The 209,747-nt window shown below is 40.8% G+C and overlaps 4 protein-coding genes, 2 long non-coding RNA genes and 1 pseudogene across 9 annotated transcripts; 4 read left to right on the top strand and 3 right to left on the bottom strand.

The window, feature by feature from the left end:
* Positions 1-28,078: 28,078 nt before the first annotated feature.
* lingo4b (leucine rich repeat and Ig domain containing 4b) lies at positions 28,079-51,794 on the top strand. Of its 2 annotated transcripts, XM_036006076.1 has the most exons (4): positions 28,079-28,468; positions 45,489-45,495; positions 48,352-48,467; positions 48,627-51,794. In XM_036006076.1, exon 4 carries the CDS (start codon positions 48,639-48,641, stop codon positions 50,448-50,450), a length of 1,812 nt encoding a protein of 603 aa, XP_035861969.1. In that variant the 5' UTR covers positions 28,079-28,468; positions 45,489-45,495; positions 48,352-48,467; positions 48,627-48,638; the 3' UTR covers positions 50,451-51,794. The 2 variants fall into 2 exon arrangements, with proteins under 2 accessions (XP_035861969.1, XP_031154328.1); XM_031298468.2 differs by lacking the exons at positions 28,079-28,468; positions 45,489-45,495 and adding an exon at positions 45,037-45,217.
* LOC116049109 lies at positions 38,605-57,893 on the bottom strand. The gene is made up of 3 exons (XR_004104813.2): positions 57,883-57,893; positions 47,683-47,687; positions 38,605-38,774 (listed from the first exon to the last, which is right to left on the bottom strand). It is a non-coding gene; the product is annotated as an uncharacterized LOC116049109 (long non-coding RNA).
* Positions 57,665-100,257, top strand: si:ch211-113g11.6 (uncharacterized protein LOC559008 homolog). Its single transcript, XM_031298467.2, has 14 exons — positions 57,665-58,061; positions 65,825-65,964; positions 68,079-68,141; positions 72,141-72,236; positions 72,633-72,738; positions 77,894-78,001; positions 78,751-78,890; positions 80,695-80,873; positions 82,831-82,939; positions 83,180-83,387; positions 96,142-96,257; positions 96,917-97,089; positions 98,153-98,208; positions 98,828-100,257. Exons 1-14 carry the CDS (start codon positions 57,983-57,985, stop codon positions 99,172-99,174), a joined length of 1,920 nt encoding a protein of 639 aa, XP_031154327.1. The 5' UTR covers positions 57,665-57,982; the 3' UTR covers positions 99,175-100,257.
* A 3,539-nt stretch (positions 100,258-103,796) lies between these two features.
* On the bottom strand, positions 103,797-104,191 carry LOC116049108. The gene is made up of 2 exons (XR_004104812.1): positions 104,129-104,191; positions 103,797-104,018 (listed from the first exon to the last, which is right to left on the bottom strand). It is a non-coding gene; the product is annotated as an uncharacterized LOC116049108 (long non-coding RNA).
* A 6,421-nt stretch (positions 104,192-110,612) lies between these two features.
* tlr18 (toll-like receptor 18) lies at positions 110,613-125,378 on the top strand. Its single transcript, XM_031298463.2, has 4 exons — positions 110,613-110,798; positions 119,718-120,712; positions 123,090-124,272; positions 124,408-125,378. Exons 1-4 carry the CDS (start codon positions 110,736-110,738, stop codon positions 124,798-124,800), a joined length of 2,634 nt encoding a protein of 877 aa, XP_031154323.1. The 5' UTR covers positions 110,613-110,735; the 3' UTR covers positions 124,801-125,378.
* Positions 125,379-130,924: 5,546 nt separating this feature from the next.
* On the top strand, positions 130,925-134,475 carry s100a1 (S100 calcium binding protein A1). 3 transcript variants are annotated; one of them, XM_031298503.2, is made up of 3 exons: positions 130,925-131,049; positions 133,167-133,317; positions 134,109-134,475. In XM_031298503.2, the coding sequence occupies exons 2-3, from the start codon at positions 133,177-133,179 to the stop codon at positions 134,286-134,288; spliced, it is 321 nt and encodes a 106-aa protein (XP_031154363.1). In that variant the 5' UTR covers positions 130,925-131,049; positions 133,167-133,176; the 3' UTR covers positions 134,289-134,475. The 3 variants fall into 3 exon arrangements, with proteins under 3 accessions (XP_031154363.1, XP_035861970.1, XP_035861971.1); XM_036006077.1 differs by lacking the exon at positions 130,925-131,049 and adding an exon at positions 131,116-131,139; XM_036006078.1 differs by lacking the exon at positions 130,925-131,049 and adding an exon at positions 131,561-131,584.
* A 6,152-nt stretch (positions 134,476-140,627) lies between these two features.
* Positions 140,628-158,501, bottom strand: LOC116049106 (annotated as a pseudogene).
* Between the last annotated feature and the right edge of the window lie 51,246 nt (positions 158,502-209,747).

Below are 209,747 nucleotides of genomic sequence, written 5' to 3'. Positions count from 1 at the left end.
TACAAGAATCAATATGATGGTTGTATGGTTTGGAGGACTTGTTGTTGCACTATGATGCACTGGTTCTTACCAGGCTTACCAGTTTAAGAGCACATATTGGAATGGCTTACTGCCACACCTACATGGAGTGAAACCAGTAGGAAAAGTCAAAATGTCTGCCATGTTTTGTTTCAGGCTAAGCCAAAAGCTTGTTCCACTCAGGTTCCCACAGCAAATGTCTAATGGATTGTTTGATTGTTTGGTTGTTTTTTAAGGAATAAGTAAATTGAGAAAGTCAAAGCGTCATGTCCGGCCCTCTGTTCCTGTAACTCAATGCAATATGTCATACAGCATTTATTTTATCTTTTACTCTACCAATGCAACACTTGCTATGATAAATTGAAACCTCCTCTGTTCTATATTTTGCAGAATACAATGTGAAATGTTTTTAGGCTTATGTTAAACACTTTGTTATCTGCATTAATTGAGAACCAAGTACAGAAAAATCATTGGAAATGTAATGGTATAGGATACAGAGAATAAGTAAATGTGACAGTTTTTGTGTATTATGATGTTCCATCATGAGCATCGCCATTTTATTACGTTGTGGAAAGGCTGATGTACAACCAAAAAAGGAAGACATCTGTGTCTTTCCATTACGGACCCTGTTGGTAAAAAAACACCGTACATGAATCTGATTATGGGAACATTCAATTGATTTTTGAGAATAGAAAAGATTACAAAGCCTTTAGTTAAGTATTCTTGGCTGACATCTGCTCATTTATACCAGTTGTGAATTTTGCCCCGATTATTGAAAAACAATATTAGTAATTAAAGGCTGGCATTTAAACATGTTGCATATTTTAGAAGAAGAGCAGAGAAGAGTATTTTAACATTAATAGTACATGAACAAGACATATCAGACCTCGATCACAAGCGTTAACTTATTCAAATAAATGTCCCACGACAGAGCTAATATAGATCTTGGCAATATTCATTTTCTCTGATGTGTCGTCTGGCTTTTGGTGGATATGTACTTCCTCATGCAGTGAATCAACAGTCCTATATGTGTCCGGTCTGTGTGTATATATGAACATGTTGTGTGACTCCTATAGTCATACAGCAGTCATACCAGCATGTAGTCATCTATCTAAATATAACTATTTTAATATAAGAATGTCCCGTGTACCTCATGTCCAATGATACATGGCTGTGTTGCCGCAGGTTACTCACACATGTAATGAGGTCTGAATGAGCAATAATTGAATGGGGAGGCTTCAGTGGTATTACAGATAAGTTCACCAGCACTGCTAATTATTCAATACCAATGAGCCCTTAAGTAGATGCTTTGATGTGAAGTGATGATTTGTAATACAATGAATTTTTAGTGGTGCTGACTTCACTGTGTTGGTTCTGTGGCAGAATCTAAACCTGTGCAAAACCAGATTGTGATATAATCTGATTTTACACAGGTTTGGTTTTCACAAAGACATCAGTCTGTAATCATCCAATATACGGGGCTGCAGTAGTTGAGTCCGCAGCAATCCCGGAACCCATTGGCTCTCGGTCTGTCGACGATTTAGCCTCTGTGGGCATTGGCCAATTTTGAAGGGATTCCAGCGGAAATCCAGGCTAAGACTTTCTCTTTCTTGCGCTGGTCATTGTTAATAATCCAAATCGATACTTTTTGTAGGTGTTTTAGGTCCCAACGATATTTTGGCTAATCTCTATTAACAGATATCTGCATATGAATGCAAATAAATGAAGAAAAAGCTAAGAAAAAGCTAAATTGTCAGCAGACAATAGCTGATGGGTTTCGGGATTGCATTTCAGCCAATGCGTTTGGCCTGTTTTGCTGTCCACACGGACTGTTTACCTGCATGCAACCAAAGCCCGTTCAAACGTGATTAGTCAATACTACTCAGAAACGGAAACGCAAACGGAAACCAGAACGCTTTTGACGCCAGAATCTTGTCTCGTTACCTACAGATTTAGCATTTATATGCAGACATCTGTTTATGGTATTAGGTATAAAACTTGGCTTGGGAAGGAAAAGAAGTGTAGCCGGTTCAAGTCCTGGACGGACCAGGTATGGAGTGTGGACTGGCAGCTGAAGAGGGGCACGCCCTGGGCACTGCTGAGGTGCTCTTGAGCAAGACACAAACCCCTAACTGTTCAGGTCACTGTGCTGCGGCAACCCCTCCACAGTGATGCATGTGCCTCTGTGTGTGTGCGTTAATAAAAATATTAAAAAGTATTTCATTATTTCATTGTTGCCTCTTGTGGACATCGTTTTAACCTTTAAGTCAAAATTTGTTATTCTATTTCCCACGAAAATGTGTAACATAATAGTTTGTTGTAAGTGTAGGTGTGATGATACAGCTCCAAAAAATACTTTACTGACTGTAAAAGGAAGTCAGTGCCCCCAACAACATGAATTGATAAGAATTTTATAAATAAATGCAGCTATCCATCGCTTAAGTTAGCAGCTTCAGCGCCCCTGTAGGTCACAAGCAATCTCCACTGCTGTGCTAAGATGTCCGTTCTGTTAATGTATCTGGTGTGTTAAGTGCAGCACAGGTCCGGACTCTCATCATAACTTACAGCTCACTATCTATCTGATCGATGGATGTTTTTATTTTTTTTATTTTGTAGTCTGCTTGCTGGATCTCAACCGGCAGCAGAGTGAATTTTCAGATCCTTTAACACTCTTCCTCCAGGTTCCTTTATGGCCACTTAAGATAATGAGACTCAGGGACGATAGTGTCTCGATTGATCTATCATCCAGGACCCGACCCCTCTCTCAGCACCGAACAGGCAGCAGGCGTGTAAATGTGTGTGTGTGTGTGTGTGTGTGTGTGTGTGTGTGTGTGTGTTTGTGTGTGTGTGTGTGTGTATGTGTGTGGGGGCGGGGTTTGATGAAAGTGGGAATGGCTATGGGCGGTGACATATTTATTATCCAATATTCCTTACTGAGGAATATTGGATTCCAAGCGGTTGATGGCTCTATTTTTATCTGCAGTATTAGAAAATCTATTAATATCTCTATACACTGATGTTGAGAATGCATTTCTATAATCCCAATGCTCTGATGTGCAAAGTGCCAGCCATTATCTTAATGTTGTGATGGATTTTCTACTCTGATTCTTCATTGTGCACACTGGAAAGTAACCTGAGGCCCAGTTTGACGGTAAATTCCTGTTTTCTGTCCTATTCTTCTCTCTATGAGGCCATCTGTTTCCCATTTTGGCGCACACTGTCAAAACCCACCACAAAACTGGAAACCGCTCAGCTCCCAGGATCCTCTGCTCCTGTCATATGATCAACATGCTGACTCAGACCATCACGAGATGTTTGCTTCTTGCTATTACAGAACTGAGTTGGCTCTATAATAGCAAGAAGTAATTTTACATCACAGCAAAAGATCGAATGACATCCCATTTTCTATATGCATCCCCGATCCATATGAGTCCCTCAGGAACAGATTACGTAACCCTAATGCTGTTCCCTGTTGAAAGTAATTGTGTCTAAGCACTAGTAAACATAATTCCAATTCTTTTCCTCTGCCAATCTACTGAGAGGCTTTAAATCCTGATCTGAACTGTGTGCACTTTTCACTGACCAGTTCACAGATTAGAACAGCAGACACCAAAGAGGTTTTAAAGGCTTGTTTTGATTCCAACAGATTAGATGCAGTTGTCTTTTTTCATTCCATGCTCAGATTGTTTGTTGAGGGAAAAAATAGCAAGTGCATTCACCGTCGTTCAAAAGTTGTTGTCGTTTGAGACACACTTGTCCTGATTGCCCCTCTTCCTGAGTGTGTGTGAATGTTTTATTGTACATTAAAAAGTGAACAGAAAAGGTCCCTGTCATCATCAACTGTTAAATTCTACAATCTTTTTTTAAAGGCAAGCAATAAGTTTAATAAAAAAATGTCTTTTTTGGAATATGAATATTTTTGCAGACAATTTGTAATTTTTGTCTTTAGTGTTCATACATTTAATGAGTCAATACTGCCCACTCCTGGAGGAAAAGGTACCTAAACATACAGACCAAAATCTTTTTCTTTGCTGCCATGGTTTGGAAACCAGTTGTTACAAATGGGCTGAACTAACCTGAAATCTAACTAAATCCCAGCTACTAAAGGTTAACCAAGCCGGTATCGTATTGTACCTGCCGGTTGCGTTTAACGTGAGAATGAGACTAAACTTGCCTGGATGAGTTTATGTCTTTCCTACTTCCAGAGGGGTTTGTGCTGTGTTAAACTGACTCACCCAGAATCTGCATGGTTTCGTGTCTGAAGATGGCAGCTTGCTCCGGTGACCACGATGTAGCTTCGGGTCCGCTCCATCGGCATCTTCACCGGGCCAGCCCCACTCTTCCTCGTTGTTGTAGTCCAGGTTTTAAAAGGTGTAGCTATCATCAGCAGCACACAAACACGCCCCTTTGATTTTCCCTATCAGCTCCCTACTCAAAAGACACTAAATCACTCACTAAATCTAAATGTTAAATTGTCTAGAAGGCTGATTGGTGTGTCACCCAGTGTCCCTGTACACTAGACAGTTACAGCGGATAACCGGCTCCATTTTAAATGATGACTCCCACCCTTAGTGAATTTTAGCTTCTTCCTTTTGGACAGAGATTTATAGTCCCGAATTGTCGAACAAAGCGGTATAAAAACAGCTTTGTTCCAGCAGCCATCACTCAGATGAACAAGTCGTAGCAATATTGCGCAGATGCATACTCTAGAAGCATCCTTTATTTTATTTTAGTGGTTTTGTGATTATAGGAGCCTTGAGTACTTTTATCATGTATGTCTAATATCTGTGTTGTTTGAAAAATACATGTCAAGAGGGATGCTTTCTTCAAACCAAATCTACCTATGAGTACAAATAAAATGACCTGTATCTGAACCTAAAAGGAGGTTTTAAATGTATAGATTAGTTATCATTATCAAGGTCATCTCTGTGCAACCCTTTCCCCGAAAACATTATGTGTCCATACAATTTAACTGCATTCGAGGGAAACATATTTTCTCCCAGATTATACGTCCTCGTACCAGCGACAGGTGCACATTGTGAAACGGTTGCAGTTTTAAACACACGGTTAATGTTGTCAGTTGAACAAAACTACTCGGTTAGGTTTAGGAAAAGATCATAGTTTGAGTTAAAATAAGTACATTTGTTATGTACGTAAATTATGTATGTAAGTTACTAGGTAGGTTAAGGTATGTTACCTATTTTAATTTACGTACGTAAATTAGGGTTAGGTCCGTGCTTAAGTACGTACTGTAAGTTAAAATACTTGCGTAAGTTAAAATAAGTCAACGTTGACTAACAGCTGCCTCCTGGGTAAAAGTACCGTGTTAGTTTGACCCATCCGTCCTCCCTATGTGTACTTTGATGAGAAACGTATTTGTAATAAGTCAAAAACAAGTTTCACTTTTGAAATGAAAATTAAGAATGCAGTTTAGTTGTATGGGAATGTAATATTTAGGAGACAGGGATGCTCTATGCTACCAAAATAGCTCTGAATAAAATCAGGCTAATGTGTATGTGTATATTTTCTGCAAATATAAGGAGAAAAGAAAATGTTTTACTGAAGATTGAAATCTAGACGTTTTGGGACACATACAGCAACCCCTGTATAACAACAAATGCACAACATGTAAAATGTTTAGTTTGGGTATCTGATATTGGCTAGATTTAGGCACATAATATAAATAGCCAAACAAAAAATATACTGTACTTGACTCTACCAGAGGAGCTGGATCTCAACTTTTAAAACAGCGCTTACTCCTTGGCTCCGCTGGGATTATGCTCCAGCGATGGATGGTTTGTGAAGAGGCAGCAGATGGAGGAGTGTGGTCCGTCAGCCAGGAGACTCAGCAGCTCCAGGGGAGGTGGAGGTAAATCAGATCATAGCAGTTAGGATTAACAAAAAAACAAACAACCAAAACTATATTTTTGACCTCAGACATTCTTCAACAGCAGCATCAAACAACCTGAACTTTGCCTTCAATACATAAATCTGATTATTTCTGAAGAGAACTGTTTGTTCTGTCCTGTGAGCAGTTCATACAAGAGCGCCAGACATCAAAAAGCCTTTTAAGTTCTTATATTCATCCAAACAGATTAGATCAACTTTGAACCTTTTAATTCCAAACTGAGACTGTGTACCGAAAAGATCATTTCATATCTATTTTGGTAGAAAACAAGGTACTTTTTAATTGTGTAATGTTGTTTTAATTATGTAGCACTTTGTTCCTGTTAGTGAATACAATGCATTGAGAGTTTAATTCTAAAAGGCTAGGTTTTGGAAAATTGTGACCTGATTTTGTAGCTCTGTAATAATATTCAGACAGACTGAGGTCAGCAGTGCCACTAGGTGAATCTAGGTGCAACCACAAAGATAGAAGAGGCATCCCTGTTAGGCACAATATAAATATGTATTTATATAATCGGGGTTACGGAGGGTTAAGATAACTTAATCAGGATGTATAATGAATTTGGACTAACCAAACTGTGTTTAGTAAGGTCCTCCTGGCACAAAGTCCCTGTGGGACAAAAACTGGAACAAACATAATACAGACAGGAACAAGAACAAGGACATACAACAGACAACATACTAATATGCACAACACACGTCTCTGAATCACAGGTGCATCCATGGGGGTTTGTTTTTGGCGCTTATTTGGATTAACGTGAGGTGGGTTAGCTTGAGTTATTTAAATTAACCGTCGGGAAAGTAACTTTGGCTGGCATCAGGAACACTGAATCATATTGTTTTGTATATTTTAAAAGGGGTCACTCACAGTGCCAGGATCAAGGAGAATAACCACCCAACTCTGCAGCTCTACAGAGCTTTTTAGCCTCTTTAAGCTCATTGTTTGATACATTTACTTTATGGTTCATTTTTACTGCTCTCACCAAGCCCATTATCAGCAGCAGAAGGCAGCTGCTTTCAGCAAAAAGTTCATATTAACCCACTGTGCACTAACTGTCCACCACCAAATGACAGACTTGCTGAAAAAGGGAAAGTGGAACATCTAGATGGAGTCTGATGTTTTTTCGCAGGAATTGGTGGCGACCAAACCAGACGTCAAAAGAGATTGAATACTATACTCAAATTCAATCTGCTGAATGTAAAAGTGGAAAATTGTTTGCCAACTGAAACATAATGGTGAAATTGTTAAATCAAGGCTGTGACGGGAAATCACTCCCTATTATTATTTTATTTGATTGTCCGTGTATATTTATGCTCAACATAGTGCCTTCTTATATCAGACCTGTCTCCAAAAAATTGCGTTCTCATACAACTAAACTAAACTGCATCCTCAATTGCATTTAGAGGGAAAGTTATATTCTCCCAGATTACGTTTCTTTTAACACGTCCTTGTACCAGCAACAGGGGCAAATTGCGGTCACAGTTTGTGGTTAAAGTTATGTTTGTTATGTACTAGGGGTGGTACGGTTCATGAAAAAACATCCAAACCGCTCAGTTTGCTTGTCTCGGTTCGGAGCGTGTGTGCGTTGCACGGTTCGTCAGTACACTGTTAATGTGCACTAACCACTTACTGCCCTAGTGCCCACTTTCGACACCTATGTTAAAATACTTACTGGAAACGACGAGGGGGATGAGCGTGACAAACGCAACACATGGCAGCTGATTGGACGAACGCGTCACGTGGTTCTTGCTTCTCCCGAATTTCAAAACGGACTAATGGTATCTCGTTCTGAATACGATCTCGTATTTTACGTAAATAGTTCACCGAAACGTGTTTCTGACAACATTTTAAGAGAGAAATAGGCCATACAGTTGCTGAATCTGTCTGTTTTTTTGATCGACAAAGGTCAGTTTAAAAGATTTTCGTCAGATTTTGAGAGTCGACCGCTCTTCGGGAGTGTGGAGTGCTGCAGGTCACGTCACATGCAGAAATGTCAAGTGGGAGAGATAAGGAAGGCTGCCCGGAGTTGGAGGATGTGCTAGCGTCGTATAAGTCTGGTGTGTGGGAACATTTTGGATTTCATGTTACCTATGATGACAGCAGAAATAAAACAATAGATAGAACTGAAACTGTGTGCATGTATTGTGCAACATGCATTCAATATGTCAATTTTAGCTATATATCATATGCTGAAGTATATTTCTGGAGTGTTAACGATTAAAAGAAATTTTAAGAAAAAGGATTTTCTGAACCATACCATCCCTATTACGTACATAAGTTAAGTGCGTGATGTACAGTAAGTTAAGTATGTTACATATATGATTAACATAATAAAACATAAGTACCCTACATAAGTTAACTTACATACCACAAGCGTCAGTTTGGTTTGAAATGTGCTGGGGACAGAGACGCATTTGAAGTGCATTTTCAGAAGTGCTGGGTACAATGACGCATTTCATGGTTTGAAAGACACTGTCCTGTAGCTTACTAATGTAAATGAATAAAAATGTATACAAAAATGTGATGATGTCCGACACGTTTTATGAAGAAGAAAGCTTTGACAAAGTAACAAGTTCCATTTGGCAAACACATGCCACCCACCCCTTCCCCAACCTAGAACGTATCCCAATGTTACAGTTGTTGCCAGTCCCAGCTTTAGGGGGCCGGGCCCGCCCCCAGAGTCAGCTGTGCCCGCAGAACCAGGGGATCTCGGCGTTGGGAAACCAAATCAAATTGTCCTGAAAACTTTTCCTGCACGCTTGTTCTCAGGCAAAATAAGAACTATTAGCAGTGCCTGGTATGGTAGCAAAAGCTGGCTGGCTCTACTAACGGTGAACTTGTATTTTATGCTGGCTCCCAGGCTGAGAGACAGTAAAACAAACACCCTCAAAAACACCCAAAATGCAATAAAAATGTAACGTTAATACTCATGATTAAGATGCTTAATGATTGCCAAGGCCTACATTATTCGCCCTGTTTTTATTTTGTATCACAATGTTGTCCATGATTTAGGCTAACGCAATTATCCCTCTTTGTATATGCTGTAGATGGTAGTTGTATTTTCAGACATACTGCACAGTGCAGTATGTCTGAAAATTAAGTCACTCTGCTGTTATGCTGTTTCAATACCAAATAAAATCTGTTAAACGTGTAGACCTGTATGAATTCCTTCAATGCTCATTTGGAAGATAATTAAGATAATGTTACATGATGAGATTTATTTAATTTGTGCCCCCCCAAAAATAATGATGATGAGAATAATGGCTGTGTCTGTGCCTGCCCTGTGGGGATAGAGATTTTTGTGTATTTGTTGGCATCTGTCGCTCAAGAATTATTATGCGTTATGAACTTTATTTTTTTTAACTAAATTGAGCTTGAGGTTTTCAAAAAAAGTGGTGGGTACAAAATGACTCATGATGAAATCTGATAGGTACGCGTCCCCACCATCCCCACCGAAATCGACGCCTATGTTACATACGTAAGTTAAAACTTAATCCGTGATACGTAAAAAACAAACGTAATTCGAAACAAAATGCGTTTCCCTCGAAATGTATTTGAGAATGCAGTTTAGTTGTATGGAAACGTAATTTTGTAGGAGACAGGGCTGCAAATAGTCACATACAATAGCACGGAAAAAACACGCAGCAGTGATGCAGCAGGGATGCAGAGCTCAGCATTGTTGAATGCAGACTCAATGAGCACCACATATTTATTTGGACTGCCTAGTGTGAGAAATAGGTCGTGGACATGTGTGGTTGGAGGGTGTATGGGACGTGACTAAAAAATTACTTCGGTGCCTGACGGTTTTGTTATTTAGTTCCAGAGCAAAATATTGCATAACATTTGGTGTTGAAAAGCATGCTCCCCAGCTTCTTATGTGCTTATCCATACCGCTTAGGATTGACCCATCTCCCAGAACAAATAATCTCGGGTTTGAATGAAACATGGATCCCTGGGTTTATAGCCAGTTTAATATAAGTCATCTGGCTTATTTGTTTGATGTTTTAATCTTAACCAAAGTGCAACTGTTTTACAAAGTAAAAAAAAAAAAAAAAACTTTTAAAACCGCAACCGTTACGTTCTGTGGTTTAGATATGAGGACGGAAAACGCCCCTGTGTCGTATTTCCTGCCACATCTAGGGGCGTTAATTTCAAGGGGGTAAGCGAGCCTCCACAAAGCGTACCTCCCATGGTGCCATTTTGTTACTAACAAGCAATCACCCGCCGTTAGCATTCCATTGACTGCCATTCATTTTGGTGCCACTTTGATATGTATACTTACATTACATCTGAAGCGTTTAAAGTCTCTATTTGTCCATTGTTTATTTCTAAAGAAACATGACAATGTATAAAAGGCTCCATTACCTTGTACCTCACGTTATGGCTCCGTAGCAGACGTTTTTGTAAAAAATAGGCTAACGATTGTGTCATGACCACGCGACTTTCTGTTGCATAGTAGACAAATTACCGTATAGTCAGGAGAAGATCGCAGGCAGTTTCGACTTACATTAGCTGTTTAAGTTTAATTACTAATGTTAACTAGCATTTTAGTTAGCAATAGCCTGTGCCTATGTTATCTCCTTACATATACCTACGCTCTCCGTCTCTGCAAGATTCGGAATGATTGAGATTTCTCTTGGCACAGCTACCAGAAGACTTACAACTTTCAGACAGGTTGCTCACATCACATGCTCACGCTCGGCGCTCACCGGAAAAGTGCTTCTAATAAACTTCACTGGTCTCAGTGGACGTATACGACGTGGCTGTGTCCATTCCTTTAACTGTCTATGGTTAATTTATGAAACATGTCACACGGTTGTGTGAGGTCCTTTGTTACCAGCAAAACAAGGCATTTCCACTGTTAAAAAAAAAAGTTCCACAGGATGGTTTCTTCAATAATTTATTTAAAATCAAACCGGTTACTTCTGCACAGCAATAAAAAATGACTAAAAAAAAATTTAAAACGCAACTCTCCTCCGGCAGGTCACAGGGATTCTCCTTCTTTGTCCTCCTTTTCCCTTTTCCTCCCCCTTGCACCTGTTTCACGTCCACCTTTAACAAGTACATCATTAGATCCTGTGGCTAATCATGAGCTGTGTGTGTGTGTGTGTGTGTGTGTGTGTGTGTGTGTGTGTGTGTGTGTGTGGCGGGGGGGGTCCCAGGCAATCACAGCTGCTTCTCATAATCCTAATTCCCAGTCCAACAAACAATTAGAAAAACACAACAAATCCCAAAACCATGCAAATAACAACTGTTAAAACATGCAACACATCTACCAAATGAAAAAATACACACTGCTAAAACTGAAACTGGGCAATTAACCAAAACATGCACCTTTGGGAACAAAAAAATGAAAAGCTGCCTACAGTCACATCCTGACAAACTGGGTCTTGCTGGGTCTTATTAGAGGGCAGGAATAAACAACCTATCTGTATATGGTCATATGGTTTGGAGGACTTGTTGTATCTGAGGTCTATGAATGTCTAGACCTCTTTTCATCTTATAATTATATGCACTAATAACATTTACTTTTAAGATGGCAATCATATTTTCAAAGTTGGCAGAATGCCATCCATCCATCCATCTTCTTCCGCTTATCCGGTAACGGGTCGCGGGGGTAGCAGCTCCAGCAGGGGACCCCAAACTTCCCTTTCCCGAGCCACATTAACCAGCTCCGACTGGGGGATCCCGAGGCGTTCCCAGGCCAGGTTGGAGATATAATCCCTCCACCTAGTCCTGGGTCTTCCCCGAGGCCTCCTCCCAGCTGGACGTGCCTGGAACACCTCCCTAGGGAGGCGCCCAGGGGGCATCCTTACCAGATGCCCGAACCACCTCAACTGGCTCCTTTCGACGCGAAGGAGCAGCGGCTCTACTCCGAGCTCCTCACGGATGACTGAGCTTCTCACCCTATTTCTAAGGGAGACGCCAGCCACCCTCCTGAGGAAACCCATTTCGGTTGCTTGTACCCTGGATCTCGTTCTTTTGGTCATGACCCAGCCTTCATGACCATAGGTGAGGGTAGGAACGAAAACTGACCAACTCTCACCTGAAACGAGTCCGACTTACTGCCGAGAACCCGGACACAGCTCTCGCTTTGGTCGTACAGAGATTGGATGGCCCTGAGAAGGGACCCCCTCACCCCATACTCCCGCAGCACCTCCCACAGTATCTCCCGGGGGACCCGGTCATACGCCTTCTCCAGATCCACAAAGCACATGTAGACCGGTTGGGCATACTCCCAGGCTCCCTCCAGGATCCTTGCGAGAGTAAAGATCTGGTCCGTTGTTCCACGACCAGGACGGAATCCGCATTGTTCTTCTTCAACCTGAGGTTCGACTATCGACCGAACCCTCCTTTCCAGCACCTTGGAGTAGACTTTACCGGGGAGGCTGAGAAGTGTGATACCCCTGTAATTGGCACACACCCTCTGGTCCCCCTTTTTGAAAAGTGGAACCACCACCCCGGTCTGCCACTCCTTAGGCACCGTCCCCGACTTCCACGCAATGTTGAAGAGGCGTGTCAACCAGGCCAGCCCCTCCACACCCAGAGCTTTAAGCATTTCTGGACGGATCTCATCAATCCCTGGGGCTTTGCCACTGTGGAGTTGTTTAACTACCTCAGCAACTTCCACCAGGGAAATTGACGACAATCCCCCATCATCCTCCAGCTCTGCCTCTACCATAGAGGGCGTATTAGTCGGATTTAAGAGTTCCTCAAAGTGCTCCTTCCACCGCCCTATTACCTCCTCAGTTGAGGTCAACAGCGTCCCATCCTTATTGTACACAGCTTGGATGGTTCCCCGCTTCCCCCTCCTGAGGTGGCGAACGGTTTTCCAGAAGCACCTTGGTGCCGACCGAAAGTCCTTGTCCATGTCTTCTCCGAACTACTCCCACACCCGCTGCTTTGCCTCTTTCACGGCAGAGGCAACTCCGGAGAAGAAAAGAGTCCAACCCCTATCCAGGAGTATGGTTCCAGAACCGAGACTGTGCGTAGAGGTAAGCCCCACCAGATCCAACTGGTAGCGCTCCACCTCCCGCACAAGTTCCAGCTCCTTCCCCCACAGAGAGGTGACGTTCCACGTCCCCAGAGCCAGCGTCTGCTGCCCGGGTCTGGTCCGTCGAGGCCCCTGACCTTCACTGCCACCCATGTGGCAGCGCACCCGACCCCAGCGGTTCCTCCCACAGGTGGTGGGCCCATGGGTTGGAGAGAGAGGTGCCACGTAGCTTTTTCGGGCTGTGCCCGGCCGGGCTCCGTGGCAAACCCGGCCACCAGGCGCTCGCTGACGGGCCCTCCATCTGGGCCTTGCTCCAGACGGGGGCCCCGGGCTTCCTCCGGGCAGGGTCACTCCATCTCTACCTCGTTTTTTCATAGGGTTTTTGAACCATTCTTTGTCTGGCCCCTCCCCTGAGACCACTTTGCCTTGGGAGACCTTACCAGGAGCACAAAGCTCCAGACAACACAGCCCTCAGGTTCATAGGGACACACAAACCTCTCCACCACGATAAGGTGATGGTTCCGGGAGAGGCAGAATGCTTCACTTTCAAATAAAAAAAAAAAAATAAATAAAAAATAAAATATATATATATATATATATATATATATATATATATATATATATATATATATATATATATATATATCATAAATTCTGTAAAATTCATTATATTTTGGATATGCTTAATTGTTATGTTATTGACTCTAAATAAGCAGAGGCCATCTTTTTATAAGTTAGTATGTGAATAAATAAATGTGATATTAGCATCCAAATTATTGTCACTTGTCAATTAGGTGTGATACACATGTAGGGAACCAATCACTGCAGAGATTTTTTCAATGACAGTAAACTACATGATATAATCATGTGTGCTTAGAAATGAAGCGTGACTATGACTACGTTTACATTTACGTTATTACATTTTCGTTACATTACGTTATTACATTTTCATAAACGGACATTTAGAACCTCTATGTTTTCAGAAAAGTGTTCGTTTACATGTACCCGTGTATATATATGCCGTCAATGCTGTCAAGAGCATGCCACACCTGCAGGTGGCATTGTAACAAGAAGCTCAAGCCCACGTTAGCCTATTTATGTGGCCTGGTCGATGTGCATCTGTGCCTTCAGTTGATGTGTTGTGCTGCAATGTTTACGGGATTAGTATTTATTGTAAGCACACATTCATAATTTCTCCGATGGTTGATCTGTCACATGCTGATCCGTCTTCAAGTTCGCTCTTCGGGGATTAGTCGTCACCTCACGCTTCTCTCCTTTAATTCATATTTTTAGATGAGGGTTATGCAGAAACTGCTGACACTCGAAATTTAAATGAGCTCAAGGCTTGTAGCTTAAGTGACACTCTCTTTATAGTGGTGCCAATATTTTAACCCTAAAGAATACTTGAGCGCTCAGCATTAGCTGGACTCTCATTAGAGGAGGCAACAGCTGAGACCTCAACATGGATTTAAAGGCTAAAAGGTCTATTTGTACATGTATGCTTTGGTCTGTGAAATAGCATTAGTGCGAACTTTGAATTCTGCTGATTGTCCATTGATAAAGACAGAGATTTACATCAGTGGCTTTACGGAGGTTTAAGTGTCAGGAGCTTCAAGGCTTAGAAGAAGAGCCATGTTGGAAAATGTTTAATAGAAAAACAATAAAAGTCAGATTAAAAAAATAACTGCCAACCCTAACGACCCAACCTCTGTAAAAACGATGCCTTCCTGCTCACAATTTGTTGCTTGTTGCAGGTTTTGAATGCAGATTATTTGAGTATATGATAAGGTTGTGTTAGGAAACAATTAGTTTATATTTTTTCTCAGTTTATCTTTTTCAAAAATAGCCCTTACATTTCTTCCTTATCCCCATCTTGGTTCAAGGAAAGGTGCTGACTGTTGTTTGTTTTCTCTCTGTCTCAATGCAAAGAACATAACAGGAGACACTGGATCTGCAAAAAAAGAACTAATCCCTGCATAATATTCATGGCTCTAAGAACAGGCCCGGCTTGTGGATGGCAGCAGGATGACCAGATGTCACTGGCAGCCATTACAAAAGAATGGGTACTTGAGAAGCCCTCTTTTCTCTCCTCCTCCCCCACCCTGAAAATACGTTTTAATTAGAAATATAATAGAGAATGCTGTTTGGTTGTATGGGAACGTCATTTTTTAGGAGACATATTGGCTGATTGGCAGAAGCGGTTTTCAGTATGTTTAACAATCATTAACTTATACACAAGCTGTGTGTGGCTTGTAACGTCCAATCATATTGATGCAGGTGTACAGTGTGGACATCATAACCTGACACTGTCACGTTACTCTGCTCATTACACTCATGCGACTGCTCCCTCCACCACCACAAACAATTTTGTATTGTTGATCTAAAGCTCCAACCCCCAAAACAATTAACTAAAGAATGCTAAAAAAAACTCAACTCGAACTCTTGATTAATGCAACTTTAAATACAAACATCAAATACGATAAATTACAGGCAAGAGATTGTATTGTCTGCTGGCTGATACAATGTTAGCTTGTCTTGAAAATAACGTTATTGTGGGTTTGAATCGTTCTCCTTAATGACTCTCTCATCCAAATGTAAATACCATTCCCTGGTTTGTATCATCAAATTGGGCAGAAATAAAATTGAAAGTTTTCTGTTTTCCACACATACACACACAGAAATCTCACAAACAGAAAGTAAAACAGAAGAGGGCACTCAGAGGTAACCAACCCGCAAATTATTCTCCTCACATGGATATGGACACTATGGATGTCAGCTGTTGATTTTCATCTTTCAAAGCGACCACATGCTGTTGAGAATCTGGTCACGTCTCTGCCTAATCATGCAGAAACTGCTTTCTACAAATTACAGTAATTTCAAGGGTTGGGGATAGAAACAAATTAGGTTCCTAGGTACATTGTCAGGCCAAGGGACTGATACAATTGAACAGCTGGTTTTAGAAATATGGTTTCCCTAGGCAGGTGAGAAGGTTTAAAGTAAACAGCTCTCTATCGACCAATCACTTGTCTTGTCTTTGCCAGTGCTGCTGATAAGCTTTAGGATTTCGACACAAGCTCCTCCTGGGGGCCAGAGGTCAGGCTTCATTATTCCTCATTTCTAATTGGCTTCAGTTTCCAATTGTTTAATTCAGGCAAGTGCTGATCTCTCCTGAGGGACCAAATCTAATTAAACCACTCCGGAATTTACAGAATGTACTACTGTCCTCCCAAAACCCTGACTTATGCAGTTTGATATGCAGATGGTCAGTTTAGTTTCGGGCTACACTGCCCTTTCTATGTACAGCTATTGATGAGCAACCTGTTTCCTCCAGGTCTTACTGCATCTAAAAAGTTTTAAAATTCAGGGCGTATATCTAATAATAAGTCTGATTTATTAAATTGTGGAATGCTGCTTTTACTGTTTTTTATTGTTTAGAAATTTTCTAGACAGTTTCTTGTTTGTGAAGGCTACCTCAAATTATGTTCCAACAACACCTAATTTACCATCGCTGTGTGCTGACTGTTGTGAAAGTAAATAACCCTTTGCACCTTCCTGTGCAGCAACCGCAGCCTCTGTCCTGTTGTCCGTCAAAAGCAGCTTCCTGCCTGGCAGATGCTCCATGTTCTGCTTCAGGGAAAAGAGGAAGCGCAAGGCTGCCCCGCTCTAATCAGAGAACCACAGGCGAATGAGGATTAATTAAATTGGAAAGTGAGGTTGAGCCCCAATCCTGCGTCGCCTACTGGGAGCCAAAATGCAGAACTCAAACCATCCTGAAAATCTCTTTACGGTCTGAGAAAACAATTTCAGCGTTGCGAGGAAAATCCATGATTGCTTACATTTTTCATAAAGCTACTCAGTGTCTTCTCTGCAGTTGTTTTTAAGGTATAAAAATATGTTGCAAAAATGAAATAAACATCCCAGATCTTTTTCTGGCAGGTGTTTTGCTCGATCCCAAATGTTCACCCTGGTGCCTCAAAAGACTGCATTATTTATTAAACTCCATACTATGAAAGTTATGAATGGAAGAACAATATTTTCCAGTTTTTGCTATTCTTAGCTTGCTTTCACACCTGGGCTGTTTGGTCGATTTCAACCAAACCTTGGAGCATTTCTTCAGATAGTCCGGTTCGTTTGGGGTGGTGTGAAAGTCAAATTCGAACTCGTGCCTTTACCAGCCTGCAATTTCAACCTTGCACACAATTTACGGACTTAAATAAGGGATGATACTTTCAAATCCATAACTTATTATGAGCACACATCGCTGGTCGTCTATGTGACAACACATCATCATCTCTCTCTCATCAGGGCCACCCTGTCCTTGACTCGCTGTCTGTCAGCCGCTCATATTCACCTTCTTCTAAAATATTAGAAACACTAAAACAAAACCAGAAAACTTAAAACGTTATAAATTTTGTGTTGCTCCATTATTTCTGAGACGAGAAGTGTTGGCGAGTTTCACTCGGATAATCTGTGCAATAGACTAGCGACCGTTTTGACAGCGTGACATTTGTTCACAATGTTTGGTACGTTTGACATAGTGCAGTGTGAGTGCTAACCGAACCAACAAAAAAATGCAACTTGTTGCAACTTCACCCCTGTATCGCACAGTCTTCCGAACTATAGGTGTGAAAGCATCCTTAGTGCCATACCAGTAATGGGTCTAAAAATGTAAAGGTTGTCCAGAGGGTGGTGCTTCTGGACAGGTCATAGAGTGTCAGAAATGGACAAGGTTCATCCTTTGCATGAAGCAAGAGATTTAGCAAGAAATTAATTTCTTGTCAGACAGCCCATTGAATTTGGATATTTCTTGTAATATATCCGGAAAAATGAAATGGATGAACCAACTGACCAACGTTGTCACCTCAACTCTTCAGGTGAGACTGATAACTATGTGACATAAAATATTTGTACCGATTAATACTCAGTTAAACAGTTTAAAACAATATCATTAAAACAAAATTAAAATAGTAATTAAAAAAACACATTTTTTGCATTGTAAAAGAAAAATAGGCTTAACCTTCTAGTTAACTTGCTGGTGCAAACTTCTACCTTCATACCTACTACCACAAGAACAGCATGTACTGTACGTGTTTGTGTTTTGTTGCATGTGTGTGTGTGTGTGTGTGTGTGTGTGTGTGTGTGTGTGTGTGTGTGTGTCTCTGTGTTTTTGTGTGTAATATGAGGACCATGTTAAGCAGGTGAGTTTCCAGCCTGCTGTAGGGAGCGTCTCTGTTCTTCTGACTGGAGAGATATAATGTCAGTGAAATGGGGGAACAATGATGAGAAGAAGTCACTTTGTTCTGAACGATTCTCCATTTCCTGCGTTGTCGATCAGAACTGCACTGATGGACAACACTGTCAGCTCTTAAACTTCACATTTTGAACAAGTGATATCTGTCTGTACACTGTAAATCCGAATTCGCTAACTCAACCTAAAAAAATTTTGGAAACGGCTTGCACTCAAAACTTTTAATTTAGTACAGTATGGTAACATTAAAGTTTTGAGTACACTAAACATAAAATAAATGTGTCACATTAGTGTTATCTGAAAGGAAATTTATGTCAGTTTAACATAATTGTTTTGGTCATGCAACAAAAATAATTAGTGTTTTCTTAACATATAATTCTACGTTATATTAACATAGAATGATCAGGTTACTTAATGTGTATTTATATGTTTATTAAACACAAAAAGTGATGTGTCATAACTTGTTAATTTTATGTACAAACAAAAATTAAACCGTTAAAACCTCATTACCACATCTACAGCAGAGATATAGAGAGTGTTTGGGTGTGGCCACCCAAGGGCCCCATGCAAAATAGGGGCCCCTCTAAAGCCGCTGATCTTGCATCACTTTACACAAAAGGACAGTTAGTGAAGAGACACACCACAGCTCGATGGCCGAAGGAAGACTATTACTGCTCAAAGTCTGATGCTGCAATACTCCAGCTCTTATCAAACGTAACAGTCACTTAACTCATGGTTACAAATGTAAATCAGCACAACAATGACAATTACCAGGCAACAAAAATTCTAAGCAGACACGTTTAATAAACGGAATTCATAAAGTTACATTTGTATTTCGAACAAACTGCAAACTTTTCAGCAAATTTTAACACAACTCTATTTACCGCCTTGCATCATGGGAATTGACCAGCCAATGAACCAATTGCATCTGACTGCAGTACGCAGATCGGGGTTGGGCTAAATGTGGGCGGAGCTAAACGTTTGACTTTTGAAAAGTACTTTCGATTTCAGTTTGAGAAGAGCGAAATGCCAAATTCACAATTCACAAGTCGTTGACAGGTACTCCCTCCGCCAGTGGCACTAGTGCTTTCTTGTTTGACACAACACGTGTTATATTTTAGTTGAAATTTGAATAGGCTACATCACTTTTCTGCGGTGTATAATTAATTTATTGTGTCCATGCTTTAACTTTGCCGTGAAAGAAGACCTTAAACTCAAAAGGCAACTCTTTATTGTTGCAACACACACACCCGCTTTTTCTTCAACTGATAACTTAACTGACATACCCAAGTTCAATCAACACATACATATCTGACAAAAAATTATAATAGTCGACCCAATGAATAAATGCAAGTTTAACTTTCAAAAACTCATAAAGTTGAGTTCAAAATCCACAACTTGTATAAGCTTGTTCAGTTAAAAATAAGAAATAAGTGGACATAACTAAATGGGTCTGTACTTTTTTACAGTGTAGCTTTCACCCATTATTTCCTCCAGGTAGTCATATCTAGAATACCAATAATAATAATAATAATAATACCTGCTGGTAGCAGGGCCAACCCATGGTGGTCTCCTCCCCTCAGTTTTGTCCTCTTCAGCTAGTCTTTCAGTGCTGGAAACCAGACTGAAAGCTCTATTTTAAGGGTCTGTATGTGGTTTGGAGTTTGGTTTCATTCCTGTTTTCGTGTTTGTACTTTCAGATGAGTCTTATTTTACCGTTTACTTATCACTTTCAATCATTTTGGAGCTTTTACTGCTAAAGCACACCAAACCTCTCCTGCTGTTGCAGCTACACATTAAAAGCTTTACCCTGGTGAACCGGGGGGACTGAGCTTTTATTGTGAAAAAAGTTATATGAAAAAAAAACAACCTATGAGGTAGGACAATTGATTCAAACGGTTTTATAACATGATTTGATGTTGAATTATTTTATTGATACAGTGGCACCAATATTGTGATAGTGTTGTATTTCTGAGCCAGAGTTACTGTATTCCTTTTTTTCCCTTTCTGGCAGTTGCACAGAGATTCTATGCTGTCCATTGAGCTTAACAATATATGCCATTTTAACAGTAAATTTGAATGTTGTATCAAATCAAACATAACACAAATTGTATGTATCCTTTCTATTCAAACATTTTAAATTAGACAAAGAAAGAAATGGAAGTTGTTCTCAACCTTTAAATTTAACGTAGCTTTGACTAGTTAAAACTTAATTATGTGTACTAAAACATAATACGTTGTTAAAAACGCAAAACATTGTGGCAGTTTTATGGTAAAACAGCACAAAATATTTGTTCAGCATAACTCTGGAACTTATGTTGTAATTATGTGTTTTTGTTGTGTTAAGTGAACACAATATTTTCATTTTGTTGAACATGAAAGTGACCGCTTGTCATATGAACATAACAACATTGAGTACATATTTTGACAACCATTTTTTAGGTTTACTGAACTATAAAAATATATGCTAAGTGCACAGTATATGTGTTGACCTTGAATTAATTATGTGATGTTGACGTTATACCATTAAGTAGAATGAACTCAAAAGTCAAAAATTGTTGACTTAACATAAAAAGATTATGTCAACCTCACATGGGATGATTTTTTGTGTCAAATGAACATAAAGTTTTTATGTTGTTTTGACAATCCTGAACATTTGTGTGGACGTAACATTAAAATTTTGTGTCATGGATGGACCATATACGCTGTAGGTAATTTGAAGTATTTGAACAAATGCCTGACATTTTTCTGGCGAGGATAGTCTCCAAAAATCCTTCTATTGTTTGGAACAGCCTGTCCTGATGAAAACAACTTTTCTGAGGGTCAAGAGTTTTGAACTTGTCAAAGTGAATTTAGTTTAAATTCTCTACAGACAGCCTCGGTTTTGGATGTCTGCTCTCACCTCGCTCTGTTTGCCTTTTTTTAGGTATCCTCGTCTGTTCATGGTGCTCATGAATGGAGCTCTGACAGGCACACATGCTTAAATCCAAAGGGGAGGTCTCTTTGGATGGGTGACTTTGTATTTTAGGCTGGGATGCATTCACTGTAAAAATGTTTCTGCACCCGTTTGCAACAGTTGAATGCTTGAATAGTTCGACCACGGCCTTTGAGGTATGTTTGCTCCCATTTGGTGGGTGTGTTGGGGCTGAAAACCAACGCAGCTGTGACAAAAACCCACCGGAGCATTGATGTTTAAGAGCACCACAATGTACCAAAAGCCCTTTACTGCAAATAGCATTTTAATTTTTTTTTTTTTTTTAATATTCACATTTCCTGAGATTCATTTAGAGAGAGTACACATCAGTGCGTCCATTCAACTATATATGGGAGACCAGCAGCAACGCTTGGCAACAGCAAGTTCAATTCATCACAGTTTATGTCCAAAAAAACCTTATTTATCTGGTTTGGAGTCCAGAGATACAATAAGTGCAACTAAGATTGTATAAAGGGCAAGTAAAGCCATTTAGTGTTTTGTTCTTGCTGCTTGACATTTTTGAACAATGAGGACATTTTTTGGAAAGTGGAAGCATTTTATCTGGTCCTTAGTTCTTTAAAGGTCCAGCGTGTAACATGTTTAGTTGTTCATTATCAAAATCGGTGTTGCCCATTCATAAACTTGTCCTTTTTCATGAATATTTACCACCACCATCAATTCCAAGTATTCCTATTGGCTTGAAATTTTACATTTCCGTTTGCATAAACTGGGGTAGACGCTCTGTATTCATGTGCCATCATGAAATACATTAGCCGATAATACAGGACATACTGCTCCGCCTTTTGCGTTATCATATGATAAACTCACAGGTGCTGCTAATGCTGCTAATGGGTATCGTCGCTTCCCGGCCCGACAAGTTTGAAGAAGGAAACATGGAGGACCACACGTATTCAAAATCCAAATTTCAGGAACAGGATATTGAGGATATTAAAAAGCAAGAGACCGGCTTTTTGAAGCGTGAAGACTACCTACTGCATGGCATGAGAGTGTTGATATGATCTAGTGATATGATCTAGTGATATCATGATATGATAGAGTTGATATGATCTCAATGCTGGAGAAATTCCTACACATTGGACCTTTAAAGGGCAGTTTGAGGTTTCAGACTTGGTTTTAGAGTTATGGTTAGAATTGGTATTGTGCTTGTTGGATCATCGCACAGTGTCTGAAATCATCTTCCCCTAAACTTATCTGATGGTACGGAGGACTGTTTCTGACAACTGTTCCCGGATCAGGATATTCAGAGACGACTCAAGTCAACACATCAGTAATTGATGCCTATGTTCATCATATGTGATATGAAAACGTCAGTTATCCACAAAGTCAAAGAAAGTGTGCTTCTGGGTCAGTTTAGTTTTAAAATCCTACCACACAACAGGGCGTCCCTCCTGATTGGCTGGTGTCACCCGAAAATTCACTAACATTTAGCAGTGGATCATCAGCACCGGAGTGAAGCGCATCAGAGCAGTGAACGGAGACATTGTGGTGCTCTGCGTCGCACTGCCCTGCGTTGCCCTCTCTTTCCATCACAGTTAGTTTTATAGTTAGGTAGCTTTGAGCCAAGACTTGGTTTGTAAAAGTTTACAGCCAGCTACTGTATGCTTTTATCCTGCCTTACGCTGTGTAAAATGACGCAGCTAAAAAAAAAAAAGGGCAGTGATTCGACTGACAAAATGGGAGTCGACTCCTTGGCTTCTTCACTCAAATTATCACCATTTAGGGGCCAGCCCTACTTCACACAAATACTTCTGTCTCTTCTCGTTTGTACAATCAAGTGCAACAAAATGAATACCTTTAAGGAGAGAAAATACCTTGGTGCACAACAACTACAGTAATAGAAAATAAAAAAACAAGTACTGCAAAAGAATCATGCATATAAAAATAGAAATTCACAATTTATATAACCTATGGGTCTAATCCGTCTCTGTAATGGCGGGCTTGCAGTGTAGCCTTTTAGAACACATACTTTTCCCATTAGAACTGGTCTGAGAATACTGTGTACCAGATAGTCCTCACTCTGTACCAGATAGTCCCCATAAGTAATGTGAGTAAAAATGTGTGTGTGTGTGTGTGTGTGTACAACGTGAGGTCCATGTTAAGCAGGTGAGTTTTCAGGATGCTATATGGAAGCGTCTGTGTTGTTCTGACTGGAGAGATAAGGTCAGTCCAGCGGGGGAACGATGATGAGAAATAGTCACTTTGTTCTGAACGATTTTTCCATTTCATTTTCCGGCATCGTCAATCAGAACTGCACTGATGGACAACGCTGTCAGCTCATTCACTTTACAGTCGAAACAAGTGATATATGTCTGTATGACCATGATGATCCTGGTTTGAAATGATAACTCACGTCAAGGATGAATGAACTGAGTTGAACTGAACTGAGAAGCATGACGGATTTTCTCCAGGGCCATTCTGGTTTTAAAACCAAGAATTTGAGTTATTTTCTTTTAATTTGGAAGCCTTATTAATAAGCGCAAGCAGTGTGTGTGTGCCTGTTTATTAACAAGTCCTCCAACCATACCATGATATGGATCGTTTGGTTATGTTTAGGCACCAAAACTACTTAAGAAAAAGGTTGTGGTTTGGATTAAAATTGTTGACGTTTACGTTCGTAAAGTTAAAAATAATTTGCCATTTACTTTCATTTTCAAACAGTGAAAGCCTGTGAGAGGACAGTCTCGTGTTTATACATAAGTGTTTATTTGTGTATCTGTGTGAGAGGAAGAAGAGGGTACTCCTCGCCTCTAATACAGAGTCGGGGCCTACTCATCTTTATTGTACCCAGCTGTTGTTCAATCCAGAGATTTGGCTGACCCACACATATCACTCCTTTCAAGCTGTGATAGTAATGTACTGTCCTGGAAACATGCCAGCACTCACTCAGTGTGGAGGATAAAAAAAATGAAAATAAAATTACAAATCCCCTTAGAGCTGACAGCTTGGGGATTTTGCCACCCATGTTATTATTATTTGCATGTCTCCAGAACCCTAGATGTGTTTTAAAGGTGCTATGACATGCTGCTTTTTGGATGCTTTTATATAGGCCTTAGTGGTCCCCTAATACTGTATCTGAAGTCTATTTATATAGGCCTTAGTGGTCCCCTAATACTGTATCTGAAGTCTCTTTTATATAGACCTTAGTGGTCCCCTAATACTGTATCTGAAGTCTCTTTTATATAGACCTTAGTGGTCCCCTAATACTGTATCTGAAGTCTCTTTTATATAGACCTTAGTGGTCCCCTAATACTGTATCTGAAGTCTATTTATATAGACCTTAGTGGTCCCCTAATACTGTATCTGAAGTCTCTTTTATATAGACCTTAGTGGTCCCCTAATACTGTATCTGAAGTCTCTTTCCTGAAATTCAGCCTTGGTGCAGAATTACAGCCACTAGAGCCAGTCCCACAATGAGCTTTACTTAGGACGTGCCATTTCTGTGCCATTTCACCTCTGAGAGGGGGGGCAAGGTGGAGGGTGGGGGTGTGGCCTTGACCAACTGCCATGCTTTGCTTCTTTGCAAGACATGATGTCTCTCTCTTTCTCATGGGTGGGCCAAATTCTCTGGGCGGGCAAAGCAGAGAAAGGGGAGGTAACCTTTCCCCTTATGACGTCATAAAGGGAAGATTCCAGATTGGCCCATCTGAGCTTTAATTTTCTCAAAGGCAGAGCAGGATACCCAGGGCTCGGTTTACACCTATCACCATTTCTAGCCACTGGGGGACCATAGGTAGGCTGGGGGAACTCATATAATCAATATAATAATGTTAAAAAATAAGTGAAATTTTCGTGCCTTGGGACCTTTAACAGTTACTTTGTTGAAAACAAAGCTGTTTTTATGTCCATCGGCCTATTGGGATTGCAGCTGGGTTCATATTGAAGCACAACTCTATTTTCTGTACTTACTAACAATGGTGAAAAAATTCTTATGCATTTCGGTAACATCAACATCATATAAAGGAACATTTTAGTCATAATTTCTATTGGTCATGATTATGTTGTGCTCAGCAAAGTAATTGCTAAAATTTGGGAAAATGGCAACAAAGTTAAAAAGAAGTATTACGTGGCAAAAGCATGAGCTGTCAGATGATCAGGGCTGTAAACGTTCCTGGATCTTAGAAATTAACTTGGTGAATGATATAAAGAACAGTGGCCAAAAATTACAAAAATAAGACCAAAGTTGTATGGATAAAAACAGAATTTTCCATTAATGGAAAGAAATAAGATATATTCTCTGTAGGGAAAAATAGTTCCACCTATTCCCTAAAATTACTTCCCAGCTCAAAAACATTTGGGGATATAATCCCCAAGTGTATATCAAATATATATATATCAAAATATTAGCAATGAAACATACTAAGTATCAACTGTAAACACAACCATTCTTAATTTTTGTGTTGTCTTGTGTTCCCAGCCATTTTTTGAGACTGTCCTCCCCCCAAAACGGCCACATAAGTCAGTTTTTCAAATACCAATTATGACCTATTTTTACGTTTATAGTGACGTTGCCCTCTAGTGGCTGTACTAGTTATGACGGAATCAAAGCAGGCGTAACCAGAGTGAAGTACCATCTGATTTGACCCCAAACCATGATCTTTTCTTCCTTAGTGTTGATGCCTAAATGTAACCAAACTGCGACCGTTTCACAACGTTAACTATGTGTTTTAAACCGTGACCGTTACCTTCACTGGTTTAGATATAAGGTCATATATGCTGCCACCGCTCGGGGCGCTAATTTATGAAACGCTCCTGTGGGTCGTATTAGAGGGTAGGAATAAACGACCGATATCATTGTATAAACCATACAATGATATCGGTCGTTTATTCCTACCCTCTAATACGACCCACAGGAGCGTTTCATAAATGGCAACACGGTCTCACGGCAGTTCGTGAAATGGTCACGTTATCTATTGATTTGTGTACACGTACACGTTTATGTTGTTTTTTTCCGTGGTGGTCAGCACGTAATGGGAAGCATCTATATGGAGGTTGGGTTTAGGAAAAGAAGAATGGGGAAAGGACACGTCACACGCCGGGACATGATCCGCGGTCTCTGGGGGGACGCGCGACAACGCGACGGTTGTGTTTAGGAAAAGAACAACGGGGAATGGAAATGTCAAACGCGGGAGAAGGCCGCGGTCTCTGGGGGACGCGCGACAACAACGGGACGGTTGGGTTTAGGAAAAGAACAATGGGGTAACGAAACGCCACGCGGGACACGATCCGCGGTCTCCTGTGTTGTTTGACCCATCCACCACCCCGACCAACCCCCCTGCGCGGATTTTCAGCATTTCATACTACTCACTACCGTAGTCGTGCTGTGATCACGAAAGATGCTTCCCATTGAAATACATTAGTTTAAATAACGTGCTGACCACCACGAAAAAAAACGACATAGACGTGTCCGTGTACAGGAATCAATAGATTAAATAACGTGACCATTTCACGAACTGCCGTGAGACTGGGTTGGGTTTGAAGGACTTGTTGCATTATTTGATTGATTATGGGGACATTTTAGGAATACTTCATTGATCCATATTGTTACAAAGAAATGTTTCTCCTGCAGTTCCTCTGAGAGATTTGTGTCTCCACAGTATTTTAATAAGAGTGTTTATTTGTTTATTTAAAGGATCCCCATTAGCTGATGGCCCTGGGGTCCACACCTGACACACAGTGCATAACACATTACATAATGATGACACACCTGACATATAATTCATATCACATCACACTATAGCTATAAATAACCGCGCAGAAAGCTTTAGTGTTTGTTACTTTACAGTAAAGGATTTTTAGGCTACAGATGCTCTACAATCTTGGAAACCAGTAAACTAAACTGGAACAATTCTGCACTGTTCTTTGCCAGAAAAGAGGAGAAAAAAAATAGGTGTATTACAGGAATGTCACATTTTCTTCTGGGTTGTTGTGTCTTCATTAACATGCAAAGGGCTCTCCAAAGCTGTCAAGTTTTCAGGTTTACAGTCAAACTGCTGCCTGTTCTGTCAGTTAGGTGTCTTTATTCAATCTCATGAACCAATCCTAAAGCCATACTGTATTATGCATGCAAACTCTTATAGGCTACTTTGCAAAGTAATTTAGTTGCCAGAGAAGTGCAGCAGAGTCTAAAAAGTGCAGTTTTATCATTCATAAATTGAAAATATTGAATGAAAAACCATTCAAACTGCAAAATATTTCATTAAATGTTCTTATACAGCTCATGATTGTCAAGACTTAAGTTATTATTCAGTAAAAGTGGTCATAGCCTACATACATTGACCTACTCTACTACTAAATCCCTTGTAAAAAACAGGATGATGAAAGTTATCCCTATATACAGTATATATATATATATATATATATATAGGGATAACTTTCAACATCCTATTTTTTACAGTATATATATATATATATATATATATATATATATATATATATATATACACACACACACACACATATATATGTATATATATACACGTATATATATGTATACATATATATATATATACACACATATATATATATATATATACATACATATATATATATATACATATATATATATATATATATATATACACACACACATATATATATATATATATATATATATATATATATATATATATATATATATATACATACATATATATATATACATACATATATATATATATATATATATATATATATATATATATATATATATATATATATATATATATACACACATATAGAGAGAGAGAGAGAGAGAGAGAGAGAGAGAGAGAGTTCTGCTAACAAAGGAGACGACTTGATTCTTATTAAAAGTGTAATGGAGCCATTCTTCGTTACACTACTAGTTACATGGGGATTTAAGTCATTACGGCAGCGGACACATGGCGCGGATCCAGTCTTAAATCTGTGGGACGTTTGCTCCAGCTGAGCGGAGGGATGGAGATGCGGAGGGCGCAGCATCAGCAGAGCCGCGGTCAGCATCACAGGCACACAAGCAGGCAGGCAGACAGACACAGACAGGCAGAGTCGACCTAAATTATTTTAAGTAGCGCAATTATACGAAAACTCCCCGAGGTATTCGGCAGGCGGAGGAGGAAATTAATGAAGAAGGAGGGCGAAGTGAATTGCGCGACTCCGATGCGACAGATGTTGGAAAACTCTGTCTGAATGTAGACAGAAGAAGAGGAAGAGGAGGAAGAAAAAAGGGAAAGTGTCCTGAACAGAGATGAACACGTTTTTCTGTTGGAGACGGACGATGAGCGTTGAAGAGGTGGAAGCTCCGTTGCGATGTTTCCTTTACTGAAAGCTGGTGAGTTTATTCCGTTATTCACCATTTCTGTTGGAAACTTCTTTCTAAAAAAACAACAACCGAAAACTACTTTTCAGGTTTTCATCAGTTTTAGCCTACTTGTTGTTGTTGTTGTAGCTCTATTCCTGCATCATTTCAAGAACTAATTGAATAGCATTTCTATAATGTGTTTGGTGTGTGTCTATGAGAATAACAACGACTCAGTACTGACTTAATCCTCATATTTGTTATTATGGAATCACAATACTAATCCTCAAATTTTGCTTTAAATGCGCCACTGCTTTCTGTGGCCTCGAGTTGCGGGTAGTAGTGATGTAGGCCTGATGTCATTTCTAAAGGAAAGTTTTTTTTTTTTATTGTTGTGGTGATTTTATCGACAATAAGGGGTTTATTCGATCTATATTGATGTTTATGCTTGGGGACTTGTTCAGCGGCGGATCGAGCCAGACATTGTATGGGGTTGAAGATATTTGAAAAAAGAAATGCCTAAAAATCTGTACATCACTTGGGAAAAGCATGATAGTTGCCAAAGAAAAGAATCATCCTGTAGAGCCTAAATCCTTTATTTTTTTTTTTATTTTTTTTTTAATCTAAATGTTCTCCAACTGTCTTCATCATTCTGACACAACACAACAAATGTTGAGGATGTTCCCTCCTGCCAAAAAGAGACAGAAGAGAGAGGGAGCAGGGACCTGAACTTGGTGTCTCCGCAATGAGATATCTCAGTATAAAATTGCTTTTAACTGATAGAATATTAGTAACTTGTATTGTGTCAGGAACAATGGTGATTTTAAATACTGACCTGTATTAATATTTGTATTCCCTATGTTTTCATTACATCTCTTGAAACCTTTCTAGAAACCTAGAACATGTGCATTGCTACTTTACTATTCAGCCTGGTTGCTTTGTAAATCTGTTGTCTTTTTGTTGTTGTTTTTTTGTGGAGTTACAATCTGACCATGTGAACAGTAATCCTCAGGATAGTTTGGTCCATAAACCTAAAAAAAAGGGGCCACAGCAGACTGTGATTTAATGCGTTTCAGCGGGATTACAGACATCAGTAACTGCAGCCTCATTTTCCCCCTCATTTTATTTTTAAAATCCAGATGCTTCACTCTCACAGTGACTCTCATCAAACCTCTATTTATCACCCGAAAAACTGTATCGTTTCCAAACTTGGCTCCTCCTGTTTGATTTGATTATTGTCTCACCCGCAGTCTGATATAAGCCGGGATCAGCATTTCAGCGAGGGCGCAGAGGTGAATTCAGCAGCAAATTCTCTGTCCTCTCCTCCTGTCGTAATAAGGACACACATAACATCAGTTGCAGTGTGGCTCTGGAGGAGCAGATCACCATCAAGAGAGAACCAAGGATTTGACACTTGGGATTCTGCCAAATGGGCAATTTAATCAGAGGGCCTTTTATGCACAGGAAGTATGTCAGTCTCCTTGTTAGGGGATGATTTATCTGGACTGTTATATTGGGCAGCTCTTCCACACTTAAATTGATTTCAGCTTCAGGCAAAGAAGTATATGACAAGTATTTTAAGTGTGGTTTGTGTTATATGTTTCATACTTTTTGAAACGTTACTATGACACCTGAATTTTTGGCATCCAAAATGTCCTCCCTGCCGTGTAAGTTACCAAACATTATCAATGAGCTCAGAAGACATTTATGAATTTAAGTGGGCTTTTTTTCTGTGACAGACTCGAGACGTATAACTTCATGTTTTTGGATCAGGTTTGAGGGTTAAGATAGGTCAAATGATTTGGGATATAGTGTGGAAAGCTTTGGTCATGGTTTCACTTAGTTGAATTTATTTAATAGCTTTACTGTTTGATGCCAGAAGTACTAAAAGGTTTTGTAAATGTCCTGCAGTGAGAGATCAATATTTCAGTTTTACACATTTTGTAGTTGTAAGTCGTTGGTTTTTGTAGTCTTTTTCTCTTATTTGGGAGCTCCTTAGTTTTCTACAAATACCACAACTAATGGCATCAACGACTACAACGACTGCTAACTACTAGTACCCCGGTATTGTAAACTGCAGAACTGCTTCCTCTGGCAGTAGAAAACAGAATTAATGTTATACAAACGTAAAATTCTGGGTCAGTTTAAGGCCATGACATACCAAGCCGATGGTCAAGAACTAGTGGCGACGAAGGCTGACTGTGGCGTCGCCCCACGTCGCCCCACGTCACCCCACGTCGCCTTTGTCTTGGCCAAAAAATTAGCCCTGGAACACACCGCAGAGACTACAGCTGATTCCCAAGTACCACATACATTATACGCATGCAAGGAAATAACTCTCCACACCAGCAGGTGGCTTTAAGGTTATATTAAATTTCACAGTAGAACATTAGTTTATTAACATTAGTATATTTTATAATGTGTCGGTATATGTCGATTTTTTAAAAGACATGTTTATGATGAAATAACTACATGGCTGGCTAGTCTACACAGCATTCCGGGATGGGAGAAAAATATGCTCTGGTTTATTGGCATTTCTTTGAACCAATTCACCCCTTAAACAAGAAAGAAAATACGCTAGTTTCAGGTGGAAATCTTTATAAACAAACAGTAAGTTACTACATTAATTTGCATACAAAACACAAAAGATTTCAAGTGATTCAAGTGAAGTACAAGTATCTCACTGAACACATAAACCAGCCTTGTCTTGTCTTATTATTTAATTTCATCATTTAATTGGTGTGATGGGTCAGTCTGCCTTGAAAAGCTGTGAACACACTTTATACTTTTTGAATAATTCCTCATGTTTCGATGTATTCCAGATTAGCAAAAGTATTGGCTACCAAAGACTGTAACTTGAAAATGTTTAAGAAATATCTTCAAAAAGCCATATACTGTTTGCACAGTCATTGTCCCATTTAGAGAAATGAGAAAAGTGGGTGACAGAATGTTTCACTGCAGCTTTGACTTCCTTCCAACAGCAGCACCTTAATACCAGGCTTAGCCCAAAATGTTGGTGAGCTGTCTGAGAGAAGATGTATCTGAGCCTGGAACAATGTATCCGCACATCTCAACCCACCACATTTTCAGTCTTAACGGCAATGAGATTAACACCACAGTGATGTGCACTACTTCTCTTGTTTTTGCAAAGGATAAATGTCTTCGCAGGGGCGTTTCTAGGATTTGAGGACATTGGGGGCTTAGCCCGAACCTCTGTAGGAGGAGTCCGGGGGGGATCCTCCCCCTGGAATTTGTTTCAATTTCTATTTTTATGCTTTTTTATGCACTCTGGCACCTTATTACTAATTATTGAAATCTCTTTCTCTCTCTCTCTCTCTCTCTCTCTCTCTCTCTCTCTCTCCTCTCTGACTTCAGGAAATTATGTTTTTATCTATAGTAAAATGAACGAGTCGTTTGCCGTTTTTAGTTCACACCTTACCGTAACGTTATGTTTTGCAACATGAGGTTTGTAAAATAAAATAAAACAGCACTTATAGTCATGATGAAGAGAATTGGACATCATATTATAAATCAACAGGCAATTTCTAACTTCTTACACTTCCTTCTCTTTTGGAAATATCCCAAAATATTGAGTTGTTTTTCCTGTAAATTGTGTCACTCAGTGCTGATTGTCAGCCACCCTGCATTGTTCGTTTAGAGACCTGCATTTATTTTGATTTTGTTATGTTACTATCACAAGTTCACAACCATTATGCTTTTTGTCGAGCTTCACAGGTATATTTTTTTTATATTTATTTTTTTAGGTTGGGGGTTATTCATTCCACATAAAGGGATTCCTGAGTTGGGCTGGTTTGTCTTTTCATCTGAGTCTCAACCAGATCTACTTTGAGGGGGGTTGTACATACTAACATTTATCTATCCAGGGCAGAATCTGTGGTGCACAGCACTTTTGAACCCACCCTGCACAAAAGCACTATTTAGGCCACGCAGACATTTGAAGTCTTTTTGAAGATGAATAGAAAGATCAGATGTTCACTGCCACTGGAGAAATGTAGTCAGGGCATGAAAACAAAGAGTTGCATGGCACTGACCTGGGGGTTATGTGAGCAGCAGCATTGTGTTGTTTGACCATGAAAAAAAGCATCTTTACATTTGAGGGTTTCTTTTATGCTGCATGTTTTCTTTCATGCCATGTTTTCATTTCCAAGATCCAGTTCCATTATTCTGTTTTCATTGCATGGGCTTCTTGCCTCAAAGGCATTTTTAAAGCTATCTACACAGAGCAGATTGAACTAAAGGAACTTTACCAGAATCAAAGGGTAATAAACAGAATTGGCAACTTGTTGGCAGTTCAACAAATTTAATAAGGCAAGTTGAGCGAACGGGGACACTATGGACCTTTTTCACAGCAGACATTTTGACTTGACCTAGTAGGAAAAGCACAGCTGAAATTGATACCCTTAATAATGGCTCAATTCCATCAAGTGTCCCAGTGAGCTATTTCAGTGAGTCAGCATGCACAATACCAGGGCCTCTCCTAAGTGGAATGCAGCCATCATTAATGGTTCTGAATACACCTGTGCTTTTCCTACAATGACATGTCAACATGTCTGCCGTGAACAAGGTATATACTGACAGATGGGAATGGTTAGAAAGCTATGGCAAGGAAGCAACATAAAAGATCTGACAAATTAGAGTTGGAAAGGGGCCGGTATATAGATTGGCGCTTAATGACATAACAAGGGACAGGTATGACAGGGAAGGAATGGGTAGAGTGATTGGCAAGGAGCAGGAAACTCTGGGGCATCTGGTAGACAGGTTGGTAATGAAAAGGTCTGCAGGGGCTGGGGGAACATGTATGCATGTAATTTATGCGTGTCATAGAAAATCTTAGGGACGTTTTTGCTCTACTTTTCCCATAGATTACATGTCTGTCATTTAGTGTGCATGTAATGTTGTTTTCCTTCATCCTAAGCTTTTAAGCAGATGAGGATCGATTTCTTTTAGGTGGTGCTCTTGTTAGTGCCTTAGTCTGTTAAGCAGTCATCCGTTGAGTCAGGGGGGTCAAGACAGTATCATTGAACAGCATCTGAAACCCTTCCTCACACCTTTCCAGTGTTGAAATTAGAGAGGATCCATCCATCAATGCTAATAACTTTCTGAAACCAACAATCTGACAATTATTCAAGCAGTGACCAGGTGTGAAAATAAGGAAGGGTATGATCTGCTGTCCCAAGCTCTCTTTTGTCACACAGCTACGTCCGTCACTGTTTGTGTGAACAATCGAGTGCAACACCATGAATGCCTTCGAGTACAGACTGTACAATGGTGCACCCTTATTCTCATTTATACAATTAATTGGCGTAAAGACTACAAAACAAGAGAGATCAGGGAGGTAGTTTGATGCAGCCAGGAAGAGGTTATATGACTGAGGCTTTTCGCTCCACCAGTGTAGCCATTCAGAACAGGTAGAAACACTTTAGATATAGTTGGGTGCTTCTCAAACACAACCTACCTACCTTCTTTCTTTCTCTATATATTACAGACAAACTGCTCTTGCTGCTACTGGAAACATCAATTCCTGTCCAGCAGAGCAGAACATAAAATGTAAAAGCCACCATTAACTGGCTGTATGTTCAATAATGATCCCATGTGTCCATTTTCCGTACCCATTTAGCCAAGGTCGTGGGGGCTGGAGCCTATTTAGTATGCAATAGGCAGGGTCCCTGGAGGGTATGGCCAGTCCTTCACAGGGGACCAATCATACATTATCAAAAGAATAACTAAAATAAATTTATATGATGATATCACAGTTATGCAAGCAGAATAAAAGAGAAAAAGTAAAAGCTGTCAAATGATCAGTTCAAAGGATTTTTCTAATAGCATCAATATGCGAAGTGCCTGGACTGTAGCATTTCCCTCCACATGCATCACGCCCTCTCTCAAAACTCCAAGACTATTATCACCAGAAACAATGACAGCATTGGTAGTTTGTTCCAATGCTTGAAACAATCGCTGTTCAAGCGTTCTTGACAAGGGACCTCTGGCAGTCATACACTGATCCTCTCTTCGTAGCAAAGGCAGAAGTAGTGTGATGTTGTTATACCACCACAAAGCCTTTTTAAGGGTTTGGTTAGTTTTTGATCCTCCCAATCAAGGGTCTAAGGGTAGACAGTGTTGTATGCTCCATTCCATCGATTTAGATTTGACTTAGTCTATATCCACGACGTTCCACTTCTGGGATTGTTCAGGTGCCGCTGGAAATTCTGCCGGATGTCTTTCATTTCGGCCGGATGTCCGTTACCTTCCGCTTTCTTTGTGTTGCATTTTAAACTCCGGTGGATTTATGAGGACTATGGTTAACAGCTCCTCAGATCTCTGCAGGGTAAATCCAGACAGCTAGCTAGACTATTTGTCCGAATTTTCTGTTGCACGACTAAAAACAACTTTTGAATGTACACGTGTTCCACCATAACAAGTTCTTTCCCGAGGCTATTTTGCAGAGGTACCGTTGCTCTGTGCAGCGCTTAACACCGCCCAAGGCGATTGTGATTGGTTTAAAGAAATGCCAATAAACCAGAGCACGTTTTTCTCCCATCCCAGAATTCTGTGTGGACTCGCCAGACCCTCCACTGGCGAGTGGAGGGGCGAGTGGAGGGTCTGGCGAGTCCACACAGAATTCTGGGATGGGAGAAAAACGTGCAATTGGCAATGCAAGACTAGATTTGACTTGACTTGAAGAGGAGGTCAGGGTGGATAGTCAGGTGTGCAAAGCTTTAGACTTCAACACGATTCTGGTTCTGTCTCTAACAGTCCTTTTAATCGTGACGGGGATTGTTTCACACACCCTCATTTCAAATGTCAATACTTCCCTATTAGCTCACTACTCAAGAGACAATGAACTGATGTATCGACAAACGGCTACTTAAAAGACAAGGTCGTAACAGCCTTGAGAACAGCGTTGCAAAGTATTTGTTAGTGAAGAGTCTCAGTCATCCAAGATAGGAAAGGCAACTAGCTTAGCTAGCTATCGTTGAAGATATTTAATCCAAGATGTCTCCTCAGCTCTCCTGAGTGGTGGGGAACATCAATTGGTGGGGAACATTAATGTGTCACCATCAGGGTGTAAAAGTCCTAAAAGGGGTTAAAGTGCCTGGGATTTCTGCCTTTGATGAATCACTTCTGGATATTTGTTACTTTGTAGTCACATAACAAATTGCAATTTAGGACAGCATAGATGACGGTGCAAATGCAAGGAATGCGAGAGGAGAATGCAGAACTAAAATAAATCTATAAATCTGTACCTCTATACAGTTTTCACTGTTTTTTGTGGGAAGTAATAGCAGTGTGGCATGTGTTGTGAACCAAAAAAAAAACACCTTTGGAAGTAACAGTTGCTCAAAGATACTTGAGCAGTAATGGGCATGTCAGCGGCTATTACAGGACGCCTTCAATCTCCTCCCACACATGTGCAGCACTTATGAAAATATGACTGTCCCCCTCACGCCACTCTGGCTGGCTCACACTCAGTTGGAAACCAGGTGGGATTGTGAATCGGCGCCGTCAGATTAGCATGCAGGCCGGTAAGTGTGCCAAAGAGGAAAAGCTCCACCTGCACACTATGAGGGAAGATTATGGAGATGATCGCTTTTCTGTGAAAAAGCAAAACATTTTTACAATTACCTCTCGACCTGCAGAATTGAGAACTTGTAGAGCCATGAAACATGTAGCTTTCTTTGACATAACCTTCAGTTTCTGGTAGAAAACGTGGATTTGGAGACAGAGTTTTCGTGTCAGATGTTCTGGGATGAATGTGCAAAGTAACTCAGTACAATTTACTCAAGTTTTACTTGAGTAACTATTGTCATTTATGATACTTTCTACTTGTCCTACATTACATATTCTTTTTTCTGCTTTCCCACTTACTGTTTGCCGTTTTTTCCCTCTTGTATCTCCTCATTGCCTCCTTTTATTCCCTTTTTTTACCTTCTTGCCTTTTTCTCTCCTTTTTTCTCGTCAGTGTTACTTTCCCGCCTTGTTCCCCATCTTTTTCACCGCATTGCGTTTTTCTTTATTTCTTTCAATGATCTAAAAAATTAACTCTACCCTTCTGCTTCAAGTACTTTTGCTGTGTGAGAAAATTTGCCATTTTCTACTAGTATAGGCCTACAACTTTTACACTCTGATCCAAGTACTTCCTCTCCCACTGCACTGAAGGAATCTCACTTTTTTCAGTGAGTCCTTTTATAACAGAAACATGAGGCACATGTTTGATATCTGACAGCATACACCAACAGTCTGCTGCTCCACATTTTATGAGGACTTGATCGCAGTTGAAGTCTACGTACAGTCAGTTTGTATGTTGCCCTGATGTTGTTTGATCAGTGGTTGACCTGTTCCAGGTTAAGAGTCCTCTGTGTCCCATCAGTCAGGTCCACTCTAATGATGTACGTCGATGAATCCGACGCATCATAGCTGTTAGCTGAGACGACCTAATTTGTCACATCACATAGGCGCTGCGCTGAGACTAATTCCCTTCCCTCATTTAATTGTGCTATTATTAATATTGCAGACGCCGCACTTTGCGTGACGTCTCGCAGAGTCTTAACTCTCTCCTCGTCAGAATGAGGAATTACAGCAGAGTGCTTTACCCAACAACCAGTCTGGAACAAGACCGATGTGAGTGGATCTGTCAATGTGACCCACTTCCACCACACGTAAATGCTCAACACACCCATACTTATAATGCGTCTGTCTCTCTTTCTCTTTCAAACGTGTTTACTTTTTTCACATGCAAACTATCAGCTTTGCCCTTGCTTTTTTTATTTGACCCATTTCTTGTAAATATATCTGGGTTGCCCTTATTGTATGACAAGCTAAAAAAGCAGACAATTAAAGAAAACAAGGCATGGCCGTTTTATTTATATAACACATTCATTGCAGGTCAATGTGAGTGGCGTTAAAATGCATATAGCAACAGTTTAAAGCAACCAAAGAATAGAGAAAAAAAAAAAACACACTCCAAACACAATTGACAGCATCTACCCCCCCCCCCCACACAGGAACACATATATACACAGACACACAGTGTCACAAGCCAGAGAAAATAGACCTGTTTTCAGGCCATTTCTAAATGTGGACACTGTCGTGACAGATCTCATGTCAGTTTGTTCTTGAGTAAAAACTTTACCATTTCAAAATAAGCTACGAGTAAAATTCATAGCATTCAGATGAAATGAATGTGTTTCGACGTGTAGGCACAGAGGCAAACAATTAATATAATCCTATTTGTCACAGACACAAGCTCGCAGCCACACCGACACACACTTTTCTTTATCTCTCCCCCCACATGCCACCAAGGCAAACACACCCAGTGACATTAGTATTCATGGGTCTGCATTTTCCTCACAGCCCATTAAAAAAACAATCCAATTAGAAATGGCTTTATTGACCTCCACACAGTGTGTAAAATGTTTTGCAGTGAGCGCAAATATGATGTAATGTGAAAATGAATTATGTGAAGATTACATTCCTCCACCACAAACTGGATTATGAGGTAACGACAGGGGTTCACCTGTCATCTTGGCCAATATGATCTTGGTGTACCATATTGTATCACTTAATTCCAAGGATGTGACTATGTTAAAACAATGAAAAATGAATGTTTTTCCTAACATCTGTTTTTGAGACCAAAATGTCTTGTTTGGTTTTCAAAGCAGCTTGTGTTCATTGTTGATTATTGCAATAATAGTAGCAATACAGTCTGAGACTAATACAGTAAACCATGCTAATTATAGCCTCTGATAGGTTGATTATCGTTCAACCTGCAGATCAGATATTAAAGACAAACTGAAAAGAACTGTAAAGAAATATAAACTCTAATTCATTCTTCAGCTATTGTGCATATTTTTCCATTTTTTTAAAAGACTATAGGCCTACATCTGTTTTGGACACATTTGTGCAAACTGTCTAATCCTCAAGACTCACACTTCCCAATGGCAATGGTTGATTGACAGCTAAGAGCTGTTAACTGGAGAATGTCAAACTGTATGTCCTGCAAACTTTGATATGCGGCATTCATTTCCCTTCTCAAACAAGTCCACATCCTCAGTTATCTATCTTTAAATTGAGGAACCTCTGTGGGTTTGTGTGTCCATGTGCAGTACAGCAGCGGGGGCGAGGAGTTGCAACTTTAGCTGACGGTTCTTAAAAGCAGACAATGGGAGCATTGAGCTCATATACTGGGCATTACGGTAGCTGCTCAGTACAGGGAGATAGTACCGTCCAATCGCAGACAAGAGTTACTGGCTGGGTCACACATTTGCAGGCGGGCTTCAAATTACCGTAACTCCTAGACTGTTGGTGCTATCGTAAAAACTTCCGTTTTTCAGTTTTTCTTCCGTAAAAAAACAGAAACTGAAAGCAGAGAATGAGAGCTTTCCGCCCATATGTAACATTACAGTAGGATCAGTATCACAGGCTGCGGCTGTCGCCATGTACCGGTGAGGAGAAAGTAGAAGAGAGTAGTAGTAGTAGAGAGAAGAGTGCACGTAGCAAACAGTTGTAGTAGAAAGACGACGAATAACGACAGAAAACTATATTTTTGGAGTTTATTGACAGTTTTGAGTCAACTGACCATCTTTTTTTGTGAGAGGTGATAAAGTCATCCAGAGTGAGAGTCATGCACAGTGAGAAAAGCACCCGAGAGGCTCATTGGGTTAGGGTTAACGTTAGTCCGAGTGGGTCTGTCTGCAGCTCGAGAGGAACTACTTCAGAGGGTTACACTTAACTTGAAGGTATCTACATAAGAGTGACATGACACTGTCGTGAACGTGTCATAAACATTATAAACAAGTCATAAACGTTTTTGACATAACGCTTCTTTTGGTAAGTGTAATTCGGTTTTTGTCATGACAAGTTATGGTTAGGGTTAGAGTTAGGGTTCAGGTGTCTTGACTGTGTCATGACAGGGTCATGTGTCATGACAGGGTCATGTCACTCTTATGTAGATACCTTCAAGTAAAGTGTTACCAATCTTTCTTTCCTAGTTCAGTTCTGACTTTGGGAACAACAAAATGAAAACAAGTCTTGTGAACGGAGATTGTAATTTCCATAATTCAAATTGAAGTGACTGCTCTAATTTGAAAGTGCATCAATAATAGAAACAAGAAGTGACTGTGTAATAGAAAATAGTTAGCATTATTAACACTGTAACAGGACACTTATATGACCACGCTCCACGCAGGGTGAGAAATACACGTCCACATTACAAATGCTATTATCTAATCTGCAAGTAGCCATACCCCCGTTCCAAATAGTTTTGAACGGGCACTGCACTGGTCAACCAAATGCAAAGCCATGTGTGCATTTACAACATTCCACATTTCAGGAGAACCTATCATGCTGTTTAGTTTGTATTCCATTAAGAGTGGAACATTCCCAATTATTCCCAGTAGACGTTACTTTCCATTCAGGATATGTCAACACCTGCTGACTCATTGGCAGCTCTTGCACACTCAGTTCTGTGTTCACCCTGCATTGAAAAAAAGAGGGGGTCTAGTTAGTGTTAGCTTTCTTTCTTTCATGTCCACCATATTTCAATAACAAAACTCTTACTTCTACTTTTGTATCTGTCACAGACTCCTCTTGTAGTGGGAGGGGAAAGTTTCCTATGTTCTTTCTCTTGACATTTATTTGTTTATTTAACATAAATGCGGCTCCCCGACAAACCCAAAGGGGAAAGACCAGGGGACTTTTGTTTTCCTGACATGCACCCGACAGCTGTTCTGCCAGCAAACCTTTTAATATTTTGCTGCTTGTATGCAAGAAGTCTCAGGGGCCGTCACAATGCAGCAGGTGCCAGAAACCCAAAAAAAATAGAAACACACTCATATACACACACACACACACACACACACACACACACACACACACACACACACACACACACACACACACAAAACGCACACACGGACACACTCCATCACAGACTCAAACAAACTTAACAATTCGAGCACACACATTCACACAGAAAACACACAAAAGTGCAAAGACAAAAGCACACGCTCTGCGATCCCTGCACTGTTGTTCTGTTCCAGCCGCTTTAATTGGGGATTTGAGCCTAGCTCTTGTCTTTCTCACTGTGACGAGCTAAAAATAGCTCTTTGACAAGTGTCAGAAAACCCAGCCGGGCTCAGACTGTGCATTCCCTGTCAGATGGGCTGCTTGGCACAGGGTTTCATGCTCATGACTTCTAAACTCAGAAGCAAAACAAAGACTGTCACCCTGCGGCCCATGTGAGGTCATGTTCCCGTTTCATGCACCTGTTGCAAAGGAGGTTTTTTTCGCCTGAAATCACGCTGTGTCTGTCTGTCTTGCTTTTAACATTTTGCTGCAGGCTCCCAAGTAACAGGCAGAGATTGGGCGTTGAGGAACGGAAAGTAAGGTAAAACATAAAAGCATTGAGCTCAGAGAGAGAAAGAGAGAGCTAATGAAGCCATAATGTAGGTGAGAAGAAGAGTTCAAGTCAACTGAGGATCATTGCCTGTTCATTGCTCCTGGCCCTGTTACGTCAAGATAATGATGTGTGTCGCTGTTCACTGAAGCACTCTGTTGATTACGATCCTGAGCAGGAATCATGTTAGCAGTTTGGTGAAGGTGATAGACACTAAAACAATGTTCCATCAGAGCTGAGCTGTTGAATGGAGCGATTATTATGAGCATCATAATGAGCAAACAAACACTGCTACGCATGTTGATTGAAACACTTGGTCACCACAGACACACACACACCAAAAAACACCAATGAAGTGAGTCTTAATACAATAATGTTTGATTGTTTTCTGTTTTCATTAGTAGTTTGATTAATATAATCCTTTCGTAATCCTAACCATAGAGGAAACATAGTGTGGAGATCCACGTGATGACTAAATGTGCAGCTGTGTGCAGTCGGTAAAGACAGTTTTAATTTTAACACAGGGTGGCAACTGTCCACAGATTGATGTAAGGCGATAAGGGCCCGAGCGGAGAGACTTGATGAGTTTTTCCTGATGACAGAGGAGAGAAGGCAAACGGAGCACAGTCAGGGTTGAATTATTTCAAAGAATTAAGCGTCAGTGGGAGTTCACCCAAAAGCCGGCTGGACTCTGCCAAAGGATTGTCTGAAGAGAAGTTACGTCCGATTGTATGCATTTTGGCATCGTGAGGGTTTGTTTGATAAGAGCATGCTCCTGCTAGGCGTCAGCAGAGTGGATGTTTTAATTAAGTTATGCAAAAAGGTTACAGGGACATCAATTGGCCGTTTCATGTTGGGCCGGACTGTGTAAGCAAATGCAAGAACCACCCAGATGGAAAGACTTCCCTCAGTAACAAAATAACCTTATTATTAAACTGAACTGAACAGAAATGACTATTGGACTTCTCTGAAAATAATGCAAGATGTAGAAAAAGCAGGAAGGTGAATTTGATTTCTAAAAGCTCAGCCTAGGATCACCAAATGGTGTATGAATAACACGTCAATTTCTGAAGTCTAACCCTAACCCTAACCAGACTTACATTTTGACGTAGTATAAAAAGGTTCCTATGATAAATTTGTATGATATTCTACGGTCAGTCATAAGTTAACCAGTCACATGACAGTTAGGTTTAGCGGTCTTTACAGTTAAATTTAGTGTTGAAAAAGTTACTGTGAGCCGGGTAAAGGTCGCTGTGAGGTTACGGTCGTTCAGCGAGTTGAGTTTAGCCGACAAAAGGTGAGTGTCATGCGGCAGCGACAGTAAGGATTTAGGGTTAGTTAAAGGTGCTCTAAGCGATGTCACATACAGCATACATCTCCTCACTATCTGATAGCTGCCTGTCCCCTGAACACACTGTAAAAAAAACGTGGTCTCTGTAGACAGCCCAGGCTCCACAAACGGCAACAAAAACAAACTGCGCCAACCTGCACCACGAAACATAACAAACAGTGTTCCAGCATTCCAGCCAATAACTGACAAGAAGGATTTGGGGGTGGAGGTTGGGGGGTTAGTGCGCGGAAGCACGGAAGGGAGGGGGAGGGGATGGGATGAGGAGGAGAGAGGGGCGAGCTAGCCTTAGAGCACCTTTAAGGGTTAGTGTTAGACATTAGCCACACTGTATACTAAATTTACTAAAATTTCACAGTATTTTACTGTTTTAATGTTATACAGGATCATACTGTGAATGGCAATGCATTCTGGGAGAAAATAGTAATATTACAGCACTATCTGCGATTGTTACAGATTACAGGTATTTACTGTTAATACCAATGCATCTTGGGGAAATAAAGGACACTGCAGCCAGTATATTACTGTAAATTCAAATAATATAGTATGAAACTGTATGTCTATTTACAGTAAAATACCATAAATGTGTGCTTATATGTATGCTAAAACAATATGCTTACTATAAATAAACAGTAGCTTACTGGCGAAGCTGCTGCCAGTATATTACTGTAAATGTACGTGGAAAGTTTTACAGTGCACCAAAACGACTAGTTAGATTAGAACAAATATTTTGGTTTGGGTTAAAACACTGGAACCCTTAAATAGTGCTCCCGGGACGGCTAGCCAACTATCAGTTAATTATTAAACCGAATTAAACAGAAATATTCTACAAACTTCTAAGAAATGACAAGGTGGAGAGGGGAACAAAGCCGGAATAAGTGTGACAGAGCTAAAGTGTTACATCAGTTGTGCAATGTTTTAATAATTTAATAGCAATTAAACACCTACTTGCTACTTTTTGTTTCTCCAAACCTCTGCTTTTAATTTCTGAGACGTTCTGGTCTTATTTCTGTCTATTGTTGGACTTATTTCCAGCCTTTAATTTACAGGGTTATTCAAAGTTTATAAGCATGATTTAAAGTTGGAAACTACAAGAACAAAGACTATCCTGATGGTAGGAGTATTCTGAATAATTGGTAACACTTTACTTGAAGGTATCTACATAAGAGTGACGTGACACTGTCATGAACACATGACACAGTCATGACACCTGAACCCTAACTCTAACCCTAACCATAACTTGTCATGACAAAAACCGAATGACACTTACCAAAAGAAGCTTTATGTCATAAACGTTTATGACTTGTTTATAATGTTTATGACACGTTCACGACAGCGTCATGTCACTCTTATGTAGATACCTTCAAATAAAGTGTAACCGAGTAATTCCTAAAAACATCATGGTTATAAACAGATTCCTTTTCATTTGACATGAAGCACTTCTGTGTTCTGAGTTATCTTTGCAGCAGCTGCCTTTAGGTTCGTCCCCTTGAGACCAAAGATCTCTTCTACAGTGGAGACCTGGCCAAAAATAGCAGCAAAGCGGAGTGTCAACAATTAACATAAAAGCACATAGATTTCACTAACAAAAATAGTCGGATAAAAACATTTGCACACACAGAGAGCCTCAACAGATTTCAACATAGTTTTGAACTCATTTACTTACAATGTTTTGCAGCTTAAGATCAATCTGTAGGTTACACTTTACTTGAAGGTATCTACATAAGAGTGACATGACACTGTCAGGAACGTGTCATAAACATTATAAACAAGTCATAAACGTTTATGACATAACGCTTCTTTTAGTAAGTGTCATTCGGTTTTTGTCATGACAAGTTATGGTTAGGGTTAGAGTTCATGTGTCATGACAGTGTCATGTCACTCTTATGTAGATACCTTCAAGTAAAGTGTTACCAATCTTTCTTTCCTAGTTCAGTTCTGACTTTGGGAACAACAAAATGAAAAGAAGTCTTGTGAACGGAGATTGTAATTTCCATAATTCAAAATGAAGTGACTGTTGTCCGCTCTAATTTGAAAGTGCATCAATAATAGAAACAAGACGTGACTGGGTGTAATAGAAAATAGTTAGCATAATTAACACAGTAACAGGACACTTATATGACCACGCTCCACGCAGGGTGAGAAATACACGTCCACATTACAAATACTATCTATTCCCTCACTTTCTAATTTGACGGACGGAGTCAGTCCTGGCCGGGACTCAGGGGTCAAGGCCTTTGACTGTAGCTTTTGGTGTGTAGGGACGCAGAGGAGGAGCAATTCTGAGCCCTGATTGGCTGGAAGGGCTGAGCAACAGACAGCTCAGCCGCCTGAGATATCACGCACCTGCCAGTCTTTGTCTCTCACAAGTTGGCTCAGCTGGGGATCAACGCATTTAAATTGCGATCCCCGCCCATGTATAACACAGATAGGAAACTAAGGAGACTGATACAAGTTCTTGAAGGCTAAAAGCCAAAGTTTGATTCCAATAATAATTCATGTTTGAAAGTTTGCACGCAATGAAGAGAGAGGTTGAAAATGTGTCTAAAAAAGCAGTAAGACTGCCATGGGACAATAAATGTTTTAGGCACTTCCACTTTATCAAGTTGGAAAACCTCAAAGGTCACATGTGACCTTTAAATTAAGACTTGTTTTACAGAAACAACTAAAATTGTAATATAGGGTTTTTGGAGATTGTTTTACTACAGCTGTGGCCAAGAAAAGCTCCCCCTGATCAATCATAACTGGCTGAACTTTAACAAAAAGCCAGTATCGGTGTCTGGCGCGTCTGCACTCTGATATATCGGTCAAACAGGAGTCCTGGGAGTCTAGCACAAGTGTTGGGTTGTGAGTCAGCCACTATAAGAGCTGTTTCCATGAGGAGCAGGGATGAGATAAAGACTGTGCAGCTCTGGGACTGTCGACAACTCTGCCACTCAGAGGATAGGCTGCAGCGACGGATCTCCACACTATGGAAACTGTCTGATGGTGGAGAGTGAGAAGCTGCAGCTGCTGCAGGTTGGACTTGGTCTGGCATTTGTCTTAGCTGTATTTGTTGAAGTATAAAATATAATATTTCTGTTTGTTATGAAACAACTTTGCTCTTATATTTGAATGTAGTTTATGTTTTGGGCTTTGAGTTTTTCTGTGCAGTTGTGGGACATTATAGGTGCTGTGTAAAGAATTAGAGTTGATTTTTTAAGGTTAGTTACCTTTGTTATGCGTACTGTAGCAGGTCTCAGCTGTGGTTGTTGGAGAGCAGAATACATAATTTACATCACATACTTTCTCAGCTGGTTATTCAACTAGAAAGGCCAGACACTGGCAGAGTAATGTTATTATGTAATATTTCACCGTGCAGTGTTTCACATTAGTGGGGTCTTTTTTGACTACTTTCTTCAAAAATGTGCAGGTTGCTTTTATTCTTTACTTTTCATCTGTTGATTTGAAAAGTCGGTTTTGATCCGTCTCTTGACGATCGTTCATGATTTAGGATTTTATCTGGTTTTGAGCACATTTTTCTCAATTTGGCAACTCTGTTTCCATGTCTTCTAAACTGAATTGTGATTTTTTTTTTTTTTGTGATCTTCATTATTCAACCCCATTGTATTATTTAAGTATATTCTCAGCTGGCTACTCCTAACTTCAGATGAATGATTTCATAACTCCAACTTTTATTTAGTATGCTTTCCATTAACCTCAGTAACTAGAGCAGATTAGGCATCATTTCGTGAAATGTTTGACATTAGTTTCTCACCGTGAAATAAAGCAAAACATAATGTTATTAATTCAAATATATGGGATTATTTTGGAATCTAGATTTGGTCCAATTTAAAGGTGCTCTAAGAGCTGTTACACACCAACCAGACGGCCGACCGTCGGCAGAAAAGGCAGTCGGACTGATCAGTCGGGTCCCCGAGGTCCAAAAAAATGACTCAAAACACACTGAGGCGACGCCGACTTGAGCGTACGCTCTGCGCGTGCACGAAACGTAATACGTCTCCATAGCAGCAGGCGGCGCTTCTCTGTATTGTTTCCCAGAAAATGAAAACCAGCAGCTGATAGGATGAACGCGCCACGTGGGTCTTTTTTCTCCGGAAAATCACAGCCAGACTGTCATGGCGGCTTGTTCAGAATACGATCTCATATTATACTAAGATAGTTCACCGAAACGTGTTTCTGAAAATATTTTAAGCGAGAAATAGGCCATACAGTTGCTGACTCTGTCTTTATTTCAGATCGACAAAGGTCAGTTTAAAAGATTTTCGTCAGATTTCGAGAGGCTTAGTCACGGTCATCCCGCTCCCCATTTCCGGGTGAGTCCCGACTGCCCTGTCTCCGACTGAGCATGTCAGGTCGGCCAAACTAAAGACCGACAGCTCCTCCGACGGCACGGAACACACCGAACAGACTGGAGTCACTGACCTCGCCAGATTGTCCAACGACCGATAATCGGGTTGGTGTGTCAGCGCCCTAAGAGATGTCACGCGTTTTTTAGGCTACAACATTTTTTGTCACATACAGCAAACATCTCCTCACTATCCTAGCTGCCTGTCCCCTGAACACGCTGTAAAAAACCGCGGTCTCTGTAGACAGCCCAGGCTCCACAAAAGGCAGCAAAAACAAACTGTGCCAACCTGCACCACGAAACATAAACAGTGTTCCAGCGTTCCAGCCAATAACTGACAAGAAAGATTTGGGGGTGGGGATTGGGGGGTTAGTGCGTGCAAGGGAGGGGGAGGGGACGGGAAAAGGAGGGAGGGGCGAGCTAGCCTCCGTTTTGTTTGACTATACTTTGAACGTCAACAAGAAGTGACATCACCCAACATCGCTTAGAGCACCTTTAAGGGGTTGTTTCTTTATACAGTGTCACAAGCTAGGTCAAGTAACCGGCCCAAAATCTCAAATTTACAGCTTTTACAGCATACTCTACAAATAGACTTTTAACACAAATATATCCTTAAAGAGCACAAAACCTCAGGAAGAGCGACAGAATATGGGTCCATCTTCCAGGACAAACAAAAATGCAATAAATCTTGTATATAAAGGGTAGACAGAAATACCATCTTTTCCCCAATTTGTTTACATTGTTTACTGTTTTCAAATGGTGTACTGTTGATTTTTTGGTGTATAAACTCATTTTATTCTGAAAATCTATATCACCCTTGCCCTGTTGCTGGCTCTGGCTCCTGTTGGCATGCCTAAATCCAGATGCCTGGCCCAGGGGGCAAAGCTTTCATGCCGCTGAGGCCTCATCTGTCGCCCATGAGGCTACACGCACTCATACTTTATTATATCTTTTAGGGCAGATCATATGTGGAAACTTCCACTGGCGTTAAGCACTGTTTATGGTACTTTTCCAGTCTTTGGGAGGATGAAATGAGATGTATTCTTTGATAATCAGTTAAGTATAGGATTTTGTTGTCTGCGGTAGAGAGATGTAGGCTGGTCTTATCAGCTGCGACATCTCCTTCACGCTGGACACTTTCTGGTACCCAATGTGTACTTTTTTTGTGATAGCTGCCATATCAAATGACAAGTTGAAAAACACCAGAAATCAATTATGGAACATTGTCAGCTTTGTCTTGGTCTTCATCAGGCACCTGAGGACTCTTGGGATAGAAGAGTTTAATATGGCAATGGCTGCCAAATATTCAACAAACAGCAAGCTCAAAATGCAAGAAACAATTAGAATTAGTTTGTCTTTCCTTCACTTGATATCAACATTGGTACCCTAGTCACTCTTCTCCACGAGACCAGCTGGCACAAAATGAATAATATAAAACCAGGGTAGGGCTGCCTACTCAGAAAGTTGTGTTTGTAGCTGGTTTTTAATTCATCTGGTTTGTCCTGGTTTTCCATTAGCAGAACAATACAAGTTGAAGCACCAAGCTGATCAGATGGAAGGTTTTCTTATTTCTATTTTACCAGAAGCTGATGCTTATGGACATAACACTGAACCAATAGACAGATGGCACATTTCCTCAGTCACTGTGGTGGAGGTAGATGAATTTAAACCGAAGGCTGTTTATATCCACCCTCTAAACCAAGTGTTTTTGGATGCTGTTTTGTGTTTAACACTAAGTTAAACGTAAAAGCTTTAAAAACATTGTTCAACAAGTCTTGTTTTTCTCTCTCTGTGTTCTGTCCAGGCCACTCTAAAGGGCATGTTTTTGATGGAACTGCATCTCTACAGAGGACTTGACTCAAGTCTAATTCCATCTTGACTGCCACTGGCTATGAGAATCTGCACTCTGAGACTGAAACGGTATGTCTTGACGCAATTTCAGACTTAATGAGGAAATAAATGAAATTCAAAGTTTTAACACTATTTATTTGAAAAAAACATGAGATTAAACATGAACATTCCCGCGTTATTTTCCAAAAACATCAGAGCTAATGTCTTTATGTGTGTGTCTCTTCTCAGGCTGGGAGTAAGATGTTTGTGGAGTCAGTCGTCCGATGGGGGGCTTGGAGCATTCTGCTTCAGTTTGGACTGGGAGTATCTGCAGGAAGCTGTCCTCCACGCTGTGTGTGTCGACCTGAGGCGAAAGAAGTGATCTGCTCCGGAAAACATTTGAACTCAGTGCCAGAAGGCTTTTCTGGTGATGCCAGGCGTTTGGATTTATCCCACAATAAGATTAAGACTGTTGGGCGCCGCCAGTTCTCTGGTCTCCTGCAACTTCAAGAGTTGGATCTCAGTGATAACATAATCTCCATGATTGAGGTGGAGGCTTTCCAGGGCCTACCGAATCTCAGGACACTTCGGATTAAGAATAATCGACTCAAGATTATCCCAGTAGGGGTGTTTTCTGGCCTATCCAGTCTGCGCTGTCTGGATTTGAGCCAGAATGAGATTCTGGTCTTCCTGGACTACACCTTCAAAGAATTGGTGAACCTGCAAACGCTGGAAGCCGAAGAGAATGACTTGGTCTTCATCTCCCAGCGGGCTTTCTTTGGTCTGCAGAATCTACAGGAGCTCAATTTAGATCGCAGCAACCTGACCTCGGTTCCTACCGAGGCATTGTCCCAACTCCAGAGCCTGACCCATCTTCGCATACTACGCCTCACCATTTCTACACTCCCCAACAACGCTTTCCGACGGCTACACCGTCTTCGTAGCCTCCTGATTGCAAACTGGCCAGCATTGGACAATGTGGCTAGCAACAGCCTGATTGGTCTTAATCTGACCTCACTTGTCATCAGCAGCTGCAACCTAAGTGCTGTTCCTTACTCAGCATTTCGTCATCTGGTGTATCTTCGCTACCTGGACCTGTCCTATAACCCCATCACTGTTATCCAAGGTAATCTGCTAGGTGACCTCCTGAGACTCCAAGAGTTACACCTAGCAGGGGGGAGCCTGCTAAGAATAGAGCCAGGGGCCTTTAGGGGACTGGCCTACTTCCGCATGCTCAATGTGACCTCCAATCAGCTCACTACTTTGGAGGAGAGCGTCTTCCACTCTGTGGGGAACCTTCAGGTTTTGCGGTTGGATGGGAATCCCCTAGCATGTGACTGCCGGCTTCTCTGGGTGGTCCGTCGTCGATTGCGCTTGAACTTTGATGAACATCAGCCCTCTTGTTTGTCTCCTGATGCAGTGAGACATCGTGAATTCAGAGACTTCTCAGAGAAGGAGCTCCCGAGGCTCTTTATCTGCCGCCCTGCCCGTATAATGGACCGCAGGCCGCAGGAGGCGAGAGTAGAGGAGGGCACGACAGTTATCTTCTCCTGTAAGGCTGATGGGGATCCATTCCCATCTATCACCTGGATCTCATCCCATAAGAATGTGGTTTCTCCAACAGGACGAATCAGAGTTTTGCCCAATGGTACTCTAGAAGTGCGTTTTGCCCAAGTTCAGGACAGTGGCACATATCAGTGCCTGGCGGGCAATGCAGCCGGCAATGATAGCCTGACTGTCGGTCTGTACGTGAAGGGGCTCCCTCGTAACCGAACCATCCCCTTCTTCTCAGAGGAGGGCTGGGTAGAGCCTTCAGACTCCCAAGCTGCCAACTCCTCAGCTCAAATGGCCAAACCATACCCATTTGACGCGAAGACCCTGATCATCGCCACCACCATGGGCTTCCTGTCTTTCCTTAGCTCAGTGGCCATCTGCTTTGTCTTCATGTTCTTCTGGAGCCAGAGCAAAGGTCAGATCAAGCACACAGCAACTATTGACTTTGTTCCCAGGTCTTCAATGGGTGGTGGAGGGGACGGAGGTGACGGTGGCAGGTTCACCATGAAACTTATTTAAAGCCAAGGAAGAGGTGAAAGGGGCCTCCATATTGACTGAGTTATTCTGCACTATGGACCCTCCCTATTGGAACACTCAAGGACAGAGACCCAAATTCATAGGCCCCTTTTGAAGGCAAATCAGAGCCAGTTTGTTGGGCTTGTGCTAGCCCTCTTCTAATTTTAGAGTGGGAAGTTACATCTCAGCACCCACTTTGCTAATGAATGAATATCTCATGATCTTGGAAATGATCTAAATATGTAACAGATTGTCAGCAGAGCTCTCTCATGGTTGCTGTGCATTTGTTTTCAACATTTTCTTTGAATAAGCAAATGACCACTTACCTAGCACGGGTGTAATTTTTACACAGCATGTAATTATACAATAGTTTTAATTTTCACAGATTTTGGGATTAACACAAGGACGGTTTGAGTTTGACACTGGTGTATGCATTGTCAAAACATATCAGGTGCTTGTTTACTCATCTATATTGTACATAAGTAAGTGTAAGTGTGTTCAGCTTTATGTCTTCACTTGCCAATACAAGCCAAGTAAACATTTGCCCTTTTGACCCTCCGGTTGCTATTTCTGCTTACCAACAGAGAAACTTGTCAAAGACTGCCAATTCAGCAATGACTGTAAGTGTATGTGACCACAAATCTTTTGATACTTGCAATAAATATTATATGGAATAGACTAGCCAAATAATTTATGATCCTCAAATGGTTAAACTTTGGACATTTTGGAACTTTGCAATATGCTTCTGTTATGCTGCATTGGAGATGTGCTTTCTGTTATGGGTACGGCTTACTTTACATGATGATGCTAGCAGTGCAAAGGGAATGATAATGTACGTAGGAATGTATCCTTTCCCATTGTCATACTTAAAACAAGTTTGACAGGTCCAATTTGGATAACTGTCTTTTTTTTGTAACATATGTTATCATGTAATTACAATAGATGACTCTTTGTTCCATCAGAAGATGCTATGATTTCTCCTTTTTATATTCAAGGAACCACTTTTTTATTTTTTCCCCACACAAAACACTGACAAATATGTGCCTCAGTTACATTCTCACCATCGACAGAGAGAATGCTCACCTGATCATTGTTATCTTGTAAATATTTAGGTCAAGGCCGTTTGTGTGCGCTGGGTTTATCATTTTATCTAGTTCTGGGGATTAGTGTCACTCAAATACTGCACTCTTGTTGTGTATAAACTGTGTAACTGTGTAGATGCTCTACGCACAAAGCAATGCTTTATTATGCCAGGAGCAGAGGAGGCAAATGATGCAGATATTCAGCATTGACAGATTTGTTTTATATGCTATCTTGTACTATATTAAATGCTTATGTTTAAACCTGCCTTGTGTGTGTGTGGATTGCCTTGAATTGTTTTTTTTTTTAATGTAAAATATTTTGGAACGTCATCACAAGGGTAAAAAAAAACTGATCCAATCATCTCAAAACCAATCCCTCAGTGGATCTTCTTCTGAAATGACTCAATTGTTTGGAAATTGGCAAGAGATTTTCTTGTATAACCAAAGCACTTAATCTCTGCACTGTGAGTCCATTATGAGGACGCTGTGTTGCAGTTGGAGACAGAAAGTGGTCTTGTTGCCACTTTATTAAGACAACAAAGCTACAGCTGGCAGTTATCCACACAAGTATGCTTGTCTTCTTGTGAAAGACGAAGGATTATGTGTGCAGAGGAATACCGTTGTGGCTTGTTTTTTCTCAGAGCCACGTTTACTCCTGCTGAAATATGAATGAATCTCTTTAGACATACTGTATACTGACAGTTGCTGTCTCCCCTGCTGCATATCCTTCACTGCCGCCTCCCCATTAAAAACAGAATACTGCTCTTGAAAGTGACAAACCAAACGTTAACCAATGAATTACCCTCGCTTCACCATAGTACAGTTTAAAGACTTGCAGTGCTTGCAAAGTGGATTCACTGGACAGGAAATCGTTTTGTCTGTAATGCAGTTCCCTAGAATAATCCCAAAAAAGAAGAAGAAAGAAAGGATACTAATAGTCAAATGCATGAGCAGAGATTAAAACCCTTTGGGATTACCTCTGCATGTCTCAATCTGGTATATAGGTCTGTCTGGCGGGTACTATCCTCCAGCTTGGCCTGTCACATTATCTATTTTAGTACAACTATTTGCTCCCATTGGACAGAAAGCCAAAGGGGCAGATTAAAGTGGTGTTTATAAGCCACTCCCCCCTTCCCCCCATGACTGGCATGCACACACCACTGAAAACATTATGGTCTCTTCGCATCTGCTTTTATGTTAGTGTCAGACTCCTCCTCTGGATTTACGGCTAAAACAGGAGCCATTCCTTACAAAACGAGATGCATTTTACATTCACATTGTAGGCATTTGGCTGACACTCTCATCCACAGTGTCAGGGGAATAGGCTTAAATGACTAGATGACCTCAATTACAAGCAGCTAACAGCAAGGGTGGCAAAGCTGAGAAAATGGAATAAGAAGTAAAAAGCAGGACTAGATTTTTCTTTTAGGTCTCGGTCCTGTGGTCTTGGGTTATTGTTTAGAAATACATTGTAATAAATATTATTTATGAGTTGTGTTTTTCCCTAGCAACTACGAACATGATCTACTTTTCTTGCTAAAATGTAAATTTCCATGCACTGATTTGTTTGAATAGGAAATGCATCTCTCTACTGGATGTAGTTCTCTATTCATCCTTTAAGACCTTTATCATTATTGTGGTCTGGAACATTTCTCAAATATTTATGCCTGAAGCCCTCACTGTCTCAGCTTGTCATTTTACCTGGTTCTGACTCAGGTGGAATCGACCTGAACTGGACGAAGGAGTCTCTACAACCCTTCAGCGAGGAGGCGAGCGGTGACAACAAGTCCTTGAAAAGATGAGAGAGAGGAGGAAAAACCTTTCTAGATGAATTACGGTGACAAACGTTTGCATGACTGTACATATTAATTAAAACAAAAAAAAAAAATTATTTCTGTAGGGGCTTCTAGAGGGGCTTCAAACAGTCAGACAATCCTGTTTGCACAAGAAATATCATTTTAATTTCTCGTATGATCAGTGACAGTAATGTTTATTACCAGAAAACTAAAATGTTGGATCATGGAAGAATAATGAAAATACAATTGTGCTGTTCTTACCTACCACCAGAGTGTTTGAGCTAGAGTCCAAGTCAAGTCTCAAGTCTTTGAGCTAGAGTCCAAGTTTAATAATTAACGTGATGGCAGCCAGCAGGACGTAAATGATTACTTAAATCGACTATACCACAAGTTTGTCAAACAAACAAAAGCTCATTCATCTTTTCATAACATCTAGCGAAGGACAGTCGGAGTTAGCCTCCTGTAGGTTGTAGCTAAAGCAAGAAGCAAGCTAACGTTAGCTGAGCTAAACATGTTTGCTAACCTATCAGGGTGTGTTTTCAAGGTGCCCGCTTAAAATCAGATGTGGTTAAGCCAGAACCCTGCATGTTTTGCATTTAACGGCTCTTGTTGTTCTATTAAGATTTTAAAGCCAAAGCTTCCGATGAATGGCACAGCAGCTGCCGCTGCGGTCGACATGTTTGTTGTCCTCTCTCACGTGTGGCCGCGCCCAGCAGATACATTACGTAATACGTCTTACATAGGTAGGTTAGAGGTTACGCAGGGAGGGAAACAAATTTAGCTCATCAGACATTTCTTAAAAAATTTAATATTCTTTACGAGTCCCACATCTCAAGTCCAAGTCAAGTCCAAGTCTTTTGAGGGCGAGTCTCAAGTCACTGTGTGTGTGTTCAAGTCTCAAACGCGAGTCCCTATCTCTGTTTACCACTAGTGGGGCAAATTAATGTTAATTTAGCCCTGAGCATGGCACCAGCGCACCACATGGTGTTACCTTCCACAAAAAGGTTTATCCTCTGTAGCTCTGATCTACATAAAAAATACAATGTATTAATATTATAATGGTAGCAATTTTGGGGTGGGAAACCATTTGTTTGTATTGTCTAGTCATGATGCTCTTGGCTAGTTAGGTAGATTTTTTTTGTATTTATTCTTTTGCATTTAATTGTTATTTTGGCAGGTAAGTTATTGTTTTTTGGGCATTTAGTCCATTTCTGGTTACTAGACTGTCTATATACTGTGAGACTACTTATCAATAAATGGCATTTAGACATGTAATATTATCAGTTACCCAGCAATCTTGGGTTTTGTGTTTTCCCTAAGGACACTTTGACATGTGTATTGATCCACCAACTGGTGGATGACTCTACCTCCTGAGCCAAAGCTGCCCTAGGTTAATGTTTTGGCCATGCCCAATCCACTGATGAAGGAAATAAAACAGCAGTTCAGTCATTAATCCTGCCTTTGTTGTCAGCTGATCCTGTGAGGTTATAGTAAATATGATTTTTTTTTGTACTATGTCCTGGTGTCCCGTATATGCTAGATGTAACAAATGGAAATGTTGACCTTTTGGTAACACTAGAGAAAGTGTCAGGGAATCACTAAAAACAGATTTAATTACCTTTGGAATATCAAGGTATCTACTAAATTACGAATTTTGAATTACTGGAATTGTTGGGTGGGTTGAGTGTGGTCTACACCTACTCTATCTGTAAATTGTCTTGAGAAAAATCTTGTTATGATTTGATACTATAGATAAAATTGAATTGAATTCAATGAATTAAATTCCATGGCAACCCATCCAATGGCTTTTCAAGATATTTCAATATCTGTATAAATAAAGGTTAATTCAAAAAAGACTTGTGCCTTTAACCATTATGAACAAAAACAAAAATGCAAACTAGTCAATTAGGGGTAACACTTTACTTGAAGGTATCGACATAATCGTGACGTGACACTGTCATAACTATGACATGACACTGTCATGAACGTTATATACAAGTCATAAACGTTTATGACTTCTATCATTAAGTGTCATTCGGTTTTTGTACTGACAAGTTGACATTGTTTGGGTTGTCTTGATTATGACAACTTGACATTAATCAAAGTGACATTACCAGAAGTTGTCTTGGTCATGACAACTTGACATTAAATTTGTTTGGGATGTCTCTGTAATGACAACTTGACATTAACCAGGATGACATTAAGTAAGTAAACTTTATTTATATAGCACCTATCACAGACAGAGTCACAAAGTGCTTTACATGCAGCAAGTTTAACAATTTAAAAAACATCATACAAACATAAATACAATGATAGTTCAGTCAAGTGAAAGCTTGTCTGAATAGGAGTGTCTTCAGCTGTTTTGTAAAAGAAACAATAGAATCGGCCACACGCAGCGACAGGGGCAGGGCATTCCACAATTTGGGAGCAACTGCCTGAAATTACCAGATTACCAAATTACATTACCAGAAGATGTATTTGTCATGACAACTTGACATTACATTTCTTTAGAGTGTCCTTATTAAGACAACTTGACATTTAATAGGATGACATTATGTCAAGTTGTCATGACAAAGACATCCTCTGGTAATGTCATCCTGGTTAATGTCAAGTTGTCATTACAAAGACATCCCAAACAAATTTAATGTCAAGTTGTCATGACCAAGACAACTTCTGGTAATGTCACTTTGATTAATGTCAAGTTGTCATAATCAAGACAACCCAAACAATGTCAAATTGTCATGACCAAAACCGAATGACACTTAATGACAGAAGTCATAAACGTTTATGACTTGTTTATAACATTTATGACACGTTCATGACAGTGTCATGTCATAGTTATGAGAGTGTCATGTCACGATTATGTCGATACCTTCAAGTAAAGTGTTACCCAATTAAGTCATCCTTCTGTCCTTTCTCCTGGAATTGTAACCTCAAAGGGAAAGCGCACCGCAGTGGATTTTCACCATGGAACCTTCTATCAGAGACAGCTAATCAGTGCAGTGTGCTAGGAAGGAGACAGAGGACTGCTGTTGTAATTATTTAGGAGGCAAAATCATTAGCTTGGAGTGATGAAACAGAAATTGAAAAGCTTGCTTCCGCTTCCATCTAGTGGTTGAAATATTCCCACTCCAGCATTGCACTGACTGCATAATACAAAATGACTGCTGAGTGAGGTCATATGTGCAACAGACTTGGAAGTTTAAACACAGAGGTTTCTTCATCATATGGTTTCTTCATCATACAGGATCATGTTAGACTGATGTTAAATCAGTAAGCAAGGCTAATAAAAAGAAAGGAATAAGGTCAATGCTGTGACTAATCTAATATGGATTAACTGTCTTGCTGAGCTTCCACATGTTAAGATAGCCACACACATGTATTTATCTCTCATGGTAAAACACTTTCCTGGCTGCTAAACACTAATTTAAGTACCAGTCATCTAGGCTTAAATTCACCCAATTAACAAGGGTACAGAATGTCCTTAATACAGCCTCAATACCATCTACGATTGGAATTAAATGTGCGTGAGGTAATGAGTAAAACAACTGAATTTGAAACCCCTTAGAGTTACATAAAAGTAAGGGGTTACATCTTTGACTGAACTCAAAGGTGTTGATTCAAAGGGCCACACTGAGAGACGATTAAGGCATTTGAAGTGCGTCAAACAGGTTTGTTTCTACTAAGGACCAACCTGTGTGAAACATATAGTGCTTTCTGATTCAAGGAAAGACAGGAATATCTCTCCAATGGCCTCGTGCTGACCTTTCCCTGTAAGAAGCATCTGTTTTGATTTCTTTCACTATCAGCCATTTACCATTTAGAGTGGTTACATTTTTTTTCAAATTTGAGTCAATCAATTTCACAAATGCAAACGCAGCAGAGCCAAACTGCTGATTCATTCCCATTCAGGCACGCAGGCATTATTGACACATATTGATTCAGTTGCTGGGGCAATGGCATTATTGGCTGTTGGTGTGAGGGCTTGTGTACAAATGCAAAATGGTCCTGAGAACGTATCATATAGGCTCACATATCATATCAGAATTCATTTGAAATGAGGAAATGTAGTCATTCTGCATATGCACAAGGAAGTGTCATTGGTTTTGTTACATGTTTGGCCTGATATCAGTAGCATTTACAAAAAGCTGGAACGTAGATGAGAAAATGATGTAGACTAGTGCTGATTGTAAAAAAAGAGGTCAAATGAAAATAGAATTAATCAAAACAAGATGAATGACATGATTTTTTTTAAATATCTGTGATTCGTGAATGTAAATCATCTCTCGCTATCAGCAACAGGTGTTACGCGTAATAATCCTACGCCTGTAATTATAAACCCAAAGTGATGCGTTTGTAGGCAATTTTTTGCAATCCTTTTCATTCTTGCATCCGTGCTAAAAGGCTTCACTCCCCCCTCTGCCTTTTGTTTCCGAGGTGGAGCCTGATACACCGACTTCTTCAAACTGAACTGCCGGCGAAGCAGACGGACAAGATAGGACCGGCACCAGCAGTCGGTGGCACAGATCTGGGACGAAGCAGATCGAAAGGAGGGACCATAAAGGCAGTTGCAAGGAAGAAAAAGGGATTTTGTGGAGCGCTTTGTACGATTGAATAATTTTACAAACCGGCTACACACGGTACAGCTTCAAGAAAGATGAATTATTTCATCCTGCTGTCGCTTTTTGCCACGATTATCACCGGAAAGTCACCTCGGCTGAAATTTGTTCTACACGGTAGGCAGTGCTGTCTTTTCTGGATGTTGTCTGGTTTTACCACAAGGCATTCAGCCAATTATTTAAGTCGCCAAGCATATTTTATTAATCTGTTATGTGTATGGTAATGGATAATGAATGGGTGAATGGATACAGAGATGGACGGATGAGTTAATGAATGAACGGAGCGAGAGTTCAGCCAGTTATGTTCCAGTTCTTCTCATTAACCCAGGTTGTTTGGTCATTTGCGAAAGATGCAGTAACAGCACCAATAAATCCATATTGAGTGGCTACCAATGGATTCATCTCCTAAAAACACCGCCCTCCCCCCACTGACCGAGTAGTAGCCTCAATTACACGCTCCGACATTCAGGCCCCAGCAAACATGTGTACACAGGCTATAACAGGATGAACATCTGGAGGAAAACTGATTTTGCTGTATTATCTTAATGTTAACTAGAGATCATATACAGAATTTGGATTGAGAGTGATTCGACTCGGCCATTGGTTTCCATTCAATTCCAAGGTGGATTTAGGAATGACATTAGAATGATTTGGATCTGATTTGTGCAACTTGTGGCTTTTATTTTGGTCTATTTGCTTTATCTCAGTGCACTAAAAGTTCCATGTGTGCTCGTCTGTTAAATGCACCGTAGCTGGTTGTATCAGTTAGGGGGACCTAGGCTCTAATTGGCGACCGTCCCTCCATATTTTCACCTCCAGGCGCACCGAGCAAAATAACACCAGATGCACTTAGAAAACAACCTCTCCCTCCCCTGTCTTTTGGAGGAGCATGGCGCTTATCCGCCCTTAACACACTGCAAAGCTGTACCCTTTAAACACCCGCCTGCCACCGCCAAAAAGCATCGTTACTGTGAAATATGACTCTCTTTGGAGGGTGACACAGTCGCTGTAGCTCCCGCGTCCTTGCGGAGCTGCAATGCGGGACACGGCAGCTGCTTCACACTGCAGCAGCTGAGTCCGGCTCCGGGAAAAAGAGGGTTGCTTTAGGGTAGCAGCCGCCTAAATACATTATGTACATTTACAAATACACAGACATGGAGATAGGGAGAAAGGGAGGGGACGGCATTGGATGGAAAATTCCAAGCCTACTCCTAGTTATCTATTCCACTCACGCCTTTTTACACCTCACACACTCCTCTAATGTATTCAGCAATCAGTAGAGATGGGGGCTGTGTGTCAAGTTATATCTCTGTCTGTATCCCTCCCCCTCCCCGTGGATGAACAGTACAAAATGCACAAGATGACGGCCCCGGACGTGCAAGTCATATCAATCAGTCTCGTTGTAATGCAATTGCAGGGTATGCTATACCTTGGATATAAATGCCTGTCTTTGGGGCATACACGCGCGCACACGCTCACACAGGTAGAAAACTGTCAGAGGAAATCCATCAAAGGCGCAGTTTGAGCCTGAAGTGCTAAACCGTCACAAGAAGATGGGGTTGTTTTAGAGCTGGCGCGGTTTCAGCACCGCGGACAGCTCCGAGGTCCTCAGAGGGAACAGGGTCCTCAGTTTGCATATACGTGCTATATGAGCAAATTTGTTTGGTTCTGACAATATCAAGGCACTTTTTCAGGGATACAACCTGCTTTTAAGATTTCGGTGGAAATTTGGTTTAGTTTAAGGGTAACCTACATGCTGTGAGGGCTGACGTTTTTGTAGGGGCTAGAGAATGCATTATATTGCTTTCATTTGGCTGACACTTTTGCCTAAGCTATTACAATAAGTGCAATAAACCTCAGTAGGAACAAGACGTCATTAGAAATCCCAAGTGCATCCTCCCAAACAAACAACTAAGAGATTAGTACAATTAATTATTTCTTCATGACAGTTACAATTTTCAGTTTTTTGTTTAAACTGTTTTAGAGATTAGTCTATCCATATATTTATTTATTTATTTTATAAATTTGACACCTCATTATAACACATCGCAATTCATCAACACCATAAACAGCATCTAAAATTACTATTAAGTTGAATCAATACCTAAACCGATTTTAACATTAATTAAGGTAGGATTTATGGCAGGTCTGTCATATTAGAGTGCATTAGTTTTAGCCAGTTGTACTGGAAACTGAGTGATATACTGTAGCCAATATGAAGAAGAAAAAACTAATCTGCATATGAAATAAGCACATACCATAGAAACACAGTTAATAATTAGTATTGATTAATATTAAAGAGGCTATATACAACATTTCAGAGTCTGGACTGGGATTGCCTGCACACACCCTCTGACGTTTGCTGCAGGTTGCTGGGCTGAATTGACGGCGACTAGCCACATTAATGGGGCTAACAATACTAACAATGGCAACAGTGCTAACAGTCTTAAAGGGTAATTTTGTCATTTTTCAACCTGGACCCTATTTTCCCATGCATTTGTGTTTAAGTGACTAATGTGAACAAAAATCTTTGCCATTGTTCCAGTATTGAGCGAGAACGCTGTAACCAGCAGCCGCAAAACAAGCTACAATGTAATTCTCTGGGGCAATAGCGGCAATCAATGCACTTAAAGTGCTGTTTGGCCACTGACAGGCTGAGATTATTATAAGTGTCTGTCTACATTATGGAAAGATGGAGAAGTTGCCGTTATCTTGCCATGCTTTTGTGTGTAACTTACTGATGCCAGGTAAACACAGTAATTTTAGCTAATAGCATTAGCTTACCACCGCTCTGTCTGCAGCTCTCCAATCTCGGAACAGCATTTTGCTTTAGGAAAATGTGCTTTGGTATATGTTTTTTTCTCCTCTTTGGCTGGCAGTAATCATCCCGCTAAAAATGGGTCACTGCAGACACAATGGTGTGCAAAGCAGTGTATGGACCAAAGTGTTAGGATCAGTCTGTAGATGTAACACAACTATCCACAACTTCAGCCTGTCTGTATCCAAAGGTAACATCTATGAAAGCTGCATGAGTGTGACTTTGACCTTTGGTTGGCACATTTCATAAATAGCGCAATTTTATTGGGAGAAAGAGGATTGACAACGACAACAATGAGACAAATGCAAAGAAAGAGCCAGAGAGAGTGAATGATAGTCTGGCTATCAGCAGACCAAGCTCAATCTTTTAAGATTGAGCATTAGTCTGGGGAGTCTGCTCTGTATTTTCTACTGCACAAGAGGCGTGATCAACGGGCATAGTTCAAATGACTCTGTACGCAATTGGATAGTCCTTCAACCAATCAGACCAACGATCCAGGTGACGTAGCAGCGACAGCAGCATCAACGGGTCGCTGCGCTTCGGTGGCCACTATGTTGAATGTAAACAAGAAGCTGCTTGGTCGCTTCTCTATCGTCATCGTGTTAAACCCGCCAATAGCGCGCCAGGTGGATAAGCCAGTTTGTGATTGGTCCACGCAAAATTGTAACAGAAGCAGGATAGATAAACGTACAGGTTTCCAGCCTGAGCTGCAGGGCAAAATCAAATCGCCGGCAGATCGGGCTGGGTTTACCCAGTCTAAGTGAATGAAGAACTGAAAGAGAAAAAAGCTAATCTCTTGAAACTAATTGGACATCCACAGCTGCATCCTTAATAACAGAACATTTTGCCAAAGTTCAGGGATCATTTGTGTTGACCTTCTCTCTCAGTTAGAGGCTTGAGCACCTCAATGCCCTATTGAACCATCATCCTGATATATTTTATTGTCTAGTTCATAATGGAGAACCTTGAGGTTCATCTACAAAACAACTTTGCAGTAAAATATTTTATGTAAATAAAATAACAGCGTTGTACGATGCCAGAAAAGGAAAACTTAAACAAAACCTATTTCACTTTTTTCAATAACCAGAATGTATTATCGATGTACAAGTGAAAACTTTTCTGCCCTCTACTCTCTTTAATTAACACATTTCTTAGTGCATTTAGGAATTTGTTTCTTTAAACGTGACTTTGAAAATGTTTTAACTTCGAGGATTACATACTCCTCTGAGGGGAAGGAAACTGTGCAACCATTGAGTTTAATGAAGCCTTGTTTTTGAAAAACAAGCTAAAAAACAAGGCTGTTTTTCTTGTTTCCTGAAGAGCTGACCTTTTAAAAATTCAAGGATTTTACTCGGCAGCAATGATTAAATGTCTGAGGACTAAAAGAAAAAGAAACAAATGCTCACAGATAGGGAGAATGAAGTCAGCAGCTCAAACTACATTCAGAAGGTGACATTTCAGTTGTATATGTGCAACCCTTTACTGTTGAAATGACTGCCCGTTCTGTTGCTCCTGTGTGCTTGTGGTTGTTTAAAGAATCGGGACAGTATCTCTGGCATTCAAACACTTTGTCCAATCATGATTGGTGGGTGGGGGATGGGGTTAGCTCCCTGCTTTTGCGATGCTGAGCGCCTGACGCTTTTTCACGGTCCAGACAACATGCCGCCCAGACAACACATCCTCATACCTAAATTACATTATAGGTCGATATAAACTGCTGTAATGTAACCGTGGCAGTTTTAGATAGATAGATAGATAGATAGATAGATAGATAGATAGATAGATAGATAGATAGATAGATAGATAGATAGATAGATAGATTTTTATTGATCCCAAAAAATGGGAAATAACGGTGTTGCAGCAGCAAAATATCAGACACACAGCACACATACAGAGTATACATTAAATAATAGGAAACAATATACATGAAATAATAATAGAATACTACACGAGCAATATTTAAAATATATACAATTTGGAAATAAAATGTACAACTGTTTCAATAGATATAGATAAAGTTTATGTGCAAGTTGGGGAGTAAAAATGAACAGCTGTTTCACTAGTAATGATAGGATGTAGATAAACCTATTGTGCAAGGTTGTGCAAGGTGCATTCAGTGCAGTTGTGATGTATATGAGTCTTATTCACTACAGAACTAGTTAAGTTTAGGGAACAAAAATACTTAGGGTTATTAAAACATTAGGGATTGGCTTAAAATGAGTCTACTAAAATGAGGACGCAACGTCTGTAAAAATCCTAGGTAAAAGTCAGGTCATTTCAAAAAGACAGTTCTCTCGCAATAACTACTACAGCCACAAAAGGTCACCGCTTAATAAGAAATGTAATTGTCAGTCGTTATGAGCTGCTTGCACAATCATTTTATGGGTGAGGACGGGCTGGCCCTGAACCCCCGACGTCATTAACTTCACAGCAAAATAACGGTTTGCTGAGAATGGGTGATTTGGTGGTTGCCTAGCAAGAATAACATACAAAAGGCAACTGCAAACCATTGCCCTCTGTCTGGTCGGGGCCTTCAATGTTGCTCACCTAAATGCATTGTGTTTTTGATTATTTTGTTTGTGCCTTGAGGTGTAACTGAAACTTGTAAAAAAAAAAAAAAATGCAATTCTTTCCTCTTAAAACATGTGCATAGCTGCTTTTTGAAAATGTTGAAACGCTCATTGTTGACATCCATGTTTACTTAGTCGCAGTTTTCTTCTTTGCTGCCTTTAACTGAACTACTGCCACCTGTAGATCAGTGAAAGATTTTTTATTAGAACTCGCTAATGAAATTTTAAAATAAGCTGCTAGTTGGGTAGTATACATGCTAAAGGGGCACTATGCAGTTTTGGCCATTTCTTCGCTGTTTTCTCGCTTCTTGCTCGCAGGTTTCTCTATAGAGCTCCCCCTACAGCTTCAGAATAGATATTTGGCAGCTCCTATGTTTACTTGTGTCTGACTCCTCGCTCGGTCAGTCTGCCGTTTCCTCTTTCTCTGTTCCTCCGACAATGCTTTCCTAGCTTTCTGCTTCTTTTTGGCTGGCTCAGCCATGACGATGGTGTGAAAAACTCCACCTCTCGCTACCTTGTTGGGCGGTTCCTGAATGGGCGTATGTGTGCAGCGCCGTGAAGCAATTTGTTACATCGCGAGACCTGATATCACGCGATACTTCCTGACGCTGAGGCCGGCGGCTCGCCGGCCAAAAGTTGCAAGGGTGATTTTTCCGCTCACAGGCGAGAGGGGGGAGCGAGACGACAAAAAAAAAGAAAAAAGTCATATCATAGCTGTTCAGTTAAGGTAAATTAAGCTAAAAAAAACTGCATAGTTCCCCTTTAACAGCCACTGTTTTCTATTCAGCTTTTGATTGTGACTTTTTTTCTGTTGTTGAAGCCAGACTGAATCAACGGAGGCAAATATATTCAACAATCTGTTGGTGTGCTTTGCCAGCTACAGAGTTCCTCTCAAGACTGTCAGAGTGAAATGTCTGTTCTTACCTACCATCAGCCACATTGGCCTTCCTTGTTGATTATTTACTTCCTAAGTACAAGCATCATCAATTAGATTCCCGACAGTCAGAGAGGCCACTGTTTCCATAGTAACTTACTTGGTTGGTTAGCAACCTGTATCAGTGATCACCACCACTTCACCCTGGCTTTGCTGTCGGGCTGGATGTCTTTTTGGTTTCAAAGATGAGAAGTGAATCAGTAAAAATGCCATGTAACCATGCGTGTATAATCACATCATCATTATTAGTGTATCTGTATATATTCAGGCAAAATGCATCATTAGTTTGGAATTAAGTTTTGAACTCATGATGTATTTTTTCTCCCCATTATTTTGTTGAAGATGAAAGGGAAATAAAAGCTTATTTTCTGCTACAGTATTGTAAAAAAAAAAAAATAGTGGCTTATTGTCAGAAGCTTGAACAGGTGGCTGGTTTGTTAGTTAGTTTTTACGCTCTTCAGACTGGACTATTCTGAACTGTCTCTTTACAAAATAAATAGAGAAATGTTCTCCTGGAGCAGAGAGCCTTATTAAAGGGCTAGAAACTTTGATATTTTATAAACCAATTTTTAAATTACATAGCATTAATTATTAGACGTGGCAGTTTTTTGTGTAACTCCTTCATATACATCTTTTAAATAGTAGCAGTGATTGTAATCTATTTTTAAATACAGGCACAGTTGCAGCGTAGGTAAGTGTAAGTCTGATTGGATGGGTGAATCAGAAATGCCAAATTGTCCTTTTGAGACGTCTGGAGGTGTCCTGAGAGTAATTCATCCAAGCATCTGCGATGGTATTTGCCCACATGATTATTTCAGTGACATTTATGCTTCCACCAAATGACCTTTTCCTCTAACACCCAAACCAGGTTTCTGTAAAGGCTCCATGTTTAATCTAAAACCAAAAAGGGTGGTATTGTCAGATTGAGTGTTTTGGTACGTCAAACCAGTTCATATCGAGGAGTACTCGAGCTGGCGGCAGATTAAATGTAGATTAAAATCCAGAGGTTTGGCTCTTTGCCATTAGCGCTACTAGACATTTGTTCAAACTGCCTGAGGAGCTTAGGCCGGCCAAATCATGGATCATCTTTTTAAATAACTTTTTATCATTTATTCATGTATTTTCAATTTTGCTTTCATGCATTGAACTTCTGTTATTGTCTTTGATCTCTACTTTATGAATTTGGTTTTTATTACAGTACCTTGTTTCTTTGCTTTAGCTGTTGATTTGATTGATTCCCTGTCATTTGGAAATAGCTTTTTAACTGGGATTGGAAGAAATACAGTATATATTCTTCCTTCTCCTCCTTCTTGGTTATTTACTTAGTTGTATACTAATTTGTAACAGCAGAAGTAATTCTATGTTATTCAAAATCAAAAATGGTTTCTGTCTTTGTTGATTATAGTTTTGTTTTTAGAATAATTTGCTGTGAGTTCAGTTAATTTATATGAATTGAACTTCATCATATTTTCATTTTAACAATAAAAACAACAATGTACTCAAGCAAAGCTCTTGTCTGCCAGCTCATCTCTCTAATACACTATGTTATGATCCACAGAGACCTCCAGGTTCCACTTCAACAAACCGGAGAACTACATCAGCATGTACCACCAGGAAGGGAGCGACATGCTGTATGTGGGCGGCCAGGCGATGATCTATGTGTTGACGTTCACTAACAGAGGGGTCCGCAACCTGCAGGTACACTTTACCTTTAGCTGAATTTTGCTGTCTTGTACCCTAATTGATCTGTCAGCTCTAGACAGTCTTTTGTAATGGGCAATCCTTCTGCTGCTAACTAGAGTAGTTATAAAATATCAGTTGCCAACCACCAGTTCAAATGTTATCTACTGTCTTTAAAACCGCTTTCCAACCGGAGGGATTTTTGCAGTTCCTAGAACATAACGTTCCTAGAACCCTATTTTTCTCCTGTTCCGACTGGACCAATTTGGGGATTATTAAATTCCTCTGGCCACAGTTCCTGTAACTCTTTCAGCTCCTACTTCAGGGCAGGGACTCTTCACTTTTCCCTTCTCTGCATAGTGGTGGTTAGATGGCTGTGATTATAATAACACAAGGTCAGGTCCTTTGGCCACTTGGCCAGTGTGAATGCAAATAGAAAAAACGGTCTTGGGGGAGATTAGTTAGTAGAACTGTTTAGAAGTGGATTGTTCCTATAACTACGTTCCTGTAACTACTTGGTCGGAAAGAGGCTTAAGTCAGTCCCCTTCAAAAACCACTTTGGCAACCAACCAATGTTGAAACTGCTGTTCCTACATACAACTTTAGCTGGTTGGTAAAATAGGCAGCAGGGATCTAAAGGTTGAAACTCTTAGGACTGTGCGCTTGATTGACATCTCTGAATGTATTATTGTTGTCATGGTTTTTATTTTTACATGTGCTCAATCGATCATATCAAATCAGTGCAGGCTGTTCTCGTGAACAATTCGTACATATAGGTACGAAAAGTAATGCACTGTCATTCGTACATTGGTTATTCCACGTATTTATCAATGTATGAACCACATGGACTGCTGCTGTATTAGGCCGATCAGGTCTGCGCAGGGAGGAGGTTGGGGTGGATGGTTGGGTCCTAAAACGCAGGGCTTTCCAGCGGGGGGAGCAGAGTGTGTCCTGGGAGAAGTTAAGGGGAAAACACAAGACTTTCACCCAGGAAACGGGAGTTAGTGTCGGGAAACGGGTGTGCTTCCTCGTTCCTTACTTAAGGGGACCGGTGTTTTTATCCAAACCACAATGGTTTTTCTAATATTAACTAGTCATTTTGGTGGCTAAACTTAACTGTGGTTGCCACATCATAGTCACCAATTGCTGGCTAAACTCAACTGCAACAATCGCTGAAAGGGGCATCACCTCGCAGTGCACTGTACCACGTTCAGAGTTACCCAGCTAAATTTAACTGTTAAGACAGCTAAACTTAACTGTCATGTGACCGGTTGTCACGTGACTGGCCGGCGTTTGCCGTAATTTCGTAAGATAACACACAAATTGTTGTGCATATGTTTTTGTATGATGTCATACAAACCCATTAATGACAATGCGTTGATTAGTGAGATGTTAATAGGTGTATTTCTGAACTTTGGTGAGACCCAGACTAGCTGTTTCGCCCTGCATCCAGGTTTAGGGTACACTGTTTGCCAGACTCTGCTGGATGACAACAGAGTTGCCCACCTGCTGTGAGGGCAACACTGAGCCAGAGAGGCCAGAGAGAGATAAGAGGGCCGGACTGCCGCTGACCCAGATCAGCAGCCGAGGGCAAAGGAAGTTGGGTCATGCATACATTAATGAAGCAACACTGTATATCTCTGTGTGAGGAAAGAAAACGTCATTCACCGAGCTAATAATGTCAACATAGGCTCAAGATTACATAGTGTGTGGGCTGCAGTGTCAGCCCTGACAAATTGAAGAGACTGTAAACTGGATGTGTTTTTATCCAAATATGACTCTGCCCTATTTTTCGGAATGATTGTGGGCTTAGTGTTGGGTTGGAAACGAAAAGACGTTTGGTGATACATTTGGCATAGAAGGACTATTTTGATTTTTAATGGTGTGTTTTATCTTACACACACATTTAGGTGGCATTTTGTCAGGAGTTATTTCCAGTGCATGTATGTTCAGCGGAGCATAAAAGTAGAAACATTTCAATCAGTGAACATCACAGAGTGCTGTCAGCTAAGAAAGTAGATATCTTCTGTGAGGATTGTGTTTTAGCTGCTGCAGCAAGGTCACACTTTTCTTGCTGAAACAGGGCAGTGTGAAAGAACTTTGCACAAACTAAACAGCCCTTCCTCCCACAGATCCCAGCGGCATCTGACCAGACTGCAATTGATACCTGCAAGGCAAAGGCTGCGCCACTCGAGGTAGAAACAACTCCATGATTTCTGCAAAGCACTCTCCTTCTCCACCAGTGTATCATCATCAATCTCATCATGTTTCTCATCATCATCTGCATCATCATCATTTGCAGTTGCACTACAGTGAGGTTAGTGCTACAATGTTTAGTTAAGTTATTTAGGTTCATGTTAATATTTTTGCTTGGGCGCAAGAGACCAAATAATTCAAATAAACACAGTAAAGACATGCAATAAAGACAAATAAATACATAAATAATGGTAATTTATACAGATTAGATAAATTACACAGGAGACAGCTTCATTTCAAAACAAACAAACAAACAAACAAACAAACACAGATGAGTGAGCTGTTGATAATTGCAATGCATAATTTCATGAGATTTAGCGAATACCAAGAGATTAATACAATATTCAACCTGAAATAAGTCTAAGACCGTGGGGAGTTTGACTTAATGTAAAATGCTTCGAGGCTCAGGAATAATCTTAGGAAGAAGGATAAAAGGCTGCATGTTATGCTTCTTGTCAGAAAATAAAGAACTTCAGAAGGTGCCAAGGACGAAAATGTCGAAAGACTTGGTATTTATCCGTTGCACTTTAAAGACCAAGACCATTTTTTTTCAACCATTTTACATCAATTAATAAATTCCACATTTATTTTGACACTGTGTTATAATTACAGGAAATTAGAAAGATCATTAAGAAAGAAAAATCCGTTAATTCTTAGGGTTATTTGCTCAATAGCTAAAAAGAGAATTATTTTCACCTTGCTATATCCTTAAAGCCAAATTATAATATATAGCCATAATGTTATTAAGGGTAAATTATACTTTCAACATCTGTATTGCCCCAAGGGTCATGTCTGCAAGGGATCGCTTCTAAGTAATATGTACAACCAAGTGCCTAAATGTTTCCATTGTCCATGTTGCTGTTTCTGTCCACATCTGTTTTGATGTATATCAGGGGCAAGCCCACAGAAACAGGACCAGGGTATAGCTGTGAGGACATTTTACCATAGTGGCCACAGTGAATATTACAGGTCACTGGCCTCCCACTTGGCAAAAATGACATTTTTACTGTATACAATCGATACAGAAAGAATGGATATAAAATGATGAATGCATTTTTTTAAACATTACAATCACTGCCAAGATGACTCTAGCCATTAGGGAAAATAATATTCAAAAAATCTCGAAGATTCATCAGTTATATTTTGAGTTATTTTCATGCCAGAACAGCTGGAGCATGTCTGTTATGCTCATGTTCTGTGGGCCTAAATGTCCGCATTATGCGTGTGGTGAGCAAATCTTTTTGAAATGAATGGGACACCATCTTAAAATACAGTAACAGTTGTCTTAGGGTTAGCATTATTACCTCGCAATGACATGTTGGGAAATTTGTGTTTGAATTTCAATGAATGATTGCTTTAGTTTGAGTGCTGCCAATAGAAAAGAAGTGACACCTTGCTTAAAAGTGCTGTTGATCTATTAGCAACATCAATGCTTTGAAAGCTGCCAATTATTTTCATATCTGTTTTTGAGTATCTGTATCAGAGGCTACATTGAGCAACTCGAAGCCCTTCAGTTTCCAATCCAGCAATGTCTGCCAGGCCTGTAATCTGCAGTCAGGTTTAACAAATGAGGCATATCCCAATTTTAACAGACAAATTGTGTTTTCTGTTAAGGCAGCTTAGAATTCTACCATTTCAATTTCCTCCCATACCTAATGGGAGCTAAAACCCATCACGGTTGTGAGTATACCCCAAAGTGTTACTTGAGTTATTGCACAAAACAAACAGGGGACTGTCTTCTCTGCACAGAGCTTAAGCTTCCCGAGAGCCTGGCAGTGGCAGATGGTGGAAAATGAGAATGTACTGAGTGACACAGTAAATCTTCCCCAATAAAGCCAATGGTGCTGGGCAGGGGGAATGAAAGTAAGGACGCGACATCCTTCAGTGATAGACAGCCACAAGGTTTGTGGAAAACAATTACCCCTGGAATCAGATGAAGTTAACAGTAGGTGGCACACATAATTTGACTGACCGAATCTCCAAATCCGCCTCAGCTTCAGTTTGTCCAAAGCACACACAATCTTCGAAAGCTGAACCCAACGAGCAAATAAACTGACAGCAAATTTGGTGCAGGTTGAACATAATCTCTCTAAACAGATATCAGCATATAAATGCAGAATCTGTAGGCAACGGGACAGGATTTTGGTATCGATAGTGTTCTGGTTTCTGTAGTACTGACCAATCTTTTATCGATTTATCAATGTGCATTTGTTTGTAGGGATTAGCCAAAATGTTTGACTGTAAACAATGATCGGTCCACGGAAGAGGAAGTCTTTCCCAGAGTCTAAATCATCGTCAGACCGAAAGCTGATGGATTCGGAGATTGGGTTGAGAATAACAAGAACGAAGTGTTACCCTAAGTTAAAGCTAATCTTCCACCTTACTTTAACCCTGAAAGTTCTTTACAAGTCCTTTTTAACCCTACAAGTCTCTTACACTTACAGTGCTGGTAGTCCCAAGGAGTACTACTCAGCTTGTGAAAACAGTTGTATAATGTCCTCTAGGGCTCTAGGGTTAGGGTTGACCCTAAACCTTTGTCAAGTCAGTAAAAGTACTCAAAACGTAGTTCACTTGACTCCAAAAACACTGGACCTTTTTCTTCTTTAAACGTTGGTGCTTTTAAACAAATGCTTTTCACACTCATGGTTAGGGTATAGTTGCAGTTAAGCAACAAAAACTCTTGGTTAGCATTCGAGAAAGATTGAGGTTACATGACATGCCTGCACACACCCCAACCTCAACCCAATGCCGTTACTTACCGTCTCGCTACATACAGTAAAGGGCGCACTACTTCCTGCACTGGTACTGATGTTGGCTGTGGACATTAATCATGAGCTGTGATTCATTAAATATGGATGCAATTCCTAAGATTTCTAGGCTCAGGCTGGTACTCCAGTGAGCATTGTTTGTTAGCAGTGTCCAGAGCTTCTTGGCAAGCAGTGCAGTAAAGCAACAAAACCTTACGCGTCACAAAAAATTTTAACCAGCTTTAGTTTGATCAAAAATTAAACTACTGAACAGGACATTGGTTTGAGGTTGACATCACAACAACAAATATCATCTGTTATTCTAACCCTAAGATCATTTAAAACAATTTCCAATGTTACAACCTCAGTCCTAGATTTTAGTGTGCATGGGCCATGTAAAATCACTTACATGCAAACAAGCCCAAACTAAATGTTTTTCTTTCAAAAACATAAGTAAAAAGTCTGCACTCACACAAATTACCCAGCCCACCCACTCGCCTACACATCCACCTACACACACCTACACACACTTACACAAGCTCTAGCCCGGCTTTTTGGACTTAGTGGTGTACATCCTCCATTTCCAGTTTTTGCTATCCTTATCCAAAAGTTGTTAAAGACAGACTACAACAAACATCACTCAACATGAGCACTGCTGCAACCTAAAATCGGAATTTACCCCTTGAGGTTTTACTAAGTATTCCTTTTTATCCTCCATCCAGTAATGCCTTTGAGATAGCAGTCCATTTTCTGCACTTAATGAATAAGTGATGAACATGGAGTATAGCAGTGCTGTACTGCAGGGCTAAGCCTCCTGTGTGCTGTCTGCCAAAAATGTTCAGAGCATGGATTGCCTCCGATTTTTCTTAAATTTCTCTCTCTCTGAACAATCCGCTTTTTCTCTCTTCATCTGTGATGTGTTATGTCCTTTTGCTTTGTTTCTTTATCCCTCCATTCCACCTTCCTCTCTTCATCTGTTTACAGTATGTTTCTCGGTCCATTGGTCTATTCTTGTTTTCTCTCTCCCTTTGTGCTGCCACTCTCTCTCTCTAATCACTTTTTCACACATTCTCCACTGTTAACTGCCTTTTTAAATCCTCTTCCAATCCACATATTTTTCTCCCTTTCCCTCTTACTTCTGCCTCATTTACTGCCTTTGTCCCTCTCTTTCACTGTCTCTTTCATTCACAGTTGGAGTGTGATAATTTCATCACCGTCATTCAGAAAGTAAATGACACAATGATAATATGTGGAACTAATGCTGGAAGCCCCAGGTGCTGGATGCTGGTAAGAGTTTCTTCAGACAAAATCCTTGAATTCTGTTGTACTGCATATTATTTTGCAGGCACTGCAAACGTCCCAACGTCATTGTATTGGTTGCTGCTGTGGCTGCTAAGCCTCTAGTCTAATCAGTCTCAAGATCGATTGAAATTAGCATTCATGTATTTGCTCATTTATTTCTTGTGCTGGTTAAATAAAGGCCGGGAGTTATTTATTGCCATGGAGGATGTTTTCTCTCAGTAATGAATATGTACCTCCACGGAATAAGGTGTAAGCTGTGGTGATAAACAGATAACTCTGAGTATTGGGTCTTGTGATAGCAGGCGTGTGCATGCCCGTAATGAACAGCGTTTAAATACTAGACTTCCTCCAGGCTCAAAGGTCTCCTTCCTCTCCTGGCAGGTAAATGAGACTGTGCTGACTGACGTCCAGGGCAACGGGCAGATAGCATCAGCCTCTGACATCTCACCACCATATCCTTCCCAAAAGTCCATCAGCTTGCCTGCAGGTAACAAACGCAAAAAGGAAATTACATATCTGCTGGCAGGAGTTCATGATTCACTAGGAAACAAAAGAATAAAACTTTGCAAAAACATATATAGTTATAGTTTTATATATAGATATAGTTAATTACTGCAGTGTTGTAGTCAAGACAACCTAAACCAAGACCAGAGTGTATTATTAATAAATAAAGTGTTATTACCAACGATTTGACTGACATCTCCCAGACAGCCAGAGCTTCACCTACATTCACTTTGGGAGTGTGTGTTAAAGCGCTCATATTATGCTCATTTTCAGGTTCATAATTGTATTTTGAGGTTGTACCAGAATAGGTTTACATGGTTTAATTTTCAAAAAACACCATATTTTTGTTGTACTGCACATTGCTACAGCTCCTCTTTTCACCCTGTGTTCAGGTCTCTGTTTTAGCTACAGAGTGAGACCTCTCACTGCTGTAACATCTTTGTTGGCAGTCGCACATGCACAGTAGTTAGGTAAGGATCATATCAGCTAGCTAGCTGTTTAAACAACTTCGGTCAGTACATGGCAGGATTAGCCGGGAGACTTCTTCTAAATGAGGGCACACTTCCAACTTTGCGTGGAATACCTGCAGACGAGGGACATGTAAGTAGTTCTTTTGTAGATTATGGTGAACTAGTGTGTGTTGTAGCAGTGTTTTGCCATTGAGAACGAGCTAGCATGCTACGGTTAGCCCCTTCGTTTCAGCTAGTGACGTAGAAAGCTCTGCCGATTTTGAACAGCTCACCCGGAGACTGAAGGCAGGACACATTCAGAAACCCCTATCTCACTCAAAACAGCATGGATGTTTTTTCTTTTCAAGTTTGTATGCGTGTGGAAGCACCAGAGACACAAAATAACCAGAAAAAGAGATTTTTTCATAATATGGACACTTTAAGGGGGGCAGGGAACGGAGGTTAACAGTAACACATTTCAAAGTAGAAATGAGTCAAGTTATTGGTTGCATTTAAAGCAGGAAGTTTACATCCAATCAAAGCAATGATGTTAACACATAATCAGATGATACACAGGCAATATAATGATATCCCTGCCGGTCTTGAAATACAATCCCCAAGTCCTCTTTATCCGCGACCGAGACATGCGGGGTAAAAATCGGGTCGATCCTGAGACAAGACCGAGACCTTGAGACCAAGACCGGTCTTGATTTCTTCAACACTGACTAACTGTATGGATTCTTCATGGTTTAGTATCAGGAAAGGAAGACACTGCTATGAAACATTCTTGACGAAGAAGAAGTTGTGTTGTTGCCAGTGAACCTGATGAACCAGCAGCTGGAGGCAGATGACAGGTGACCTTAGTTAAAGCAGTTGGCTCCTGTGTGGACTAAAGTAAAGGACAGGTATTTTAAAGCTTTTTTTGATTGGATGATGAACCAGATAGGCAATCCCGCTTGAATTCAGAACGGACAGGATTTTGGTCACATCAGAAAGTGACCTTGCAATTACCTTGCAAGTTGTTGCAAATATAGTACCACAATCCTGGAAGCTATTGTGGCCACAATAACCGATAGCTAGCTAGCCAATTGGTTTGCTATCTCACCAAGCTCAAACAAAGCACACTAAAAAACTCCATTTACCCATCAAGTACTACAACATGAATGTACTTCCAACCCCAACCCCAATCTCTCCTAACTAAGTTGTTTTTGAGGCTAAACCTTATCAAACCTTAACCATATCAGTGCCATTTTAGAAAACAGACATGTGAATCATTTTGGTACCAGTGATTTTTGGAGGCACTAACAACCGATCAGATAACACTTACTGTATACGGGTCTTTTTTGGAAGGCAATTACACAAACAATGTATTTTTTGGTTTAGTTTGGTGAATGTATTGATCACAACTGGCTGCAAAAGCCATACAAAGCCATATTTTAAAATGATGCATAATAGACAACTCGATAGCTTCTTCTGTTTTTGGAGAGTGCTGATTTGCATTTTAAAATTCACAAAAGTTGAGCTCAGTGGACAAAATGAAAGCATCCGATTGTGATTATTCAACTTCAATTAATTGAATTTGGTGATGGAGTTTGTCATCATAAAATGCTGGTATGAACAGGCCCAAATAGAAGGAGTGAGAAAGTAATGAATGAGGTAATTGAAATTGGTTAAAGAATAGAGTGGTTTAGTTAATACTGTAAGAATAAGTGTCACCATTTCTGGTCTGAAGTCTGAAGTTGTTATTTTTTTCCCAAAGGTGTCACTTTTTCTAATATCTTATTTTGGAACAAAGCCTTCTTCAACTCTTTGTATTAACTTTGCTCATTTGAGTTGGGAGCAGCAGAGCGACACTTTCCGGGCTCCCAGGAGTGATCTGTCTCCTTTATCAGTCTATATTCATAACATGAAAATGAGTAGATGCTTTTATAGAAAGTAACTCACAATATTTTAAAGAGCCAATCCATTACAAGATTGGTGCGTTAGAAAATGTCTTGGTTCTCCTGTAACATAAGTACTTTAAACAAGATCTAATGTGTTGCCTATTACTTAGAACAATGGTCCATGCTAATTGGTTAATATGTGCAATGAGAAACATAATTATTACGTTATGTTATTAAATATGTTTCTTTTTCCTGGGTTTAGAGGCAATTTTGGGGGAGCTTTTATTTGTGTTGTCATTTTGTACATCACATCATTCTTCAAAGAATAAACTCAGAAGAAATTATTTCTAAGTTACAAACCCAGCTTTTTATCAATATTACAATGAAAGAACCCTCACTTAGGTTAAGGCTATTGAGTGAGTGATGCAATTCACTACACAGTTGAATCAAGATCCGATCTATCAGTGTCCGAGCCTTGCTATTTAGCTGCATAGAGAAGAAAATGAAGAACTTTATTAATCTCTCATGGGGAAAGTCGATTTTCAAGAGAACTAGACAAGCCAAGTTTAAAGCGTTACTGCAAATACATTAGTTTCATATAATGTGATATATGTGAAATCAGCAAACTTGTTTATTTCTTCGCCATAACTGTAACATTTAAAGATATATAGTTAAGTAACACCCGCTATCTATCCTTAGAGACATGATTCGGATATAGAAAAACTCCCCTAGTCTTCTTATTCCTCACCCCCCCAACAACCCCAAAAAACAAAAAAAACTCAAAAACAGAGATATTTTTAATTATTTTTAATCATTGCATTCCTGTGCCTTAGTAGATCATGTATGTAATTTGTCGAGTGTTAACATCACCAGGGGATCACACCCCCCTGAGTGCCAAGCACATAAGAGTCAGCCATCTGCCGTTGTGCATTCACAAGGAAAAAAAACATGTAAAACACTGCTAAAAGGGAGCGGTTGTACAACTGACTGCACAAACAGATTCAGATAGAATTCAGATGCTAGTTTGACAGACTCCTAGATGCTAAAGAGACAAGAAGGATGGTAGAGCTGTGTAAAATCTAAAAAACATGTCATATAACCAGAATATCCTGTGAAGCCCGAGTTATTTTCATCAGACTGACACATTCTTTAAAAAAGGACCAGCCATATATATGTAGGTATGTCTGTATGTATTTGCCCTGCAGGTTTAGTTTACTTTTAGTTTACCCAGTTGAGGTACGTATATATATATATATATATATATATATATATATATATTTCAGAAAACTCAATATCTGGCCACATTTTAACATCCACAGACTGCTGACTGTCTGGTACATCAGATTAATCGTTGTTGTCAATGGAAATCATTTCAAGATTTTTATTATATCACAGTATTACAGCTCTCATTCAAAGTAGCCACAGTTGGTTTGCCTCAACACACGGCAGGAAAGGGTGTATGACATGAAGAAGTGACCTGAATATGGCGAAAACTAAATAATTAATAATTTACTTGTCAATGCAAATTCCTTTATTCCTACATCTACATCTGGCTACTAAACACAACCCATTGATCTGTGCACTTGTAGTTTCACATTGCCAGACCTTCCTCCACAGCGCTGCGGAGGAGGGTCTGGCTAGTCCACACAGCATTCTGGGATGGGAGAAAAACGTGCTCTGGTTTATTGGCATTTCTTTAAACCAATCACAATCGCCTTGGGCAGTGCCAACCGCCGGACAGAGCCACGGTGCCGCTGCAAAATAGCCTTGGGAAGGAACTTGTTTTGGTGGAACGTGTACGTTTAAAAGTTGTTTTAGTCGTGCAACAGAAAACTCAGATTGGACAGATAGTCTAGCTAGCTGTCTGGATTTACGCTGCAGAGATCTGAGGAGCAGTTAATCATAGTTCTCATAAATCCACCAGAGTTTAGAATGCCAACACAAAGAAAGCGGAAGGTAATGGATATCCGGCCGAAAAGAAGGACATACGGCGACAAACTGTAAAAAGGAATTGCCCGTTGTAGAGTAATCTGAATTTGATACCTCATGTACTAAAGCTAGAGCTAAATCCAGCTCAACTGGACTGGATAAAAAAGCAATTGTTAGAGGCGTGATTCATCACTTTCACAACGTAACTACATCGGACTTCTCTCCACAGGGAATGGAACTCCTAATTGTGTGATATGGACATTAACTAAATAGAGATGTTTGGAATTAAAACCATCTTCCAGTGGTCACAGAGCATGATGAGGGATGGACAAACTGCCTGTTTGTTTAACCATCTAATGCAGATGGATTCATTTGTATAGACTTTTGTTTGTATAGACTCTGATATTAGAGAGAGGTTAGTGTGCGCGGCAGGACGCTCTTCCAGATGGAGATCGATTGTTGAAGCAATGAGCCGAACCCCTTTGCTTGAGTTGAACAGCATTCTAATAGCGATCTTAATTAAGATGTTACTCCTACGGTTTCAAACGCTCTCCCTCTGCATCGCTATGGAGACAGAGCTCTGAGAGAATATGGTGATTGGTGGCTGCTCATCAGTGCACTAAGCTACTTTGCCTTGATGTCTTCTTTGCTCTTGCTCTCCTTTTCCTTCTCTCCTCACTTGTCTTTCTGTCTTCGGACTCCTGGGCCTCCTTATTTTTCTGTCTTCACTCTCCCTCTCTGTGTTTAATGTTCTCTCTCTGTATCTTCCTCTTCTCCAGCTTCAGTCAACCCCCTTCTGTGTAACTCCAATCTCTCTTCCTCTCCTTCAGTACCTTTTTTTTCTCTCTTTTTACCCACTGTTTATCCTCTGTTTCAGATGGGAGTCTGTATTCTGCTATGTCGTCGGTGGCAGGTCACGCCGGCTCGATCCGCCGTACGTTTGGATCCCAGAAACTCCTGAAGACGGAGAACGTTTGGCTGCTGAGTGAGTAGGAGGAGGGGAGTCACGCAGAAACCGTGCAGGTTTAGACTAATGAATTTGGAGATGGTGGGTGGAACTCTCTGTAAATCACCCCGCTGTCATTCCCATGGGAGAAATAACATGTGGGTGTATTCCCTGTCACTGTGTTTGTGGTTTGGGTCACGTTATTTACAGCCGTAAAAAGCGAACCAGAAACATATCTACTGGAAGCAGCCATTCAATTTAATTTTATATTCAATTTTATTTATAGTATCAAATCATAACAGGAGTTATCTCAAGACACTTTACAAATAGAGTAGGTCTAGACCACACTATAATTTACAAAGACCCAACAATTACAGTAATTCCCCCAAGAGCAAGCATTTAGTGCGACAGTGGCGAGGAAAAACTTCGGACAAACCCAGGCTGTTGGTAGGCGGTGTCCGACGGTGCCGGTTGGGGGTGTGATGAACAGTGGCAATAATAGTCACAATAAAGATAATGGAACTATGACTAGAAATAGTAGTTGTAGTAGTTCATGGCGTAGCAGGGCACTGTAGGGCGTTACAGGGTGTAGCAGGGTGTAGCAGAATCAATTCTGAGAACATTGACAATGTTCTATTTGTTATTAACACTACACTAGCATAAAAAGGTGATGTAATCATGAAATAAGACAATAGGGGATGATATTGGTTGACCCATGACACGTGTTGAAGGTAAATTGGAAACAAAGTGACGATATCTAAACGGACACGTTTAAATCTCATCACCAGATCCGCAGTTTGCCGGTGCAGCCATAATGCCGTCTACACTGAAGTACAAGGAGGAGATCTACTTCTTCTTCAGTGAGCTCAACAAGACAGCCAGAGTGGACGAGGAGCCTTACAGGGCACGCATTGGCCGAATCTGTACGGTAAAAATCCCACTTTTATTTTTTGACCTTTATTTCCACAGCACAGATGAAGACATGAAAGGGGAGAGAGAGGGGGGAATGACATGCAGCAAAAGGCCGCAGGTCAGAGTCGAACCCGCGACCGCTGCATCGAGGAGTAAACCTTGATATATGTGCGCCTGCTCTACCAACTGAGCTAACCCGGCCACGCACCACTTTTATGTCTGTGTTTGGGGAAATGTATTCTTGCATTGACAGAACTATCTCTTGTATAAAGTACTTGGAAGCAATACTTAAAAGTACAAGTATGTTACCAGAAAACGACTTTGGTGGCAGTTAAAGTCCCCTTTTACAAAAACATTTCTTGCAAGTAACGAGTAACGAAGACGCTTAGGGGAAATGTAGTCCTCTATATAGACTAAGGGAAATAAGGATGAATCCAGGTCCATACACCCAACCTTTTTTTTCCACTCTTGCAATCTCTCGTCACATTGTATATATCTGAGTTGTGAGCCATGCAGGCAATCAAAGAGTGCTTTTCTCAAATCGTTTAATTTGATCAATTATTTAGAGGCCTGAAGATTTTGCATGAATACGGTGTTTTGAAAGAAAACCACTGGTTTTAAATGAATTGCTAATAAAATGAACTTAAGGATTGAACGCTTTAAAGTTGGAACAAATCCCAAATGTGCTCAGTGAAAATGCAAGATAGCACAAGGCGATGTGCTGTCGTTTAGAGTTAATTTGTGTTTTACATTTTCTAAACACGTTTCCTGTTTTACATGCTGTACAGTAAATTAGAAAAGTTCAGTACAATTTAGAACCGCGTTGCGTTTTCTCTGGGTAGAAACTTGAAAGCCTTCTTAAAACTTTCCAATCAGTGATGTCAAAGCAAGTGTTTCCCAATCAGCCATCAAATGGGAAACAGCTGCTGCCCTGTGTGATCCATGAGTCACCTTTTGAACTTAATCTTGAAAATGAATCTCAGACACCCAAAACAAAAGATACATAAGTGATAATAGCAGAAAAGTAAGGTTTTCTGTGATGATTATCTATCTTAGATATTTGGAGTTTCTTCATCTGCTAATTAAAGGATTTATTCCAAGATGTTGTTGTCACATAGAGTACACATCTTTGCTCTCTAACCAGAACTTCATTTTCCTCTCCTCCTGTGCATTGACGTTACCCTGGAAATTCAGAGTTCTCGTGAGAGCACAATCAAGTCACTCTGGCATTGAGTAATGATGCTCATCAACTATGCCCTTGTAGCTGAGCTGCACCAATCACATCGTGGTATCTGATATAGGCGGGCCAGAGGCGAGCTAAACAGATGACGACAGTTTAATCTACCAGTTAGCTCCGCTGGTAGCTATGCGTATGGAGCTCTGGATACGTCACCCTGTGTATTGTTGTGATTGGTCGTAGTGTTATCCAATTGCGTGCAGTGAGATTTTCAAATACATGCTTTGTGCCGCCCCTCGAGTTGGGCCATTTTCATCACTCAATGCCAGACCCTTAATCTTTCGGACTTAGGTCTGGATATCCAGGCTACATTGACATGTCCATTAGATAGCTTTAGCTTTAAGTAGGTGGATTTTATTGAGCTAAGTTACACACATCTGTGTACTGAATGCTCAGACATAAAACAAGCAACATATTCCAAAATGTATTCCTATGTGGGAGGGAAAAAGGGCTCCTGGTATCCTGTGGTAAGGGGTCAGTGTCACATCCTGGCAGGGGACACAAAGTAAAATTCAAAATCAATTTGGCAACCTGGCTGCCCTAGTATGGCTTTGTTGTGACAGTCCTTTTATATTATTTCCAGGTGGACGAAGGCGGCATCAAAGCCCTGCTGGCAGACTCATGGACCACCTTCATGAAGGCCCGGGTCATGTGCGGCGCAGGAAACACTCAGCAGCAGTACAACAACATGAAGCAGGCGGTGGTGCTGACAGCGCAAGACAAGAGGGCTGGAGTCCTGTATGGCCTGTTTTCCAACGCATGGTGAGCTGGAACATATAAACACTTTGACTACCTCTACAGTTTAATTGGCTTATGGGAACAAAAAGTTTTGCATGAAGCTGGAATTGTGCTAAAATACTCAGAGAAGGGTGTTACGGGTAATCATAGGTTGCAGAGGCTAGTCTGTCTGGAGGCAGGTTCGAAATAGAGATCGAAACAAAGAGAAACATTTAAAAGGGACAGCCATGGCGCGAGCTGCCTGCGTGCAGTCCAGAGAAGCACAATTCCAGCTCGATATGTTTCATATGTTTCTGTTTGAGGCTTAGGCATTTTCCCTAAAGGGACTTACCATGATTCATGGGTAATAAAGTTCTTCATACTTTTATCTCAGTTTGTTTGGTTGTTCAAACCAGGCTAATTATTGAACAGGGTTGTACAGCGAACATGGTACATGAACAATTTGTCAATGTGTTGATTAAGTCCAGGTAGCCTTATATTTACCCCAAAACATTTAAGCATTTAGTTTATATATGAATTATTCGGAAGAATTGGTTGACATTAGAGCACATTCAGCGGCAAAAGTAGCTTGGTAGCTAAAAGGGTAATTTTTATTTCTTTTATATGTGACTGCAGATATAACCTGATGCTGAAATAAGACCAGCATCACATGCTGTCAGTATCATTAATGTTACACACAAAAACCATTTGCCTTTGGACAATATTTTAAAAAGTAATTTTGATTACAAGGCAGGTCGAGGTGCTATATAAATATTGTAAACATATCAAAAACGAACCTTTAAATGAGCCGTCAGCATTTCTGTAGAGTTGTGATGTCACAACAATACTATATAAACGTACAACGTGCTGCTACAGTGCCGTTACAGTCATTCCCCGGCTGCCATGATGGTGCAGTGAGCGCAGATGCGGAAGATCTGGAAACGCTGATCAATCAGAGCAGACTGCAAACATAATGGTTCAATATTGACTTTTATAATCTGACTTAATATTTAGTTATATTCAGAAACTCTGTTTGGTATTTCAGAGCATGCAAATATTTACCATATAACAAACTGATAACACAACAAATAAAGCTAAAGAATAACAGTAACTGACACTCCACTCCACCCACACAGCAGTACACACCACATAACAGCAGCACCTACTGACACACACACACACACACACACACACACACACACACACACACACACACACCCACACACACTGAATACATTCTCATTATATCGGATTTTGAAAAAGTACCATGTCAGTGTCAGTTTCCATTTTATGTGACTGTTAGAACAGTTTTCCGTGGGAATAAAAATATGGCAAATTATTGTTCACAAAGTATATAAGTCTTGTTTTAGCGAAATCAGCTGTCATACATCTAATAATACAAGAACACGTGGTATCATTGTCTGCAAAACGTTGCTGAAAAAATGTCTAATTGTTTCATACAATGGTAACTGATTTCGGCAGATTCTTATTTTTGTATTTTTCTTACATTTGGAGTAGTGAAGGTGCTACATGTGGCTTCTCTGAAAAGACAAAAAGAGAACCATGGGAATGCAGGAATGACTGACATTAATTGCCCTCTACCCTGACAAATCACATTCTTTTTTTGATCCATTTGTAAAGGGACAATATACAAAACGGAACATGAATGTTGCGGTTTGAATATTGCATCAGAGTTAGCTTAAAACTAATTTAATTTGCAGTTCAGAGTCTTCTTTTAAAAAGGAGACAAATACATTCTTTTTAATTTAACTGGTCAGTAAAGTTAGACTTATTCAACTGGTGGCAAGAATAACAAATAGACATTGATTCGCTTTCAGGGGCCCACTCGCCGAGAATAAGCCAGGGATTATAGACTATAGATTTACTGTTTTAGGGTCCTGTGTCGGCTGTGAATTTCTATCTGTGTCCTCGCATGGCCCTCATAACCACTCACCTTGCTTTTACTATGGATGTAATTACTCTTTTCTGTGCCTTTGTTCAGGGGTAGAACAGTGATCTGTGCCTACTCCATTGAAGATATTGACCAGGCTTTCTCCACATCCAAACTGAAGGGCTACAGCAGTCCATTCATTGGCAGTCGCCCTGGGATGGTAAGAACAAGACTTTTATTTCCTTTCTTTTTTTGTCACACTAATCTGGGAAAAACAGCATTGCAATAGAACTGCAATTGCATGAGTCAGCCTTTTATTTCTGAGGTGAAAAGATTGAAGTTCTCTTTTTGAAAGGCATGAGTTAAAAGAAAAGCAATTTCAAACTCTTTTGTCCAAGGGCATTTTGTTTATTCAAGAGCCCAGCCTGGTCTGAATCGATAACATCAATTCTCCTCTTAGTGTGTCCGCAAAAACTCAACAGCAGGAGGTCACAACGACATCAAAAACCTTGGGGTGATCAGATACCATCCAGAAATTGAGGATGTGATCCGGCCCGTCGGTGTGGCTCCACTGGACCTGCCCACAGATGACCAAATCACACATGCTGTGGCAGACATCGTCCTGGCGGTCAATGATGAGCACTACAGCGTCCTGTACCTCGGAACAGGTATGTATGTGCATGTATATGTCTGTACGTTAAGCTTCTGCTGTTTGTTATGAAGAAATGGCGCCCTCTTTCTGTTTTGTGCTTTAATTCCATTTTTAATTTTATTCATAGTGTCAAATCATAACAGACTTTATCTCACAAAACTTCACAGATAGCGTAGGTCTAGCGGTGCATCGCGTAGTCCTTAAATTGCCTCCTCAAGCACTTGCCTCCCTTCCTCGCGTCTTAGTCCCTCCCACCGAGGAGGCAAGAGCTCTAAGACGGCCTTCACTGAGAAGGGACAGAACAGCCGAGGACTGAGGAGTCAAATAAGGGCCATAAGATGCTGTTCATATTCATACTATTATTTACAGAGACCCAACAATTCCCACAAGAGCAAGCATTTTGTGCGACAGCGGCGAGGAAAAACGTCCTTTTTAGCAGGCAGAAACCTCGGACAGAACCTGGCTCTTGGTGGGCGGCCATCTGTATGCAATCGACTCAGATTCCATTTTCACATCAAGGAATTCTTCCCCACGGCCTTGAGCTTCTTTCAACTTGCTTGTTAATCCTTCATTTTTTAACAATATCTACTGGCATAAGACTTTTGTGGGGGAAATAAAAAGCAGCCCAAGCTAACCAATCATAGTTCTTTTCATCTTCACGTGGCATCTCTGTAGCCGCTGATCTTTAGTTACATTTCTGAGCAGTGCACATTAGCTACAGTGTAGCCTATGGTGGCTACGCGCATAGGGTCTATAGCTACAGTATGCCAAAACCTCTTAACACACAACTATAAATCAACCTTCACTCACTCTATTTATTTTTGGGCATTTTTTTCAGGCCTTTATAGGATAGTTTAGACTTGAAATGGGAGAGAGAAGGGGAATGACATGCAGCAAACCCGCGACCACTGCGTCAAGGAGTAAACCTCTATATATGGGCCCCCGCTAACCAGGCACCCTACCTTCACTCACTCTAACCTGAGAAAGGAAGGGAAAGGTTCATGTTAAAGATGCATTAATCATTTTATGGCCACTAGAGGGCAGCTGAACTCTTAAACAATCTGCCAGACATACAGCCATGACATATTGTTGCCTTAAAAAGTTACTCAAGCTAAGGTTTTAACAATAGCCTAAAAAAACATTCAGGAGACGGTGAGTAACATTATCATATCCTACTGGGTAAAGCCTAAAGTCTCAAACATTGGTCCTTAAAGTCTCAGTAAAAACAAATCTGTCTCTTCATAGATGTTTAATAGACCTTTTTCACAACAGACATGTTGACATGTCATAGTAGGAAAAGCACAGGTGTATTCAAAACCATTAATTAAAATAATTAATAAATCATTAATGGTGGCTGCATTCCACTTAGCTGTGCTTTTCCTACTATGACAAGTCAAAATGTCTGCTGTGAAAAAGGTCCATTTTCATCCTCAGCTAGTCGCTTACTTTGCTTGTCTGCTGTATGGTGCTGAGCAGGTAGTATACAATTGTTTATGAGTGCATTTTTGCTTAAAACAGCTGCTTTTTTCCTGCTGCTGCTAGAAATGGGATTAAAATTAGATATAACAAACAAAAGATATGATATAAATATAAATAAGACTATGGTTATTAAAAAAAATCCTTTAAGCAGGACCCATTTTTGTGGATATTATCTCACTCATATGCCTGCACCTGCTTTGTTTCTGTTGGTTGGTTATTAAAAGTGAATGGAGGGAGGGAAAATATTGTTCTCTGCAACTTAATAACAGCATTTGTTCTTATACATCAGAGCAACTGAGTCATAGAACCCAAGGTTGTACCAGTTCAGCAGCATGAACAAGAAATAATATAATAAGAAAAACATCACAGGCATTTAATTAATCCCTTTACACATTGCAAAAAAATATACAGCTGAAAGATGTGCTTGAATTCTTAATTTAAGCACTAAGTAGTAGAAAGTGTGGAAAATCGACATGGTCAAAATATAATATTGTGTTCATAATCTATTCAAAGGATACTTGGCCCTTGTTTCTATTTGGTTAAAGCAGAAATGCTGAGGAGCTGCTGTTGCCCATAGCAGTTACTCCAAAAATTGCCTTGTGCCTAAGGGAGATTACTATGGCAACCATCACAAGTCATATGCATATGCGTGCATGAACGTCTCACCAAGTTCATCGAAAGATGAGCAAGTGTCATCTTTTGAGCACAATTTCTCGCTCTTTGCAGTGGATATGTGCTTGTCATTCATCAGGCAGTTCTGGGTTGGTTCTAATAGTAATATACAGCTGATAAAAATCAACATAGTGTTAAAGAAGACTCGCTGTGGGCTTTACAATTTGTGTCAGTAATAAGGAGGAGAGGATGGAGAGCTATGAACAGCCACGGGTCTCTGTGGTGGCCTAAAAAGAAAATAGAGCAGCATGAGTCGAAACTGGTATCTGAGGCCACAGGTTGTACTGGAGATCTGCTCTTCCACCCTCACTGAATGTTTTAATTTTTTCAATTTTCAAAAACAGACGTGTGAAAGAATCTCTGTTGGCCACAGATATCTCCCCAAAAACAGCTAAAGTAGGTCGTCTGTAAAAGCAGCTTATTACGACCCATATTTACGTTTGTTGTTAGGCGGCGACCTCTGGTGGCCGTAGTAATTATAATTAATTTTATTTTTTTGAGCATTTTACACCTTAATTGGATAGGACAGCTTAGACATGAAAGGGGAGAGAAAGGGGGAGTGACATGCAGCAAATGGCCGCAGGTCGGAACCAAACCCGCGGCCACTGCGTCGAGGACTGAGCCTCTGTTAGAGCTTAGATCGGCCCAAAAAATCAAGCCCGAACCTACCCGAGCCCGAGCACGTTGCGTCCGAGACCGGCCCGGCCCGACACATTAACTGTAATTATGAGCCCGAGCCCGATTTAAACCCGACATTTTTTTAATACGTGGGCCGTTATAACTGACGTTCTCAACTACAATTCAGAGTTGTTTGAACTGCAGAAATCTGTTTAGAATAATACAACAAGGACGAAGCATGTAAACTGCTGTTTGTTTAGAATGGAACGGATCGCAAATGGATCTGAATGAAGAAACGTAAAAAAAAAAAAGAAACAATGATGAACAACATATTGTTGTCACTGCCCACGACTTGTTTAAACTGCTTCCATACCTCTGACTTTCCTCCACACTTGCTCAAAGTTAATTCTCCTGTTTTTCTTTTTTTCTTTATATCTTCAAGCTCCCGGTGTGATGCGTGCGAGAGGAGGAGACTCCGCGCATGAAGTGCTGCATTTTGTAACTGCAGCCTAACTTTTGTAGGCTACACATTTGTTACTTTTATATAGCTTATATATATATTTATAATATTTCTGATTATGGCATCGCTTTCTCCCCACCCAAATAGGATAATAAGAATTGATTGATCAAGGGTCCGGCCCGGGCCCGACCCGGCCCGAGGATGTGGCGGAAAATAACGGCCCGAGCCCGACCCGAGGTCCGGTCTGGCTTGGGTCGGGCTCGGGCTCGGGCTCGGGCCGAGAATCTAAACTCTAGCCTCTGTATCTACTAGGTGAGCTACACAGGCGCCTGGCCGTAGTAATTATGACAGGAGCAAAGGAGTATGTTTGGAGGGATGGATTGGTCAAACAAACAGGACTTTTACCCAGGACAGGAGCCCGCTGTTAATGGCCAATGTGAAACCATACGTCAACGTTGACTTATTTTAAAGGTGGAGTGTGTGAAATCTGCTCACTGCTAGCTGTCCGTTCTGTTCAAAACAAGAAGAAAGAAACATACAAGTCTTAGACAACCCTGATCTTTTTCGAATTCCATTTTGATCACATTCCTTTTTTCACCTGTTAAATAGTGCATCACCTTCACTAGGTACAGGGCACCAGCTATTAAAGGTCCTACGACATGCTGTTTTTTGGATGCTTTTATATAGGCCGTAGTGGTCCCCTAATACTGTATCTGAAGTCTCTTTTATATAGGCCTTAGTGGTCCCCTAATACTGTATCTGAAGTATCTTTTATATAGACCTTAGTGGTCCCCTAATACTGTATCTGAAGTATCTTTTATATAGACCTTAGTGGTCCCCTAATACTGTATCTGAAGTCTCTTTCCTGAAATTCAGCCTTGGTGCAGAATTACAGCCACTAGAGCCAGTCCCACAATGAGCTTTCCTTAGGATGTGCCATTTCTGTGTCTGTAGCTTTAAATGCTATTGAGGAGAAGAGGGGGGGGGGCAAGGTGGAGGGTGGGGGTGTGGCCTTAACCAACTGCCATGCTTCGCTTGTTTGCAAGCCATGATGTCTCTCTCTTTCTGGGCGGGCAAAGCAGAGAAAGGGGAGGTAACCTTTCCACTTATGACATCATAAAGGGAAGATTCCAGATCGGCCCATCTGAGCTTTCATTTTCTCAAAGGCAGAGCAGGATACCCAGAGCTTGGTTTACACCTATCGCCATTTCTAGCTACTGAGGGACCATAGGCAGGCTGGGGGAACTCATATTAATGTTGAAAAACCTCATAAAGTGGCGTTTTCATGCAATGGGACCTTTAATATTTAACAAGTCAAGCTCATCAATCTGCATCAGTAATTCCAAACATGTCCTTGTGTCTCTACGAATGATGGAGAGAAGCTCCCTCCTTGAAATAATCCAATCTTTAGTGAGTGGAGCAGACAGACAGCTCTTAATGATGGATAGTTGCATTAGAGCAGTTTAAACCAATCAGAAGAGGAGAAGTGGCGAGCCAGGGTCCACCTCTCAACCAGTGACAGTGAAACCGAAGCACAATCATTTTGAGTAACACATTATTCTTCCCTGGTGATGGAAAATCCAATATCCTTCACAAAGATGAGCTCACAGACACAAACCCCACTGTGCAAAGAAAAGCTATGGCTGATATTAGTGTGGTAGCCTGGGGGGCAAAAATAGTGTTTAAACAATAAATATCTTCAAAGGGGATGAGTTCACCTTCAATGTAGTCTAGCATTGCCAGACCTACTGTATCTCCACAGCGCTGTGGAGTAAGGTCTGACTACACCACAGATACATTCTGGGATAGGAGAAAATGCTCTGGGTTGTTTGCATTTCTTTAAACCAATCACAATCGTCTTGGGCGGCGCTAAGTTCCGATGCGGCGACGGTGGCTCTGCAAAATAGTCTCGGGGAAGAAACTTGTTTCAGAGGAGCAAAGCCTGGCGCGTGAGCTACACGCCGGATGTGGGGCTTTATCCTGGAAAAGTACTTCTGTTGATCCAGACTAACCTCAATAGGGCTTCCTCTGATGAAGACCAGTTAAAGCCTGAATTCACACCTCATGTATTTAGTGCGCTTTAAATGAACTCTGGTGCATGTTTCTAGTTGGTTCGGTTCCTTTAGTCTAGTGAGAATGCTGTAATTCAAACTCTGATGCAGACCAAACAGCCTGAGTTGGAATCTGGGTTCAGGACTCTGATGAAGATGTAACTCTACATCGAAACGTTAGTCACTGTTTTGCATCTTAAGTAATAAAACCATCAAGTAAGAAGACATCTGTGTTGCACCGGCTATTTTTTGTTACTTTATACCGTTTTTGTCCTGCCTTGGTTGCACCGGATTGTTGTGGTCTACAGAAGCACAGAGAACTCTCCTTTTTATTGGAATCTGGGTTTGTTTGTAGTGAGAACGCAAAGTACACCAGAGGGTCAACCAACAGTACGCAATAGACATTAGTTCCACATGACAAACCTGAATCACATACGTAGCTCCACCCTCTTGTTTTTCATGCATTTCTGTATATTAACGCATATCATTCTCTAGATTTGTATCGTCTTTGCTACATATTCAGCTGATCAAAGCACACACTCTTCAGCCGCTCAAGTAGAGTGACTAGACTGTGGTTGCCATGCTCCCGGGCACCTTGATGGGATTGTTATAAAAGTAGAGAACATTACTCATCTAATTTCCCCACAGATGCTTGTTTATTCTAGTCACCTTTGTCTGGCAAAAGGAATGATGATATTCGGAGGCTAAAGGAATTCACTTGAAAATGTTGGCCTGAAACAAACTGACAGAGCGGTGCCATGCTGAGTCCTAATTAACTAAATAGCATACTGTATACTCTGTGTTTTAAAACCTTTCTAACTAGTCTTGTGGGACTTCCCCTGTAAGATGCAGGCTGACAAAACGCTGCAGGATGTGACACAGTTATTTTCTCTCTTTTGATCGCCATAGTGTAACCAATTCAGCAGAATGTATGCGTATAATAGCCAGTTACTTAAATATCTGTCAGCTTGAAAACAAAAAACAATATTCAAAACCACTTTCATGCATAACAGACTCAACGTGGTGCACTGGAAAAAAACTTAGTTCTTTGATTATTTAAATGATTATGACCTGATTTCTATAAACAACATTCATTATTTTGTAGCATATAGTTGTGGTGATATGTCCTTTCTCTGATAAATGCCCTTCTCCAATCATTCTGGGGTTTGATATCTCAGTTAATGGTTGGAATTTTAAGTCTTCTCTCGTCTTTTCTTCTTAGTTTCATTGGAGTCCTTCTTAGTCAGAAGTGTCTTAGAAGCTGATATTTACAGCCATAGATAAAGCTGGAAAAACAAGTTAGTAGTTAAGCTAAGTAGACACAGCATTTTATTTAAAATTGTAGTTGAGTCTGGGGCATCAAAAGACCTGGTCCAAGGCCGGGACAAATCAATTCTTTTTTATAGTTGCTGAGTTGTTCACTAGAAGTCTAGTCTGGATCAAAGTAGAATGCCAGGATAAGCCTGAAAGGCCAGACATCCAGTGCATCGCCAAATTCCCCACCTCTGCTGCTATCTGTTTGTCAAAACCTCTTCGCTATGGAAAAACAAGAACGACCTCCAACTAGCAAGCTATTGTTCCACGATGAAAATGGCTGCAAAGTTTTTACGGAAATGTGAAGGGTGCAATAAGGCAGGACTGTTTGGTTTTGTTGCTGAATGATTGTAATGTATTTAGTATTTAACTGGGATGTTTTGTACCAATTGGCGATACACTGGTAAGAGCACATTACGTTTAACCATGTATCCAGCTAATTTAAATAGCACACATTACTGTATTGCGTGAAAACTTAACATATTTTTTATGTGGCCTGTTCTTTGGCGGGGTGCAAGAGACCATTTTGCAGAGCCACCGTCGCTGCGTCCGGAGCTTAGCGCCACCCCAAGCTGATTGTGATTGGTTTAAAGAAATTCAAACAACCCAGAGAGTTTTTTTCTCCTATCCTGTGTGGTGTTGCCAAACCTTACTCCACAGCGTTGTGGAGATAGGTCTGGCAATGCAAGGATACTAGTCTTTTTTTTTTTCTTTTCCAAAAGAATAAAACCCCACAGATCTCCAAAGCGTATGTCTGCCTCAATCAGCACAACACGCAGAGCTGGCCAGAATTGAGTTTGCTACATTAGAAATACTATTTTAGAATGTGTCCATTATGTCTGATGACTCGGCCTGTGGTGTTTGGCTTGTAGAACAAGAAAATAAAAATCAGAAGTGACAGCTCAAGAGAAACCTAAATGGGTGCAATCACTGATTCGCTGCAAGTTAGTTGACTCTGCTGGCAAGTGCCAGCTGGGGCCAACAGTTCTGGACAAAATCTACACTGACGTCAACAGCCCAAAGACGGCTGACTGTGAGTGTGTTGTGTCAGGACCCTAAAGAGTCGCAAAGGAGGTATGAGAGGTTGAAAGACTTCAGTTTTCCTCTGGCTCTCAGTTAGTCACTGAGACTGGCGACTGTTGGAAATGGAACAAAAGAACAGGCAGTAGTAAAAGCTTTCCTTCAGTAACTCACTGACAGATTGACCACCAGAAGTGATAAAGCTGCTTGGACTTTTCAAGACATGGAAATGATACAGCAGAAAGAGCCCCTAAGGGATGGAAGAAATGTCAGAGCCATACACTTGTTTCAAGTTGACTTTATGTTTGAGATCAGAAGCTATTTTCTTTTCACACAGTGTGACATTCGAGGTGGCAGTAGCTTAAAGGTTAGAGAGGCAGACCAAGGTGGAGCCCGGCTGGGAAAAAAATGAGTTTGGGAAGTGAGTGCCTGTAACTCAGAGTTAATGTGAAGAGGTTGCACCTTTAGAGAGAAGGGAAACAGACCTTGTTGACAAAATAAGGCGAGTTTGAATCTTTAGGCCAGCTGGAATAATGCTTTGAGATAATAAGTGTGGGCAACTTAAAATTTCAGCCTGGTCCCACAGAATTCCGTGAAATGATCACTAACTGTTAACACCGCATTGCGTGGGCCAATGTAAAGTCAATGAGAAGATGACGTAGCATTAGGAGCGACTACGGTGGCGAGTAGTATGAAAGCCCGAAAATCCGCGTAGGGAGGTTGGTTGGGGCGGTGGATGGGTCAAACACAGGACTTTCACCCAGGAGACCGGGGATTTTGTCCCGCGTGTCACGTTTCCTAAACCCAACCGTAACTGTCCCATTCATCTTTTCCTAAACCCAACCTCTTGTTGTCCCGCGTCCCGTTATTGTTTTCCTAAACCCAACCATCCCCTTCTTCTTTTCCTAAACCCAACCGTCCCGTTGTTGTCCCGTGTGTCATGGAAACATAAGCCCACCCACGATCTTTACTTTAACTTAAGGGGCCGTGTTCATTTCACGGAATTCTTCTGTGGGCCCATCACGGAATTTTCAGCGATCTGTGAAACTGCCACAGATTTTGAGTTAAGGGGGCATGTTCATTTCACAGAATTCTGTGAGTTCAGGTTGAAACATTTACTAGGGAAGGTGTTAACTGTACAAGAATGTGCACTCAGCAGACTCTCCCTAGATAAATAAAACCAAAAAAACAACTCAGCAGTTGCCACATGGGTTCAGCATTGTCTATGACGTCAGGGACCATGTTGAAAATACACAGGTGTTTACACTTGACATGTTCTCCCTTGGATTCTTTGTTTCTGTCTTCTATATCCTTAAATAAAACCAATCAATCTATCAATCAATCACTCAGTCACCCTTTCTCCCCTCAGTATGCCTTGCTGCTATCTCTGTGCTGAAACTGTTTTGATGAAAGAGCTGAAAATAGCTGTAGGCAGGATTAAAGAATCATATGACAATAAAAGGGATAAAATGAGAAGTATTTATCTTTGACTACAGAGAAAAAAAAGAATTTTAAGTTTATGAAAAAGACAGTAGACAGTTTCAGTCTTGGTGACAGCAAAAGCCTGCCTAATTACAAATGCAAAAGTGGACCATGGAAGGAGGGAGCATTCAAGAAATGAACATGTAAGATAAAAAAGGTATCACTGTAATCGCATTTTCACAATGGGGAAGGTAGAATAATATTAGATGTGACAAATTGCTGCAGCTATTCCACCACCATACATTGGTCCGTATGGGGACTCGAACCAGCAACCCTCCGGTTACCAATCCAACTCCCTACAGACTGAGCTACTGCCACCCCAAAACACATTAGAATGTCTTTCTGCAGGGAGCTTTTAAATTATTTGGAGAGAAAGTTGCAGTCTGCTGGAAGCAATGAGTTAGATAATGCAAATTGTAAGGGTAGAAGAATTTCACTGGCTTTCAGTCTAATGAAATATCCCTAAACTCTCAGAGCATGAGACTACTGTAAACAGTTTGCAAGAGTGATGCTGCACTTTTCTGTCTGGTAGTGTAATTTAAGGAGTTGTTGGCAAGTGGACCCAAACAAAGAACACACACAAGGAAGCAGATAAAGACTAACAGGTTCATTGCAGGAGTTACTAAAACAGGAGACAACCAAGGTGAGTGAAAGGCTGGAGAATGGGAGGAAGGAGTGGAGGGAGGGGATGGGAGTGGAGAGTGGCTGGTCGGCATGGCAGCAGAGGGATTGATTTGGCAAACAAAATTCCTGGAGCAAAGCAAACAAACAAGCTTTAAATGAGGTAACAAATTCACAAGTAGAGGCATGAGCGTAGCTACCACTGAGACAATCTGGCGATGAGTGGAAGGAAAGCTGGGGTTGATACACTGTGGCTTGATGAGCTGACTGTAGACAGGTGTGTGGTGAGCCAGGAGAGCTGACTGTAAGCAGGTGTGTTGGTTGGCTGGGTAAGGGCCACAGTAACAGCAGGACAGAATGTGACTCACACACAACAAACACACACACACACACACACACACACATACACACACACACACACAGTGAGAGATGGACAAACCAGAGAACAAGGGAGAGACAGAAGCACTGCCGTGGCCGTGACAGTAATAGCCGAGTGCACAAAACAGAGTGATGGCTCAGAGCTACAATAATGACTCCTCCATTTTCAAAATCAAGCTGCATGCAAGCATAGAGTGTAAAAAATAATGGATGGAGCTTCCCGGTCTGAAAAGAGAAGCCAACGTGGAAGTGTCTTAAACCCGCATTCTATCTAATTTCCAGCAGGGGGCGACTCCACTGGCTGCAAAAAGAAGTCTGTTTCTATAGAGGTCTATGAGAAAAGGACCCTACTTCTCGCTTGATTTACCAGAATTACCTCAGTAAACATTTTCATAATGAGTTTATGCTCTCAATCACTAGTGTCAAGTCTTCTTCAATACAGCATGATGTGTATTTTGTAAATGTCTCCCATTACTTTTAAAATAGACGATAAAGCAGGGGATGCTTTAGGGTGAGGTTACAGACCAACCTGTCAATCAGGACAGAGGCATAGTGATGCTAACCATGGTACTGTGGACATCAAAATAGTCGTGAACTTGTTTTTGTGTGCTGTCCATGTTTTCATCTTAAACTTTGACCCTCTCACTATGTTTTCACTTCATCAAAGTTAATTGGCACATTTTGGTCACCTAAAAGTGTCTTGTTCAGCGTTCGTTAGCATTTTGTCAACCAGAGCTAGCTAACTAGCTTTAGCTTGCTTTGGTTTGCAGATTTTCTGTGTACTGCCGTACATACAGATAAAAGGCACCAGTACCCGAATGTACGCGTTTAAACTCGGCCGTATGACTCGCTTTACAAGGGTTGAAAATCTGCAACATTCCCTCTTTAGCGTTTAGCTTAGCGTAGCACCATTGCAACCATAGGTAACACTGGCTTGGCTGCATCATCCTCCCCAGCTGCCTCCTCTTCGTCATGTCCAGTTTAAAAAAAGAAAAAGATGGCAGCGGCCAATTTGAAATGAAGCCCGTGGGAACCTATTTATCTCCTGTTATTTTGAGATTTGGGGGGGCTAAAAATGATAAATAACCATTAACATGATATAAGAAAGAATCAAATGTGTGTGCTCATGGGCTGCCGTCATGGCATGTATTGTTTTGTGCACCTATTGGTAATTATGGAGTATCCACCCTCTGATCACACACCTTTGAGAAACCGGTTGCCCTTTTACTGTATGTCAGCCACAAAAACAGAACAGATTTCTGAATAGAATTGATGCAGGTATCACACGCCCACAGCAGTTTTTCCAAACAATGTCCAATTAGTGAGAAATTTTGGCCTGTTTCTACTTGTTACAAATTGGCTAGGGGAATGCAAACAAGGAGGGAGTCCACGCAAGAGATGCAGGGCGGATATTAGCAGTAGGAAGAGAGAGACAGAGTGAACACATGGGCAGCTTTTATAGCCTTAGGGCACAAGTGAGGTTAATCAGCTGACAACTGTCGCAGTCTTTCCTGTACAAACTCTGTGCTTCTACAATTTTTTTCTGTGCTAAACCTAAACCTAAACCTACCTGGCCTGAGGTCTGCTGGGTGGTAATTTAATTAAACATAAATCAATTTAGAAATTAGCAACACATAAGCACAAAACTGTGATAATGGGGGTCTTGAGGCTAGATTTTGACTTCGGGTCCTAATAAAGCGAGACCTACCTTAAGGCCTACATCATGTCAGCTGATATTGCACTCTAGTGTTGCATACTGTATTCCCAAGCACATTTTTTATTAAACTAGAACAAACCAGTTGACATGCAGTAAGCCTGACACCTTCGAGGCCCCTGGAGTTTTGGGGCCCCGGGTTAGTTGCCTGCTTTGCTTAGTTTGCAATTCAGACTTCAGTTTACATTAGCAGTTACAAATGATTCACTTTAGTTTTTAAATTAACTTCAAAATTAATTATAGTGTCAAATCATAACAGGATACTTTACAGATACAGAAGGTCTAGACCACACTCTATAATTTACAGAAACCCAACAATTCCAACAGCGGCGAGAAATCACTTTTTCAATAGGTTTGGTATGTCAGATCACTCATCTGGTGCTGCTGTGGAAAACATCCCAGCTGGAGGCAAGAATAAACGCTCTCAGACATTGAATACTCCATCGTTTCAGTCAGGAAAGAAACTTGGCATAGATGTTTGGATGTGATTAATCCAAAATGTACCCACTGTCTAAAAGTTACTTTACTTCCAGTGCTGAATGTTTTCAAGGAGTTCTACAGAGTTCAACTTCTTAACTTCACCCTACCATCAGCCGCCCAAGATACAGACTTCCTCTATAATATTACTGTAGCCAGCACTGTGGTTTTGGCTCGAGGTTAAACAGTTACAGTTACACTATTTGTCCTTTCAGAGCAGCTCCGACTTCACAAATGCTTTTTCAAAAGATCCCGATAACTCTGGTCTGCAATTTTGCCTTTGGCACTTCAGCCTACTTTAAGAGTGGAAGCTGTCCAAGTAAAGTCCACGTGTTCAGAAAATACTTTGGACATCACAACAAATGCAACAAAACCATAGAAAACCAGAATACACGCATTTTCGTATGACATGAGTTTAGAAGACTACAGACCTGTGATCCATCCCTCCACTCCATTTACAATGTCTTCTTCTTTATTTCTACAGACCAAGGCAAAGTTCTCAAAGTTCTTCACAGCAGCGAGGGGGTCTTCATCATATCTCAGTACTCTCTGTTTCACAATGAGGGCCCCGTTCTCAACATGGCCATCGACTCCCAAAAGGTATGAGGAATAATGGTACACTGTGTGGTATAGGGGGGTTATTTCAGTGCTTAAACCATTAATTAAATGAAATGTGATGTACATTTTTAACGTTTATTCAGAGTTCATTGCTTTCATTAAGGATAAGATGGTAAAATAGTTGCTCCGGGCCACCATAATCTACTGTGCCTCATTTATACTTTGTACGGTGGATTTTCATTCAAGGCAATTTGCAGAGATGTAAACCCATGAAAATTGATATTTTAAAAATAAAAAAAGGATTGGGAGAAAAAAAAGGGATCTAACAGAAAGACAGAGGAAAGAATCCGAAAAATATTTGACATTTCTTGCTGAGTAAAACGTTTCTCATGATAATGAATTGTCTGTTTATTATTCTAATATTATTGGATGAATGAGGCTGTTTAATCTTCAATGTTGGGTTATAAGAGCCTTTATAAAATATTAAATATCTTCCAGCCATGTTCCATGCATAGAAATTCCTCATTTGTGGGTTTAAGTTGAGGGTTTTAGTGTCCCATGTTGGTTTGAAAGCTATTTTCAAAGGCTCTGCTACAGATAGTAATTATTTTGTCAGAAAAGAGGTCATGTTAGCAGTGGCAACACTGGCTGTTTTATTCCTGTAATACTGGTGACAGTCTATTGCATCTTTTCCTCCTTAGGGACACCTGTATGTTGGTACAGCGATGGAGGTCCAGCGGCTGCCACTGGCTGACTGCAGTCGCTATGGCGACACGTGCAGGGAGTGCATCCTTTCCCGGGATCCGTACTGCGGCTGGGACAGGTCCAGGAGGAAGTGTATCCCAATCCCACCTGGATACAACGTCACCACAGGGTATGATTCAATATGATGTCATCGTGCAGACCTTTAGGGCTCAACAGTGTGGTTCCAGAAGTGAAATTCCCATTCATTTTCTCCATAAGGATTTTGATTATTAGCCATAATATCTAAACCATCCAGGTTAGACTGACCGCGAGCTACAAGATCATTAAACAATGGTTTATGCGCCTGTAGAAGCCACAAGTCTGTTTGAAATCAACCATGTTTTAAAAAAAACATGTTGCGAAGTCTTGGAGAAATACCATGTTACCCACAATCCTAAGTGTAACACCGACGTCTCTGATTGGTGGAGCATGCTGTTACCATGGAAATGTTTACTGCAACCGTGAACCCGCGAACTGCTAGTGAGTGACACTGAAGTCTGATTGTTCGTGTACACAGTCTTGTACCTTAGCCTTTTTTGCTGTTTGTTTTTTTCAAAATGTTCGTTTGTGCCAAATCAAATGGTTTATGGTCATGATTCATCCCATAGCTGGTTGGCTTGGCTCCAGGCTTAAAACTCTTCATATAAGCGTTTTCTGAAATTTCAATGGAGCAATTGAACGGTGAAAATCACTTCCGTAACTAGAGCCGTTCAAAAAGAAAGCGGTCACTGTTGAACTTCATTGTGTTTTTGCATGAGAAGACAAGAGAGGAGAGGGCTCTTATTAGAGATTTCAAAAACACTCTATTAGTACTGCCTGAGCTAATGCAAAAACCTAACAATCATTGGCCGTGGTTGTCATGAAACTTCCTTTAACTATCAAGAAACTGCAGTTCAAAGGAAAACATGACGATCACCAAAAATGCACGGTGAGCTAATAATGTGTTTCTCTTGGTTAGTAAATTGCTTTGGCTTGAGTGGATCTTGTGCATTTCCAATTTTTTGGAGAAAATATGAAAATCAATCATGTGCTGTACAGTAATAAGCCTCTGACTCCTTTCTCCCCTGACGTTGAATTATTTGTCTCCGCATTTTTTAATTTGCGGAGTAACAGTAGGTTGATGTGAAGGCTCATAAGCCATTTGTGGAACTATTTAATGCTGCTAATTTGTCCTCTCTATTATTTTCCAACAGGACACTCATTCAGAATCTGGACCGTTCAAACTCCTCGGTTTGTGGGGAAGCTGCTGGTGAGCCCTTATCTGCTCTCTCCCACTCTCTCTGTATCTTAATTAAACCAAAATAGGATATTTTCTGAGCAGCTGCAGTAAAAAGATTATTATCATATAATTGAGCAGAGTCCAAAAATCTGCAGGGAGGGATTTGTTGTTTTACATCATGGCTTGCCCTGTTTTAAAGCTCAAAATCCTCAACTATTATTATAGTTATAACCTCAACTAATCATGACAATTACTCCCCTCTGTAGGGACGGCTATCTCCTCAAGTGATCAGATTTTAACATTGCATTCATTTCCAGTTGTGTCACTGATGCCACATTTCCTGGCTGTACAGTAGAAAAGCAAGTTCTATCTATTCCCCCAGAAAATAATACTTAAAAAAGCAATGTGTTTTAATCTTGAACTGATATCTTGGAGCAAAGGAATTATACAAAAACTACAAAGTTTCATACAAAATGCTTAATCATCTTCACTCTTTATCATTCTATTTTAGAGTAAAAAAACAATACTGATTAATGCTTTTTCCCACTGAATAACACAACAGACGATCAAAAGTGAAGTCAACATTTACAGTTGCAAAATGAAAGGATTCATTTTGGTATGAAAAAATCTTTATTTCTTTGTCCCTCAGCTTTAAAGCAGCGTAGCACTTCTCCCAGAGAAGTGCTGGTGCAGTCCAACACCTCCATCTTTCTCCCTTGCCCTGTGCGCTCCTTCCACGCCACCTACCGCTGGGTGAAAGACAACTGTGTCAAGAACTACCCCTGCCTCTTCTCCGGAGACTTCTGCGTCCTGGGGCCGGCTATTGACACGCCCCTGAAGGAAGGCGTCTTCCGCTGCATAGCCACCGAGGACGGATTCAAAGTGGAGGTCATCTCCTTCAGGCTGGTGAACGACGGCAGGCTCCTGGCCGCCTCCCTGGCCTCCACCTTGGGGCCGTCGATCCTGCTCGCCATGGCTACCCTGTGGCTCCATTAACTGCAGCTACCGCTAATGCTAACCCCTCATCCTTACTGGCTCCCAATGACAGGAAAGACAAGGAGCCTCTGTTAGGAGGTTAGGTTCGCAGAGCATTAAAGTACATGGTTGGGTTGGACAGTGGGAATTCACCTTTTTTAGAGAAAGAATCCCAAAAAAATGTGAATGAGAGATTAAATTCTGTATTTTTTGTTGTTGCATAAAAGCAACATATCTGCAGCTGTCTTAAAGAGATCAGAACTCAAAAAATACTTTCATTAACATTCAGACTAATTACTGTCCATGAATTGACATCTTGCAAGTTCGATCAACCGTAATTAGGTGCTTTGCGAAACTATCCTCTCTGACTCAAAACATATCGTATGAGTTGGGCAAAAAAAACAATACCAGGCCAATTCTTTTTACCATTTATCTACTTATTTTCAAATTGACTTAACTGTGCTTATTTGTGAATATATAAACCTTTAATACCGCTCTTACATCGAATCATTCATGTTGTTAAACCTTATTGCTATAGCTCATTAGTACTCATTAGTACTTAGAAATGTCTGGTATTGAGATTTAAAAAGCCTTAACACTTCTGGGACATAAACTCCTAAGCACAATTTTGCAGTCGAGGCAGAATACTGCAGCCTCGGTTGGACTTGGCGCTATAATTAGTGCCGCTGAGTCTAACAACATCGCTGGGAGGAAGTGTCAGCTTTTTGACAGGAAGTAGGCGGATGGGCAAGAGCTCATTCTCGAACATCACTGTGTCTCAGCACCTCCTCCTCAGACGAGGCAGTTTCATGCATCTTTTTATCAGAAGGTATCAGACATCATCATTACGCCTTGTTCACAGCTTTGTCCGTTGTTTTTCTCTTTAAATGCCATCGTCTTAACTCATCAGAAACAAAACACTTAACCCTCTGAGGTCTAAGGGCATTTTCTCGATTTTGACATATCTCCTTAAATTCACCTTTTAAGGGTATTTGTATATGACTTGATGCCCATGTGTTTCACATCAAAATGTTCAGAACAAACTCAGCTTTCTGTATAGTGCAGCCTTAATGTGTACTAGTTCAATGTATAAAGAGATAATTTGGCCCTAAGGGGGAAAAGTTGAAGTTCCCTTTTTTTATTCTTTAAATGAACAATGTTTTTATTGCTTGAATTGAGTTTACTAAAGCCAACGGACACCTAAGTCCTCCATTAAATACCCAATAAAAGGACACAAAAGCAAAGGTTCTGCTGATTCTGGAAATATGTAAACCACATGTCTGCGCTGTACTATTGCTTAAAGGTCCCATTAATATGCGTTCCCCCAGCCTGCCTATGGTCCCCCAGTGGCTAGAAATGGTCGATAGCTGTAAACCGAGCCCCGGGTATCCTGCTCTGTCTTTGATAAAATGAAAGCTCAGAGGTTCCGATTTGGAATCTTTCTCTGCTTTGCCCGCCCAGAGAATTTGGCCCACCCATGAGAGAGAGAGAGACATCATGGCTTTCAAACAAGCAAAGTGGCAGTTGGTCAAGGACACACCCCCAACCTCCACCTTGCCCCCCCCCCCTCTCCTCTTCAATAGCTACAGACACAGAAATGGCACATCCTAAGGAAAGCTCATTGTGGGACTGGCTCTAGTGGCTGTAATTCTGCAACAAGGCTGACTTTCGGGAAAGAGACTTCAGATACAGTATTAGGGGACCACTAAGGTCTATATAAAAGAGACTTCAGATACAGTATTAGGGGACCGCTAAGGTCTATATAAAGAGACTTCAGATACAGTATTAGGGGACCACTAAGGTCTATATAAAGAGGCTTCAGATACAGTATTAGGGGACCACTAAGGTCTATATAAAAGAGACTTCAGATACAGTATTAGGGGACCACTAAGGCCTATATAAAAGAGACTTCAGATACAGTATTAGGGGACCACTAAGGTCTATATCAAAGCATCCAAAGAGCACCATGTCATGGGACCTTTCAATTTTAAATGAGACATTGAAAAAACATTTCCATGGACGCGCCATGCATTCATTCACCTCAGAAGGTTAAGCACTAAGGAGCAAACCCCTCAGAATCTTTCAACAAAAGAGTCTCAAACATAAACCATAAAATAATTAAACCCATCTCTAACAATCAACGTGTAGGTTTAAAGTGGAATTGTCCATTACATTACATTGTCCAGTTCATTTGAACTACAGATCCGCTACCCGATCTGGCAAACTTGCATAATGTAATGTAATGGACAATTCCGCTTCAGTGACTTTTTGCTAATACCGAGTATGTTGTCGGCATGTTCTTGGTTCAAAATCCCAAGTGTCCATAAGCTTTTCGGAAACACAACGTGACAAAGAGGAGCTCATTTTCTGCAAATGACATCCAATTTCTGTTAACCCAACAATGCGTAAAGATGTGAACAAGGTGTTGCGCTATAGCAATTTCAATAAACACACACTTACATTATCATAAGGGCAGATGAAGCTAAATGGAACTGCATATTAGGCTTGCATTTTATAGTTTGCTTGGAGAAAAAAAGGCTTGTTCTTAGATCCGTGAAGTGTGTTCTGTATTTTATTGCTCTGCAGATGCTGGTTTCTACCATTGCTGCCTATGTATGTTACACTTTTCCTTGATTGTTTGGGTAATTATGCCATAGTTAGAACGTGATATATAACCATTGACGGCTTTGCCTCTCTTCCCAGGGACATCGGTGCAAATAGACAAGAAAATGGTTCGTGTTTGTCATACTTGTATCTCTATGCTGTGAAACAAAAGGCTTGACAGATTCCAGTAATATGCTTCACTGATGGTCAGCAGCAACGACAACCAGCGGCGAGAGCAGTGGCGTTAACATCACACTAAATCTGCAGAATCATCCTTTAACCTCTCTTCGAATAACACACTTTACTAAGACCAAAAAGGCAGATTAAAGCTGAATGTAAAAAGAAATAAGAATTGTGAATTTTGCTGGAGTTCAATAGCTCTAAAAAGCCTAAAAGGAATGCCAAACCTTATGAATACTGATCAGCTGACAGAAGAAATATGCTTTGTGAGGTGATGAATTATGCAGCGGATTAGCATGTTCTCCAGAGCTTTGAGAATTATCATTCAGTAGTGTTACATACATCTGGCCGTGCCGAGAATTTCACAGTGGCAGAGATGTCATTAATAGCTAATTTGACAATGGAGCCGGCTCATCATGCAAAGTATTAAAGAATTAATTTCACACCGTCAGGGATACGAGCAGCGAACATGTCCCCAGCTGTGAAAAATCTTGAGGTAGTATCGTGCTTCTCACTCAGCTTGGTTGTGTGTTGCTGCTCTTCGAGCTGCTTGCTTTTTGCATTGCACTGACTCTGGATACTCACTGTGCCAAGAAAAGAAAAAAATGAAAAAAACAAAGCTATGTTGAGCCAACGCATCCCCCCTTGACGCGTCTTCTTTTGTTCAGTTGCAAAATCCTTCGCTCCTTACCTGGCATAACATTTTGTCCCAGACAAACTGAGCGTGTGCACAACATTGGCCATCCCTTCAACCAAACTCACAAACACAAACCAACTGCAGGTCTAACATGCATGTTTTTTATCTTTGTATTGCCACCAGTGTGGGAAATGAACACCAGCCACTGGCCAAGTGCTGGTAAACATTTAGGAGAGGCTGTTGTGATGCTGCCAGAGACCTCTGGCAGGAAACTCAACATTCACAGATGTGCTCAAGGCAGTTTCCTGTATAACTTCCTTTATACTGTCACTATGACTGCTGTGTATGTTCCGTTGTGATATGACTCCGAAAGCTGTTATCACAAGCCACAATTTTCATTCACGTATTTTTATCCGCATTTTGAAAAGCTGTATGGAAACTGCAAAATTCGATATAACTTCCTCAATTGTGCAATATTATATACAAAAAAAAGTTATTGCTTGCTTGAGGTGGAAAAAGAGTTGAAGCGCTTAATTGGATATGGAAATGCCTTTTCCGAATACGTTCTGACCTGTTTCCGATGTCCGCGTCATGCTGCGTGCATTAGAATCATTAAATGAATTAGTCTTCGTCTCTGGACAGCATGAAACATGACCAATACTAGCTGACATGCCCAATTGAACCAAACTCCCAAAGATCTCTAGTTTTCTCTCGTTGATGGGTAAGATGGCCAAGGCGACTTGTTTTGTTTCCGGGTAGCAACCTGTACTTCTTCTACTCTACTAGCTTAAAGTGCCAACTTCTGACCAAACTAAGCTGCAGCATGCTGTATTTACTCCAAACCAGTTGATAGAAACACACCTAATTTGCATGTCTTTTTTGCGACGTTTCAAAGGTTTGCTTAAAATTCGGTTGAGAATTGAATGGAAACATGGCTTAGGAGAGGCCTATGCTAACCAATAATGGTAATTATGCAACAAGCTGGTATCATAAGGTTCTTCACTGTGTCCCAAGTCCATACTATATACCTGTAGAGAACAGAAAAATGACAGCATTTGTTCAAACGCTTAAAACAACCTACTGTACGTTTATATTACCAAAGGTAGAAGTAGCATGATAATGGAACTGCTGCAAAATAGATAAGATAAAAAGTTTGTATTGGGTAGTTGGTGGATGGTGTACAAAGCTTCACATTGCATCTCCTACCATCAGTTTGTGTTTATTTAAATCCACTGACACGGGTCATATAACCACACTAAGGCTGTGATCTTTCCTCAACCTTAACCAAGTAGTTTTCGTTGCCTAAACTTAACCAAACTTTCAGGATAGAGGTGACTCTTTTCCAAATACATTCACATTCATATGTATTCATTTGGCAGATGCATGTTGTACAAAGGAGCATGTCTATGTTATAGTTTGGATTTGGGACACATAGTTTTATATTCTCACCAGGAGAGATCGCCTTGTGTCACAGAGTGTTAAACGTGGTCACATTGTTGTTGCTGTGCAGAGCGGATTGTATTTCCCCTTTTCATGACGAGCTGCTCCTGAGACAGGTGGAATCAGGCTTTCATCATTCTCCACAGTACGCATTCATCATCCTCAACACTTTTCCAGCCAACACGTGGAATTAAGATTTATAGCATTTATAGCATTTACCAACAATTGCCGTCTTCAAATCTCCGTTATGTTCAATGTCCTTGCTTTGATATGGATATTCACACAGCCGCTTTATCAAAATTCAGTTATCACTCACTCACATCCGTCATCGTCAGCGAGTCCGTGAAAGGCTAATCTCCTTCAAAGCAAGCTCTTGATTTGCCTTCAGGAAACCAATTTAATGGATCACGCTATCTGCTGTAAACGAACTGACGTTGAGTGTAGCAGGGTTGCTGTTTTGTTTGCTCTGGGGTTTTTGAGTTCAAGTACTGTACATGATGATGTGTGCCCACGATTCTGTGTCTTGATATATCTAAATTTCGAAAGTAACATGCCAAACTCTATTATTATTAAAGAGATTTATATTGGTGCCATGCCGGTTTAATGCCATCTCATAACATGTATTTTTAAAACAACAGATATCTATAGATATTCATGTAACAAACCCATATTGACATGTGTTTCCCTGAACATGTGCGTTGAATATTAATAAAATACAAGTATAAAAGTAAGGATTTACTGTGATCATTTAAAAGCATTGTGGAACTTAATCCCTTAATTTGCCTTTAAATTCCAATATTTAGCCATTTTTTATAATGTTATCAAGGTATTTATTGGGATTTTAAGGGGATAATTAAAAGTTTTGAAGTATATTGAAGTATCATGATACAGGTTAGGGGCTTTTAAAAGGGGGATTAACCCATTAAAGCCATCAACTTGTTCCTTACAAGGGCCTTCATCGATTTCTACGAATTAAAAAGGTACTTTTAATGTTATTTATTCAATTTTAATTTCAATTCAATTCAATTTTATTTATAGTATCAAATCATAACAAGAGTTATCTCGAGACACTTTACAGACAGAGTAGGTCTAGACCACACTCTATAAAGCCCCAACAATTCCAATAGTTCCCCCAAGAGCAAGCATTAGCAGTGGCTATTGCGACAGTGGCGAGGAAAAACTCCCTTTTAGGAAGAAACCTCGGCAGACCCAGACTCTTGGTGGGCGGTGTCTGACGGTTGGGGTTATGACGGTACAGGATGTAGCGTGGCACAGCAGAGCATGGGTGGACGCGGTGGACGCAGCAGGACGTAGTCGGGCATTGCAGGGAATCGCAGAGCGTAGCAGGGTGTAGCAGGTCCATAGCCACAGCTGCACCCAAGACCCAGGTCTTGGTGTCGCCCTAATCCGAGGCGATGTTCTGGGTGAAGAAGAAACATAAGGACTCCGGGGAGTAAACTCCCCAGAGCTAGGTGAGTAACAAGCACTTCTGAGACATGATGTGCATAAAAGGAAACAAAAGAAAAGAGCGTGTCATAAGAAGGAACTTCCTCGGCAGTCTAGAATTATAACAGCATAACTAGGAGAGGCACTATATTATTGATTATACGATAGGTAAATCTGATGACTGTAAAGAGAAGCAGAGAAAAGCAGGGGTGCTGTGTCTGCAGCTATATACCCTGCCCCGCCGGTCTAGGCGTTCACTGCAACTCCTCACTCCCTAACTATAAGCTTTATCAAAGAGGAGAGTTTTCAGTTTAGTCTTAAATGTAGCGACGGTGTCTGCCCCCCGAACCCAGATTGGGAGCTGGTTCCACAGGAGAGGAGCCTGATAGCTGAAGGCTCTGCCTCCCATTCTACTTTTAGAGACTCTAGGAACCACAAGTAACTCTGCATTCTGGGAGCGTAGTGCTCTAGTGGGACAATAAGGTACTAAGAGGTCCTCAAGATATGAAGGAGCTTGACCATTTAGAGCTTTATAGGTCAGAAGAAGGATTTTAAATTCAATCCTGGATTTTACAGGAAGCCAATGGAGAGAAGCTAATACAGGAGAAATATGATCTCTTTTCTTAGTTCTTGTCAGAACACGCGCTGCAGCATTCTGGATCAGCTGGAGAGTCCTAACGGACTTATTTGAGCATCCTGATAATAAGGAATTACAGTAGTCCAGCCTGGAAGTAACGAATGCATGGACTAGTTTTTCTGCATCGTTTTGAGACAGGATGTTCCTAATTTTAGCAATGTTACGAAGGTGAAAAAAGGCTGTTCTAGAGGTGTGTTTTAGATGGGCGTTAAAGGATAGATCCTGATCAAAAATAACTCCTAGATTTCTGACAGTAGTACTTGAGGCCAGGGCAATGCCATCCAGAGTAATTATATCTTCGGCTAATGAGGTTCGTAGGGGTTTGGAGCCCAGGACAATAACTTCGGTTTTGTTTGAGTTTAACATCAGGAAATTGTAGGCCATCCATGATTTTATATCTTTAATGCAAGCTTGAAGTTTAGCTAGCTGGCTGGTTTCGTCTGGCTTGATTGACAGATATAATTGGGTGTCATCCGCATAACAGTGAAAGTTAATTGAGTGTTTCCTAATAATATTGCCTAGAGGAAGCATATATAAGGAGAATAGAATTGGTCCAAGCACTGAGCCTTGAGGAACGCCATGGTTAATTTTAGCGTAATTGGAGGGTTTATTGTTAACATTAACAAATTGCGATCGATCAGAGAAGTAGGACTTAAACCAGTTTAGTGCGATTCCTTTAATGCCAACTAAATTTTAAGGGCATTCTACCTTTTAGAAACAAATTAATGCATGCAGAAAATCCTTCCAAGAACCTTAATTACATTGCAATTGATTATTCGATCCATTAGTTCATCCCATACATCCCCTAAAACCAATTTGATACTTAACTACTGAACCATCCATTAACATATCATGAAAGTATTTTGGATGTTAACCAAATCCCAAGCCTAATTACAGTACACCTCAAATTAACAATTAATGGATTTGTCAAATGTTTCAAATTAATGTATACATTAATTTGGTTAATTAAGGGCCTTTGACATTTAAATGTTTCTAAGGCGTTTAGTTTCATATTATAGTTATGTCATATTCAAATTAAAGATGTGATAAGAAGGTGCATGTAGACTTCACACAAGCAGAATATTGTGGAAATCTGCACACGGATCACAAAATGGTTGACACTCAGGTGGAGGTTCCTGTCAAGACAAGCAGGTTGCATCACCATCTGCTGGCCACTATTCGGTGTATTGACACGAATATGTAGAAGGATATACAACACAACCTCTTCAGTATTTAAAATCCTCTTACATGAGTCATACATCTAGTCTCTACTGGTTATTCTTTATATCTTAGGCTGACTCCAGTTTTTTTGGCTGCTTCCATGTTGTTGCAGCCGTGTTGTTTCTGTAGCCTCCTCCTCCGTGAATTTTATTTAGAGTCCAGAACCGGCAATCAACACCACCAATCAGCACATTGTGTCAACCCCTTCCAATAGTAAGAGATTCTGTAACACTAGCCAGCCATTATAGGACCGGAAAAGTCAAAACCAGCACTCTCAGAATGATGTATGTTTTATAGCTGAGAAATCAATTTATATCTTTGTGAAGAGTAGTTAGTGGGACTGATGCTATCCCTCTTAATTCTATTATGAAATGAACAAGAAGCACCAATTGTTATGCTACAATTGTTGTTTCTAGTCATATTTCCACTGTCTTTATTGTTACTATAACTGCCACTGTTGATCACTCCAACTGCTATAATTGTTAATGGAAGTAGATGTTTCAACCTCGTCCATATTAGGGCTGCACGATATCAGGAAAACAATATGCGATAAAATTGTTGAATATTGCGATGACAATATCACTTGCAATACCTAAACAAATACTTAAATATACAGTGTTAATGTATTTTTGCTTTGCTGGCTAACAACTCAAGTACTCCAAGAGCTATATTTTCACATCCATGCTCTTTACCACCTCAGTCAGCATCTAGAGCAGTAGGGCTTCATCTGATTGGCCAAATATTTTGACATGCAGAGTGTGAACGCATGGCACATGTAATAGGCTGTAGCATTTAGTGCAGTTCAAGCAGTCTTTGCGATACGTGTACCTCAATATCAACATTTGGGATAACAATACATTTGCGATATATTGCCTTAGTCCATATAGCAACAATTCTGACTATCTCAGTGGCCATGTTTCCATCAATACATTTTTATGCGCATTTTGAAGTATTGCATTAGAAAATGTTGATGAAAATGGCAAAATTCGAAGAAAAAAAAACATCCTAAAATTCTCAAAAACGTTTTTACTCTCGCTTGAGGTGGTTTTTGCCTTTTTCGAAAAAGAGTTCATGCACAAAACGGGAGATGGAAAGAGCTTTGCCGGATAAGTTGTGATGTAGCGAACATGTAACTCACATGACTATAGTCCTGGTATCCGTCGGATGGGGGAAAGATCGGAATACGGGTCCCATCCAGTGCGCCGTACACTTATGGCACAAGGTGCGTAGTGGAGTTGTGGTGTGCTGTAGCCTGTGCCTCAGCCACGTCGGGTATATTGACGAATTGGTTCAACAGCTTGAATCGTATGGCCCTGCACACCGCGTATAAATTTCTCTGCCACAACCTTGTTTTCTGCACAGGTGGCCAACTTGTACAATGCTATCTCTCTCCATTTAGCCAAAGAACTTAGCTTCTAAACTCTTTGATTTAGCAAGCTGGTTTGCAATCTACAACCATGCATAACGTCAACTTGTAAAAAAACTACGCTTTGCGTGGTCTAGTTTATTCGTTCTAAACCAGTTGATGGAAACGCTTCTAATTCGCATATTCTTTTTCTTTTCTTTTTTGCGACATTTTAAAAGTTTGCTTAAAATTCGCTTTACAATTAGATGGAAACATGTCCAGTGCTGAATTAACCACCTTTGCTAGGTAGTTTCATTTCATCACATTTTGTGAAATGTGCTTATTTTTTACTTTCCGAGAGTGAGATGAAAACAAACTTGAGATGCTTTTCCGGAGGAAAAAGCAGCCTGTTGCACAAGTCAATCAATTCCTGAGCTTTCTACTCAAGAACAAAGAGGGGATCTTAGCAAAGACCCTGATTATGAGTCTCTATCTCACTCTGCAAGCTCACTGTTTCCCAACACATTTCTGCTAATTAACTCTATTCATATTTTCTGGCTGAAATTCGCAGAAGCAGCCATTGAATATCAATCATCAGGAGCACACACACACACACACACACACACACACACACACACACACACACACACACATACACACACACACACACACACCCAGCGAAGAAGTTCACAAGTCAATCTGCTCAGTGATTGTACTGGCAGAAACATATATTCAAAATATTTTAAAACCATGGCCAGAAAATATCTCAAATCATATTCCATTGTAATGGTTTCCAGATTTTGTTTTCTTAATGAGATCATCTGAGCATGACTAAAAGTAAAACTGCTCGTATTTACGATTCACCCAAATCACACCATTTCCTCACTACCAATGGAGTGTGTTTTTATTGGAAATGCTCTCTGCCAGAGAAATGCCAACATCATGGAAACTGCTCAAAGAATGTTCTGGGTCAAGGTAATGGTAAAGGTTAAACAAACTGGTTATGTTCACTATCAGTCTCGGCCATCTTTCCAAAACAATGCGTATTCTTTCAGCTATTGCAACACAGGATTTAAACAACAGACCTTCCTTGTAAGTTGTTCCAAAGGATTCCTAGTTTCAGTGATATCTTTTGGAGAACAGCTGCATACTTTTATATGTAGGGAAATCCTCAAACCCCAAAAGTTAAGAGGACAGTTAGGATTGAAGGTTTAAACCCTTGTGTTGTCTTCCCGTCAACCTTGAAAAAAACACTTCTTTTTTTTCAACGTTTTTGACGCCTTTTTTTCACAGTTTGTTTTTGCTTTTTCCAATGTTTTAAATTGTTAAATTTTTCTTCTACACATTTTCAGTGCTTATTTATACGTCACATATTTTCTGATATAAAACAAGAATTGAAAACGGGTCAATGTGACCCGGAGTCAACACAAGGGTTAAAAATGAAAGAAATGAACATAAACAGGCGGCAACACTGGATATCATTGTCAATTATTTGTTCTGTCCTTTTCCTTTCCTTTCTCCATCCACAAATATTTTCCATCTATGATCCATTTTTCCTCTACTTGTCAGACATGTCACTGTTGATTTTAGTAAAATAAATTGTTTATATTTTGAGCAGCACAAATTAAATTCCATTCATTGCATATTATTGGATTGAAGGCAGAACTCCATCTCAAAACCTGGACAACAGTCTATACAACAGTGTCAATGACAGCTCAGAAGTAGTAGTACTGTAGAAGTAGTTTTTTTCTCTCTTATGTTTGCCTAGAAGGAGTTTTTCAATAAAAGAAAAATTTGGAGCTCCTGAGCCAGAAGAAATGCTCCCCTGGCACATTCCTGAGCAACACACACACACATACACATGCATGCACACATGCACGCACACACACACACACGCACGCACGCACACACACCCACCAACACACACACAGATTAAAGAGAGAGGGAGAGGGAGAGAGAAGCAGACAGAAAGCGAGAGAAAATACCAGCGTAGACAGAGTTGCCACAGGCTAACTCATCCAGTGTTGACTCACTTCTCACTGAGCATCTAACACACGGCAGCACTGGTTAAAATGTGCTGTGAAAAAGTCAAACTGGCGACAAGTAAGTCCAATCTGACCGCTCGGCATTTCAAGGTGAGTTCAAGATTTTTTTTCACCTTTAATTAATATACAAATGATTCAAGTCATGTTTGTCACAGTTTAAATCTGCTGTATTCATAACTTTTATGACCATCTTCAGTGGATTATCACACATTCATTTTAGGCCTGCTTCTGTTCATGATGACATGACTAAAGTGGATCATTAGGCTATGAAGGTTTTTATATTTAGCGACGGTAAAGCACTGGCACTGTGTAAACAGAGATATCAGACTGATTGAAGAAAAATAAATCTGTCAGTTTTATAGAGATAAATGTTTTTTATTCCGGCATTTTTATAGTTTCGTTTCTAAGTGTTTTGAGATCAACAACAAACTGGGATTTTAGTGTTTGTATTTTGGACTGAGTTACGGGCCTCGCCTCTTGGCTGATGACTCTGGTTATTACTTAGGCTGTGATACTCCAGCCAAAATAACCCAGGGACAGTTTCACTTCCCAGACATGTCTTTACCAGTCCACGTGTCTGACAAGAAGAGGAAATGGAAAAATGGAAGTGAAGAGGTTTTGAGAGGATGATTATAACAATTTGTTGATTCCTGATTTCACACATTTTCAGGCTTAGCTAGTTATTTATGTCTTTTTTTCCACACATGACACACCTGGGAGCTTCCCATTTTAACCACAGTCTTATCTGAAGGCCATTGAGCAGCTACGCTGGAGTCATATAGGGTTGGAGCCTCATTTAATGGCACTTCACTGTTGGTAATGAGCGGGGTGGGAACCAGAGGGTCGCCGGTTCAAGTGCCCATAGGGACCAAAGTATGGAGTGTGGACTGGTAGCTGAAGAGATGCCAGTTCACCAAGGTGCTCCTGAGCAAGGCACCGAAACCCCCCCAACCGCTCTGTCCAGCAGTCGCAGCCTACTCACTCTGACATCTCTCCATTTGTGCAAGTAAAAGGACCTTAGCATTTGGGTGTGTATTTTGGGCCTGTGTAGTGTGTAATACCAACAGAGTGTAAATTGTAATTTCCCCACTGGGGATTATGTATAAATTGTTGGTTTTGGTCTTATAATGAGATTTGTTGATAATAATAAAGAGGGAAACTAACATAGTCTTAACAGGCAATCAGCCTGTTTAATTGTTGGCATCTGTGAAGCTCCAACGGCAAATTAGCTCATTTCAGGCAGTTTTGCACAGCTGTTCCTGCCTGGGTGCTAATGTCTGTGGAGTTCCCTCTGAAACGCTGTGAGTTATAGATACTGTATAAGTTTTTGGTACAGCAAGTCCTCCAAACCATATAACAACATAGGTTGTTAATTCCTCCCCTCTAAGTCAACCCATGTGAGTATGTCATAAATTAGCGCCCCTAGCGGCCAGAAAATGCGACCCACAGGAGCGATTTCCATCCTCTAAATGTAACGTAACAATCGCAGTTTTGAACGTGTCATTCATTTTGTGAAACAGTCACAGTTAGGTCAGGTTTAGGCACACAAATTCCATAGTTATGTTTAGAATATGATCGTGGTTTGGGTTCAAATGATGAACAGTTATGTTACTTAACTTCAGATTAGGCATGTGACGCAGAACATGATTTAGTTCCGGTTGTTCCGTAAACTTAAACAAAAAACTTACTTTTATTTTCAAAATGGACACCCTGGGTGAAGGTCTTGTTTGTTTGACCCATGTACCACCCCAACCCTTCCTCCTAACGTGGAATGTGGAGCTCTTATACACCGTCACCTTCCTACCTCCTTTGCTCCCGTCATAATTACTACAGCCACTAGACAGCGCCGCCATGATAAATGTAAATACCCAGTGTCTTTTGGTAGGATAATACTATTTTAGAGGTTAACAAACTGTGGGTTTTGTTTAGAAAGAGCAGACGTCCAGTGAATTCCTTTTCTCAGATCTCTGCAAGGACAAGACTATCTTGCCAATCTAAGTTTTTTACTTAGTACTTAGTTTAGTTTAACTGTACTTTTCAACTTACACATTCCACCAAAACAAGTTCCTTCCCGAGACTATTTTGCAGAGGCGCCGTTGCTCCATACAGCGCTTAGTGCCGCCCAAGACGATTGTGATTTGTTTAAAGAAATGCCAATTAACCAGAGAACGTTTTTCTCCCATCCCGGAATGCTGTGTGGCAAAGCGAGATTACAATGTCAGTAGTAACTGAAGCGAAAAGAAAGTGATGCCTATTGTGACTAATAGCAAAAATGTTATTAGTCACACCTGTGTTTTTTTCTGCTATGACAAATCAAAATATCTTCTGTAACAAAGATCTATCACATTTGAAAGACTGGTGCTGTGACATCAATTGTTTCTTTTGGTAGCTCCAACGATGGGACAATGTTTTTGACAGAAATTATTATATTTCACCTTTGGGGTTCGACTTACTGCCCTCTCTGCCCTCTCTGTTCCCACCACCAACAGTTAAATGATGGATGGACATTGCTGACTTCCTTCCTTCATTTGTTTTTCACTTTTCCATTGTAGCATCTACATGCAGATAGTTAGTTGTTTCATTTGTCCAGTTTTTAGACACCTGTCTCTGTTGCTGTGGACATTTTTAATTGAATCTACTAAATACTAGTTACAATACAAACTGTTGACAGCATGTCCTGCTGTTTATCCAGAGTAATGGGGGAAGAAAAAGCAGCTGCTGTTTTTTTTGTAAACTGAGTAACATAAATGCTTTGAGCAGCAGAATGTAAACTCATTGCATCCTAAGGGGGTGGCAGCATAAATCTCAGAGATGGCCATATCCTGTGTATCCTGTATGGTTAAATACCACCAGGTGCTAGTGGGAAAATGGTTTTGGAAATAAAACGATCACTTCATGTATGACATAAACAACTCCAGCACATAAACATGTTGAGTGTCTGTCGCTGTGGACAATGAGGATGATGACCTGGGAGCAAAATGTTCTCGAGTACAAATGTGTTTGTGCGTAGCACATAAACATGGAGCGTCATCAAACATCATTATCATCATTAAACAGAGTAAAGACTTATCAGTGAAACCAGTCTGCTGCCAGATGAATGTGTCGTATAGAGGCAGTGGGCACAGTGCTGCCAGCACGTCAATGAAAGAGCTGTTTGCCACCGACTATTGACTGTTGGGTAAATATCCCACAGTAATAGAGATTTTGAGCACACTGGATGACGCCATTCATGGCTTAATAAAGAGATATCGTAGTTTGATCAATGAGTGAGCGATTTAGTGTTTCTTTCATAGCCTGGTTGCTAATTTAGTGCAGGACTATGGAGCCTAAAGTGCAGCATGTACATTGCGTTGGGTTGCTATGGACCGCACAGTACCACAATACATTACTAGAGTACAACTTTGCTCCTTTATTAGTACACAAGTTTAATTAAACAGGATAATTGTCATCACAATATAATGATTACGTTTCAATATCCAACACTTCAAGATGAATGTAAAAGTTTTGAACACAACCCAACCCATTAATACAGCAGTTTTAGGATATCTCATATTCACTTAAAGTTGTACTTAAATTGGAACTCCAATTTTACATGGCTGCGTTGTCTGTTAAATTGTCTCTAGTGATGTCACTTGATTAAACATTGGTTGGGGCTGAAGACTACAAGTTTAAAAATAAAAATCTGGAGGTCTGACATCAGAAAGGAGCTAGCTCACCAGACCTCCTCATCTCTGCTTGAGGCTACAATAACGGCTACTATCGTAACCCACCCAACTCATTGATGTATAATAAGAACTGGATACAGCGTTTGAGGCAGAGCATTTTTCATTTCTATTAGAGTTGCTTTAAGCCATCATGGAGCCAAAAATGTCCTAGATTTTCGCGCTGCTTCCACAATGTGTGGCCCAAACAGCAGGCGCAGTAGAGACCTCTGGTGGCCAAGCCGGTTACTTCCAGTTTAGCACTCTGCCAAGTTGAATGGGGACAAAATAATTTAATTGTGCAGCTCTTCTAGACTTTCCAAATGTCATCGTCCCGAATGGATCCACCTCTGATAGTGAAACTAATCATTTTGCGGGGGGGTTGTGGACACTCAAAAAAATTTAGCCACGGACTTACAGACATCTCTTTTGCCATGTCTATGGGAAAAAGTCTTTTTTGGGCCAGAGGGCATCACATGAATGGTTAGGAGTTGCAATTCCACTGTTTGGCTGCTATTTTCAGTTTTCTTAAAAGCCTGGTGCAATAACTTTACTGAACAAAATTATGAAAAAAATTGTTTACTGACTGGTTTTCAGACCCCCCCACCCCCGGACCCCCCCCCCCCCAATACAGTAGAATTGCACATTTTAGAGTGGCCTTTTATTGTGGCCAGCCTAAAGCCTGGTTCACACGGGACGATTTTAAAATTGTCGGCCGATTTTCCAATCCTGAGAGACCCCACACACGGCGATAAAAAATCACAGGTCTAACAGTTTTGGTCGTACAGTGTGTGGTGCGCAGCACACGGCAAAATCAACACATCACACACGAACCAATTTCACTCCCGAGCATTCCCAGGTCAGACGGGAAATCTCGCAAAATCCTTCGAGATCAAACGTGACTTCAGAGTAAACAATCATGGCGGACGAAGAGGATGCAGTGGCGATAATTTGTAGTTTGTTTTTAACCGAAATAAACCGTTATCAAAAGAAAAGGCGATGGTCAATGAAGTGGAGACAACGCGAGCATGGACTATACTTGCTCTACTTATCTCCGACGTCCACCGGACTTTCTGGTGCGCCATGCCGCCGGCTGTTTTGATTTTGTTTCCCGGTGCTTTCCTCGCCGCCTCGTCACCTCGCTTTCTGATTGGCTACACGCCACAGTCCACAGGCTGCGTGCTCGTTTGTCCCCGGGGGACACCACACACGAGGAGAAATCGGGCCAAAACAATCCAACATGTTGGATATCCCCGATTTGAGATCGGAGTGGTCCTGACATCCTTCCGAGCAGACGAGAGCAGTCTTAACACACCACACACGGCAGGAATATCTGATCAGATTATTTTACGATAATCGGAGCATCCTTAAGATTGTCGCAAGGGGTGAATCGGGGCTAAAATCGGCCTAAGTATCCTGCCGTGTGAACCAGGCTTAAGGCACGCCTGTGCAATAATCATGCTGTCTAATCAGCATCTTGATATGCCACACCTGTGAGGTGGATGGATTATCTCGGCAAAGGAGAAGCGCTCACTAACACAGATGTAGACAGATTTGTGAACAATATTTGAGAGAAATAAGCCTTTTGTGTACTTAGAAAAGTCTTAAATCTTTGAGTTCAGCTCATGAAAAATGGGGGCAAAAACAAAAGTGTTTATAATTTTGTTCAGTGTACATTGTGGGTAATATACTGCCAGGTTTTGACAAGGAATCAGAATGAATTGAATAAAAAGGCTTATCTCTGGTTCTTCTGCATTCATTTTGATCCTTTTTTTTAATAAGACATGAGTCCAAATACAGCTTGCTGTTTGCTCTAGGGAATGGCTTGCCACATTAATGATTTTGTTTGAGAGATTGAAGATTATTCTTTCACAACATCTTTACAAGTTGTCACTTTTTATGGTTCGTCTGTCATTGAGTTTATTATAGAGGACAGGCAGTGTACCTTTTAAACAATGAGACTTGCCGTCGCACTGAAACATTTCCAGTTGTGTTAGTTATTCTTTCTTACCACAACATTGACTCAGGAAGATTAAGTATTCATTTGCATCCTTGTGTTGCAACACCTATTCAACTGGGTCCGTAGATGAACAATGCCATTGTTGCCAGGCAGTGTCAGTCTGGAGATCTTAAACATGACGGGATTTGCGAAAGCTATCTCTATGGTGCAGAGAAAACAAATATTTTCCCTCCTCGTGCTCTCTGGAGATTTCCCAGCTGTACATTCAGCTTGTACTATATGAACCTGGCAATGGGCCAACCTGCATGTGCAAAATACTGACCATGAAAGGGGCCATATGTCTTGTGTGTATTCCCAATGAGTGGTGTAGATGTTTTGGATTGTATGACCTAGATATTTTAAAACCTGCAAACTTCAATGTGTTACAACGGTGAAGTGATTGCAACACACCTCACCTCTGAAGCGACAGTGCGAACTTGAGAATTAAATAAAGAATGGCCTGGCATATTTGGGCACATTCTTTTAACAGATAAGGCTGCATGCATCAAAGAATAGGAAACTGCATAAACATATACACTTCCTCCGTGAGATCCTGACACAGAAACTCCTGCCAGGCAAGTTAATGTCAAACCAGCTGGAGGTCATGAGTTTAAAACTCTTGACATCTGTAGGTTAGGAACACACAGGTTTGGTTGACCTCCCTTGCCTTGTGAAACAGAGGAATTCACCTAAGGCAGCCTTTATTTTGTTCACTTGAGTAAAGACCAGATGCTGTGTAAACAGGGAAAAGAAAGAATGAATGGTGTTTGCCTGAGTTTAATGTCTTCAGAGCTTGAAGCACTGACCCATGGTTGAAGGGTGGCTTATGGGAAATATAATAGTCAAACAGACTTGCTAGAGATATAAAGTCCCCAGTTTAATTGTTGCTAAGGCCAGATTGCCCATCAATCATTGTTGTACTCATGAGACTCAACCTAGAACTGACTTAAAGGATTTTAGGCTGTCCCAGACATTTGTGAGGGAAACATGGTGAAATATTTTGCCTTTAATCTGAAACAGTAGTACTAGATCACAAAGACATAGACTGTGACTACTATGACCCATGTCTAGTGGAGAAGACTTGTGATATCCTCAATGTTACTCAATGTGTTGGAAACACGGAACTCTCCTTGATCATGTCACCATTCTATAGGTTTATGTTACAGTCAGGGGCGTAGCACAAAATTCTGGGCCCTGTAGAAAGGCATTTTCTATGGGCCCCTCCCCACATCCACAGCTATTCATTCTAGCATTTTTTTGGGCCCTCCTCACATGAGGGCCCTGGGTACTCAGTGCCCTTCCCCCCCAGTCCAACGCCCCTGGCCACCTGTTCTTTGATTATTTCAACTTTGTTTCTGAGAAATCATGAATTTTTCAGTCAATTTAGCATGAAAATGCTGCAATACCCATGAGCCTCTTGGAAATGCCCCTTAGCATTTAAAAACTGCCATTGACATGCTAAAAACATTTAAATGTTTTTGTTGTGTGCAAAAGACCAGACTCCAGTTGAGGACATCATCTGAATGCCTCAAACGTGAAAGCATTTGAAATAGTCTGAGACCAAATTGTATCGATTCCCAAAGCTTTGTTATTGCCAAGTGATATTACAACATCATTTTAAAACAGTGCCTTTTGTTTCACTAAATCAATATTATTGATGTTCATCTAATCTGCCATCAATTTCCTGGAATGGCCGTCCACTGTTGACCAGATTAGATAACCGGAGTGTTTCCTCATCGAAGCAGCGTCACGGCTGCTGTTTTCTCGCCCAGACAGTGTTTATAGGTCAAGGAAGGATGATGATGGCCACGCAGTAAACACGGGGTTCATTCATTAAAATAATAAAATCTTTCATTTGCTGTCTTGTGTTTATCTGGCAGCGCCTGTTAACAATGAGTCATTCAGATAAGCGTTGATCTGAGAGGAACAACCACCTGTTGGGGGAAGAATAGATCTGAAATTTAACATGATAAAAATTGTCTCATTCCTTATTGCTCACATGGCTGAAAATTCCTGAAACAGATATATATCTAATGTGGGTGTTATCATATAAATGTTTACGAAATAATACAGTACACATCAGTTCATCTTTTGTGATTCATCAACTCTGGAAAAGCTACAAACAATATTCACTATCTTTACCTCAATGTCATTGTTTCTGCAGCTTCTGTAAAGGGATTCTAATTTAGTTCGCGTTCTGAAGCAAACCAAAATTGAATGTATTGAACCCTCTCTCTCTGGTTTATTCTGATGGTTGTCCAAGCTGTCACAGAGTACTTAAAATAAATAGGGAAACAAATTATTTCAACACCACCTGTATCCGCACAGACATAAATGTTTATTCAAGTCACGTCACTTCTGGACTACAAAAAATCAACACTGTTTGTTTAACAGGGGTTATAAAGCTTGATTGCTCCTCCATGTCAGGGCTGGAACAGTATAAATAAAGCTTTAGGAAAGAGAATTTGAAAGAGTCTACGTGGCAGGAAAGCAGTCTTAGGAGGGTAAGTACTGTGCAGTGTATAATGTGAGTGTTGCTGTATAAGAAGGGGACAATAGGGACCAATGAAAATGTCTATTCAATATGGACTAGTCTCTCTTTTTCACTTCAGAATTGCTGCCTGGGAGCGCGATATGATTTAGATGTAGGTAGTGCGATGTGTGCAGCCTGTTGTCTGTTTTGAGGCACGATTATGATTTAATGTGATATGATGGAAAATGAAAGATATTGTAGAGGTAAAGATTAAGATTTGACATCATGCCTCTATCATTTTGATTTCTCTTTGCTTTTTGGGGTTTCTTTGAAAGAATGGACATGAGGAATATTAATTCATTACTTTTCGCAGAAAAAAAAAAGATGCCAGGGATTAGATGCCAGTTTATAACTTTTATTTGATGCAATGTACTCATTGTGAAGAAGAGCACTGTTGTGCTTCACTGTGAGGTGACAACCTTTTATTTTTGAGGATTTCAATGCTTAAGATAAGTTATTAAAGGTAAGGAAGAAAAAGAAAAGAGAACAAAAAAGAACATAAAGAAGATAGAAAGAAAGAAAGAAAACTAAATGTACTGGAAGAAAAGTGGAGACTATCACAGAATGAAAGTGTGCACACAACATATCAGTATTGCAAACTTGTACTTGAGCAAATGTACCTCCTGCATCTCTGGAGAGAGGCATACATAGTTTTATGTGAAAAACAAAAAGTAAACCACGGCTACAAAAAAACATTGGGGTCAATGTTCTGTGTTCATTAGATCAATTAATAAAATACCAATGTTTAATCTCTCCTTTTCTTGTTTCTTTACAAGACTGTCACGATGATTTGTAAATGGATTCATTTCAGTGCTCTTCTTCTTGGAGCACTCACATCCCCGACTCCATCTTTGCCCACCACCGCTAACACTGACGGAGGACCCTGTCGCATTTACAACTCTGGCCGCTCTGCAGACTGTGTGGGAAAACAGCTCGACAGTGTCCCTTGGAGACATTTTCCATCCACACTGGAAGACATAGATCTCTCCTCCAATGAACTTCAAGCTGTTCGTGCTGACGACTTCCTCCGCCTCCCTCAGCTTCGCATCCTAAAGCTGCTGTACAATAACATTTCACACATTGACAATGATGCCTTTAAAAACAACATGCTACTGGAACATCTTGACATCTTCAATAACTCCCTACAGGAAATTCCTGCCACAGCCCTGAAACCTCTTTTGAATCTCAAAAAGCTCTACATGTCTAATAACCTTTACAGACATGCAACTTTGGCCGATAGCTTCTCCAAATTTGTCAAACTCCAAGTTCTGTCTATGGGAGGCCCTCTGGTGATGGGACTAAAGAAAACTGATTTTCAGCCCCTGAAGAACATTGGCTTACAAGGTTTTGCTATCAAATGTTCCTCCAATCTAAGTTACTACGAGCCTGGAAGTTTAGAAGTCATCCAGACAAAGCAGATGGGCTTTGACATGGCCATAGATCAACGGCCAAGTGCTCTCCCTCACATGCTACGTGACCTTGCCAACAAGACCTTCAGCGTCATCCAGTTCCGCAACCTCTTTGAGTTCATGTACTACATGGGAGAGGAAGACATTTTCCAGGGTTTAAAATTCATCACAGTCAATCAGCTCATCTTTCACAGGGGTAAATTCAATGAGAATCTCCTCAGGATGGCTTTAATGAACTTACAAGTCACCCCTATCAAAAGTTTGAGACTTCAGTACATCGACTTTGCCCGTTCACCCACATTTGTTGATAGCGGAGCAAGTTCCAGCATCACAGACCTGGTACTGGATAAGTTGGATCTTTGGTGAGTATCTTCTCATTTTGGGCAGTGGTGGAAAAAGTATTCAGATCCTTTACTTAAGTAAAAGTACTAATACCATACGGTAAAAATACTCTGTTACAAGTAAAAGTCCTGCATTGAAAATGTTAGTTAAGTAAAAGTATGTAAATATCATCAGAACTTAAAGTATTAAAAGTAAAAGTACTCAATGCAGAAACATCCTCAAATTTTAGAAACTGGAAACAAAAAAAGCATTGCAAGCGCCAAAATAAAGCTTTACAAACGGTGTCAAAAAAGCGTCAAAAATCAGCTGGACTTGTAGACTGCTATACTGCTGGGTAGTTTCATTTATAAGAAAAGATTGTATTTTTTGTTTTTTGTGCAAAAATCTTATTTTGTAAAATAACTAGTAAGTAAAGCTGTCAGATTAATGTAGTGGAGTAAAAAGTACTATATTTTTCTCTGAAATGTAGCGGAGTAGAAGTAGAATGTGGCATAAAAAGAAAAAACTCAAAGTACAAGTACCTCAAATTTGTACTTAAGTACAGTACTTGGGTAAATGTATTTAGTTTCTTTCTACCACTGATTTTGGGGCACCATGTGCCAATGTGAACATCAATGGATTTGGTGGGAAATGTCATATGTTGCTAGACACTGCCCCATACGGTGGCCGACAGGGGCAGACGCCCTGCAACTTAAGAAAACACACGCAAATAGACAAAACACAAGCAAATTAAGAAAACAACTTCATTAATTTGACAACACATGTGCAGCATTCAGCAAACGCGCTGCAAATACCACAACACAACCAAATACATAAACGCGCTGCAAATATGAAACGATGCAAAAAGAAAAGCTCACAAACCCAGAAAACAAATGCAACAAAAAACGCAGCATCCAGATTACACAACGGAAGTTCTCCAGACCTCTAGAGGGAGCAGCTAAGTGGAACAGCTGGATTTTCGACTGTTATTAACCGATATTAAATTCATATTATTATTAATATACAGTCTATGCTCCCGTCTCATGCCCTCCCGGCTGGTGCCGTCCCCGAGCTTCGGCTTTTCAAAATAAAAGCTCGCGTCTGCTCCGCTATGTGTTTGTACTTTGGTGTGTTGGATGTTTGTGAACTAAACAGTACGGCAATCATACTAATGAATACAATAACTTTTTCAGCAGATGTCTTACTTACAACACGATGGAGTTAGCAAAGCAGTTTTGTGTTTATATGTGCGGGCGGGATTCAGTTTGATAAATCCCACGGTAAATTGGCTGGTTTACTAAACAGGGAGGGACTAGAAATCCTGTCTGTTTTTTGTATTTCAAGAGCGAATTGCTCCACAATATGAATACAGATTGATCACTTATTTTGTTGGTAACCGTTGTTGTATAATCACAATATAACACTTGAGGAGGCCTACACTTCAGTAATTTCAGACCTCGAAATTAAACCCTGATCATGTGGCTTAAACAAACGTCAACGTTAAACACTGATGCAGTTTTAAATGTTTTATCACCACGAGTTTACAGACGTCTCTGCTGATTGAGTATCACCTGTGACCTGAGCGGAGACACACCCACCAAACGAGAGAAAACAGATCTCAAACATAGACTTAATATTTACAGTCTCTCTCTCTCTCTCTCTCTCTCTCTCTCTCTCTCTCTCTCTCTCTCTCTTTTTTTGTTGCATTTGTTTTCTGGGTTTGTGTGCTTTTCTTTTTGCATCGTTTTTTATTTGCAGTGCGTTTATGTATTTGGTTGTGTTGTGTGTATTTGCAGTGCGTTTATGTATTTGGTTGTGTTGTGGTTTGCTGAATGCTGCACATGTGTTGTCAAATTAATGAAGTTGTTTTCTTAATTTGCTTGTGTTTTGTCTATTTGCGTGTGTTTTCTTAAGTTGCAGGGCGTCTGCCCCTGTCGGCCACCGTAGCCCCATGATGTAGAACAGTGCAGTTTACAAGAAGTCTAACTATCAATCGTAGTGTTTGTAGACAATAAGATTACATATACATTTAATTTCATTCCAAGTATTCACACAGTGGAGACTAAGTATTTAGTCCCTATAGGAATTTGCCTAGATCCCCTAGAACCCTGCCTTTTTCTGCCCACAGACAAATGGTGGAACTGGAAGAATGCTTGCCAATGTAACCAACTCCATGAAAAAATTCAGTTCAAAACAACTTTTAGTTGCCAATTTCAAATAGAAGTCAAAATATGTAACAAACCTCCTTGTTACTATAGTGCTAAGGACCATGCATCTTTTTTTCCGTTGCACTAAACTTGTCATACAGTCCTTGTCCCCAAGCTATACTGTATATCACTCAGACCAAACTCCTTGAGGAACAGTGTGTTTGATTTTTATTATAACATACAGAACACTACAAATCTCTTTTTCTTGTAGGTATATCAGCAATCCTGATGTGCTGCGATTTGACTGGCGCTTCACCTGGTTCAACAAAATTAAGGAACTGTCTATTCAGCATGTGTACTTCAACTCTGTGCCTTGTGACGCCTGGGTTGAGATGGAAGGTGTTGAGGTTCTGGATGTCTCCAATAATCGACTACAGAATGAGTTCATCTTCAACCGGCGGTGTGATTACAAGGGCGTCATGCCACATCTTCACACCTTCAACATTAGCACCAATGACGTGACCAGTTTAAAGGACTTGTCCTCGCTAATAAGGGAGTTCCAGCAGCTACAGGTATTGGATTTTAGCAAAAACAAACTGGGCTCTGCTGAAAACAGTCAGGACTGCGTTTGGCAAAAGAATATCACTCGGGTTATCGCTCACCACAATCAATTCGTAAGGGAAGCCCTCAGTTGTCTGCCCACCACAGTGCACTACTTGGACCTGTCCAACTGCGAACTGGACGAGCTGGACATGACGTACTTTGAGAAAACCACCAACCTGAAAGAGCTCCTGCTGAGTGGAAATAAAATCAAGTTCATCCCATCAAAGTGGAAGAGTCCGTCTCTGCAGTCCCTTGCTTTAGATGGGAATTCGTTTGGTCTCATTAGCAAGGCATCCTTCCAGGACATGCCTCAACTGTCTCAACTGAGGGCAGGGAACAATCCTTACCATTGCACGTGTGAGCTCCATGCTTTTGTCCAGGACACAATGTCAAAGGGAAAGGTAAACCTCACAGACTGGCCTTTGAACTACATGTGTTACCACCCAGAGGCCTTGCTCAACACATTCATATCCAAATTCTTGCCAGGTCAAGTGGCGTGTGACATCAGACTAGTTATCATCATCTGTGTTGTCACAACGGCAGCGGTGATCTTGATATTGATGCTAATTTGCTATATTTTTGACCTCCCGTGGTACACTAAAGCCACATATCAGATCATCAGGGCCAAATACAGAGCACACAAGGAAAAAGCGGCCGGGGAAACAGGGACTTTTACTTATCATGCCTTCATATCCTACAGCCACTCTGATGCAGACTGGGTGAGGGACCAGCTCTTGCCCTGTTTGGAGAGCAACAAGAACTCCTATCGTTTGTGTATTCATGAGAGAGACTTCACGCCAGGAAGGTGGATCATCGATAACATAATTGACAACATTGAAAGCAGTCGTAAGGTAACAAAATGTAGTTTTGTAATAGACTTGTTAAGCCAGAATACAACAATACAGACTACAACACAACCCATAGCTCATGATATCATATGTCGACTTAAAATATTTTACTTTCTTTTTCTCTGTCTCCATCCTCAGGTAATATTTGTCCTCTCCCGGCACTTTGTTAACAGTGAGTGGTGCAACTATGAGCTGTACTTCGCTCAGCAGAGAGCAGTGGGCAAGATCTTCAATGACGTCATACTAGTGGTGAAGGAGCCCATTGATCCCAGCTCCTTGCCCAGCAAGTACTGCAAGCTGAAGAAGATGCTGAGTACCAAGACCTACCTGGAGTGGCCCCAGCAGGTCAGCCAGCAGTCGTTTTTCTGGGCACAGCTCATAAGTGTCCTGGGCAAGCCCACAATGACTCGAGAGGGGGCGCACAGTGTTAAGAGCAGAACCTCATCTGTGGGAGGTGTTTCTGTGATTGAGCCCCGCTTGGAGGATAGGATGCCAGAAGCAACAATACCGATGGTACCGGTGGCATTTTGACCCAAAGGTTAGAAAATAACATTTCAATTTCATCAGTATTGTCTCAGTGAAGGCCTGAACTCAGGTAACATTTTGTGTGCAGGTTATGCCAAAGCAAAAGCCAAGGTCTCATTATGATGATGATAAAATGATCCCCTGCCCTGTCTGCCCATGGCATTCTGTCATGTTATCCACGAGGGCCGAGCTGACGCCCTCTGCTCCGCTCTCCCTCTGAGCGTCCATGGCCGGGTGCCCAGCTGACAGGCGCTGAAAGGCCATGAGCTCAACGGCTCAAATGAGATCTCCCATGTCGCACTCTGGATAACAAGCGAGGTGCCAGGAAGATGTGGTGACAGGAGCTACACTGTGAAAGGACTTTGCTCTGTTACATGCTTGGCCCTCAGCGGATATGAAATCATTAGTGTTCCATCTCCAGATGTTCAAGAATCAAAGGCCACACAGGACATACTTTACCAACCACTTCCAGGAATACAATGTGTTTTGGGGAAATTGCTGACCTACCTGGGAACATAAAAATCTAAATGTGAATCTTGGTGGATCCTTGGATTCATTACTCCATGCTTAAGGATGCACAATGCTTAGTGATAGATTGATAGTTGGCAAAAAGTGAGCATACAAGTGAAGAAAGTCTAAAAAAACAAAAAAATGGGAATTCATAGCGCTCCAGCACTTTCTATTTTCAAGTTGACTGCTCCTGGACTAATTAAACATGTATGGTCAGATAATCACTCATTTGATTGCTGCCAAATATCTTTTTTAACTTGATCTGGTTGTGCTGTTTGTCTAAGTCCTTAGAGTCCCTGTTTTCAATTGTTGGTCAGCAGCACCTTTGTATTTTTTATTGATGGATTTGAGTTGAGTTGAGCTCACACGTGATGATGATTAATGTTTCTTAAAAAATATTTAAATTTGTTATTTTAAAGTACTTCTTTATTTTCCAAATTACTTCTTTCCTCTCACTTTCAGTGTTGAATCAGTAGCCTATTGTGTAACAATTAAATGCAGTCACTTTTAATTTTTTACAAGTTCACGCGGCCATTCTTAGAGTTTGCAAATGGCCAGTAGATGGCGACCTTGAACTTATTATTTACTGGTTGATGTCCCACAGAGAGACAGAAGAGAGAGAGAGAGAGAGAGAGAGAGAGAGAGAGAGAGAGAGAGAGAGAGAGAGAGAGAGAGAGAGATGTGAAATGTATTATGTATTAAATGCATTTTTTTAATAGAAGGCATGTTTTCATGTAACACAAAATTACTTCTTTAAAGTATTACAACTATTGTGTGCAGAATCATATACGCAAAGCAGCCATGTTTATATTTTATGCAGACTCGATATTGTATTTCTGTATTCTCTGCCTTGTTAAAATACAGTATGTGTCTCATTTGTATTACTTGTTAAATAATTCTTGTATTTATGCATTATTTTGCAACTGAATAATAGTCATGACTGTAAAAGTGTGATTATGTTAGATGATTGTCACTTATCCACTACTTGTGGATTTCTGCAGCTGGTTTTAGACCATCTCTGATCAGTAATCAGAGATGGATCCTTTGGTTTTCGGACACAAAAGATAGTTGAGAGGCTCTTTATCGCACATCCAGTTGGTCTCAGTTAATCAAGTCAACGAAAGGATTTCATCTTTACTTTTCCTCAAATCAAGAATAGAAAATCTGGCTCAGGTTTTCATTAATAATGTAGCAAAATGTTGAATTTGGAAACATGACCTTGTTTCAAGATAACGCCAGACCATTAAAGACATGTTTTAATCTCAGTTTGCACTGCCACAGGAAATAACTTCACAGTAAAATGGTGTGCTGTGTACATTTGTGCTTGTGTGCTGAGAAGCAAATCGTGCCAGATGATCTCATACTGCAAATGTTGTGATGTCACAAGGGTGGACCAAAACACAGGACACTGACACAGGGTTAGGTGAAGTTTAAGGTTTATTGCAGGTCAACAGAGAACGGAGACGATAAGATGCCTGTGGCTGAGGCACAGGGCAGAGGGGGGGGAGGGGGATGACAGCCCTGTAGAGCAGTGGTTCTCAAACTTTTTTCAATAATATACCCCTTTTGAATTGTTTCTTTAAGCCAAGTACCACCTGACCAGCGGCAATAATTTTTTGGTAGAATAAAAGTCCATATAAAGAGGAACAAAACAGCGCTGTCAGTGATAGATTTACTAAACAACAGCCTTGTAACTGAAAAAAACATTTAAATGCTGATGAGAAAAGGAGAGAAAAACGGTAAAAAAGAAAAAACCTTGGAAAAAGATGGTAGAATGAAGGGAGTAAGGCAAGAATAGGTTAAAATTTTATCAAAAACTTCAAAAACCGTGACATAACTTCGAAAAAAGCGAGAAACTTGTAAACTGACATTAGAAGGAAGGAAGGCATGATAGGTTCAAAGAAGGCAACACAAATGTCACATTTTTGGCAGGAAAAAAAAAGTCTACATAAAGAGTAACAATGTTCTGGACAACAGCCTTGTAACTATTAAACATTTTGTTAAATATCTCACGTACCCCCTGCAGTCCTCCAAAGGAGAGGGAGAGAGAGAGGGAGAGTGAGAGAGAGAAAAACACCAACACAGTATTATTACTATTACTTAATATAAAAAACATAACAGTACAGGGAGTATTTTCACAATGTGCACATAAATATACAGCTTATAGTTTCAGTTCATAAAAAATAAATAACCAACTTAAATCATCTGGCAATATTGTCTATAGTGTTCCTCAGGAGAGGAGAAGTCTTTAAAGGTTATTTTTATTTTTTTATTTTTTTTTATACTTTGCATACAGAGTCAAATAATGTCTGAAGTTCACCATAAAACAATTTGTTACTGGAAAGAAACTGAAGACATCTGGCCTTGTGAATATGATATTAGCCCAAAAGACACAGCAATTTTATCACGTTGTCAACGTCCTTGTTATACATTTAAAAATGAGACAATACATTCTGTTATAGGGACCAATACCAAGAGTCTCTAGCCTGGAAATGCAGACCCAAATCCGAAAGATTAAGGGTCTGGCAATGAGTAATGAAAATGGCCCAACTCAAGGGGTGGCACCAAGCATGCATTTGAAAATCTCACTGCACGCAATTGGATAACACTACGACCAATCACAACAATACACAGGGTGACGTATCCAGAGCTCCAAACGCATAGCTACCAGTGGAGCTAACTGGTAGATTAAACTCTTGCCGTATCTGGTCGGCCAAATAGCAAAAACGTCCTTCTTGCAAAGGAACAAATCAAGCTCCGTCTTCTGTTCCTCTTTTAGATAAAAAGCCAAGTCTAATTCGTTCGTTGTAGCTGCCAAAGCCATTTCAAACAACTGGTGTTCATCTTTAGCCATCTTGCAATGTTTACTAATGACTTTGACGTCGCAGCGCTGTCGTCATCTGTTTAGCTCGCCTCTGGCCCACCTATATCGGATACATCGATGTGATTGGTGCAGCTCAGCTACAAGGGCATAGTTAATGAGCATCATTACTCAATGCCAGAGTGACTCGCTGAGCAAATTCAAATTGTGCTCTTGCGAGAACTCTGGATTCCAGGGTAATGAGTCTACCAAATTAATAAAGAAATTTGCGTCCAAAAGTTACAGTACATGAATGAGTACGGGCATAAAATATACTAATATAATAGACATTAGCTGAATCTCATCACCCTTATTTGATTTGCTCCTTGACTCCTCGGCTGAACCGGAAGTTGTCCTGTCCCTCCTCGGTGAAGGCCGTCTCAAAGTTCTTATTTCTGCCCCGAGGACCGAGGAGTGAGCATCGACGAGGGGATCATCGATGAGCTATAGGCGAGGATACATGAGAGCAGCCTTCCCGGAAGCCTTGCAGCTGAAGGAGTTGCTAACTCTGCCCATACAGCTGACTTATTCACGTAATGCTTCAGAGGAAAGGATGTCTCAACACATTTCCTCCTCCTTCCCCCCCTCGGTGGGAGGGACTAAGACGCGAGGAAGGGAGGCAAGTGGAGGCCTCGAGGAGGCAATTTAAGCGGGGACTGCCCATTTCTCTGACGCTCCATTGTTCCGATCTCTCAATAACCCGAAAAATTCCCATTGGTCCTACAGCCCACTAGTCTGACGTCCCTTTGGTGGCGAAATTACGAATCCCACTATGGCCACGCCAAGATCCACCCTACGAGGCAGATCTATTGGTTGGGGTTAGGCATTTGACCTTGGGTGATTAAGGTTAGGATAGCCGATTGGTCAGGGGATAGGACCTGTACAGATGGGGTTACGTTACCTTGTGTAAGCATGGACGTCTGGCCAAGAAATGCTATTGAAAGGTGATTCTTGGGGTGGCCATAGTGGGATTCTTAATATCACTGGTGGACGTCGGACTAGTGGGCTGTAGGACCAAAGGGAATTTTTCGGGTTATTGAGAGGTCGGAACAATGGAGTGTCAGAGAAATGACATGGCACCATTTAAGCAACATGAGATGCAGAGAACGACTCAACCTCCTCCTCCACTTGCCTCCCTTCCTCGCATCTAGCTATCGCCCCGAAAATGTGAAACGAGCTCCCTCCGTGTGAGGACGGCCCCCACAATGCCTTTTTTTAATCATGTCGAAAGACTCATTTATACTCATTGTCTTTTGAAATGTTTCCTTGTCCATTGTTTTATTGTGTCTCTTTGTGTTTATCAGTCCCTGGGTTTTATTTATTTATTATATAACATGCTGTCTCTGTTAGTGTGACCCTTTTTGCTTATTAATGCGCTGCACTATATGGAGGATATATCCTCCATAACACTGGCTCAACTCTGTTGTTTTTAAATGTGCTTCATGAAGAAAGTTGGATTGGAGAAGACACAGGGAAGTGGGAAACACAAAGGGGGGTGGATACTGGAGCACAGCCAGCAATGCTGACTGCTGTGACCTTTTTTTTTTTTCAATTTGCAGTTCTGTATCAAATGTACATTAGTGTTGAGCACTGAGGCCCCATGTTAAATTTTTAGAGGCATGCAAATATCCATGACTCTTTTATATCGGTCACCTGAAGATACTGATGTAAATCAACCCCAATGGTTTGCATTCAGTGAAAAGATGATTTCACTTGACCGGCCTGAACTTAATTTGTATTGCTAGTTGCACCAGTCATTCAAGCATAATAATTTCCCTTATTGCAAATGATGTTGCAGGAAAGCATTAGTCACACCTAATAAACATAAGCGAGGCATGAACACAGGCAGCACACAGGGCAGAGCCATGGCAGGAAAAAGGAAGGGATTGCTTCAGCCTATTTCTTGATATAAACACAACAGCTAAGAACAAAGTGGGAAAAGAGGTGAATATATGGCCTATATATACAGGGTGCAGTTTGAGAAAAAAAATCATAGGCAGGGATGTTTTTGATCATGCACAACAAAGCCAAACATGCAAGAATTAAATCCCCCTTTCAGTACCATGGATATAGTGCCACTAGGCCAGCCATGCCAAAACACATAATGATGAATTTTTTATTAAAAATTCCACTGAGGTAGGGATATGAACACCAGAAGGCTGGAAATCCCTCACGTCCCCCCCACCCCTGCAGAAAATTGCACTTTGCACCCTGTATGCATGTTTATATATATTTATAATTTTAGGAGATTATATATGTATGTGTGTGTGATGTTTAAATATATGGAATGAAAGTCTGAAAATATTTAATGAACCTTGAATATATTGAATGAAAGTTTGAATATATTTAATGAACCTTTTATTTTTCTTTTGCATGTTGGAGGTTGATGTTTATAGAAAGATAGAAAGCTATTATGTTGGGAGCTTAGACATTTGGAAAATTCTGTAAATTGTTCCAGAATTCAAATTTTCAGAAAGTGTCCCAATTTAACAATACTCACCCTACTTTAAATTTGTACCTAAGGACAGTACTTGAATAAATCTCCATTCCACCACTGCTGGTTACTTCTTTTTGATAACTACTAACATTGGTAGTGTGTGTGCAGGGTTCTATTAAACATGCTGGCTTCCACTTTTTGGACCTAAATGTTCACATCCGTGTGATAACTCGCAGCTGTGTCTCATCAGCTGTAATAAACCGCCTGTGGTGACCTTACATGGCCCGGCCTGCGGCTCACCTGGGCAGCAGGTGATGTCCCTGCTGTCCGGAGGGAGGCGCCTATCTGATTCTGATTGCTTTGCACGTAGGTGAGAGGAGCCTATATATAACTGATGAGATGAGAGCTGAGGCCACTTCCACCAGCAGCTGTTAGCGTCACTGTTCAGGTGAGTTCCTGCTTTTTTGTGTGTGCTTGTTTGTTATTTAACCATGGAAGAGCAAGAAGCTTTAACAATGAGCGCGATCACATCTGCCAGGTTAGACTTCCAAAAAGAGGGAACATGGTAAAACATAGGGTATGTTTTTATGTGTTTTTCACTGGGAATGGCATCTGGCATCTGCAGTCTGGTTTTAACATTTCCAAAATGTTCATGCTTGTAGTCTGTCAGTTAATGAGTCCCAGCTTTGCACTGGCGTTCGAAGGCTTTTAATTAGCTCCCCCGATCGCAGCGGGTATAAATGATTAACGGCAATCATCGAGACTAATTAGGGGAATGTGACGTAGCACTTGTGGCTCTCTAACTGTAGATTGAGAGTTAGTCACTCAGACTCTCGCATAGGCTACAGATAGTAGAGCAGCCCTGCATTATTAACGTGAGCACGTCTCCACTCATCGATAAGCATCGTCATTCATTTAGATGATGTAACATGACCGACAGGAGTTATTCCTCGGCATTAGGGCATCAGGACGTTTTATAGAAGGTAATGCAAGCCATGATTTAGATTTCTGTATTTATGTGAAAGCTGCCCTGCGGGGGGGTCTGTCCTTTGTCCTCCCTCCCCTGAATCATTGAGGGTGGAGGTGAAATGACTCAGCCCCCCCTGTAGCAGCTTCTCAGGTGTCTGACGGCTGAGGGGTAGGTGTAAGGTTAGATATTTAAACTGTTTAACTCTTGGCTCTCATTCATGACCTTCCTCCAACAATATATTTTTTTGTTAATTTGTCCTCAAGCTGAGTTTGGCACAGATATCAGCCTGTGTTTTTTTTTTTTTAACCAGAGTTTGGTTTGACTACTGTTCATTAGTAGGGCTGGGTACCGAATTGGATACTTTTTAGGCACCGACCGAATTGCCTCGTTAATGTATTGAAAAATGCCTTGTCTTTCAATACCTCATAGGTGACATTTATGGGGGATAATCAAAACTGCCCAGTGTAATGAAGTCAAAGAGGTGCAAATAAGATGTGCATAGTTGTTTTTTTTTGTTTTTTTTCCTAATTATGAAAAATCCCAAAACAAGTAATGTTTTGAATCGGCAGAATCCTTTGAACAATACAGCAGATTAATCAATATTTACATAAAGATTACATTTGCATGCAGAAAAGGGACATTGTTTTGGAAAAATTCACCAGAATGCAGGAAATGAAAGTGTTTGACGCTCAAAAGGGTGAAGATTCTCCCCCCGAAGTACTTTTACCACACTGTAAAAAGACTTACAAGTAAAAGTCCTCTACTGGAAGTGTTCAGTAAAATTTAAGTATCATCAGCAAAATGTACCTAAAGTATTAAGTTAAGGAAATCCCTCCCATTTTAGAATCTAGAAATGATCAAAACAGTTGTCTGTCAAACTGTCAATCAAGTGTTCAGTCCACTAATCATTTTAAGTGTACTTGTAGGTATATAGTGTTTATAAAAAACATTTTATAAACATGTGTTCAAACATTTTAAGTACATTATATTTCTCTCTGAGATGTAGTAGAGTAGAAGTAGAAAGTGGCATGAAAAAACTCAAAGTACAAGTACCTCAAATTTGTACAGTACTTGAGTAAATGTACTTGGTTGCATTCCACCAATGTTCACTTCCCTTTTATGTTGGTGCGATTAGCCATCACAACAACATCTTGATGTTTTCCCACATGAAAACAGAATGTGAGCATGCAGAATGTCTTATATTTTCCAATTTGTGCATCCATTGTGTGCCAGTAGATAAAAACTTCACTGCAACATCTCCCCCTCTTCCCTTCAGCAACACCTCCACATCTTGGGCAACCTGATAACTGTAGGGATTTCTTTCTTTTCTTCAGCCCCCCACTGAAAGTCATCTATATTCTTGCACTCAAAATGTCTTCTGCACCAGAGCTAATGTAGGCTGCTGTTCCTTTGCATACTGATCTGAAACACACTTTTTGATTGCTAGAACCCTTAGTCTTAATAGGCTTATTTTTTTTCCCAGCGGAAATACACAACATTGCTGAAATGCCATTTTACCTTTTTTTTTTATAGACTTCAACTGTTAGTAATGTTTTTTAATAAGACTTCTTGATTTGTCTTTTTTATATTTTAAGGATTTAAAAAATGTGTTCCCACCTGCAAACTTCTATGGAGGGCCTCATTGCAGTGTTCCACTCCTACTCTGGAAAAGAAGGGGACAAGTACAAGCTGAGCAAAGCCGAGCTGAAGAACCTGTTGCAGGGAGAACTCTCCGATTTCCTGGCAGTGAGTATCTTTGTTCACCGTGATCTTGCATTGCCAGATCTGTCGCCTCAGCCCTGAACTATGGTCTTATCTATTCTGGAATTGGGGGGAGAAATGTTTTGTGTCTAAATTTCTTATAAACCAATCTCAATCGTCTCGGGGCGCTAAGCCCCCGATGCAGCGACGGTGTCTTGCAAAAATGGATAGCTGAAGGGGAGGGATAAAGCGGATGTCAGGCTTTATTCCTGCAATGTTCATCCAGTAAGCGAGACTATTGACTGGACTGTAACCAAAAGTTGTCACAATACATTAAAAACTAAGGACACTCAAAGAGCGCAGACCTCCCCCAAGGCATGCCCTTTCTCTTGTTGTTGAAAGTGAAAAATTTGTTTAATGGCCCTCTTTCCTTAGTTTCATGAAAATCGGGGCCAGTTTTTTTTAAATGTAATGCTGCCAACAGATAAGCTGAGACGAAAACATAAGGTGGAGGTAATTGCATACCAGAAAGGTACAGCTACATCTTCTCTGGGCGGATTAAGACAAAACATTTATTTCATTAACCAAATAAACCGATTACTTTAACTAAAAATCACAAATAAGTAGTTTCTATAAAACAAATGATGGTTGCACATCTTGGCCAATGAAGATAGAAATTAAGGCATTTCCCTTTTGTGAATTGCAGATTCATGATAAATACACTTTTCCAAACTTAAAGTGTAAGGGAAGGACCAATTTATAACATTAAATTGACCAACACACAATGGGTGGTGGGATAATTTTTTTTTTTTTCATCGTGATGCTTCTGTTTGTAGGGCAGCAAGGACCCCATGGTGGTCGAAAAGATTATGCACGAACTGGATGAAAACAAGGACGGTGAAGTGGACTTCCAGGAGTTTGTCGTTCTGGTTGCTGCACTGACCGTCGCCTGCAATGACTTCTTCATAGACGAGAATGAAAGCGCCATGAAATGCAAGGACGCTGGTTCTAAGTGAGACCAAGTCTAATATTCACATTGAATCAATAACTCTACTACAATTGTATACTAAGAATGTCACTTTAGGGATGCACTGTTGTCACGGCACCTTGTAATGTTCCAAAAGATACATCACTGCAATCGAAACTCAGTTCTTTTTTGTCTATGAAAAGTCCATCTTAATAAAAAAATGATCATCCTGTTTTCACATGTCTCTTATTTTAAGAAGCTAGCAGGACTTAATGTATTTTAAGGAATAGTTTTAACATTTTGAACTGGGGTTGTATGAGGTACTTATCAACACTGTCAAGTATTAGCTACAATATACTGTAGATGGTGGCTGCCACGCCCCTCTGTTTGGCGAACGGGCAGGAGTACCGACACGGAAGCTTAGCGTTGTACTGCTATGGAAGCAGGCTGAAGCTAAACCCTTAAAATAAAAGGCCTACCTAAAAATCTGGTCTACAGCTGGCTCGTTGTGTGACTTTGGTGTTTGAAAGGGTTAGTTTGGATTCCCCTGTCTGACGGCAAAGTAAAGCGGTAAATATATTTAGCGGCTGCCATCTTCAACAGCAGTACCCGACATTGCTTGGCTTCGGTGTCTTGTACTTTTTTGCTTGATTCTCCAATCTGGTGGTGTGCCAACAACCATCTACTGTAGGAATACCCAAACTGTGGATGCGTACCTCCATACAACCCCACTTCAAAATATCTGAACTATCCCTAAGAACATTTTACAGATTCATATTACAGAATTCTGTCCCCTTGAGCCAGACCCTGAGTTTGCACCATTTGAAGTCAAGACTTAGACAGCAGGTTTACATCCAGATAGGTTTCTGATTTATGTCAACCTGAGTAATGTAAGCCTGTTCAGATGTGGAACAGACTTTGAGCACCACCCAGTGTCTGACTGGGATATTTCATGTCAGCCAGCTGTCGGGTCTTGACGTCATTCCTTTCTCGATCCAACAGTGCGGTGCTCAACCAGCAGCTCTGCTCCTGTTTTTATTCCGAAGGGATAACGCTGGCACGTTAAATACCGTCAGTCCCTGGAGGCTCTGAGACAGTCTTTCATTCATCAGACACATCCTGGCTGTGCATTTCAGAGAGAATACAGTAAGATCACTTTGACTAGTTGATGAAATAGACATTTATTGAAGCAACACAATGCAGGGGTTTATGAGAGCATTTACAAACATTTAAATTCCTATCTAAAAAGATCTTGTCTTTGTACAGACAGGGTTGCATTACATTTATACATCAGGTGCTTGATGACTCCTGCTTTGACCTTTTTTCCGGAGTGATTCAATAATGCATTCCTGTGAAATGAGATGTTTACTAGTCACAAAAATAAAAATACTGAGCCGTTAATTGTAATTCATCTTATAGAAAAACACATACAGTCAGCTCTTGGTCCAGAGTTTACTGACTCACTTTAAATTACGAATGTGCACAGATTGGTAAAGCTTACACAGGACTTTGTGGTGGATTATTTCACACATTCAAAATTAAACTTTTAGCATACCTTGCGGCAGCACGAAATTATTTTCTTTATCGATTAATATAACGTTTTTATTAAGAGATTCAAGTCAGAAATCATGGAAAAGTGGCTCTAAGTGTCTCCTTTAGTCTGAGTATTCAAACCAAAGGAACCAGTTAAATCCCTCAGTACAAGTAACTGTTAGTGGATTCCTAAAAATATCTGGGCTTCTTTATCCGATGATATTTGAAGAGAAATGTTAATTTGAGAGCTCTCTGCTGAAGACTGGAAGTGCGTATGCTAATACTAACCACAGCGACGCTGAGGATGTTGACATTTCACTTCAAAAGCGTCTGCTGGTTACATCAGTCAGTCAGCTTATAATGAAATGGACATCTTGACTCAGACTGCAGCACAGACAGGCGGCCTTGCATCCTCTGTCTCCATTAACATAAGTAGGGCAAAGAAGCATTTAAAGTTAAACGCAGCCCTCTTTCGGACTGCGCACAATGCAGTCTGGAGACACTCAACACGGGGCCTTTACAAAGTTGTGAAGCTCCATTAATTATACAACAGCAGCTTGTCTGACAGCCATTCATGACCCACACTGTGTTGTGTTTGCAGCAAACATAAAGGGTTTAGTTTAAGTAGTAGTGATTCATGAATAATACATAATTTGTTATAATTTAGAATTAACATTTTTACAGTAAACTCTCTGGTATGTGTGGTATAACAGCCCAGTCTCATGGCAGTTCGTGAAATGGTTATGTTATTGAATCTATTGATTCGTGAACAGGACACGATTATGTGTTTTTTTTCGTGTGGTGATTATGAATTTTAATTTAATGTATTTAAATGGGAAGCATGTTTTGTAATCACAACACGACAATGGTAGGGAGTAGTAAATCCGCGCAGGGAGGTTGGTCGGGGTGGCGGATGGGTCAAACAATACAGGACTTACAGGAGACCGGGGATCACGTCCGCCGTGTTGCAGTTCCTTTCCACGTTATTCTCTTCCTAACCACAACCGTCCCGTTGTTTTCGATGTGTCCTTAGGGTGACGGTACCTTTCCCAGTTCTTCTTTTCCTAACATCAACCGTCCCGTTGTTGCGGCGTTTCATGTCCCCGTTGTTGCGTACCACAGAGACCGTGGATCGTGTCCCTACGCCCGGGGATGGCGTCCCCGTGTGGCGGTCCCGTTGTTGTCGCCGGCGTGTGGCGTTTAATTTCCCCGTTGTGGCCGCGTGTGGCGGTCCGTCCTGTTGTTGTCGCCGGCGTGTGGCGTTTATTTTCCCCGTTGTGGTGTTTAATTTCCCCGTTGTTGCGTCCCCCAGAGCAGCCCAGTGTCATGGCAGTTCATGAAATCGTAACGTTCGAAAATCGTGACCTGTACACGAAATAAACGAGAAAATCGTGACCTGTACACGAATCAATAAATCCAAATAACGTAACTATTTACAAACGTAAATAGTTACGTTAATAGAAGGCGTGAGAATGGGTTGGGTATAACAGAGTATCTTTTAGTTGAGTTTTGATTGCGTATTTGAGTTTTCCTCTTTTGTCCAAAAGAAATCCTCTCAATAGGTGATGTTATCCTGTTTTCTAATATATTTTAGTGTTAAAGGTCATGGACACCCACACGTGTTTTCAGTTATTCTGGCTGACTAGACCTCTTCCCAGGACTGTGTGGTTACACTGATTGATTGACATCTTCCTGAGCCTCCTGTTAGCTTTGTTGCACCTGATAAGGCAGGACAAATGACACCTTTTATCCTTCTTATTGGTAGATGAAAACTGTGATGTAATGAATTACCATCAAAGCTCCGGCACCACCTTCAACCTGAGCAGAGGTCTAATCAGCCAGAATAACTGAAATCCCCTGCGTGAGTGTTCAAAGGCTTTAGAAATCCAAACTGGACCGCTCAATACAAGGCTCTTTCGAGATGAGCCAGGTCTGCGCAGAATCGGTTCAGCGGCGATTGCCGCCCAATGCATACCGGTTAGATTTGTGTCCGACTTGATCCCGACTTGCTCTGACGTCATGCACACGTGGGCAACGATAACCTCACGAGATCAAGGTTTGAGATGCAGGCAGCGCAGTTGCTTTTCACCGACTGCAAGGCCCAGGACATGATGGGAAACGCCTGGCTCTCCGCTGATCTAACAGCTGATTGGTTCAGAATTGACTCAACATGATGACGTTTTATATACACTTTTTATAGTTTTTGAATTGAAGGGATTTTAACTGCTATTTGTCTGATTTAAAGGCTTATTCTGTACAGAAAACATATGTGTTGATAGTTACGTTTAGAAATCAGATTAGACTAAATCCGTTCAGATTACAGATCATCTACAGTCTGTTGTTTATTAACAGCAGCAACAGATTGCATGGAGAGCATTTTGACAGCTACTCTGTCATAATAAAAACAACTGGAGATTGTGTACAAGCTGATATATGGGTCTGATAACATCATATTAAATCGGAATCTGACCTAAAAGGATGTGACTTCCGGTTTACGAATCCTACTATGGCCACGCCAAGACCCGCCCTACCAAGCAGCTCGATTGGTTGGGGTTAGGCATTTGACCTCGAGTGGTTAAGGTTAGGATAGCCGATTGGTCAGGGGATAGGACCTGTACAAACAGGATTGTGTTACCTTGTGTAAACATGGACGCCTGGCCAATAAATGCCATTGAAGGGCGGGTCTTGCCGTGGCCATAGTAGGATTCATAAATTTTCTTCTTCTTCTTGCCACTGCCCCCTCCTGCTGCCGCCTGCTCTCGTACACTTTACAGGCGAGGCGCAGTTCATCTCAAATGAGCCTAATGTCTTGAAACATATTTTACAGACACACACTAAACAAACCTGCCCCATGCTGCCAGTTTGCAAAATAGTTAAAACTGCAGGTTTGCATGCTGTGAAGTAGAGAATTTGTCACTTTTTAAAAAGTAGAGCATAAATCATGAAGAGCATTATAAAAACCTCATTAAAATGAAGCCAGTTCACACGTGGAGCAGGCTAACATGCCTCTTACATGACGGCAACCTTGAGCACCACCCAGTGTCTGATGGGGGCAGTTTATGTCAGCCTGCTGGTGCTGACATAATCCCTTCCTTCCAGTCTAACAGTGTGCTGCTCACCCAGCTGCTGTGCTCCTTCTGTTCTGTGCTGAAATAAAAAAAAATGCTGTCGGTGCATTCAGAAGCACTGAGACATCAGCTTTCATTCATCAGACACATCCTGGCTGTGCATTTCAGAGAAAGAATGCAGTAAGGTCACTTTGACGAGCAGATTAAACAGACATTTATTGAGGCAACACACTGCAGGCAACAGAGGCGTTTATGCAATTATGAGAACATTTGCAAACCATTTGAATTCCTCTCTGAATAGATCTTGTCTTTGTGGTGAAAAACCGACGCTGTCAGAAGAATGCACCAACTCATCATAAAAGAAGGAAACCCCATTCCAATGCTCCAAGAGGTGAGACCAAAAACGCAAATCGGAGCGGCGCCCGTCATCTAGGGACACGCGATCGTACAATGTGTCCAGCAACTGGGAAATAAACGAGCGCCCCTGCGGGATTACGCGCATGGCGAAATTGAGACGCCCGAGAAGGGAGAGCAACTCACGTTTAGAGATGGAGACGGCGGAAGAGTGGGACGCAGCGATGCTGCGAATGCGCATCAATTTATCGAGCGGGAGAGACGCTTTCATGCTTACAGAATCTAAAGTAATGCCTAGAAACTCCAGGCATTATGGCGGGGCCGATGGTTTTCCCCTCAGACAGGGGGACGCCGAGGTACCCAAAACAGCGCCGCAGTTTGCCCAGGGACACGCCAGAGCCATCGTTGGAGGGGGTCTACAAGAAGAAAATCGTCCAGCAAATGAAGCACCGAGGGCACCCTCACCCTGTTAAGCAGGATCCAGCACAGGGCCTCGGAAACGTGGTTGATAAATCAAAGTTTAGGCGTTTCTTCCCAGAATACTTCTAATGCGGCATGTACATTTAGAAACTAATCCAAACGCCGCAGCAGGCTAAGACGTGGGTTTACACTGAAGACGCGTCACGCTGAACCATTGCACTTGATGGAATGTCTTTATTGATCCATTTCACAAGCTTAGCAAGAAACAGCACTTACTTGAATTGATGCAGTTCATAAGCCGTGCAATGATACCTCAGACAGTGCAGTAACAGGAGACAACGATGGTGACGGTCAACAGAAAGTTTCTCCACATGCTCACCCTGCAGCAATCATCCAAACACAACGCTAACCCGCTCAGGTGAACACACACACGCACTAATACAGACACCACACCCCCGGTGACACCCACAGTAACCAACAACGTCACTATGCGCATGCACATACACAACAGCACAAAAAGGAGGAAAGATAATAAAAGACTAATCAAACCCAATTTATGGCTCCTACAACTTCCTAGTAGCCACGCCGATGGGACTGACGCGAAAAACGCCGAACGGAGACGAGCTAAAGGGACCGATGATGTAACCCTTATAAAAAAAAGTATAACGATGGAGTCTAATCTCTAAAGACTCTGTACATTTCATATTATGCATATGTACAAATAAACCTTTGCATATTAGTCTTTCCTGATTGAAATATAGTGTAATTCCTTTTTTTTGGTAGGCAATTTATTTGGTGTCTAAAAATGTATTTAGCTGCTGCCCACGTCCATAGCAGTACTCTGCTTAGCTTACGTGTCAGTACTCCTGTCTGCTTCTCCTAACTGGCCGCATGCCGACCGCCATATACTGACTATGGATAAGCACCTCTTACACCCCCACTATAAAATGTCCGAACTATCCCGTAGACATCATTAAGAAGTCCACCTTGCTTTTTAAAATAAGAGACATGTGAAAACAGAATGTGATCTTTATTAAGATGGAGGCAAAATGGCAAGAATCTCTTGAGTTTGTTTGCAGTGATGTATATATTACCTATATATTACGGCATTACATTATTATCACAAGTTGCATCCCCAAAATAACATTCTTAGTATATAAATGTAAAGAAATGGTTATTGATTTAATGTCAAATATTAGACTTAGTATTTCTTAAAACTCAGGGTGTTCTTGCTTTTCGTGCAGTTCTCATTTATTTCTTTGGAAGAATTCATCCATCATCATGGTCACTGTAGCAACAAAATTGACATATTCCTGGAAGTCCACTTCACCGTCTTTGTCTAGATCCAGGTCCTGCATCAGACGCTCGACGTTGCCATTTTTGCCGACCTGAAACAGAAGCATCATGATGAAAATCGAACCAGGAGAGGAATTATTTTCACAAAATCAAATCTTGTTCCTCAGAATCAAGTTTATTGCCAAAAGAAAGTCACATGTGCAAGGAATTTGCAAGAGTTGGTATGTGCATACATGAACAAACAAACATGTTAAACATTAATATGAAATAAACAATAAATACAGAAATGAATACTGTATATACAAAACAGCTGTTTAACAATAGATTGAGTACAGAATGTGCAAAAGAAACAAAAAAAAAAAAACAATGAGGCTCATGCAAGAACTGTTAGTAACCGAATAGTTTTTTAATTTCCTCCCGTTCTTTCATTTAATATTTTTTACTACAAAATTCACGAGTAGTCCAGATCTAATAGACTGAGACTGAACAGTTAAGTAACAATAACAATAAAGTTTGCTGTGCGTGTATAAAGCCTCCTGTTATATTAATATATTATGTTTTTGTACTAGCTTTATTCTGTAAATGAAATAAATGTTCTGTTTGACTTTATCCACCCAGAGAATATGTAGCAATACCTTTCTGGTATGCAATTATGTCAAGGAGGTCATGGTTTGGTCTTGGTTTGTCTGTCAGCATGTATTAAACAAAAAACTACTGTTTAGATGTTGGAGCACATCCGAATCACGGGGAAGATACAAATCATTTTACACTTTGTCACGCTTCTCTTGTCCTCGGGTCAAACCCATATATATATATATATATATATATATATATATATATATATATATATATATATATATATATATATATATGGGTTTCTTTTAACCAAAATCCCCCAAAATAACATAGATGCATGGATGGGTGTTCTTTGCAGGTAAACGTAATGATTGAATTTTAGGTGTTTTATTCAATGTGATAGCATTTGAAAGGAATGTTTAAATGGTTTCAAAACAGTATCCTGAAAGTAACTTTGGAAAGTATCCACTCCACTCCACATCCGCTGATCTTAACTATTAGTGAAAAATAATTTCTGCTTTTTTTTTTACTTTAAAAATTAGGTATTAAATGAAAAAAAAAATGTGAAAATTTTGTTTAAAGAAGTGACAAAAACGCTGGAAAAAAGTGCAAAAAAACAAACAATTTTGTTGCAGTCAAATAGTCTGGCTCACTGGATGTACATTCTATCCAGGGCTTAGCACCCCCCTATATGATTGTGATTGGTTTAAAGGTACACTGTGTAGGAATTTCTCCCATCTAGCGGTGAAATTGTATTTTGCTTTCAAATGAATTGTACTGACTCTCTAGCGCCTCACTTTTTCAAATGTGTGTTGCAACTACGGTAGCCATTATGTACCAAGAAGCTAGGACAACATGTCAACAAGTTTCACTTTTTTGGCGACGAGGATTCCTTCTCCTGTGGCTCGGCATAAGTATGATCCTCTATTATGAACTAAAGTGCAGTGAAGGCTTTCAAATTTGCCGGGGCGGTGACAAGCGGCTCTCATTGATCTCCTTCTCCGTTTCAGCTGGTTTCAGTCACGTGACGTTGGCTCTGAATGAAAACGCGTTGTGGATTAGCTAGACAGGTAGGCTAGTGCTTTATGTCCCTCTCAGCGATTATAGTTTTTCAAAATGGTGGCATGACATGGAAGCCTCCTTGGACTTGCCCGTCCAATGTAAATACAGATAAGAACTTCTTCGCTTACGAGGATAAGTCAGATCATTGGCAGAGGTCATTTTACACCAATGAGGACATATTTCTGAATGAAGACATTGGTTTTAGATAATAAAAAAAAAACACTACACAGTGTACCTTTAAAGAAATGCAAACAACCCAGAGCAAACCCCATCCCACAATAGATAAAACCACAGTCCAGCGCTGAGGAGATAGATCTGGCAATGTGAGACCGCGGTGAACAAAGATACTCACTATTTCTAGTTCAGTCGTCAACAGTTTCTTCAGCTCCGATTTGTTCAGCTTGAACTTGTCCCCTTCTTTTCCCGAGTAGGAGTGGAACACTTTGAGTAGGGTATTCATAGCAGTTTGCAGCTCAGACATTTTCCCAAAAAAAAATAAAATCACTGCAGTTATCAGGTTGGCAAAGATGTGTGGAGGGGTTGTCGAAGGGCAGAGGGTAAAAACACAGTAGATGCAAATGTTCTCCTGAAAGTTAACACACATTGTAAACAAATAAAGACAAGTGCAAGACATTCTGCAAGCTCACATTCTGTTTGTTAAGTGGGATGACATCAGCATCAGAATCATTTATTTGTCATTGTTAAACATTGTAAAACATTGTCACAACGAAATGTAAGTGCTACTCCTTCTGGTGCCTAAAGGTATACATTCATACCCTTCCACAAACAATACTCTCACATACACATAATGGGACAGGTGCTTCTAGTGCATAGTAGTATACATTCATACACTTACTCACTTTTTTGTGTAAATGCAATTATCCATCTGCTGATTGTGATCGATAATTGCACCAACATAGTTAAAAAGGGAACTTAATTGTCCCTTGAGAGCATGAAATAATCAAAAGCTTAACTGCATTATTTTTTTCATTCAAAAAATAACATGAAACAAAAATGTGACCACACCTTTAGTGTGAGTCACTTATGGACAGCCATCAAAATAAACATTGGTAAAACTTGCTAATATCTGTGCACATCTCAGCTTGAAGCCAAAATGAAATGTTAAAACCAGCTTGCAGATGCCACTCCACATGAAAAGAAAAAACAAAAAGCATAAGTTTTGTAAAAGTTTGAAAACCTAACCGCCTTGTAGCAATTCTGGGAGTGGCAAGTCCCTTACCCACTGCTAACAGGTACGAGAAGAAGGCTATTGAATTTGGGATGGTGATTGAAGAAAGTGTGATTTTGCGTGTGTGTGTGTTCTGATGTGCTATGTTCTGTTTGTTGTGTAATTGTATTATTTTTCTATGCACTTGTTTTCTAAAAGCAATAAACATATTAAAAACATAAAATTTACCATGTTTCCCTGTTATGAAGAATTTCTTTCCCTGGGCACATGTGATCGCTCTCATCATTATCACTTCTTGACTGACCTTCCATAACTAAATAACACACAAACACAAAGAAGCAGAAACTCACCTGAACACTGATGCTAACAGCTGATGCTAACCCTGCACAAAAGGACCACAGACGTTACCAATGTTAGTGGTTATACTTAACAAAAAGAAGTCAGTAACACACATAAACATAATTAACACTGTCCTACATGCTGTTACTGTATGCATGCATGCATACATATACAATATTCATGTATTTGTCTAGTCATACACTGAATGTTTTTTGTCGAGATAAAACATCCTTTTTCAAAAGAAAAGTGTAAAGATTAAAGTGTTGGGATTTGTATTTTATCAAATAATTAATTTCTTTACCTTTTTTAGTGCAGTACCAACCAGCAAATTCCAACTCACAATATTAAAGCTACGTTTTTTTTAATTGTACAACAACAGACCACAGGTTTGTTTTATGGGGGGGGTTACCTTTATTTATTCAGGGAAGGTTCACTGAGAGGCAGGCTCTCTTTTGCAGGAACGCCCTGATCACATTCACACAGTTGCACACATTCATACCTGGAAGCTGCCCAATACAACCACAGTCTGATCTGCTGGCCACTGAGCAGCTCCACTGGAGCAGTGGGGGTTAAGGGCCTTGCTCAAGGGCACCTCAGTGGTGGGTAATGAGGAAGGGACAGATTGAACCGACGACCTACCGGTCACAAGCTCGCGTCTCTAACCTTTAGGCCACTACTGATGTATAATCAGTTTTGAATCCAGTAATGGTATACATGGAGAAAGTTAATGCACTTATATATATATATATATATATATATATATATATATATATATATATATATATATATATATATATATATATATATTAAAATTCATTTTTTGGAATTCTATGATAATGATGCTAGAGTGTTTGTAGTCTTGTAGTGTGTTTAAGCCTGAACCATAGACTGTGAAAATAAGCCTGAACACGATGAGAAGAGGACGAGGCAGTGGGCGACTTTGTAGGCAGGTTGCCCAACCAATCAGAAGTAAGATAGCTAAACACAGAGCTGGCTGAACAAGTTTCTTTTTTGTTTGATAGGGTATGCAAGACGTTTTGCCCCAAGCTACTGCTGGGAATGTGTGTGTATGTGTGTGTGTGTGTGTGTGTGTGTGTGTGTGTGTGTGTGTGTTTTAAAGTTCAGCTTCTTTTACTGGATTCACACTTCACAGTCCTGCCAAGCACACTTCATGTTGCAAGTGTGACATCCACAGAGCTGAAACAAACATGGAAACATGCTCTTTCAGTTTGAGTTCACTGAATCCATGCTCACAGTTAAACAACTGCATAAAAAACAGAGCTCACATCGGTTTAGAAAAATAGGAAGTCTAGCCCTAGAAAAATCTAATTAATAAATATACATATCAATTATACACATATGCACTCATACATTTATACTCGCATACACATTTAAAAAAAAACAGCCATCCACTTAAACTATTCATATGATCTATGCAAGTACAGTAAAATTAGATGAACAACACTCTTTATTTCAGCTAGTCGTTCCATACAGTGCTGTGTTGCACAATCTGACTGCTGTAGGCAGCGTTGCTGTCTTCAGTGTGTTTGTTACTGCGCTGAATTTCTGTAAGATGGTTTCTGTTTCGTAGCCGCGTGTTGGTGTTTGTAGCTGTGGTTGGTGGGAGCATGTCTAACACATTCTCACTCCCATTGCGTAAAATACGGACTCTTGGTCAGGTGCCTTTGGCGTTGTTATTGACGCTAAAATCATTTAGCGTTGTATCTAAACGTGCTTTATCTAAACTCGCTGTTAGGTTTAGGAAAAGATCATGGGTGGGCTTATGAACGGTATGTTTCCGTGACATGCGGAACAAGAACGGGACAGTTGGGTTTAGAAAAAGAAGAACGGGACAGTTGGGTTAAGGAAAAGAAGAACGGGACAGTTGGGTTAAGGAAAAGAAGAACGGGACAGTTGGGTTAAGGAAAAGAACGGGACAGTTGGGTTAAGGAAAAGAAGAACGGGACAGTTGGGTTTAGAAAAAGAAGAACGGGACAGTTGGGTTTAGGCAGTGTTCGAATTATACCGTGAGCTTCAGGGGGTACAGCTATATCTATTTGTATAGATGACGTCATATGCTCATTTGTATATTTATGACATCATTACGCAATAATTTGCATAAAGCTTAGTGGTTGTGTCAGCAAGGTAGATAGTAAGAAATATAATCTTTAGCCAAATAATCACAAACTCACTACGGGAATTTATATTAAATTATAATTATTATTTAGGTAGCCTATATTTGAAGTAAAAAAAAAAATCTACTAAGGGAGGGCGAGAGATCGAAAAAGAATTCACAAAGAAGGCTGGCTTGCCCAGGGCCAGGCCAGCTCAGTGGCGTCTTTCTCCTTCTCTTAAAACATCCATGGTCACGTCCTGCTGTCTCTCCTACCTACACCGGAGGACATGAGGAGAGAGCAGAGAAGGGAGGGGCTGCTCCTCAGTCACAGAACAGAAGAGAGAGGTGACTGTTTTGGCGGCCACAAGAGAGAAATACCTTGCGTGCTCGTCGGACAATACTGGCGTCTTTTTTTCGCAAGATTTTTCGCTAGTCGCTTTTGTGAAAAAAAGTTGCTATGGGCAATTTAGCGACAAAGTCGCTAAATTGGCAACACATTCTGAATGTTGTTTGACCCATCCACCCATCCAACCAACCTCCCTATTCGGAAATACGGGCTTTCATACTACTCGCTACCGTTGTCGCTCTTTATACTACGTCATCTTCAAGGGCCGTGGAGCTGCTGCAATGTGCGGTGCGTTCCATACAGACGCTGAAGGGTGATTTTTGCATTGTATCTGACGCTGACAGCCACTGACCAAGCGTCTGTATTTTACGAGTTGGGAGTGAGAACGGGTTGGCAGGTCATAGGGAGGATGTTGTTCAGATGTCATCTCTGCACACATTCCCACTCCCATCGCAGTTGTTATGCAACTGCTTGGTCATTAGGCTTTGGCGTTTGTTACTGACGCAAAAAGTCTCCTTTAGCGTCATATTTAGACGCTATTGGTCAAGATGTATGTTTAACCAAAATGCAGCACAAGAACAGGACAGTTAGGTGTAGGAAAAGATCGGGGGTGGGGTTACAAAATATACATTTCAGCGAGGGTTAGGGTTAGGGTTAGGTCACAATTCAAAATATTATGGCATATAATGCAGTAAAGCTCTCTGGCAATCTGTCTCTTTCAAATACTTATTCTCCTGATTTAATGTTATCTCTGCTGAGCCAACACACATATAGGCATGATTTACTCTTCCTCCTCTTTGGGGTCTTTTGTTTGTGGAAGTATTGACCTCAATATAACATGAATTAATTCATAAACCCTAGGATTGTAATAGCTCATATGTGTTTCAGCAATTTTTGCTCATATTTAAAACTGCACATTCAAAATATAACTTATCCCATCTGCGTTCCCTGAGATTTGGAAAGTTGTGATGTTTTGAGTAGAAGAAAGTCTTAAAATTAAGAGAAGATTTAATTAATGAGAATGCAGTCACAATATTTTTTAAGAAAAAATCCATCTGCTCTATATTCTGCTGTGCATACGTTAATGCTCTGCTGATATGGTAGTTGGTTATCTCATTCAGATCGTGTAAGTGTGTTTGTGCCTGAACCAAAGAATGTAAAAATAAAAGCCTGAACGCGACGAGAAGAGGAGGGAGCAGTGGGCAACTTTGGAGGCGGGCTTTAGGCTGCCTAACCAAAAAACCTTAAGTAACAGGGTATTTTCTTTGGCAGATTCTAAAATCTCAATTGAGCCCATCACTGCCTATACCTGTCAGAGGTTAGTATTTTCTGGGCAAGATGCACGTTTTGCCCCAAGCTACCGCAAGCCTTGCCTGCCAAGCACACTGGTATACCTTTGCAGGTGTGAATCAAAACACTTCATGGGTGTGTGCATGTGTGTGTGGGTGTGTGTGCTTGTTTTTCTGGATCCACAATAAAGTCCTTTCAAGCACACTGTTATTCTTTTGCAAGTTTGAGCTCTACAAAACGTGCTCTTTCTCACGGTTGTTTATTACATCTCTGCAATTCTCTCAGATCCATCCTTTGTAACAGTGGTGTAGTCTACGTGATATGCAGGTATACGCCCTACACCCACTAAGAATGCTCCAGGATTTCCATATACTCACTTAAAAATGTGCAGTGATACATAACAACATAGTTTGTGACAGAACTTTCACTTAAGCTATTTGTTTTCGCCAAAATTAGTCAATTAATGTGACTGCAAACTGAACAAATGCTGCAGAACATGCAGAGAGACTAACTTAGTATACCCACCAGGGGTGTCGGACTGCGGAGGAAGGGGACTGAGTACCCAGGGGGGGGGGCCAAAAAGATGCTAGAATGAATAGCTGTGGATGCGGGGAGGGGCCCATAGAAAATGCCTTTCTACAGGACCCAGAATTTTGTGCTACACCCCTACTACCTACTACAATAAATTAGACACCACAGCATTGCCGGTACACAAGTATAGTCTGTGATGGGCTCAATTGAGATTTTAGAATCTGCCAAAGAAATCAGATGAACAAAGCATTTGCAGGCCTTCAAATAAATAGTGCCATTGAGGGTCTGCACGCGGCACCTGCAGGCCGATGACTGTTTACTGTGGTATTGGTCATTTTAACAGATGATTTCAATGTTGCTCAACATGGTTGTGGTATGGTGTACCTCTGAATGGTGACTGAACTGCTTCTGAAGAGTTCAGCCAAGTTGAATAGTGAATCTGTTGTTGGCTGTACAGTGTACCTGTGTTTGTCTTTTGAGACCTGTCCAACGAGAATCACAAGCTTTTATCAGCTCACAGTTAGAAATGATGCCCTATAACATATTGTGGGATGTGTGGGTGAACTGAACATATCTACATTACAATGTTGTAGCTTGCACAGACTGAAAGTGACCGATTTAAAACAAGGCACTTCCAGTCGCTATGCCCTGATTTGAAGGATAACAAGATGAGCTCAGATAGTTGTTTTATCTGACAGTTTGGTGTCACAAGACTGCTCGGATAGGCTAGGCATCTTATCTGATCAGAAGTATGTTGTATTAAAGGTGTGCCTCTAAGTTAAGCAACATGAACAATATCATTGCTGTCCTGTGTGACAATCTATTTTTTTCTACAAGTAATCCAATGGGCTTTTGTGTAGTTTGAGCAGTAAGATTTTTTTTTCTCAAACCATAAAGGAAAACCTAATACAATACTAGTAGGCTTTCACTGGATAGTGATGATATGCAAGTTCACAGAGTCTACTCCTGTGACCCCAGACTGTCTGCAAAATCAGAGAGGTTAATTTGACAAGGAAGTCATAATGAATTGTAATCACTTGGGGACTGTTCGTTTTTTTTTCAGGGGCCACCGGAGAAGTTTTAGGACCTTTAATCAAAATAGACATGACCCTACAAAACAATTTGCTAAAAAGGCATGAGCCTCCCCAATAATTTACCGATACCTTCTGCACTGGTTTGCACTTGGCAAAGATATACAGATTACCAGCAATGACATATGTGACTAAACCTCTGCATTCTCATCTGACGCATCACACTCCTCTGTTATGGTGTGGTGGCCATTTCAGTAGATTTACTCACTAACATTGTTGTGGAAACACAATAAGCATGGAAACTAAATGTACACTTCCTGCATTACTGCATTACTTCAAATACTAAGTTACTCCTCTAGTAAACTAGTATTCACATGAAATAAAACAATAAAACATTGAGACCATCCAGCAAAGGACACTGGGTAACATTCAACACACAAACTGGTTGCTATGGACTCATCACTAGCCTTCCCCATGGACATCACCAGCCTTCCTCCACTTCGCCGTTTAAACAAAGTGGAATAAATGTAAGTCCAAATCTACACAAAACCCTCAATCAATTAGTAAGCTGACATGAAATGTGGCATTTAGGAAACCTTTATCGCAACCTTGGCACGGTAAGATGTCCAGACTAGTGCAACAGTCATTTTAGTTTTTTTGCGTCCTGCTGCTCCCATCGTCAGCCAGATAATATGTTTTTTACTAAAGCAGTACATGAAATCTGATGTATTACCTATCACCATTTAGTTGTTTTGTGTTATTTAGCTAAGATATTTATAAAATATCTGGTCATGCCAGACGTAATTATTCCACTCATTTTTTAAACAATGCAATTATCCTTTTCAGCCACCAGGGGAGCAGTGCTCCCCCTCCCCCCCAGCAAAGTCATGGGTCAGAGACATTTGGTAGCGAAGGAGGGCCGAGACTGAGGGCTGCATGGAAAAATATGCACCAAACAAGTCACTTTGAAATTTTGCTGTTTCTATTAATACAAAAGTTCGGTGAATCCCCCCTCCTCCCTGGACTAAAAAATGTTGGATGACCCCCCCCCCTCTACAAAAAGTAAAAAGACATGACCCTCCCCTATTTTCCTCAGTTGGGTTAAGGAAAAGAACAGTTGGGTTCAGTTGGGTTAAGGAAAAGAAGAACGGGACAGTTGGGTTTAGAAAAAGAAGAACGGGACAGTTGGGTTTAGAAAAAGAAGAACGGGACAGTTGGGTTTAGGCAGTGTTCGAATTATACCGTGAGCTTCAGGGGGTACAGCTATATCTATTTTTATAGATGACGTCATTTGCTCATTTGCATATTTATGACATCATTACGCAATAATTTGCATAAAGCTTAGTGGTTGTGTCAGCAAGGTAGATAGTAAGAAATATAATCTTTAGCCAAATAATCACAAACTCACTACGGGAATTTATATTAAATTATAATTATTATTTAGGTAGCCTATATTTGAAGTAAAAAAAAAAAATCTACTAAGGGAGGGCGAGAGATCGAAAAAGAATTCACAAAGAAGGCTGGCTTCCCCAGGGCCAGGCCAGCTCAGTGGCGTCTTTCTCCTTCTCTTAAAACATCCATGGTCGCGTCCTGCTGTCTCTCCTACCTGCACCGGAGGACATGAGGAGAGAGCAGAGAAGGGAGGGGCTGCTCCTCAGTCACAGAACAGAAGAGAGAGGTGACTGTTTTGGCGGCCACAAGAGAGAAATACCTTGCGTGCTCGTCGGACAATACTGGCGTCTTTTTTTCGCAAGATTTTTCGCTAGTCGCTTTTGTGAAAAAAAGTTGCTATGGGCAATTTAGCGACAAAGTCGCTAAATTGGCAACACAGTCTGAATGTTGTTTGACCCATCCACCCATCCAACCAACCTCCCTATTCGGAAATACGGGCTTTCATACTACTCGCTACCGTTGTCGCTCTTTATACTACGTCATCTTCAAGGGCCGTGGAGCTGCTGCAATGTGCGGTGCGTTCCATACAGACGCTGAAGGGTGATTTTTGCATTGTATCTGACGCTGACAGCCACTGACCAAGCGTCTGTATTTTACGAGTTGGGAGTGAGAACGGGTTGGCAGGTCATAGGGAGGATGTTGTTCAGATGTCATCTCTGCACACATTCCCACTCCCATCGCAGTTGTTATGCAACTGCTTGGTCATTAGGCTTTGGCGTTTGTTACTGACGCAAAAAGTCTCCTTTAGCGTCATATTTAGACGCTATTGGTCAAGATGTATGTTTAACCAAAATGCAGCACAAGAACAGGACAGTTAGGTGTAGGAAAAGATCGGGGGTGGGGTTACAAAATATACATTTCAGCGAGGGTTAGGGTTAGGGTTAGGTCACAATTCAAAATATTATGGCATATAATGCAGTAAAGCTCTCTGGCAATCTGTCTCTTTCAAATACTTATTCTCCTGATTTAATGTTATCTCTGCTGAGCCAACACACATATAGGCATGATTTACTCTTCCTCCTCTTTGGGGTCTTTTGTTTGTGGAAGTATTGACCTCAATATAACATGAATTAATTCATAAACCCTAGGATTGTAATAGCTCATATGTGTTTCAGCAATTTTTGCTCATATTTAAAACTGCACATTCAAAATATAACTTATCCCATCTGCGTTCCCTGAGATTTGGAAAGTTGTGATGTTTTGAGTAGAAGAAAGTCTTAAAATTAAGAGAAGATTTAATTAATGAGAATGCAGTCACAATATTTTTTAAGAAAAAATCCATCTGCTCTATATTCTGCTGTGCATACGTTAATGCTCTGCTGATATGGTAGTTGGTTATCTCATTCAGATCGTGTAAGTGTGTTTGTGCCTGAACCAAAGAATGTAAAAATAAAAGCCTGAACGCGACGAGAAGAGGAGGGAGCAGTGGGCAACTTTGGAGGCGGGCTTTAGGCTGCCTAACCAAAAAACCTTAAGTAACAGGGTATTTTCTTTGGCAGATTCTAAAATCTCAATTGAGCCCATCACTGCCTATACCTGTCAGAGGTTAGTATTTTCTGGGCAAGATGCACGTTTTGCCCCAAGCTACCGCAAGCCTTGCCTGCCAAGCACACTGGTATACCTTTGCAGGTGTGAATCAAAACACTTCATGGGTGTGTGCATGTGTGTGTGGGTGTGTGTGCTTGTTTTTCTGGATCCACAATAAAGTCCTTTCAAGCACACTGTTATTCTTTTGCAAGTTTGAGCTCTACAAAACGTGCTCTTTCTCACGGTTGTTTATTACATCTCTGCAATTCTCTCAGATCCATCCTTTGTAACAGTGGTGTAGTCTACGTGATATGCAGGTATACGCCCTACACCCACTAAGAATGCTCCAGGATTTCCATATACTCACTTAAAAATGTGCAGTGATACATAACAACATAGTTTGTGACAGAACTTTCACTTAAGCTATTTGTTTTCGCCAAAATTAGTCAATTAATGTGACTGCAAACTGAACAAATGCTGCAGAACATGCAGAGAGACTAACTTAGTATACCCACCAGGGGTGTCGGACTGCGGAGGAAGGGGACTGAGTACCCAGGGGGGGGGCCAAAAAGATGCTAGAATGAATAGCTGTGGATGCGGGGAGGGGCCCATAGAAAATGCCTTTCTACAGGACCCAGAATTTTGTGCTACACCCCTACTACCTACTACAATAAATTAGACACCACAGCATTGCCGGTACACAAGTATAGTCTGTGATGGGCTCAATTGAGATTTTAGAATCTGCCAAAGAAATCAGATGAACAAAGCATTTGCAGGCCTTCAAATAAATAGTGCCATTGAGGGTCTGCACGCGGCACCTGCAGGCCGATGACTGTTTACTGTGGTATTGGTCATTTTAACAGATGATTTCAATGTTGCTCAACATGGTTGTGGTATGGTGTACCTCTGAATGGTGACTGAACTGCTTCTGAAGAGTTCAGCCAAGTTGAATAGTGAATCTGTTGTTGGCTGTACAGTGTACCTGTGTTTGTCTTTTGAGACCTGTCCAACGAGAATCACAAGCTTTTATCAGCTCACAGTTAGAAATGATGCCCTATAACATATTGTGGGATGTGTGGGTGAACTGAACATATCTACATTACAATGTTGTAGCTTGCACAGACTGAAAGTGACCGATTTAAAACAAGGCACTTCCAGTCGCTATGCCCTGATTTGAAGGATAACAAGATGAGCTCAGATAGTTGTTTTATCTGACAGTTTGGTGTCACAAGACTGCTCGGATAGGCTAGGCATCTTATCTGATCAGAAGTATGTTGTATTAAAGGTGTGCCTCTAAGTTAAGCAACATGAACAATATCATTGCTGTCCTGTGTGACAATCTATTTTTTTCTACAAGTAATCCAATGGGCTTTTGTGTAGTTTGAGCAGTAAGATTTTTTTTTCTCAAACCATAAAGGAAAACCTAATACAATACTAGTAGGCTTTCACTGGATAGTGATGATATGCAAGTTCACAGAGTCTACTCCTGTGACCCCAGACTGTCTGCAAAATCAGAGAGGTTAATTTGACAAGGAAGTCATAATGAATTGTAATCACTTGGGGACTGTTCGTTTTTTTTTCAGGGGCCACCGGAGAAGTTTTAGGACCTTTAATCAAAATAGACATGACCCTACAAAACAATTTGCTAAAAAGGCATGAGCCTCCCCAATAATTTACCGATACCTTCTGCACTGGTTTGCACTTGGCAAAGATATACAGATTACCAGCAATGACATATGTGACTAAACCTCTGCATTCTCATCTGACGCATCACACTCCTCTGTTATGGTGTGGTGGCCATTTCAGTAGATTTACTCACTAACATTGTTGTGGAAACACAATAAGCATGGAAACTAAATGTACACTTCCTGCATTACTGCATTACTTCAAATACTAAGTTACTCCTCTAGTAAACTAGTATTCACATGAAATAAAACAATAAAACATTGAGACCATCCAGCAAAGGACACTGGGTAACATTCAACACACAAACTGGTTGCTATGGACTCATCACTAGCCTTCCCCATGGACATCACCAGCCTTCCTCCACTTCGCCGTTTAAACAAAGTGGAATAAATGTAAGTCCAAATCTACACAAAACCCTCAATCAATTAGTAAGCTGACATGAAATGTGGCATTTAGGAAACCTTTATCGCAACCTTGGCACGGTAAGATGTCCAGACTAGTGCAACAGTCATTTTAGTTTTTTTGCGTCCTGCTGCTCCCATCGTCAGCCAGATAATATGTTTTTTACTAAAGCAGTACATGAAATCTGATGTATTACCTATCACCATTTAGTTGTTTTGTGTTATTTAGCTAAGATATTTATAAAATATCTGGTCATGCCAGACGTAATTATTCCACTCATTTTTTAAACAATGCAATTATCCTTTTCAGCCACCAGGGGAGCAGTGCTCCCCCTCCCCCCCAGCAAACTCATGGGTCAGAGACATTTGGTAGCGAAGGAGGGCCGAGACTGAGGGCTGCATGGAAAAATATGCACCAAACAAGTCACTTTGAAATTTTGCTGTTTCTATTAATACAAAAGTTCGGTGAATCCCCCCTCCTCCCTGGACTAAAAAATGTTGGATGACCCCCCCCCCCTCTACAAAAAGTAAAAAGACATGACCCTCCCCTATTTTCCTCAGTTGGGTTAAGGAAAAGAACAGTTGGGTTCAGTTGGGTTAAGGAAAAGAAGAACGGGACAGTTGGGTTTAGAAAAAGAAGAACGGGACAGTTGGGTTTAGAAAAAGAAGAACGGGACAGTTGGGTTTAGGCAGTGTTCGAATTATACCGTGAGCTTCAGGGGGTACAGCTATATCTATTTTTATAGATGACGTCATTTGCTCATTTGCATATTTATGACATCATTACGCAATAATTTGCATAAAGCTTAGTGGTTGTGTCAGCAAGGTAGATAGTAAGAAATATAATCTTTAGCCAAATAATCACAAACTCACTACGGGAATTTATATTAAATTATAATTATTATTTAGGTAGCCTATATTTGAAGTAAAAAAAAAAAATCTACTAAGGGAGGGCGAGAGATCGAAAAAGAATTCACAAAGAAGGCTGGCTTCCCCAGGGCCAGGCCAGCTCAGTGGCGTCTTTCTCCTTCTCTTAAAACATCCATGGTCGCGTCCTGCTGTCTCTCCTACCTGCACCGGAGGACATGAGGAGAGAGCAGAGAAGGGAGGGGCTGCTCCTCAGTCACAGAACAGAAGAGAGAGGTGACTGTTTTGGCGGCCACAAGAGAGAAATACCTTGCGTGCTCGTCGGACAATACTGGCGTCTTTTTTTCGCCAGATTTGTCGCTAGTCGCTTTTGTGAAAAAGTCGCTAAATTGGCAACACAGTCTGAATGTTGTTTGACCCATCTACCCATCCAACCAACCTCCCTATTCGGAAATACGGGCTTTCATACTACTCGCTACCGTTGTCGCTCTTTATACTACGTCATCTTCAAGTGCCGTGGAGCTGCTGCAATGTGCGGTGCGTTCCATACAGACGCTGAAGGGTGATTTTTGCATTGTATCTGACGCTGACAGCCACTGACCAAGCGTCTGTATTTTACGAGTTGGGAGTGAGAACGGGTTGGCAGGTCATAGGGAGGATGTTGTTCAGATGTCATCTCTGCACACATTCCCACTCCCATCGCAGTTGTTATGCAACTGCTTGGTCATTAGGCTTTGGCGTTTGTTACTGACGCAAAAAGTCTCCTTTAGCGTCATATTTAGACGCTATTGGTCAAGATGTATGTTTAACCAAAATGCAGCACAAGAACAGGACAGTTAGGTGTAGGAAAAGATCGGGGGTGGGGTTACAAAATATACATTTCAGCGAGGGTTAGGGTTAGGGTTAGGTCACAATTCAAAATATTATGGCATATAATGCAGTAAAGCTCTCTGGCAATCTGTCTCTTTCAAATACTTATTCTCCTGATTTAATGTTATCTCTGCTGAGCCAACACACATATAGGCATGATTTACTCTTCCTCCTCTTTGGGGTCTTTTGTTTGTGGAAGTATTGACCTCAATATAACATGAATTAATTCATAAACCCTAGGATTGTAATAGCTCATATGTGTTTCAGCAATTTTTGCTCATATTTAAAACTGCACATTCAAAATATAACTTATCCCATCTGCGTTCCCTGAGATTTGGAAAGTTGTGATGTTTTGAGTAGAAGAAAGTCTTAAAATTAAGAGAAGATTTAATTAATGAGAATGCAGTCACAATATTTTTTAAGAAAAAATCCATCTGCTCTATATTCTGCTGTGCATACGTTAATGCTCTGCTGATATGGTAGTTGGTTATCTCATTCAGATCGTCTAAGTGTGTTTGTGCCTGAACCAAAGAATGTAAAAATAAAAGCCTGAACGCGACGAGAAGAGGAAGGAGCAGTGGGCAACTTTGGAGGCGGGCTTTAGCCTGCCTAACCAAAAAACCTTAAGTAACAGGGTATTTTCTTTGGCAGATTCTAAAATCTCAATTGAGCCCATCACTGCCTATACCTGTCAGAGGTTAGTATTTTCTGGGCAAGATGCACGTTTTGCCCCAAGCTACCGCAAGCCTTGCCTGCCAAGCACACTGGTATACCTTTGCAGGTGTGAATCAAAACACTTCATGGGTGTGTGCATGTGTGTGTGGGTGGGTGTGTGTGTTTAAACTCAGCTTGTTTTTCTGGATCCACAATAAAGTCCTTTCAAGCACACTGTTATTCTTTTGCAAGTTTGATCTCTACAAAACGTGCTCTTTCTCACTGTTGTTTATTACAACTCTGCAATTCTCTCAGATCCATCCTTTGTAACAGTGGTGTAGTCTACGTGATATGCAGGTATACGCCCTACACCCACTAAGAATGCTCCAGGATTTCCGTATACTCACTTAAAAATGTGCAGTGATACATAACAACATAGTTTGTGACAGAACTTTCACTTAAGCTATTTGTTTTCGCCAAAATTAGTCAATTAATGTGACTGCAAACTGAACAAATGCTGCAGAACATGCAGAGAGACTAACTTAGTATACCCACCAGAGGTGTCGGACTGGGGGGGGGGGGCGGAGGAAGGGGACTGAGTACCCAGGGGGGGGGCCAAAAAGATGCTAGAATGAATAGCTGTGGATGCGGGGAGGGGCCCATAGAAAATGCCTTTCTACAGGACCCAGAATTTTGTGCTACACCCCTACTACCTACTACAATAAATTAGACTACACCACAGCATTGCCGGTACACAAGTATAGTCTGTGATGGGCTCAATTGAGATTTTAGAATCTGCCAAAGAAATCAGATGAACAAAGCATTTGCAGGCCTTCAAATAAATAGTGCCTTTGAGGGTCTGCACGCGGCACCTGCAGGCCGATGACTGTTTACTGTGGTATTGGTCATTTTAACAGATGATTTCAATGTTGCTCAACATGGTTGTGGTATGGTGTACCTCTGAATGGTGACTGAACTGCTTCTGAAGAGTTCAGCCAAGTTGAATAGTGAATCTGTTGTTGGCTGTACAGTGTACCTGTGTTTGTCTTTTGAGACCTGTCCAACGAGAATCACAAGCTTTTATCAGCTCACAGTTAGAAATGATGCCCTATAACATATTGTGGGATGTGTGGGTGAACTGAACATATCTACATTACAATGTTGTAGCTTGCACAGACTGAAAGTGACCGATTTAAAACAAGGCACTTCCAGTCGCTATGCCCTGATTTGAAGGATAACAAGATGAGCTCAGATAGTTGTTTTATCTGACAGTTTGGTGTCACAAGACTGCTCGGATAGGCTAGGCATCTTATCTGATCAGAAGTATGTTGTATTAAAGGTGTGCCTCTAAGTTAAGCAACATGAACAATATCATTGCTGTCCTGTGTGACAATCTATTTTTTTCTACAAGTAATCCAATGGGCTTTTGTGTAGTTTGAGCAGTAAGATTTTTTTTTCTCAAACCATAAAGGAAAACCTAATACAATACTAGTAGGCTTTCACTGGATAGTGATGATATTCAAGTTCACAGAGTCTACTCCTGTGACCCCAGACTGTCTGCAAAATCAGAGAGGTTAATTTGACAAGGAAGTCATAATGAATTGTAATCACTTGGGGACTGTTCGTTTTTTTTTCAGGGGCCACCGGAGAAGTTTTAGGACCTTTAATCAAAATAGACATGACCCTACAAAACAATTTGCTAAAAAGGCATGAGCCTCCCCAATAACTTACCGATACCTTCTGCACTGGTTTGCACTTGGCAAAGATATACAGATTACCAGCAATGACATATGTGACTAAACCTCTGCATTCTCATCTGACGCATCACACTCCTCTGTTATGGTGTGGTGGCCATTTCAGTAGATTTACTCACTAACATTGTTGTGGAAACACAATAAGCATGGAAACTAAATGTACACTTCCTGCATTACTGCATTACTTCAAATACTAAGTTACTCCTCTAGTAAACTAGTATTCACATGAAATAAAACAATAAAACATTGAGACCATCCAGCAAAGGACACTGGGTAACATTCAACACACAAACTGGTTGCTATGGACTCATCACTAGCCTTCCCCATGGACATCACCAGCCTTCCTCCACTTCGCCGTTTAAACAAAGTGGAATAAATGTAAGTCCAAATCTACACAAAACCCTCAATCAATTAGTAAGCTGACATGAAATGTGGCATTTAGGAAACCTTTATCGCAACCTTGGCACGGTAAGATGTCCAGACTAGTGCAACAGTCATTTTAGTTTTTTTGCGTCCTGCTGCTCCCATCGTCAGCCAGATAATATGTTTTTTACTAAAGCAGTACATGAAATCTGATGTATTACCTATCACCATTTAGTTGTTTTGTGTTATTTAGCTAAGATATTTATAAAATATCTGGTCATGCCAGACGTAATTATTCCACTCATTTTTTAAACAATGCAATTATCCTTTTCAGCCACCAGGGGAGCAGTGCTCCCCCTCCCCCCCCAGCAAACTCATGGGTCAGAGACATTTGGTAGCGAAGGAGGGCCGAGACTGAGGGCTGCATGGAAAAATATGCACCAAACAAGTCACTTTGAAATTTTGCTGTTTCTATTAATACAAAAGTTCGGTGAATCCCCCCTCCTCCCTGGACTAAAAAATGTTGGATGACCCCCCCCCTCTACAAAAAGTAAAAAGACATGACCCTCCCCTATTTTCCTCAGTTGGGTTAAGGAAAAGAACAGTTGGGTTCAGTTGGGTTAAGGAAAAGAAGATCGGGACAGTTGGGTTTAGGCAGTGTTCGAATTATACCGTGAGCTTCAGGGGGTACAGCTATATCTATTTTTATAGATGACGTCATTTGCTCATTTGCATATTTATGACATCATTACGCAATAATTTGCATAAAGCTTAGTGGTTGTGTCAGCAAGGTAGATAGTAAGAAATATAATCTTTAGCCAAATAATCACAAACTCACTACGGGAATTTATATTAAATTATAATTATTATTTAGGTAGCCTATATTTGAAGTAAAAAAAAAAAATCTACTAAGGGAGGGCGAGAGATCGAAAAAGAATTCACAAAGAAGGCTGGCTTCCCCAGGGCCAGGCCAGCTCAGTGGCGTCTTTCTCCTTCTCTTAAAACATCCATGGTCGCGTCCTGCTGTCTCTCCTACCTGCACCGGAGGACATGAGGAGAGAGCAGAGAAGGGAGGGGCTGCTCATCAGTCACAGAACAGAAGAGAGAGGTGACTGTTTTGGCGGCCACAAGAGAGAAATACCTTGCGTGCTCGTCGGACAATACTGGCGTCTTTTTTTCGCCAGATTTGTCGCTAGTCGCTTTTGTGAAAAAGTCGCTAAATTGGCAACACAGTCTGAATGTTGTTTGACCCATCTACCCATCCAACCAACCTCCCTATTCGGAAATACGGGCTTTCATACTACTCGCTACCGTTGTCGCTCTTTATACTACGTCATCTTCAAGTGCCGTGGAGCTGCTGCAATGTGCGGTGCGTTCCATACAGACGCTGAAGGGTGATTTTTGCATTGTATCTGACGCTGACAGCCACTGACCAAGCGTCTGTATTTTACGAGTTGGGAGTGAGAACGGGTTGGCAGGTCATAGGGAGGATGTTGTTCAGATGTCATCTCTGCACACATTCCCACTCCCATCGCAGTTGTTATGCAACTGCTTGGTCATTAGGCTTTGGCGTTTGTTACTGACGCAAAAAGTCTCCTTTAGCGTCATATTTAGACGCTATTGGTCAAGATGTATGTTTAACCAAAATGCAGCACAAGAACAGGACAGTTAGGTGTAGGAAAAGATCGGGGGTGGGGTTACAAAATATACATTTCAGCGAGGGTTAGGGTTAGGGTTAGGTCACAATTCAAAATATTATGGCATATAATGCAGTAAAGCTCTCTGGCAATCTGTCTCTTTCAAATACTTATTCTCCTGATTTAATGTTATCTCTGCTGAGCCAACACACATATAGGCATGATTTACTCTTCCTCCTCTTTGGTGTCTTTTGTTTGTGGAAGTATTGACCTCAATATAACATGAATTAATTCATAAACCCTAGGATTGTAATAGCTCATATGTGTTTCAGCAATTTTTGCTCATATTTAAAACTGCACATTCAAAATATAACTTATCCCATCTGCGTTCCCTGAGATTTGGAAAGTTGTGATGTTTTGAGTAGAAGAAAGTCTTAAAATTAAGAGAAGATTTAATTAATGAGAATGCAGTCACAATATTTTTTAAGAAAAAATCCATCTGCTCTATATTCTGCTGTGCATACGTTAATGCTCTGCTGATATGGTAGTTGGTTATCTCATTCAGATCGTCTAAGTGTGTTTGTGCCTGAACCAAAGAATGTAAAAATAAAAGCCTGAACGCGACGAGAAGAGGAAGGAGCAGTGGGCAACTTTGGAGGCGGGCTTTAGGCTGCCTAACCAAAAAACCTTAAGTAACAGGGTATTTTCTTTGGCAGATTCTAAAATCTCAATTGAGCCCATCACTGCCTATACCTGTCAGAGGTTAGTATTTTCTGGGCAAGATGCACGTTTTGCCCCAAGCTACCGCAAGCCTTGCCTGCCAAGCACACTGGTATACCTTTGCAGGTGTGAATCAAAACACTTCATGGGTGTGTGCATGTGTGTGTGGGTGGGTGTGTGTGTTTAAACTCAGCTTGTTTTTCTGGATCCACAATAAAGTCCTTTCAAGCACACTGTTATTCTTTTGCAAGTTTGATCTCTACAAAACGTGCTCTTTCTCACTGTTGTTTATTACAACTCTGCAATTCTCTCAGATCCATCCTTTGTAACAGTGGTGTAGTCTACGTGATATGCAGGTATACGCCCTACACCCACTAAGAATGCTCCAGGATTTCCGTATACTCACTTAAAAATGTGCAGTGATACATAACAACATAGTTTGTGACAGAACTTTCACTTAAGCTATTTGTTTTCGCCAAAATTAGTCAATTAATGTGACTGCAAACTGAACAAATGCTGCAGAACATGCAGAGAGACTAACTTAGTATACCCACCAGGGGTGTCGGACTGGCGGAGGAAGGGGACTGAGTACCCAGGGGGGGGCCCAAAAAGATGCTAGAATGAATAGCTGTGGATGCGGGGAGGGGCCCATAGAAAATGCCTTTCTACAGGGCCCAGAATTTTGTGCTACACCCCTACTACCTACTACAATAAATTAGACTCCACAGCATTGCCGGTACACAAGTATAGTCTGTGATGGGCTCAATTGAGATTTTAGAATCTGCCAAAGAAATCAGATGAACAAAGCATTTGCAGGCCTTCAAATAAATAGTGCCTTTGAGGGTCTGCACGCGGCACCTGCAGGCCGATGACTGTTTACTGTGGTATTGGTCATTTTAACAGATGATTTCAATGTTGCTCAACATGGTTGTGGTATGGTGTACCTCTGAATGGTGACTGAACTGCTTCTGAAGAGTTCAGCCAAGTTGAATAGTGAATCTGTTGTTGGCTGTACAGTGTACCTGTGTTTGTCTTTTGAGACCTGTCCAACGAGAATCACAAGCTTTTATCAGCTCACAGTTAGAAATGATGCCCTATAACATACTGTGGGATGTGTGGGTGAACTGAACATATCTACATTACAATGTTGTAGCTTGCACAGACTGAAAGTGACCGATTTAAAACAAGGCACTTCCAGTCGCTATGCCCTGATTTGAAGGATAACAAGATGAGCTCAGATAGTTGTTTTATCTGACAGTTTGGTGTCACAAGACTGCTTGGATAGGCTAGGCATCTTATCTGATCAGAAGTATGTTGTATTAAAGGTGTGCCTCTAAGTTAAGCAACATGAACAATATCATTGCTGTCCTGTGTGACAATCTATTTTTTTCTACAAGTAATCCAATGGGCTTTTGTGTAGTTTGAGCAGTAAGATTTTTTTTTCTCAAACCATAAAGGAAAACCTAATGCAATACTAGTAGGCTTTCACTGGATAGTGATGATATTCAAGTTCACAGAGTCTACTCCTGTGACCCCAGACTGTCTGCAAAATCAGAGAGGTTAATTTGACAAGGAAGTCATAATGAATTGTAATCACTTGGGGACTGTTCATCATTTATTTCAGGGGTCACCAGAGAAGTTTTAGGACCTTTAATCAAAATACACATGACCCTAGAACACAATTTGCTAAAAAGGCATGAGCCTCCCCAATAACTTACCGATACCTTCTGCACTGGTTTGCACTTGGCAAAGATATACAGATTACCAGCAATGACATATGTGACTAAACCTCTGCATTCTCATCTGACGCATCACACTCCTCTGTTATGGTGTGGTGGCCATTTCAGTAGATTTACTCACTAACATTGTTGTGGAAACACAATAAGCATGGAAACTAAATGTACACTTCCTGCATTACTGCATTACTTCAAATACTAAGTTACTCCTCTAGTAAACTAGTATTCACATGAAATAAAACAATAAAACATTGAGACCATCCAGCAAAGGACACTGGGTAACATTCAACACACAAACTGGTTGCTATGGACTCATCACTAGCCTTCCCCATGGACATCACCAGCCTTCCTCCACTTCGCCGTTTAAACAAAGTGGAATAAATGTAAGTCCAAATCTACACAAAACCCTCAATCAATTAGTAAGCTGACATGAAATGTGGCATTTAGGAAACCTTTATCGCAACCTTGGCACGGTAAGATGTCCAGACTAGTGCAACAGTCATTTTAGTTTTTTTGCGTCCTGCTGCTCCCATCGTCAGCCAGATAATATGTTTTTTACCAAAGCAGTACATGAAATCTGATGTATTACCTATCACCATTTAGTTGTTTTGTGTTATTTAGCTAAGATATTTATAAAATATCTGGTCATGCCAGACGTAATTATTCCACTCATTTTTTAAACAATGCAATTATCCTTTTCAGCCACCAGGGGAGCAGTGCTCCCCCTGCCCCCCCAGCAAACTCATGGGTCAGAGACATTTGGGAGAAAAGGAGGGCCGAGACTGAGGGCTGCATGGAAAAATATGCACCAAACAAGCCACTTTGAAATTTTGCTGTTTCATCCTCTCAAGATCTTACTGCTCAAACTACACAAAAGCCCATTGGATTACTTGTAGAAAAAAATAGATTGTCACACAGGACAGCAATGATATTGTTCATGTTGCTTAACTTAGAGGCACACCTTTAATACAATTCAATTCAATTCAATTTTATTTATAGTATCAAATCATAACAAGAGTTATCTCGAGACACTTTACAGATAGAGTAGGTCTAGACCACACTCTATAAAGCCCCAACAATTCCAATAGTTCCCCCAAAAGCAAGCATTAGCAGTGGCTATTGCGACAGTGGCGAGGAAAAACTCCCTTTTAGGAAGAAACCTCGGCAGACCCAGACTCTTGGTGGGCGGTGTCTGACGGTTGGGGTTATGACGGTACAGGATGTAGCGTGGCACAGCAGAGCATGGGTGGACGCGGTGGACGCAGCAGGACGTAGCCGGGCATTGCAGGGAATCGCAGAGCGTAGCAGGGTGTAGCAGGTCCACAGCCACAGCTGCACCCAAGACCAAGGTCTTGGTGTCACCCTAATCCGAGGCGATGTTCTGGGCGAAGAAGAAACATAAGGACTCCGGGGAGTAAACTCCCCAGAGCTAGGTGAGTAACAAGCACTTCTGAGACAGGATGTGCATAAAAGGAAACAAAAGAAAAGAGCGTGTCATAAGAAGGAACTTCCTCGGCAGTCTAGAATTATAACAGCATAACTAGGAGAGGCACTATATTATTGATTATACGATAGGTAAATCTGATGACTGTAAAGAGAAGCAGAGAAAAGCAGGGGTGCTGTGTCTGCAGCTATACACCCTGCCCCGCCGGTCTAGGCGTTCACTGCAACTCCTCACTCCCTAACTATAAGCTTTATCAAAGAGGAGAGTTTTCAGTTTAGTATGTTGTATTTAATACAACATACTTCTGATCAGATAAGATGCCTAGCCTATCCGAGCAGTCTTGTGACACCAAACTGTCAGATAAAACAACTATCTGAGCTCATCTTGTTATCCTTCAAATCAGGGCATAGCGACTGGAAGTGCCTTGTTTTAAATCGGTCACTTTCAGTCTGTGCAAGCTACAACATTGTAATGTAGATATGTTCAGTTCACCCACACATCCCACAGTATGTTATAGGGCATCATTTCTAACTGTGAGCTGATAAAAGCTTGTGATTCTCGTTGGACAGGTCTCAAAAGACAAACACAGGTACACTGTACAGCCAACAACAGATTCACTATTCAACTTGGCTGAACTCTTCAGAAGCAGTTCAGTCACCATTCAGAGGTACACCATACCACAACCATGTTGAGCAACATTGAAATCACCTGTTAAAATGACCAATACCACAGTAAACAGTCATCAGCCTGTAGAGGTGCAGACCCTCAATGGCACTATTTATTTGAAGGCCTGCAAATGCTTTGTTCATCTGATTTCTTTGGCAGATTCTAAAATCTCAATTGAGCCCATCACAGACTATACTTGTGTACTGGCAATGCTGTGGTGTCTAATTTATTGTAGTAGGTAGTAGGGGTGTAGCACAAAATTCTGGGCCCTGTAGAAAGGCATTTTCTATGGGCCCCTCCCCGCATCCACAGCTATTCATTCTAGCATCTTTTTGGGCCCCCCCTGGGTACTCAGTCCCCTTCCTCCGCCCCCCCCCCCAGTCCGACACCCCTGGTGGGTATACTAAGTTAGTCTCTCTGCATGTTCTGCAGCATTTGTTCAGTTTGCAGTCACATTAATTGACTAATTTTGGCGAAAACAAATAGCTTAAGTGAAAGTTCTGTCACAAACTATGTTGTTATGTATCACTGCACATTTTTAAGTGAGTATACGGAAATCCTGGAGCATTCTTAGTGGGTGTAGGGCGTATACCTGCATATCACGTAGACTACACCACTGTTACAAAGGATGGATCTGAGAGAATTGCAGAGTTGTAATAAACAACAGTGAGAAAGAGCACGTTTTGTAGAGATCAAACTTGCAAAAGAATAACAGTGTGCTTGAAAGGACTTTATTGTGGATCCAGAAAAACAAGCTGAGTTTAAACACACACACTCACCCACACACACATGCACACACCCATGAAGTGTTTTGATTCACACCTGCAAAGGTATACCAGTGTGCTTGGCAGGCAAGGCTGGCGGTAGCTTGGGGCAAAACGTGCATCTTGCCCAGAAAATACTAACCTCTGACAGGTATAGGCAGTGATGGGCTCAATTGAGATTTTAGAATCTGCCAAAGAAAATACCCTGTTACTTAAGGTTTTTTGGTTAGGCAGCCTAAAGCCCGCCTCCAAAGTTGCCCACTGCTCCCTCCTCTTCTCGTCGCGTTCAGGCTTTTATTTTTATTCTTTGGTTCAAGCACAAACACACTTACACGATCTGAATGAGATAACCAACTACCATATCAGCAGAGCATTAAGGTATGCACAGCAGAATATAGAGCAGATGGATTTTTTCTTAAAAAATATTGTGACTGCATTCTCATTAATTAAATCTTCTCTTAATTTTAAGACTTTCTTCTACTCAAAACATCACAACTTTCCAAATCTCAGGGAAAGCAGATGGGATAAGTTATATTTTGAATGTGCAGTTTTAAATATGAGCAAAAATTGCTGAAACACATATGAGCTATTACAATCCTAGGGTTTATGAATTAATTCATGTTATATTGAGGTCAATACTTCCACAAACAAAAGACACCAAAGAGGAGGAAGAGTAAATCATGCCTATATGTGTGTTGGCTCAGCAGATATAACATTAAATCAGGAGAATAAGTATTTGAAAGAGACAGATTGCCAGAGAGCTTTACTGCATTATATGCCATAATATTTTGAATTGTGACCTAACCCTAACCCTAACCCTCGCTGAAATGTATATTTTGTAACCCCACCCCCGATCTTTTCCTACACCTAACTGTCCTGTTCTTGTGCTGCAAAAGGGATGCCTTTAGTCCCGACCAAGCGTGTTTAGATAAAGTGCGTTATGTGACGCTAAAGGAGACTTTTAGCGTCAACGACAACGACAAAGGCACCTGACCAAGCGTCCGTATTTTACAAGATAGGAGTGAGAATCTGTTGCATATGTAGCCTTTGTCCTAAAAAAAAATTGTCATGCTTTAACTGACAATACTTGACAAATTTGACTCAATTCCTGACTGGTTCTTAAAACCAGCGGCTCAGCCCAGACTTGAGTGGAGTGTGGGGGGGGGGTTTCAATGTACTTTGTGCACTATTTTTTCATATTTGATTATAGAATGCCTAAACGTATGTGTCGATACACGATCCGTTCTGCCTGCACGATCCGTTCTGCACATGCGCAAAATGTTCGCGCATGCGCGGTTGTACGAGGATTTACGACACTGCACGATTTGTTCCACGCTTCCGGTCGACAGCCAAGCTAACGTTAGTTTAGCTAACAGCTAATTCGGCTAACCGCTAGCTGATTGTAGCGGTCTGCCGTTAGCCTCCACAGGCAAGCTAACGTTAGTTTAACTAACAGCTAATTCGGCTAACTGCTAGCTGAGACAGCATGTAATAACTTTAAAAGACCCTCAAAATAAAACTTGAAAATAAACGTTGACATATATAACAAACACCTAACATATATAACAGCTGTTACGTCAGTTCTACTTTACTTGTGCTCATTTAAAATACAATCACTCAATACTTGTCTTTATTGTTATTACTGTGAAGTCTTAATTTAGCTGTAGCCTGCTTTTCCCATTACGTTTGAGTTAACGTTATTTTAGACTGAATCTAGCTGTCAGCTAGCGGTTAGCCGAATTAGCTGTTAGCTAAACTAACGTTAGCTTCCCGGTGGAGGCTAGCCATAGACTAGCGTGGAACAGATCGTGCAGGTCGTATGAATACGTAAAACAGTATTATCTTGCGCATGTGCAGAACGGATCGTGCAGGCAGAACGGATCGTGTACCGACAGTATGTACATTATTTGGAAAAAGAACATGATGGAAAAAAAGGATAGATGTCTTCATCATTCTGAAACCAGGACAAATGTTGAGTGTTGCAACTCAGGTAGGGTAGGAATTCTGAGCCTTTTTTTAGTAGAGTTCAGAGAATGAATGGCGTTATTTCCCAAGTAAGAGAACTTTTTTTTGCTCCACTGATATGCCGGTCCAGTCAAGAAGACTGAGGGGAAATGCCAAGTCAAAGGTATTTTAAAAACCCTAAAAGATTCAGGACTTTTTAGTAAACATTTGGCTCTGGAGCCCAAGGAGCCACCCCCTCACTCCACCACTGCTTGAAACCCCTAGAAATTAAGGGGCCAGTCAATGGAAATATAGCCCTTATCAACTTTGATTCATTTAGGGGATTGCTCTGGTACTGCTGGAAGATCCGCCGGATGTCCCTCATTTTCGGCCGGATGTCCGTTACCTAATTAAGTAATTATAAAACTCTGGTCGATTTATGAGGACTGTGGTTAACTGCTCCTCAGATCTCTGCAGGGTAAATCCAGACAGCTAGCTAGACCTGTCCATTCTGAGTTTCCTGTTTTACGACTAAAACAACTTTTGAACGTACAAATGTTCCACCAAAACAAGTTCCTTCCCGAAGCCATTTTGCAGAGGCACTGTTGCTCTGTCCAGCACCTTGAGCTACCCACGACGATTGTGTTTTGTTTAAAGAAATGCCAATAAACCAGAGCAAGATTTTTTCCCATCACATAATGCTATGTGGACTAGCCAGACCCAGAATGTTTGGCAATGCGAGACAATAGGAAATAGGAACTGAGGAGCATTAACTTCTTTTACACTTCTCTGTCTTTGTCCTGTTTCCTGGCGTGTGTTTAGTATTCCAGCATCACTGTGCTACAAAATGATATGTAATAATCTTTAAATGATAAAAAGGCTTCAAGAAGTTTGGGTTCAGTTCTCCCCTTTTAATGTGGTACTCTGTGATGTTGGATGTTGATCAACATGCTGGGCAATAACACGCAGGACTATGCATCTCTTTTTATCCCCGATAAAGGTTGTTAAATAAAACCAAAATTAGTGCCCAAATATGACTAGAATCAAATGGATGTCTTTCATTTGGGTCCATTTACCCTTTTTAAATGTGACGAGTGCTACTGTATGATATCCTGCCCACTATCCAGTGACGCTGTTCTTGAACAAATTGCATTTAACCCCCAAAAGCTGAAGTGGGTTTGGTCAAAAAACATTGATGCAATACTGAGGTCATGAGTCCAAGTCACCCCTAAAAATGTTGAGACACCAAAAATAAAATCCCTAAAATGTTTTAAATGTATTTAATCAGTTAAGCTAACTATATTGTCAGAACATTTCACTTCCCATCATGAAGAAATTATGTTTTTCAAATCACTGGGGAAATAATTCTTTTTAGGTCATGAAGAAGTTAGTCTTTGTTTGTCTATGTCCCATCCCGGAATGCTGTGTGGATTAGCCAGACCCTCCTCCGCAGCGCAGTGGAGGAAGGTCTGGCAAAGTGAGACTGTAAAGTAGTCCAATTTAATTGTCTAAAAATTCAGCCCTACAGTATGAAATATTCAAGTGTTTCTAATCGTGAAAAACCACAAAACATGGCCTCGCCAATGGTAGGAGTGCCAATTGGACATAAGTTGCAGTACAGTGATGACCAGCAGGTGGAGACACAGACTTCATGATAAACCCCAGCCTGTCAGGTGAGTGTGTTTCATACAATGGCATTGCTACGAGATTTTTTGACACATTTTCATGGCTTATATCTACATTGAATTTAATGTATTTGAAATATTGTTTGCCAAACAGACAGGAGATAAGGCAGTATCTCTTCAAAACCTTTACTTTAGGCAGTAGCAGACAAGAACCAAAAAATACAGCAAAACACTCTATAAACTGAAGACAAGCCAATACTAAAACTCTGGCTACAATAAAAAAAACATACTGGCTAAAATACTGAGGAACTCAAGTCATTACAGTCAAACTTGGAGACAAGGGTCAGACATACTCGCACAGGCTGACCAGCTGATTGAGCAGGGCTGGGTGAGTGCTGATTGCAGGCAGCTGCAAAGACTCAGCTCTCAATCAGAAAGGCAGATAGGGACCTCTGGTGGATCTTGGAGATAGCACATGGATTAGTGACAGCCAGCATTAGAAAACATTCTACTACCAACATGTTTTTCATGCATGAAAGCGTGACCTAGCCTGAAATCGACAGACAAAATCACAAATAGGCCTTAACAATTATAACATAATTGTCTAATTGTCAATATTTCTACATAATCGCGGTTTCTTTGTTTATCCACTATTAATGGCTAACATTAGCTAACTTCCTAAGGGGTATGACTATTGATGGTAATTGTTGATTTTGTTTAAATGTGCCAATTTGTAAATGTACAAGCGATTATTGGTCAGACCTTTGAGCTAAAGCTATGCTAGTCGTTGGCACTAACCCTGTGCACGTTTATAACGACAAAAATGACAAGGGGGTAAGAGGGGACCAGTTACAGATACAGTTTTTTTTTTTTTTAAGTATGATAATGAAGAGGCATTGTTTACTTTATAAGCTGTGTATTTATGTGATTATATTATCTGGGTCACATTACGGTGATATATAACCAAAACATGTATACTGGAATTTATTATTTTATTTATTTGTTTTAAAAAAGTAGTAGTTTAAAATTTGTGTTTCTGAGTGTCCCGATCTCTACGATCTATATTATAATTGGAAGTGTTTTGAAGCGTTTCTCCCATCCACTTGCTGTTTGTTTCACGCCTCATTAAATCGGACATAGCTGGCATCATATAGAGTCCTAGTCAATCATGATGTAGCCATATGTTGGCAAGCCGGTGGTGTGTTTATGGCTGAGATGGACAGGAAACGTGCTGTATGGATCTTATTAACAGTGAGAGTCTCCGAGAGATTCAATATCCTGACTTCATGTTCAGAGCGACAGTTGTTGGAAAGTGTTATACACACACACACACACACACACACACACACACACAAATGTGTGTTCTCTGACATTATGGTATCATAAAGCTGTGTTTAAAGTCGTAAATGTGAAACCAACCGTGTTGCCCATTACCTGTACATGAACACCTATTCTTTACATTTTGATCCAGGAAAGGCTATTTTATGCAAAGATGTGAATTTCAGCTGGAAATGTGAGAACAGAGCTATACTCCGCTAGCTTAAAAAACTACAACAAAAAACACTTATATATTGAATATTGTTCCCTGTGATGTGATGGATGAATGGGAAAGTTCAAAATGAATTCCTCTTAAAGATTGGAGGGTTGTTAAACCGACCTAATTGGAAAATGACATTGTGGAGTGGCCATTTCACTCTTTTGGTAATGCATTTGTGTGCAAATGCCGTTTTATCTATGTGTTTGATTACAGGTTTGCGTGAAGCCAGTGCAGGAGGGCAGCATGTGTGTCTACATGTGTACTGATCCAGTTAGCCATTAACAGACGGGTCATCTTGTATTACCTTTCTTCTTTTGTTTAAACTGAAGTAAAACCTTCTTTTGTGGTTTTACTGCTTCATCATCCTTCGTTTCCCAGCTCCCTCGAACACACCTGCCCACTGGAGCTGCTCACTGTTTACTGGGGAGAAACAATCAGCACACTGGACCAACACCAGGCTGAAAATCAGCAGTCTAAAAAGCACAATGAGTAAGATTTTCCAAAAAAAAAAAAATGAATACAGTAGACTCATTTAAAAATAATCCCTCTCAATCATTACTTATAACCCACTAGAAGTGTGTGGCTGTTTCTCTGGAGAGACGCTGCCCTCTGCCTGTATTTTCTCTTAGTTTTTCATTTTGCTGTGTTTGGGACATTTCTGGGCATCAACCTCTAAAAAAACATAGCAACCAGGCTAACCCTAACCCTAAAACAAAAATATAGCGAGGCAGAACACCAAGTGGACAAAACTTGTTCCAAAACGAGAGTGAATCTAGGGTCAGCGTTCACCCGCTGGCGAGTACAACCCTTGCTGAGCGGGGGAGGAGTGCCTTTCTCATTTACTTATGGGTTTAGTCTTGATCAATAGGAACAGTGAAGACCCCTTTTTTCAGTTCCCAAGATGAAAAGTCAGGGGATCACCAAAGTCATTTGGATTCATCCACTGGACACCATGCCAAATTCCATGGAGCCACCAACATGTCAATCCCTAGAGCCACGCTGTTGGCGAAACCAAAAACTTCTTGGCAAAGGTTAGGGGAAGATTATCATCATGGTTAAAAGAAACTGACAATGACTGTTGGTATGTGAACAGCAGTCTCCAATGTCAAAGTTCTTAGAGGACCCAAAACTCTATTTTGACTTCCTTCCCAAGAGGCTATACCAAGTCCATGCTACTACTTCTGCCTTTACTACTAAAAAGGACACTCATTATTAGCATTGTCACAATGGATGTTGACTAAATGGACATTCAACAGCAGAAACATGCACTTAAAAAGCTCATAAAATTAAAACTCTTTACAGTAATGATCGTAATAATACAATAATACAAATCAGAGAATTTGCTCAAAATAAAACACCTGATAACAAAAGGTACAATATTCACAACTGTTTTACAGAGATTGTTCTAAAGAAGAAAGATGAATATGTAACATTTTTGCCCAACAACGTTAAGCAAAGAAAGTGTGACGCCTGGGGACTAGTCTTCGTTATCAGACGATACTTAAAGTTTACTGCTTGGAGTGAAAGAGAGTTATCAGTGCATCCCTGCTGTTTGTGTAGTTTCTCCAGTGAAAGATGGACCTGAAAAAGCAGCGATAGACTCATAGGGTCAATGTTTACCTCTCACATTTCTTATCGAGCTGGGAGTTTGCCCTCCGCCCAGACATAAAGCCCCTTCGCCTCTCCCCTTTAATGTTTCCTCGCTTCTCTTCACAGCGGCTTCAGCTGTTGAGCAACAGACCGGTTACAACATTGACAAAGTGAGAGCTGTGTGAGTCGAAACCGCAAAAACACAAGACGCAGATGACGTTACATTCAACCCCCCGCAGCCTTTTTCAGACAGGTTAACTCTAATCCTAAATGTGACTAACATTGACTATACTGTATGCTTCTTATCTTTCTTTCTGGCCTCTGAGTTTACCCTCCGTCCTGCTCCGCCTGTTTTCTTCTTTTCTTTCTTTTCAAAGCAGGTGTGGTCATTGAAAAGGAGAAACCCAACACTGTCAACATGATATATGTCATGTCCATTAAGTAGCTTTGTGTTTAGTGTTTCTTCTTATGGATCCAAACTCCAAAATCTTGGTGTTATATTTGATCATAATATGTATTTTGACCAAATATCAAATCACTAACCCGCACATGTTTCTTTCAACTGAAAAACATTGCTAAACTTAGAGCCGTTGTTTCGCATTCTAAACTTGAGACGATCATTCATGGTTTTATATCATCCTGGCTTGATTACTGCAACTCCGTTTTCACCTGTCTCAGCAAGTCGTCCCAGGACCGTCTACAACTAGTCCAGAACTCTGCTGCAAGGCTGTGACCAGGTCCAGCAGGATGTCGCACATCACTCCTATTTTATCATTGTTACATTGGCTTCCGATCAAGTTCAGGATCCAATTTAAAGTTCTTGTTCTTACAAATAAAGTATTGCATGGTCAGGCACCTGTTTATATATCGGACCTGCTCCATCCGTGCACTACTAACAGGTCCCTCAGGTATTCTAACCAGGGATTACTGGCGGTCCCACGCACTCGTTTGAAAACTAAATTTGACTTCTCCTTTGAAGTGGTAGCTCCAACTGTGTGGAATGCCCTTCCTATTAGCTTACATTCTGCAGTCTCGGTTGATGCTTTTAAAAAGCAGCTAAAGACACACTTGTTTCAACTCGCTTTTATCTCATGTTTGTAACTTTGGGTTTTTAGTCTATTAATCTTTTACCTTCATTGGTATTGTATTTATCTTTGCCTTCTTATTTTCTATTTTGGATCCTACTATATTTTAACAAATGTTTATTGTGTGAAGCACTTTGTGACTCTGTAAAAGGTGCTATATCCAATACAAATGATTATTATTATAACTGTCCTAAAAAGGCACGACATGCGGATATTTTCAGAAGCAGGATGTTGCGTAATTTAGGTAGAACTTTTTTCCCAAAATGGGGGGCAATTGGTTATGCAGCAGGGACAACAGTACAAGATCAATTCACTAACAGGAGGTTAAAGCAACACTATGTAACTTTTAGTGCCAGCTGTAGTTCCAATGAGACATCCTGTAGGGGGACCGAAGAGGGAAAAGTTACATAGTGTTGCTTTAAGAAAGACTTAAAGGATAATTACAGTTCATTACTGCTTGGACATTGGACATGATTAGTAATATTAACACAAAATCCTGTAGACATGCATGTCCGTCATCCATCTGAAATCAACCCAAAGACAATGTGTCCAGACAGCCACCAAGTTTCTGAGTGCATACAACCTTTTGTGAAGATCTGTCGTTGCCATGACCCCTGCCCGACCTCCCCCTATAGTTCAGATGATACAATCAGCTCCCCCACCACACACCATCGCCCCTTGCTTGATGCTATCCTTCCTCACATCTCTCTTTCTGTATCATGAATGTATTAAGAGAAGTTACTTTCTGTACCTTGTAAATGTTTTTCTGGCCCCTACTTTAAAGCTGTGCTTTCAATATGTGTATATATGCGTTGGGTGACCTCTAGCTCACCCAGTAAGAGCGTACACCCCATGTAGGCTGAGTCCTTTGCAGCGGCCCGGGTTCAAATCTGACCTGCGGCCCGTCATTCCCCATCTCTCTTCCATCTTTCCTGTCTATCCACTGTCACCACAAATAAAGGGTATAGCCCCCCCAAAAAAGTGATTGCATTTGCCAGTTTTTGTCATAAAAATGTGAAAAAACCTGACTTCTCATTGCTTTACATTACCTTTGAACTTTTCACACTTTGTGACACCATGCCATGTCATAATTACCGAGCAAAGAAACTTATTGTTTACGTCAGTGTTGTATGACTGTGTGTATACGTATTTATATATATATATATTTGTGCATGTGTGTGACAAGCACTGCCCCGTGCAACAGTCAGGACAAAGGCATGTGCCCCTGCAGACAGAGAGTCTGCAGACTGAGCGAACACGCAGATAAATTATGTCGACTAATGGCTCATCAAACTGTCACACTGAACGCAGACAATCCACGCAGCGCTGTGCAACCAAAGAAGAAGAAGAAGACAGAGAGACACAGAAAGGCTATACTTAAAGTGGCGGATGTGGGACGTTACTCAACATTGCTCAACAGGGTGCATGACCTGTACACGCTGTCCTGACGGAGTGATTAATGTGTGTGAATGCCCGATGAAAAGCTAATGAAATTCGATTTTTAGAAGCATACTGTACGGTAAATACTTTTTCATTTTGTGTAATTTTCATTTAACTACCAAGGCCACAGCTGGCTGCCAGGAATTTAAAGTAGCCGTCACAGTCTTACCTCAAGTAAACTAAATGGGCACACTGTACCGTCAGTGATGTCATCATATGTCACTGAAGGGACATTTTGAAGGCCATTTGATTTCACAGCTAACTTTTATCTCTCTCAGTTGTTTAGTGCTGGAAAATCCTTATATGGACTTAGGGGGGTGGGGGGGCCTGGGTGAAGCTGAGGTGAGAGGCGACTGTGATGGGCTGACAATCAGAGCACACAACCCTTTGTTTAGCCATTAGAATTTTGTTAAAGGTCCTATGACATGCTGCTTTTTGGATGCTTTTATATAGACCTTAGTGGTCCCCTAATACTGTATCTGAAGTCTCTTTTATATAGACCTTAGCGGTGCCCTAATACTGTATCTGAAGTCTCTTTTATATAGACCTTAGTGGTCCTCTAATACTGTATCTGAAGTCTCTTTTATATAGACCTTAGTGGTCCCCTAATACTGTATCTGAAGTCTCTTTTATATAGACCTTAGTGGTCCCCTAATACTGTATCTGAAGTCTCTTTTATATAGACCTTAGTGGTCCCCTAATACTGTATCTGAAGTCTCTTTCCTGAAATTCAGCCTTGGTGCAGAATTAAAGGCACTAGAGCCAGTCCCACAATGAGCTTTCCTTAGGATGTGCCATTTCTGTCTGTAGCTTTAAATGCTATTGAGGAGGAGAGAGGGGGGGGGGGGGGCAAGGTGGAGGGTGGGGGTGTGTCCTTGACCAACTGCCACTTTGCTTGTTTGCAAGCCATGATGTCTCTCTCTTTCTCATGGGCGGGCCAAATTCTCTGGGCGGGCAAAGCAGAGAAAGGGGAGGTAACCTTTCCCCTTATGATGTCATAAAGGGAAGATTCCAGATTGGCCCATCTGAGCTTTAATTTTCTCAAAGGCAGAGCAGGATACCCAGGGCTCGGTTTACACCTATCACCATTTCTAGCTACTGGGGGACCATAGGCAGACTGGGGGAACTTATATTAATGTTAAAAAACCTCTTGACGTGAAATTTTCATGCCATGGGACCTTTAATGAACCAAAACGAAAAAATCTATTTCACATTCACACTTGGTTGGATAATGTATACGTTTGAAGTTTCACAAAACAAATTCCACAATAGGGGACAGTCATTTTAATTTTAACGTATCATATTGTATCATTAACCACTACTCAAATGCACATGAGTGAGTAAAATTAACTACTACTTGTGGAAAAGATTATACTATATTGTTTAAACGTGTTTGTTTCACATTACCCTGTTGTCTTTCTATCTTTTGTTGTTTTTTTGTTGTTTTTTTTGCACTTGTCCCAATTTTTAATTTTTTTTTATTTCAGCTGAATCTTTAATGGTTAAAATGACAATCAAACTTGAACTTTGAACTTATAGTCTTTTTCAGAGAGAAGTTGGGATCTTTTTAGTGTTTGTCCAACACGTTGGTCCAAAGAGAAATATCTCAACAGCTTATCAAACTTTCAGTGAATTTGCTCGAAAAATTCATGCTTCCCAGAAACGATTTGTAAAGATTTTGGTGCTCCCAGACTTCTCACATTTTCTTGCTGTAAACCATAAGCATCGAATTCTAATGGGTAGAGATGCTGTCTAGAGAAAGAAGCGTTTCCTCCAGCAAAGATGATGGGTTCATTGTCCCCCCATCATACAAACTCCACCACTGCTAAGATTAAAAAAACATCATGTTGTGTGTGCCTTGACTCCTTTTGTGGCCTGAGGTCAATATGTTGTATAATATTACTTTCATGGTAATAAAGTTGATTTGTTTCTCGTCAAACAGGAGGTGTGGATGAAATTTAACTGGAACTTGAGTCAGTACTTGTTCCAGGGAACTTCCTAATTGGTGGCAGATTGTGTGTGTGTTTTAGGAATGAAAGGAAGTATGACAACAGCAAATATGAACAGTTTGTCATGAACAGGGTGTAATGAGCGACTAGCCTCAGACTGACCTTCTGAACTTGCGTTACAAAGCTGTGACACTTTCCATTCCGACTGCAGACGTTTCCAAAGACACACATTTTCAAACATCCTTCTTCCAAAAAGACAACCATCCAGCTTGAATCGAAAGACTGAGAATTTGGAGAATTTTATGGAAATAATAACTCACATCCCGTCTGCTTAGGTCTAAGTGCCCACCATGGAAATGTACAGTAATATTTGGCGGGCAGTGACATCACGTCGTCAACTAGCAAGATTTAAAGAAGGCACTGCTCCTTAAAAAAATGCATAATCCATAAACTGTCATTTAAACACCCCTATTTTCAGTCTTTATGCTAATCTAAGCTAACCGTCTCCTGGCTCAAACTTCACATATTGATTCTTTCTTTTAAATTTCAGCAAGAACGCTCATAAGCATCTAAAAACATAACTTTGGAGTTCAGTGGATAATCAGCGATGTATTTAAGGTACTGTATTTATTTTTTTGATTATGTTTTGGGCATTTTAGGCCTTTATTGAGAGGAAAGCAGAAAACATGAAAGGGGAGAGAGAGGGGGAATGACGTGCAGCAAAGGGCCGCAGGTCAGAACCGAACCCTGGGCCGCTGCTTCGTATTCAGGGATATTAACCGTGAAAAGTAATGATAGAAAAAAAGGTGTATCTCTCAAATAATTGTAACAGTGAGACAAAGCACTTTAGACATTTTTTTTTTGTTCATACCGTATCTTGTGTTTTTTTGTAATTGTCAAGGCATTTTATTGATGTGTGCAGCTTTTGAGTCCAAACACATTTCCGTAAGGGGACAGTAAAGTATATCATATATACCTATAAGACATATATATCATGTCTTATCGAAAATCAAATCCTGCCGTATCGTACTGTATCATAAAACCACAAACTGCTCATTATCAATCTGAAGTTAAAGTTGCCTTTCATTGGCCAGTATAAAATAACTGATGTAATCGTAATCCTCCCCTCTTCCTCGGAGCTGACGCTGACCAACAAATCTGTTAAAACATCATTTTAAAACAAAATCATATTTTTGACGAGAACAGAAACAGAATCAAAATTCCTGAGTGGGTGATTGTTCGGTCACCAGCGATAGTGGCACGTTTCCAAACATACTGAAACCTGTTCTTATCTAAAGAGAAACAAAAATCCAGCTTCCTTCTGTAAATGAATACATTTTCCCTTTGTTTACTAAAGACTTACTGAGGACAAACAGTGAACTTGTTTCCAGCAGCACCTCCCTGATTCACACATTTCAATGCAATCCTACTGGGAGCCGCCCAGTATTACCAGTCGGCCTCTGTCTGGCTAACTGCAGCCTTTGTGCTCCGCTAAGGACAGAATTACACATTTCTACAGGAACGTTTTAAACCTGCAGGGGTTGTTCAATACTCATAAGAGAGACTTTTAAGTGGAGTAACACGTTGAGATGTCAACATTAAAGGGTCATTTTGACTTTTTTTCAACCTGGACACTATTTTCCCATGCATTGGTGTCTAAGTGACTAATGTCAACAAAAAGAAATTGGTCCAGTATTGAGGAAGAATGCTTTAACCAGCAACCGTGAACGGGACTGCAGCGTAAACCTATAGGGCAAATGTTCATCGTCGTCAATTTCCGTCCACTCAAAGTGCTGTTTTTGCCACTGAAAGGCTCAAATTATAATTTTAAGAGTCTGCCAACATTATGGAAAATATCCCTACAGAGTTGGACTGTTTTGTTAAAGAGTAATTCCTTTTTGTTTAACCAGAAAATGCCCTGAAATCGCCATAGCCAAACTCACCAGACTCCATTTAAATAAACAATACTTTTATTGTATCTAAAGCCAGCATATTTACACATGTAAATTAAAACGTTATGAGGTTATTTCAACCACACCAAATTGGTCATTGTTGGAACACTGGAAAGATGAAACAAGATGGCTTTTCATAGTTTTAGCTTGTTTCTGTCGACTTTAAATGAAGTGTATTTTACGATGATAAAATGAATGTTTATTTACATGGAGTCTGGAGTCGGGGATGTTTTCATGTTAAAAAAAGGACTCTTAACTAGAATAATAATAATTAATAAAATAACTGAGCCTGTCAGAGGCAAAACGACCACTTTTCTGGACGTAAATTGAAGGTGCGCAATTGCCTATGAACTTATATTGTAGCTTGTTTTGCTCCTGCCAACGGCAGTGATCTTGCTTAATATTGGACTAATTTCAGACATTGTTGTCCCCATCACTCATTTACACACAAAAACTTGGGAAAATAGGCTCCAGAATTAAAAAACAGAACAAGTTACCCTTTAACAAACACCTAATCTGTGTTAAATGGTTCAGTTTGAGGCTGTGGTGCTGAACCGATGGAGCGTCACATTTTCTGTCATCATTGTGACCGGTCAGTGCAACTCCCTTTCAGGGCAAAGTGAGGACACTAATACCCCTGAGGGTGCTGTGTGTGTGTGTGTGTGTGTGTGTGTGTGTGTGTGTGTGTGTGTGTGTGTGTGTGTGTGTGTGTGTTTTAGAGATGGTTTTGGGAGTTGTTTAAAGACTGATGGTAGCTGTCAACCCTCGCCGGCCCTCGCAACCCCTGGCAGAGTCCTGCGTCTGTTACAACCCTCACACACACACTCTGTGTATATGCATGTGTATGTGTGTATTATCAGGAACGGAGGGGCAATCTAATGAATGACCTTTGACCCCCAGAAAGGGGATCCGGGCAGAGGAAGTTGAGAGAAGAGGTGAAGAGGGGAGATGGAGGGCAAGGAGATGCCCGGCGCCACATTATGCCTTCTGTCAATCAAACAGACACCCCCAGCTGCCCCAGCCATGGGCCAAACATTGGATCATCCACTGAAAGTGAGGACCATCCAACATCAACAGGTCCACCACGATGAGACACAGAAACACTGCACTCACACTCAACTTCTACAAGGATCTCAGAGGTCACAGTCTGCAGCTGCGAAGTCTCTGCTAAAATTGAGTTTTTTGTAAAATTATAAAATTCCATTGTTTCACAGGGCGTAGGTTTCATTTCATTTTTCTTTTTCTTTCTTTTTTAAAATATTTTTTCCTTTATTCTATAGGACAGCTGAAGACAGGAAATGGGAGAGAGAGGGGGGAGTACATGCAGCAAAGGCCTGTAGGTTGGACTCAAGCCTGGGCCACTGCGGTAAGGACTGAGCCTTAGTACATGGGGTGCACACTCAACCAGGTGAACTACTGTACCAGGGCGCCCCACATGGGTTTCATTCCAACACATTCTCACTCTCCCATTGCATAAAATACAGACACTTGGTCGTGTGCCTTTTGGTGTTTGTTATTCACGCTAAAAAGTCTCCTTTAGCGTCGGGACTCTTGACCTCACTTTTGACACGCTGGGTCGGGACGTACTGACTGACGCGGTACAAAAAAGGGACAGTTAGTTTTAGGAAAAGATGGTGGGTGGGGTTATAAAATGTATGTTTCTGTGACACACGGAGTAAGAATGGGACACGATCCCCGGTCTCCTGAGTAAAAGTCCTTTGTTGTTTGACCCATCCACCATCCCAACCAACCTCCTTACACGGCATTTAGGTCTTTCATACTACTCGCTACCATTGTCTCTCTTAATACTATGACGCTGCCATTCAGACGCTGAAGGGTGCTTTTTGCCAGTGGTGTAGTCTAGTTTTTTTGTAGTGAGTATACTGTAATTTTTTTCCCTCCCAGCATTAGACTCGCCCGTCCCAGAGCCACGCTTCCCAGAGCGACAACCCCATAGGTTTTTTGTAACGTTACCACGTAAAACATCAGCCTCATCTGGATCATTTTCTGTAGTTTCTATAGTGCTAACGTCTGCTGCAGTGTCACTTGAAGCGGCAGTACAGCTTCAGGGGCAGGCTTACCAAATCACTGAAAGAGTATAGTTTAAATTTACTTCATATATCTACTTTAGTGATTCACATTAGTTAATTTCAAATTTGCGCAGAGAATAATTCATTCCAAAGCCGATTGGGACACAGATTGGGGTGGTTTATGTCAAAGACGAAGGTACCCTAAAGTTAGAGTTGCACAATTGATTTCTGTAAATTGTCACTAAGGGTGTGATTGAACCAACAAGTTCTCCAAACCATACAATGGTATAGGTCGTGTGGGTTCCTACCCACAGGAGCGTTTTCCGTCCTTATATCTAAACCAGAGAACGTAACAGTCGCAGTGAAGCGGTCGCAGTTTGGTTAAGTTTAGGCACAAAAACTACAAAGTTATGTTTACAAAAACACCATGGTTTGGGTTCAAATCAGACTGTACTTTTTATTATTATATATACAATAATAAAAAGTACAGTCTGATTTGAACCCAAACCACTGGCTGAACGTGACTTAGCTCCATTTGTTCCTTTTATTTTCAGAAAGGACACAAAGCCCAGTCTCCTGGGTGAAAGTCTTGTGTTTCATCATAGGAAGTACAGCACGGTAATTCATTTAGTCATTCATTTAGCACACAGAGTCCACAAGAGTAAAAAGTGAAAATAGCAATTTTATAGTTTCAACGCAAAACATTATCCCAACATATGTCTATATCCGACATTGATATGAAAATTATTCTCTTCCTTCAGCCCCCCTAAAACAGAATTTTACCGTGTGGTTAAAGCAGAGCTGTGGGCAGACAACATGAAAGAATAAGTAGTACCTAATCAATAGGTTTTGTGCTCTGACAGACTGTTGTGACCGGCAGGTTTTGGTGGCAGAGATTTGTGTGAAAAAATTTCAAAACACACACACACACACACGTTTGTTTCACTATCTTTGTGGGGACCCGTTATTGACATAATGCATTCCCTAGCCCCTTACCCTAACCTTAACCATCACAACTAAATGCCTAACCTTAACCCTTACGCTCACCCTAACCATAACCTAATTCTAACCCTAATCCTAAAACCAAGTCTTAACCCTCAAACAGCCCTTTAAACTTGTGGGGTCCAGCATTTTGGGCCCCACAAGGCTGTGCAGACCCCACAAGTATACTGTATTCCCCGGTTTTTGGACCGCACGAATATAGTAAAACGAGGCGCACACACACACACGCACACACGCGCACACACACACACACACACACACACACACACACACACACACACACACACACACACACACACACACACACACACAGAAAACCTTGGAACCTGTCTCAAAGTGCTGGTCGGATTCTCAGGACTTCTGTGATTGGCTGAAGCCTAGTAAAAAGCCACACCCCCTGTCCTGACCCCTGGGTCGAGGTTTTTAATGCCGCTTCAGAGGGGTCAAGGCTGGGTCGCAGCAGAAACCTAATGACTTCCTCCTAACAAAGACGTGATGTATGAGTGCCGTGATTGGCCCCTGAGATGACCAGCAGGTAACCCCGACACCAGAAGAGAGAGAGACAGAGAGAGAGAGAGAGAGAGAGAGAGAGAGAGAGAGAGAGAGAGAGAGAGAGAGACCTTTATATACTCACAATCCAAATGTATCAATTAGCAGTAGATGAAATTGAAAGAAACATATTAGAAAAACTGCTTAAAAACTGGTGTGACATTTATGATACGCAGACTGAAACCTGAAAAAGGATATGTGAAAAAAGACTCACTCTCTCAGTCATGGAGTGACCTATACCCCAGTTTACAAAAAGTCTGACACTAGCCATTATATTTCATTGCAGACTACTATTTGTTAATAGTAAGGACTTACACTTCAAGAAATTAGATTCTGAATCCTGCACTCGGAGAGAATCTGCAACTGCTACGATGTTTTGTGTTAGTCTACATACATGACAGGTGAGTTGAGTGAAACATTGCCAGGACATTTTTGACCAAATCGCAGTCCCAAGCCTCTGTTGGAAAAAAAACTAGCTGCACTCAGAGATTGTCCTCCAACCATATATAAATGGTAATGCAAGATAGCACTCTTTCCGGCAGAATTACTCTTTTGGCTGAAAGAGAGAACAATAAAAGCATCACTATAACAGTGAACTCTTAACTTTAAGTCATAATCTTCAATGTCATATTGTGATTACAACTGTAGAAAAAAGAGGATGGAAAAAGAGCATAACAGGAGGAGAAGAGAGAGGTAAAATATTAATTAAAGGCATCCCGGCAGAACATGCAGCGGTAAGCAGCCACCCCTGGAAGATAATTCACTGCAGCCGGGAGTGTATGTGTGTGTGTGTGTGTGTGTGTGTGTGTGTGTGTGTGTGTGTGTGTGTGTGTGTGTGTGTGTGTGTGTGTGTGCACAGGATACTTGGAAACTCTGATTCATTCAGATTGAGAGTTGAGTTGTACTGTAGTAGTTACTGTGGACCGGTTTTACTGGAAGGATTACACTGCCCCATAAAAGCAGACATCACCCCCCCACATCTCACAGCACTGAACCCTGTGTTCCGTGTTCACTTTGGGCAACACGCAGCTGTAAACAAACAGGGGGGGTTATTTGACCCCAGTTTACTTTGTTAGAGAGAGAACAGGCTGGCTGGGAAGCTTATCACTGTAGATTTGGATCTGAATAAATTCAAATTTGGATTCAGGAGTTTATACTGCATATCTGGACCATAGACTGTATATAAAGATGGACGACATGTCTCACTCCCTCCCAGGAACAAAAGCGAAGGCAATATATATACAAGCCCCGCCCCATACACCTGCCCCAGCAATTGCAAGTCAATCACAGCTGTCAATCATGACGTTTCACCGCGTGTTTACAGCATCAAATAACTTATAAAATCCAAACTTAAAATGAACACTTGAACAAACATCAGCGTGATCAGAACTACCCAAAATTTCGAAAAAATGTATTTGACGTGGTCAGGACATTTTGTACGGATGTTTTTGGCAACATCCAAATGTAGTGTGAATTTTAGAGCTCGCGGGACTGTGCATAAGGTCATGCCAAGATGGGAGTGGGCAGCATTTGGTCCCGTTCAGCTCGAGCTGAGGGGAAGACTTGTCTAAGCTAGTTCAAAACGTGCAATTAAACAACTGCTGTTCAATAAGATCATTGCCCACCTGGGGTTTCAAGCTTGAAACCAAACGTACACCTAAGTGCGTATAAAGTTAAACAAAGCAAAGAGTGAGAAACGTAGACATAGTGTCATTAGAATTTGAATTTCTCTGGCAATTCTGACTCAATGTCTCAGGGCAACTAGTCTCGCATTGCCAGACCTTCCTCCACAGCACTGTGTAGGAGGGTCTGGCTGGTCCACAAAGCATTCCGGGATGGGAGAAAAATGTGCTCTGGTCAATTGGCATTTCTTTAAACCAATCGTAAACGTCTTGGGCGTCACAAAGCACCGGATGGAGCAACGGTGCCTCTGCAAAATAGCCTCAGGAAGGAACTTGTTTTGGTGGAACATGTTCAAAGGTTGTTTTAATCGTGCAACAGAAAACTCAGATTGGACAGATAGTCTAGCTAGCTGTCTGGATTTACCCTGCAGAGATCTGAGGAGCAGTTAACCATAGTCCTCATAAACCCCCCGGAGTTTAACCCTTGTGTTGTCTTCCCCTCGATCATAAACCTCTTGTCCTTCTGGGTCAAAATTGAAAATGTTTTCGACCCTTTTTCTATGCTTTACGTGCTTTTTTTTTTACATGTTTTTCTCACTTTTTTCAACGCTTTTTTCATACATGGTCAATACATCTAATGTATTTGACATTATGCCTACTTTTTTAGTTAAAAAAAGCAAACATTTTGAATTATTTTGACTAATAGTTCAGAGGATGTTGAGTGGATCACAGACTAGTATCGGTCAGTAAGTTGTAAGTTTAGTCAAGATATCCTGTTTCGAATTTTTTTTTTCAAATGCTATAAAATTAAACACCCAAAACTCAATGAAAGTAAACATTTATTTTCCCTGGGAAGAACGTTGTGGTTCCATACGTCCAACGTACATCCATGCATCCATGTTATTATTTAATAATAAGCAATTTGGTTGAATATTTCTGATATAAAAAACTTTGAAAACGGGTCAAATTTGACCCGAGGACAACACAAGGGTTAAAATGCCAACACAAAGGAAGTGGAAGGTGACGAACAGCAGCACCAGAACTATCCTGGAAATGAAATGTTGTCGCTATAGACTACAGACAAACAGACGGCAGTAACGGTACTTTTCGTCTAGAATAAAATAAAAATTGAATTTGCTTTCTTTTTCACTCTCTCCCTTTCACTGACACCCAGAGCATAGGCCTTGCTTTGTTGGTTGAAGTTTTATTAGTTTGGATGCTCGCTGCAGGCTGTGAAGTCATGACATGACAAAAATAAACCAAGTACAAGGAGGTCAACACAACCTTCTACCGGCAGCACAGACTGATAGAACATCAGAGCAAATTACAAATATTTTCCATTGGGGAAGATACACCCTAACCTTAACCCCTTAACCCTATCCTTTATCTATTTACATTTTTACAATATTTCTCCAGTATGTTCTTGCTTTGGCACCACAAATGTGTTTACATGTCATGACAATTGACCTTTTTTCACAGCACTGATTTTGGTATGTCATAGGAGCAAAAGCACAGGTGTAAAATTACTTTGGCAATATCAAGTTCCAGAAGCCATATATTATACATGTTAGTTTAATAGCGTGGCTTAATTGGGGCATGAGCCATACTTAATGTTTATTATGACACAACACACGTCTGCAACGAAAAATGTCAAACAGCACAAAAAAAGACAACAGAGCAATCTCAACATGAACACAAGGGGGCGACACACTGCCATAAACACAGTCTCGTTCTCTGTCTCTCTCTCTCTCTCACACACACCCCCCCCCCCCCCCCACACACACACACACACACACACACACTGTTCCAATGAAATGAATCAGTTGTTCATTCCCGCTTTCTGTCCATGACACTTATTTATTATCCATCCATTTGTTTTTGAAACATAAAACTTTCTGCTTATTTTCAACATTTGCTGTTTTTAAATGTAAAATATTGACTTGACTATGTTAAATTGTATAATATTACTACAGAGTATACCCCTCAAAATCTGTAGAAAAGCATTTAAAAAATACCTGCACAGAACAAATGACGAAAACATGATGTGATATTAAAATATATCTATCAGCATAATGGCTCATTTACAGTTCCATTACTTCTACTAATCATCTGTAACTACGCAATACATCTCTTTTCTTATATGTGCAGTATTTGCTGTATTATTGTTATCATTTGTTACGTTTTCTATTGTCTTTTTCTCTATGTTTGCAAAGTGTATTAATTGAAAGTTATTTGGCAGAAGACAAGAGTGTAACTCAGCTCAATAGAGAAGGGGCTGCTCCGAGAAAAAGGAAAGCAAGAAGAGAGACAAAAGGAGCAAGAAAAAGGAGGAAAGAGACAGAAGGGAGTGAAAGAAAGTGGAGAGAAATAAATAAAACATAGCCAAAGCAGACTGGAGAGGAAGAGAGGGAGGAAGACAGGAGGGGGGAACAAGAGCTGAATAGGTACAGAAAAAAAAGAGAGAGAGGGAGCGGAAGGGAGGAAGAGGGTGAGACAACATAAAACAGAGAGGAAAAAGATGTAGGATTTGTGCAGGGGGGGTAAGTGAAATAGAGAGAAAAGAGACAAATGGCAGTAGAGATGGAGGGAGGAAGAGAGAGAGAGAGAGAGAGAGAGAGAGAGAGAGAAAGGGAGGAAGAGAGATTAAAAAGGAGAGGAGGAAGAGAAAAGGGAGAAAGAGGGAAGAGGGGGCGCGTGAGCATCTGTTTCCTGTCTGGAGTCCAGCTGGAGGAGGAACAAACGACAAAAGTAGAAGAGGAGGACAAGGAGGAAGTACCGGCCGGCCTGAGAACCTGTCTCACACACTCACACATACACGTAGACTTCCTCAGGGAAAAAAACAATCCTACTTCCTCCTCTGTGTGTGTGTGTGTGTTAGCAGGTGGTTGTGCTAGGCTCAGTTAAGGATAATAATTTCACACGTATAATATCATGATGCATATCATAGCGTACCTGACTGCATATCCAGGGGCGATGTAGAGGCGGGGCCCACGGTGGCACCCGCCCCCCCCCAATCTATTGGGCTAGAGTGCTGTCACTTTGCTGCCTGTTCTGCCAATTGCTGCCTTTCCATTTGGTAAATGGATATACTATATACTCTAAACACACATTGTATGGCAACTGTGTACTTTGTTGAAATGTTGAGGACAGTTTAGAAGCAGAAACATATTGAACTCACTGTAGAGCACTTGTTGCTGTAAGAAATAAATTGTGTATTGCACTTTATTTCTGTTCTGTTTTCCTATTATCTGAAGACTGTGTGTACAGCAAGGTTTTCTTTGTTGAAGTTTGAGGCAAGTCTATTGTTAGTGTATATATGTATTTCATTTTTATACGCTTCTGTGAAAAAAAAGATGAATGTTTCCATGATGACTATCCAAATTGTATCCTTAAGAGCCCATTGAAAATGTGTATAATATTTGTATACACAATTTGTTGAAAATAAATAAACAAGTGAAATAAATAATGAATGTGATATGTTTTATTTAGCAAAATTACATTGTATCCAATATTTCCTATATTTCTAAGCAAATGTTCTATGTTGCATTCTGATTAAATCCCCTGGGCCCCCCCCTGACTGATTATTGCCCCCCCCGTGCAGCCGCAACTTAAAAAATCCTGGAATCGCCCCTGTCCATATCAGGATGTAACTGAACATTTTCAAACCACACGGCGAAATAGGTTGTTTAATCCTACCATCATAAATACTACGGCCATTACGGCCAAATTCTGCTTCTGCGTTACATATTGACGCCGTGGCTACTTACGTATAGGTACGTGGAGACACGGACACTACACCATAGCCTGACGTGCACCTCTCGAAAAATGTGGCAACGCAGACCTCAACAACTGTGATTGGTCCGCTTGGCCGTGGCTTGGTTTCTCCTTTTACATAAACAACAATTGATTTTTCGACAAAAACTGGCTGTGTTGTCAGAGTGCACAGCTCGAATGAAGCCAGAGGCCCAAAAGGCCTCATGTTTGTCAGTGAGTTACTTCTGCACATATGCAGTGTCTTCCTGGAGACAATAGATTTAAAATATGTATAATTTGAAATACATTAAGTACAAATTAAATGTCCGCTGGTGTCCAGTCAGACACCATAAAAGTGAGTTGGATCTCAGAGATGTGTGTGTGTGTGTGTGTGTGTGTGTGTGTGTGTGTGTGTGTGTGTGTGTGTGTGTGTGCGTGCGTGCGTGCGTGTGTGTGTTTGTGTGTGTATGGGTGTGATGTGAGTGGTGGGGGGTAGGATTTCCTGATTTGTTTGTTCCTCTCACACACTTTTCTTCCTGGTCCAGGCTGGATTTAGATTTCCTGTTCAGAGCTATTCTCAGAGCAGGCACACACACACACACACACACACACACACACACACACACACACACACACACACACACACACATACAATCATATGCTAAACATTCATATATATAAATGTAGCCTGTCAGTGTGTTTTGCACGTGGCTGTGTTTTATAGATTGGAAATGTCATCAAATGTAATCAAAACAATGAACATTACTTAAACTACACTTTTAATGATTTTAATAAAAGTAAAGTAATACAACAGCAGTCCATAATGTACCTGGAGGAAGCTGCCCTATTTCATGTTACATGTTGTTAGATACACGTAGTAAACTAACAAGATTCAACATGTAAATCCAACAACTTTGGAGATCTTTAAAGGCAGATTTTGTTCACTATTTGTGGAGTAAGGCTATCAGTTTGGCCTTACTTCCAGTCTTTATGCTAAGCTAGGCTAAACACGTCTTTGTACTGGATTCACAGAGATGCAACTGATATCCGTCTTCTCATTTGACTCTTAGTTAGATGCAATCAACCACAATTCCCAAAATGTTGCTTTGAGAATTTGGTAAGGATATTTTTGGCCCTGTGCCTTCTGATTCTATCTACTGTATGGTCATGGTCATCTCCCCAAACTTATAAAGATACGCATTTATTGAGTTCAGACACATTTAAGACCTAACTATGACAGCAATTCGTAAGAATCATTCAATATTTTGTAATGGGTCAGGGTTAGGGGTTAGTGGTTAGGGGTTAGGGATAGGGTCAATTAATAAAAAATTAAAAAATTGGAATAAATACATTTCATTGAGTATATAGTATATATAGTATATCTGTTGTTGACTCTTCAAGCATTGTGATGCAAAATGCCAACAAAAGGTAGAAACCTGTGCTGACTCTGGTAACCATGAATGTATTAACCTGACAGACATGTATAAGTAAGTTTGTATTGTTTTTTTACTGATGATATGAACAAGCAGCATCCACTTTCAAAGCTTTCTCTCACAGTTCAATGTGACAGGGAGAATGACTGGACATACATGATACACAGTATAAACTGCACAGCTCCTTTTGAAACACAGATAAGGTGTGTGTGTGTGTGTGTGTGTGTGTGTGTGTGTGTGTGTGTGTGTGTGTGTGTGTGTGTGTGTGTGTGTGTGTGGACACGTTCCACACGTTTGTGTCTTTGTGTCTTTCAAGTCAAATAGACTTAGGGTGGGGGGGTATTAAAACAACGGCAGCAGGTGCCTCATGGCAGCAATACCATCACACACACACACACACACACACACACACACACACACACACACACACACAGTGCAGCTTGAAGTCCAGTTTTTCTCACAGCCTCGACAATGAATCCTTTTCATTGTATGTGTGTGTGTGCGTGTGTGTGTGTGTGTGTGTTTCCTGTTTACCTTCCTTTAACAAAGAACCCCCCCCCCCTCACTCAGGTCATTGTACCCTGTGGTCACTCTCTCCTCCATTAAGCTTACTCAAACTGCATTCAGACTGAATGGTTCAGCCAAAACTCCTTCATGTCCCTTCTCCTGGAAAGGGTTGGATGCAGATTCTATTGGATGCATTTACAATAGTGTGATGTTCTGTTAAACTTACTGCATGATGTTTTTTCCCTAATGTGATAGAAATGTTTTTATTTTTTATTTTGTATACTATGTTTTGATTTTGAGGACAAAATTAGGAGAACGTAACGTGACAGACATGACCACAACAACTTTGTGGACATTTGATTTTACAGCTGGAAGCTTTTCACCTGTTTTTGCTGCTGTCTCACAGACAGTTCAGGATGGCGTGATGAACATCCTCAGCTGTGGGGGGGCGGAGTTAGAAAGTTCCTTTCCCCCTCCTCGGCCTGCGATTGGCTGAGAGGGGACTCGTCAGTCGTCAGTGTCCACGGAGACGGTAATTACTGTCGGGGATGTTTGTGTGTCTGCAGGATCCTCCAGCGACAAAACATCAAACCACAACAGAAAAGCTGTATTTCTCCTCCTCTCAAGTTATTTATAGGCCTGTTTATTAGACGCACACACACACATACACACATATTCTGTTGTGTGTCTCTGTGGTTTTCTGATGCATGATGAATGTGTTTTGTGTTTGTGTGGGTGTACATGTGTGCCCGTGTGTGTGTGTGTGTGTGTGTGTACATGTCTTTTGATCGGCCTGATGAATGAGTACGTTCACAACATCTGCGTGCGCGTGTTTGTATTTGTGTGTGTGTGTGTGTGTGTGTGTGTGTGTGTGTGGGTGTGTGTGCTGCAGAGAAGTGGGATGATTTTGCTGAAACTTCAAAGCAAAAAGTAGAAAGGAAATCTTACCACACAGAGAAACAGGCTTGTTCTTCAATAGTTGTGGGGACGGTCATTGACAAAATGCATTCCCTTGTCCTTAACCCTCAACCTTAACCTTAACCCTACAAACAAGTCTCAAAAAGCTCTTCGAAGAAGTGAGGACTGGATAAAATATCACTTTCTAAAAATGTAATTACAAAACTTAAACTGGTCCTCCCAAGGACACACATACACACAGACACACGCACACAGACACACACGCACGCACGCACACACACACACACACACACACACACACACACAGTTGGTCTGAGTCAAAACTCTGGATGAAGGAGGAAGGGTTAGCCAACCGACTGCTCTGTCATTACCACAGATCTGCTGCTGTGTGTATGTGTGTCAATTGTATTTATATGTGTTACCATGCGTCCATGCATGTGTGTGTGTTCATGTTTGATACATATTTCATGTTATTGTATGTCAAATGGCTTGAATGTGCTTGAGTGTATCTAATTATATTTTCGGTTCAATACTAATACTAATAAGTACTCAAGTATGCAAGTCTTCCTGTGAAAGTGATCGAGGTGCTGTATAAATACTATGAAGTATCAAAACGCTGAATTCAAAGAGAAATGTACAGCCCGTATTTAGAAACTATGCCTTTGATTGAGCCGTCTGGACTTCCGTACGGTTGTGATGTCAAAACTACACCATATATATTTAGAAAGTGCCGCTACAGTGCAATTACAGTCATTCCCCAGCTGCAAAGACAGTGCAGAGACTCCAAGAGTGCAGATGTGGAAGACCTGAAAACACTGACCAACCATAGCAGGGCTTTTTCAGGTGAAGGGCTTAAAGAGACAGGTGCTAAATTGAAACGTTTCAGACAGAGGGTAAATACAGGTATATACAGACAGACGGTATGAGAAAAATGACGTTTCTTTTAACATTATGTCCAAGTGGAAACCAAAATGACCATATTGGAACCTTTCAAACGTGACACCAAACATGTCATTAGGATTGCTGCCTTATATACTCTATGAATCAGATTTTCTGTTTGTGTGTGTGTGTTGGTGGGGGAGTGAGTGTTAGTCAGTGTGTGTATTTGTGTACAAGACAGCTCACCAGTCATTTAAGGAGAAATCACACCACCGCTAACAATCGAACAACAAAACCCAAGCTAATTTCTAGCGATTCTGGCTGCACACGAGTCATCCAACATCAGCAAGTTGAAACCATTCAAAAACAATCCTCATGGATCAAAAAGAAAGGCGGGGGGCGGTTAATTCACCAGAAATATCCTAATACCTCTCCAAACCACAGTTTCGTCACAGGGTAATCCTCAAGGCTATTGTTATCTTTGCGTAGATGTCCTGCGCGCCGAGGCCGCTGAGCCTGGGGCTGGGGTTGTGGTCACTGCAGGGCGAGGTGACTCAGGCTGGGGTTATAGGATGTGCGGAGTGGCCATGAGTGTCCCAGGGTGTGGAGAAAGGGAGATCGGGGGAATTAGCTGAACTCATCCATGCTCCGATTGGGACATCAATGAGTCATTCCTGGAGAACGGAGTGGTATGGATAAATATACAGTACTCGCAGGTGATGTTAGGTAACTTATACAGCGTGTTTATCTGTGAATCAGTCAGGGCCTCTGTGTGGCTCAACGTTGAGTCATTATTGGAATATTACACATAATTCCAAGGCACTGTTTACCCATCAGCCTGTCACATGGCTCATGAACATTTCTCAAGCACACTTGGGTGTAGATGAACACAGTAAGCCTCCTGGCTGCCAACACTTTCTGGTTATATAACAGTCTCCTGTAGGCCACCAGTAGCAAACAGGTTTTTTTAAAATCAGAGCTGTATTTTCATTCTCAATCTTATGTATAGTCTTCGGTCTCTATTAACCCCTTCTCACTCCTAACTCGCCAATACAGCAGCTTAATCACTGGCCCTCAGCGTCCTTTACCAACCGCTTGGCACCCTTTAGCGTCAGGCTTTCAACTATTCAACCGCGGCACAGTGAGATGGTGAATAGTATAAAGAGGGACAAAGTCCACGTAGGGAGGAGGGAATTTGTCTGTAAACAGCACACCTTCATTTTTTGATGAGAAACAACTGTTTCCCATCCCTGTATTAGTTTAAACAGCCATTTCTTACCAGAAACTCTTAGAAGCAAAGTTTTACGCAAGAAATGTGAGTTCATCTCAAAGAGTTCAGTTCAGCAGAGTTCATTATTGTCCCTTGAGGGGAATTTTGAGGGTACAATAAACAACAAAACAGCAACACACAACCAACCAATTGATTGAGAACTATTTCATTACTGAAAAAGTGGACAGTGTCAAATAAAATCCCTTGAGATTGTCTGGAAAAAGGGATTTCTAAGGGTGTCACTGAGAAGGTCTAAGTGACACTAATAAAAACTGTGCATTCAAGAGTTGTGCAAGTTAATACCTTCAATTGCACAAGGAACAAAAACAAAATTTATAGCGGTTTGTTTTTGCTCTAGGGAGCCTATATCTCCGCCCAGAGGGAAGAGAAATGAATTCCTCCAAGAGCGGGTGGTCAGAGCTTGACAAAATTGGCAGTGCCAACCAGAGTTTAAAATTCCAACACAAAGAAAGCGTAAGGTAACGGACATCGGGCCAAACACAAGGACATACGGCGAAATTTCCAGCGGCACTGGAGCAATCCCGGAAGTGAAGGGTCGTGGATATGGACTACCCTAAACCTAACCATACGCTGCATGTTGTAAAAGGACGCCAGAACATTCAAAATGTGACGCCTAGGGGTCCTGACCAAGCGGCCATATGTGACAAGCAGGGACAGAGAATGTGTTGATCTCTATATATAGATTTAAGTAAAAATAACAGACTTTCGTAAATAAATAAATACAATCTAGTTGTGGACACGAGAATGCCCTTATGTTAGGAAATATTTTGCATCCACCTATACGGTCTATAGTATCTGATTGTTCTATGATTCTTTCAACTTTAGATTTGCTGAGTTTTGTACCACAAAATGTCATGCCATGATAAATCATTACTCCCATTGTTGTAACACTAACAGTGTATGACCCTGTATAAATGACTCAAATTAATCATCTGACCCCCATGTTGAAAGCTAATGAAACAGCGACAACAACAATAGCAGCTTAGTGAATGGGAGTGAAATTCTGCAGACACTCACTCTCTCTGTGCCACATGTTTCCAGCTGCTGACTGACGACTGACAAACTGTGGGTCAGGATTTGTGTCTTTTTCCAAAACAGAAACGGTGTGTGCTGTGGAAATGAACACAGCAATCGTTTCCCAACATTGTGAACTTGAGCCTCAAGTCCACTTTAAAATGAAAAGTGTGACAATCGTGCGGTGGATGTGGTGTAGTGGGACACAATGTGCCCATTCTTTTCTCCGCTGAAGTGCAACATCCTTCCTTTTGTTTTTCCACCACAGCCTGTTTTTATGAATGAAGGACGGAGCTGAATGAAGCACCTGCAGCGGCAGCAGGGACAGCAATGGATCAATGAATGAGTGGGAACACATACATGCACCCGCAGGTGTTTGAGCATACAAACACACAAGAACATGGACACAAAAATGAACCTGACTGTCACACACTCCCCCCTTCATGGCAGCTGCTGTTCAACTACTATACTACAGCTATAATGACAAAAAAACACTCCCTGACAAGTAATATGCTTTGTGGAAAAGAAAAAAAACCCTCTCTACTATACAAGCAAGCGATATTGCGTTCTTCTTCCTTTGGTTTCTGAAAGTGTCGATTTTTATGTGGCAGCGAATAATAGGTCATCTTTATTTTCCGTTACTTTTAGTCTAGAGCTGTAATCGGACCTTAAAAGTTAGGCTCGACAAGGCCTGAGCCCGACAGAATTCGGCCCGAGCCCGACAAGTACATTTTGATTGACATCTTTTTAAAAACCCGAACCCATTTACAGCCCGACATTATTCAAATATGCGCACGCACACAGTTCTTTTCCCTTTTGTCAAGAATGAGCCAGCCCGAGCACGTGTAAAATTATAGAAATTAAGACCAAACCCAACCAAACCCGACGGGACCCGACGGCAAAGATCTTCAACTCTACTTTAGTCGGTTTGCTTTTCTTTGCCCTTAACTCCTTTTACTGAAGTCAAGGAGCCTGCACAATAATTCCTATTTGCCAGGACTGTTTGGTGTAAGCACAAATGGCAAATAAATATCATTATCCTAAATTGAAATGGGTCTTTGTATCATTAAAGTTCAACTGAACTTTTTTGTCTGCTACAACATAAATATCGGCCCTGTGAATCACCTAAAAAAATTAATATTTTTATATATATATATATATATATATATATATATATAAACCTATTTGGTTTCATAACGCTGCCTTGTTTTGCATGGATTGGACGGAATAGCTTTGCGGTATTCATCTATGTTGATGGACACCTTATTTGAATATGGCCAATCAAACGTTGCATAAAGCAGTGACGTCAGCCTTCTATCATAGACGGAGCAGACGGTTACACTGAGCCAGACAGCAGCTACACAACACAAGAGCCACCAAGTCTGAACTACGACCAAATTTGATTTCCTGCTAAAGTCGCCTCCTTATCAAACTTAAAAACACACAAGTTGTACTGCAAACAGCTGTAGCTATAGCTGTCGGATGAATGTAGAGAAGTAAAAAGTACAATATTTCCCTCTTAAATGTAATAAAATGGAAGTGTAAAGTTCCATTAAATGCCAAGAAATATGCATAATAAATCAAATACTGTGTACTTAGCAACAACCTACCGCTAACTAGGAAATGCCATTGAAACTATTAGACCAGGGGTCACCAACACGGTGCCCGCGGGCACCAGGTAGCCCCCAAGGACCACATGAGTAGCCCTCAGGCCTGTTCTAAAAATGAAAATTGAATATTGACATTATCTGTTTCCCACCTTGTTAAGTCATTGTTGATAATTATTGTGAGAAATCATTAACGTAATCAGTGTCTTCACATAGATGAGTATTATTAATCATTAATAATCATGTATAACTAAAGGCAAACTGAGCAAATTTTTTATTTCAGAAGAGTGTATCAAACTGGTAGCCCTTCGTATGACTTGGTACCCATGAAGTAGCTCTCAGTTTCAAAAAGGTTGGTGACCCCTGTATTAGACAATCACAGAACCCAGGATGTATAATCACAATATGATTGTGTCCTTATTGTTTTGTCCCTCAGGTTTGATTTCTCAGCTTTATCTCTGCTGACTCTCTGATCTGATTTGAGAGAGAGAGAAGAATGTGCAATAGGGTGGTGTCGAAAGTGTAGGACACCGCGAAACAGCGTCCACGGTTAAATAAAGTGTAAACAGTAAACAGCAGCTGGTATCAGCCGTGTGCATGCAGGGTGAAAGCCACAGAGCCACGCCGTGTTCTCTCACATTCTGTAGGGATTTGAACCAGCAACCGCTGCTGTTTACATTCCTCAGTCTGTGTCTGCAGCTCATAGACGCTGAGTCATCAACACATGGGAATGCCCTAGATCTGTGTGTGTGTGTATTTGTGTCCTTCAGCATGCAGCAATTAGCAAATAATTCCCCCATGTGTGGGTGTAGCTATGTGTGTACTGTACATCCCTCTCTCTCTCTCTCTCTCTCTCTCTCTCTCTCTGTGTGTGTGTGTGTGTGTGTGTGTGTGTGAGTCATTAATAGCCAGACATGCATCGGGTGAGTCAGCCAGTCTGACAGCTGATATCGAGAGCCACAGGCTACTGGCATCAACAGGGCTTTCGCTGATAGCCACACCTGGAAACGCAGAGAGCAAAGATGTAAGCAGGGCAACAGCAGGAGTACTGGAGGTTAAGAAAACACACAGCTGTTGATTTGGTGAAATAGAAAGTAAAGGACTTTATTTTCTTTAGTCTCTCTAGAAGTTAAACACGGCATCTGTGAGTTCCAACCCAGTGAAAAAAGAACTGTCTCTTTAGCTACTACAGTAGATGTTCAACAGGTAACTCTTTCTGCATGTCTGCCATGTGCTGCTGGAGAGGTACAGTATCATGGGTTCAATCAAAGCATTCTCACAAATAGGTTTGTATGATATTGTATGAAAATGTATGCACACCAATTCGTATGAGCGGCACTTGGTAGTTGAATTTAGCCAACAGAAGGTTACTGGGAGCCGGCTACAGGGCACAGCGAGATGATCAGGGGCCATGGCAGTTGAGTTTAGCCGACAAAAAGTGAGCGTCAAGTGGCGACGACACGTCACGATTAGCCAAAACAACTAGTTGGGTTTAGGAAAAAGCGTGCAAACACGCATTTCCTGGGTGAAAGTCTTTTGTTTTCCCCTGGAGTCAAACTGTGCTCCCTGTATCATGAGAACAGCCCAAATATTAGATGGATTGCCACGAATCTTGGCACAGATATCCACAGTGCCCAGATGAACCCTCAAGACTATGGTGATCCCTTCACTTTTCATCTAGCGCCATCATCAGGTCAATATTTTAGTTTGTCCTTTGATTTATCACCAAATAACTGCAAAACTAGTGACATTCTAACCCCCTCCGCTTTACTTTGTGTTTAGTGCTACTTAGCAAATCTTAGCATGCTGACACGGTAAGCGCTCAGCATGCTAAACAACCAATGTAAGATAGTGAACACGGCAAATATTTAACATCCACCATGACCATAGACTCTGTCTTGTTTTAATAATATAACTTATTATGCAGATGGTAGAATTTATTATGCAGAACATTCATACTCAGTAAAAGCTTTTGAAATAAATGGGGGAAAAAAATGGAGAGGGGTGTTTGTGCAAGACCTTCTCTTCTCTTTTTCCAATATTTCTCTATACCTCTTCCTTTCTCCCTCACTCCATCCTTTTCCTCTTCATTCACCTCTCTCCCCTCACCCATCTGTCATATTTTCACCATCCCTCTTTCTTATTTATTTCTTTCTCCCTTCCATCCTCCATTCACCTTTTCCTTCCACCTCCCTACTCTTTCTTCACTTTATTTTCTCTCCTCATCCCCCTCTCCTATCCTAATTCCCATCTGCTCTGTCCATCCTACGGTATTCACACATATCACTATGTCTTTCTTCTTTCTTTACTTTTTCTTCATTTCTTCATCCCCTCTCTCTCTATTTTTTTTCTATTCATTTCATATTTCCACCCCTCTGACCCCTCTCTGTCCAATCAGACTCTGATGAAGGGAGACTGAGAGAGAGAGAGAGAGTGGGTTTTCATCTAATCTGGCAGCCCCGATTTTGCCGTGACCCCGGAGCCAAAGTGATGAGTGATTTAAGGGTTGCCAGTCATGAGCAGGATTGGGCTGAAATCCCCCCTTTTCACTCAACTCATCTCATCTCATCACCAAGGACACACGCTGACACAACACAGCAGAGATGGACATAACTCACTGCTGTTACACAGCTCAATCTGACACACACACACACACACACACACACACACACACACGGTCATACTGCACACATATGTCGAATAACATGATTCACAAACACACATTGTGACATACAGTCTATAGTCTTCATACAAGCTACAGGTAAAGTTACTCAAGATTTATTGATTATTGTCAATTTGTTTGTTGATATTATGAAGATGTGAAATGACTATGGAAAGCTACTTGAGTTCTCGGGGTTTAGGTTGCATCCTGTCTAGTTTGTTGGCAACCGAAGGCTTTCAGTATATGTTGTGGCCTGTTAGTAGCTGTTTTAAGACAAGATAAGCATTTATTGATGTTGTTGCAGCAGCAGCAAAAGACAGAAATATGTACAGATTAATAGAGAAGTAAAAATGTGTTCTCACTTACTGGAAATACTGCATTTGGTTTGAGTGGCGCAAGAGTTCAGTAGGCAGCACATTACACCGGTCACAAAACCGGTTTGTAAACTGAGTCCAACTAAGAATATTTTTTGTGACACTTTATTATTGACAGGACAGATTAGACCTGAAAGGGGAGAGAGAGGGGGAATGACATGGAGCAAAGGGTCGCAGGTTGGAACCGAAGCCACGGCCGCTGCGTCACGGACTGAGCCTCTGTATATGGGCGTGTACTCTACCAGGTGAGCTACCCAGGTGGCCAACAACTGAGTCTCTTACCATTCCTTGAATTTGGCTGATCTTACTGACAGAAGTCCCCAAATTTTCGTCGTCTCTCCAGTTAGATATTTTCGTGTAAATGATCCTTCTGGGTGGGGTGCTACCACCACACCAAATTGTGTTCTCAATTAAACACTTTAAAGTTTCTTTAAGTATTTATCAGTTACTTTTGGAAATACACATGAACCATATTCACCTTGGCATGAATTGGATCCACTGCAAACTTGTAAACAAGTGGCCAGCTGCCTAAAAACTAACATTAAGAAGACAGTGGCAGATGTGCCTGTCAATTTTTTAAATGAAGATAGAAACTATTTTTGTATTTATTTTTTTTTTACATTTATTTATCCAGGTAAGTCGATTGAGAACAAATTCTCATTTTCAACGACGACCTGTCACATTCACACAGTTACACATTCATAGCTGGAAGCTGCCCAGTACAACCACAGTCTGATCTGCTGGCCACTGAGCAGCTCCACTGGAACGGTTGGGGTTAAGGGCCTTGCTCAAGGGCACCTCAGTGGTGGTGACGAGGGAGGGACAAGCGCTGCTCTTTCACTTTCCCCACCCAGATTTTGTCATGTCCTGTCTGGGGATTGAACTGGTGACCTCCAGGTCACAAGCTCGCTTCTTTAACCTTTAGGCCACCACTATAGCGCACAATCGATATTAATGTCCGTTACATTCAAGCCCTTGCCAAATGTTGATACAAAGCTAATTAAGCCTATCAGCTCCACAAAACTATCTCTGTATTTCTCAGTATGGCTATGTTTACTAAATGGTTTAGTCCGGCGACATTACCCCACAGAAGCTTGAGTGTGAACCAGTGACAGACTGGCCATCTGGAATTTGGGTAAATGCCCCTATGGACCCCTATGGGCCACTACTGATAATTTGTCTTTGGTTAATTTTGATAAGTTATTTTATGCATGCAGCCACAAATATTCAAGATTGTACTGCTTTGTCATGCTCACTCCACATAAAACGCTACATTACATCACTTCTAGCAAACTTCATGGAGAAAAAAATGAGGGCAAAACAGCATCACCAGCATCTGCTTTGACCAAATATTGGTCCAGCTCAGCTAAAAACACCAAAAAAGACACTGTAGCACATTGGCGGGTTGTTCACTACTTAGCCTGTTTGTAACCAACATAGTTATCTTCACTTCACCTGTTCAATAACACACTTAACTGTCCTGACGTTACATAAATGAACTAACCACAGACAGTTGTGTAGTTCGTGAACTCGCGTCTGTGAGCCGCTGCAGAATGAACATAGGGGAAACACAATGGATATTTGGCATAATTTTTGGCAGGGGGGTTCCCGACGTACAATTATAGGGGAAACACTGGCATGTGCTGTGGTTGGACAGTATAACTTTCTTAGTAGCAGTTAATTTCCCTAGACTTAACAACAAATCATTTACTGTATCAGTACTACCTGCGCTGTGACACTATTTATTTATGATCAACATTACCAGTTTTTGTACTGTAACTGACCACCCAGAGATATTTGAGCATGAAGACTTCCAATGTGACTGCTGCCTAGATTTGCTGAAAATAAAATAAAACCAAGGACCAGGGTTTAATAAGAATCTTAAATTCATTAAATATAAGCAATTCAACATAACAGAATACAATACAATGTGCTCTTGGTTAGGACAGAGACACACACTGCTTCCTCTAATTTATAGGTTACGACGATTGTGGGTGGGTACACACACACACACACACACACACACACACACACACACACAAGCACACACACACACACACACACACACACAGGTTGACAGGTGACAAGTAGTGCTGGTCTGATTATCATTGTGGTTGTATGACTTTTTTTTTTTAATCTCTTTTGGCCCGGATCGTGTGGGAAAAACATATTCATAGACTGATCTGACGAGAAGAACCTCCTCAACAATGGGGAACATTGTTTCATGGATAATCAAACTGATTGAGTAATAAGAGATGACAGTTGATTACAGTATTACATTACTCCTTACGAGGCTAAAGAGATGGAAGCACCTTTGGGTGTTTTGTAATTTGAATAGGTGCCAGCAGGGTGCAACTTCATTTGAATCGAACAACCTGTACCTTCAACATCGCTGCAATCCACTTACTCTGATCTCACCATCACATAGATAAATAGAGCGGAATGTATCTTAAATAACTAGCTAAAAAAGAGGGTGCGATTTTCCGGCCTGGGGGCTGTGGGATGTGTTGGATTTCCTCCTTTTGGTAACATATCCTGAGCGTCAGTTGCTGGTATTTGGCCGCTTCAGAGCTCCAGGACGCCGGCTACCAGCGGCAGTCGTTTAGCCACCAATAGGTGACTGCGAGCCGGCTACAGGCACCGCCAGATGAGGGTCCTTTCAGGTAGTGGAGTTTAGCCAGGAAAAGTCAGCGTCATGCGGCGATGACAGTTAAGTTTAGGCACCAAAATGACTAGTTAAGTTTAGGAAAAATATCGTGTATTGGACGAATACACTTGGGTTATGGTTCCCGAGGAATGAACAAGCGTTTCCTGGAGAAAGTGTTTTGTTTTTCGCCGCGAAGTGAACTCCGCTCTCCAGAGGCCTGTACTACGAAGCAAGAGGTAACTTCAGGTTCAACCAAGGGTTTTCTGTATCACGACGGTAGATCTGTTCTTACCGGGTTCAATCGCCGTGGTAACTTATGCTGAACACCTAACCTGGTCGGGAGCAGGTTATGTTGGAGATCAGAGATCAACTGGTGTAAAAGCACCACCTACTGACCAATCAATACTCGGTTGATAACGGCGTCACCGTTCCTAGAAGATCAGGTGGAGCTCGGTGTGCGGAGAGAGAGAGAGAGAGAGAGAGAGAGAGAGAGAGAGGGGTGTGCTCAGAAAATTTAAAACATTTAGAGACCAACAACCTCGTTGTAACATTCCTTGATGGTTATTTTTATGAAATATATAGATTTTCAGCGGAGGGAATTACGTATAGGCTATTTTCTTGAGCCGTGTGTTGCCAATGCGCACTTCGGTTTGAATTACGTTTTCATATTTTTTATTTGCTCTCACGATCGTTTCCCACTGCCAGGGTTGCAACTGAAATAATAGACTAAAGCAACGACAGTTTATGGAAAGCACAAGTGTAATTATGGTCAGATCTTGTGCCTGACTGATGGGGAAGTGATACTAATAAGCGTTGTGATTTACGCATTTACAGCGTCGGCTATTTTTTTGCCAGCTTTCCTTCCTGTTTTAGGAAGCAGCGATTGTATTGCGTTTTGCCTGTTAAACCGTGTCTGTGTTGTTCATATTTATGTAGAATTATAGTTTGCTCTTCTTATGAGAAATATGCAGCTCTGGTATGTTTGTGATTGGTCGTGTTGTGCAAACACCGCCTCTTTTATGTGAACGCACGCATCACTGGATTGGAAAACCCTGTGTTGATTGTACTAGTTGATAACCACCGTCGTGACACAGGTTATACGGGACTGCGGTTGTTAAGTTAGGTGAAGCCGGGCAACTGAAATCAATCCAGGGCATGTTGAGCTTTGTAGTACAGGCCTCAGCTTGAAAGCGCTGTGTTTTATGTTGATGCCACGTTGTGCTATTTCATTCTGAAATGATTTTCCATTGGATATTGAAGTTCATAAATAAATTGTTGTTTTGGCATGGCTGGTCTAGTGGCGCTATATCCATGGTATTGGAAGGGGGATTTAATTATTGCATGTTTTGGTTTGTTTTGTTGTGCATGATCTAAAAACATATCCCCCTTCTGCTATTTTTCACAAATGTTACCCTGGATTTAATGACAGTTACCTACAGCTGAATGTAACAAAGACAAAAGAACTGTTAATTAACACCTCACAGCACATACAGCACTGCCCACAACTCCATCCACAACCCCACCTGCATTAATAATGAAACTGTAGAGAGGCTGGAGTGCTTCAAATATCTCAGACTCACTCTGGACAACAACAAAACTGAGCTTTGAACGGCAGACCACTGACATCAAGACACGCTGCCACCAAAGGCTACATCTACACTACTTTTCATATTTAAGCAGCGTTTTGAGACAAAACTGATCTCTGTCCACACAAGAGTTTTTAGCTCCGTAGCAGAACTAATCTCCATGCGTATGCACATGACCATTCGTTTACACTGGGTATGTGCGTGCCGGTGTAAACAGGAAGCAGATTATCTGACGTTACTCTGAGGTAGAAAATCATGGATGTTTAAGTAAAAAAAAAAAAAAAGAGGAAATACATTGGAGAAAGGACAACAATAGTAAAAAAGAAGACCAGGGATTTATTAGTTTGGACGCAATTGAGATGGAACTGTTGCCATATTATGCTAATTTTCAGGTTCATAATTGTATTTTGAGGTTGTACCAGAATAGGTTTACATGTTTTAATTTTCAAAAAACACCATATTTTTGTTGTACTGCACATGGATGCAGCTCCTCTTTTTACCCTGTGTTCAGGTCTCTGTTTTAGCTACAGAGTGAGACCTCTCACTGCTGTAACATCTTTGTTAGCAGTCGCACATGCGCAGTAGCTAGGTAAGGATCATATCAGCTAGCTAGCCATTTGTTTCTACAACTTCAGTAGTACAAGGCAGGATTAGCCAGGAGACTTCTTCTAAACGAGGGCACACTTCCAACTTTGCGTGGAATACCTGCAGAACAGGGACATGTAAGTAGTTCTTTTGTAGATTATGGTGAACTCGTGTGTGTTGTAGCAGTGTTTGCCATTGAGAACGAGCTAGCATGCTAAGGTTAGCCACCTCGTTTCGGCTAGTGACGTAAAAAGCCTTGCCAATTTTGAATAGCTCACCCGGAGACTGAAGGCAGAACACATTCAGAAACCCGTATCTCACTCAAAACAGCATGGATGGTTTTTTTGTCCAAGTTTGTATGTGTGTGGAAGCACCAGAGACACAAAATAACACCCCAAATCCCAGAAAAAGTGATTTTTTTTCATAATATGGACACTTGGTATGTAAGCCGACCTTACCGATCAGACTGACTGACGTGCGTCGACGTTTCCAAATGTCTGTTTCTGCCTGTAAAGACTACAAAGCAGGGGTTGCTTTGTAGTCTTTACAGGCAGAAACAGACATTTGGAGTAGTTGTTTTTTTAGGGTCTCGGATCTGAAAATCTATATTTCATAAAAATACCCATCAGGGAATGATAACGGGGTTATGGCTCTCTAAATGTTTTAACTTTTACGAGTGCACCTCTCTCTCTCTCTCTCTCTCTCTCTCGCTCCCTCTTTCTTTCCATACATTTTTTTATGTGCTGCATGGTTACTCGTTAGGCTGAACATTTGAAATAATATAAACAATATGGTATTCAAACTTTTGACTGCTTTCTTTAATAACTACATAACACAATGCTTGTACTTTTGCTTTCAGTACTTAAGTAGTACATTTTAAAATAAACTACTTGCAATACTTAAGTACAAAAACTGTTGAGTACTTTAGTACTTCCACTTACGTATGGTGCTAAAGAGCATTTCAACTTCTACTCAAGTCACTTTTTTGAGAGAGCACTTGTACTCAAGTCTGGGTCTCTAGTACTTGATACATGTCTGGTAACAAGTGATCGGCCGTCGTGATACACAAAACCCCGGGTTGAACCTGACGTTACCTTGTTAACGCCAAATCTTGCTTCGTAGTACAGGCCTCAGATCAAAACTTAAGACTTGTATGTTTTGTTTTCAAGTCAAGCGAGGGAGTGCATTCCAAAAATTTGCTGCACATCTTGAACTTCTAGAAAATAAGTCTGGTGGGGTGCGGCGCGTCCACCTTGTGCAGCCTTGTGTCACCACAGGTGTGTGGGTTTTCACTGGAAAAAAGGGTGTGGTGTGTTTTGACGCGAACGGCTGTGTTTTGGTCTTTCACCTTTTTCGAAAGAGATAAATGAATCTCTGGTGCCGGTGAAATGATCATTTGTGTTATTGGTAATTATTAGAGACGCTTCTGCCTCCTCTCACTGTGTCTGAAGTTTGTTTTCTTTCTTTGATTTTCACTGAAACCGAATGAACATCACAGTACTGCTTAATGGAAAAAAAGGGAAAATAGTGTAATTAAACGTGATAATTAGCAGCTTGAAAAAGTCATGTGAGGATAAACTGCAGATGGTTTTAGGGTTAATTAGACCGTAACACTGAAACCTGTAGTTTTTCTGTTGCGGATGTTATAGAAGATATGTGTTGCTTGTCCCGAGGGCCTCGCCTGTCATCTCTCTGTGATTGCGTTTGTTTCTGGGAACAACCGGTGGCCAACTATTTAAATCAGAGTGTGTGTGTGTGTGTGTGTGTGTGCGCGTGTGTAAAAGAGAGAGAGAGAGAGAGAGAGAGAGAGAGAGAGAGAGAGAGAGAGTTGTAGGCATGTAAGTATTAAACATTGGAATGGCTTGAAGCATTACGTCTGGGTCAGCTGTGTATGTACCATTTTTGTGTCTGCACATTATGTGCGTGTGTGTGTGTGTGTGTACGTGCGTGCGTGCGTGTGTGTGTGTGTGTGCGCGTGTGTGTATGACCACAGCACGCAACAATTTGCATCTGTGTCTGTGTGTGATAGACCTGCACCCTGATTGGCTGGTGGAACGTCAACATGTTTACAAAATAAAAGTCAGCCAGCAAACCATTTCCTACGGCGCTGTCTGCGCTGAGTGTGTGTGCGTGTGTGTGAAAACACCCGCCAGACACAAACATCTCATGTAAGGTTACAGCGATTGGTCTCCTGACACTGTAGGGAATCCACACATTTGACCCAAAACCACAACATATGACTCACGTGAAGAAAAAAAAAGAAATTGTGTATTTCCTTTCATGTGATGTAACATCCCCTCTGGCAGCCATGTTGGAGGTCTTTATCTTTCAGCTTTGACTGTGAACAGATCATTTCATGACTCGTCCATTGTATCGATCTTGTGTACTTTCCAACTTCCCTACCCCGTGTGCGGCTCACAGCCCCCCAGGCCCATTCATTCTGAATATGTAAACCTTAAAATACAGGTTGCAATTATATGCTTTTCATTTTTAGAAAAATACATGCTCAGTCATTTCCAGTAGTTTTTAGCACACATGACTCAAACTAGAGTAAATAGTACATTTGTTGTTATCTATTTAGATTTTGCGGACTAATACACATTTGGTGCTCTAGCGCAGTGATTTTCAACAGGGGATGTGTGCACCTCAGAGGGTACCTCTTATGATATATACATGTATGTGTTGACATTATGATTTTGTCAAACAAATTAAAACATAAACTTGCAATAAAAGAAGAGTTATAATTTCAAGTCAGATGTCTTCAATAATCTAAGTACTTTCAGATCAAAAGTGTTGAAACTTAAATATATAGGGAAGTTAACTTAAGGTTTTCTTTCATTCTAGCTCAAGTATTTGCTTCAAACTTAAGTAAAATACTGCTTCAACTGCTTTAACTTGATTGATTTAATAACATGTTTCAACTCATGCATGAGTCAGCATTTATTTTAATTAAATAATTTGTTTTCATCAACATCTGATACATACATTTTCATAGCTTTTATGTAAATCACTTAATACATACTTTTTCAATAGTGCTAGTAAAGTTCTGACTATTATTTGATTACCAATGCTGGATGCAGACGATGTTGAGTGGATTTTTTTGGCACATGCAACGTGTCTATATGATGGAGAAGGAGAAGGATGATGGGAAACCGTGTGAGGGATGACATCTGCCATGTGAGCTCATGAGTTAAATTTGAACTTGTGATGTTGTGGTGAAACCCTGTGAGAGTCAGTTGAGTAACTGAAAATCAGCTTTATTTCCTCAGCGTAAATGTGACATAATTCCACTGCCATCTTCTCCAGGGCACATATGTTTATCATCATATTTTCAGATTTTTGTTTTTAAAGGTGATTTTTTTTAAATCAGTCGCCCTCTCTTTCTGCAGGTTCATCGGGTCCATGTCATGTCACCTGGTGGGCGGACATATTGTGGGGACTGTGACACCAAAGAGAACTGCCACAGTAGGACAAACTGTAATGGGATCTGTCCTACAGAGTAGTAGAGTAGAGAAGACAGGAACTATTAATCAGAATAATGCTATAAAATTGAATAAAACACCCAAAAGTCAATCATGGTAGTGAACTGATCCTTAATTTGATTTGTGAAGAGCATTGGAACCATCCGTTTGGTTGAAAGAAATCCAAATTTCTGCTACAGAAACTTTAAAAACGGGTCAAATTTGACCCGAAGACAACGTGAGATAAACACAAACAGTGAATATTGCCAGCAACAATAACTGCGGCCATCGCATGCGCAAGCTAAACTTTAATGACTTTGTCACAGCAAAATTAAGAACTTTAAATGCCTGTTTTTAAAAGCCTCTCAACACACGCACAGCTGATTTCAGTTGATCTGGCTGATTAGCCCTCTGCTTAAGTTGAAGTAGGCCAGAGCTTAGATGGGAACTTATTAGGTCACAACTCTTTTCTACCAATAAGAATGGTAACATTTGTCCCGCCCTAACTGGTGCAACAAAGCTAAACCTTTAAACGTTTTTTTGTCACTTTTTTCAATGCTTTTTTTAAATTCATGGTCAATAAACCTAATTTAAATGACATTATTATTATTACAATTATGCTTCAAATACGTTAACATTTCCAAAGAAAAGCTTTTCTTGCTGTGTCACACACACACACACACACACACACACGGATGTAAACACAGGTAAGCTGAGCGCTGTGAGAGGAGTCATGTTATAGCAGTACACAACACCTACACCATGACTTCTGACCCCAACCAGAAGAACTGGACACCTGGCTGTGAATATGTTTAAGGTGATACAGAGACAAGTATGAATACACAAACACACACAAGATGTAACAGCATCTCTTAGCAGTTAAAACTGAAAAACATTTTGACCCCAAGTTTTTTTGGGTATCTGCATGCATGCATGTGCGTGCATGCGTGCGTGCGTGCGTGCAGGCCTGCGCGTGTGTGTGCAGAGGAAGCTGATCAGTCAGTAGGGTTGAAGGTAAACGGTATTTAGTCTTTCCGAGCCCTGTAGTCATGACGCTTTTGATGTGAGGATGCAAGTGTGTGTGTGTGTGTGTGTGTGTGTGTGTGTGTGTGTGTGTGTGTGTGTGTGTGTGTGTGTGTGTGTGTGTGTGTGTGCGCGCGTGTGCATGTGCGTGTGTGTGTGTGTGTGTGTGTGTGTGTGTGTGTGTGTGTGTGTGTGTGTGTTTGTCATTTGAAGACAGCACCACCAATTTGGCTCCAGGTGTGCCCACTGATTTTGGGACAGACTCCAACTTCAAACGGACCTTCGTCCTCATCCTGTGAGGGATGAAAGGACGGACCAGGAAGACACAACAGAGAGAGAGAGAGAGAAGTGGGACGAGCGGGAAAGGGGGTAGGATTGAAAGAAACAAGAGGGGAAGGAAAGAGTAAAGGAAGTAAGTACTCAAGAAGGAAAGCAAGGGAGTAGGATAGAAGAAGAGACTGGTGGACATAAAGCAATGATAAGTAAATGAAAAACGACTAGACAGAATAAATAATATGTAAAAAGAAGAAACACAAAGACAACGGGTCAATGTGTAATTTATGACTGAATAATCTCAACTCAAGGTCCCCCTAATTATGTTTTTCTAAGCTTTCAATCACACCTCATTGTTTTCATCAGTGAATGGAACTGACTAGGTGTCACCACGCAGCCCTGCCTCTTAAAAATGATGTTCCCACACAACGATTCTCTCAATCATGTTTCTAGGGAAATAGATTTTGTCCCAGATTACGATTATATTATAGATCATAACCCCCATCTCCGTTCAAAAATGGTCTTTGGTTTTGAATGTGAGTGGCCTCTTCCACATTTTTCTGGCCTGCATGGTTCTGTTTTATAAATCTCAATTATTTTTGTTATCTAGGGACGTGCATTGCAAATTACTTTAGGCTATAAATGCAGTGGTGTGTGGCATAGGTCTGTGCTACATACTTGTCCCTATACAAATAAACATAAATAAATAGCGCGGACACATGTCCACAATGTGGTGCTACGGCAACGTTTTTGCGAAAATCCAGATGTAACACTTGAATGAAAAACAAACAAATGTATGGTATGACTAACGTTTGAACATCAGATGTGGACAGACACAGTTTAAAAAGGCAGACCAGACGCAGAAGCACACCCCCGCACAATCCTGAGAGTTGTTGAGGTGAACCCTGCTCTGACTTTTGGGTGTGGAAGGTGCATTAGGTTGAGTTAATCCTCTGGAAGCACACACTACGTTGTGGGTTTTTCTCAGAATCTCAGCTCAGGTAGACTGCCCCCTTCGTCATCCACCCACTTAAAATCCCTGCTGTTGCTATAAGATACTAAACAGCATCCATCCAAAAAACACAAACAAACTTCTGAGCAACTCATGCATCGCTGCTCATCGTCATCCAAGAGTTTTATACAAATGCCTTGAATAATAATAATAAGTAATCCTTGAATCCTGAAGGATCAGAGGATCAGAATAATGGGGGAAATCCCACATTTGGATAAAAAAACTAATAAGTCACCAAAAGACAAGACTTTATTCTCAAAAAAAGTTTCATGTTGTACAAGAACATGTTTACTACTCCCCAAACAGGCAAAACCTTGTCTGCCTCCTAGTTTGTACTGAAGGTCTACACACCTGTGTCCAGTTTACACTCATATAAACTCATTGAGTACTTGCTTGCTGGCTGCATTCACAGTCTGGATAAAGTCACAAATCATCATTAAGTCCCAGTAGAATTTATTGTCAGTCA

This window comes from Sander lucioperca, chromosome 10, assembly GCF_008315115.2.
Source record: "Sander lucioperca isolate FBNREF2018 chromosome 10, SLUC_FBN_1.2, whole genome shotgun sequence".
In the NCBI taxonomy this organism is placed as follows: Eukaryota; Metazoa; Chordata; class Actinopteri; order Perciformes; family Percidae; genus Sander; species Sander lucioperca.
The sequence above is the reverse complement of the archived record's forward strand: the minus strand, read 5'-3'. Positions and strand labels throughout refer to the sequence as shown.

Coding starts and splice junctions, on each gene's coding strand:
- lingo4b (XM_036006076.1), top strand. CDS start 48,639: ATGTTTGTGGAGTCAGTCGTCCGATGGGGGGCTTGGAGCATTCTGCTT.
- si:ch211-113g11.6 (XM_031298467.2), top strand. CDS start 57,983: ATGAATTATTTCATCCTGCTGTCGCTTTTTGCCACGATTATCACCGGA. Junction 58,062..65,824: donor GCTGAAATTTGTTCTACACG/GTAGGCAGTGCT, acceptor TATGATCCACAG/AGACCTCCAGGTTCCACTTC. Junction 65,965..68,078: donor GAGGGGTCCGCAACCTGCAG/GTACACTTTACC, acceptor TTCCTCCCACAG/ATCCCAGCGGCATCTGACCA.
- tlr18 (XM_031298463.2), top strand. CDS start 110,736: ATGTGCTGTGAAAAAGTCAAACTGGCGACAAGTAAGTCCAATCTGACC. Junction 110,799..119,717: donor TGACCGCTCGGCATTTCAAG/GTGAGTTCAAGA, acceptor TTTCTTTACAAG/ACTGTCACGATGATTTGTAA. Junction 124,273..124,407: donor ACATTGAAAGCAGTCGTAAG/GTAACAAAATGT, acceptor CTCCATCCTCAG/GTAATATTTGTCCTCTCCCG.
- s100a1 (XM_031298503.2), top strand. CDS start 133,177: ATGTGTTCCCACCTGCAAACTTCTATGGAGGGCCTCATTGCAGTGTTC. Junction 133,318..134,108: donor AACTCTCCGATTTCCTGGCA/GTGAGTATCTTT, acceptor TTCTGTTTGTAG/GGCAGCAAGGACCCCATGGT.